Source organism: Podarcis raffonei, chromosome 3 (assembly GCF_027172205.1).
Source record: "Podarcis raffonei isolate rPodRaf1 chromosome 3, rPodRaf1.pri, whole genome shotgun sequence".
In the NCBI taxonomy this organism is placed as follows: domain Eukaryota; kingdom Metazoa; phylum Chordata; class Lepidosauria; order Squamata; family Lacertidae; genus Podarcis; species Podarcis raffonei.
In genome coordinates, this window is record NC_070604.1 from 31,394,658 (window position 1) to 31,653,421 (window position 258,764).

General features: G+C 42.6%; 3 protein-coding genes and 4 long non-coding RNA genes across 8 annotated transcripts; 2 read left to right on the forward strand and 5 right to left on the reverse strand.

Annotated features, from left to right (window-relative positions):
* Positions 1-49,334: 49,334 nt before the first annotated feature.
* Positions 49,335-73,202, reverse strand: LOC128410166 (uncharacterized). Its single transcript, XR_008329404.1, has 2 exons — positions 72,956-73,202; positions 49,335-49,380 (listed from the first exon to the last, which is right to left on the reverse strand). It is a non-coding gene; the product is annotated as an uncharacterized LOC128410166 (long non-coding RNA).
* Positions 73,203-110,825: 37,623 nt separating this feature from the next.
* On the reverse strand, positions 110,826-114,917 carry LOC128411618 (uncharacterized). Its single transcript, XR_008329846.1, has 3 exons — positions 113,604-114,917; positions 112,351-112,426; positions 110,826-111,875 (listed from the first exon to the last, which is right to left on the reverse strand). It is a non-coding gene; the product is annotated as an uncharacterized LOC128411618 (long non-coding RNA).
* A 3,906-nt stretch (positions 114,918-118,823) lies between these two features.
* On the forward strand, positions 118,824-202,097 carry HPCAL1 (hippocalcin like 1). 2 transcript variants are annotated; one of them, XM_053380982.1, is made up of 4 exons: positions 118,824-118,931; positions 193,541-193,943; positions 194,971-195,076; positions 200,973-202,097. In XM_053380982.1, exons 2-4 carry the CDS (start codon positions 193,566-193,568, stop codon positions 201,068-201,070), a joined length of 582 nt encoding a protein of 193 aa, XP_053236957.1. In that variant the 5' UTR covers positions 118,824-118,931; positions 193,541-193,565; the 3' UTR covers positions 201,071-202,097. The 2 variants fall into 2 exon arrangements, with proteins under 2 accessions (XP_053236957.1, XP_053236958.1); XM_053380983.1 differs by lacking the exon at positions 118,824-118,931 and having other exon boundaries at positions 193,353-193,943.
* On the reverse strand, positions 143,851-149,331 carry LOC128411563 (uncharacterized). The gene is made up of 3 exons (XM_053384002.1): positions 147,574-149,331; positions 145,595-147,468; positions 143,851-144,178 (listed from the first exon to the last, which is right to left on the reverse strand). The coding sequence occupies exons 1-3, from the start codon at positions 149,329-149,331 to the stop codon at positions 143,851-143,853; spliced, it is 3,960 nt and encodes a 1,319-aa protein (XP_053239977.1).
* On the reverse strand, positions 190,386-197,111 carry LOC128410169 (uncharacterized). Its single transcript, XR_008329405.1, has 2 exons — positions 196,989-197,111; positions 190,386-191,600 (listed from the first exon to the last, which is right to left on the reverse strand). It is a non-coding gene; the product is annotated as an uncharacterized LOC128410169 (long non-coding RNA).
* Positions 202,098-216,490: 14,393 nt separating the features above from the next.
* LOC128410170 (uncharacterized) lies at positions 216,491-227,753 on the forward strand. Its single transcript, XR_008329406.1, has 4 exons — positions 216,491-216,614; positions 218,351-218,472; positions 223,732-226,493; positions 227,432-227,753. It is a non-coding gene; the product is annotated as an uncharacterized LOC128410170 (long non-coding RNA).
* On the reverse strand, positions 219,594-225,650 carry ODC1 (ornithine decarboxylase 1). The gene is made up of 10 exons (XM_053380981.1): positions 225,549-225,650; positions 225,248-225,421; positions 224,931-225,103; positions 224,550-224,684; positions 224,360-224,441; positions 224,027-224,110; positions 222,389-222,551; positions 221,570-221,682; positions 220,773-220,987; positions 219,594-220,071 (listed from the first exon to the last, which is right to left on the reverse strand). The coding sequence occupies exons 1-10, from the start codon at positions 225,648-225,650 to the stop codon at positions 219,930-219,932; spliced, it is 1,383 nt and encodes a 460-aa protein (XP_053236956.1). The 3' UTR covers positions 219,594-219,929.
* Positions 227,754-258,764: the final 31,011 nt, after the last annotated feature.

Here is a 258,764-nt window from a genome sequence, read left to right on the forward strand (position 1 = left end):
CCAATTTTGGAGGCTGTAGATTGCACAGACACTGCTGGCTCTGTGCACAAAGAACAACCTGTGTGTGGAGGTTGGTGGTGGTGCTGGAGCTGCTGTTTAATAATACCCTGATTACAGTTGCCTGCAGTGATCCCATTCATAAAAAGCATAGGTTGTGTCAGTGGTAACTTACGGTCAAATGTGATGCACTTAATATGTCTGGTCTTGGCTATTTAAAAGGCAACCTCAGGGCACAGGATCAAGACCATGGGATTTAAGACTTTTTGGCCACAGCAGGGTAATAATAATAATAATAATAATAATAATAATAATAAACCCTGCCAGCTGCTATTTGTCCCAGAAGGCAACTTCCATTGGCATCAAGTTCATCCCTTAGTGCCAATGGAAGCTTCCCTCTTAGTGCTGGCGTTAATAGCAGCTGGAGGGGAGGCATTGATTTTCATCAGAACTGTGGAGCAGAGGAAATAATTAACCCTCTCATTGGTGCAGCCCCAGTCCTGAGACTGCAACCCTCACCAGTGATTGCTCTATAAATAACAAAAATCAGAAACATTAAATGCATACATGTGCCCACTCTGTCATTTATTTTGGCCCTTAAAGGTATCCACTTGCATAGTATTTCAACCAAAGGATTACCCCAATGCTTAGGTTAACATCTCAAGTAATATTTTGAACAGTTCCTCCAGAGCTGCTAATATCACCCAGAGCTTCTTATCCTTGATGTTCGGTTGACTTAAACAGAGCTACCAAAGAAGGAGATCAAATTGTGTTTGTTAGACTTGCAAATCGGGCATCATCTCCACTACCTTTATACGATATAGCAGAGCCTTGTGGAATTATGCTAAATTGTGGAGCTAATTTTAATTACTGACAATTGCAGGATGGGTTGTTGCTATGGAAACGTAAAAGGAATGTAGCTTCTGGCAATTTGAGTTGCATAGGTGATTGAAAAGCACAGAATGGTCTGGATTCATTTTGTTTACACCTGCAGCCAATTAGACGGCATTGTTTTTGCTCTCACTTCTGCTAGGATGCTGGCAGAAGGGAGGGCGAAATTCAAAGCATGCCATTTTATTTGATCATAAATCCTTAGCACCTTTGCTTTGGAATTATTTCTTAAAGGTCGCTTTACAGACGACAAAAGGGGAAAAAAGAGTAGAATTGCAGGTATCATAGTGTGAAGAGTCTGTTGGGTCACTGAGCCCCTGTGCAGAGAACGGTTCTTGTACTTTTGTTCTGATTTTTGATAACACTTTAAATCAGATCATTTCCACTGACAACTTCTCTTTCTCTCCCCTCTCTCCCCCTTCCACATCTTCAGGGTTTGCCTGAAAGCAAAACGTCAATTTGAATTTGAAACCTACGATGAAATTGAATCAGATTCTGAGTAATTAGGTTTCCATTTGGTTGCGTCATAAAGCCTCCTTCTTGATAAGATCTCATATACTTCATTAGCATATGGATGTAAAGTTATTACATCAGTTATTTGTATGTCACCTTTCCTCAAGTTGTGCTTGATCAGATTCCCAGGTGATCTTCCATTCAGGTACTGACCATACCCAGAACTGCTTCAACAAAGTTGTTACATCACATATCTTCAGATCATAGCTCTGGGCTGTGATGATGGATGTATCTGAAATGTAGGAAGAATAAGGTCCTACTTTACAAAGGGCAGTGCTCTGAAGAGATGTCTGGTTGAAACAGAGCTGGCACTAGACTCAGTAGCCCTCTATTGTTTCTTAATGGCCCTACCTTGGCTAGGTCATTTTGCATAGGCTAGCCCAGGAAGCCCTCTGCAGTTTGTATCTCTCCCTTCACATCCCAAATCATCAAAATCCCACCATTTATTAATTTCTACGGCTAGGGGGTCCTCCCCCAAACCTATAACAATTCTATTATGTTGGAGACTATAGAATTTGATGGTAAGATAACTAGTTCCTATGAACCAGCAGGAAGCAAACTGTGGTCTTTATTTTGTGATTTGATGCAGACTGACTGCTCTTAGTAGATTTTTGATATATTAAAAAAGTTAAAAAATCACCTGACATCTGAATGTAGGTGAAGAGTTGACTTTGGGCTGACAGCTGGAGACATCAGTAGGTTTTAAGCAGGCTATCTGAAATGGAGCTCAGTTACCCGTCTTTATTCTTTTTCCTTCTTAATGACAAACACAGAAAACTTTCATCCAGAGATGGAGGTTTAAAGAGGAGGAAGTGGGGGAGAGGAGATAAAAAAAATAAAATCAGTTGACTGTGCAGCTGCACCCAGAACTTTCCCCCAGCTTGTCACATTTGGCAGAAAGTTTAATAAAAATGAAAGCGCAGCCCTGACACATCTCTCTCGCTGTAACCAGAGAACCAATTCAGGGGGAAAGAGATTGTGTGTGGTAACCTTTGTCAAAAAAAGAAAACGGGGAAAAAAGAGCCTTCGAACAGTTGACATCTAGCATCTGAGATGATGAATGACTCAAAGGGAGCTTAGCCTTCATATACACTGTTAGCATGCCCCAGAAGAACCTATTTTGAAACGAATAGCTTTTGTAGCTGAGGCTTGGTGCTCTAGGTAGCTTTTTGATACAGGTTTACTCAGTATGATCCTCTGTGGAGAAAAATGTGGAAGGTACCACCGTGCATAAAATATGCAGAACCAACACAAGCATGCATGCATGCATAAATAAATAAATTTATTTCTATCCCTCCTTTCCTCTGCCCCAGGGTTCCCCAAATTGTGGTCTGTGGTCTGCTGGTGGACTGTGAGCTTCATACCAGCGGTCCACAGCAAGTCTATAGAAATACAATAAAAAAATTCATGGCACCCAGCCCACTGCATTATTCCATTTTGCTACAACAGATAGAAAAGACCCTCAGCAAATTTTAAGTGATGGTGATCGTGGTGGTGATCACCACTCTCTATCCCAAAGGAGCCAAGTGTGGCAAACGATCAAGTCAAAGAATATATAAGTGAGGGGGGGGGAAATGGAAAATCATTAAGAACATGGGAAAACATTCAGCCTGCATACCAGGGCCAGCCCACCCGTGAGGCAAGGTGAAGTGATTGCCTTAGGTGGCAGGATCCACAGAGGCAGCCGATCCCATGTCTTGGGCCAGCCCTGCTGCATACACACCATACATTTAAAGCACCTTCCTCAAATAATCCTAGTGACTGTAGTTCACCTACAATCCCAGCACCCGTAACAAACACAGTTCCCAGGATTCTTTTTTTGGTGGCGGGGATGTGCTTTAAATGCATGGCATGTATACAGTCTTGAAAACTTCTTTAGAGTTGCTGCTGGCGTTGTAGGGTGACTGCTGAAAGCTTTGATGCTCCTTACAAAAAAGCTCAGCAACTTAAGATTGTCCATCTCAGAAAGGTGTGAGTTCCTGCACCTCATTTTCTAGAAAAAAAGCACTGCTGCTAGCCATGTTCTACATTCACTGTTGGAGGCAGTATGCTTCTGAATACCAGCTAAGGAATAACCCCTGAGCATTACAGGTGGTAGAAGGAGTGCTGTTGCACTCAGTCCTGCCTGTGAGCTTCTTGTAGGCCTTACAGGTCTCCTGCGCCATTCTTGCAATTGCAGAAGTCGTCTCAAGTTTAGATGGGAACCTTAACTAATTTGTTTCTGTTAAGTTGTGGGAGAACATATTAGACGACACAGTGATTCTTCAAACAGCTCTTGTTTATTCACAGGCCAGAACAGATCTGAACTGAAGGGTTCAGCCAGCCTGCTTATATAGAGCTCCACTACAACGCAACAGTAACAACTTTCTGTAACTATCCAATCACTGAACGTCACTTTCAATTCCTTATTTGCATATGTGGACCTGAGTGAAAACTATCTACAGTATCCCCCTGCTGGCCCAGGGTGAGAACTTCAGTACATAACAGTTTCAAGGAGTAAAATCTTTGGAGTATTCCAAATCTGTCCATTTGGTTGGCTGATGGCAATCTAATAGCAGGGGTCCCCAAGGGCAACCTCTGCTTGGAACTTTGTGGGTCTGAAAAGCAGATTGTGGGAGATGTTGTGTTGTAAAAGAACCTCCCCCTACCCCCAGATTTGTTCATCAGCCTCTCATTTATTATGCTTTTTGCATAATAGGCTCAGTGTTCAGGTTCAGGCAGAGTCTTAGGCATCGGCTGTTGTTAAGCTAACCTTGGTCAAAGTGCCTGACTCTAAAGCTGTGCATTTGTTAGAAATAATTACTAGTAACTATCCTTATCTAAAGCACTGGAGTGTTGGGGAAATGAACTCATTAACGGTTGTGAAGTGTTATGAAGATGCGAGATTAGCACTGTTAATGAAAAGAAGAAGAAGGCTGAATCACAACAATTTTATTAAATGTCATAAATGGAATTGGGGGGAAAATATAATGATTAACTATCTGCCATTTTAGAAAGTCAGGTCGCACAAATTAACAGCACCAGCAATGTTGCTTCTCTGTGAGTAAGAATGAATGCTTTGTAAATACAAAATAGATGAAGCTGGCTTTATCCCATTTCCTGCTTTTAAAAGAAAATTATGTATGAACTTTGAGCTGCCTTGCTTTATGCACAGAAATGATATGTGACGTACAGTTGCCTTATATTGCAAGTGACCTTTCATTTGGAGGGGTCACAATACTACTACTTATTCAAACCTTTATTAGGCATTATACAAATAAAACGATAAAAGAGAAAGTAACATATAAAAGCCTTGAGATATATACAGAAAGGCAGCAGTTGGCTACATACATATATATATATATACATATAAAATCAGTGGTTTTCCTTGCTAACCCGCTCCTTGGAGGGCTACTACCAAAAACTCGGCTACCCCCGCCGTTACCCTTTGGTCAACGTCGGATAGGCAGAATCCCACACATTCACCTTGTTGGGGCTCCAGACCACCCAAAAGAGGGGACAGCACGCGTTGACGGAGCGTACTGTACAATGGGCACTGAAAGAGAATGTGCTCTACCGTGTCCGGGACATTCATAAAACATCTGCAGAATCTCTTGTTTCTGGGGATGTTTTGATATCTTCCCCTGACAAATGCTGAGGGAAAAACATTCAAACGGGCCAGCATAAAGGCCCTACGTTGGGCTGGAATTATTAATTTGGTGACGTAATTGGCTCTGCTATCTAAGATATTTAAATCATAGAATATGGGCGAACAAATTTTGTTTACAGCTGCCATAATATTTTGCCTCTCGACATCCTTTAGTCTAGTTAGGATATTATGGAAAATGTATTGCTCATTAGAATTGTACAGGGGCTCCAGCTCGATGCCTAAAGATTCAATCTTTTTTTCGAGGTACTGATACCATCTTGATTTGTAGGAGTCTTTGAGCAAATCAGCGAGCAGACTTGATGGAGGGCAGCGAAAATGGCAGCGTAACCAGTACTTTATTGAGGTGGACCAGGCCCAATATTCCATTGTGTGTATGCCTATTTCTGCACACATTGTTTCATATTTGATCACAGTTGGGAGTCCAAGAATACGTCTCAGAAAGCTGGAGTGAATCTTTTTTAGATCACTATTATATGCTTGGACCCATAGCGGGATTCCATAGAATATCTGGGATTGCACTTTTGTTTGGAATATCTGATTGGCCGCAGGAATAAATTGATTGCCTTTCTGATAATAAAAACGGGCAACAGCTGATGAGGTGCACTTTGCCTGTTTTATGGCATTTGTGCGATGATTTGCCCACCCTAAATTGCTCTGGAATAAGATTCCCAGATACCTATAGATTTTCACTTGTTGGATTTCCTGCCCTCTTATTTTCCATTTCTCTAATTTCCAACCATTCGAGAAGACCAAAATTTTTGTCTTCTCATAATTTATAGAGAGCTTGTTACATTCGCAGTAAAGGATCAGAGAAGATATAAGACGTTTCAGACCCAAGCTCGTTAATGATAGTAGAACAGCATCGTCTGCGTATAATAACAGAGAAACTGGTTTCTGATTAAGTTTAGGGGCATGTGATTCTATTTTTTGAAGGTGATCTGGCAAGTCTGATAAAAATAAATTAAATAGGAAGGGGGCAAGAATACACCCTTGTTTTACCCCTTTCGAGTTTGGGATGTCTGGTGAAAGGTGACCTTTGGTGTTAAGTTTGACTTGACAGATATTGGAAGAGTATAAATTTTTTATTAGGATCAATAAGCGCTGATCAATTTTTAATTCTGTGAGTTTCCTCCACAGCTTTGGGCGGTCAATTGAATCAAATGCACCACGAAAATCTACAAAAGCAGCATATATCTTAGATTGCCTTTGAGATCTGTATTTTTCAACCAAGTGCATAAGTATAAGGCAGTGGTCTAATGTAGAGCAACCTTTGGAGAAACCTATTTGTTCTTTCCCTGGTAAATTTAGATTTTTCATCCAGGTAAGGAGTTTAGATAAAAGGTGCTTAGCGTAGATTTTCCCTATCACTGATAGTAGGCTTATCGGTCTATAATTCCTTGGTTCTTTTGGGTCGCCATTTTTAAAGATTGGGATAATTATTGATCTTAACCATATCTCAGGTATGATCCCATATTTATCTATGAGAGTAAACAATTGAGCTAAGGGTTCTGCCCACCAATTCTGCCCACAATGTCACATAATAGAATATGTGATGGCCACCTGCCAGCCACCCCTGGGTCTTGTGCTGCCTGGGGTTGGGAGATGGAGCCACAACAAAGTGTACCTGTCTGTCTACACCCCCTTCCTCTCTGCTTAAGAACTTACTGCCACCAGATCAGAGAGGATTTTATTACTATGCTGCCCTTTATCAACCAACCTGTACCGCTTTATGGCTTCAAGGCTAGAGGGCATTTAAAAGAAGCTGAGACCACATAGGTTTATGAACAAGGCAAAAGCTTCACCAAGGTGGGAAAATATATGAACAAGCCTCGTCAGCCCTGCACCAAGGCTTCTGCCTGTGCACCTGAGTTCCTTCACCCACTTCTGCCCATATATCCTGAAACTGGCTCTGGGGAAGTTGGGAGAATGCCTAGAACAGCCGGGGGGGGGGAGAGAAGGGGGAGAATTGTCCCATCTGGGAAGCTGAAATGCTTGCTGGTGCAAATGGAATACTTGTCATAGTGTGATGTTGCATCCCACTATGAGAACTAACTCCTCCAGGCTGGCTCCCTGTTGAAACTTTGTCTACCTGTCCATGGCCAATCACAAGCTCCACCCAGTTACAGGAAGTCATTTTAATACCCTTACTCAGTTCTTTGTAGGGACACTTAAAGATAAAAGGTAAAAGACCCTGGATGGTTAACCAGAGCAGTGCACGGAAACGCCGTTTACCTTCCTGCCACAGCGGTACCTATTTATCTACTGGCACTGGTGTGCTTTCAAACTGTTATGGTGGCAGGAGCTGGGACAGAGCAATGGGAGCTCAGGGATTCAAACTGCCAACTTTCTGATTGGCAAGCCCAAGAGGTTCAGTGGTTTAGACCACAGCACCATCTAAGGCCTAGCCAGGTCCATCAACAGTAGAGGGGGTGAATATGCCAAATTCCAGTCTATTGCGGTTTCATGTGTGTTCATTCCAAAATCCATTCCATGCTGTTTCTACTTCCAGTTTTATTTTTTTAGATGCATTATTTCTGAAATATTGTTTTCACAAAATATACATTTTTTGTATGCATTTCAAATCAAAATGCATGTTTTTATGTGTTTTTTGAACAGGCAACTGTGTCACAATTTTTTTTAAGGGTTTTTTGGGGGGATTTTTTAGGGAGAGTAGGTTGCTGAACCCATATATATGAGCTACGGAAAAAGGGCCATGAACTTATACCATATGGCAAACAAAGATCCCTTGATGGTCAGTATTGAAACTGATCATCAGCTTGCAGGTGGTTTGCAAGTGTCAGTAAATGTGCCAGCTCTTGTTAGGAACAAGCCTTCAAACGCATTTATGAACTGATGCTATTATGAAATATATCCCTGATGAGTCCTTTAAAAAATGTTCTGAGCATTGCAGCCTCCTATCTCCTGAGCAGAAATCAGCTTGCTTGTGTAGTGAGTATGCATGCAATCAACTTAGATCAAGCTTGTTCTCTCTTTTTTGGCGATAATATTTGAAGCACATCCACCCACACCAGAGGAGAGGCATCGAAATGCTACATAAGCTTCATCCATTTAAAGCACACTCTCTTTCCAAGAATCATAGGAACCTGTCATGGAGCTACAATTCTCAGCACCCTTAAGAAACTGTAGTTCCCATGATTCCTTTTTAGGGGAGGGGGGATGTGCTTTAAATCTTTGGTGTATACAGAGTCCAAAAAGAGGAAAAGTAGGCAAAAGTAGTTCTCAGAAGTGCCCAACCACTATTAATATTATTGTAACTCCATTATTTGGAATGGAGGTCCCTTCTTCAGGAGCAAGATCAGACTTTCTGAAGAAACTCGCACAAATGTTGGCCTGTCTGTCTGAAATCAGGAGGAAGACTCAAGTCTTCCCACTTCAGTTCCAAAATGCACTGAGCTACACTAAAAATCAGCAGCTGGCACTTTTGAGAACCAGTTTCTCCCTCTGGTATCTCTTCTTATAATATTTGCAATACTGCCTCCTGCTTTGCTGCATTTTTATATTTTTCTTCCCCTTTTTAATGCCAGCCTCAAGAGGAAATGAGCAGCATTTTCTGAAAATGAATGCTGTTAATGAATAATTTAAGTTCTCAGGGATGTCAAATGAGCTTTAACAAATATATATTTTGCATTAGCCCTTCAGATAGGTTTACATATTTGGGGAGATATTTGTCTCAATTTGTGATGAATATTTTAAACCCAGACTCCACACAGAGAATGCCATTGTGCGACACATGTGCCGTTAACAGCACTGGCAGTAGACATTCTAAATGAATTACGGTAATTTTCAACCAGAAACTGCTGTACTAAGACATTTTCGGAAACACGTCTTAGCCCGCAATCATAGGTTTGATGAAGGAAGGAGGTAAATTTATGGTCTTGTGTTAAGTAAGAAATCATTGTGTGATCATGGCTGGCAAGAATGTCTCACCCCCCCCAAAAGAAACCACTTTAGTGATACTAATTTGAGCCTGGGAACTAACTGGTAGCCAATGAGGTTGAGTCAGGATAGATGCTATATATGATATGTTGTCAGACCATCTTGTCCTGGTCAGCAATCTGGCTGCTGAGTTCTGCATCAGCTACACTTTCCAAACCGTCTTCAAAGGCAGCCCCATGTACAGTATAATAGGTTGCAGTAATCTAACCTAGAGGCTACTTTCTCAGGCTGAAGGAGGACTGGCTTTCATGGTCATTTCTGGTGATGATGGCTCTGAAGAGATAAGGACTTCAAAGACCATTTCTAAAAGGAGCAGGAATCCGAGTATTGGTTCATGACACATACCTATTCCATAAGCCTTTAACAGTTATTCAATGTATATGGCTAATACGTTGATTAGAAATAATCACATGTGATCCGAATTTTGGGTTAGATTTAGCTTGATATAACCAACATGCTTTACTCTAATTAATGCATGAAGGGGTTAAGACTATAGAGTAAGCTGTCCTGCCAGGCTTAGCTAGGCTACACCCCCTCACCAGTGTGGTGTAGTGGTTAAAAGCGGTAGACTCGTGATCTGGTGAATCGGGTTCGCGTCTCCGCTCCTCCACATGCAGCTGCTGGGTGACCTTGGACTAGTCACACTTCTCTGAAGTCTCTCAGCCCCACTCACCTCACAGAGTGTTTGTTGTGGGGGAGGAAGGGAAAGGAGATTGTTAGCCGCTTTGAGACTCCTTAGGGTAGTGATAAAGCGGGATATCAAAGCCATCCTCCTCCTCCTCCTCCTCCTCCTCCTCCTCCTCCTCCTCCTCCTCCTTTGGAAGAAGGGTTACCAAACTCTTTGTTTTCTCTCTTTCCAGCATGTAACCCTACCAAGAAGGAGGTCTGGGTCTGGTTGCTCCAAGCCCAGACTGCATGGCTTTAGCAAGCCATCTTGGTGTTTCTGTACAAGTAACATAGAAACACCTACCACTTTTTGTAAGTTAAACTGCCTGTCTTTTCTTACTGCTGTATAGAAAAGCACACAAATCTGACATTTGAATAGTTTGAAAGTAAACCAGTTTTAACTTACCAAATATGTGGTCTCTTTCTATGCTAAGGGAAGTGGGTAACTTTGGAAGAGACTTAGAAGGGGATATTTTAAAGGTCCAACACCCTGTATTTCCATGCTTTACTTTTGATGCACATTTTGTGATTTTAAATCACTGCTGGGGCTCTCTCACCAAAGAGTACTTGCCCCAAACCTGGATCTAAGCGTCCAGGGAATTCTCCTTTTATTCTTTAATCAAATTACTAAAAACAAACATGAAGGGGGGGGAATGCTATCCCCAAATGTCCTTTATTAACTGATACTTCCTTGTAAATCTTCCTGGTAAATCTTTTAAGGACCAAACAGTTTTGGAATACATAGTCTTGCTCTTACCAGACTACAGTCTTCATTTTCATAAGAAGAGGAGACAGACTTCATTAAAGCTGTAATCCTAAATATTCTTACTAAGGAGCAAATCCTACTGAGCATGTCTTTGTCTCTGGACAACAAATGTGGGATCTTTTATCTGTATTTATTTGCCATTCAGTTTCTTGCTCTCTTCTTCTTTCCCTATATTCATCCCTTTCACCCTCTTTCCTATGCAATTCATTTTATAACAAATTGCCGATCTCTATGAAAAAGGATACAAAATCTGGCAAGATGTCACATAGTACAACCATTGACGCACACGGCGAAAACATCCTGATTTAACTTCCCCCTTCTCCACACTGCTTTTATTTTGTACATGCTTTCGGTTCTCCGCAACTCGTTTCCCTGACAAAAGATTCTGTAGTTCTCTTGCTTAACCTCCTGAGAAGAAGCAAGATGAAAATGCAGGAAATAACTAGCATTTTAAAGTCCCTGTGAGGTACATCTGTTCTGGGCACGGAAGTGACAAATTGCATATTTATTATCTAGCATCACACTTATAGCAAAAGGGACTAGGTGTTGTACAATCCAATTATTAAGACACACCAAAGCTTTAATAGCTCATATGCTTCATGGCCTGGATCCAATATAGGAGTGGAGTGCACTTTAAAACCACCAACCTGATGTTATGATGGAAGATAAACTTGTCATGAAGTTTGGCTTCAATCAGTCACCTTTAGGTGTTGCTGGATAAAACTCCCATCATCCCTGATCATTGGCCATGCTGGCTGGAGTTGATAGGCGTCATAGTCCAAAAAATCTGGAGGGCATCAGGTTGGGGTTTATTCAGATGATCGTATGAAGCTTCCTGACACTGAGTCAGATAGTCAGTCCATCTAGAGTCTAGACCAATATTGTCTTCTCTGACTGCCGGTGGATATCCAAGTTGTTAGGCAGATGTCCTCCCAGCCTGTACCTGAGCATTGTTATTGGTTTTTTTAACGGAGATGCAAGGAATAGTGGTCTAATCCAAAGACCCTGGGAACTTTAGTTTGTAACAGGTGTTGGGAACTGTAGTTCTGCGGAAGATAAACCGTAGTTCCCAGGATTCTTTGTGGGAAGTCATGTGCTTTAAATGTATGAAGTGGATATGACACATGGGACTTTTTGTAAACACAGCATGTGCTTTGTCACTAAGCCAAATATATGACACTGAATTTGAATGCATTCACACATGCCCAGCACCAGACTTAAGTTTAGGGTTTAGGACCTTGTGTCCCTCCAGATGTTGCTGGACACCCCAGCTCCCATCATCCCTGACCATTGGTTATGCTGGCTTGGGATGATGAGGGGTGGAGTCCAACAGCATCTGAAGAGTTACAGGTTCCCCCATCCTTGGGTTAGATGTATTTGCGGATGGTGTTCTAGTTTGACTTGTTGGGAATGACCGCTCCCCGCTTAAAACGGGGGGCGCCCTTTGTGTGGACGCGTGCAGCCCCTGGATCTGGAGCGGCTCCATCAGCATAGGCTTGGCTTTGCCTTCCCTCAGGTGGAATACCTGGAGGTCTCCGCCTACCTCAGTCAGTTGTCCAATCCCACCTGGGGGAAGCGTTGCCAAGGAGACCAGGCCAGGTAGGGGAGGGATTACCTGCCCACACAATAGAGGGAGGATCTTACCTGGGAATCCTCACTTGGCTCCAGAGCCGGTGGCTGCATGCAACTGCATGCAACCAACAGGCACTGGCAGATACCATATAAACCTTTCTTTCAGGCTCGACCCCCAAACATGTGTGGATCTTCGGCCACAGCATAGTGCATTGGGCGGCCGCCCATGCCGCCACCGGTCCAGCCGGAGAATATCTGGGTCTGCAGCCAAAGGTCTCCATTTCCTGGTTCGGACAACGTGGAATGCGATGGGATGCCCTGCTTCCTCGGTTGCGTCACGAGCTTGCATTCCGCCACCCACCAAACGTGGTTGTGCTCCACCTCGGCGAAAATGACTTGGTCGTTTGTAAAAGCATAATTCTGATCAAACCAGCGATCGCAGACCTGGAAAGCGTACATGCCACTCACCCCAATATCACGATTTTCTGGTCAGAACTTCTGCCACGCTTGCATTGGCGTGGCAACATCAAACCCACTAGACTTAATTACACTGTTGAAAAAATCAATAGGGCAGTGCGCTCTGCAACCACTCGCATGGGAGGTTGGGTCGTGAAACACCCCAACATTAAAGTTTACATGAAGGAGCTATTTCGGCCCAATGGCGTGCACCTATTGGACCTTGGTAACGAGCGTTGGCTGAGCGACATCAGGCATGGCCTGATTGACTGGTTGGAGGATGGCAAAGGGGCTTTTCAGATGTAGGTAGTCCTGGCGGCGAGACCGCAATCTTTGTGGTCTCGGGTGGCGGTATCAGGCCTTTAGTCCATCTTCCTCTTTGCGGTGGCCGAAAGGTCATCATTGCTCTCCCCTGCGGCGGCGGCGTAACGGGGGCGGCTATCTCTGCTTTAACATATGTTCTCCAGAGCCAGCCCATCCCCCACACAAACACTGGCTAACCCTGATGCTCCCTAGGTCCCCGGCTGGGGACTGGGGAGGGAGAACGCCCAATGCCTGAGCCAAGGTCTACCCACATTTGAAATTTAATAAAGTTGTGGCCAATTTAATCCCATAGCACGTTGTCTTGAGTCGTTATTCCACATGACGGGGGGGCCCGCTCGGGATCTGGGGACTCCGCCTGTCCACGCAAAGGATGAGAGGCTTTATTTCACAGGTCAAAGGGCATGTCCACACTGGACTCCATCTCAGTGCTGTCCCAGTCCTTTCCACCTTCAATCCTGGCCATTTCCGGACATTCCAAGGAATGAAAAAACTTCACGTTTAAGGGAGGGGGAGATCTGGGATAATACTCGGATGGGGAGGGGACATCATACGGATGTCCCTACATTAATGGGGAGATAGACTGGCTTGAATCCGCATTTTGCTATGGTGTGAAATCCAGAGACACATACACACAACAGTAAGCAGGCAAAGAGCCCTTGAAAACTCCCCTCCTTTTAGCCTTTAAGACAGCCAATTAACATAACATGTATGTATAGCAAACACACAGCCCACACTCATTCATCCAAGGGTTGAGCTGTTTGAGAGGACAGTGAGATTTGGCAGCGAGTTGTAATGGTGAGGGCACAGCAAGCCCCCTTTTTCTTATTTTAATAGGAAAATCATAATCTCTGAAGCAGCCCTCTGGTATCAGAAGTCTCGCAAATTAGTACTAACTGCTCTTGTTAAATAATTTCCTGCACTGTGATAGTAGGAATGAAGGCAGAGTAAGATACATGGTGCCTATTAATTTATTCAGCCAGGCGTTTAAATCCAAGCAATAATGACATACCCAGCTCAAGATCTCCTGCAAGACATAAATTTGAATTTCTGCCTGGGCATTTGAGACTCACACTGTGGGAAAAATTGCAAAGAAACGATGTAGGCAAGGAGTCTAGATGTAGTGTGCATCTTGCAGTAGGAAAGTTCTCCCTGCTATTAGAGAAATGGCACTCTTTTGCTATTATCCCAGCTGCGTGTTGGACCACCTTGTACTATATGATCGGTCCAACTAATGTAATTGGTGCATTGGCAGGTGAAGACATCAGTGGTACACAGCACGGAACTGCAGCCATATACAAAGCCACAACTGTTCTAGAATAGTGAACCAAGTGGTTACTGTGGTACACTGGGTTGCAGCCTCCAAGCTGCAATCTTAAAGTACACTTGCCCCATTGGATTTAAATAGGACTTTTTTCTGAGCAAAGATGCTTAAGATTATTTATTTTACTTCATATTTGGCTGGGAACATTGCATTGCATGCTCGTTGTTCAGTCTGATTAATCAACGAGAGCTCTCTCACATCCCCCTTTTAGGAGTTGGTACCTGTCATTTTCTTCCCTCAACCCCAGGGTTTGAGCAAGAGGAAGGGGTTGCAGTTCCCTCCATTAGCCTCATTGTTCTTAGTGGGGCTTTATTCCTCCAAACTTGGCCCTGAAAGGACACTCTTTTCTTTCAGAACGATTGGTTTTATGTCTATTCACATTTACGCAAATACAGTTGATTGACTGAAACTTATACAATTTTTTACCTCATTTTTCTTGAGCTGGGTGACAACACTGATAATAATTCATGTAAGTTGTTGAATGGATTGTGTCTGGCAGAAGTATACAGAATAGAAGCCACCTATTTAATCCAGTCTAGCCTGTATCTTGTATAGTTTTGTGTCCTACAAAATGATATGTATGTTTGTTTTCAGAGTAACTATTTTTACAACATTTCTGAAAAACAAAACACTGTGATGAGTCAGAAAATTGCTTCCTTTTGTCTTTTTTTTAATCGTTTGGAATGGCAGTAGATACGTTCAGTCTCTTCTCTCCTAAAAATTCATATTTGCTCTGGGAATTTCTGTAGCCTCAAGGCAGTACACTTACGAAAAGTACATTAAAAATCCTTAGTCACATTAACAATCATACAGGGATGTTTTTGGACAGGCTGAGTTTTAGAAGTTCTCTCTAAATCTGACATTTCATGTTCCATTTTGGTTTTCACTTCACAAGTTGTCAGACTGCATACATTCCTTCAAGGCACAAGACAATTAGCCTTGACAATTTCCTTTTCAGATTTGGCTACCAAGACATTTCAGTTGTTTAACTACCTCACACTTTAGTTACTGTTCTTTACTTACAATGCTTTGGTGAAGCCAATCTTTTAACCTTTTCCCAAGCAAATTAAGACTTTATCTGGAAAGTACAATTAGTCCTGACAAACACCGGATCCAAAAAGAGAGACGTTAAGTAGGTTTGAAAAGACTTGTTATTAAAACATAGTTTGATTAACCTTTTAGATATGCCATGTAGATAAGAAAGGGCATGATTTTAAACTAGGCTGGCTGGAAGAGAAGGAGAAAGAAAAATTAGTAAAATTTAGGGCTCTCATCAGAGGGGGGGGGGATTAGACCTGGTCTACATATGCATCAGAATTAGATGGCAAAAGTCTTCATTTCAGACTGCAAGTGGGTGATCACGTTTTTTAAAAAGTTACAGTGATACCTCGGGTTACATATGCTTCAAGTTACATACGCTTCAGGTTACAGACTCCGCTAACCCAGAAATAGTGCTTCAGGTTAAGAACTTTGCTTCAGGATAAGAACAGAAATCGTGTTCCAGTGGTGCGGCAGCAGCTAAAGTGGTGCTTCAGGTTAAGGAAACCATAGTTAAGCTTCTGAGCAGGGTTTTCACATAACGCTAAGCCATATGTGACCTCTTTCTTAGGGTGCAAATGTTTTCAGAGCACCAGTGCCTCTTATTTCTCAGAGACAACTGGTAAGCTTATTCCTCTGGCAAGCTCAGGAGGCCTCTCATCCTCAGACATGCTTTATGAACAGTTTGTTCAGTTTCAAGGTTCCTATCACCCTGTTCCTCAAAATGCAGTCACGGTTCTGCTGTAATGATTCTATTTCTGCTGCTGCTCCTTTGGCCCTGCACTGGGAGAAAAGCTTTCTGCCTTCCTTCCCTACTGCTTCCCTTCCTAACCCTGCCGGCCAGAGCCTGTGAACCTACCACACTACCAATGCCCTTACAGGTTACACTTCCCTCACTGCAACCAGGGCTGACCCAAGACAATTTGGCACCTGAGGCAGATCCCAAAATGTCACCCCACTCCCCACCAGGGAAAAGGAGGTGAGGGAAGATCTACATCAGGAAGAAGGGGAGGGGAAGAAAGATCTACGTCAGGATCTGTTGCCCCTGTGGATCTTGCTGCCTGAGGTAGTTGCCTCACCTTGCCTCATAGGTGGGCCGGCCCTGACTCTTTCCCTTCTGTAGTCTCTCTGCTACTTCCCTCATTTCATTGCTTCTTCATCCCCTTCTCTCTCCTCCTTCCTCTCACAGTCACAACCCATTACCTCTGCATCAGCATGATTCACTCAATTCCTTCTATGGCTCTTTTCTGCTCCATTCACAAATACATACACCTTCCCTCATATTCTCGCGTCTGCTGTGAGGCTTTCTTTCCATTCCTCTCACACTTGTTCACTCTCACCCCACAAGATCTCACCCCAAGGAAAGTGTTATTTAGAGAGCAAGAGTGAGGTGTGGGTCACAGAACTTGCCCAGTAGCACAGCGTCCTGGTTTTAGGTCTGAAAAAGTTGGATGGTATGCATCTTCAGTTTAATTATTATTATGGGAAGCATCCAACTCAGTGGAATATGTGCCCAAGCCCAAGCCAAGCACAGCCAAGATGGATTCGTTCTTGTCAAAGAGTTTCTGCCAGGCCCTTTGGACTTGGAGTGGCACAACAGAAATGTGCTTTAATTTTTGCCCTTTCTCTAAGAGCGCCACTGGCTGAACCTCTCATTTTCTCAGAAATCTCCTTTGACAGATCTCGCCATTCAAAAGTCAACCTCAGTTAACTGAAATGAAAAAGAAAGAGATTGAACTTCAATGCAGCCAGAGAAATCACTTCTCTCATTTGCCAACCACACATTAGCTCTGGATCTCTGTGGAATAAAATAGATATGAAGTTATTGAGCTGATGTTTCAAGCACTCAAAGCAGTGTATCTGCCAATTATTACTGCTATTATTATTATTTTTGCAGAAGTTGGAATTAGCCTACTGGGGAAAGACATCTGGCCACAAAATTGGATTATGGATTACGTTAATTATCTACCAGGACAAAATGCTTCTTTGTATGTATATTAGAAAGTAGTGTGATGTCTCTGCTTGTTCTAGTCTTCTCTTAGTCTTGTCTGGATTTTCTACTTTTTTTTTTTGTTAATTTCTACCTCTGTATTAAATTGTGGTTTGCTTAGCACAATCCCATCAGTGGTACATGGTCTTTGCATGGATGAACCTTAGTTTATCAAAATTACGCACACACAGAGGTGGGGAGCTTAATAATATTTAAAAGTGTATATACCAGGTCTCTGAGTGCTCAGAACACTTCACATATGTTATCTGGCTTAGAAAGACTCCCATGTATGGTACATAACTCAAACTTTCTGGTGGTTGGAGCGCTTCCATACATGATTAGCACACAAGACCTAAGAAGGAATGACAAGCAGCCCACACAGCTGTCCATGTGGCTCTTTGGGAAGCAGTAGGAGAGTATTGGGTCTCCTGGGCTAGTTAGGACCCACACAGAAATCTCAGCTGACAGAGGTTGTGGAGGAAGTTGCATTCAATTCTCACTGCTTTGTAAGCAGGCCAGTCTCAGACAGAATTGTGGAGCAAGAAGGTTGCTAATGTGCTATGCTAGTCATTTGTTTAGGAGGAAATAGATGTGTTTTATTCAGCATAACAGGTTTAGGAAATACATCTTGGATACAAATTGTGGATTTATGACATTGCAATTTTAAATTTTACTGACAATTCTGTTGTGGGTTAGTAGTACAGTGTTATTCTGGCTTTGCTGGTGGTTCTGTTCCTGTTCTATATTTCTTGTATACAGTGGTACCTCGGGTTAAGTACTTAATTCGTTCCAGAGGTCCGTTCTTAACCTGAAACTGTTCTTAACCTGAAGCACCACTTTAGCAAATGCGGCCTCCTGCTGCTGCCGCGCCGCCAGAGCACGATTTCTGTTCTCATCCTGAAGCAAAGTTCTTAACCTGAAGCACTATTTCTGGGTTAGCAGAGTCTGTAACCTGAAGCGTATGTAACCTGAAGCGTATGTAACCCGAGGTACCACTGTATTTATGCTGTTCAATTAAAACAATTTTTTTAAAAAAAATCCATGCTATACATAATTTTATACATTGTGTATCATGTCCCCTTTTCTTTTGCTCCTTCTTCCAAACCCCCCCTTTCATTTATAAGAAAGACACTCCCATGCTCCTGTTCATTTTAGTTGCCTGTTTGTGTGTCTTTCCACTTTAGAGGATGAGAGCTGTTTCCTGTTAATTCCAAACACAGAAGTTGTTTCCCCCCCCCCTCTGCTGTGGTACACTGAGTTGACATTTTCAGAAACCTTCCTAGCATGACCTCAAGATCCCTTTCCTGAGTGGTTATAGCCAATTTAGACATTTTTCATCCCAGTATGCATCGCTTTGACCTTTCGTTGAGTTTCACCTGCCATTCTGTTGTCGACATAAGCAGTTTGGAGATACCCTTATGAAACAATTTATAATTTTTGTGAGGTGTTACCAGCTTGAAAAAAGTGGTGTCGTTTGAAAACTTGCCTATGTCAGTGAGAAGAATAGCAAGCTATTATTAAGGAGAAACACATGTTTAGAAATCATGTATCAAACACACACACACACACACACACACACACACTTTTTTGTCCTGATAACTTACTCTTTTCTGTCTTACAATGGCAATTTCATTCCCTTTTACCAAAGTTTCAGCTATACCCTCAGGTAGAATTTGTTGTAGGGAAGGGTATTGCACACTTTAATTTTGGGAAACTTTTAGGAGATTCTGTCAAACATTTCCTCAGTGGTTTAGGCTGAAATCCCATATTCACTTACCTGGGTGTAAATCCCATTTAACTCAGCAGGGCTTACTTCTAACTAGACATATGATAGATAGATAAACTTTATTCACATTAGCCAACAGCCATAGCGACATAAAACAAGCAATATGTATAAATAAAAAGAGAGCAGTGGTCAAAAAGGGCACTCAGATGACCAAGATTATCGTTCAGACTAGACATATGAATTATTACACCACACAGCTCTCTGGTCATTTAAAAAGGATGCACATTGAATTAATTGGGCATTCTCATCCATTAGCAGTACAATTATACATGTAGAATCACAGATACAAGATCTATGCAGGAGCAAGGGCATTTACATCTTTATACCCAGCAAATCCACTCTTTTCAAACTTATCAACCAATTTCTGCGGCTTCTAGAAATTCAAGATTTATATCAGTTGCACTTCAGTCTCTCTTGAACTCAGTACAGTGACAGAGAGATATGGTGGCATTATTCACCAATTAGGTGGAAGCTCTGTATTCATTTTTTCCCCCTGGGTTGTCACATCCACTTTCTTCCACTTAGAGGTGATATTCTGTATTTTTGATTTACTAAGAGCCAAGCAAAGCATGCCAATTAGTCTTGCTGCCTATTTCCCACATGGCCAAACATTTTCAAGTGCATTAAAATGATTCAAGTGATGGGAGCACCATTCATTCCTTTCAGAAACCATTATTTTTTGCAGTGTAAGAGACCTCATTATGGGCAATTTCTCCTTGACTGTTTCACTTTTCATTTGCTGTCAGGCATAGAGTGATTCCTACTTTTGAAATGCAGTCTTAGGTCCTCCCTTCTCCACCTAGCACTAGAGAGCCCATATAATGCCTCTCACCCAACTTTACACAGTGGGTCTTAACATCACATAGGTATGAATCCTATAATCCTGTAAGTCCCAAGTGTTCTCAACTCACGCCAATTAGAGTAATCCCTCCAGTTCATTTATACTCTTTTGCTTTCCCTTTCAGGTTTCCCCTTTTGTGCTTCTGTGTTATTATTTGGAAATGAACCTGAAGGATCACAATAAAATTATGTATGATGTGGAGAATGTGGACAGAGAAAAGTCCCCCCCCCTCTCCCATTACACTAGAACCGTGAAAGCCCTCTTGCAAACAGCTCTTTCAACCTTTGAAAACTGGAGGTTTAAAGAACAGCATAGGCTGTTTGCAAAAGGGCTTTCAAACAGCCCCATACTGTGCTGTGTGCCTGTCCCCAGCAGGGGAACAGAAGTGCACAGCCAAACCGAGCAGGACTGAACCCTCTGCTAACCTGCTGGAAACATGCTGGTGAAGCAGTGCCCCGAAGGATCAAACCCTCCTTTCAACAAGTGATGAGTTGTGGGTTCAACCCTGCTGGGTTCAGGGGTCTGTTTCACCAACATGAAGAAAACACCCACAGGGAATCTGCTGGGAAGGAGATCTCAGCAGGAATGAATCTAGCCCTCCCACCACCAGCTGATGAACAGGTGGGTATGCTTTGTGGAAAGTGGCCTTTGGGGCCAACTTGGAACCCCTCCCCATGAGCCAAGATTATCCTTCAGGCCAGAGGTTCCCCATTCCTGTGTTAGAGGGACTGAGTAGGACTTGGCCAAAGCCACTTGGTGAGATAAAGAGAGATGGTTGAAGAGAGATTTGAACACATGTTCCATTCAGTTCTCAGCTGCCATTAATTTCACTGGTGTTTGCCCAGGAGAACCTCTTGGTGGACTGGCTCATGTAAAGTCACTCTCAGGGAGGAGTTACAGAGTGTCAATAAGGCATTGTGTTGGAAGAATGGCCAGGTAAATGGCCACAAAAAGAGTAATAGACACTGGTTAAGAAATCACTGTAAATGGTGTTCAGGAAACAAATGTTAATTTAATATTTTATTGCCTCTTGACGGTTGGGAAGAAAATGCCAGATAAATTTTTAATAAATAGAAAACTAAATAATACATTTGATAAATTATACATGGAAAAATATTGTCCAAAATATTAAATATTGATCTGGTATAAATACTTTAAAATACTGCTTATTAATAAACATTTTCATTTGCACAGCTACAATAGTTCTTTCTAAGGAATGCCCTCTTTAGATGGAGCATGCTTTAGTTAGGGGTTCTGAATTGATTATTTTTCTGCTCACATTTTAAAACAATTTAGCTTTGTTCACTGCCATTCTGATTCAAGCTGGGCTATGGAAAACAGCTGAGGTTCTGTCTCACCATGAATAACCATTAGTAATGAAGTCGTATTACATTCTCATTGATACTTGCCTTGCATCCTGCTTCTGCTCCTATTCTCATTTCACTAAAACGTTGACCTCCTTACAACCTTTTGTATATTTTGACTCTAAAAGTGTTGTAACTAGTATGGAGCATTGCACTGCTCCATCATGCATTCTAAGTACTTATGACAGAATAAGGGCTGATCTACACCATCAAAAGAATCATATGGTACACCCCCCTTGAGACTGTACTGTGGGATAACCAGCCTCATATAACCAATATGCTTCAGTCTAATTAATGCATTAAGGGGTTAAGACCATAGAGTAAGCTGTCCTTCCAGGCTTAGCACTCTCTCTCTCTCTTACACACACACACACACACACACACACACACACACACACAAGATTTCATCATTTACAAAAATACATGCATTGTCTTTTTTTTCAAGTTGTGTTTTCTACAGATCAGTTTCATTTGTTGTGAGACATTAGTGTTGCATGCAGTATTAGGTTAGGAAGAGAAGAGGGGGAAAGAGGGGGAGGGGAATGGTGAGTGGGGTCAGGTGGGGTGGTTATGCTTCTATTCTGCTTAGTGTATGTGTGGGGTTTTGTGTCAGCGTCACTTGTATGGGTTCTCTTACTGTTCGCTTGTTGTATTTCCTTGGTGGTGAAAGAGGTTGGGGTGGCCTAGGGTGTGGTTGGTTGTCTTTGGTTGGCTGCAGTGAGATTTATTTTTGTGTGTGAGTGGGGTGTGTGTCTTTGTATTTTTGGAACAGGTTAGCCAGATTGATTCGTATGCTCTCAGTGGATTCTTGTTGTTGTATTTTAGGGCTACATATGTGATAAAGGTGAACCAGGGTGAAGGTGTCTTCTTCTATTTGTCCCCGTGTCAGTTTCAGCTTATCGGTTAGTTTTTCTAACAAGGCTGTTACCCATACTATATGATACCATTGGTCCATGCTTACTCCTGACAGGTCTCTCCAGTGTCTGGCTATGATGCTTCTGGCTGCTGAGAGTAGGTGGATTATGAGCTCTTTATATTGTGCATTGGCATTATTATCTTGGAAGATGTTTAGTAGGGCCAGTGACTGCTAATACTTATTTACAGTCCTTTTTTCTGGGGGGTATGCAGACCCCTAAACATTTTGTGAATCTAACGGGAGAAGAAACTATTTTTTTTAAAAAAAAAATTAGTTTCTTCTCTAGCATGGTGAATTGTAAGTTCTGTTGAATAGCACGGTGAATCGTCCGTTCTGTTGCTATCCCCAATGGCAGCCTCATTTCCTGTCACGGTGTTTCCTGATTCTCAGACGGAATGAGAGTACCCCTTAACATTTTATTTTTTAGAAAAACACACACTGATTGTTCAGTTATTTTGCATATTTCTTATAGGACTGATGTCCAGAAGAGTTGGATTTTGGGATATTTCCACCACATGTGGAGGTATGTGCCTGTGGAGGTGCATCCTCTCCAGCATTTTGGTGAGCTTTGACATGACTACCTTAGTATCAGATTTGTTTCTGTTTGTGTATATGTCAGGGGGGTGTTGTATTAGCTAAAGAAGGATTAGGAATGCTCTCTGGACTCCCATTGGTGTGAAGCTGGTTTGAGAAACACATCTAAAAGTAGTATTTTATATCAAAGTACAGGCTACATATGCATTCAGGATAATATTGTGTGGATGTGGATTAAAAGCCCATCAGTGGAAACCTAATGAGCACAGAGTAAACAGGAATGTGAAAACAGCCTAAGAGAAAGCTAGGCTTACCCTTTCTCTAAATCTTTAGTTTACATAAGATATACACAAAGTGCAGGACCCTCTGTAGAGGGTCCAAAATCAATAATCAAACAAAAAGAATGGATTCAGTCATATGTGAATCCTCTGCATCAGGAGTCTTTATTGTTTATTGTTGATTCTGAGGTTGTATAGTGGTAGCAGTGAAGGCACACCATATAATCCAGGGGGAGAGCTGCAAAAATTAAAGCATTTCCATGGGAGAAAAGCTTAATTGCAAAATGGAGAGAGACATTTATTTTCTAGCCTGCACAGCAGCTGCAAATATTCTCAAGTGCAGACTTCAATAACAAGTTGGAAAGGGACAGGATGAAATGGATTCCAGATTAATCAGGTGACAGAGCTGCTCTTGTAAATGAGAACGAAGAAAGCAAATGCCAATGAAAGCCACTTCAACAGAAAGTGCTGGACACAGAGGGAGAAAACCCATTAAAGGGATATATTTCTGTATTTCCCAAGGCAAAATCTATTTTTCTCAAATATGTGCCTAAATCCTTTTCAAAAAAATGGGCAGAGGAGTTATCCCATTGACCGAAGCAATCATGATACTTCAAGAAGAAACAGAGAGACTTTGCGCCATTAACATTTCTTCATGAGATTAGAGTTTCTGGTTGCTATTTTTGACACCTAAATGAGAAAACTTGCACCTGCCAGTCTCATAATACCACCTCCAAAGACCCGAGTTCCTCAAAGCCTGAGTTTGAAGACCTTTCATCTTATGCCAGTTATATGGAAGTTTGATGCTGGAAATCTTGGCACAGATTTGAACAATTGGGTGGTCAGCCCAAACAGCCGGTACATTCAATAGACGTAAACTATTGCTTGCAGCTTTGCCCGGAAGTATAATGTAGGCTTTGAACCCTGTTTGGAGGGATACTCCCTTGATTGGCCTACTTGTTGGGAGAGAGAAAGGGAGAACAACTCAATTGATTCTCCTGGACCTCTGAGTGACTTTTGATACCATTGGCCTTTGTATTCTTCTGGATTGCGTTTGGAATTTAGGGGTTGGGGTATGTCAGGAGTTAGCCAGCAATAAATCACACCGTGCAAGTTGGAGTTTAACTCTTTATTAGCAAAAACACGATCAACACAGGAATGCCAGGCCTAATGAGCACATCAACTCACCTACGGTAGCGCTGCCCCAATGAAGCAGTTGCAAATCACCTTGCAATATTTTATGGATGCAAAGCGGTATAGAAAAAAAATATGATAACTAAGTAAATCAGAGTAGAGATATATGATTATTTTTGTTTTGGAGAACGGAAGGAGTTATGAAGCTAGGATCACTGCTTTCATATCTGATAAACAAGCTTTACAGGTTTTGTACCATTTTAAAAACCTGCAAAACCTGTTTGATCAGAGGCAATGTTGGTTGAAAAGTAATATGGGTGTATACCAGAGGAAATTAAATCTTTATCCATTTTCAGTGCTCTTAGAAATGACTGTCTGTTTTCGGACTCGTTGAAAGGAAAATAGTATATTATGCTATTCTATCCATTAGCAGGCAGGAAATTTGTGCTTTCAATTATGGATTTTTCATCATAATTGGTTGCATTTGGTTACTTAATTAACCAAATAGGCATGAGTTAGATTTTGCTCATTAGAGCTTAATGCCAGCTGGTTGTTAAACTCTGTTAGTTACAAAGGTGCCAGGCTTCAGCTGAGAAACCTCATCAGAGGAACTGATAGCAAAAACACGGCAGCTCTTCTTAACTGTCAGGACAGGGTGTAGGTGAGAGGATGTTTGGGAATAATCACATTAATGGAGCAGCTTCTGATGATTTGTTTTTCTCCTTGTGGCACTTGCTTACATCCTGATCCATTGACATGCATGGAACTACTCCTCTCCACACACAAGAGTTCAATATCAGTTCTAGATCCACACCATGTATCTAAATCATGTTAAAGGCAATTTAAAGGACACAGCTTCCTCCTGGGAACTATAGTTTGTTGGAAATTTTAGCTCTGTGAGGGCGAAACTACAGTTCTCGGGATTTTTTGGCGGAAGTCATGTGCTATAGATGTGCCTTTAATATGCTTTAAATGTGTAGTGTGGATCTAGAAGCCTTCCCCCATTTAAAAACCCATATTTTTATTTCTGCAGTGGCTCCCCATTTGTGGAATGCTCTCCCCAGGGAGACCTGAGGGTATAGGGTGGCGTGTATGTATATGCCCTCCTGGGAATAACATTGGGGGGGGCATTAAATGTTACACATAAATGTGTGTAAGAAAACCTGAAAGAAGCATATACTCCAACTGTTCTCTGATGAAACAAAAAAATTTTCCCCTTCCAGTAGCACCTTAAAGACCAACTAAGTTAGTTCTTGGTATGAGCTTTCGTGTGCATGCACACTTCTTCAGATACACTGAAACAGAAGTTGCCAGATCCCTCTATACAGTGAGAAGGTGGGGAGGGGTATTACTCAGAAGGGTGGTGGGAATGGGTGATTGGCAGATAGCTGTGATGAACCTGTTGACGACTCTTAACGACTGCAATAGGTCTTACAGGAAAAAGCAAGGGGTGAGAAGGTGAAAAATGGCTTTGTCATGTATAATGAGATAAGAATCCAATGTCTTTGTTCAGACCAGGTCTCTCCATGGTTTTAAGTTTGGCAATGAGTTGCAATTCAGCAGCTTCTCTTTCCAGTCTATTTCTGAAATTCCTTTGTAGTAAAACAGCTACTTTGAGATCTTGTATAGAATTTTTTTGTTTTGACTATGGCAGACCAACACGGCTACCTATCTGTAACTGTTCTCTGATGAAAATAGGGACGTCCTATTCCATAACAACAACAACAGCAACAACAATAATATTTATACCCCACCCATCTGACTGGGTTGCCCCAAAAACTCTGGACAGCTTCCATCATATATAAAAACATAATAAAACATTAAACATTAAAAAACTTCCCTATAATATTCAGTTGGAAGCCACCCAGACTGGCTGGGGAAACCCAGCCAGATGGGCGGGGTATAAATAATAAATTATTATAATATTATTATTATACAGAGCTGCCTTCAGATGGCTCAGGGGTCGTATAACTCCATATCCTCTAACAGTTCTCCGATGAAAATTGGGACATCCTACTAAACCCTCCAACATTTCTCCAATGAAATTGGGTTGTCCTGAGGAAAAGCGGGACATTCCAAAATCAAATCAGAAACCTGGATGGCTTCTGCAAATCCAGGACTGTTCCTGGAAAATAGGGACACTTGGAAGGTCTGAAGGAAGGAAAGCTTAAGGGGGGGAGAAGTGGCAATGAAAGAAGACTCCTCCACTCCTTGCTTCTTTGCACTAAACTAACCTCAATCCATTTGCTCCCCCAGTCCACAAGCTAGTTATAGCAATAATCAGTCCATGCCAGGTAGCCACTGTCTCCCCCTCATAGTAATAATAATAATAAGTATTATTATTATCATCATTATCATTATCATTTATTTTTTATACCCCGCTCATCTGGCTGGGTTTCCCCAGCCACTAATTTTCAGCTAGAAACTTCTAGGGATCAGCAAATCTTTCAATTTCAGGTTCACCTCACTTTCCCATCTCTCCAGTCTTAAGCTAGGGATGCCATACATCGTTATTTGCCCCCCCCCCCAAAGGAACAACAACACACCTCAACAACTTTTCTGTCCGGATTTTCACTTTTTGAAATATTGCAACCCTACTTAAGCTTAGTTCTCTACATTTCCATATCAGTTTGCATATTGTTATTATTTTAAAAGTCTCTTATTCATCAGCATTCATAGTGTAAATTTCTCATGATATACATGTTTGTATGCAATTTTGCCTAATATGCACATTTTTGCATAGCATATTACCCCAGTATAATGCATTTTGGTATGTTATTTTCAACAACATTTGCTTTTATAGACACACTCGCCTCTAATATATGCATTTTTGCATACATTATATGGTTGGAAAATTGTCTGAGAATTTCAAACAAGGGCTGTGTTTCCATTCTTGCATTGTTTCAGAAAGTTGTGAATTAGGTAAGTTCACCTTTACATGAGAACTGAATCAAAATTCTTCCCCATCCCTACATAGTATGTGAGAACATGGTTCCTCTAACAAAATATAATTCATCATTCACTTTGATATGTGAACAAAGCATTTGCAGTGCTAAAGATGGAGGTTGTGACCCCCCCCCCACTTTTAAAGGAAACTGTTGAATAAAACTAAACCAATTGCTAAGGTATGGAATATAAATGGGTAGTGCCTCGGTTGAATTCCCGGTGAACACACATTGTCTCTTGTAGAGAGTGAAAGCAGAAATCCTCCCAGAGATGACTGAATTATTTATTGCACTGAGTCAGTAAATGAGGTTACAAAGTCACAAATGCTTTCATTCTTCCATGAGAAACACAGCCAACCATGATAATTATGCATTTAATCAATATTATTCAAGGAGGGGGGGGGGAGACAGGTCAGCATCCTTTGCTAATTTCTGAAGTTTAATTTATGTTTCTTAAAGCAGTAGTCAGCTGAAGAGAGAAAAAGAAATGTAATTTCAAAGTTGCCTATCAGCCTAGCAACAGGAATTTCAAGAACACCCCCCCCCCCGGATTATAGCAATGAAGGAACATCTGAAAGATAACAAAAGTAATTCAGATTTCATGAAAAAATGTTTTGTTGTCTCAGCAATTCTGCCTTTTCTGATTCATCAAAATGTTTTCTCTGGGGGAGAGTGCTAATGACAAAATAATGTGTTTTTTTCCTGGCAAAGCCATGCCCAATTTTTGCTGCTTGCAAAATGGGTATTTTGAAATAAATTGTCAGTTTGGATTTGTTTCTACATCCACTGTAGAACAAGTACAAAATCCCTCCCACCCCTCATTCCTTTAAATGAATAATGAAAAAACAACAACAATGTTTTGGTTCATTTAAATTAAAGGACATTCATCTTACTTCAGCGTTTTATATTAATGGTTATTCATCTTGATATAAACACATAGCTTCCCATCAATTTACCAAGCTGAACTAGGCTGGAGTTTTATGCCTACAATTTCAAAGGTAAAGCAGAACACTTTTTATTTTCCTGCACAATTTTGCAATTGAAGCGCCGCTTTCAGCTTAGCAGCCAGTGGCATAGTTGCCCAGTGGGATGCAGTGAATTTGTGGCCTAGTCTGTTTTCTCATTTATATCCATCCAGCTGTCCAATTACAGAAATGTAATGTGGATGTGGGCTTAGAGCATTGATTTTCAAACTTCCAGGCTTCAGGAAACTCCTCTTGTCCATCACCACTCACGATAGGAGGGATGTTCGCACAACCTCTATCCCATTCAGGAAGTGAAGAGGAAGATGAAGAGTGTTGCTGCTGACCTTTAAAGTCCTAAACAGCCTCGGTCCTGTATACCTGAAGGAGCATCTCCACTCCCATCGTTCAGCCTGGACACTGAGGTCCAGCTCCGAGGGCCTTCTGGTGGTTCCCTCACTGTGAGAAGTGAGGTTACAGGGAACCAGGCAGAGGGCGTTCTTGGTAGTGGGGCCCGCCCTGTGGAATGCCCTCCCATCAGATGTCAAGGAAATAAACAACTATCTTACTTTTAAAAGACATCTGAAGGCAGCCTTGTTTAGGGAAGTTTTTAATGTTGTGTTGTGTTTTTAATATTTGGTTGGGAGAAGCCCCGAGTGGCTGGGGAAACCCAGCCAGATGTGCAGGGTATAAATAATAAATTATTATTATAAGATTGCACCTTGCTGCCGGCATGCTCCCAGGCAATACCCCCTATTGAATCAGCATTTCTGTTCACATGAAGGAGCCTCTACACATGTGCATCTGGATGCAGAGAGAGGCCCTTCATATGAATGTTGAATGTATGGCTACCAGAGTGTGCGGCTGGCAGATGCAATCCCACTCCTTCACGTTGAAGATGAATGTGTGTTTGGGATGTTGGTGGTTGTATCATTTGAACACTCCCAGAAATTATGATAAGATCCAAGGAACCATGTAACCATGTAACTAGGGATGGGGCAGAAATCCCTACCAACCTAATTTGCACTTCCGAAACGATACACAAACCTACATGCAGCTAGCCTTTGAAATTCGCAAACCAGAATGCAGTCACCCTTTGAAATATCTGTTGAAATTTTCCAATGAAGCTCTCTAACCAAACAGCATGTTCAAGCATGCAGCTATTAGGAGAAGGTGCCTAAAAATGCCTGTATGAGAGAATATAGCAAAAGTGCATTAAGGTAAGGGAAATAGCTTGCAAAAACGAGTATATTAGGGAAAATGCACACAAAATGCTGATGAATTTTCATGAGGACTTTTTAAAGTAGCAACTTGAGGTGGGTCAGCTTAGCCCCGCCCCTCCTTGCCCTCAGAACGCTCTGTTTCAGGGATTTCTGCTGGGTTCCACTGCTGAGGATAACACCAGCAGGCCTCCCAGCCACCCATTCAGTTGATGGGAGTGATGTTTGCACCACTTTGTCAATCGTGGCTTATGGGAAGTCAGCTGAGCAGACAAATGTTTCCATTCAATACAACTCCCTGCTCCCTCAGCCTGGAGTGGGCGTGGATTGGATTGCTTTTTCGGCTACCATTAACAAGTTCATAATAAATCTCTTCTAGTATCTTCTGGGAGTCCTCATTAAATGAGGTTGTTGTTTTTCCTAAATGCAGTTCCTGTTTTAATGCTGATAACTTCAAAAAACATTCCTCGGTGTGTTCATGCCATTAATCATGTCCCCCCAAAGTGCAGCAACTTTGCATTAACCAAATTACATTTATAACATCCATATACATTTGGCGGAAACATTTTACTCAGTCTCTTGGGAATTAAAAACCACTGGTGGATCAGTTTAATCTGCACTTAAAGTCAACCGATTTGCCAACAGCATTATACGGTTCTCTCCTCCAGCTCTTTTGATATTAACGATACTTCTCTATTTCATTTCAACTTATACACTACATCTGACCAATTTAAGTCTAGCAACATGTCATACAGTTTTTATATTATTGAAATATTGGAGAAGGGAAAAGTGATACAAAACCTGTAATCTTCTGTCCATTTTCTACATATGCTGATATACTGTATGAATCCAAAGGACAAAGCTACTTGTGCGTGTACAAGGTGCCTGGCACTCCAAATTCCTCACTTTCCTGCTGCTGCTGCCTCTTATACTCCTTCCCATCCCATTCTGGAGCCATGGCCTGTGAAGTGATGCGCAGGAGCTGCACTGTCATCCTGCCTGCCGCTGGCTGAGGCTGGAACGGAGTGGTGTAGTGATGAGGGTGGAAGAAGCACCAGGTTGGTAGCAGTGGCAGGTGCAGAGGTATATGTGGTTGCACCTACCGCTGCTGCCACCCCATCCTGGTCCCAGCAAGCAGCAGTGCCATCACAGCCACGGCGGCGGCACAATAGCAGCACCCCAAATCGCCCACTGACACCGATGGAGGGTTTCCTGGACTTTAGCAGATTTCCAGGGAAGCTTCACTTGAAAGTACCAAATAGGCCTAGGATTAAATTAGGATATAATTAAATAAATGGGACTTAAATACCAAGAAAAGTGAATAAGTTGGATTATAATTGGAGATATTTTAGTTTAATAATGATATTGGAAAGCTGTTACATTCATTTACAAGGAAACTCAGAAGGGAGGGACTGGAGGAAGTCAATTAAGATGTTTATAAGGTTGGATTTTTAAAGAATTAGGTTTATTTTTATTGTTTATTTGTTTATTTTTTTCTCTTTGATGTATTTTTTTGTTTTTTGTCCCCTTGTTTTAGATTTCATGTGTCATTTTGTTATGTGATATTTGTTATAATTATGGAAAATCTAATAAATTTTTCAGAAAAAAAAAAAGATTTCCAGGGAAGCTGCAGTAGGTGACAGGAGATGAAAGTGTGCACATAGCTCTACTTGCACTCCTCTGAATCAGTTATTCACTATTGGTTTCCCCTCTCACCGTTTATTTTATTTTTTATAAAAAATATATATTAAACAATTTCAACATAACAAATTATCAAACCATTTAATCAATTACAATTACAAATTATCAATCCATTTAATCCTCTCACTGTTTAAATTGCTAAGTATCACATAGAGAATGCAACAACCCATCAATGCTCTTCTGGTGCACCCATACATAATTTATTATTTTCTATCACATCTATAAATAATCCCCATCTTTCCATGTTCTCCTGCTCTACATCAGGATAGGGAGCCTGTGACTCTCCAGATGCTGTTGGAGGCCAGTTCTCATCAGTCACAAGCAGCATGATTGGGGATGATGGCAGCTGTGGTCCAAAAACATCTGCAGAGCCATGAGCCTCCCACCTCTGCTCTAAATGAAATATGGTGTTGACTTACGATGGAAATCATCACCATCATTATTCTAGAAATTATATATCAGAATTAACGCTCCTTTTATATTTATCAACATACGTTTTCTATTACTGGGGAATGATCAGGAGCTCACCAAGTTAGTGGCTAAATATCTCTATTTGGTTTTTGGTCGTCGAGATACACCGCAGACATCTGATGTCCCTGGAGACCTAGAGATGTGACGATAGACTGCTCTGCCTCCTTTCTTTTAGCAAATGTTTTGTGCCACTGGGGAAGTGGTAATTCTGTATTGATTTGTTTTGGATGTTTGTATGTGATGCCAATAAAAGGTTTGATGATGATGATGATGATGATGATGATGATTGTCAGAGGCTCAGGAGCAGAAGAGCAGGGGAGAGAGCAAATAGAGAGCAGAGGAGAGGAATCAGAGGGGAGCGTAGGGGAATATGACAGTGACCCGAGAGATTCCATGAGCTTCTCCAGCGAATCAGAAGATTCCCAGGAGGGGGCGCCTATGGTAAGGGCGAGGGGGGTCCCAGGGGGGACGCTCCATAAACAAGAGACCAGAGGGGACTCCCAAGGGAGTAGCGGAGGATCAGGACCAGTTCCCCCACCAGAGCACAGTGGGGGGGAAGAGTCACAGGAGTCAGGACCAGCTTCTCCTCCAGCGGGGAGAGAAGATGAGTCAGGGGTAACCACGCCCCCATCAGGAAGTGGGGAAACGGAGGGAAGGCCAGGTCCAGCTAGCCTCCCCGAAAGAGGGAGCAGTGACACAAGTGTAACGGTCAGAAGGAAAGTGGGAGGCTGCGCGCGCGTGCCAAGTTCAAATGTGGAGGAGCGCGGGACAGCAGAAAACCCGGATTGGGAGCCAGGTCCTAAAGCCCGAAGGAGGGGGGGAGAAGAGTCAGGGGACTCAGCGTCAGAGGAATCTAGGAGGGCTGAGACTCCGACTAGCAGGAGGACCCAGAGAAAGAAGGAACAGAGGAAGAGGTGGAGTAAGGCTAGAGTCTTAAGCTGGTGTCAGGGGGGAGGAGATTCAGATGGGACTTCTACGGTCTAAGGCATAGACGTAGTGTTGCGCGCTGCGCGTCTGGAAATGAAACTGAACTTCAATAAAGACTTTTTTACTTGAGGAAGAGGCAGCGTTGGTCTTGTGTGAGCTGGGACCTTGGGCAGCGCTGACAATGATGATGATATTGATCAAAGTTTGATTTTGTATCACCTTTTCCCTCCCAGCCACTTTCAAAATCTACTTATCTGTCCATAACCAAGCATGGAAAGAAAAGGAAACATAAAGATGTTCTGGATCTTTGTCCACGTAAATCCACAAGGATATCCACGTTAATCCTACTGTCTCACAAACACAAAGTAATGTTTGGAACTGCTAATCCACCATTCTAAAAGTATTTAAAAGTATTACTTTTAAAGCATTCTAGATATCCCCATAAGGTCTGCCAGTTTCATAATACAAAATGTAGTAAAACATATTGGAATGGCATTAAATAAAAATAACCAACTCCCCCCACCCAAACTGTGATAATGTTAATTATCCCCAATTCTCTAGGCCTTTTTGAACCTTTACTATTTGGCTCATGCTTATTCACAAGCTGTGTCTTCAAATCCTCTGATAAATATATGCCAAGATTCACAGGTTGTATTTGGATGTAAAACTCAGAGGAATAAATTAGGCTTTGGTTTTAGTGAAAAAGTGGAGGAGGAACTGAAAACTAGATATGGTTTGAAATGTTGTTGTGTTTGGGGTTTTTTTAAAAAACTAACTGTTTCCCCAGTGGTGACACTGGACACTTGTATCATTTGTGTAAAATATATTGACTACCTTATTACTTACTTTTATCTCCTCATTTTCTCAAATATTTCACTTGTACATAGCTAAAAGCTGTAAATAACCAAGGGAAATAACCAGTGGGAATGAGGATAACCTTGCCATGTGTCTTTTCCAATTTTAAAGGCTCTGAAGAGGGATGAGAGAGAAATTCAATTCTGTTTGCATTTAAAGGCAAACCTACCTCATTCACACTAACCATGAATCAACAGCCAACCTTAAAAATCCACACTTCTCTGAATTTCGGAACGCAGTTGTCCAGCCAAGTAATGTGCAAATGCAAAAATGCACATGCTATGGTTACATGGCACATGAAAATGCATGGATTGCTGACGACAACATACAAAAATGCATTTTGGAAACTGATTTGCAGAAAAAAAGTATACAAGGCAAAATTGCACATTAGGAGAAATTTGCACTAAAATACAGATGATTTTTCATTAGGGCTTTAAAAAATTGCAAACTGATGTGGATATTTGGAGAACAGCAAAATGAAACTCAGAGAAACCGAAATCGGCCATTCCTAGTTGTGAGAGTCACCCATCCACTACTATACCATCAGTGATAGCCAACTCTTCTAATTCACTCTTATCCAGCCCAGAATATCTTTCTTCATGTTCCCTGACATGAGCATTTACTGTTTCTCAATCTGTTGCTGGTTGGGAGTTCTGTTGATCTGGATGCAAGTACACAACAGAGGGTAGCCAATATGTTAGCCCCCTGGTTACGTAGACTACAAATCCCATCATCCCTGGCCATTGGTCATGCTAGCTTGGTTTGATGGACATTGCAGTATTGGGAGGGCACTGCATTGGATAACCTTGGTATTCAGCCTGTTCTTTAGAGTCCTAAAGCTCCTGGGGCCAGGTGACCTTAAGAACACCTAAACCCTAGGGTCATCTTAGAGGGCCCTGCACTCTGGTCCATCTCTGCAGGAGATTCCATTGCAAATAAAGAATCTCCTTGCAGAGAGATTCGTTTAGCATCCCTTCTAATGTGGCCCTCTTTCTCTGGAAGAGGTCCAAGCAGAATACCATACATGTCTACCCAGCACTAAGTCCCACTGTGGTCAATAAGACTTCCTTCCAGGTAACTGTGTATAGGATGGCAACCTAAGCTTTTTAGATAATGAGGCAGTACTCAGAAACTGGCACTTAATGTACGCTTGCAATGTTTCCCATACAAATCACCCATTAAATAATGGAGGGGGGGAGAACCTGTCGTTTTGTGTCTTCTCTTTCATGCTGTCATCTCACAGAAGAAGTGGATGTAATTTCTGTGCAAAAGCAATCCTTTTTTTGTATTTTCACCCACATTTTAATATATACCAAAGCACAGTCTGAAGTTAATAAGGTTATCAGTCATTTCATAGTATTTTATCTAATCTTGAGGGGGAAATAAATAAATAAATCTATTATTGAGTATGAGTAATGGCAAGCAGTGTAATCTTTCACATTCAAATGATAGAATCTCTGTATATCGCCATCACCAATCGCTTTTTCATTTAGCTTTCTTTTAAATTAACTAAGGATTCCAGCCACATTTTGTAAGTTTGTCCTCTTGTATCCATAATTGAATTCGTAACTGCATTACAGCCCCCTTTCATAGCCAAATCTAGTCTAATAAAATCATTCAACTTTCATATTCAATTTCTGAAAAACTGATTTCGATATGCATTGATTGGGAGCACATATAGATTCTGTAGTAATCTTCCTCTCTTTAAATCATCCCTCATGTTCATCTTTTAATTTATCCACCACTGCAAATTTCTTTAGAATGTAATATCACCATTCCTTCAATTTAAGTTTTGCAGAGGACATATATCTTTTTGCTGTAAATAAAATGTTTATTACACATTCATTCCCTTGATTCAGATGAGTTTTCTGTAAATATATTAAATCATCACTATCTGTTCTACCATATCTTTATATGTTTTAACTGGATTATTCATGCTATCTACATGTGCAACTTTTAATTGTTCCATTACTCAGTGGAAAAAACCATTCCATAACCATACCCCTCTATGTGATTGAACCATTTCCCCATTTATCTAAACTAAATTCTGCTCGATTTCTAATCAGATATTTCAGTTCATCTGCAGATAATTCATATAATTAACACATATCCTTCACGATGAATACCTCCCAATTGTATCCAAATTCAATGAACACAGTTCATTAAAGAACATTACAAACTTCATCTACTAATATTAGTGTTCATCAAGTGATATTAAAAAAGAACTACGAAATATTTATGTTCATCCATTTACAATTCAAATATCTAAATTAATTCCTTCATTATATTTTCCAAATATGAAAATAACTTGTCAGTTCCTTTTTAATGAAAACCATTAAATAAATAAAGTTTCTGAAAATATAATTAATCTTGTTAGATGTTTATGTGACTAAACAGTACCTACACAATTGGCTCATGCACAATTTAAGTATGAAAAATACCAGTCCATTATTAAGCAGTTTCTTGCTTCAATGATTATTTGGATCCTTTTCAGTCTAGCTTCAGGACTGGTTTTGGAATGGAAACTGCATCGGTCAACTTGGTGGAGGAACTGTGCTGGAAGGTGGACTGGAAGAATTTAACCCTGCTGATTTTTCTTTTAATATTATCAACCAGGTGGGCTGTGGGATGTCTCACAGCCATGGTGGCTAATCTGTGGCCTTTAAGATGTTGCTGGGCTCTCGCTCCCATACTCTGTGAACATGTACATGTTGGCTGGAGCAGATGGGAGTTGGAGCTCAACAACACCTGGAGGTTAGTCACCCCTGCCTTACAGTGATGAGGTTAAAGGGCACTGTTATGCAGTAGTTCTGATCATTTCTGAAGATAGTTGTCATGGGAAATGGCAGTTTTACCTCATGGTCTTTGGCCTTTGAGTTTCCACTAGGTTCTATCTGTCTCCCGTGATCTTTGATATCTACATGAAACCACTGGGAGAGTCCTCCGGAGGTTTCAGCTGAAGTGCCATCAAGTACTCTGATTGGTTGTAGCTATACTTTTCATCTCCATCCTCTGATCCCAAGGAGGAAGTAGAAGTGATAAATCAGTGCCTGAACCTCATGTAAAGTACCACTACAGTAGTAAGAATGTAGATAAGGTCCATCTTTGAGACGATGCTTATCTGTCCTCTAGCCTTCACAAGTGACAGTGGCACAGAGGAATTCAGCAATGCACTGAGGTAAAGAAATTGAAACTGAACTCAAATATAATATGCAAGTACTGTTCTGCTGCTGTGGGGAACTGAGGGGTGATATTCAACTAGTTCTGGACAGGGTTGCACGCACTGTTCCTGAAGTAGTGACTAGGAGTACCTTTTACCAGTTTCATCTGATTTACCAGTTGCTGTTCTTCCTTGATCTGGCATCAATAATCCATGTTCTAGCTACTTGCAGACTAGATTCCTACAATGTTCTCAATGCAGGGTTGCCGAACACTCTGGAAAATTCAGCTGGTGAGAAATACTGCTGCTGGATTATTGTCTAGTGCTTGAAGATGGGCACATAGACGGTGCATCATATTCAATCTATAAAGGTAAAGGGACCCCTGACCGTTAGGTCCAGTCGTGGCCGACTCTGGGGTTGCGCCGCTCATCTCACTTTATTGGCCGAGGGAGCCGGCGTACAGCACAGGTCATGTGGCCAGCATGACTAAGCCGCTTCTGGCGAACCAGAGCAGTGCACGTAAACACCGTTTACCTTCCCGCCAGAGCAGTACCTATTTATCTACTTGCACTTTGACGTGCTTTCAAACTGCTAGGTTGGCAGGAGCAGGGACTGAGCAATGGGAGCTCACCCCATTGCAGGGATTTGAACCGCTGACCTTCTGATCAGCAAGTCATAGGTTCTGTGGTTTAACCCACAGTGCCACCCTTTAAAACCATGAAAGGCTTAGGACTGGAATACCTCAAAAACTTTTGTTCCTGTGTGAACCTGTCCAGCCTTGGAGGCCTTGCTCTCTGCCCTGCTCACCCACACATGTAATGTGGGCAGTTAGACAGGGCCTTCTTGATGTTGGTATCTCATCTGTTTGTGTGTGTGTGTGTGTGTGTTTGTGTGTGTTTGAATTATAGGTGTTGTATGATAATGTTAATGTCTTATATGAATATTTAATAGCATCATATATGGTATTTATATTTTGTGTATTTAAATGTAAGTTGCTTGGATATCTTAGTAACAAGCGACTAATAAATCTAATGAATAATAATACTCTGAGTGCGGAACTCCGTCTCGGTAGAGATTCACCAGCTCCCTTTCTGTCTTTTAATAGATGGCAAAGCCTTGCTAAAATTCAAGCTAGTTTTAATCTGTGATCTGCTATTTTTATGATGTTGTTGGTGAAATTTTAACATTGCGTGTTTCATTGTTTATTGTTTTATGGGCATATTATGTTATTGTTTTGGTATATCATGGTTGTGTTTACTGAAAGCTACCTCAGAGATTATTTTAATGGAAAAGCAAGAGGCAATCATTTGAAGAAACTAAAACTAAACTGTTTTCAATACAGTGGTACCTCGGGTTACATATTCTTCAGGTTACATACGCTTCAGGTTACAGACTCTGCTAACCCAGAAATAGTACCTTGGGTTAAGAACTTTTCTTCAGGATGAGAATAGAAATCGTGCTCCGGCGGCACAGCGGCAGCAGGAGGCCCCATTAGCTAAAGTGGTGCTTCAGGTTAAGAACAGTTTCAGATTAAGAACGGACCTCCAGAACGAATTAAGTACTTAACCCGAGGTACCACTGTATTTCTGTTTACCAAATTCAGAAAAGCTTAATTTCATTTTACCCAAAGTAGCAGTTCCTACTCATTGCTCGTCTTGCTTTATAGCACTTGCTATTCAAGTGCCTCTTACTTTCCAACTTTCCCTCCCTGAGGGTCATTCCTAAAAGTCTCCATCTAACACTCTCTACTATCCTCTCACCAAATGTAATCACACTGCACAATCATCAAGGTGTTCATATTGGCTATACAAAAGCTTCTCATGATGATATGATTCAACACATGTACCAGTATCCCAGCCCTTCTAGTTCTCAGTGGCAATGGACCTGAGGACTCTCCAGATCTGCAGATGGGAGGGTAGTTGAAGGAGGAAGTGGCTTGCTCCTCTTTCCCCACCAGGGACCATTTCCACCAGCATATGTACCCCAGAGCTTACAGAGGATTTCGGTGGGGTATTCCTAGGGACTGTTCTCAGTTCAGACACAGTACTGATTAAGCTTTCTCTATTTCCCTGTGTGAACCACCAGCCCAGCCCAGAATACCACCCAACATCCCCTGTAGCTGTACATTGGAGAAGATCAGTTTTTGTGGGCATGCTGACTTAAAGTGAAGCCTTTCTACTGTGATTGATGTTCTCATTAAAAAAAAACCCAGATAAGTTTCCAAGAAATCCAATAGTTTTTTTGTGTGTGTTCAGTTTGAAAACTGCTGTTTTGGAGGGTTGTCAGTGTCCTCGTTTTTCAGGCAATTAGCAGATACTTCCTCTGGCCTTGTAAGGCTGGCTTCTTTTTATGGCCAGTGATACTTATTCTTGCTGTGCTAATGGATCAAAATGCACACATGGCTCCCTTTCCCCATTTTCTTCCATCCCAGTGTGCTCTGGCACCATGATTCCCGACAATTGCTCCAAAGGAGGAGGGATCTGTGCAAAAGTCCTTGAATGCTGATACTGAACAACAGCTTCCTCCCGCCTGCAGCAGATTACAAGATGTGTGGGAAGGAGGGATCTGGTATTACCATCTGAGGACACCAAATCCATTAGATAACACCGTTGCTACACTCACTCGGCTCACTTCTGCATGCTTGTCAGGTGTGTGCTTTAAGCAGCTTTAGCATGTTTGCATTTTTGCTGTGACTACAGTTTGTGGGTGTGAGCATTCCTTTTCTTTGGCAAATGCCTGTGTGAGTTGCTGATTGCATTATGTGGTTGATCCAGTCATGTAGCTATTAGCAACTGAGAGCATGACACTGTTGCTCTGTGAGCCTGACATTTGCTCCGAGACATCTGGGTTAATTTAGCAACCAGTCTAGTGTGTGTGCATGTGTGTGCGGTTAGCTAAGCCAAAAACTGTTTGGGTCTGCTTAAAAATATATATATTCTAAATTTGGTTGGCAATTTTTGAATTGTGTTACTGTATAGAAAGTCATAAACGCTGTCACTATCTGTTTAGAATGTGTGCTAAGTATTTAGAGAAAGCTTAACAGTACTGCCATGGAGAGCTGAATGACTTGGACTACATCCAATGCACTTGAATAATTAGAAGCTTAGATGAACAAGAGGCGAAGACAGACGAAGCATTGTTTCAGCAGCCACAGCAGGTTCATCACCCACATTGTGGTGGCACATACATGCTCACCAGCAAGTCAAACACTGGATTTCCAAGCAAGTTTTACCACTTCCCTTGTGCATCAGACAGAGTCTGACCCTCACCCACCCCCATGAACACTGGGGTTGCTTGTAGACCTGCCACTGTTTCATGCAAGGGATTCAACTGCATATTGGAATGTTAGGTTTGCACAATTAAAATCATTAGAAGCTCTTTGGTGCAACAAATCAACTTCAAAACAAAATAAGTGAGACTTTTTGCAGTTAAGGCAGTGACAGGGAAATGCACTAAAAAGCTTCAGTAACTATCAATTTGGCAGGAACATGAATAAGCTCTGCCCAAATCAGGGGGGATGCTCATTGTATAACCTCCCTGTGAACAAATCAGAACAAATGCACAATAAAGAGTGAGCATTGTACAACCTCCACCTAAGCTTTGTGCAAACAATGCTCAATGAGCAGGTTGTCTGGAGGAGCCTAAAGTGAGTTTTGCCTCTCCCCTTGTGCATCAGACTCTCTCCTTTTTTTGTACATAAGCAACAATGCCTATGTGATTATCCTTCACTTTACACACACACACACACACACAAACAAGCAAATTGCTCCAGGATGAGGTGTATCATCATCACAGCCATAGCACAAATGATGCCAAGAGGGGGGAAAACAGCTTTCCCCCTAGTCCATGCTGCAGAAATGGTTTGTCAGAGCTTCCAAAGAAAAATAAATGTGGGGGTTAAGGTTAGCTTTTGCTATCTCTGAGAACATTTTGTCTGTGGACGGAGTATTACATTGATTTGGGGAACTCAAAATGGTGCTTCTCCTGTTCATGCTACAGCTGGCTGTTGCTACAATTTACATAGCCATGTGCTAAATACTGTGTAAAATAGGAAAGGGACGTGATCTCTGCTTACAATCAATGTTTGATGAACGAAAGTTCACATTTAGTAAAATGTTGTAGGCTGACAAATGAACAGAAGGAACGGTGTACAAAGTAGACTAACAAGTGGCAGCATAGATGAGGAACAAGCAAAATGGAGTTGTAGAAAGATGGAGCTCTGAGGAAGGAATTGAAAGAGAATTGGCTTCTTTAGAAGAGAGATGGGGAAGGAACCTGCAGGGAGTAGTGCAGCAAAAAACATGGAAATGGGAGGTGGAGAGTGGAATGCTAGCTGATGTAGCTTTAAAAAAGAACTTGGTGACTACTGTTGCTTCCGGATAACTTGCTTACTGAGCAATAAACCAGATTTGTTTGTATAAGGTTTGCAGGGAATTTATTTAGCAGTTCACTGTTTACTGAGCATCCGTTATAATTTGTTTGTGGTGAGGTTATATGATACCATGTCAAACATGGCTATCCCATACTTCTGAGTGCATTTTCTCATCACTTTCCTTACAAAAAAAACCCCCTCCTGTTTTGGGGGAAGCAAGTTTGTTGTGCAAGAGTATCAAATCCATCTTAATTGTGCAGCCTTAATTTGCTGGTATGCAGTTGAATCCCACCCACAAAAGAGCAACCAAGCAAGTTTGCTGCTTAATATCAGATGCTGAGGATGAACAACGGAGGATGGCTTGTGAGCATCAAGAAATGCCTAACTGGATGTTGTTGGAAATATTGTGTGGCGTTTAACCAACTTGTGCTCAAAGCAGACCCACTAAATTTAATGGACCTAAGTAAGACATGCTCATTAATTTAGTGGGTCCAGTCTGAATAAAATTAGTTGAACGCCACCCAGAATACTTAGCCCAATCAAACTGGGCAATTTTTAACAAAAAGGCCCAATAGCAGATGAGTTTCAATGGAGGGGAAGATCGGACCTTGAACACAATGATGAAATGGGAGGATTTATGTGAATAATATGATGAGTTGGTAACAATGGAAAGAGCAACTAATTTTCAGGATAAATTCTGAATCTGCTGGAGGGAAGAGATATAACTGCAGAAAATGTCAAATTTCCAAAGAGAATTAGAAAAAGTTGGCTTTTATATATAGTTCTACTGGCTATTCAGTGTTCTCGATTGCATTTTAAATCATATATTTTTAAAAAACACTACCTGCTTCAAAATAAGCTTGATTCCTCATCGAAACCCTGCTTGAGGTTCTCATGCAGCTCGACAAAAAATGGTGGTCTGTTTGGTATTGCTGGCAGATACAACCAAGATATCAGCCATGGCTGCTGTACTGAAAACATGTTCCTTGCAGGTGAAGCAATAATAGACAGAGCAGCTCTGACTGCTCATAGTGTGTTCCATACATTTCCAAGATTAAAAGACAGCACATCTCTCTCCTGCACACTTAGTTAAATTAGTCATTGCGTGTCGAGACCCCGCAGCAACCCCTTCGTTGGGAAATAACTCACACAAGGACACAGATATTAGGTTTATGTTATTGGGCAAATTTGGCCACAACTTTATTGAATTACAGAATGTGAGCGGTATTGGCTTAGGCATTGATTGGACCTGACTATATCTGACTCCTGCCCGCTGCACAGGAAGTCCGGTAAGGGTAAACCACCGTTAGGGGGAGCCCTGTGGATGTGTACCAACTTGAGCTCCCCCTGGTGTTCCCGGCGGGGTCATGTCATGGCCCTAGCCCCCGACCAGGCTTCGGACAAGATCAACACCCCCGGATTCCTTTAACAAAATACCCTTAAGCATGGAGGGGCAGGTGATGGCCACACCTCCCCTCCCCCCCACAAGGTCAAACAATGCCTAACTGCAACCCTAACAAAGTTGTGACGATTGCTACGAAGTAGGCGAAAACCAAGTGGCCAGAGCCAATTTGCCAAGTGGAAAAATTCCTACCAGGCCCCTCGGACAAGCAAGGCAACCAACCGAAGTCCATAGCAAGGCCAGTGCCTAACCTGCAAATAGGGAGGGAAGGTGGGTGATTGAGGAAGTGAGCCAAAGAGGAAGTCCTCCGGCTCACTCCTCGGTTTAAACTGTCCTGGCCATGCCCCCCCCGGTCAGCGGATTGGCTGGCCAGGCTCTGACATGGCTGGGATCCCCGGGCGATGGGGGACAAAGTCCCCCGCCCCCGGTGGGGAGTGGGTGGCCACGCAGTCCACCGCAACTCCTCCCCACTGGGAAGTGCAGCGGATTTCTACAATGGCAAAATGTATTAAGATATAGTGGAAAAAATGTTTAAGATTGGAGGTATTGGTCAAACCTTGCAAATGTTTGGCACAAAGCTACCAGAGTCTTTAACATGTGAAAATAAGGGAGGGGGAGTACATTAGATAAGGTCTCTTGGTGGAAGAGGATCCAAGCTTTGTAGATCAGCAAGCCTTTCATCTAGCAAAAAAATGTCCCCTGACTCATAAGTTTATGTTGTATGAAACATTATGGGCTGGAATCACTGCAGTTAAACAAATGAAGAGCTTCCCAAATGTCTTCCCATGAATTCTGGCAGTGAAAAGCGTTCTCTTCCAAAATAATTAAGTATGACCATCTGTCTACAGAAAGATCTCTAGCTTCCATGCTTACCTGTAGTTTGAGCATGTTTGCTGAATAGGGATGATTTTCCATTAGGTTGATCTGTCATGGGGAAATGAATTTGAAGGCAACTTTTTCACATTAGAATGCCCATGGTCCAAACAGAACATTTCAGTGCTTACACTTACAAGTGAAATTGAACAAACATGGGTGTTGCCTCATGACATTTCTCACAGCAAAGTTATTTACCATTAGCCAAGCATGGTGACTGATAACCTTGGTCTTCGTTTATCTGGTCCAATATTTTCAATGAGCATGTGGTTTTGTTCTTAATCCCACAGTACGCAGGAATCTTCCAAGTGACAGAGCTAGTTCTCAAAAAATAGTTGAGGGTACAAGCCTGAAACTAGCACAAAATTTTACTGTGCACATCTTACAGCATTCTTAAATGAGCCGCACTAGCTTCCAATATTTGTTTCTATTATTTCTTTTAAAGCATTTTTAAACCTCTTAATATTTAAAATCTCTAAGTGGTATACCTAAATAACATAAAAACAATAAAACAGTTCACAAAAACCAATAAAAAAGCATTCTAAAAACAGGAACTGATAAAAACAGGAATTTGGAAATAACAAGGATTATTTATGGGTCAGCCTGATCAAAAAGTGACGTCTTCACAAGACATCTGATGCTACTGGAACAGGCTTAAGGTTTTGGTTTTGATCTACAAAATATTTAAAAACTTGAGAGCAGCTTACCTGAAGAACCACCTTTTCATGTACCAACCTGCCTGGTCATTAAGTTGACTGGATGAGGCCTTCCTGGGAATGCAACAACCTGCAGAGGCTCGTTTAGCATGGACCAGAGGGATGACTTACTCAGCTCCCTTCTGAGTTGCAGCAAACACCTAGACTGATGCAATTTCAGGATTTGCTGTCCCCCCTTTTTTTGAGGCCTTGCTGGCAACTACAGTGGTACCTTGGGTTACAATCGCTTCAGGTTACAGACGCTTCAGGTGGCAGAATCCACTAATCCAGAAATAGTACCTCGGGTTAAGAACTTTGCTTCAGGATGAGAATGGAAATTGTGTGGTGGCGGCGTGGCGGCAGTGGGAGGCCTCAGGTTAAGAACAGTTTCAGGTTAAGAACGGACCTCCGGAATGAATTAAGTTCTTAACCCAAGGTACCACTGTAGTTGGTTTCTTTTAAGCCTATTTGTTGTTTACTGAGCAGCTTCTGTCAGTACTTCTGTGTCTTTTGTGACTGCGTATGAAAGGCAGTACAGCATATATTTTAATAAATAAAAATATTCGTAGAATAATGTGTTACTGTTTCACTGTAGTGTGTAGTTTCCTTCATTCTCAGAACCTGTCGTGTTGCAGCCTCAGTATTTCATTTTTTGTGTTTCATTGCCTCTTAAGTATGGCTGCTAATGTTTTCCTATCTCTACGGTACAGTAATACATTGACTAACTCCATTTGTGTGTCTCAAAGGAAACTGGGGAAACTAACTGTGTATACAACTGAAGTTCACTTATATTTTTCTAAACTATTGACAGTGATCATAGCTGACAGAATGAAACAGCAACAAATTCAGTGAGGCGAGAAATGAAGTTAAAGGAAGAGGTCTGTAAATAGTCACTTTGCAATAGCCTGTGGAAAAAACCATGCTTCTGAATTCAGTTAATATCTTTGGCTGGTTGGAATGAGATTATATAGAATCCCAGATTTGATATAAAGGCCTCAAGTTTTCGGCCATTAAACAGTACTTCAGGTAATAGGTAGATGCTAGGAACAGGGAGGCTCCATAGCTCAGTGGCGGAACATACATTTTGTATCTGGAAAGTCTCAGGTTCAATTTCTGGAATCTCTAATTTAAAAAGACAAGTATCGGGTGAAGGGAGAGACCTCTGCATTAAATTCTGGGGAGCTGCTGCCAATCAGACTTGACAGTACTGGGCTGAAGTACTGTGACAAATGGTCATATCAACGCTTGGAATGTTTGTTTTCAAAAGAAATTCATTCTAGTTTAAATTTATGCTGTCTAAAAAGGAAATGGTTTCAGACCAAGCTTGTCCTTTTACGAAATGAACCAGTCAAGTTCATCCAAATGGTGAAATCCTCCATTCCCCCCCCCCCCCAGTATACAAGCTGCTGTGCTGATCTATAGGGTCAAAAAATAAACCAGGGGACACCAATAGGTAACACCATGTCTCTGAGTCACCATGTTGACAGGTTAAACTTTCCCCATAATTATATTTCCATAATAGAAAAGGCTTGCCTTGTTTAATTTGTGTCAGCCACACAGCTGTTAAAGGCATAAGGCATCATTCGCTTTTTTCCTTTACTTTCTTGCTGCAAGCTACTCCTGTTGTGAATTTCTTCAGCAGGGGAGATACAGCAAATGCCTCACATTCATTCATTCTGATTGCTTAGCAACAATGATTAAGTGACTAAGCATCGTTGGTCCAATAAGCCTAATGAACCTTAAAACATTGCATCCACATTTTGCTTTCTAACTTTCTTTACAGATGTCTAATTGACTTGATTTAAAAAATAATAAAAATAATAACAAGGAAAACTGAGTCCAGGCCTGCTGGAGTGGTGTTGTTGCTGGGATGAATGTGAAGATGAACTAGAAATTGTTCAAAGTTCTACCCCGAAATGAACTTAATTCACCTTTAGTTCACCTGGAAATTATGGGAAATACTTTCAGGTGTAGTTCAGAGATTTTTGAACTAACTTGCTGAACTTCATTCAACTGAACTGACATGAAGCAGTTTCCTGTGACCTAAGAAATAGATCATAACAAACGTGACTGAATAGCATAAGAAACTAGAGTATAATAATTTCAAAAAATAATATTACGGAACAATATTTATGAGGAAACAATAGGGATGCAGAATCTTATAAACAACATTGAGATATGTGTTACATAACAGCACTAAAATTTAAATGAGAACATAGCTAGAGGTAATATAAACAGAAGTGATTCCCCCCCCAACAGAACAGTAAAAGCAACTGAAACTCTTAGTTCAGCAAACTGGTCTGACTCAGCAAACTGGACACTCAGGCCATTTTAGGAGAGGAGAAAGCCCCACTTGCCCTCTGCTAGGAGAGGACTCTCTTATGTAGCTAAACCACTAATATTTCTCACAACTTATTGGTGCCTGTTTTTATTCTGCTTCATTATGTTCCCTGTCTCTGACTTTCTTCATCTTTTCCTATGAGCTTCCATCTTGTGTTCATGCCTAAATGAGAAAATAGCTGTTCAGTGCCAACTCCCAAACGGGGCAGATGCAGAGATATAATTCATCTTCTGATAAATACAAGTTCGTTTGATCAAGTGGATAGGAGAAGATTCCAACATCCAAAATATTTTTTTAATTAATGAGCAAGTTGGATAAACAGAGCAGAGGATTATGGTTAAGTGGTTGTTTGGAAGAAACCTATTGGACTGGGTAGCTGGAAGACTCAGATAATTAAGTTCCAAGACTGTTATGCTGTTGTATATCGAGGGGTATCTTAGACTGCAGGCTTATGTAAGAGCTATAACAGAGCCCCATTTTTCTTTCATTTTGAACCTGCCTTTGGGTTGCCTGTCATCTTCTCTTGCATTGTGGTATGTGGACATTACATCAGCAAAGGGCTGTCAGACATTTTCTTTCTCTTTGACAACATCTATACATGCAGCAGAAAGAGGCATTAGATTCCTGGTGTGGTAGAGCAGACTGTTGCATTTCAGAACGCAGGTGAGGATGTCATTGTTGAATGCTTTCCCACATTAAAACAAGCTAATCTCCCTACAATTTTTTTTAAAAAAACAGCACCTGGTGAGAAAGATTCAAGCCCATCCGGTTCCCTGCTGCACTAGGTCTACTTGCAGGGGTTTTTCTCCAGTCATCCACAGCATGAAGAGATACAGTCCATTCTACCATCTTTGAATTTTGCCATCTCATTCTGTTGCCTGCAGATCAGGGTGATAATACTTCTGTTCAATATACATAGAAAACCGTAGCCCAGAGTTTAGGGTCAAATGGCAAACTGACCTTTTTGATTTCTAATTAGTGCAGGTAGTGTATTGATAAGGGACACGGGTGGCGCTGTGGGTTAAACCACAGAGCCTAGGACTTGCCAATCAGAAGGTCAGCAGTTCGAATCCCCACGACGGGGTGAGCTCCCGTTGCTCGGTCCCTGCTCCTGCCCACCTAGCAGTTCGAAAGCACCTCAAAGTGCAAGTAGATAAGTAGGTATCACTCCGGTGGGAAGGTAAAAGGCTTAGTCATGCTGGCCACATGACCCGGAAGCTGTACGCCAGCTCCCTCGGCCAATAAAGCGAGATGAGCGCTGCAACCCCAGAGTTGGCCACGACTGGACCTAATGGTCAGGGGTCCCTTTACCTTTACCTTTACCTTAGTGTATTGACAATTGAGAGCTGAAAAGATATAAACTTGGTTTTTTGTGTTAGGTGATTTCTGTATCCCTGGTGTGTTTGTGGAAGCCAGCAGCAGAGTGTTATTTATCTTACGGAGATCTGTACTGATTATTATCTTGTTCTTGAAGTTGGTACATCTTTTGCAATGCAGCCTTTCACGGATGTGAGATAGGATCACATCACACCCCAGCTTTTCCTCCTCTGGGATGCTATATAAGGTCTTGCATAGTTTGAATATACCCTCATTACCCTTGCTCCAGGCAAGGAGCAGGCCTTCCAGATGCACTTAAGCCATGCAGACCCGGTTCATATGAGCTAAAATATGTGGAGCAGTTTCACTGACAACATTGGGACAATCTTAAATTCAGTTCTCCACATTTTCAGAACAATTTGCATTAAAAAAAAATTCTCCTGAAAATTTGTCAGTATTTTGGAGTGGATTATTTTCATGTTATTTTCATGAAAACATGCATTTTATAAAATACACTTTTCCTTAATAACATTGGATGGTTAGAGAACTACATCACAAAATTCAAAGTGCAGATTTTGGAGAGCTGTTTTTGAGTTCACATGTTGGTTTTTGACAAGTGTGAATCAGGTAGTTTCTCACTGAAATGCAAGCAAAATCATTGCTATAGACCAGGGGTGTCCAACTTCCAAGAGACTGCAATCTACTCACAGAGTTAAAAACTGGCAGTGATCTGCCTGCTTTTGGGGGGTTCAGGTCAAAGTTGTTGAAGAAGGAGGAAGGCCCATTTTGGGGGTGTTCGGGTCAAAGTTGTTGAGTTTCTTCAGGGAAGAGGTAAAATGTTGAGCTTTTTTTTAGGGGAGCCACAATTGTTCAGTTTCTTTGGGGGGAGCCAATGATCTACCAGTGATCTACCGCAGACGTCCAGTGATCTACTGGTAGATCACTATCTACCTGTTGGACATGCCTGCTATAGACAACAAATGGCGTGAGGAGGCAACCATGAACCAATACTTTCACCCTGCTTCCTGGCAGTGATTGATGTGAGTATGGGTGATAATAAATGAGCTCACATTAGGAAGGTGCATATGCACATTGGCTCATATATTACTTCTGCTAGATGACCACAAGCCCATTCTCTTTGGCTCAGACATTCCTTGGCAGCGAATAGAACTGATGCATTTATCAAAAAGAAAAACACCCTAAACATCTGGTGTGTTGAGAAGTACATAATCTGGGCTATGAACCTGCTGTGGAAGCATGCATACTGTGTTTTGATCAGCTGTAATAATTTCTCCAAAGGATTGAATTCAGGGGAAACCCATCCTTCCCGTCTGAAGCCCAAAGGGCTTTGCATGACCCTGATTAAGCTGGCTGTTGTGACAATCATACAACTGCCTCTCTCCCAACAGCCCTGCTCAGACGAGATTGTTCTGTTTGTTAAAACTTATACACACTCTTTGCAGTGAACAAGGTTTAATCAAATAAACATGGGAGGCACTTTATTTTCAGTTTTAAAGGCCTGAAACTGAAATTGAAGAAAGAGGGGCAAAGAGGAAGAGAAAATCAAAGCCGAACCCAGAACAAGTACATGTATAATTTGAGGGGCAAAGTTAGAGGAAAATGATGGTATGCACCTTGAGGGTTTTCTCAGAACAAGTTGTGGTTGCCCAAATCAACAGGATATCAGAAAGAGCTGTCCAAGTTCTCTCACAGAGCTTTCCATTATTCTGTCAGAACAAAATGAAGGAGAGCTCTGTTTCCAGCTTTGTCGATATTCAACACTTCGGCTTCAGTCACTCCTGATGATTAATTGTAGGTTATCTTCCACAAGGAATGTGGTGGTTTGACGTGACGTCATCAGGCCAATGGGAAACGGGTTTGGCCCAGGTTCATGGAGCAGCTGCTGCGAGTGAAAAATTGACCCTCCTGTGGCCAAATCCAACTTCAATGGAAAGGCTTTCGGCAGCCAATATTGAAGCAAAACAAGGTTTTTTGAGGTCAGCATTAAATAATGAGCACTCTCGAGTCTTAGACAGCCCACTCCAACCTCAGTTTAAGCTCTTAGAACAATTCATTCTTCCACCTCCCTTTTTCCCCCCCTAGAAGTTTTAACTCTTGTTTGAATGGGAATCCAGGTCTATTATCCTGTGGAATGAGTAAGAAAATGAATAATGAATAAAAGGAAGGAACTCATGTATCCTGCAAAAAGGAGGGAGAAGCCCACAACTCTGTATTGTGTCGAATAACAGAGATGCAGGATCCCACCTTTTCCACGCACCCTATGTGCTGGTTGTCCCAAGGCCTGATTTAAGATGTTGATGCTTCTGCAGCCACTACAAAACTGCTCATACATGGCTTGAGGCTTTGTTCTGCAGCAATAACACACATATGTGGCAACTGCCTGGGCTGCTGAATCACATGGTTTAATCCCTTCAAGATGACCTCAGTGCCTGGAGACAGTCAGGTTGTGCATCCACAGCAGCGACCACTGGAATGATTGCTGTGAGGAGCGCAGAGAGAGGAAACACGATGGTTGCATCTGCAGCAGCACAACCTGACTCCTTCATCTGCCCCAGCTGCAACAAAACTCCTCTCTCCCACATTGGTCTCTACAGCCACAGCAGTAACCTTACAACAGTTTGACTTCATCCCCCAAAGGTGCGCTCCTCCATTGTCTCCTGAGATGCCAGCAATTCCTCACGCCTGAACCCTCTGATTACTGGTTTGGTAGGTGACTACCTGAATCAAGTGGTTCATGAAGTTGCTGCTGTCAAAGTGCAGCTCTGTGAACATGAGAGAAGCTTTTCAGTGGTGGGCATCGTGACAGAGCACAGCAATAATGGATGAGTCGGGTGCAGCGTTTTGAGCAGAAGGTGGATCTCGCCGTGCAATCACATCTTTCCATTTCACAACCTCATTAACCCCTTCCCCTTTCATCTATAGTGCATCGGTGCCTTCAGCAGCATTGTAAATGAATTTCGGATTCCTCTCCTCGCTGCCCACTCCCAGCCTAATTAAAAAGAACCATCAGTCTCTGCCTTTCTTTTGAGTTCTGAGGTAGAGATAAGAGAGAGACCTAAGGTATTTGGTGAACAAAACAGAAGTGAAAAATATTCCGCTGTGGAGGTCCTTCCTAACCAGGATAACTGGAGTTTTTCATCAACTCTATTAAGTCAATTTTATAGGCGGTAATTCAAAAAGAGCTTTTTTTATGTGCTCCCAAGATCTTTGAATGCGCCACATCAGATTTTAAAAAATGTGTTGCCTTTCAGCTGCAGCCTCCGCCCTCTCACGTCACAAATTAATACTGCACAACTCCCTTCATGTTATTTTATTTGTTATGAGGTCTCTCTACTATGCTTCAACTTTGTTATTATTTGGGGAGGGGAGGGAAGTCGCAAATACAATGAGAAGAGTCGTCCTAATTTGGGGGGCGGGGGGGGGGAGCAGCAGTTTAAAACAGAAAGAATTTGGATCTGAAAGTCCTTTAAGGTGCAATCGTAAGGTGTCGGGGTGTGTGTGTGAGGAAGTGGGCATCCCAAGAGCCATAGGCTAGATCAGACACCCCACTTTGGTGCTGGAAACAGAGCTCTGATGTGGGAGGCAGAGCTGCCTCCCCACCTCCCCTCGCCACCACCCAGTCCACACTGGAACTCCTGTCAGTGGAACCACAGGGGCAGGGTACCAGGGGCATGCCAAGGAGGACCAATAAAGAGCTTGGTTCCAAAGCTGCCCCAGTCTCCTGGCACACCCTGAAACCAGGGAGGGAAAAGCCAGGGGAAAAATACGTTCCGCCCGGACACTGAGGTCCAGTGCCGAGGGCCTTCTGGGGGTTCCCTCCCTGCGAGAAGCCAAGTTACAGGGAACCAGGCAGAGGGCCTTCTCGGTAGTGGCACCCGTCCTGTGGAATGCCCTCCCACCAGATGTCAAAGAGAAAAACAACCACCAGACTTTTAGAAGACATCTGAAGGCAGCCCTGTTTAGGGAAGCTTTTAATGTTTAATAGACTATTGTGTTTTAATATTCTGTTGGAAGCCACCCAGAGTGGCTGGGCAAACCCAGCCAGATGGGTGGGGTATAAATAATAAATTATAATTATTATTATAATTATAAAAAAGACACAGGAATGCAAGACCATTCCTCCCTCTTCACTTTTTTTTTTTTTTTTGCTGTCAGCTTGATATAGCAGCTGAACTGCCTTCAGACTCCTCTCCCCTGCCTCCTTCACCATAAAATGCTTTTATAAACTGTTTTCCTGAAGCTGAAAAGATAGCAGCTAGGTGCTTACCTAGCAAGCCTTCCTGTAAACCTACCTTGTAAAGGCTGGTCCATTCTGGCAAATGGAGCGCTGACCCACCATCCTCAGCCTGGTCTTAGCCAGCTGCCTGCCTTCGTAGTTACAATCAGCCCAGGGGTTGTCCCTGGCTGTCAACTCCCCCCTTCCCCTTAGTCTCAACATTTACACTGTACAGCTCAGCAGGGAGGAGGACAGGGACAACACTAGTTGGCTCCCCCTGTCATTGGCTCTGAGCTCTGCCTACTGTTGGTCTCTCTGCCTTCTGCCCTCCCAGCCCCAATGGGCACCAGCCACCACTGGAAATGCCCTCCTGGTTTCCACCTGCCTTATTTCAGATGGCGGAGACACCTGGAAGAAAACGTCAGCAGCTGACTGCAACATCTATGCAGCATTGGGCCTAGGAGGGAATTGCTACTGCAGAAACTAAGCATCAAAACTGTCTTGTAGGCAGGTGCAAAGCTAGTTGTGGGGTTCTTTAGATGCCGCCCATGGAGCAGAGAATCTGTGGTCTTCCAGATGTGGTTGAACTCCACCTCCCATCATCCCAGACCATTGACTGTACTGGCTGGGGCTGATAGGAGTTGGAGTCCAACAACAAATGGAGGCCCACAGACTTCCTGCCCCAGACCAGAAGTTTGTAAATCCCTAAGGAAAATGTTTTCAGTATGATGGTCAAGTTCAAGGCACCTGCCAATTGGAACATCCCCCTGTTTCTTGGTAAACTCATAAAAATCATTTCTTGGATAGGATGCTTCTTTTCGTAGTAAAAATAACTTTATCAATAATCTACAAAACTGACCACTTCATTGGCATGGAATTTTATTCTGTAGCATATTGTCTATAGTCTTGCTCCATTATTTTTATAGCCAGTCAGCTGTGCTAGTTATCCTGAGGCATTTGCTAAGTGGGTTGAGAAACTCGAAAATGATTTTTTGGAAGGAAAAAACCAACCCCACTTTTTTGGCTAGCAACGGTGTTGCCTTGGGCATAGCAAAGAAAAACCTCCTGTTATAAAGAGTTACACTTTCAAAACTCTTTAAATATATGAAAAATTCCTGCAGATGGAACATTGCCCTCAGCACAGCACTCCCGTTTCAATAACAGTTGAGTCAGTTTGGTTTGCTTGAGCATAAGCTTGCTGTAATGCCAAAATTAATTTAAATATCTACTTATTTGGTCTTCACCAGTAAATGGTTTCCTGGGGTAGCATTCAACTAAGCTTTACTCAGAATAAACCCATGGAAATTAATGAACATGACTAAGTTGTGTCCATTAATTGCAACAGAACTACTCTGAGTAAAACTTAGTTAAATTCCACACTTGGTTTTCCACACAAAATGAGGTGTAGATTTCTGAGGGTTTCTGCAGAGCCTGTCTGCTCCCAGTGTGTGGAGGTTGATATCAATTTATCACTGAGGACTAATCTACACTGGTCGGTTATAACATTAGAAATGTGTTATAAAAATCTGGCACCAGAGGGTGCTGCAGAGCTGCGAGTCCCCAGCAGTGGTAAAATGCATTGAGCGATATATAACAATATACATTATTTTCAAAAACGTTTTTACAGATCAAGTGTAGATCCAGCCTGAGTCAGTGCATGAGCTTATCATGTCATACACCACACACTGACTCAGTGGTGAGTCAAAATTACTCTGTGCATGCTCAGAGTTAACTGAAGCAGGAGGGAGCTTGTGTGCCTATTTTCAAGTACTGCTGGTTATAGTCCTACCTGGAACTGTCATCAGCGGGGACAGGAAATGGTGGCAAGTGAGCCTGTGCAAATGCCTCAATACTGTATGGAGTTGACCTGTGCTGTTCACTACTAGATACCCTGCAGGCACTACATTGAAACCTGAGCTCACTTCATCACCTCCTCTTATGTTGCTGTAACATGTGCACAGTGATGCTCTTTGGTTGCCTAAGAACCAGTGGTGCAGTAGTATAGTAGCAGGCATTCTTCATGAGAACCTCCACAGCTAGCTGCACTACTACAGTGGTACCTCTGGTTAAGAACTTAATTCGTTCCGGAGGTCCGTTCTTAACCTGAGGTACCACTTTAGCTAATGGGGCTTCCCGCTGCTGCTGCTGCGCCGCCGGAGCACGATTTCTGTTCTCATCCTGAAGCTAAGTTCTTAACCCGAGGTACTATTTCTGGGTTAGCAGAGTCTATAACCTGAAGCGTATGTAACCTGAAGCGTTTGTAACCCGAGGTACCACTGTATAATCATGCTGCTTCTAAAACAACACAACAAAAATGAACATTTGACCAATGTAGACATCATAGCCTCAACACCAAGCCAGACTTTTTATCACCTTTCCCACCAACTACTTTGCTTAACATCCAACCTGGTGGACTCAATCCTTGCTCAGTATTGTATGACAGAGTTACAATTCCCAGCAAACTACAGTGCCCATAATCCTTTTGAAAGACTATGCTTCAACTCTGTTTTAAAGGTATAGAGTGGGCACCATCCTTATGAACTAGTGGTCTCACTTGGTCATTATAATACAGCTACCTGTATTTCTAAACTCATGCATTTGCTAGTTTCTCTGCTCTAGTAAAGAAATCCCACTTTGCATGAGGATATGAGCTTAGCTTAATGGGTTCTCAAATATATACAGTACAAACCTAATATTGTTTACTCAGAAGTACACCCCACTGTGTTCAACAGGACTCCTCTGCTCCTTGGTAAGTGAGTTTAAGATTACACCCTTGATTTTCATTTTGCTGTGAATTTTATACTCAGCCAAGCATAGATTACTCAGCTATTGCTATTAACTGAAATGTAAAATCAATAAGACTTTGCTAGATCTAGCGGCATTGCATTTCAAAAGGGGGAAAAATAAACATTAAAAGTATCCAGTATTATTACCACAGGGAGTTGTTAGAATAGGCCAAGGTAAAGAAATATAGTAACATAAATTGTTGGTCATCCATCAACCAGTAGGAAAATAAACTTCTTCTCTTTTTTTGCAGTTAAGTAAAAGAACTATTCATGAAAAGAGAAATTACACACAATCCTTAAAGGTTTCTGCACTTCACATTTTATTATAAGATCCTCAGTTTCCTGCTTTTCAAAGGGACAAAAGGTGCTTACTTCTGTTGATACCATCTGCCCAAACAATAATTATGTTAATCCTGCATTCTGAGCCTATAAAAATGACTCACTTTCAAGAAAACAGTTGACTGAAATAGAGATCACTAGGCAAAGAGATAGGGTCCAGAAAATTGGGTTATATAATCATCTGATTGCTGTGTCTCCTGGCTCACCTTTTACCTTATTAGAAAATTATTTGGAAAAAGGATGTTGAGGGCACTATTGCATGGTCATATCTTCAGGGAACCTCCATTTTTAAATGTACCACAATAAGCTTAATAAGTAAAGGGACAGCACATCTTTTAGAAGGGAAGTTTGCTTTGCATTGTTCGTGGAACAAATCATTATAGTCGTGATGATGACTGAGCCTAAGAGGAGCAAAGATCAGTGGTCACCTGGGCTAATCCTCATCCCATCTTTGCTATGAGGTTTACTTAAACAAACAGGCAAAACACATTATGGGCTGGCAGAGGGAAGGAAGCATTCAGTAGCCTTACTTTCAAGGCCAAAGTACACTAAATCAGAAATTAAATGAACAGTTGCACGAATAGTTTTTAAAGTGTAAATAGCAGGCATGCTCCACCCACTCCATCCCAGTTCAGGATCCTGATGAGAAATATAGGATGTTTTAAACCCTTTGCCCCTCCTCTGCAATTTCAGTCCAGTCTGGGGCCCCACACACCTGCCATTTGCAGTGGACTGAAATCTCCCCTTCATGAAGATGGAAGCTTTCCTAAAACCTAGGGTGTAGCAACACTCTGGTGCATTGTGGGAAATTAAAAAGGTGGCTAGCTCCAGGTGGGCCCACTAGCACCCTCTGACCAATGAGAAGACCCACTAAAGAGCCTCCAGAGCCGCCTCTAACCTTGAGTCAGCCCCTTCCTCCCAAGATTCTTTATTTATTTCAGGGATTATTCATAACCCATTTCAAGCAGGTATCCTCACTGCTCTTCATGAGGAAAAATGAGGAAAACCATGAGGAAAAATGAGGCCAATATGAAGGGAAGGGGAGAAATGAATAATAGGGGCATTTCTCCCTCATAACCCAATAATAATAATAATAATAATAATAATAATTTATTTATTTATATCCCGCCCATCAGCTGGGTTTCCCCAGCTGCTCTGGGCAGCTTCCAACAGAATATTTTTATTTTTTTTAAAAGATATTTATTAGAATTTTCAGTATTAATACAAAAAAGGAATCAAAAAGAAAAAAAAGAAAAAAGAAGTAACAAAAATACAAGAATAGAAAAAAGTTAAAAACACACAAAATTTCTAATGCTTATTTTTCATTAACATGTTTCCTCGACCTCCTCATACCTCCCTTTTATGTATTCCAATTCCAATTATTAATTCAACAAATCCTTACATTCCAGTTCAAATTATTAGTTCAACAAGTCCTTATCACAAAGACCTTAATTTTACCATGTTTTTTCTTTATATAAACCACTTTTTTACTTTATCCAGACTTAATTCTCGTCCAAATCTATATAACGGTACTTATTCTTAAAACATTTCCCTAAGGTCGAAAGAAAGTTCCCTTCCACAAATTCCCAATTCTCCTAAAAATAAAACAAAAAAAATTAAACAAAAGAGCAACTTGTATTATGTACACTTTAAATTCCCATTTTTCATTCCACCCATCCCCCTTCCCGGTTTCAGTCCCCAACAGATCTCAAAATAAAACCCTCAACCCGGTGATCTTATGTCCGAGGCTCTTAAGTCTCTCTCATGGCCCCTCTGCCAGTCTCTTTGATAGTCTTTAATATTCAAGACCAAATCTCAATGGGACTCCCGCCCTGCAGCATCCAGGTTTCTTCCAGCCAGGCCTACGTACTTGAAAGTAAGGCCTATAGAGTATTCCACATCTTGTTTCATTCTCCTTAAGATTCCAAATGTCCCTATAGCTCCAACTTCCAACTGAATCAAATTTATAATCCAAGTGTCATATGATCCCCAGATAAGGAGATCTCTCCATCTTTCATTTCCCAATTCAGGCCAGGCTTCCATCTTCAGAGGTTTGTTTCTTCTTGTTACCATCGTGTCCAGCCTCAGGTTACAGCTCACCTTTTGCATCTGCAGGGTTGGGTCCCCCCCTTTTTTCTCTTCAAAGGCAACATTATTCTCCTTCTCAATTTCCTCTGTTTGTTCAGTTAAGTAGAATTCCTGTACCAAGTTCTTATCAAGTTCATTGCTAGTACTGGCTCTTGTGCCCAAAGTTGTAGCATTTGTAGTCAAAACACCTATTTGACCTTGCAGCTTTCCCAAGAGAAAGAAAGTCTTGTTCAGTTCAGACTGTATTTCTTTACCAACTGCCATTCTTAAACATATCAAGGACAGAAAACAATTTCTCAGCTGGTTCTTAATGCAATGTCCCAAAACTCCCTCTAGGGGGATTTAAGTTTCTTTTTACTCCTTTCGGCACAAAACCAAAAGTTCCATACGTTAAATTGTAGCAATCCTTCCTTCTTTTAAAACATAAATTTGTAACCAATGTAAGCAGCAGAGACAAAGTCCTCTTTTTGTATCTTGACAGCTAATTTCACAGCTGTCAAATTGTTCAATTACTCCTCAACCGGATCTCACAGACCACTCCCGGGTCCGGGGGGGGGGTGGCACGTCAGTTTTTAAATTTAGCTCTTCTCCCGCAGGTTCCCCTGCTTCCAAATAAGTTTTCTTGTAATCTCAATCGGTGGAATTAAAATCTTTTATAAAAAGTAAAGTTCTCCACGACCTTAGTTAGAGGTTCTTTGCTTTAAAATATTTACAGAAAGGGGAGGCAGACTTCCTGTTTGGACCTTCCCCGATCAGTGCCGAATTTAAGAATATTTAAAAGATCCAATTTCCGTACTACTCACGGGTTGTTGTTTTAAAGTCCCAATTGTTCCAGGAAAAAGGCAGCGCTCTCCGGCAACAGCAATGCGGCTTCGCTCCACGGAAATAGCCGGTGACTCTCAGCACCGCGCCGCTTCCCCCTCTTCACTTCGGAGCCCATTGGTGGGTTCCTTAGTGGATTGGGGGGGCGCTAAAGGTGCCCGCCGAGTCCCATGGTCACAGGCTTCATCCGCCTGTGATTTTTAAGAGGGTCCCCGCTTTGCCACAGCGGATACAACGCATTTTGTGCGGAGCTGGTCCCTCCAGTTCAGAGGGAGGCAGCCATTGCCGAAGGCGCCACCCCGGAAGTCCCAGACTATTAAAATACAATAGTTTATTAAACATTAAAAGCTTCCCTAAACAGGGCTGCCTTCAGATGTCTTCTGAAGGTTATAGAGTTGTTCATCTCCTTGACATCTGATGGGAGGGCATTCCACAGGGCAGGCGCCACTACTGAGAAGGCCCTCTGCCTGGTTCCCTGTAACCTCACTTCTCACAGTGAGAGAACCACCAGAAGGCCCTCGGAGCTGGACTTCAGTGTCTGGGCAGAACAATGGGGGTGGAGACACTCCAATGGCTGGACTGATTAGATAATAAGGATAGGTGTCATGTGAGTGGGTTCCCTCAATTAGTTGCATTCTTCCTCCTCCTGCCTTCTTCTTCCCCTACTTTCTTCTATAGCTTTGATTCTAAGATTGCCGTCAGGACCCACTCATGTCCCACTCTGTTGAGTAGGGATAATGTGCTTCCCCTTTGCCTTGGCTTGGGCTCATGATGCAGAAACGAGTCCAAGCCAAGCAAAATATCATGATTATCATTATCATCATCATTGTCCTGGCTCCCAGTTGTGGACATGGTACTTGGAATCTTGGCTCAGTTATTACCAAAGATTTTATTCCAAAAATAACTACACAGCCTAAACATAGATTGGGTTACAGGTTACATGGTTCTGTGTTTTAAAGCAAAGTTCCAGGGTACATGGCTGGGCATATGCTAAGATTTTGTTTCAGCACCTGAAACAATCCTTTGCTTTCCATTGGAAGAGCAGGGCAGGCAGAGTCATTCGTACATTTTGGGTCCCGAGTGACAGGACTAGGCAAGTGAGTAGGTACTCCTGTGAGTTGCTTGGATCTGCTTGCGACAATATGTCTGACCATGCACCCTTGGAGATGAGGTGGGTAGGGTCTGCCCATTCATTATCCATTCCAGGCTCAGGGATCTCCCTGGTTGCTGTGGACACCAAACTAGTAGGAGGTGGGGCAGGGCCTGGTTCAGTTGGCTCTCCCTCCTCTGCTGTGATGTCTGGCACTATCTGGGTGGCAACATGTTCTGTCAGACTGCTTTGCTCCTCCGTGGTGTCAACCTCAACACTCTGCATTACTCAGTTTCTCCATGGCTCCCTAGCTCCACACTCTTACTGCATTCCTTCTTCCCCGCTCACTAGTTCTGTCAAGAGGTCATGACAATAATCATCATTACCACTACCAATGTGAACTTGTGATTTATATGAAGTCACCAGGCAGGGAACGCATTCTGCCAGTGACTTAGAATTTCCCCATTCTTGCCTTCTCCCCCATTTCTAGCAGCCCCTTCAGCAAGACTGAATGCTGGGGGAGACTACAGGAGGAGAAAAGAGGCGAAAGCTGAAGCAAAGCACCCAGGTGGCGATTAGAGCTCTGTTTTCAACCTTTTAAGATGCCGTCAATTGATTAATGACAGAAATTAATCCATTAATGGCTTCTGTTTATAACAGTCCGACTGACAGAGGGCTTGCAGTTGCTGTTGTACATTAAGTAAAAGGGTAGGTTGCCTGCCCTCTAACGGGCTGCCATGTTCCCAGTAGATATGAGCAGTCATTGCAGAGGTTACGAAGTCAGGGTGTCTTTTCAGTTTTTAATTTACCTCACATTGTAATGACATGAGTTTTTACTTCTTCTTGTCTCAGTTTTGATCTCTGGTGCCTCAGCCAAGATGGTGGCTGTCATATCATGCTATCATTTTTCATCTCAATGTGTCACTAAGCCTGCAGTTTATTTGTCCAAGTTCACATTGTGTTCTATTTTAATAATCCTCTTTCTCCAGGATCTTGTGATTTGACAACAGCAGAGTTTATCCTGTTAGGTCTCTCCCCACCCTCCTGCCCGCCCTGTCTCAACACAGCACAAGGATTTTCTTGTCATTCTCCACAGGAAAGCCTAGCCAAGGGAACTAATCTCCATAAATATGAATGTGTCAAGAGACTGAAAAACAAAAGTGGTAATATATCAGCTCAAAAAGGGCTGGGTGAGGGGGTGTTATTTTTAGTTCAGCAACCACACACACAATATTTGTGAAATGCACTCCGGTGGGGAAAACAGTGTAAGATCAATTTAAATGTGTCTTTAGTTAGGTAAATGAATGTCTTGTCCAGGAAATAAGCCTGCAAAAACTGGATGAGTGGATGGGCAGGAAATAGTAAAAGTGGGAGGGAAGTTGCTTTTCTGGGAACAAGATCTGTGTTACTAGCACAAAGAGGTAGGGGCATAAGTAGGGCTCTTTGTCTTTTAAGGTGCATACAAAACCAAATTACTTGCATCCTGCGGTCCCAGAGTAACTTTAGTACCTTCTCCCACATGGTACCTTCCAAATCAAGGCCCACCAGAAAGGGCCTGTGGACCTTCCATCTGCCATCCACGAGTACAACTTGCAAGGCTTTTGGAGGAGTAGTGATAGAGGGCGGTCTGACAGAGAACCAGCAGATAGGTATATCTGAGCTAATTGTTCTCAAGTTGGTGTTCTGCTTATGCTTACTTTGGGTGTCGTCATTGTTGTTTTCGCATGGTTTATTATCTATTGTATGTTTGATGAAATTGGCATTGTATAGGTGTCCACTGCGTCAAGTTTAGAGAAGCTGTTTTAGCTGTCTGGGGTTTTTGCAGAGGTGGATATGTAAACATCATGCATTCCTGTACACAAACACTGCTTTTGTTTGACTATGGATATGGGGTTGCTGCTGCAGGTAATTGCTAGTGGATGGGGGGGGAGTCCATTGTTTACTGCAGAGTCTGCTTCCTTCATGCACAGCTGGATCTGGCCATTGGATCCAGTTGTGCATGGCCACTGTGAGAAGAGAATGATGGGCTCATCTAGCCCATCGTTCTCTTCTCACAGTGGCCTACCAGATGCCAATGGGAAGACCAAAAGCAGGATATTAACCCAGTACACACCTCACCACCTGTGAATTCCAGCAACTTGTACTCAGAAGCATATTGCCTCTGACAGTGCAGGTGGAACATAGCCATTATGTCTAGTAGCCGTTGATAATGAGACTGAATATGTGGGGCAAAGACACCACTCTAATAGAAGTTAGATTAAATGCTAAAGGATTTGGACATAGCTTAAAGTGGAACAGGTTATGCCTTTATGAACTTTCGGGTACATTGGGAACAATACGACAGCTCCAGTGATGTCCATGTTTCAGCTGGCTTCTCTCAAGACCACCTGGTTAGGGTTAGTTGTCTGTGCACGGGCATGTTTATGGTTAGAGAGGCACCTGTGTGTGAATATATGGTGATAGCGCTTGGGAAGGAAAGTCAGTGTGAGTCAGCAAGGTATGTGCGTATATGCATATAAACTGTCTTCCAACTCTTCGCTTTTCTCCACAATTCCTACGTAAGTGATCAAAGAGCCAGTGGGAGAAGGGTCAAGGTATCGGCACCTACTGTGGAAAATGCACATCTAACAGTGGACTGGGACCTATCTCTCTCTCTGAGGAAGAATCACAGGTGCCTGAGGACTAATTTGCATGGCATTGCAGCAGCATCCACTTGCCTGCCAGTATTGAACTTTGAGTTGAAAGCACACAGCTCCTCATGTGTTCACTAAGGATTTGAGTTGGATGGTGAAGCAAAGGACCAACTGTGATGCACACTGGGTGACATTAGTCAGAGTAAAAAGCAACAACCCTGAAATCAATTGTACTTATGTCTATTGATTTCAATGGGGTCTGTTCTGCATTCAACTTAGTTGGTTACCACCCACTGAACAGCAACAACGGCCCCAGTTTACCACACGGCCACTACATTGATCTCTTCTGCACCCTCTCTAGTTTGGAGATAAGATACCACCGATCCAGGTACTCTGAGTCACCAACGTATGGTAAAATGTGCTGTTTTGTATCAAACTATTTGGATTCCGTTTCTTTTGCGAAAACTCAAGTGGCTGCCTGTGATTCCTTAATCCCAGGAAAGAATAAATGCAACTTGGATAACGATAGCGATAATATTTTTAATATGTGTACTCAGCTTTTCTGCTGGAAGAAAAAAGTTGGGTGTGTGTGTGGAACATAACAGAGTTTGAATTGCTAAATGAACACCTGCAGTATTTCTCAAGTGCTGACAGTTAACAAGACAAGACCTTGTTTCTTGAGGTCAGAACTGAGACAAACAAGAGCCTGTAATGATCTTTGATGAGCTTCATATAGTGGCACATGCTGGCATAAATAAATGATCAGGCAAGTGGAGAGGCATATTAAGAGGTATTTGAAAAGCAGTCATTAAGGCAGATGGGTTGGCCAGTGCCGGATTTACATATAAGCTAAACAAGCTATAGCTTAGGGTCCCACTCTCTTGGGGCTCCCAAAAAAATTTAAAGAAAAAAATCCTGGATGTACATTTCCAAAATATAAGATAAAAAACAAATAAAATAAAACCAATGTGATAAAATACATATTTTCTTTTGTGGAAATGGCTTTAGATACCTATTAGGTCCATAAATTATCATATAGCATATATTCAACCCAAAAAAACCGTGACAGTGACACCTGGACATATAAAGGGCCCCATTACCTTCAGTAGCTTAGGGCCTCATCAAACCTAAATCTGGCCCTGGGGCTGGCATATGGAACTGGTGGTCTGCATTTACCAAATTCTTCAAATACTGTAGATTCCTTTAAACCTCAGCATTGCCTGTAACGATTAAACTGCTATCAAAAGTAACATCTACAAACCATATATTAGAACGGCAGAAAGTGTTGATGGAAGGCATTTGTTAAGAACGAAGTTTGGAGAATTTAAAGCAGAATGAACGCATGCTGTCTGGTCTAGTTTATCCTAGTGTTGCAAAGCAATCATTCCTGCAGTTGATATTTTCAAGGATAACATCAACTAAGAATCTTTGTCTGTTTTATGCAAATACAGTCATACCTCATGTTACGTCCGCTTCATGTTACATTCTTTCAGGTTACGTCCCGCGGCGATCTGGAAGTACCGGAAAGGGTTACTTCCGGGTTTCGCCACTCTCGCATGCGCAGAAGCGCAAAATGACGTCACACGCATGCACAGGAGCAGTGAATCGCAACCCGTGCATGCGCAGACGCGCCGCTGTGGGTTGCGCTCTTTTCATGTTGCGAACGGGCCTCCGGAACTGATCCCGTTCGCAACCAGAAGTATCACTGCAGTTAATAGGTGGCCTGAAAATTGTAAAGAATAACACTAAGAATAAGAATATCATAACTGACCCAGGGTGGGGACCAAAAGTGGACAAACCACCTCAGAAGGTGCACGACGTGTCCCCCAGCAGAGGTACAAACCCTCCCCTAAAACTTCAACACCCCTTTGGTGGCCCCCTAGAAACTTCAGCATGTGACAGAGGCTGCACCTAGAAAATGGCTTTGATGGGCCAGCTAAACCAGGTGAGGGTAGCTGATGCATACGGCGAGTTAGGGCCTTCTCCTGCATGTGAAGACAGGTTTCAATGGATTAAGCAAAATAAACCAATAGTGGATCCAAGCACAAGAGTACTCATTCCTCCTGTGGTTTGCAGGAACTTGTATTCAGGAACATTAAAAGGTAAAGGGACCCCTGACCATTAGGTCCAGTCGTGGCCGACTCTGGGGTTGTGGCACTCATCTCGCTTTACTGGCCAAGGGAGCCGGCGTACAGCTTCTGGGTCATGTGGCCAGCATGACTAAGCCGCTTCTGGCGAACCAGAGCAGCACATGGAAACGCCGTTTACCTTCCTGCAGGAGTGGTACCTATTTATCTACTTGCACTTTGTGCTTTTGAACTGCTAGGTTGGCAGGAGCAGGGACCGAGCAACGGGAGCTCACCCTGTCATGGGGATTCAAACCGCTGACCTTCTGAACAGCAAGCCATAGGCTCTGTGGTTTAATCCACAGCACCACCAGTGCCCCGTTATTCAGGAACATTACCGTGCCAATCAGGGAGGCAGAGTTTAGCCATCATGACTAGTAGCCATTAATAGCCTTATCCTCCATGAATAAAACCTGCTGGGAGGCTTGTCCTTTGTAAAATTTGTTGTTCTAGGTCTATCATTATCAATATTTCATTATTCTTTTAAAAGAGACTTGTTTTAATCTTACTTTATAGACTAGGATGCTCCCTTTGAGGTTGTGAGGGTCAAGTTGGTTGGAAAGGGCTTTATCTTCCCAGGTGAGAGATGGAGAGGAGATTCCTGGCATCTCTAGGTAGGATTGGGAAATCCCAGAAAGCCACTGTCAGTCCGTGTAGACCAGGGGTAGTCAACCTTTTTATACCTACTGCCCACTAATGCATCTTTCTTGATGGTAAAACTTCCTTACCTCTCACCAGTGCTCAATGGAAGGAGGATTCAGCTTGTGCCATAGAACCCCCTACCACCCACCTAGAATCCTGAAACACCCACTAGTGGGTGGTAGGGACCAGGTTGACAACCCCTGGTGTAGACAGTACTGAGTTAGATGGATCAATGGCCTGGCTCTGTATAAGGCAACTTCCTATGTTCCTGTGAAAGTAACCCAAGCTAAGTGCCCACAACACTTTATAATTTGTCCTTCTATTTATTATGACACATTGCTGCTCACCACTTAAGGCTTGACATCTGTGCATAAACTGCTCAGACTGACCCCGGAAAGCATTCTCATTATCTTATATCTCACTGTGAAGCAGTTTGAGCTCTCCAAATAAAAGGTGCCGTATGAAAACACGGCATTGTATTGAGAGGAGATAGATTGAAACAGTTCACCTGAGGGCATCACTTAGGGCACTACTTATGATGGTGAATATGCTCTGATTGCCTCCGATCTGCCACTGTTGAGTTCCCTGAAGGGCTTTTTAGGAAGAGAGGAAATGTGACCAAATCCAAAACACATGAAATATCACATTTGATATTATTAAATCCTTAAATTACCAGCCATAGACCTCAGAGGCTGCAAGCTGCCACCCCATTTTACCATTATAGATTCTGAGCAAACAGGGAACGTTAAGTGTGGCTCCCAAAGATGCTCTAATGACCTAAAAAGATTTTAATAGAGCAAGACTGGAGATTTCCTTTATCTCAACCTCCCACTGATCTGCACTCACTATACATATAATATCAGAGAATGCATTCCAGTTAAGTAAACAAGTTTTTAATGAGCTTCTTTCACATATCTCATGATGCACATATGAGTGATGAGGAGTCTGCATTGCCAGGTGTGTAAGTGTGTGTTTTAATGCAGATTGGTGCAACGTTGTGATGTTTCTTTTTTTAAAAGAAATTCCTGTTAAAAGAAATTAAATGATTCACAAGTCAGTCATTCAAGTACTCTGTTGTGAATTTTTTTGGAGATTGGGCAGAGAGAATTAACGTGGGCCCAAGTTACTGCTAATATTTCCTAATGGTCATCAGGCCCATTGCCAGGCACATGTTTTGTTAGGGAAATTACAAGTCAGTATCACATGGTTACTAGGACATAGCTAGAGACATCTCTAACAGGTGGGAGACATTTTGGCAAAAGCATGTCTTCAGCTCCCCCACGCACCCATTCACACCTCAGTTAAGGATGATATGAGTACATACTGTAAAGGATTTTTTGAAACATCCTGTCCTCGTTTTAGTGGGACCATCCTCCCCAGTGAATGAGGGTGAAGTGTGTGTGTGGATGTTCAATAACTTGGGGGGCGGGAAGTAAATTTATTTTTTTTAAAAAAGAAAATCTATTTGAATACAAGATGGTTGAGGGTTTTTTCATTCTTTTTTCCACTTTTATTTATTTATGAACATAATGTGATTTATGCATAAAACATTGTTTGTTTGTTTTAAAAATCCTTGTGATTACTTGACTGCTCAAAGCAGCCTGGCCCTGCTCTTTAACAGACATATGGGGCTAATTGGACATATGGTCAGACCTTGTACAGTGGTACCTCGGGTTACATACGCTTCAGGTTACATACGCTTCAGGTTACAGACTCCGCTAACCCAGAAATATTACCTCAGGTTAAGAACTTTGCTTCAGGATGAGAACAGAAATCGTGCTCTGGCGGTGCGGCGGCAGCAGGAGGCCCCATTAGCTAAAGTGGTGCTTCAGGTTAAGAACAGTTTCAGGTTAAGAACAGACCTCCAGAACGAATTAAGATCTTAACCTGAGGTACCACTGTATAGGGCAGTTTCCTATGTTGTTCCAGTCCTTTCCACTTTATACGTAGACATTCCCAGGATTCATATGGGTAGGTGAGATAAACCAGCAAAACTACTTTAGTAATTGAAGCTGGCAAGCTGACTAACATAGCAAGTCAGTCTCCAGAAACACAGCATAGGGAGCCATCCTGCCTTCAGTTCCTTGGGGGGAAAGCTATAATTTCCCACCTGTCGTTTGAATAACCACACTATGTGGCCATGGTTTACATATGAGACTATACCTGTCAAAAGTATTCCAAATGAACTCCGTAATGTGTCAAATCAGGTTTCTCCCAATTAGCCCATGATCAATTTACCTCTTAACCAGGGGTTTATTGACTGAGATGTTCAATTATTGTTGTGAACTGGGATTTGAAGGAGTTTTAATTCTACAAGAATGAAAGTCTCAAGATGAGGGTTCACGGCTGGGAATTTGACTCATCTGTCCATTTCAAAAACTCCCACAGTTTTGGGGCACAAATGATACTGTTGCATTATGGCTTCAGCTTCCTTGAAAGGGGAAATAACCTTTGGATAGCAAAACAATGGTTTTTGGTTTATTTTTTTATGGGTAAGGTGGGAGGAAGCAATGGAAGAATATACAGTAGGTGTTGGGTTCTGACTCATTGGTCCCTGCAGATCAATTTCCTCCAGAATGACTCATCAGAACTGAACATAAATAATACCTGTCCTCTTATGAGTTGGCTTTTCCTAAGCAAGGTAGCGACTTCCCTCATTTTGTATGTGTATGTAAGATATTGTGTACACAACATTAATTAATTTTGTGAGTTATTTTTAAACACCTGCCTAGCATAAATGAAAAGAGGAGCCGTAATGGTAATCTGGGGGAAAGGGTTCTTCTTTATGGTATCTGTACAGGGAACGGATAATGAGTTTTGTGCCTGTGTAAACATCGTTTTGAAACTTTTATGGATATAAGCCAGTGTTTGGGAAGACTGGCTACCCACGCACAATGCCCATGCTCAACTTACTGGGGCTTTTGCCTCCTATTCAAGATCTTTACAGTGGGCAACATCATTCGGAACACTCTCCTGAGTTTTGCAGCCAAATAATGTTTTAAATAAATACATTTAATTCTTTTTGCCTTCTTCCCTCCTTTCTTTTTGTGGTGTATGGAAACTTTCACCAGCTAACATGCCCCTCTCTTTGTCTACTGTGCCTGAGAGAGAGGTGCATTGTTGAGGTCTATGAGCCCTGCCAAAGTTTCCTTGACAGGCTCAGTGAAAGCAGTTTTCCAGACTTCAGGCTCCGCTTTGGGAACAAGCATTACAGGTAGCCAATACTGAATCCAGTTCCTTGTCCACAGCCAGATCTTGTTGCCTTTCTTCCACCCTGGCACCATCTATTAAGCAAATGAGAGCACACAAAATGTGTATATTAGTGAAAGTAATGTACAAGAATGCATTATAATTGGGGAAATTACTTGCAAAAAATGCATATATTAGGAGAAACGCACACAAAAATGTGCATTTTCATGCAAACATTTTTTAAGAAGTTCACAGTCTGATTGAAAAAATGAGAAATTGAGAGAAACCAAAATTGCTTAGTTCATCTCCACCAGTGATTATTTTTCACCCTGAAGGTAAGAAAATACCTTTTGGGCTGCAACCCTGCCTGCACTTTGGCATCTTAAATCTCATTGAAGCCAATGGGATTCAAGAGGCTTAGGATTGCAGCCTTGGTGGTGGTGGTGGGGAATTAATTAGGAAGGAGCATCTTTCTAAAAGCTTATAAATAAATATATGGTTATGATACAGTTTGACAGAAAGTAAAGTAAAGAAATTAGATAGAAAAGTCTCCGCCAACCTGGTCGCTACATTAATCAGAAGCTAAACTGAGGTTCATAAATAGCTCGTTGCATAATATGTGGTGAATACATTAAAGTGAAATGACATGCTCTTGTAGCAGCTGAGAGGAGAATGTCTAATGAGTTAAACCTTTAAATTCTCTTGGACTTAGGGAGCATCTGGCTGAATTGTTATTATGGCACTGTGGAACTTCAGCAATTTTAGGTAGGAGACCTTGCAAGTCAGCTAGCGTTCCACAGGGCTGTATTGGATAAAATTGTACAGCATACGAAAAAGTTCAGAATGGACAGAGTTTGGATTGTAAAATTAACAAATCAAACTAACAGCTTCATATTTAATTTAGTATTCTGTTCCACCCCGCAGGGCAGAATCTGACTATAATGCAAAGCACTGGAATCTGCCTGGCATACTCCTTCTGTGTGGTCATGCCAAGTGTTTTATTTTAAGGGGGAAAGTTTGTGTGTTGTCCTTGGGATATTTGATTAATAATTTACCATTTGGATGTTATATATATATTGTACAGACTGGCTGGAGGCCTTGGGGATCACGTGAAAGAGTCCCTTTTTTACGTTTCTTGTAACTACTCAGTTTATAAACACAGGCTATCAAGTGCTAAGAGGTAGCTAGTGTTCTTGGATGTGCAGCCTAAAAGTGAAAGCTGAAGGATGGACAATTATTTTACTGTCGTTCCTAAGAAGGAAGATATCTGTTCAAGCACACCATGGAGCTATCTTGACTGCTGTCAGCTATTGATTAACGACTTAGTGGCTGTACTCAGATGTAATGCTAAACCATGATCTGCCATTATGAGAATAAACCTCTATGCGCCTTGGGCTTTCATGCTCCCCGCTCCCTCTGGTGCAGCCACAAGGAGGAGATTGGAAGCTTCCACTTCAATTTTAGAATAACCGTCATTTGGCGCGCTGTCCAAACCCTAAAGTGTATGTAACTTTTCTTAGTTGTGTTTAGGAGAAACAAGCCAGCTTCATAGTTGAGATTAACCACAGTTTAGGGTTAAGATGCCTCTGTTATGAGTTTGCGGGGTGGGGGTGGGGGGAGGCATAGGCTGAAATTCTTCTAACCGCTGGATCCAGAAAGTGTTAAAAAAATAAGCCAGGCTAGCTTCCTGATGAGGTGATCACCTGGGTGATGGACCTTTAAGGGGAACAAAGGAAAGGGGAAAGAGGCAGTAAATGGGTGGAGTCCCTCCCTCAACTCATGGGTAGTTAAAAAGACTAAGCCAAGGTTGATATCACAGAGTTACAAGTGATGTGAGCTAGAGGCAAAGCAGCAAGCAGGGGGAGAGAGAGACAGGACAATGTTTGATTGGTGCTTGAATCCAAGGCTGTGGCTTGTTAGGTAATAACGCCGAGGCCTGGTGCTTCCCCCCAACTTCAGCGTCGCCCCGAATTCATTCCTCCCGTCATGCTGATGCGGCCCATATCCAGGGACATGAGCACACGACAAGCAGAGTTCAAAACAGAAGCTCAGCCTTGAGGAGTAACATCTTAGCCTAATTTATTGCAAATTAAATCAAACAGAACAGAACAAAGAAAGATGGCTCCTCTCTCTGTCGTTCTTCCTTAGATAGAGAGCTGCAAAAGCAAAAGCTATACAGAGTGGAAACAGCGTATCTCCCTTTCCACCTACAAGACTCCAATAATTAGTGCTGGAATGTAAACAGACATGTGACATGTAACATGTAACAATCCCACACACATTTGCAGCACGGGAGGAATGGAATTCTCAACATGGCTATGGGAGGAGGAGGAGGAGGAGAAGAAGAAGAAGAAGAGGAGGAGGAGTTGGAGTTTGGACTTGATACCCCACCTTTCACTCCCCTTAAGGAGTCTCAAAGCGGCTAACAATCTCCTTTCCCTTCCTTCCCCACAACTCTGTGAGGTGAGTGAGGCTGAGAGACTTCAGAGAAGTGTGACTGACCCAAGGTCACCCAGCAGCTGCATGTGGAGGAGCGGGGAAGCGAACCCAGTTCACCAGATTACGAGTCCACCGCTCTTAACCACTATACTACACTGGCTCAAGAGCAAGGCCCTCTTGGGGTATTAATGCTGCGAGCCCCTCCGTCTTAGACTCAAGTTGTATATATGTGTCAATAAACCACTTATCATAAAGACAACACAGTCACCTCAATTCAACAGGAAACATGAACCAACATGAACCATGGGTAAGTGCCTGGAACCCCTAAAATCTTGTAGTGCTCAGAGACTGAGGTGGCAAGCAACACCACATTCAATTGTGATTAATTTAAAATGGAAGTTGACACTTCCAAACTCCTCCTTTAGGCTACACCATATTGGAGCAGGAAAGGGTAAGGCGTGAGCCAAAGGATCTGTGGGTTAGCATTGTGCCCCAAACAGTCCCTGGTTTGAGGTCTATTTTTCACCAAATACAGCAATTTGATCTCGTTTTGGACATCTACAAAGCAATGGATCCCTAATACATAATACATTTGAGGATTGTATCATACGGCAGCCCTCCATCACAGCCAGAAGCTCTGTGTGGAACCCTGGCCAGCATATGATAACCAAGTCTATTAGTATGGCTCTGAATTAGTGATGGCCTTGTTCAGCATAAAGCAAAACAACAACATGCTTGACCCACAAAGGCAAGTAGAGTGTTTTAGCCAATGAGATTCTGCTTGCTTCAAACTAATTTCCATCCTCTGAACTGGCTGCCTATTAGAGAAACTGCTCAAAAAGCGTTCACAGATTCTGAAGCTGAAACATTTGATTTGGCTGTGTTTTATTCTAGACAGCTATGACAGCATGCATTCAGACACCTCGAAATATCACCAGGGATAGAAAGCCACATCTGCAAAAGTGGTACGCAGCTACGGTTCATTATGAAATGGCACCTTGTATTGATTTCCACAGTCTGACTACAAATTGGGCAAAAAAACTATATTCTTTTATTAATTTCAAGCTCACTACTTTTTTATTTTAAACCTTCTCTTTTCCTGGCAGAAGGGGACAAGGAGAAAAGTAATTTCTAACCTGCATTATTTTCTTTTCAAAATTCTTGTCCAGGCACACTACTTAATAACTATGGCAGTGATAACAGAGAAAGAGATGTGCTTGCATTGTAATAACAAGGCTGTAGACATTTCTGAACGCAAAAGCTTCTATCTTGCTTATATTAAATAAAAGAGATTAGGTTTTCCAGAGCAAACTGGCATGTGTTTCTACAAGAAGAATAGTAACAAAAAATAAAAAAGATACCCACACCCTTTGGGTCACTTCCCCTTCAATCAAGCTGTCACCATCCTTTGATGCAAGTATTTCTATAGACATTGATCAAGTAGCTAATAAGATTCCAAGTGAATCTTTTCCATTTTTAAAAAAATTGGGTTGTGTATCCAATATACTCCTGCCAACCTAGCAGTTCGAAAGCACGTCAAAAGTGCAAGTAGATAAATAGGTACCACTTCGGCAGGAAGGTAAACGCGTTTCTGTGCGCTGCTCTGGTTCGCCAGAAGCGGCTTAGTCATGCTGGCCACATGACCTGGAAGCTGTACGCTGGCTCCCTCGGCCAATAAAGCGAGATGAGCGCTGCAATCCCAGAGTCGGCCACGACTGGACCTAATGGTCAGGGTTCCCTTTACCTTTACCTTTACCCAATACTATTTACTCTGGCTCCAGTGCTCTCTCACTGATGTTTGAAGCCAAGTACACACAACTTTAGCTACAATCCATATATATCCTACAGTTTATTGAGAAATAATTTTGAAGGCCAAACCTGTAGTTAAGCTGAGGTGTGTACGTTTGAGACAGCCAATGAGCATGTGCAGATGACAGCTTCATTGAACAGGAGCTTGGCACAGGAAAACAAATCAGGTAATGTGCATCCCTGATACCTCTGTGAGAAATAAAGCAATGCACAATAGTCATTTGGAACTCAAGGAGTGTGTGGGTGGGTGTGACCTTACAGTGTTTTAAGCTGCTCATGTGTAAATAGCGTTATTTGTGTATAGATCACTGAAACAAAAGGTTTCCAAGCAGCGTGTACAGCACATAAAAAACTCAACTTAAGAACGAAATACGAAGCTCACAGGGTGATCTAAGGCCAGTCAGTGCTTCTCAACCTAATCTACCTCACAGGGTGGTTGTGAGGATGAAATGGGGGAGGGGAGAACCATGTACACCACCTCAGGTTCCTTGGAGGAAAAGGTACAGTAGTATATAAATCTAATAAATAAAATAAAATAAAATGCTTTCTGTGGACATCTACACATATGATCCTTTGGACTGCCTCAGATAATCAAGATGTGTTCAGTACTGTGAGGTTACCACAATTTCTATGGCCATCAACCAGGTGTATGGCTGAATTACTGTTTGATGGGGAGACCAAGGACTTTGACCATAAAGTAGGGTTACCAGATGTCCCCGTTTCCCAGGGACAGTCCCCGGATTTGCGAATAAGTCCCCAGACAAATTCCATCCCCAGAATGTCCCTGGATTTCATCTAATGTCCCCGGGAAACGCAACAGCGGCAGTCTCAACAGCCCAGAGCAGTTGGCTCTGGCTGGCTTCAGGAGCTGCTCAGAAGTCCCCATATGATGGTGGTGCAGGGGCTCTAAGATGCAGCTTTTGGGCTGCCTCCACCTTCTCTGACCCAAGCAACTAAGCTGTGAAGGGAGGCTTCATGCTGCCTATCGGAGCAGCCTCCCAACTCCTACTTGCGTGCAAGCAGGAGGGGGCGGGGATCTCTCAGCTGTGACTGGAGGCTTCATGCTGCCTATCAGAGCTTGCATGCAAGCAGGAAGGGGCAGGGATATCTCAGGCAATGGAAGCCTCCTTTCCCAGCTAAGGGATCCCCGCCCCCCACCCTGCTTGCACGCAAGTAGGAATGGGATTGGGGCTGCTCCGATGGGAAGGGAGGCACCGTGCTGCCCGAGCCTCACTGCCACCGCTCTCAGCCCTCCTCCTCCTTCCATGCCTGACCCACCACGCACCGCTTCCCCACCACTACCACCACCGAAGAACCAACAACTCAGGGGCTGCCCAGGCTCATGGAGAAAGGAGATAGAAGCCTCGGAGGAAGGGGAAACGTGGCGGTTGTGGTCAAGGTGGCGGCCGCCCCTCTGCCACCGCCATCGCTGCAGCATCAATGTCCCAAACGTGTAGTATTTAATTAATTAAGTAAGTAAAGTGTCCCCAGAGTCATTGAAAAAAATCTGGTAACCTTACCATAAAGCTGTAGATCAAAAGCAAAGAACAATTTTTCTGTCCGAGGTTTGCCATGATACTACTTTTAATGGCCATGGCTTCTCTCCAGGAATTATGGGAGCTGTGGTTTGTTGAGGATGATGAGAGTTGTTAGGAGATCCCTCACAAAGCTATGGTTGGTTCCCAGAGCAGTTGAACAGCCAAACCCTCTTCCCAGGGAACTCTGGGAATTGTAACTTTGTGTGCAAAGGGGGCTGTGCAATAGGAGAGAGAAGATTAGGCATGGAAATGGGGGAGGGGTGATCTGTGTGCAAGGAAGAGTTGAGTAAAGTAAGGGAGGAGGGAATGAAGGTGAACACAGGGTGCAAAAGGGGTTGCAACAAAGGAGGGAATAGGGGGCATGAAAATGGGGGTGAATATGAAAATGAGGTTATGAATAATAGGAGGGGATGGTGACTTCATAATTGGGCAGTCAATGAAAAGGGTGTAGTAATTGTAATGTGTGTGGGGAGGACAATGCAGGAGGTTACTATGGGTGCGGTTTGTGTGCAAGGGTGATGCACAGAAGGAAGAAGAGGAAGTATGGACCTGGGGTTGAAGGTCAAACAGGTACGAAGTGGGGCTGCAGGACTGAAGAGAGAAATGGGGTTGGGAAGATGAAAAGCAAGCTTAGTTGTTCTATGGGGTTGATGTGGGGGGTTGGCAGGGTGGTTGATAAGTGGAGCAAGCAATGACACAACCCTGGTACAAATATATATAGAGAGAGGAAAACAGGAACTAGGGGAAATGTAATGTTAGTTCATATATGTAGAACTTCTGTGTTTATCTAAAATAAAAATATTTGTTCAAAGGATCTGTATCTCAGTCAGGATAGCCAGCCATGAATCTGTTTACATGCAATTTACCAACAGTTGTCGAGAAAAGGCTCCATGGCAACACCAGCGTTATAGGGCCTCGTATCCTTCTGTCCACTTTCAAGAAGAGGAGCAAACATGAAACATTTGGTACATTTAGTTTTTCAGCAGGGGCTAGGCACAAGGTTGGTCATTTTGGGGAGCAATAACAAATCTCAACCATCACTTTTCGCAGCAGGCGGGAATAAATGCCACATCCCTTACAAAGTGTAACTTAATTTGCCAACAGTCAACAAACTATTTCCTTTCCCCCCCCTTGGGGTGGGGAATGATTGTAATAATGCTCCCCCCTTCTTTCATTCTAATATAATAGGTCAAATTTAGCATAAGTATTGTTATCAGTTTGTGGGGGAACAAAGGTATAGGGACCCCTGACCATTAGGTCCAGTGGTGACTGACTCTGTGGTTGCGGCACTCATCTCGCTTTACTGGCCAAGGGAGCTGGTGTACTGGTCATGTGGCCAGTAGGACTAAGCAGCTTCTGGCGAACCAGAGCAGCACACAGAAACGCCGTTTACCTTTCCGCCAGAGTGGTACCTATTTATCTACTTGCACTTTGAGGTGCTTTCGAACTGCTAGGTTGGCAGGAGCAGGGACCGAGCAACGGGAGCTCACCCCGTCGCAGGGATTCGAACTGCCGACCTTCCAATCGGCAAGTCTTAGGCCCTGTGGTTTAACCCACAGCGCCACCCGCGTCCCTTGTGTGGGGGAACTAGATCCCTCAAATGTTTTATGCTGTTCCTTCAATGTAATATACTGTTATATGCCACTATCTAAGAGCTGGAGAAGGGCCCCCACCAATTTGTTATCTTGCCCAGAGCCCCATCTCTCTTGTTTTCTTAATGGCCCATCACCCAGGCGATTACTTGAACACAGGAAGCTAGCCTGGCTTGATTGGTTCTTAACACTTGCTGGGTCCAGGGATTAAGTGTCTGGCACCCAGTTTGAAATCCAAAGCCTTGATTAAATTCTAACACTTACTGGTTCCAGGAGTTTAGAGGGGTCTGGCACCCCCAAACTCCATACAATACAACCAACTCAACGTCTTAGCACATAATGAAAAATATTTTCAGATTTTTCACATGTATTCCCAGACATCAAAAGAGGCTTTCCTATATCTTGTTCCCAGCTTATATATAATTTTTAAATTATCCCTCTTCTTCACAATGAATGCCTAGCAGTTTAATACAACAGAGGTTTTTCCCCCTTACCTGACAAATACATAATTGCAAATGCACTACATCTTTGCAGCTGACAGCCACATGCTTTTATCTTCCTGTTATTTTCACATAATTGTAGATATTCAAACCATGAAAGCTCATGGACATTCTTTAACTGTCTTTCTTTGGCCAGAATGGGCTGCAATTTACTCCTTATACCTGTGCAGAACATATTATTATTTTCTTCAAAAGCATCTGTATTGGATTGTAACTAATCGATAACAGCCACAATGGAAGACTTAGCAGATCTCATTCTTTTCACAAATGTATGTAAATTCTGGTTGGTTGTTTTTATTAGTTTTAGGAAGCAACGTATTTCTGAAAAAGCCTATCCCTTCCCAAAAATCATTTTGTGGGCTTTTCTCAGTGGCAGTATCTCGTAGAATCATAGAATCGTAGTGTTGGAAGGGACCCAAGGGTTATCTAGTCCAAGGCCCTGCAATGCAATGGTCTCAGAAGCAATGATCTCTTCCCAATGTTTGGAGGCTGTCTATATGTTGATCAAATCAGCCTAACCTTCTTGGAAGCTTTTTCCCCATTTCTTATTAATATACTTTGAAAATGCTAATTATCACATGATAAAAGGGATTCGTTATTTCAACTCTATAACTTTGAAAAACCTGTCATGTTGTTGTTGTTTTACAAAGGAGCTCCCCTTCCGAAGCAGCAGCCCATTATGGTTTCCACCCAGTATTACCCTTCTAAGCAAAATAAAATGATTAAAACAACATTTTAATAAACAAAGCTGGAACCTTTTTGTAAAGCACCATTAGGATCATATACATGCTTGAATACCAATTTTCCAGTGCACTGGGATAATGAGTAATCTAAAAGCACGTATTTAAGTATAGATAATGACTCTATTTATTCTCATGTCATTAGCAGTACAAAGCAGCTGAAATAATCCCCATTGCTATTCATTCCATAATGCACCTTCATCACCTTCATTTTTTAGAAAAGGTGAAGTGCCTGCACTATAATTACTGTGTAAAAAAAGGGGGGCTCCTAGATATTGTTTCCAAGATATCAGGTGTAGCATCCTTACTGAAAAATGAGTTTGGAAAAAATAATGAGTTACGTATCAGCTAGTCAGGTTTATCCTTTGTCGAGCCATCTCAGGTTACAGCTAGAATGACAGCGACATTGAGTGACCTTATATTTCTGAGTTCATGAGTAGAAAGTTCAGCTTCTTAAAACTATGTTTTTGAGACGGAAACTTTACGCTTCTGGAAACGGAGAAGACAAGTGTACAGAGCAATCTTTCACTCGCCTTCTTTCCCTTAGTATCAACAATTTCATTTAAACGTGTTCACAGTTTGGGGGAGATGTTCAGGATTCCGCTAAACTTTACGAAGGTGAACACTTATCTGCTATGGTATGGTATTGATATGGTGTAGTATTTGTCAGCAAGAAAATATAGATTGTCAACATAGAGGTTTGACATGTTGTTGTTTAAAATAATGATATTGGAAAGTTATTGAAGAAACATTTTTGTCATTTGCAGTGCTAAGTTATAGTATGTTGTGGACTGACTGGATGCAGAGGAATGTTCAGAGACAGCAGCTGGGGAGCCCACAAGAGACAGGGGTTTGGTGGTGACAATGAGTGGTCAGTGGGAGAAGAGGGAGCAGATTGGGAGGAGTCCGTGTTGGAACCTGAAGAGGTAGCAGGGTTTAGTGAGAAGGAAGAGTCTGTGGCAGAGAACAGTCCAGAATCAGAGGCTGGAGAGGAGGGGGGCCAAGAGGGAGAGATCAGGCAGGCTGCTGAAGGAGGCCTCCTGCTAGTGGAAGAGGACTGAAGCAGGGCTTTCCCTCCTCTCCTGCCCCCGCACGCCCCCCAATCTACTCAGATCCCCCATAACAGTGCATGGGTTTGGGGAAATTGTTCTGTCTGGCAAGCCTAAATGCTTATGTTGATGGAACAATCTCCTTAATGCAACGTTGAATTCCTTGAAAATGATAATCCTTGTTTGAAATGGCCAACTTTGGGAGAAAGGGTGGGATGGAAAACGTATAAATAAAATGCAATGAATACAGAACTTTCTATGCTATTCACTTGTCAAGGAGAATCTTGTTCAACTGCCTAACTCCCCCGGATTTCTGCAAGAGACTTCTGTTTTTTTTAAATCTCTGTGTTTAAACTTATTCTTTCTTTCCTGCAATATTTTCAATATGTGTTTTTAAAAAGTGAGCCATTTATTCAAATCATACGGCTCTTGCAGAATAGAGGAGTCAGTCTGCCAAGCTATACTTTCCTCGGAAAGTGAATGGCATAGAAAGTATTATATTTAAAAGAAGGAAGATAATATTGTTTGACTTGTTCAAAGCCTGTCATGGTGGGGACCCAATGCCCTCCTCACCGCTAAATCAGTCAAACAGATTTGTCCAGATCACTTTCCAAAACAAACTTCACTTTTCCTCCTTGTCTAGGTCAGCTGAAAGCTCATGTTCCAAAAACATTTTTCCCCACCCCCGTTCCTCTCATCCGAGACAATGTCTGACTGAATAAATGAGACACAAAATGCTAGCTTATTCTTCCGTTTTTCTTCCTCACTTTTCATACTGTACAATTCTCCATTTTTTCCTGTATGGCACCTTTCATCTGAAGATCTCAGACCACATATAATAGACATGAATTATTCAGGGAGGCTGTATCTCTCTCAGGCATAACGGGGAAAGTATAATTACTCCATTGGCAAAAGGGAAACCTGAAGCAAAGGGATGCATGTGCATAGCTAAGGAGGGGGCAAATGCCTGGAACTGAGCTCTGGTGCCAGTTTTTTTAAACAAAAAGCCACTGAAAGGGATGTCTTTATCCACCTGCCGCTTCATCACTTCAGATCACTGGGTGAACATGCTTTGGAATCCTGCCGTGAAAAAAAGTCCCTAAGGGGATTTAGAATGGAGGAGGGAAAGGCATCCTCAGATGATAAATTGAATTAACCATAGCTGGTTGTTGGTTGGCATCCGTCTGTCTCGAGAGACAATGGAGGAGTGTGCTTTTGGGGGTGAAGTCCAATGGCTGTAAGGTTACAGTGCCTGCTGTGGCTGTAGAGACCAATATGGTTGCAAATGGGGCCAATGAAGGCGTTGTCAACATGCAGAGGGCAGGGAGGCCAGCTGGCTAGCCCCAGCTGGGTCATCTCCTTCCAGTCTTCCCACTGCGAAGACCATCGGCCTCTGCTCTGATGTAAATCAACGACCCGGGCTTCAAAGCCAGGGCACACTATCAGCAGAGCGAACTGTGCACACAGAATAGGTGTGAGGCTTGTGGAAGCATACTACAACTACAGATTTATTAATCATACATCAGGACAAAAAAACATGTCTTCTCTCTCTCTCGTCGTCTCAGAGAAAAAGGGAAAAAGAGCAAAAGCTATACACAACGGAAGTTCCCAGCAAGCTGTGCTGGAATGTAAACAGACATGTGACACGCAACAGTTCCACATGTCTGCTCCTTAAGGTGGAATGGAAATCTCAGCAGGCGTTTGGTTGTGCTGATGCAGGTGTTCCAAGGCGTTTCTTCTCTCTACGCTCCTCCCCAGCGGTCATTTCTCCTCTGGTCACTACTATGGATGCATGACCTGACCGTCTCCAGGCACTGTGACCACCTACCTGCAAGGCATTACCATACAGCAGGTTTGATGTTGCCGGCCTTTATGCCACATTTGCAGACATCTTTGTAGCGCAGAGTTGGTCTGCCATTGGGCCTCCCCTAGCATTTCTCTTCCTAAAAGACATGGAGTGCTCTCATATTCTACCAGCCTCATCTGTCCTTAAAGAACGAAGCAAGGCATCCATCCATGTGCGACTCCATTACTGTCATCCAATCCAGTCTGTCCTTTCCCTGAAACTATCAGTGCAGGCTGTTTTATTTATAGTTGATGATGGCCAAGCCGTCAAGTAAGTTTACATTTGCCTGTATTTAATTCGCAAGCCTCAGCTCATTTTCCTTCTAAACCCCAACCTCACCTCATACAAGTTAACTGGGGCCTGTTGTGTGGATTTTTTAAAAAGAAGTTCCAAAGATGGCACTTATCAAAATTTGGCTTCTTTTTAGAGAAGAGATCTCTGCATTTTTGCAATAATATTTTTCGTATTTTTTTCCCCATTTGTAAACATACATTTACAAATTTGCATTTATAAAGGCAAGTAAACTCATTGCCCCACATAGGAACACTGGAAGCTGTCTTATAGTGAGGCAGACTACTGGAGCATCTAGCACAGATGGCTGGTAGAGGCTCTGGAGAGGCTCTGAAATTCTGATTTCAGACAAGGGATATTCCCAGGCAAAGGCACCAACTCTGTAGAGCTCTGAGGTGTCATCAGCCACATAAAGTCTGTTGGGATGGGGCTGAGCCCTTGATGGGGCAGAGGCAGCCTCCTTTGTTGGGAAAGGGGGCATATGGGTTCTACCACTGCCCTGCTGAAGAGAGTTAGCTGGGAGGATTGGGCTGTGCTGACGACTCGAACCGGCCTCTGGGACATTCATTACGTCAGTACAGGGGACAAGGAATGGATGCTCTGGGGTGAATGTGGCACACACAGAGCATGAAAAGAAATGGGGGGCTGGGGCCAATGGGGTTTCACTTTTTTTTTAAGTACAAAGCTGAGCATGGAGCCCAGCCCCCTGCCTCCAAACTTGGCCTCCTCCCAATGCTTGTTGTGCGATGTTGATGCTGTCCCACATGAGCTAATGCAGGACCACCCCTACAAATGAATTTTTATGCAAAAAGAGATTTTAAAACAGAATGAGTTCAGTGAGACTTAAAAGTCTTTAAATATCTGTTTGAAATCGGCGAGACTTTAAAAAAGCTCGATCCTGATATATATCATCAAAATGTTTTTAATATATTAAGAGCCCCAGTGCATAAGATAAAGCAAAACAGAAATATCTGATGAACTATCTAATACGTGCAGACAATGGCTTACTCAGGCACAAGGACAACTTTTGTTTGATCGCTAGCTAATTCATACTCAAGAGTAGGTCTGATCATTTCAAGGGTCTTAAGTCCACTGATCTCAATGGGTCTATTCTGAGTACAACTATCACATACCCTCCAACATTTCTCTGATGAAAAAAGGGACATCCTAAGGAAAAGCAGGACATTTGAGGATCAAATCACAAACTGGGATTCTGTAAATCCAGGACTGTCCCTGGAAAATATTGATACCTAGAGGGTTTGCTAACATTGGATATTAACCTAAATTTAAGCAACCTACAGTTGCCCAGAATTCTTTGAGGGAAGAATTGTGGTTTGAATGCGCTTTAAATGTACAGTGTGTAATTTGGCCTTTAGTGTGTCTGTTCTTCTTCTCCAGTACAGATGACCCCTCCTAAAGCTGTTTTACCTTGAATAAGCAGCCTTTGGGGCTTTATCATGTGTGATAACACCATTTAATATCCAGTTCAACTTATGATATGCAGTTATGGTGTATATTGAGGAGAGAGGATGTGTGCATTTTGTGTGCCTTAATATAACATCGCAGTATTATTGAGCCAACCAACACTCTTTAAGTGTAAACAATATGCAGATGGGTTTTTATTCTACAACAGTGCCTCATTTGTTCATTGCAATATTATTACTGACACAATGATAGCTCACACAATGAAATCTTGGCTATGAAACAGAGATCCTGTTCCAAAATAGGATGAAGAATTTGTCTCTGTCAGTCTTTATTGTTAATGAAATATTTGTTCGGTTGTACAAATGTCTATAGTGTATGAATGAAAGAGTGAATACAGTGCCATTGAGTTTTAATTTTTTTAAATGATTAGTTCAGAATTATTTTTAAAACATAATTATGTTGAGCTCCTGAAACAAACCCACCAATGTGTATAACTGAGCACAAAATTAGTTTTGCAAAATTGATGATGCAGTCCATTTTATTTTGGCAGTTTAGGGACAGATCCAAAACTCATTGAATGTTTACCATGGTGATACAGTATATTTCTCTAGGCAGGCATTTACAAAACAAGAGGGATCATTTTTCATTCCTCACTTTCTGTAAAAACTACAATCTTATACTTCCTGGATAAAAGCAAGGAATGGCAAACCTACAACACCTGGTGTCAACACAGGAATAGTGCCTATGTAAGGCAAACCTCTTGATTTCCGTCCCCACCTCCATTCTTAAAAATCTTACCATGTAATTGTGTATTTCTAGTTGCTGGCTCCTTTTCCTGCCACAATTGGTGGGCTACAGTTACTGTAGGACTTTTAATTACCAAGAGTTACCCAGAAATCCTTTACTTCCTTTTGCCTGATATTCCTGTATCATTAAATCAGACACAACAGGGCAGGCTGCAGTGAAAAGGTAACTGTTAAGAGATAATGATTGATGATCTTAGAGATACTATCCCCAGAAAGATCAAGATGAGAAAACACAACAAAAGTAATTATTTTTCTGTCAAGCAGCAAAGGTCTGACGAAAGGGAAAACAAGTCCACCAAAATGAAAGCTTCAGTAGCTCCTACTCTCGGTTCTAGTTAAGTTGCAGTCACATTCCATTATTCCCTTTAAAGGTCAGATTCTGACAGATTCAAGTCCCTGGGTATGGTAGTAAATGAATTACTTCCTCTTGTGTGTGTGCGTGTGCACACACAAATGTTAGGCAAGATGAAGCATTGCAGTTACTTAAGAGACTAGAGGAGAAAGTTAAAATGTGTGGAGTGAAACAGACATGGCGGTAGTATATTGCCACAAAATGGCCTCCCTGTGGGGAGTAAGTTCTGCCCAGCCTCACCTATCTTGTTGAGAGTAGCTTAAATCCAGTGCTCCCCCCCCCCCAACAATGTTTTGGGGTAATCTGATTTTCCTACTCATATTGAAATACTGCCCCTCAATGACACCAAACTTAGATTCACAAAATGTTTAGAGGTATGCGTCCCCCCAGAAAAAAAGCACTGCCTAAATCTGTGTGTTTACCAAAGGAAGGATAAGTCTTGCTGTGAGCGGATGAATATCTAGCATGAGTATCTTATGGCCTCATTAAATGCCTAATCATGTAGAGAGGATATTGAAATGTGCATTTTCTGCCTTTCAAATTTAAGCACCCAAGTAGTGATTTTTTGTTTTGCCCCACTTCCAAGAGACACATATTAGGCTGAGGTTTATTCCAAATATGAATCCAAGTATGTGAAGCAATAAAAACCATTTGGGCTTGTGCTTCTGCATACACACTTAATTCCAGCCCCGGCGGCTACCGCAGCTCAGTCCCCAGATGGAGATGTTATCTTACACAAATGGGTCGCTGAAATCCAGTTTTTCTGTTTGTGCAATTGGCACATGACACTCCAATTTTTTTCAGCCATCATACTCGTTATTCTGCTGCTTCCCATCTCATCAGTTGGGCAGCGCTTGATGGAATGTATCCAGGCCGTTTTCGGTCCCACCTCTCCATCATTCCTCCCTGGCAATTCATTACCCATTTTCCACCCTGGCAATGCATAGCGGTAGTTCTGCACCGATGCATGCATACCTTAAAAAAAAAAGAATCCCAGTGCCAAATGAAACATTACCAGCCTTAGGTATCACAGTTCACAACAGGCAAAATGAAAGGTTGTACAGTACTTGTTGAGAATTCCATTCCACGTTAAGGAACAGGCATGGGATTGTTATATGTCACATGTCTGTTTACATTCCAGCACAGTATGCTGGGAACTTCCATTTGTGTATAGCTTTTGCTTTCCCCGTTCTCTCTGAGACAACATGAGAGACAGACATGTTTCTTTGTCCTGATTTATGATTAATAAATCTGTAGTTGTAGTGTGACTTCACAAGCCTCACGCCTATTCTGTGTGTGCAGTTCTATCTGCTGATAGCATGCCCTGGCTTTTGAAGCCTGGGTCGCTGATTTACGTTGGAGCATGGGCCAATGGAAGGAGACGGCACAGCTGGGGCTTGCCAGCTGGCCTCCCAGCCCTCTGCATGTGGACAGTACTTGTAAAAAAAGTTGAATAATTATTCTAATGGGAATAATTATTCTAATGGGCTTTCTAAAAGGAAAGCCTTTTGGAAGGCAGCCTTGGGAAATGCAGTTCTTACCACACTTTTTTTACACTTTGGCCACGCCCACATTGACATGTGCCACACCCCCAACAGTTGACCATGGATCAATGCTGCCCTCAATCCTCAAAAAGATAGCCACCTCTGCCTTAGAGGACAGGAGAACTTTAAACACTTGAAGGCTCATAAAACAGCAGGAAACAGTGGAGTACTTTTTATATATGGTTCAGTAACAGCACAGAGTTTATGCGCCCATGCAGGGCAATTCCATGAATGTTTCTTCCGGACTTACTGATGTGATGTTGCATTAGTGCTTAATTCTGACACAAAAAGTCTTGGGATAATTCTGTCAAATTATTGCAGTAACAACCAAAAATTGCTCTTTATACCATTACTCTGCTTAGAAAACAACACATCAACACATTAGCAACTGAACTTGTAAATTAGCATTAATTTCAAAAAGCAGTAGTAATATCAGGGAGTGATAACATTTAAACTAATGCTTTCAAAACAGGGAGGTTTTCCAGCAGTTTATTAATGTAGATTCTCTCACATATAAACAAAGAGCAGAATGAATTGTCTCAAGAATTATTGCTTGTGATTTCCCATCGCAATCATGGCTGTTGCCATTTGAAAAGTCAACATTTACCCAAAGCGGTATCTTAGTTACCCTGTCAGAAACAGATGAGGGACTCCCCTTCCCCCTTCCCTTTCTCTGAAAATGCTGTGAAACACTGGATCTTGACACAGCCAGGAGAACTGCAGGAAACTGTTTATAGTCTATATACAATAAATCCCTCCTTTCCATGTCCTCTTTTTCTTCCTCTATTATATTGTTGGGCACAAGTTTGTGTTCCATGCTCCTTTTGTCATTTTCTTGAGGGCTGCAACCTGTCATTCGTTCATCTGTGAGGACCGCTATCTAATCGTGAGGACAAATTTTAACCAACGAGGCTCTGAGTCAAAGGCACACTTAAAAACAAAAATAGCACCCTCATCTCTCTCTCTTGTTGATTTGATGTGCAGCTGTCATAGGGAATGAAAAAGAAAATTGAGGGTGGCCTTTCCTTATTTTCTTGTTTATTTGAATGTATGCAATGGTGGGGGCTGAGTTTAGCGGGGTTCAGAAAGCTAATTCTGAGACTCAACCCATTTCAGACTCCTCTGAAGCTCGTCTGGCTCATAAAAATGACACCAACATGCAAACTGATTTAACTTACAGCATAGATGGTGAATCAACTAGAAGTTATTTTGCTGCTTGACAGCTCTAATCTTCGCACGCTGCAGTCTTATAGTAGTACCTCTCATGTTTAGGATCTCCCAACCAAGTCAACCTGCTTCTTCGCCATAAGATATACGGTGCTGCATTTGTACCTCTGTATCCTTATTGTCCTATTTTTGTCAAAGAGTGGCACTTTAATCACCTGTCGTTGCTGTTCCTTCTGTCTTACTTCAACTACCACTGACCTGCTATGGCAGCACCCCCAACCTGGTCCTTGCTACAACGTTTTTGGACCACAGCGCCTATCAGCCCCAACCATTGACCGTGCTGCCTGGAGCCGATCGGAGTTGTAGTCCAACAACATCTGAAGGGCACCAAGTTGGGGAGGGCTGCACTGTGGCATTTGGAAAATAAGGAATCTCTAAACTGGTTATCCTGATGCCTGATCTTAAGGATGTTTACTCTCATTTAGTCCAGCGAGACTTGTATTATGCATGTTTAGAATTACAGTTCTCTGTTCTGGGGTTTGTTCCCCTCTGGGCAACTCAGATAGTAATGCTTCCACAACCTACAGCCAGTATACTTTATTTTATTTTTGCATTTGCATTTCGAAATAGTACAGGAGGGGAAGAGCTCACCTACGTGTTCTCATTTCTGTTTCCTTGATATATGGCAGATTGATATCTCTCCATTTCCTCAAAACATATTTGAGGACAATATCGAAGACTAAGGGTCAGATAAAGAGGGTTCTGCATTTAATTAATGTCTGCATTTAATTGTATTTAATTAAGGTCCACAATTTCCATAAAATGCATGACCCACAGAGCACATTATGATTAGCACTCCTTTTATCCTCCTTATTCAGCCAAACAGCAACTCAATTTGTTCTGTCTTGAGATTTTCACCACCACACTGAACAACAGGGAATAAATAAAGCATTATGATATCATCCATTATCCGTTACAAAGCAAATTCGTCTTCTGCCTTACTGCAATAACTGCATTCAATAAAATGTCCTTAATGTTCCCATGGCCTCCTGGATTATGAAAAGATGTTTATCCTGCAGCATTGCCCTTGCTACCAAGCTACTTTAATATTTCACAAAATCTTAGAAGCAGTACAGGCCAGATGGCAGGATTCTAATTGGTCCATCTATGGGTCCCTGATGACCTTAATGATTAAATCTACCTTTCTGTTTCATAGCATTTAGCAGGATTTTCAAACGCTACCTCTCAAAAGAATGAGGGTCAGTCCTTTGGCTGCATCCAGCAGGGGGATAATGGACTGAGCAAATCAGATCAATAGAAGGGATTTTGAAGAACTGTGGGATTGAATGTCATGACTCTTCATTATTTCCTGTCTATCCCTCCTGCAGCTTATGTCAAAACCTGATAAAAAATGAGCACAATATAGATCTTGGAAGTCAAACTAATCCTCTGAAATGTCTTTTAATGGGTATTTCCAAAGAACCATTTGCAATCATTATAATTCATGGTTATCACACTAAATTCAAAATTTTTGAATGTCTTCCAGAAAGGCTTAGGACAAGTATGATTTAATGTAAGACCCTCTTAAATTCAGCAATGGTGGGATTATCCGGGTGTTTGTGAGCATCCAAATCTTAAAACACTTGAATATAGAAAATGTGCACTCTTAGGGTAAACACAACACCCAGAAATTAAGGAAATGGCTTGCTGGGCTGGGCTGTGGACAGAGTACAACCGTGAGGGGGCACATCCTGTGGTGATCGGTGGAGCAAGAAGGAATCTGCTGTTTGCGGCAAATTGAAAAACAAAGCTTTCATCTAGCTTTTTGCTACTGGTCTAACAGATTTTGCAGGTTTATGTATTGTTTCAAAAACCTGCATCTGTCTGACCAGGTGGATCCATGGGGTAAAATAAAGAAATGTGTTTACAATGGGAAGCGAAGCATCTCACAAATCACTTTTAATTCTCATAAAAAATGATTGGCTGTGTATGTCAGATGAAATGAAGGAGGAGAGCTCAAAGTGTACTGTTCAGTGTGGTGAAGGCAGCACTTTCTACATACATGAGCTCCCAAGTTGATATATCATCTTGTTGCTCTTGGCTGAGCGGCTGGCTGCCCGTGCAGTCAATTCCTCTTTCTCCTGTATGGGAATAAGGCATCCCATTTCTGATTGCCTCCAATGGAAGAAGTTGGTGTCTCTTCCACCGAAGAAAGATGCACATATTTCCCTGTGCATTATTGGGTTAGGAAACTGACCCCAGGGTGAAAAAGTGGGAGTCTGCTTAAATGTATTTTGGTCCTTTTGGCATCTCGCGTTTTAAAAGAGGCCCCTTGGGTAGCACACCTGGGAAAACCATCTTCTGGGATCTTGGAGAGTAGTTGGCTGTCAGAAAAGACAGTAGTACTAGAGGGACCGAGTCAGTAAAAGTGTGCTTTTCTGTATCTTAATTAATAAAAATAAAAAATAAAAGCAGGCTTCAGAGAAACTCTTGGGATTAATTTAGAATAATTCATACTTACAAATGGATTGCCAGAAGGCAGATGTTTTCCATATCTGTCAAAACCTATAGCTTAATTTGTGAGAAGGAGGAGGAGAAGAAGATTCAAATGAAAACCTGGCAACATGTCAAGAAAGGGAAAAAAAACATATTCTCTCCTTCCATGCAGAATATCTTTCTCTGCTATTCCTTCCTTAAAAGTTAGACCTAACTTTTCTCATTAGCACTAAGTACGGTAGATTGGGAATGGTGCAGGGAGAGAGAGTGAAAGAATAACACTTTTATACTAAAGCAATGTTGGCTCAGCAATGCAAGTTAAAGACTGAATTCTTTTCCATTTCCCCCATCCCCCATCTGTGGCAGTGAATGTTAAAGATACATATTAAAGTAAGTCATCTGGATGTCCCATGGCATCTCTGATGTAAAAGATGCTTGTGTTTTTATTTCTGTGCAGCATATGATTAATGTACATTCCATACTCATGAGAGAGTTGCTTTAGGCGCAGAAGAATCTTGTTTATAGGCAAGAAAAAGAAAAGTCTCTCTCTTCCTTGATATTTTTAAATGCTTTGACTAAACAGTTGATTAGTCACAAAAATGTCTTCCAAAATCTTGTGTCTCATTAGCCTAGGTTGATCATTAGATGTTAATTAGATATCCATAATGAACTGATCTGGAAGAAAGTCTCTTTCAGATATATTGCAAGGAATAAATGCTGTGCGCAGGAATGTACCCTGGGCTGGTTTCCCCCCAGTGTGATGGAGACACTTAAGGTGTCTTTCACAATTAAATTGTTCTCTCCCTCTTTCTATAATTCTTTGATTCACTTCCTGCCCCGTTCTAATCCCTTCGTCATGTAGCTCCTTCGTCCTCAGCCCCACCCCACCCCCTCCAATATGCCATTAATTACAGATTCCTGGGAATGAAAAGGGAAAGGACTGTTGTCTCATGCTCTTCCTGTGCGTGTCTGGGATCCCTCTAGCTACTGTGGGAAGGCGTATCCTGAACTTTTAGTCTGACCCATCATTAGGACTCTTCTATTGTTATTATTGATATTAGAGCCAGTGGGATATATTGGCTGGAATATCAGGTGACAACTTGGGGTAAGATCCAGGTTCTCACCCCTAGTTAACTTTGAATGTACTTAATTGACACTCTAGACTGCAAGAAGATCAAACCTATCCATTTTTAAGGAAATCAGCCCTGAGTGCTCACTGGAAGGACAAATCCTGAAGTTGAGGCTCCAATACTTTGGCCACCTCATGAGAAGAGAAGACTCCCTGGAAAAGACCCTGATGTTGGGAAAGATGGAGGGCACAAGGAGAAGGGGACGACAGAGGACGAGATGGTTGGACAGTGTTCTTGAAGCTACCAGCATGAGTTTGACCAAACTGCAGGAGGCAGTAGAAGACAGGAGTGCCTGGCGTGCTCTGGTCCATGGGGTCACGAAGAGTCGGACATGACTAAACGACTAAACAACAACAACAACAAGTTGACACTCAGCCTGTCACAGTCTCTCAGACTAACCCACTATGTGTACCACCTCAAGGAGAGTTCTGCAAATAATAATAATAATAATAATAATAATAATAATAATAATAATAATAATTTATTATTTATACCCCACCCATCTGGCTGGGTTTCCTCAGCCACTCTGGGTGTCTTCCAACAGAATATTAAAATACAATAACCTATTAAACATTAAAAGCTTCCCTAAACAGGGCTGCCTTCAGATGTCTTCTAAAAGTCTGGTAGTTGTTTTTCTCTTTGACATCTGGTGGGAAGGCGTTCCACAGGGTGGGTGCCACTACTGAAAAGGCCCTCTGCCTGATTCCCTGTAACTTGGCTTCTCGCAATGAGGGAACCGCCAGAAGGCCCTCGGCACTGGACCTCAGTGTCTGGGCAGAATGATGGGGGTGGAGACGCTCCTTCAGGTATACTGGACCAAGGCCATTTAGGACTTTAAAGGTCAGCACCAACACTTTGAATTGTGCTCGGAAACGTACAGGGAGCCAGTGTAGGTCTTTCAAGGGCTGTCTAGTCCATATTCCTCCAAGATGCCTCCAAGGAAAGCATTGCAGTAGGACGTAAGTACAGCAGCACTCCCCTCACTTGTGTTTCACAGCACCCGGCATTCACCTCCAGTACTGAAAGCAGGCACAGCCAGCATGACCAGTGGCCTCCATGAATTGATCTAACCACCTTTTGAAGCCATCCAAGTTGGGGGCCATCACCACATCTTGTGGTACAGTCAAACCTTGGTTGTCGAACGTAATCTGTTCTGGAAGCCCGTTCGGCTTCCGAAATGTTTGACAACCGAGGCGCAGCTTCTGATTGGTTGCAGGAGCTTCCTGCACTCAAGCGGAAGCCATGTTGGACGTTTGGCTTTCAAAAAACGTTTGAAAACCGGAACAGTTACTTCTGGGTTTTTGGCATTTGGGAGCTGAAACGTTCCAAAACGGAGGCGTTTGGGAACCGAGGTTTGATTGTAGTAGAGTCCACCCACTCTGTGAACAAGTAGCTTTGTCCATCCAACTTCATTCAGTGGCCCCCGGTAGCAGTATTAAGAGAGAGCAGCTTTTAAACTGACCCCTGGGGGTAAGCTAACAGGAACTGATGAGCATCTGGATTGGGATGAATCATCCCTAAGGGGTGAAAATGAAACTGTTTTATGATTGTCAAAACGGGGGCTTTTTTATTTGACATGCCAACAGCCTGGTTGAAGTGAAGCCGGCTCCATTTGTACAGGCCTAGCCGTTCCCATAATATTCCCTAGGTTACTTGGCTAGCTTACAGTTCCTGTTTGCCCCATGCACCTTGCACCATATGCACGGGGCAAGCAGGATTGCAATCATGTTCTTGCAGCTGCTTGCTTGTTAGATTTAATTAATTCTTCACAGTTGCAAAATCATACACATTCTTTTAGGAAATGTCATCTGTATCTATTTTTTAATCCACCCCACCTTTCCTGTATAGTAAATTAAATTTTAAAGCTTAGCATATGAAAGACGTGATGACATTGCTGGAGGAGAATTCCAGATTCGTATCAGCTCTGAAGCACTTTCTGCAACACACTTGTGCCTTTATAGTAGCTTATTATTTCTTTCCCATGCTTACTCTCTAACCTTTATCAAGATACAGATAATATTGTATCCATGAGCAGAATATTTAGAAAGCTTGCAGGAAAGCCATAGCAACTGGAAGAAAGCCAAGTAACCTTTACGAAAGGAAAATGAAAAGAATGAACATAACCACAAGCAAAGTCAGTTGGCAATATCAGAAACTAGTTGAGTATGCCCAAGAGACAATTTAAATGAGAATTGTGAAAAGAAACAGACACAAGTCTATTTATTATTAGGCTTTTGTATGGCGAACACTGATTTCCACCTAGTTGTGGAAATCAGTAAATCTAATAAACACGGATCTGAGTCAGTTTAATATATTCATGATTTTATACTGGACTTCTTGGGCTTTTTCTTTCCATAGGTCTCTCATTAAACCCACAACCCAACTCAGTAAACAGTGATTTGGTATAAAGCACTTAGGAAGAAGTAAAGCATATACATTAAGGCCTCATGCCAGGATGTACCTCCTCTTATATTTTCCCATCCCTAAGATTCACTTATTTACAATATACTTTTAATTTTCCTTTGATATCCTGTGTAGGTTTATGCTTACAGCTCTCACAGATTAAAATGCATTTATTGGTTTTCTGCCAATGGAGTTTAAATAATTTCCCCAAACTGACTTCACTGGAAGTAGCTTCTGGCCTTATCTGTTTAACACCTTCCTGTCTCTGGGGCAAATTAAAGACAGTACTTTCAGATGGCACATCAGGGCCAGATATTTCTTTTATCTGTCATTGCTGGGGAGACATATGGGTGATAAGTGGCTCAGCAGCAGCAACCATGCACCTGTCTGCTTAAGCCCTAACACATTATACCTGTGGCATTTCCCTACCCAGAAAGTAAACTTTGTACATTGTTGTCTTGTCTCATTATGTGCCACATGCACGCACAAACTATGAGCATTTTTGCAGTTCAAAGTTGTCAGAGTTGTAAGACTGGTGTGAAGGCAAGGGGAGCTTCGGAGGAGCTTCTAGGTTGTTTAGCGGCAGAACATTTGGGGGAACAGAAGGCAATTGTTCCTTCAGAGTGATGCACGGAAGATTCTCCTCCAATTCCCCAATCAGAGCCTTTTCATCTCTCACAGGTCTCTTGTGTGTATCCCAAGCAGGGGAAGGCAACTGGGCTGCTTCTTGACTGCTGGAAGCCCTCAAAGAAATCACTGGTCTTGATTTTGAAGGAGCTGAACTTTCCCGTCTGATAAAAGCCAAATGGCACCAAAATAACTTTAATGGCATTGCATCACATTGTGATATTGATTTGAGGTAACAGTCGAAGTGTGGTGTAAATAATTCACCAATAGGACTGAATGCTGTATTTCTTAAGCTTTAAGTTCTGCATTGTCATCTTCTTTTTTAAAAAAAGTTTTTTAAAAATCAGCAGACAGAGAAGAGTCTGACTTAGAGAGCTATTTCCTGCCCAGCACTTCTCTCTTCAAGGGAGGACAAAAGAGGGGTGATATACAGGAATTGGAGGCTGCAAAATAATGGGTTAGTCTTCTGGTAAGAGCTAGTGCAGTATCTGAGCCAATTACAATTGATGAATGGTCTGTAAGAACCTGCTGCATAATTGCAGAGGAAGTGGAAGAATAGCAGATTCAGTAGCCGGAACCTAAATGATGCAGTTACAGTGTGAGGTTTTTTATTATATAAAAAAAATAGATCTTCTGTTAAGAACTGAGTTGTTCCTCAGAATGGGTTTTGCATCCCACTTGAACCTGCTAATTATAGATGTGCATGAATGACAAAAGTAGAGGCTGATTATTATTTTTCTCTCTTGTTCTTTCTTAGAAGTTTTCCCCCTTCCCACCACAAAGTCTCTTTTAAAGCAAAAACCATTATCCCCCAGGGCTTTTTTTCAGCCGGAACTCACTGGAACTCAGTTCTGGCACCTCTCAAGTGGGCGCCATTGCCATTATAAGAGAACAAGTGAGGCGTTCATGTTGAGTTCAAACACTTCTTTTTCTAGTAAAATAGCACTGACTACCCCCATAAGTCACTTGCAACCAGCTGAAGTGTGGATCTTGCCAATGCAATGAACTTTGCTATGCAGGACTGCACACGACAAAGGGAAGTATCTTTTAAAGAACTTCTTTGTTTACTTTCTTATGCTCTTCTTAATTGCGGGGTGAATTTAAAACACCAGCAAAGCAACACAGAGTTCCACTTTCACAAAGAGAGTTGTTGTTTTTTAAATGCTTTATTCAGAATAAAAATGTGTTAAGGATAAGGTAAGGAAGGGTTTTCTCAAAGCCACGTGCATGATACTGCCCCTCCCCCACCAAGTCATATTGTCTCAGTAGCACATTTGCACCACAACTATATTGACTATCATCAACATTGTTTATTTATAAAAAACATTTTTAACCCAGTGTTCACTGAAAGTTCCAGCATGCATTACAAGTAAAATGTAGCTAAAACGCACATCACAGGCCCAGCCCATCCATGGCCACCTCATCTGCCTGCCTCCGTCGCTGACAGAGAAGCGGCACTAGCATGGATATGGATTTCCAGTGAGGTATTGCTAAAATCTTGTGAGATCTCACCCAAGTTCTGCGAGATCTCACAGAGTGTGTGAGCTCTTGCGAGATCTGGTGAGATCTCACTGGAAACTGGCTCTTCTGATTCTCTGCCACCGGCAGGGCAGTGTGGCACTTTCTGTTTCGCCTCAAGCGGCGAAGCGGGACACGCCAGCCCTGGCACATCATAGCACACCGACAACAAAATGAAACAGATCACAACTGAGGAAAAACACACAACCCTCCACATGGGTGCAGCCAAGGGGGGCAGGGAGGGGCAGCTGCCCCCCAGTCAATAAAAATCAATAAAAATACATAGCAAACTGAGTTCTTCCCCCTCCTCTGACAAAAGGCCTGCCCACCCCCCCAGTCTGACATTAAACTCCTGGGCAAAAAAACACTGGTCTTTAATAGGTGCCGGTAGTTCAGCAGCATCAGTACGGGTCATATCTCAGAGGGGTAGAAGTTCCAAAGCTGGGGTGCCACCACCAAAAAGGCTCTACTTTGCATTGTTTCCAGTTGAACTTTAGTAAAAGGTGGCACCAAAAAGGATGTTCCCCCTTGTGTGCTCTGAGCTTGTGTGACATGAGAACAGAGAGAAATAGCCTCATGTTCTCCTAACAAACTAATAATAAAAAAAAAGGTTCTCTCAGATAGTGTACTATTTTTGCCCCTTTAGGACCATACATGCAACAGAAGCAGTTTGTATTCTAAAAATGGAAAATCACTCCAGACAGAAACATGTTTCCCAGAAATTAGGCCATTACCTTATTGTCTTGGAATGGAATGCAAATAATAATTATCATAATTATTGGTTGCAAAACTAGCTGCAATATACAGAGGAAACACAACATCGTGTTTGCATTTTGCAGGGTGTTTGATGAAGTGCCAGTATCAAGCAGCAGGGATGATGAAAACTGAAGGCCTCCAGGTAAGCGTTGCCAAATCAAAGGAAAGATGCCTTTCTAAAGGGGTGTGTGTGTGTGTGTGTGTGTGTGTGTGTGTGTGTCCCTCCCATTGGAGTCTTACAGCTGGAGTCGTTCCATCTTTCTCAGCTACAGAAATCAGCTACGGAAAAGATAAAAATAGAAAGACTCGTCTCTCTGTTCCAGGTGTAGAGAGGGAAATGACCAAAATCGACATTCTAAATCATAATTTTGAATAGTGATGGAGGGTTAACAAGGATTTAGAATCAGAACTGCACCCATACAGAATTTCCGGAGCGGAAGCCATGTTAGCCTGTTTGCAGCAAAACCATCCCAGAGTCTTGTGGCACCTTAAATGTTTCAGCAACCAAATGATGCATACAGAAATGTATACAGTAGAAGAAATAGTGCATACAAATGCAGATATTAGTGACAACAACACAAAACATATTATATTAGGAATAACCGCTTGCAAAAATATGCATGCCGGGCAAAATTGTATACAACATTGCGCTGATGACCAAACGCAGGTTTTCGCTTTCATAAAACATTTCACCCAGAAACCACTCTATATTTGCGATGACTACAGTTGCCGAAATATGTGTCATGCATATGGCGATGGGTCCACAAGGCTACATCTCTCTGCCTCACAGCAATGCCTTTCCCCCATGTTCATCATGGACTCAAGGATCCATGACAACAAGGCTTAAGTTTAGTAAGTTAATAGTGTTTACCTTTTTGAAAACATATTTTTTGATTATCATGTAAATTACAACAACTGTGTTTAACACAACCTTAGATACATGCCTTATTAGAATTTTTGCCCACAAACAACTTCGTGCTTTATTTAGCTATGAGGAGCTTAGCAATTTTAAAAACAAGGAATGCTGATTGGATGGTGTTACTATAATTACCGTATCAGGTATCAGAGCTCATTTTAGCCTGCCTTTTTTATATATATATATATATATATATATATATATATATATATATATATATATACACCTTAATTGAGTGGTAGGTGAGGTATATTTATAGGCTGCATATCTAGATTCAGAATCCCCAGGAGTGACAGGGAGATCATACTGGTTATGGTATCCTCATCAGCATAAGAGCTTACTTCACCTCCCCCTTTTTTGAAACTGGGTCTGGTTTCCTCTTCAAGATGGCATATTATGAGCATGTTTTCAGATACCCTTTTTTGTCATTTTAGATCAACTACTTAACAGAGCATGTTGCTTTTTCATGAACAAGGGAAATATCCAGCTAATAGATACATTATCATATTATAGGGTAGTAGTTAGCAAAGTTTTACTCTGAGTAGACCCACTGAAATAAATAAACATGATTCAGCTAGAACGCAGGTGGGGCTGTGGTCTAAACCACTGAGCCTCTTGGGCTTGCTGATCAGAAGGTCGGTGGTTTGAATCCCCGCGACGGGGTGAGCTCCTGTTGCTCTGTCCCAGCTCCTGCCAACCTATTAGTTCGACTTAGCCGTTCAGGGGTCCTTTACCTTCCCCGCCTTCACCTTTTTAGTAATCCTGTCTTAAGTTTAATTGAAAAATGCAAATGTATTTGTGCAGCCTTAGTTTAACCTATACACAGTGGCGGAGGAGGGGGGTGCGGGGTGTGTGACCTACCCTGAGTATCATCACTGGGGTGTGTGTTACATAATGATAAAAATGTGTGTTTAAAACAGAAAAAGAAAAAAATGGGCTCACGAAACTTTAGTTCAGTCAACAAATGCAACCAAATGCAGCTGGTATTGGGCACCACAACTCAGGGGTCGGCACTTACCGTAGGGCCTGCAGTGTGAGAGCCAGTGTGATGTAGTGGTTAAGAGTGGTAGACTCATAATCTGGGGAACCAGGTTTGCGTCTCTGCTCCTCCACATGCAGCTGCTGGGTGACCTTGGGCCAGTCACACTTCTCTGAAGTCTCTCAGCCCCACTCACCTCACAGAGTGTTTATGGTGGGGGAGAAAGGGATAGGAGAATGTTAGCCGCTTTGAGACTCCTTTGGGTAGTGATAAAGCAAGATATCAAATCCAAACTTTTCTTCTTCTCCTGGGAGTGACATGGGTACTTGGGTGTCTGCAGGCTCAGCGCTGCCCCACCCCCGGTTGCAGGATGCGCACGCCGCACCAGGCACCTGAGCAGCTAGCTACACCTCTGTCTATAGATACCATCAGGCTGATATGTAGAGTAGGGATGCCATATTTCAAAAAGTGAAGATCCTGACACAAAAGTTTTTGAACTTTTTTTTTTGCAAGATTTTGAGCTATTTTTAAGGAAATACACCCACACTCACAAAATCAACGTTTCCAACATTGTGTGCCATACAACCAGGTTCTCCTGGACACTACAACCGATTTTCAAAAATTCCTCCCGGATGCTATTTATGACAGAGAAATCCTGGATATGTCCAGGGAATCTTGGATGTATGGCAGCCCTAAGTAGAGAGTCCTTCTGTTGTTGTGGATAGAATGTGGTCAATACTTAGACTGGGACATGGGTTCCAGTCCAGCCTACTCATCAGGACTGATTTGATTCCCTTTGCCACTCTCAGCAACACAATCAGATCTTGAGGTGCTTCAAACTGAAGCTGAACATCAGTCGAAGACTGCTGAGAGCGAGGAATTATTATTTTAATTCGCGCACCCCTGCCCCAAGGGTTTTGGTTTCGATTACACACCTTGGCACAAATCTGCTCATGCAAAGGGCAAAGGGAAGCACAAGGGTGTTGTAATATAGGCCCCCCCCCAAAAAAAAGCACTAAGAAGCTTCCACACCAGCAGTGACTGCATATGTGTACCATCTTTACTTGATCGATTTTCCACAGTAATGGAAAATCTGAATTAAAGAGAGAAAAAGTCCAGCCTGCAATTTAGATTATGCTCTCATTATGTGGACGCTGTGGGTTTCTGAACATGAGCATCAGTGAGTCCATAATAAATTATGTGTCAAGGCACTCTATTTAAAAAAGAAAGAGAGAGAGCAGGGGAGAAAAAAAAATATTTCATATACAGGATAAACATATCACCTGTCTTCAATCTTTCATATTTGCATCTCTGATATGCTGACCAGCATAGACTGGAGAGCTACTTTCCTGCCTCCCTGGATGGAGAATGACATGTTAATGGCTCTCAATAACACACAGTCAGTCCTCCCTTTTATCTTGCAAGGTGCTAATATTGAAGACAATACATCAAAACTCACACTGACCTTTTGTCTTTATTAAAAAGGCATCTTTCCAGATGCTGGGCCAGATTTCTCAGCTGGGGCAAATTGGCACAGGGCTATGTTAAGTCTGAAAAGTTTTGCAGCAAAAGCAACCGAGAATCTACCCTACTGACTTCTCTCTCTCTCTCTTTAATAAATCTAAGCGAAACGGAAATTAATAACTATTCAAGTAGATAATGGTCTTTTCCCTCCCAAGAGCTGTGAAATAGCTTTCCCACTTTCCCTTTTGATAAACTAAACAGGGTGGCCTTCTTAGACAAAGATTCAATTAAAATGCAAATACCTGATTTCAGAAGGGGGGGAGAGAATGTACTCACACTTCTGGTTCTTTGTGAATATCATTTGTAAAACATCACAAATTAAATGACTGGAGGAGGGGGGTTGAAAAGCAGGTAATTGTAATTGGTGAGCACCTAGGAGTTTGATTTTTTTAAATGATAATAATCAGGGCACATCCTAGGGTAGGTAGGGGCTTTTCTCATACTTAGCTGAGGAAACAAAGATCTCCTGCTTTTCTCACAGTGTAGCCTCCAGCAGAGTCACCTCTGTCTTTCAGCCTAACCTGTTCTGAGGATACAATAGCAGAAACTCTTGGATACTGCTCTGACTTCCTTGGAAGACTGGCAGATTCAAATACGATAAGCATAATAAAACTAAGTGAATAAGCCACATGAACTCAACCCTACCTGCTAGATTTATTGAATAAAAGCTTTGAACATCTTCCCACTAGAGTTGCACTCCTCTTTTCCACTTACTTGGGAGCAAGCCCCATTGAAGTCAGTAGGACTCCCAGCATGTGTGCATAGAGTTGCATGCACATCTGTGTATTTCTCAGGAAGCAATCCTATGAAATTAATGTCACCTGGAAGTAAGCTTCAGAGAACTCAGTGGGACTTAGACGTGCCTTGGATTTCACCGTTAAAGTGATATTATCCACAGTAGGAAAAGAAAACTATATCTCGACTAATAATAGTGCTTTCCCTCACTGTCACAGATACAATGCTTTGCTTAAAGCAATCTAAAATACATCATTTGAGAAAAACCGTAGGTAATTTGTAGGCTTTTCTTGTTCTGTAATTTGTGCATTACATTTTCCTATCTGCGTTTCACTTTCTGGGATCTCTGTTTGCTTTACCTTTTATTCTACCCCAGCAGTGCTCCCAATATTCCCCATACTCCACTTAAATTCTCAACCAAACTTACAAGCAGCTTTTTTTCTTCTTCCTCCAGCTTTTGATTGGTTGGAAGTTGGAGAAGTGCATTCTCTAGTCCACTGTAAAATAAATTACTTTTCAACAACTCTCCAACCGATTATGCTTGTTTCTCTGCAGAAATAGTAAGTCATGGGTAAAAAGCGCTGCAGGCAACATCCCCGGTCTTATTGCAAATTCAGAGAACTCTGCCTTCTGTACTCTGAACTTCTGTATCTCTCAAACCTCAGTTGTAGCAAACTCATACATTCAGAATGTCCACATTATAGATATGGTAATAATTCTGGCTCCCTTGCTCCAGAAGAACTGTGATGATGCTTCCTTGGCTCCTGGTATCATCCTGGAGCTGTGATGCTTCCGCTGCAAACCCTGATGCCGATCTTTTCATTACATTCTTCTGCTTTTTGTTTACTATCATGCCTCCGTTCCTTCTGGTATTCGCAGTTGTGTTACCTGGCAGCTTCGGGTGGACTCTACAGATGTGTGTGAGGATCTTTGCCATGATTCTCCCTCAGCTCTCAATAAAACAAATCATTTCTAGAAGAAATCCTGACAGCCATCCCACCCGAACACTTGTTCATGTAGGGCTGGAAGCGCCTCTCACCTTTTTTCAAACACCATCCCTTGTGGAGTGTTCCCTCAGCCTCCTTTCTTCTCCCCTCTCCTACCTGGGGAGTCCACTGGGAAGCTGCAGCTGCTCCCCTGGTCTCTGAGCTGCTCCCCCATCCCAAAGAGAGGTGCCTCCTCAAACAGGGCCTGGGAAGCACCCCCTGGCCAACCCCAAAGGCACCATTTGCCTGGGAAGCTTGTAGTCAGGGCTGCTGCAAGGAACAGCTTTGCAAGCCTTTGGGAGGCAAAGACACAAGAGAGCATCAGAAGAGGGAGACAAGGAAAGGGGGCAGAGGCCAGTGTTGCCCGTGTTGAAAACCGCTGGCCTAGTTGGCTGACTTTTGCCTGGACCACTAGTCATGCCACTCAGTGTCAATTGGTTAATATGAATGCTGTTTTAAAAAAATATTTATTAAGTTCCTGGTTAGGTGAATTTGTCACTACCAACCTGCAAGGTCTGTCCTTAAGGTGGTATGCTGCACATACACTCTCCCCCCCCCCCTTCTCTCTCCTCCATGTGTACACACACACATATCAATTATCCTTTTATGAAAGCAACATTTTAGGCACAGAGATCTAACCAATATAGAAATGTGGCATTAAGAAGCATTTGTTGCTGAGATTGAAGCTGTCTTTTGAGACAATAGACTTTCTTTTTTCAATGACATGCATATAAAAAGACGTATTCATGGATCTCTTCATAAATGCATCTCTCCCAATTATGCAATATTGATGCACTGAGAATATTGGGATAAGTTATAGGTTCTTTTAAGAAGTCTATGTCTTTTCATCAGATACTCTTCACAGCTTTATGGGAGGGGGAGCTTACAGCCTCCTAATTGCATCTATTTTTTATATTTTGAGATATCTCATTTCCCCAAGTGAGGCAGCAATATCAGACCTTATTGTCATTCTTATATGAAAAAAGGAAAAACAATTTTAAGAAATTTAATATTTGACAATAAAAGGGGCAGGCGGTGAAACCCATTTGAAATGGTGATGATACTCATCAATATGGGAGAAAATTGAGTTAGCACAAACAATAGCTACATTGAATATAGCCTATCAAAATCCTGGGTCTTTGAAATTACTGAACAAAGGGAAAGTGAAGCTCTGGGGAAAATTTCAGTATTGTCAACAGAAAATAATGCTAAGGCCAGAAGCTACGCTGGCATCAGAGTAGATACTAGTGTTTGGCTTCTATTCTTTATGATACAAACATATTGTTGTACGCCATCCTAATCTCTAAGTGGTGAGAGACTCCAGGAGTAACAGGTGCTTACCCAGGGTTCTGTTTCCTTGGAATGAGGGGCAGCAGAGGCTGTGCTGTCTCTATGATATATGGTTTATTTACAAATACATACAACCTGGTATAGGTAAACCTACAATGGAAGGGCTCGCAGCATTAACACCCCAAGAGGTAGTGCTTCTCCTGTAGTCACAGCCTTGGATTCAAGCAGAAATCGAGCACGGCTCTCTCGCTTTCTGGCTTCTGCTAGCTTCTAGTCCAGCTGCATAGCCGGCTGGCCCATGAGGTGGGGTGAAGCAGATGCCTCAGACGGCACCCTGCAAGGAGTAGCATGTCTGTTCTGCTGTGCAGCTTTGCTGCCAGTCTCCCTGGCTTCTAATGGCAGAGAGGGACTGGCAGCAAAGCTCTGCAGAACGTCTCCCCTCCTGCTGAGCCAGTGAGGGGGAGGCATTCCACAACTCAGCTCTGCTGCTGGGCCAGGAAGAAGGCCTTTAAAGCCCTAAACGGCCTTGGCCCAGTATATCTGAAGGAGTGTCTGTCTCCACCCCCATCTTTCTACCCAGACACTGAGGTCCAGTGCCGAGGGCCTTCTGGTGGTTCCCTCCCTGCAAGAAGCCAAGTTACAGGGAACCAGGCAGAGGGCCTTCTTGGTAGTGGCACCTGCCCTGTGGAACGCCCTCCCACCAGATGTCAAAGAGAACAACTACCAGACTTTTAGAAGACATCTGAAGGCAGCCCTGTTTAATGTTTGATGTCTTACGGTATTTTAATATTTTGTTGGAAGCCCCGCAGAGCTGCCCAGATGAGTGGGGTATAAATAAATTATTATTATTATCATCATCATCATCATCATCATCATCGCCACCCCTGGCAGTGTGGTGGGGCTTTGCAATGGCTTCTCCCTTCTAAGGGGGTATTACAGAAAAGAGAAGCCTTTACAGAGTGGCCCCCCTGCCCCAATTGTGGGAGTGGCAGTGGGGTGTTTCACTTCAGGTGCCAAAATGTCGCAGGCCACCCCTGCCCATACACTGGATTGATTTCTGTTCTGGATATTGGATCTGCCAACATTTCTGGTTCATGTGAACACAGAGCAGATCATAGAGGGCTATGATACTGCAAACTTCATTCCATTCAGTGTCACCTATAGTATCCTGGAAGTCCACTTCCCAACATTCTTTCAATTCCTGTATCATGGGCTAGCAGACCTCCTCACAGTTTGGAAACCAGACCTCTTTTGAGCCAGTGTGGTGTAGTGGTTAAGAGCGGTAGATTCGTAATCTGGTGAACCGGGTTCGCGTCTCCGCTCCTCCACATGCAGCTTCTGGATGACCTTGGGCTAGTCACACGTCTCTGAAGTCTCTCAGCCTCACTCACCTCACAGAGTGTTTGTTGTGGGGGAGGAAGGGAAAGGAGAATGTTAGCCGCTTTGAGACTCCTTAGGGTAGTGATAAAGCGGGATATCAAATCCAAACTCTTCTTCTTCTTCTTTTGTTCACATTCACCAAGAGAAAAGAAGTTTCTTAAATTCCATGAGAGCCCTGGTTGTCCTGCTGTGAAAGAGGTGACCTGTCCGAAGAGCAACTAATTACCACTCCCAAGAGTTAAATTCCATAGCATCAAGCTAAATCATAGGTTAAACTGAAATGTGGGTGAAGCAACAAGGTGCCATCTAGAATGCCAGATATCTATATAAGGTATCAATTTCAAATTCATTCTTATTTAGATTTATAGAAGTCAGTAATTACACCCAGGAAAGGTGTTAGTTACTTGTTGTTGTGACTAGGACCTACATTCCTTTCCTCAGAGGAGCAGTGCCTATTTCCATTTCTGGTACGAATTTTGTTTCTATAAAATCCCCCACAGTTACGATGACAATACAGCATTACTCACTCTCCATACTAAGTTGTTGCAGGAGGTCACTGTGTGCCACACAACAGATGCTGCTTTTCAGCAGCGTGCAAAGTTTTCCCTATAAATAGTTTGCAGGGAGCTCTGCGATCATTCAGAACAAAAAGCTCCTAAATATAACCCCGCAAAGTAACAGTTTATACAGCATTTTTTATTTGCAGACCTCATATTCTTCAGTACACAAAATCATACTGAAGAATGCAAGTGTCATTCCATTTGCTTCCCCAAAAACCAAACTCTTTCAAGAGTTGCCATGAGGATGGATGATTACTATATTAATTTATATTTCCTGTTCGCACTATGACTTATATTTGTTTATATTCCGCAGTCAATTCCATTACAATATTATTGCCACAGTAGTACTTCTTATCAGTTGGGCAGGGTGATCCTATGGTCCATCTATGCTAGGAGCAGATCTGTTTACTATCAGCAAACCACAATCTGAAGTGATGTTTGCTTACAGATCTTGATTTGTTTTAACAATTACATGTGAATGCAAAAATTGAGTTATGGGGACCTTATCCTTACCAGTGACCCACTGCAAATGTCCAAAGCAGCTAGACAAGGGCCGGTCCTACCATTAGACAGAGTGATCACCTCGGGCAACCAATATGGGGTTTCATAAAAGAGTGCCAAATTACTGTATTTTTACTCCTAGGAAGGGACATTGCCCCAGGTGCCAAAATAACTTGCTGGCCATAGGCACTGTGCGCCTTGACTTGATGACAGGGGCCATGCTGTTCTGCCTCAGGCAGCAAAATATGTGTTGTTGGCCCAAGTGTTATGGTGGAAGGCCTCCTGCTTAAACATGAAGGAAGCTGAGGAGACTAACAAGCAGAGTAAGGCTCCCACCCTGGATGTGGGTGGCACTGTTGTTTAAACCACTGTGCCGCTTGGACTTGCCAATCAGAAGGTCGGTGGTTTGAAGCCCTGCAACGGGGTGAGCTCCCGTTGTTCGGTCCCAGCTCCTGCCTACCTAGCAGTTCGAAAGCACGCAGTGCACGTAGATAAATAGGTACCACTCCAGAGGGAAGGTAAACAGTGTTTCCATGCACTGCTCTGGCTTTGCCAGAAGCGGCTTAGTCATGCTGGCCACATGACCCGGAAAAACTGTCTGAAGAAGCTGACAAACGTCAGCTCCCTCGGCCTGTAAAGCGAGATGAGTGCCGCAACTCCAGAGTCGCTCACGACTGGACTTAACTATCAGGGGTCCCTTTACTTTTACCTTTAAGGCTCCCACCCTATCTGCTAACCATCACGGGACCAACCAGGCACACTGCTGAAAGACCCAAGGCTTCTCCTGACCCAAATCAGATGTGTGACAATCCTGTTTCTCCCTCCTCCCTCCAATCACTGGGTAGAAAAACTATCATGCCCTAGGATTCCTGTAGATAATTAAGTTGCGCCTCCCCTTCTAATTTTTTTTTTTAATAAAAAAATGAAGTTGGGAGACTGTTCCATACAGTTGTATTTTAACTTTTATCCTGGTCCTAAGGTAGGTCCTTATTTCCGAAAGAGGCATGTCTATTCCATTATGCTTTCTCTTTATGGGTAATATATCTTCCTTAGATCTGAGTGTTCTTCTGCCTCATGCTATAATTATCCTGAAATTATACTTTCCCCCCTAACTCCATCCTCCGATAGGTTTTTTAAAAAAATAGGTCTTTGAATAAATTATTCAGGCTGCTGAAGCTTGCTGCTGCTTTTTCCCCACTTGCTCTTATGGACTGCAGTGCTTTTACCTAATGTGAATTGATGTACGCTTGGCACACGCTTGGATTTTCCACACAGTAGAAAGGGAGTGAGCTACCGTTTGCTTCCCTCATCGCCAGCACCTGCATACTGCACTATTGCCTTTCCAGCCGCCTCACTCTCTCATGCTGGGAGCCGTTCCATTTTACTGTCCCAAGACCAAGAGATGTCCAATTTCTTTTTCTTTGCCCTTTTTTGAAATCTTCTCATTCTTCTGGTGAGGTTTTGGGTCTTAGTGAGAGGGAACAAGATGTATGGGGTGCTGTTAAGGGAGTACAATTCAGCCCGATCTAAAGACCCCCTTTTGCATATATTCAAGGTTCAACTATAAAAATTACAAAATGTTATAAAAAATATGTGTTGTGACTAGGAATGATGGAGAACGTCAATTAAGTTCACATTTAAAGCCAAATGTATCAAATTCACACATCCTGAAACAATATGAGAGCCTAAACACAGCCATCCTTTGAAATTTGCATGTCACCAAATTTTGAGATGCAATTCTCCAACCAACGAGTGTTTACAAAAATGCACATATTGCACACAGAAATGCATATGTTTCTGCAAATAACACATAGAAATGCATTATATTAGGACAAATTGCTAGCGATTGTGTCCATTTGTCTAAACAACATACAAAATGAGTTTATTGGGAGAAATTCGCAGTAAAATGCTGAAGAATTTTCAGGAGGTGTTCTTTAAAAAATAATAATTGCAAATTGGTGCAGAAATGCAAAGAACTGAATTTAAGATTGAAAATATAAGAAACAGAGAGAACTGAATTGGCAGCTCCTTTCTTCCCTAGTTGTGATTAATATATGTGTCATAATCATCTGAACATTTATAGCATCTCCGCAGTATAAGATTGCTAGATATAATTACCTCACTGTCATTGATTTTTATGAAATCATCTTTCCAACTGAAGAACAACTCTAATAAAGTTTCTCAAGTCAATCTACTCTTTCTAGTCCAACCTATTCTGTTTGCAGCACCAAACGAAAACAGCTGCAGGAACACTTTTCATTGGAACTGTAGGTGGAAAGGTATGGTAGGCAAGGCCAAATCCATCTTCCAAGACAAGCTTATTTGGTCCCTAGGAACCCTACCATATTGAATCAAAAGAAGATATTTAAACCTATCCAACATCCCATGAACTACGGTTATGTTTAAGGGGGCATGCGCAGTGCAGGAGAGGCTGAGCCAGTGCAAACAGAAACAAAGCAGGAAGAGCAAACAGTCTCCCATGCATTTGCAGGGTAATTTACTGAGTTTTTGAGGTGTTATTTACTGAGGCCAAATCTTACCAGAAAATAGCAACAGCCTGAAAGCACCCAAAGTGGCTGAGCGTGACTTACAGAAGTGATTGAGAGCAGCGTAGAATGTAGCAGTGGAAAAAAAGAATGACCGCAGCTGAGATAATAAGACTGCAGCAATGATGTAAGATGGTGAGAGAACAGCTAAGTGGGTGGTCATGTGTATGACACAAACAGCAGTGGGACTTCTGTGCTATTTTGAGCACAGGATAAGCTTTAGAATTGGGCTGAGGGTGCAGTCCTGGTCAGGGCAAAATAGTGGGTGAATAGAGTGAGCGTTTGCTTTGGCACTAGTGGATTGTTCTCGCTCTCTCCCTCTCTCTGGTATTTGAGCTAGTAAACATTTTTATCCTATTTGCAAGGTTGAAGTATAAATGGCTACTTCATGCTTGCACAGTTATAAAAAAAATGATGCTACATGAGAATCAGTCAGCCATAACAGGATCTGTGTGAAAACAAGCAAAGGAACTCTTTCTGCCAAATGCTTTGATTCTTGGAATCTTATCGCTTCAGACTGTTTTTTTCCCCTTCCTCTTTTCTTTTCTTGTTTTGATAATAAATAGGAAATTAATCTTGCTATCGGGAAAGCAGTTTCAGGCCAAACAGAGCTCAAGTAAAAGTGGACTTGTGCCTGAGCATTATACGAGCCTACAAAGCTCAGAATAACCTGGTCACACTAAATATTAAAGGAGCCAACAATTGCAAATGGAGCAGAGGAACTGGATGCACACTATACATTGAAAGCACATGGCCAAAACACCAAGGTGGCTGTCGCCTATGGAAGCTAAGTCTCAGAAAAAGCTCAATATGGAGGCCAAATGGCCAAAATATTGGGAAATTTTGGAGCAAGAAGGTGACAAATTGAAATTGCAGAGTTTTGAGAAATTAAAAGATAAAGTGCGAGATTGGCTTCATTATTATCAAATAAGAGAGGCCTATAATTTGGACAAAAAAATTGGCTTCCAGGTGGAGAAATCAAAATTGGAAACAGAATTGTTAGAACCAAAAACTAAGATTTTGTCAAAGATGTATAACTTGCTGTTAAAGTGGAACACACAGGCTGAAACGGTTAAATCAGCGATGATTAAATGGGCGCAGGACATAGGTCATAACATTATGTTTGCTGACTGGGAGCAGTTGTGGACCACCGGTATGAAGTTTACGGCATGTAATGCCTTAAAGGAGAATATTATGAAAATGATTTACAGGTGGTACATGACCCCAGTTAAGCTTGCAAAAATTTATCACCTGCCTGACAAGAAGTGCTGGAAATGTAAAGAAGCTGAGGGAACATTCTTTCATTTTTGGTGGACGTGCCCAAGGGTTAAGGCTTACTGGGAAATGATATATAATGAACTGAAGAAGGTATTTAAATTTACCTTTCCTAAGAAACCAGAGGCCTTCCTTTTGGGCATAGTCGGCCAATTGGTGCCAAAGAAAGATAGAACATTTTTTATGTATGCAACAACAGCAGCAAGAATACTTCTCGCTAAGTATTGGAAGACACAAGATCTACCCACCGTGGAAGAGTGGCAGATGCAAGTGATTGACTACATGGAGATGGCAGAAATGACTGGCAGAATCCGTGACCAGGGAGAAGAATTGATGGAAGAGGATTGGAAAAAGTTTAAGAATTATCTACAAAGATATTGTAAAATGTTTGAATGTTAAAATGATGTGGGTTGTGAAGGTAACATGGCATTTGGGATATGGTTAAAAGAGCTATGAAAAGAAGAATTTTTTTAAAAAAGGAGGGGTATGACTAGAATAATATTATGTCAAAGTATATAAGGTGGAGTAAAGGATTAAGATAAGGGAAATTAGAGACATAATAAGTGGAAACATACAAATATAAACAAGGTTGGAAAAAGGGTTAGAATTTGCTGAATTTGACGGAATAAAGAGGAATACAAAAAAAGGGAGATGTGAGGAGGTCAGGAAAGAGGGATATGGAATTTTGAAATCTAAAAGTGGAACTTTCTTTTTCTTTTTCTTCTTTTTCTTGTTAAGTGTGTATTTTTTGTCTGTTGTTTTTTGTTTTTATTTTGTTATATGTGGTGTATGTTTTGTAAAACATTAATAAACATTTATAAAAAAAAAATGAAAGCACATGGCTTCCCTCAAAGAATCCTGGGAACTGTGGTTTATTGACTACAGAGCTACCATTCCAGGCACTCTTAATAAACAGGATTCTTGATGAGGGGGAGGGGAGCCATATGCTATCAATGTATGATGTGTACACAGCCACATTCAACTTGAAGACAAAAGTGGTGTGTGGACAGAATGAACATCAGGCCAACTGAACTTGTTTACTTTTTACAGTTCCTTTGATGGGAAGGGGATGCCGGTCACCCTGTCCTAAAAGTGGCCTTTGCAAAATTAGTTTCAGGTTATGGTCCTAGTGAATTACAGGCAGTCCAATTGTATGCATAGCTACTCAGGAGGAAGCCCCTTTGAGTTCAGTGTGGCTTACTCCCAGGAAAGTAGATGCAAGGATTACAGCCTGAAAGATTGCTATCCCTTTTTTAGTGACACACCAGTTAAGTGAGCTGGTGGAAGTCATGCAGTAAGTCTTGGTTGGGAAGGCAAATTGGAACAATATCTATTTCACGCCTCATATTTATTTTTCATTTCAAAGATAACACTATTTTCTATCGCAGTTGGTTTTTCTTTTTGCTGTCACTGTGGAATCTTTGCCGAATGCAAGCAAAATTGCATTCTGTGACGATACGCTTACATGGGAGAGATAACCAGAGTCTGCATTCTATTCAGATACTTTGGTGCCATGTTCATTAAATGGATACAAAACAGGTGTCACCCAGCACTTAATATGAAAAAGCAATGCAGCTAAGGATTTGGGAGATACCCATCTAGCAACTTTTTATTATTATTCTTTTCTTCCTGCCTGTCAGCCAACACAATCAGAGGGCAATCCATAGACGGTGCATAAAAGGCACTGAGCTATGTGAATATTATTTGATGTTAAATATGATACCTAGCATCACTCATGACACAATGGGATCTTTCAGCAGATTTGCATATAAGCTATGAGCTGGCCTGATGTTTTCTAATATTTGTGTGATACACGGTAAGGCAAGTCAACTGTGAATGAAACTGTTGTCTGTTGCCTGCCTGATCCTGTGTGGAAACCAGCTGAAACAGAGAACACCGCAACATGTTTTTGAGGTTTTGGCATGCTTTATTTTATTCGGGGTGTCCAAGGTTGCTTGGATTAAGTGATCCATAAACACAGCAGTGCAACCAGTTTGGTTTGATTGTGGTGAAGTGGCTGATCTGGTGTGTATTATTGAGACCTGGGGTTTCTGACCTTCCCAGTTGAGCCCACCTGAGTATTCAGTGCAGCAGCAGTCAAGGTCAGGAGGAGAGGGAAGGGGCGTAGCAGTGATCCATAAAATTTCCATCGTTCTCACCAGGAGGCCAATCCATCAGGAAGCTGAATTCAAGAGTTTGTACTTGGTGTTGGGAAGCAGGGACAGAAGCAAGATCTTGTTGGTGTACTGAGTCAGTCCCTGACTGAGCTGGCAGAGGAGGTCTCTGCTATGGTGTTGGAGAATCCCAAGACTGAATTTGAAGAGATTCTTTATTCTTTTCTACCTTTCTATTAGGCTGTAAGGGATGCCGTATCTCCAACTATATGAAACTACTATATGAAACTATATGTAACACTGCACCCCATGCGGCACCGTCTCGCCTTGGTGCCACTCAGTGTGGGTGAACCAATCATGAGCCCCTAAATCCACCTCTGGGCTGGAGGAAATCAAATTATTTTGCTGATGATGTCACAATGCTTTGTCTGGCTTGTTGAAGTCATGGACCAGAAGGTCCACAACTATCAATGAGGGAAAAGAAGATGCAAAATGGCAGGATCCAAGGAAGCAAAAGGGCACCAACAGGAATTGGAACAAAGCAAATGTTCAGTGCTGTGGATTTCTTCTCATAATTTGTTGGGCTGCATCAAATATGCCACGTTTGAAGTGAAAGTCAAAACGGAAAAAAGATTGGCACAGCCTACAACCCGTAGATCTCACACAGCCCTCAGATCAATTTCCTAATCTCTGTGTACCTTGCATTTCCTCTGCCCTCACATATTTGGCTCTTCATATCTCCTAACTTTCCATTACACGTTCGATTGTTTATGGTATTCACAAGCTACTTTGCAGGCAAACCTCACAAAGTAGTTAACATAAGGTTATTATGACAAGAAGCACTTAAAAAAAAGTTACAAGTTAAAATGAGAAAGACCACTGCAAACACTTCTTCTCCATCCCCTCAGAAAACCCTTGGGGTGACAGTTGGAGAACAGTTGGAGAAGGAGGGAGCTGGAGCTGGACAGCAGCATCTAGCCAGGCTCTTTATTTTCTTCTCCATGCTTCAGGAGCCACACATAGAAATGTTGTAAAAGCTAAGTTGCCCTATAAAGCCCAGCAGCCATTGCCATAAAGCATATAAACAGGTCTCAAAAAATCCCAGGCATTTTGTCACTCAGCTCGTAAAAAACAAAACAACCAATGCTGGAAGCTAAGGATGTTTACTCCCCTCCCCTCCATCCACCTCACATTTCTGCACTTGGTTTCTGCTAGTTATGGATTCCTGTTACCCCTCCAAGTAGGCATGGCTTCAAGGCCTCCAGAAATAGGAGCAGCCATTTCAGGGAGAAGGGGCCAAAACTGGTATCTTCCCCCCACCCCCCTGGTGGCATCTTTTAATGAAATGATTTAGAAGAGAAAGAAAGAGGAAGCTGCCTCCTACGAACATTACTCTGGAAAAGGCACCCTCCAAACCCAAGCCTTGGGACAAAAAACAAATGGCTAACCCAGTTTGCCACCTACAAGCAGAGACAGCCATTTCAGACGTGCGTCTTTACAGAAATAATTTGGAGGGCAGGGGTTCTGAAGCAGTTGAAAACATCCGCAGCTAAGCAAATAAAAACAGTTCTGCTTCTTTGCTTTCTCTAGCAACCTTATACATATCACCTTTGTGCCTTTCTTTCAACCATTCGAAACAGAAGCAATAAGCTTCTGCTGCTCAGCAAAAAGGATTTTCGCTACCCATTTCCTGAGAGCCTCATCGGCACTTTTGATTTCTCTTCTGCTGGGTTACTTTTGGCTTCTACTCTTGGCCAACACTCACCCGCCCCTCATAAAGCAGGGCTGGTCCTCCAGCAGCTTGACGCTCCTCACCTGATCACCAAGAGCCAGCACAACTCCTTTGTTTATTTCATTTGAACATTTGCAGAAGCAGCATCATTAGATCAGAAGCAGTGGCTTACATCTCAGCTCCTTGCTGGCCCAGGAAGGCTTTTCTCCAGAAAAGTGCAGAGAGCCTGTCTGGCACCCGCTCTCAATAGAAGTGGTCTCAGAGCTCACTCTAAACCTCTTGTTGGCTGGCTGTGAGTGTGTGTATCTTAGGGTTGCCAGATGTCCCCGGTTCCCGGGGACAGTCCCCAGATTTGTCCCTGGACAAATTCCATCCCCGGAATGTCCCCAGATTTGCAAATCTGTCCCCAGGAAGCATGGCAGCGACAGCCTCAGCAGCCCGGAGCCAGGCTGGTAGCGCAGTTGGCTTTGGCTGGTTTCAGGAGCTGCTTGCTGCCCGCTGCCGTGGCGCCTGCCATTTTTTCTTCTGGTGAGGAAAAATGGCAGACACCACAGCAGTGAGCAGCTCCTGAAGCCAGCCAGAGCCAACTGCACTACCAGGCTGACTCCGGGCTGCTGACTGCCGCCACTGCCGAAGGGGAACAGGGGACGTCCGGCGGTACAGATCTCCTGCCTCCTGCCCCCTGCCCTCTTTGTTTTGACTGATCAGGGGAGACTCGGGAGTTGCGGGCTGGTGACTGTTGCCCAGTTTTTTTAAAACTCTGTGCATTTATGTTTCACAGGGTGCAAAAGAAGGGCTTTGCACCTTGCCTGGCAGAGAAACCGCACACCTTGCGCCCCTCCTGGACAACGACTGCCCGCGACTCCCAAGCCCGATCTGTCAAAACAAAGGGGGAAGGGGGCAGGAGATTGGGGAAGGCTCGGGAGTCACAGGTGGGCAGCACACCGTTGCCCAGTTTTTAAAAAACTCTGCGCATTTATGTTTCACAGGGTGCGAAAGAAGGGCTTTGCACCTTTATACAATATGCATGTGTGCTTGGGCCCAGGGTCTTTTGCCTCACAATCCCCACTACTGACTCCCTGTTGCTACTACTCAGCTTCCAATTTTTTTTTAAAAAAAATGTGTCCCCGGATTCATTGAAAAAAATCTGGCAACCGTAGTGTATCTCTGTGTTTATATATGATTCCAGTGAGGCAGGGCAGGTGCCCTCTGTTGCCCATTCCCCCTGCAGATACTCATGATTTCAGATTAGCCCAAGTTTATACCTACAAATTGGAGAATGGAGCCCAGCCATGCTATTTTGTTTCCAGACCAGCTTATGAGTGAATTGGAATGGCAGCGTCAAGCATTACTCAGCACTGATGGTTTTTATCAGAATGTGTTTGTTGTGTTATCTTACAAAAGCCCTTAGGGATGGGCATACTTTCTATTTTCAATACTGTCACAATTTCTTATCACTGAACTGAAAAGCATTTTTCTTTTTCTTTTTTGTGAGCAACTTTATGGCTTGGTCTTATCATATATTCATACTTCCGCATGACAGTGTCCCCCGGGGCACTTTCACACAAAAGTCGGGACTGAAATGCAACCTATTTTCTTTGTCTAGCTGTGCAAGTCTGTATCTCACGTGTGTCATGCTGGGTGCATGAAAAAATACACAACGGTGGCTATTCTGAGAACTTGGGGAGGGAAATGAGGCAGGCAGACATTCTCAGGAAGGCAACTGTGCACTATAAAGCATTACCACGAACACTGTATTTTCTGACTGACAGTCTTTTACGTTGTGGATAATGTGGAGTTAACTAAAAACATTACAGCTTAACATGGATCTGTTAACATTTGGTGAATCCTCACAGAATCTTTGGGAGTTTGTAGAGATGTGCTTCAGGTATGATACGATAATAAGACCCATTGAGACTCTACCGTTAACTAATTCACTATCATGCATATTTAACTTGCCGTGAGAAGCAGCTGGTTTTCTGGGGGAGGAGAAATAAACACAACACATCTGCTCCTGTAACCAGATCTTAAACATATTCAGTTGTAAGCAAGCCCCATTCATTTCAGTGGAATTTACATCCAAACAACATGCTTGTCTCTGCTTGCAGATGGAAATTTTGAGCTGAAGGGAAATAAAAATGAAAATCCCATTAGCTGTTTCTCATCTGCTGTCAAACAAATAACTATTCAGAAATCCCACCTGCCTTTAGCTTAACCGATAAACTACAGCTAGACACCAATTCTCCTTGCACTAAACCAACCTTTGCTGTCTGATCAAAAAATCCACATATGCAACTAGCATCTCAAAGACCTATTTATGTACACTCTAAGCCCAGGTTAGCAATCCGGAGGGATCAGGAAGTGCTGAAGAGCCGAACTGAAATGGGCAAAGGTTCAAGTATCAGCATCTGCCAGCAACAAATGTCAGGCATTTTGTTAATTTACACTGAATACTCATCTAGTTCTATTATTCCAGGAAAATATTGTCCTGCAGAAGAAAATGGTGCTTTTAGGACAGACTTCCTTGAGATTTCCCCAAACACCACCATTAAAGATGAATGCTTTTGACTTCATTGCACTAAAAGTGGGTTGATTACCTCAGCTGGTGATGCCGCTTGGCATGCATTTGAAATCCCCCAGAGTATCTTCCTTTAAGAATTTTGCATGAGCAATCTGAAAGGAGGAAGAATGATCATTGCAGAATTTGATCAGACGGTAGTAGTGAAGATGTGATTAAAAAGTGGCAACCCCCCCCCAAAAAAAACCCCATTTCATTCTTTTTGAGGTCAAAACCCAGGTCTTCTGCTAACTGTACGTTTGGCAGGAAACCACAATCTACACCAGTTGCCAAATAATGTACAATACACGTGCTTGAAAATACATGTATGTTTTTACGTATACTGCACATTTCTTAAAAAGCAGCTTGGCTCTCTCATTTAAATGAAGCCTGCCTAGGATGACTGTTGCACTGTAATTATTTTGGTGAATATAGGAGGACCAGTTGGTTCACATGTGTGGAGTCAATGGACCAGTGCACACGAAGAGGTGGCTGGCTCTGTTAAACCATAGTGACTCCTTCAGTTCGCAACTGAATTAGCTGGTTAGTCAAATACAGTGGTACCTCGGGTTACATACGCTTCAGGTTACATACGCTTCAGGTTACAGACTCTGCTAACCCAGAAATAGTACCTCGGGTTAAGAACTTTGCTTCAGGGTGAGAACAGAAATTGTGCTCTGGCCACACGGTGGCAGCAGAAGGCCCCATTAGCTAAAGTGGTGCTTCAGGTTAAGAGCAGTTTCAGGTTAAGAACGTACCTCCGGAACGAATTAAGTACCTAACCCAAGGTACCACTGTAAAAGGGGCAGGGCGCTATAGAGATTTGGAATTAGAGGGACTCCCCAAAACATTATTTCCTGCAATCTGTATAGCAATGCTCAAACAGAAACTGGATTATGTGTAACTCTTCTATATCTGTGGTTCATGCCATGTGTCGCCCCCATGAACACATACACTTCCACTTCATACTTTAGTGTTTACCATGGAAACAGTGGTTGACACATGATCAATGCATGCAGCATGTGGGTGTGATGGATCACCATCTATGGATTCAAGAAGAAATCGCTTTTCCTTGCACACATCAACTAGCCAGTGTGTGTGTTCTGTAAGAATTCAGAAAAGGACATGCAGGATCAAACAAACAAGAAGGAAAAGCCAAAAGACATGCATTTTACATTACTAATAACAAGAAGAACAAGCAATAGATCCAAGAGCCTTTAACCGAAAAGCATGCTCTTCTAGTGACTAAATCCAACCTCATTTGTTCATACAACAAAATTCTATTAATATTACCATTGTTGGGAAGCACATGGGCAAAGAGCCATTCATGGAGAGGTCCCTGCTGGCTAATCTGTCAGATATTATCCTGGCTTGCCAACAGCTTCAACTCACAACTCTAGAAGAAATATAACAAGAAGGTATTGGAACAAAACTTAGAGAAGGTGGCCAGTTTCTTTTCTCTGTAGCTCCTACAATAAGGTTATATAATGATCTTCCCTTTTAAATACATGACTTTCCTCCGATTTGGTGTATACTTATTTTAAAATAAGCCCTAATGGGGTCAGTGGAGCTTACTCCATAGCATTAGGCTTCATTTGTGGTATCTCTGTTTTCTACACTTTCAAAAAATAATTCTGATGGTTACACAATAAAGAACCTAGAAATTCATTAAAATCAAACCAAGCTCCATAACCTCCATTTCCCCCCTTCCTCTGCCCTGGCTCTTGATGGTATACAGCCAAACAGTTCTCCTTTTCAAGATTAGTCTTGGCATAATTCCTAGGAACAGCTCTTAGCTATAGCTACTTCTGCCAAATAATCACAATATTAGTACTGAGTGCTCTTGATTATATACAACAGTTTAGATTGCTCTAATTTTAGAAAATGAGGGATAGTGCAGATGTTTGGCTTGTGTAGTTTGAAAATTATTCTCTCCAGTGATTCTTTGATAGTCGCATGTATGCTCCACATGCCAAATTATTTTGCAAGAGGGCATTAATTTGCAAGAAGACACTTTTCAATTAAGAGTTGCATTCAGCTAATTTTAAAGAATAGCATTAATCTTAGTTGTACCTATTAACTTCGTTGGGTCTACTCTGAGTGCCACTAGTCTAGGATTTGTACAAAAAGTTTTTGCACAAGAAAATTTTCTGAGACTGGGGTTATTGGGGTGCATATAAACAACTGAAAGCAAACATCCCCTTCCGAGAGGTGGTCTTAACAAATGTCAGGTTTTATATAAAATTTGTTTCTGACAGAAGTTTCATTAGATGATTTCATGCCTTTCAAGGTGCACCTGAAGCCCCGCAGACCTGTGCAAAGTCTCCTCAAGTTCTCTTTCTGTCCATACAACAGCTATAATAAATTGTAGGTTGTGCTGCCAGAGAGGAAAGCCAGCAATGTGTGCAGGGTGAAGGGGCACAAATCATACCATATTTCTTTCTGAGTGCTGCTTCCTAGATAAGTATAGAGAGGACTGCTACTGACCTGCCTTACAAGATTATTGCAATTCCAAAGCACAACTGAGGGCTGTGCGGCAAGGAGGTATGCAGGCCTTCACAACAAGCCTGCGTATATGAGGCTGAGTTAGCTTGTAGACAACCTGTTTATTGAGCATTCATCATTTGCACAAGTTTGTGGGAAGGTTAGACAATATTACCTGTTTAGTGAACATTTATTCTGATTTGTTTGTAGGGGAGCTATATGACGTATAAAGCAATTGTTATCCCACACTTTCCCATCACTTTCCTTACTGCAAAAAGTCTGATTTTGATGGGGGGGAGTGGGTCTGTTACACAGGCGCACAAAATCCACTTTAATTAAGCAATGTGAATTTGCTAGTAGGTAAAGCTAAAAGGTAAATGGACTTTTGAGTCCATTCAAAGGTGACTATGAGGTTGCGGCACTTATCTCGCTTTCAGGCCAAGGGAGCCGGCGTTTGTCCACAGACAGCTTTCCAGGTCGTGTGGCCAGCATGACTAAACTGCTTCTGGTGCAAAGGACACCATGATGGAAACCAGAAACACTGTTTACCTTCCTGCTGCAGCGGTACTTATTTATCTACTTGAACTGACATGCTTTCGAACTGCTAGGTTGGCAGAAGCTGAGACAGAGAAATGGGAGCTCACTCTGTTGCCAGGATTCGAACCACAAACCTTCCAATTGGCAAGCCCAAGAGGCTCAGTGGTTTAACCCACAGCACCACCTGTGTCCGCTAGTATGTGAGCGGGAGACAGAGGAAATGTGTAACTGTTAATTCTCCTTGACCTCTCAGCAGCTTTTGATACTATTGCCTGAGGTGTCCTTCTGGTGTCCACCCCTAAAGTTAGGGGTGGTTGGCACCACTTTGTGGAGGTTCCAGTCCTACCTGGATGGACATTTCCAAAGGGTGATGCTTGGGGGGGTGTGCTCTGCAGCCTCACGGCACCTTCAATGTGGGGTTCCTCAGGGTGATAACATTTTTTGCCTGGTGCCTAAAGATATGCTGGCTCCAGTGACTGAACTAGTCAAACAGATCTATATCTGTATCATCTATATCTATATCATCTATATATTTATCTATACAGTAAGGTGATCCTTCAAGTAAACTAGTTCCAAGCTGTTGAGGGCTTTTATATACTAATAGTAACACCTTAAATTTGGTCCTGTATCAAACTGTCAGCTAGTGCAGATCTCCGATTTATGCAGTCAGACGCTAAGGTGTCTCTTCTTTGATTCAGTGTTCTTAGCATCAAATTGCCAGCCTGCCTGCCCCCATAATTTAATCCAGATTTACCCTTTCCAGGAAAAATACAGTTAGGGGTGCTTCCAGGTAACCTGTTTATTCATTCTGATTTGTTTGCAGGGAGCTTAAATGCTGTGGCTATTTAATTCCTTCTGATTCGTTTGCAGGATAATGTGTCAAAGCAGGTATTACCTCACACTTTCTAGTGCAGTTATAACAAGTCTGATTTATTGAGAAAGAGAGTTTGTTGTGCGAGACCTCCCAATCAACTACAACTGCAGAACCTGACTCTGCCAGTATATTATCAAATCCCACTCAAAAAGAGTGACAGTCTGGAAGCACCCTAAGTTGAGAAAAAGACCTGTTGCCAACCACCCATTTTCAATAGCTGACCAACCCTTTACCAATATTAAGCCCCCTTCTGGAAGCCCCATAGGGTATTGCTTAACAACTAGGGAGATCTGAGTTCTGATCCTCAGCTAAACTTAAGAGAGCTTTTGGACAGGAGCTTCATATTTTAAGGGAAGTCTGGATACCACAGGCAAGTGGTTGGCAACAGGTTTTGGGTTTTTTTAATTTACGAGATTTTCCCCAGGAAAGTTGTAAGTCTAGGGATTAAACTGGGCAGAAATACTGCTACAGTGGCAAAACAGGTCAGTGCACCTGACTGTTAACCAGAAGGTTGGTGGTTGGAGTCCACCCAGAGATGGCTGTGGACAGCATCCCTGTATCGCAGAGTTTTGGACTGGATGACCCTCAGGGTCCCTTTCAATTCTACGATTCTGCAAAAATATATAAAATAAAATGTGTATGCAGGAAGAACCCGCACCCCACAATAAACACCCTGTAAACCCCAGTGTTCCAAGACTACCCACCATGCTAGTCTTCATCCTGATGTGTTTCAACTTAATGATTTCAGGGCCAACTCGCCCATGAAGTGGATGGAGGCAGCTGCTTCAGGCGGCGAAACGGCAAGAGGAGGCACGCAATCCGCCCTGTTGCTGGCAGAGAAGCGACAGTGGCACCAGCGGCTTTCAGTGTGAGATCTTGCAAGATCTCCCAGAAATTTCATGCGATCTTACGCACTCCACAGGATCTCACCAGAACCTGCTGCCACCACTGTGCAACCCAGGTAACGGAGGCTTGGGCAGGGGTGGACCAAGGCGTGGCACCTTCCTGGTTTTCTTCGGGTAGCAAAACAGGACACACTGCCCTTGCATAACTTATCATTTCCCTTTTGTTGTTTGGCTGCTTCTTTTTTTTTTCAAAAAAGGAAGGTGAAACAAGGTGGAGCGGAGTGGGAAGTAAACATGTAAATCAGGGATGGGGTACAATCCTCATCCAAGATATATGTCATTGCCTGTGGTACCTTCCTCAACCTGGTGCCCTGCAGATGGTGTTAGACTGCTACAGCTCCCATCATTCTTGACCTCTGGCCATGGTAGCTGGATCTGATGCGAGTGGAGAGTTAAAAATATGGAGGGGGGGAGGAATGACGACAACAGATTTCCCATCCTTATCGACACCTGAGGGTGTGATGTTGCACGTGAGCTGCAATAGAAAGGCTAATCGCTACTGCTGCACTGCAGAACCGTTTCTGTTCTAATTTGCCTTGCAGAATGTTAACTTGAAACCGTCGTCCTTACACTGAACGGGCACGGCTCAATAAAGAAGCGTCATTAATCCTTCCTCATTCAAGTAGGAGGGTAACAGGGCATGCACTGACATAGAATCATAGAACAGTGGAAGGGACCCTAAGGATCATCCAGTCCAACCCCTGCAATGCAGGAGTAAGCGGCTATCCCATAATACGAGATCAAACCTGTAACCTCGGCTCTATCAGCACTGTGCTCTAACCAACTGAGCTATCCAGCTGGCAACCTTAACGAGCGAGGAAGCTACAGCCGTTTGCGCTGGGACTCCGAGGCAACGCAGCTGCCTCTGCACGGAGTCGAAAGCAGCCGGGCTTCTTCCTGGGCGCGAGCCGAGCTCCCGCTGCCGCCCCCTCCGCCCCTGCCCGGCCGCTTCCTTGCACATTTGTTTTCCCACGCGGGCAGCGGCGACGCACCAACTCCCCTCCGCCCTCCGCTCGAGCGGCGGCAGCGAGTCACTTTTGTTTTTCTCGGGACTTCCTCGCAACTTCCTCCCCGCCGTCGGGCTGGGCAGCGTGGTATCTGCGGGGCGTGGAGGGCGATACCAAGCGCGGCGCAGCAGCGGGAGGCGCCAACTCGCTCCGAGCCCCAGCCCGGCCGCTTGGCAGAGCCGCGCTGCCCGGTCCCTGCAGGCGAGCCCTCCCGCGGCGGAGGAGACACGGAGGGCAGGTGAGGAAAAGGCGACGCGGAGCGGGCGCGCGGGAGCCGAGAGCCGCCTTGCTAAGCCGCTACCCCTCCCGGGGCGCGCGTGGTCCGCCCCCTAATCCAATATGAGCGCGGCTTCTTTTCCCCGTCGGGCGTAAACCAGCGCGGAGGCTGCGAGCGGCTCCCGAGGGCTCGGCGCGCGGTAGTGCTTGGCTGTGCGCGCTATGGGGAAGTGAGCGCTGCTGGGCGCACGGCCCTTTTTACGCGCCTGGCAACTTCTGTCTCTCAGACGCACTTTTCTTTCTCTCTATCTTCCTCCGCTTCCTCCTCCCCTCCCTTCGCTTGGGCCGCTCGTTTCCTTTCAGGCTGCATCTGCTGCCGCCGCCGCCGCTGCCTCCTCGCCCTTCCCGCTCTCCTCGCCCGGCTCCCTTCCTCGCCGACGCCGAGGCGCGGCTGCAGCAGCGAGGGAGCAGAAGCCAGCCAGCGAGCGAAAGGCGGACTCGCCCGTCGCAAGCAACTCCCATCTTCCCGGTCGGTCTCGGGGCCCCACCGCGCCCTGCGAAGAGCGGGGAAGAAGAGCGCGCAGCAGCCGCCAGTCCGGTAAGGGGGCTTTGGAGCGGGCTGGCGGGGTCTTCGTCCTCTCTCGGCTCGGTTGTTTTCTGGACCAGCCTCTCCCTCGCCAAGGCGACTCTTTGAACCGAGTGGGGAACTTTCCTTGGTTTCGCAGCCAGGTCACGGGACTCGAACCGGAGGCATTGCATTTTTGCAGGTATCCTCGCGCAAAAAAGAGAGATGCCCAGACACGACGAGGCGGGGTTGACCGCTATGGAGCGAGGTGTGTTCTCACAAGCCTCTGGGCCAACTTGAATTAATGTGGCCAGTTCGGGGAGAAAAGAGCTTTACACCCTTCTCAGGCTGCCTTCCAGGATTCCTGGCAGCAGCTTTTATCCCACCCCCACCCCGGTGTGTGCTTGGTTTCAATTCATTTTGCAACAACGCTGTGGTGTTTTTGGCTGCCGCTTCGTGATTCGTGGTTGTTGAGGCAAACTCCTACATTTCTCTCTTTCCTGAGAGAGAGAGACTTGGTTCACTAGGGAGACGAACGGCTCTTCTTCCAACTTCGTCCTGCCCCCGGGGTGGGAGGAAACCTGTGGCCCTCCCGATGTTATTGGGACTACAACTCCCATCACTCCTGACCGTTGATCGTGCTGGCTGGAGCGAGTTGGAGAGGCATATAGGTTCCCCACTCCTTTCCCTTATAGACGCCAGTACTTGAAGGCACTTTCCCTACCCCACCCCCACCCCCTGCTTTCTGAAAGGTGACAGTCCTTTGCTTTGGGCTGTAGGAAATAGAAATGTGTGGTGTTTTTGTGACTGTGAGCATGCAAGCTGTCCCGTGCCACAAAAGAATACTAGCATTAAAGTTATTCAGTACCCACAAGACTTGTGTTAAGGGTAGTTAATATTTGACTGGTCACTGTACAAATGCATAAATATTAAGCTGCTGCTAACTTCAAAACAAAGACTCCTAGCTGCTGTTCTCCAAACTGTCTTGTCAAAACCTCTTGTCCCCCCCCCTTCCTCTTAAAACACAGATCTTGACTTCTTCCAGATGTGTATATTGATAAGAGAGACAGTTATAAATCTAGGGTTTGTGAAGGAAATTTCAATGAACCCTTGTAAACTGTTTCTGGTTGAATTGGCTAGATAGTTGATGGAGACAACATACTTGAGCTTCTTAAAAGATCTTTGACATTTCAAGTTTCTTAGGGAATGACGTGTAAAATAATCCACTTGTCCTTTTCAAACAACTTTCCATACAAACATATTTAACGACAGAATAAGCAGCAAAATGTAGCCTGTCAGCATCTGAAATAACACTCTCCTCTCCTTGTGAGTTCGCATAACAGCTAGATGACTTTGCATCTCTCTTGAGGATATATCTCTAGCTTAAGCTCATCTGCTTCTTATAAGTAGCACTAATTTCAGTGGAAACTATTTTAACATATCTGTACTTAGGATCACAGCCATCAAGACTTGTTTGTTTGTTTGTTTTAAATGATTTCTATGCAGCTTTTTATTTACACACACAAAAAAGTGCCACAGCGCTTTACATCATTAAAAAAAAGAAAACAACCCATCAGTAATTGAGTAATTTTACTCAGTATTAAGTCCTGCTCAGGTCAGTGGAGCCTGCTGGCATGTCTGTGTTTATAGCATTGTTATCCATAATATGTCTTCATGAAATATTGGCAGCAGCAACAGAAAAGCTTCCAATGGGCATGTCAGGCAGTGCAAATTCTTCTTGCAATGAAAGGGACTGGGCAGTGCACTAGTCCAGTCCTTACATTAACAACACATTCTGCAATTTAAGGCGCCATCTTGAGCTCGAACCTTCCAGTGTTTGAAATTAAGCTACAGTGTTGGGAGCACAGGGAATATCCTGTAAACCATTATTGTGATAAAGCTTGCCTTGCATGGGTTCTTGCCAGTGTCCCGTCAGTGCTTCCTGCTGCCACTAAAAAAGAAAAGCCGTGACAACAGTTAATCTGCTATGACTTTGAAGTGCCCTGCCTATTGGTCTTTGAGAACCGCTTTCAGGCTTGTATGACTGACCCATGCCTGTTGCATACATATATATGTGCTTTTGCAAGCTCCAGACTGTCTGGGTGAAAGCCAATCCAAAAAAAGGCTTTAACTGACTGAGTAGTCAACACCCTCCTTTTATCAGGGAAAATCCAACCTAGGCTTGTCCCACCTGCCCCTCAGTTGTCTGGATGTCCCTCCTCATGGCGCCTGTTCCTCATAAATTCTCAGATCTTGGTCTAGTTCCAGTCTTGATGTAGATTGTGAAGTCTTCCAGGGAAGGGTCCCTGTCACATGTGTGTTTTGTATAGTATAACTGGCACTAAACAATTCTTTTGCAGGAGAGACATGAAGAGGACCCTGGGATTCTCAATTTTAGTGTGTTGATAATTCAGTATGTCAGTTGCCTTTTGCACTTAGCGGTTGTGGTGCTTCTGTGCATCTCATACAAGCAAATTTAAGAATGACGGAGTCCTCTTCTCTCAAGGGGTACATGGTTCAGTGGAAAGGGAATGTTCTAGAGAAGTAGACCTGAGCTATAAGAAAGAAATTAGTTTGCGTCACATTTCTTTTCTGGTGGAAGCAGAAATGCTAGTTAGAAGTATTTGACCCCTATTAATGTGATGCCGATGAGCATTTCCAGTACTTTTGAAAATTGTTTTTAACTGCAAGAAAGTAACCATTTGAGTTTAATGTGACAGAAGCTCTCAAAGCATTGCTTATGGATTTGTAATTTACTTGCTTGAAATAAGATGATTTATCCCAAAGCAAAGTCAGTTAAAGGAGAAAATAGTTTAGCGTCAGTTCTTTCCAGCAAGGGAAACGCTTGCTGATTATATCCCAACAAATCTGGAAAGTACCTATTTTGGGAGAGAATCAGTAGTTACATTGCCCATCCTATCCCCCCCCCCCCAGCCCCAATAAATCCTGTTGTAATTTTCTAATTTTAGGAATACTTTGAAAAACTCTAATAGTGCAGTCCTATGCATGTCCACTCAGGAATAAGACCAAATAAGTTCAATGAGGCTTACTCCCAGGTGAATGTGTATTGGCTTTGTAGCCTCAAAGTGCGTTTGTAAGCATGTATGCTCGGGAGCAAGTTGCATTGAATTCAATTCAATTTACTCCCAGGTAAGTAGAGTTAGTGTCTGCTTAATGTGTTTTTTATATCCCTATGATCTTGCTTAATTTTGCAAAGGCTATAAATGAAAGCCTTGCATTCTGCTCTGTTCACTTACTCCCACTGAAACCAGTTTGGGTTTCTGGTATATAACTGATTATAGAATTCCATCTGAAAACTAGCTTGCGGAAAATATTAATTCCTTAAGAAAGAAGATTTTGAATGTTCTGGGAAGTTGTGATGTATTATGGGTGTTAATTTGTAGTAACTGGAATTGTTTTTCATTACTGGATTGAAAGATCAATTATTTTGTTGTTATTTGGCAAGCTTTTAAGTTTCTGATATTTAATAATACTTCATCTTGAGTCAAAAATATATATACCTTTAGGGCATATGAGGCAATGAGAAGTGAGGGAGCTTAACCCTCAGTGGAGTTAATTTCTGCTGGCAAGATGTCATTTATCTCTTGCTCAGGTTGACCGTATTAGTAAGGTAATGTTTGCTACCCCTGGTGGCTGAGCTATAAATTCTTCACCAATGCAAAAAGCCTTTTGCATGCAGAAACGCATCAATTAAACTTCAATGAGTATTGCATGTTTTAAGTTAATTCTGGATTTTTCGGTATTCTGCCTATTTGCAGTCAAACAAATGTGCAAGACAACAAATGATCTTCACTCTAGCAGCTTATTGCTAATTGCAAATCTCTGTTGGCGTATTGATTTTACATGTGCTCGCTTGCTTTGATTGATGTAGTCCAAAGTCTTCCTCCAGTTGTCATCTTCCATACTACAGAGAAAAAGCAAAAGAAAAAAATTGTGAAAGAATATTAATGGGGGTGGAATGCTTTCCTCCCCTCCTTCCAAGAGTAAAGAAAAAAGCAAACTCTAAAAAGTAACAGGAGGGAGAACTATTGATTGATTGCTACACATGGGACATGGAACCTTCAGGTGCCTTCTAATTTTGGCTGAACGTGCTTCTTTGTGATCTCTGAATTCATTAGTGCTGCGGCATTCATGTCTGAAAACTAAGTAGCTTTTTTCATAGGGGAAGTGCATTAATTCCCCCAGAGTGCACTATCTAGGGCAGGTAGTTCCAGCTAAAATATTACGTATTACTCATAATTGGAATAATGAGGCCTATCAGTCTTACAGGAAGCCAAACTGCCTACCACAATGTGGGATAGCTCAGTTGGTAGAGCAGAAGACTCTTAATCTCAGGGTCTTGTGTCCAAGCCCCACGTTGGACAAAAGATTCCTGCATCACAGGGGGTTGGGCTGCTAGATGGCCCTTGTGGTCCCTTCCAACTCTACAATTCTGTGGTCTCTGATTTCTAACAAACAGAATACTTTGTTGTCTAGACAAAAACGGGCACCTTCCTGGTCAATTCAGTTATCCTCTAGAGGCCGGGTAGGAAACCTGTGGTTATTCAGATTTTGCTGGATTAAAACTCAATTCATCACTGACCATTGACTGTCCTGGCTGGGGGCTAATGGGAGTTGGAGCATTTGAAACTTCCTTACAAATGAATTGTACTGAGGAAAACACATTCTCCCCCACGTTGTAACTTCAAACGACTATGATGGTGTTGGGGACCATTCTGGTTGACCAAGAGACTCCCCAGTCATAGAACCACTATCATGTGACTTTTAAACACAGAAGAGTATGAGTAACCAAATTTACTTGACCACTCAGTTCTAACTGATTCACTCTAGTTATAATATACTTTATTTTAATTAAAGTAGCTTTAAGAAATAACGCTAGGGTTCTATGCACATGTTCCTCAGTTACTCTATGTGGCTTTCCAAACCACTTGAGCTGTGACTCTTTTTCTCTGTCATATTGGAAATAATACATAAGTACCGTATTTTTCGCTCTATAAGACACACTGTTTCCCTCCTAAAAAGTAAGGGGAAATGTGTGTGATTCTTATGGAGCGAATGCAGGCTCTGCTCAGCGCTCCCTTTAAAGAGCCACATGGAGCATGTGGGGGGCTCTTCAGGGCTTTTCCCCGAGGATGGAAAAGGGCTGCCCTTCTCCCTCCTCGGGGAAAAGCCCCCAAGAGCCGCACACACACTCCACGCACTCTTTAAAGGGAGTGCGGCTCTTGGGGGAGCCTTAGCTGCATGCAGCCTCTCTCTGGCAAGGGGAGCCTTCATCCCCTGCCTGGGAGAGGCTGCGCACGGCTATCCCATAAGCTAGGACAGCAAATGGGATCGCTGCTCAGCGATCCCGCTTGCTGTCCTGGCTTGTGGGATTCAGAATGTTTTTTTTCTTGTTTTCCTCTTCCAAAAACTAGGTGTGTCTTATGGTCTGGTGCGACTTATAGAGCGAAAAATACGGTAGCTCAAAAGGCAAATGTATACAAGCAACAGAAGACTTTGCAGGAATCTGAGTTCTGAATAACTCTGGGCCAAATTTAAAAAAAAAAATACTGGGAGGAAAATATTTATTTCAGAAAACCAGGGCACAATTTAAAGCATAGTTGAAAGTTTGACACACACACACACATTCCTGCAGTTTCACACTGTCCTATTTTAGACATCAAAGGCTGGAAAATAAGGCAGACAAATACACAAGTTTGCAACATTCTTCCTTGGCTCACTATAAAAAGATCAGGGATTTGCCTTTGCTTTTCAAACTTAAGAGGTTTGGAAGTACATTCATCTGATGGGTGTAAAAAAAGCAACAATATTGACCAAAGCAGGAGCTGTGCATACCTCTGTGCTTAAGATAAAATGAGATTATAGGGGCTTCTTTAATCGTTGTGGTCTTGCATCCTAATTGGAGTCTATCCATCCACAAGAAATTGTTTGACAGTCTTCCTAATCACAACAAGTTACATCTTATTTAGACAAATTAGATAGGAGATTAGGTAGAAGAAGGTGCCGCCACTCTAATGGGCAGGAAGGCACACCACTGTGTTTTGTAAGAGGGAGGAAATCTTCCACTGTGGCTTTAAAGTGATTTCAAAATCAATATAAATATTTTAAAGTAGTATAAGTGCATGCTGCAATTGTTTGCTGATAAAGAATTCAAATTAAAGCCAAATACGTTGTGTACCAAGTGCAACATCCTTAGTTGCCAGAGCAACACACTGTAGTGTACTTTGTGAGTTGAAAAAAATTAGAACCAATAAGCCAAGAAAGTTTGGGGAGAGGCACTTTTAATGGCGTATCCTATCTGTAGAACATCTGGGGCCTGGTTAGCTTCAGTCTTCCGTGTAAATATACAGCAAGCAGGCCAGAACATGAATTGGATTTGTCTTCAAGATGGCAGTAGGTTTGCTTAATGCAGTATAATACCAATATGTTTAGATATTCAATGTGTGTGTGAAGACTTCTGGGAGTGACTGATAGGAATTTCAACAGTAAGTTGAAATGCTGTGTGCAAAGAATAATCTGAAATTCACTTGAAAAGTTGAAAAATGGGAGACTTCTGTATCTAATGGGCAAAAAGCACAGCAGACTCCCAAGTATTAGTGCACACCACACCAACAGTGAACGAACCAAACCACATGGAACACAAAATGCCTCAGACTTTAGTAGCAACCCAGACACCTAGATTTTAAGATTCTCTTCACACATTACTCAGAGCTGTGAAGCCATGTGGTTGCTCATCTCCCTCTTAACCATTACATGTTGAGTAATTTCTGAACTGAGGAGCATTTTCTATTCATGTAGGCTTGCTGTGTGGTTTAGGGCCCTGTTTGAGGGTTCTAAATATTTCACTGATAGAAAAAGCTTCCTACTTCAGAAGCTATCCTTCACCCCTGGAGGGGATATTGAGTAGCTGTGCAACCTCAGGGGCAGAACTAAATGTCCAGACTTACTGCCCCTTATAATTTGTGTTGCCCGTTCACTCAAATAACACACCAGGAAGGCTCTTGCACTGAGTCCAATGTGTAGACAACAGCATGGGAATGAAGAGAAAGGGAAATCTTGCTGGGAGGGGAGATTACCTGTATGATACACAGTGCCAGCCCTACTATTGGGTAGAGTGAGGCAGCTGACAATAGAGGAGAACGACGTGCATGTTCCATGCATAGCCTGGCCTGCATCTGATGCCATGAGATGTAGTAGATGACTCTTTCCCATTAGCTGTGCTCTCTGCGTCAAGGCAAGGCCTGACTCGGGTGTTGGGACAAGGTTCCTTACTGGAGGCAAGGTAGGGTTCAGGCTGTGCTCTGGGGAAGCGAGGAACAAACTGAAACTGAACCCTGATACTGAGTGGTAGAAGTAACAGTAGCAGCAGTCACCTATTTGTTGGCATCATTTATGCTGCAAGCTGCTGCTCTGTATATGAGGGACACAGGCTTCTCCTGCTACAGGTCTTCCTGGGTTGCCATAAGGTCCTCCATTGGAGTCCTCTGAGTCCAGAGGATGGCAGTGCCACACCTCCATACCAGTGGGACACTCGCCCTACAGGTTCATCCAGGGGTCTGGTGCTACATGCCCTCCCAGTTCCAGGGTCACGACACCATTACCAGCGTTGAAATAAGATTTATCTGCCAGGCTGGTCAGATTCTGCACATGGAACTGGGTGGTGGGCAGCACCATTTCACCCATTGCCTCAGCAGGCAAAGTTTATTGGGCTGTCCCTGATTAAATTTAGCACACATTACAAGCGGCTTCAGTTTTCATCTTGGCGGTGGTGCTTCTGCATTTGTATTGAATATGATGGGACATATGACCAGAGGAGGCTCTTGCAGTTTCAACACACTGCTTCAGTGTTGAACTTGAGCAGTGAGAAGCAATGCCTGTGAACAGGAAGGAGTACATGGGACGAGGCGTTGCACAACCACCTTCTGTTTGGGGTGTGCCACCCATACTGCCCTGACAGTTTTGCTGGGCTGCTATATAGAAAGGGAGATGGCGTGTGTGAGTTGCATCAGATCTGCATGTCAGGTCCTGCTGAACCTCTGCAAATGAGCTGTAATGTTTGATCTCTTCTAAGAAACAAACAAACAAAAAACAAACCCCTTTGCTGCAAGCAATCTTGGCAGCTAGATTTCTGTCAAAATAACAGATACTATTTTTCTTTTCTTTTTTAGTCAGAGATCTAGGGAATGGCCAGGATAAGGAAATGCATTTTGCCGAGGTCATTCATTTTCGGCATGTACTATATTGTATAAACTTCATTTGGAGTTTTTGGTTAGGAATATGGGCAGAGGCAGGGAGGAGAGCATCTTCTTGAGCCACAAATCAGGTGGGTGGGTGGGTGGAAAGCAAAGTCAGCCTGGCTTTCCATGATATTTAAGTTCATTTTGGGTATGAGCATTCATTCTGCTTTACTCCCTTTATTTCAGTTTTACATATGTGTGTTAAATATAATTCCTTTGCTTACTGTTCTCATGTGTGAGAGAACCCCGGTTGGTTTCCAGCTGCTATAATATCTGCAATCAGTCCTAACTTTACTCAGCTGGCTATGTTGTTGTTGTTATTTTGTTCTTTTAAGTAACCTTTCTGTAATAGTGTATTATTAGAATTTGCTTCTGCATGTTGTTGTTGGCCTTGCATTTTATATCTCTTCACGGTAAAAAGCAGCTGTTTCCACTTGGTCTCCTTTGGAGGTTCAGTTCACTGTCTTGTGTATGTGTGAGGGATACCCACCATTTCACACTCTTGTTCATTGCATCTTCTCTGGCCTTCTTCTGTAGCTACATCGTGGCAGCCTATCCCATCCACATAATCCCAGCTGATCAGTATAGTCTACCCAAAGCCTTTGTCATTACAGCTTTCCATGCCTCCCAGGGCTCTTAAGATGTGCGCTAAATTCACCGTAGGTTACAGAATGATTTGGAATGTGAGAGTGTATAGTAGAGCAGTCTTCAACCTTCTTATACCCAGGACCACCCAGTTTTAACCAAAAACTGTTTGGTTTTAACCTAGACATGCGTGGGGGGGGGCTTTCTGAATCTTTCCCCATACAGTATATTTGCATTGTTGCAGTGCTCCTCTTGCAACCCACCTTAGATCAGGCCATGGCTTAGCAGTGTATCCTGACCTACCAGTTGAAGACCAGTGAATTAATACAAAAAAAATTGTAATATGTTAAATCTATGAATGCACACCCACTTTCCCCACTGAGGATTCCATAGCGTTACAAAACCTTGCCGTGACACAGACAGCACAGAATAGAAAGAGCAGTGAAAGATGGATGGGAAATTGAGAGGAACAGCCTCCTAGAACTCTGCTTGCACTGCAATCCCATGATATTTACTCATAAGTAAGTCTTGCTGGGTATAGCGGAGCTTACTTACAGATAAACGTGAATAGGATTATAGCCCTGATAGATAAATAGGAAACAAAATGTGACATTCACCATTTTCACCTCTCCTGTTCTAATTTTCTGCAATTGGAGCTTGTGCGTGCATTTTCCAAAAAAGGAGACAATGGAAAACGAGCATATGTTTTCCTAAAAGCCACAAATTATTTGTAGTGTATACAGTATCTGTGTTTGTATGTAATGAAGATAATTAAGCAATAGCACCCCTTTCTGGCACCCACTTCTCTGATGGTGATAAAGCTGTTAAAGAGTGTGAATGGAAAGAGCACAGAAATCAACTGCCTTGCAAAACAGTCCATGTTGAACTGCTGAAAATGAGTGTATTGAGAACTATGGACTTGGTATGCTGTGACTTCAACATAACGGCCTCCCCCACATACCCACGATGTTGAACAAAACACTCATTATAATGATATGGGCTCTCTTTGCTACTACCTCCTAAATGTGTAGGCAAGTAAAATCTTACAAATGTCTACATTACTTGTTGAAACAGTATTTTCTGAGCACTGTAGCCAAGAGCTAACTGCTTGGCTGTCTTCCACATGATATTCTTGCAGAGAAGATGGTAAAATTTGGTCTGGGTGTGGTAACTGGTAGGTGCATTTGTAGCTCCTTCCTTTTTAACATGCAAGATGTACTTGCATGTAATCATGAGGGGTGCATCCTTCTAGGCCAGTGATGGCCAAACTTGGCCCTCCAGCTGTTTTGGGACTACAGTTCCCATCATCCCTGACCACTGGTCCTGTTAGCTAGGGATGGTGGGAGTTGTAGTTCCAAAACAGCTGGAGGGCCATGTTTGGCCATCACTGTTCTAGGCAGTTCAGGCAATTGCAACTCACATTGCAACTTCCCTAGGGGGAAGGGACAAATCTCAGTGTGGTTTGCATGCAAAAGGTATTGCATTCAGTCACTGGCCTCTCTGGGTAGGGTTGGGAAAGACCTTTCTCTGAAATCCCGGAGAGAGCTTCTAGTCACTGTAAGCAATACTAAGCTACAAAGACTACTGGTCTGACTTGGCTTAAGGGAAAGCTTCCTATGTTCCAAATATTGTTGGGGGGAAATATGGCTGATAGGCCCATGTGTTTCCACAGCATATAAATTTTATTGTCGTGTGTAAAATGGCCCCATGGTTCAGTATCAGATTCATTTTCACCCCTTGTGCTATGCAGTGTTCTGCCTAGAACTACAATATGATGATTATTTCAAGCACTTCTCCTTATTTTTGGGTCTGTTCCTTATTTCAGAATGGCATCAGACATGTCTGTTCAAACTAAATTTGAAATCGTCAGTTTCATAGGGCAGCCTGAATTTTGGATAGGCGGCGAAGGATAGGGTTGTGAAAAGTTCTTACTGGTTAAGATGAAAACATAGCAATGGAAGCTGTTGAAATATTTAGTCTTTCTTGTTTTAAAGTTAGTTTCAGCCGCAACCTTAAGGGTCATGCTACTTGGCACCCTGGAGCAGAAACTGTCCCAGTGGCCTGGAACATTTTACAGCAGCTGAGTTAAGTGACGTGTAAATATTTCAGCATGTGAAAAGTTGGAAGGCTACTCCTGACCCAGTTAATGGCTGTTTCAGAAAAGTTCTTGGAATTGGCAGGCTGTTGCCATTGATCCTCTGCCTCTTCGAAGCAAACGCCATGTAAAATGGGATTTGCTCCTAATTAATAGTTGTTGCTTGGGATGAAAGCATTTTTAGTGCAGAAGCCAGAAAAGAAAACGTGGATGGAAAGGCGTGTGGGAATGTTCTCCCAAAAGAAGAAAGGCAGAGTCAGAAGAAAGCCAGAATCATTGTTTGGGGTGTCAATATTCATTTATTATAATCTGACTTTGAAGACAGTACAAATGCTACTGTATTGCCAAGTAATAGTGAATTAAGTCAGACCTCAAGGAGGAAGAGTAAACCTTTTTTTATTGCCATTAATAGGAAAATTGTGGTACCAGAAGGTAATGAAATGTATTTATGCTTTAAATTAGGAACTAATTAATTCCTCCTTCCCTGGCCTTGGAGAAAAAAATTGTTTTTCCTCAGAGTGATTAAAAAAAAAGCCCTGGACAACCATGACCTGCTTATTCACGTTATTCCAGCTCAGTACATTCGGTTGCAGTAGAACAGGTATGGCTAACATGTGCCCTCCCAAGTGCTTGTGGCCTACTCCCCGCCATCATCCCTAAGCACCAGCCATGTTGTCTGGGGCCGATGGGAGCTGGCGTTCAAGAGCACCCTTGAGGCCGCAGGTTTCCCCATTCCTTCCATAGAACTCTGTGGAGACTTTCTGAGACAGATGCAGTCCTTGCAACCCCTTTCCCCTCCTTGCTCCCTTGTTTGGGATTTACCGCACATACAGAGAAGAGAGGACTCCATTTCTGAAGTTTTTGACGTGGGAACCCTAAGCATTGTGCTTCCACTTCTTCCCATGCCTCTTGCCATGCTTCATATATTATTCCCAGCTTGGGTAAAAAGTATAATCCATGTATGGAAAGCCTGCATGTGTGCTGCAGTGTAGATTTTGTATGAGAAGTGGCTTTTGCAATGCTAGTAAAGGTAAAGGGGCCCCTGACTATTAGGTCCAGTCGTGACCGACTCTGGGGTTGCGGCGCTCATCTCGCTTTATTGGCCAAGGGAGCCGGCATACAGCTTCCGGGTCATGTGGCCAGCATGACTAAGCCGCTTCTGGCGAACCAGAGCAGCACATGGAAACGCCGTTTACCTTCCCGCCGGAGCGGTACCTATTTATCTACTTGCACTTTGACATGCTTTCGAACTGCTAGGTTAGCAGGAGCAGGGACCGAGCAACAGGAGCTCACCCTGTCGCAGGGATTCGAACCACCGACCTTCCGATCAGCAAGCCCTAGGCTCTGTGGTTTGACCCACAGCCCACCCGCGTGACTAGCTATTGCACTCTGATTAAAAACTGTTTTGCTGCATGCCTTGTTAACAATACATTTGGGTTTGCTTATTTCTCTTCTCTGCCCCATCCCATTTCATCTTCCATTTATCTTTCTCCTTCAACCTGCTTTTCTTCAGTGGTGGACAAGTACCATCCGCCATCAGAAATACCAGTTTTTGGAATTGGCTTGAGTATTTTAAAATGAAGACCTATTATTTCAGAGCCTCTTTGGAATATCATGGTCCTGTTTCTCCTGATTGATAGCAAGGCCTGATTGATGAAACCCAGTGCTTCTTCAGAGGGGCTGCACCGCTCTTTCCTTTCCCTTAAAACAACCATGGCACTGAGGACAGCAGAGTCTCGCAATAAGCAGGGCTGACCCAGAGCCTCCACTATGTCCTAGAATGCTGCTGCTGCTGCTGAAGCAGCATCCCAAATGTTAGGACCCCTGGGAAGCATAATGAATTATATATTGTTTTAAATTGTGCTGTTTTCTGTATCCTTGCCCTGGGACCATTTGGCAAAGGGAGGATAGTAAGCATAACTTATATATAAAACAAAAGGCACCCTAACTTTTTCCCCAAAGGGCAAAGAGATAGGGGGGGGAAGGACAGCTGTAGATTATACCTTAAAGGCTTATTATGATGAGCTTCTCAAAACAAATAACTCACTGCTTGGATCAGCCCCAATGTGGTTGGATTTAATAGAGCCAAATAAAGCTGTTCAGCCAAATAAACTGGCCTGAAGGGTGTAGCACAAAGGGTTTTGGCTCTTATGCACTCAGGTTTGGCCAGAAGGCTGGTGCAATGTGATATTACAAATGGGGAATGAGAGTGCTACAGAAAGGTCAAGTCTTATATAGGCAGAAGCTGTGGGAACTTCCTCTAACAGAGCTAGCTGTTTCTAGCTCCTTTCTCCTTTCTTTGGGTTTTGTTTTTTTTAAAAGATGTGCCCATAGCTGCTGCTGAACCTGCCACAGAGTATGATGGGGCATGCAGTCTGCTCTTCACTGAGCAATCCTGACGACGTCTTAACACACACACACGCACACACACACACACACACACACACACACACACGGTATAATAATTTTATCAATTTCTTGGCTTTTCAGACCTCCCATCGTCACCCCTGTCGGCTTTTGGTTCCCACAACAGTCTTAGAAGTTCAATTGTGAACATGAAATGCACGTTCCAACTAATTGTCGGAAGGAAGAGAAAGAATTCTCACAGTGGAAGATTTGGGGTGCCTTTATGAACTGGTGCCCAAACAATACCCTGAAACATTTTCTGCTTTAGAGCGGAAAAATACCAGTAGAGGCAGAGTTGTCCATTTGTACCATACACAAACCCTTCCTAGACAGTAGAGCAGTGTTTCCCAAACTTGAGTCTCTGGCTGTTTTTCGACTACAGTTCCCATTATTCCTGACAACTGGTCCTGCTAACTAGGGATGTTGGGAGTTGTAGTCCAAGAACAGCCAGAGACCCAAGTTTGGGAAACGCTGCAGTAGAGGATTCACCTAACTGTGGAAGACCTGGTTTACAATTCCTCAAATATATTACAAATACACTTTCCTCCCTAAAAATGTCACTTGACGCCATAAAACCTTTAGTAATACTGTGTCTCCTTAGTACGCCATCAGTGATACAGATATTGTGTGGATAGCATTCTGCTTCTGCTTCCTCAATCTCTTCCTTCCATGAAATGCCCCCACTAATCACACACCAAATTGCCCTTTTCTACAGTTTCAGCCAGGACCCTCTGACCAGTGACCTCCATGTCTGTAGTTTCCATATCGCTGGCCTATAGCTATGAGCCAAGGGAGTGTCCATTAAGTGGCCTATCAGCACTTGACCTTTGGAATTTTCCTGTCTAGAATATAAGCTGATAGGTTGGACTGTAAACCAGTAAGGCCTGCAACAGCTTCCTTATAACTGTAGCAACTGATCATTAGCAGGCTACATAACAAAGTAACAGCCAGGCTTCAGCTACAGGTCATGTTTTCGCCTCTCATTTTTGTCAACAATATCACATTCGTAACATTCATTGTCACGCAGCTGCTGAGATTCTTCTCACCCATCTCTGCAGGTTCAAGGTTCAGAGAGAACAAGAGTTCACAGAAATTGTTGATACACTTGAAATAAGCCGAACTGCACCTGCATTTCTACAGAGTTGGACGCTACTGTCTTACAGCCGTACAAATTTTAAGAGAATTCTGTGATAAAATCAAGATTGTAGAGTACAGCACCATTAATTGCAAAATCATTACAGTTAGCACTGTGGAGTACTTTAATATATGTTTATAAATGCATGCATACTGCACTATTATACTGCAGGTGAATAACATGCTACAAACATTTTCTAAAATCTTCTTCTGTTCAGCAGTTCTCATCTGAAATGTTCTCTCTGGTTATTTTTAAATCTGTCGCTTTCCAGATGTTCCAAACTATGAAATGGCTGGTTTTTTTATGACTTTCCTATTCATGTTAACAGAAATTCATTTAGACCTTTCAATCTAATTTTCAAATGTTATTTAATTGAGATTCTACTTGGAAAATTTTATGGTAGCCGATTAATTTCCTACTTTCCCTCAATTTCTTCCTCCCCACAAAGCTGTTATTACATTTTATCTGCTGAAGAAATAACTGTGGCAGTTAGGTTCCTGGGCAACTGGAATTGCAGTTGATTGGGAAATGATAAACTTCCTGAGTAATTAATGTGCATAGATATAATTGTGTTAACCTTATTGGAAACGCTTTAACATTAAAAAATGGAAAATCAAATTAATGGGCATAGTTCTATTGTATGCTGCCTATTTACTCTCCCCCATCGGCCCCCTTTCTTCCTTGGTAGTTGATCTATTTATTTAACAGAATTTGAATATTGCTTAAATAAAACGTCTGAATGGTTCGCAAGGAACTACAGTATGCTGCCAAGTGCCAACTAACAAATATATTGTAGCCTTAGTAGAGAAGGAAGGAAAATAATAAATCTCATGTGTGATCTTCAAAAGCTGAAGGATGTGACTAAATGAGATGTATTGCAGCATCACAACATTTTACATGAACTTCTTCTGAAGAAAGTGGTTTGGGGGAAGTATCAAGTTCAGTATATTCTACTCGGTGTAGTAAGTGGCTTATACATTTATATTTCATGTAAACCTCTTAGAAGTTTCGGTTATTAAGGGGTATAGAAACAGTGTTAAGTGCAAAAGTGGAGGGTTACCATAAAATATATTGAATCAGTTTTCACATAGTAAAACAGGCACAGAAAGGTTATGGGTAGTTACTGCTAAATATTTAGAGACCAACGAGAAAAGCTGGTAGGAAATGAGGTGGTTTTTTTGTTAGTGGTAATATTAGCATAGGTTTACTCCTTCTGTCGCTCTGCTTGACATATGAATATATGAAGTGGGCTTACTCCAAGTCAGACAATTGGTTCAGCAAGCCTCAGTGCTGTCTACTCTGACAGCAGCTCTCTGAGGTCTTATTCAGAGAGATCTTCCCCTGCACTGTTCCCTGAGATGCTAGGGATTGTACCTGCCTTTATATATGCAATGCTTGTGCTCTACATCATTGAGCTAAGTGCCCAAGAAGAGCAGAAAGAGGTCCAAGCACCTGTTTCCCCGATGAACATGTTTGAAGACTATGATATCTATGTAATGCATTCCATTGGCTGAGTTTGCTAACCATGGTGGTATTGCACAATGTTAGAACCATGCCAGTTAATGTATATGCAAGTTCATGTTTCGTGGAGGGCTCCTCATTCCCAAGGAGTTTACATTCTAAATAATAGGAAAACAAGTGGGGTTGTGAGGAAGAGATAGACAAGGACAGGGGCAGGGAAACGTGTGCAAATTCCATTACATGTAGTTGAAACCTGTCCCGAAAGATAAGCCAAAAGTCACACACAAAAATGTGGTTTTGAGGAGGAATTTGAAGGAAGCGGGAGAGGTTGACAGAGTTGCTTCATGCTGAACCTCCTGAATATTTCATCTTGCTGTGATGATGAATTGAGCGGCACAGAATTTTATTACATAATGCAAGTTTGAGGAACCCATGGCCTTGTAGGCGCTGGACTCAAATTCCCATCAGTGCTTGCTAGCATGACCAGTGGTCAGGGATGCTGCTGCAGCCAGACAACATCTAGAATACATCAGGTCGTCCCCCCCTTGTGGGGTAAGATCAGTTCCATGGTAAACAACAAGTCAGAGCCTACCCTTCTGAAGCATAAGAAAACTGTATCTGATGTCAGAGCATGTCTATTTAAAATGCTGCTGTGGAATGTCTGATTATACAATTCAACAGTCATGAGTTATGCAGTGAATAAAGCTTGCCTAAATCCACATGTCTGTCTTAAAGGATTTGTTGCTGTTTCTTATGGGAGTAGTTTCATAAAGCTGTGTAATCTTATGAATGTACTCTTCAAAGAGAGCTCCAATAAATCCTTGGGCCATACTTCCAAATAAATGTTTGCCGCAGGATTTTTGTAATTGGTAAACATTTTAATAACGTTCTTATTTAAAAATGGATGGTTTTTCCTAAGTACGTAATGTTAATTTTAGATTGGGGGCTGAATGCCCTGTACAAGAAATCTTTTCCCTGGGTGGCTGTAACACACTGAGCATAAAAGGGCAGTTACGTGCTAACCTTTTCTTCTTCATAAAGCATCTGTTAGTAGTGTTGACTCCAGTTATCTTACAGTAGCTTAAAGAAGCAATCCTCCCCTTCTAACTTGAAGGGCTTCCTGCCCAAGTTCGTGAAGCTAAATATGGATAAGCATCAATATGGCCTCCACTGCTTTGCTTCAACGCACTTAAATTTGAGCCTGACCAAGCAGGAATGTTGCTCGTACTTCTCTTTGAAGCCATCCCTCTTTTCCTTGTAGCTGCTTGTCAAAGATAGGGGAGGTTCTGTGTTTTTATAGCGGTATTTAGAAAGTACAATTGAAAGCCAAGGCTTGTTTAATATTTATCAATGTTTTATTGACCATTGATTTGCAGTATTTTATTATTGTTAGCTAAGAAGACACCACAATGTCTTATTAGCAAAAGTTGAAAGCTAGAGGCAAAATAAAATTGCAAATGGCCGTGCACTAAAACAAAAAACAGTTAAGCTCCACAATTTCAGCGTGATCACTATAAAAATAACAGGGCCAGCAAATGGCCTCAAAGTTGCAGCAATAAAATCAACAATTAAATGCCTGAGAGAAGATATTGATGCTGGTGCTGAGATGGTGGCAAAGATGGGGCCAGTCAGGCCTCTTTGGGAAAAACTTTCCACATCCAAGGAGTGTCCTCACTTCTGCTGGAGGGAACATTTTTGCAGGAAGGGTCTTAGTCTAATTAAACTTTCTGTGTAGTATGACTATCTTTTGATATTTTCTTAGAGCCTCTGCAGCCTGGAGACAGTTCATGAATCATTTTCAGAAGCTTTGGTTTAAAATTCATTAACACTGTACTTTTGCTTTCGAAGAGCAAACAGACTTGAAATGAGGTATATTAGATGGGATATTTAATAACAAGATTTGGTGTTGCTGAAATACTGTGTGAATCATACTGTTGTCTGTCTTTCTTTAAGCATGTGCACACACAGAGAGAAACATAAAGTAGTCACATGCCTGATATCTTTTAGATTTCCTCTTCTACACAACTGTCAAAAACTACAGAAAAATTACTCCTTTGTTATGGGAATATTGTATATTCCAAAGGTGCCATGGTAGACTCTGTACCCAAGCCTTAATAGCTGGTTTATCTTACTGGAAGTCAGTGAAATACTAACACTACCCTTTTCAAGAAGTTTTGTTTTTCTATGGCATCTGCTCTGGAGAAATAACAAGCTGTTTCAATCCTATGCAAATTGGTTCTGTCATCTGATGTTAACTAATCATTTTAAAGGAAGAAATTATATCACTTGCATTATTTGTTGCTGTTGGGAAGACTGTGTTTTCTTGATTTTGTGTGCCCCATGATGAATTGGTTAAAATTGTATTGCGCTTGTACACATGAGATATGTGTGTTGTGCCCTGATTTCAAGAACAATATACACAATTCATTGATATTGATATCTAAAGTAAAAGGTTTACCTTCCCACCACAGTGGTATGTATTTATCTACTTGAACTGGTATGCTTTCAAACTGCTAGGCTGGGACAGAGCAATGGGAGCGCACCCTGTCACACGTGGATTTGAACTGCCAACCTTCCGATCAGCAAGCCCAAGAGGCTGAGTGGTTTAGACTAAGGTAACCAGACGTCCTCATTTCCTAGGGACAGTCACCGGGTTTACAAATCAGTCCCCTGACAAAATCCATTGAAGTTGAAAAGTGTCTCCGGATTCATTGAAAAAAATCTGGTAACCTTAGTTTACACCACAGTGCCACCCGTGTCCCTATTGATGTCTATGTCCATGGAGGTGGGTTTAAAATACCAGAATTTATTTAATTCCCCGGCAGTAAAGTGTGTTAATAGGACACACTTTTCTGTGAAGGTTGTTATTGTTCTGTTGTATTTATTCTGTGTACAGTATTTGATTTTAAATGGTTGGCATGTTGTTTGGTATTTTTTACTAAACAACAACATATTTGTGTTGCTTTGAGGCATGTTATGTAGAAAGCAATCACTAAATGCAATTAATAATAATTGGGGTGGGGGGGTCAGTGAAACTGACAGGTGCACTGTTGTAACGTAACATGAATATGGCTTGTTAATTATTAGTTTATAGGAATTTTTAGCAAACCTATTTGTTTTGTTTATACTATTCATGTTTACACAGTCACGCCTGACAAATTGTTTTGTAGTGTCCTAGATTATTGCATTTTAAAATAATACATAATAAGGCTTTTGTGGCTAAGAGATTTCTTCCCTACATAGTTTGCTTTGCGGATTTTCTTTGTGTAGCTGGCTACAAACAAGAAGTGCAATTAGAGTGTGCCCTTTGGGTATTTGTAATGTGTTTCAGGGAAGCACTTTGTAGTGTCATTCATTCAGGTAGCACATAATAATGTTCAGCCATTGCAATAAGCAAGTAATGTGAAATGGTATGAGTAGATTGGAGAGAGGGGAATTTGAGGGACCAGAACAAGCAGCATAAGGTAATGATAAAAACTGACAAGGGTTTTAAAAAAGTCTACAACATTTCAGTTGTCACTGTGATGAGAAAGAAGTCTCAAGATGGATTTTAAGCTGCTCTGCAGGTTTACGCTTGGCTCTTGAAATAGTTTGCATTTGAGACTACTGCTAACAGGGTAGATGAGGAGGCTGACAAGCAAAAACTAAAGTAAGTATTAGAAATAAAAGAAATAACTTGGAAACTTGGGGTATGTGAACAAAGTTGAAGGCTTGGAAAAGAGAAGAGAGTTTGTTTGTTTTTTCAAAAACCCTGAATAATTTCCATACATGGGAAATTGGACTGGCCGGGTTGTAGAAAGAGAAAGTCATTATAATGAGAAGCAGTGTCTTACAAGTAACAAATGGCTGAAGAAACCCAAGGCCTGTTGTTTAAATGTGAGATAGAGTGTGTAATAATCTGAACGGTGTGAGATCCTCTGCATCAAAACAAGATTCTGTTTTGAACCAGGTGACAACTTCTGGGTGTAGATAGTTTAGTATGTCAGAGATAAAGTGCTTAGGTGGGCACCATGTCTGTGAACATTGTAGAGCCCAGCTTAAGTAAGGCATTGGGTGTGGGGAATGCTACACAGCTAAGATCTCTGCTGCCTTGGAACCATGTATCTTGAGCTAGTTGTGACTTCACATTGCCTAAACTTCCTATAGAATTTTATATAGCAATGGAAAAGGGGGTGTAAAGTATGACAAACCATTGCACTGTCCTTTAGTGACTCCTTGGAGGTTACAGGATTTCAGGTAATTTTACTAGATTTTTATACAAGAATGAGACTTGAGCTTTGAGTGCTCTTCCCATCCTTTCTCCCATGCATAGAGATTGTAAATTCCACTTTTCAAGTTCAGATACAACAGTTTATTATTAATGCACTTAGGGAATTTAAATGGTGGTTCTAACGATGGTTAGTTTTAAAGAGACCTGGACAATAAACCAGAGGTTTGCTTGTTCAGCAACATGAATGCAAAAAATAGGAAATATAAATAGGATTTAAAAACCAGTCCACTCCATTCTTAATCTTTGTAACTATGCAAAGTTGTATCTATGTGAAGTTGTATCTATGCAAAGTTGTAGGGGTGTGTGTGTGTGTGTGTGTGTGTGTGTGTGTGTAGATGCTTGGAGAGGAGTTGGGGACATTGCCACTAATTATCCATCACCTTTTTTACTTTTCTAGCATTGTATTAGCATTCACAAGTATATTTATGACTGAGTACTTACGCATTGTAGGGACGGGGTGGCGCTGTGGGTTAAACCACAGAGCCTAGGACTTGCCAATCGGAAGGTATGGTTCGCCAGAAGCGGCTTAGTCATGCTGGCCACATGACCCGGAAGCTGTACGCCGGCTCCCTCGGCCAATAAATCGAGATGAGCGCCACAACCCCAGAGTCGGTCACGACTGGACCTAATGGTCAGGGGTCCCTTTATCTTTACTTACACATTGTAAAGAACAGGATGTGATGGACAGTCTCTCCTGGTGATCCAGCAACCCATGAGATCTGGTGAGACCATCAGCCAAACAGGTGAGAGGGTGTGGAATTTAAGTTAGTTGCTGACGGTTTCACAGTGGGATAGGTACTTTGTCTGGGTGGGCAGACTATCTGAGTGGGATCAAATATGGACTTCCTGTCTTGAGGCAGTGCAGGCAGGGGTTGTCTGTGTGTTAGCTAGGGAACTGGGATCAGAAAGTGAATTGGCCCTGTTACAGATAAGGATTGCCTGTGGGCAGGCCAAGTTCTGATTACCTGAGTGGGGTTAGCTAGGCAGAGCAACCAGGTTTCGATTCCCAGTGGAGAGGTTAAATCCTAGAAGGGGCTGGCTGGGTGTTGCTGGTTAGAACACAGATAGCCCGTGAGAAAAGTCTACCTGAGACTTGGTTTGATAAAGTGCACTGTTTAAAAACTTACCTGTTTTTAACAAAGTTTTGAGCCTTACTTACGAAACCATCAAACGTAATTAAATAAATATACAGTTCTGTTCCAGAAGTGCCTCGTCATATTTTGAACCTCTGACTGGGGAGTGGATGCTGGGCATCCTTCACAGAAGTTTAGAATATTTCTGCTGTGAGATCGTAAATGCTACCACAAACAGTTAAATGAACTCTGCTTTTGAATACAAGGGAAGTTTTATCTATTCACACACCCAAAATATTGGCCAGCACCCATCTTCAGTGAGGGATGTTTGTCCCACAAGGGCTTATGTTGTAACAGGGAAGTATGGTGAGGAAAGACCGTGATGATGTGTCTTTGATTGCTATTCTACAGGATGATTTCTAGCTTTAATTTTAGCTTTTATACATATATATGTTTGGGGTCCTCAAGTGCATGCATAATGGCTGTTTCATCACATTGCTGCATTAGGAATTGTGGCATAGAATCATAGAATTGCAAAGTTGAAAGGAACCCTGAGGGTCAGCTCATTTAACCCCTGCTATGCAGGAATTGGCAGTTAGGACACTTTTCTTTTATGTGCACTTCTTATTCTTTTCTTTTATGTGCACTTTTTATTATTTAGCATTACCTGGCATTTTCAAAAAGGAAAAATTAAAATTCTTCGCTTTTCCAAAATGAGTTTATGCGCTTCTTCATCAGACATAGACTTACCAAAATAAATCTTGCCCAGTCAAAAAAATAATAGCAGATCTGAATTTCTCACACCCAAAAACATAATTTTAAAGACCCCCCTCCTCCCTGAAGAAATTTGTAAAAATTACATTTCGTGCCTCCCCCATAACACTTCCTGCTGGAGTATTTAAGGTGACTCACTGCAGCAAAGTTTGCTTTTTACAAAACTCTCCGGTCGCAATTCTTGTTTGCGTATCATTTATGCACCAGTTTCAGTGGTGGGTTTATGCCTGTAGAGCATTTTCCTGGTTTATTATTAGTGAACACTGCTAACAGTACTTCTTAAAATAGGGCTGATATAGCAACTAAATATAGACCTCTGAAGACTTGAGAGAGTTTCCTTTCCACTTAACCTCAGTTACTCAAAGTTAGTTGCAAAAGAAAACATTGGACCATTCCACTTGCTAGAAATGCATGTCTGGTCTTTTCCCAGGTGGAAGTGAAGCCTTATCTTTAACCCTGGAGGGTCCAGCGGTCCGCCTGACCCCGTGGGCAGAGGGGAGAAACTACTCCAGAGACGTCTTGGTCGGAGAAAAGAGATTTATTTGAAAAAAAACAGCATGCTGGGGCAACCAGCAGAATAGCTTCTGTAAAACTGGCTGCGCCCAATTTCACATTTACAAACTTTCTTATACCTTGAAAATACCCTCCCTCCCCCAAGCTTCCCCAAAATCCTCTCCAATCAGCTAGCAAGTTTTAGCTTACTCCCTAATATGGCATATAGCTAGCTAAGCCCCCTCCCTCCCTTGTTTGTGTGCTCCTTGTCTCTTGCGTTTCTGCAGCAGGAAGCATAGCATGTGCAAAAAAAAAGAAACGACCGTCTGGCCAAATATAGCAAACTTCTAGCTGAGAGAAAGCAAAGGAAATGGGGCCTCCCTGCTAGCCAGAAGAAAGAGGAAGCGGGCCCCTCTGCAAAGCCGCTGCTCTCCCTGCTAGCCAGCAGAAAGGGGAAGTGGGCCTCTTCCAAACTCTCTTCCAAACTCAGCAAAGCAAGCAACTTATCAGAGCGATTTATCAGAGCAATTTATCAGAGCAATTTTACTTAAATATAAAATAGAGGGAATACCTTCCCTCTCCCTTCACTCCCTCCTCTTCTTCTGAACAACCTAATACTTAGGTTCGTTCAGGCCGCTCGGGCTCATAGTATCCTTGGAGGAGAGCAGTAAGGGTCATGACACGGGGCCCCATCATGCGAGACATCATCTTCTCCATCATATTTTGCATACATTGCATCAAGCAGGGCATACAGAAGCAGAGAAGCAATAAGATTAAAACAGGTCCAGCAATTAAAACGATAGCATGACGAAACCAGCTGCTGTCAGGCAACCAGGAGTACAACCAACTCCATGGATCCACATCATCAGAGGGCTTTAAAGGATTTTGGGCTATCATTTGTTCCATGTGGTCTATGGTTGCAGAAATATTTGCTGACTGGTCTGAAATGTACATGCAGCAATGGGAATGAATTAAAGCACAAACTCCGCCCTTAGAGGCAAGGACTACATCCAAAGCGTAACGATTTTGAAGGACCACTTCCCTTATCTCTGACATTTCCTTATTAATTGCTTTTAAGGCCGAGATGGTGGAGTTAAACAAAGCCTCGGTCCAGTTTGCCAATCTATGCAGATCCCGGTAATTCATGGCTACACCCAAAGGGGGTAGAAGGGACCTAGAGATGGCTGTGCCGGTATACTGGTTAATAGGTGACTTCGCGTCCCTTTTGTTACGCAAACGGACTGTTGGGAGCTTATCCACCTTATACACCAGGGGTACGACTACTCCTAAAGTACAGGTTCCAGAAAAGGCAGAGGGGATTTCTTTGTAGGCTCTTGTGCCGCAGAGCAACCACAAATCAGACTGGAGCAGGCAGTTAGATCTGCTGCGCGCCGTCATCCAGGTAAACCAAGTATAAAAATCGACACACATAGCATCATAAGTGGAAGTACCTTTTTGGAAGCAGGAAGAGCCGTTAATATACTCATAAGTCCAATTGCAATATGGATAGTGACCTAAAAAATTGCTGCTGTTATGATTGAAACGGAGACATCGAGGTGCCTGTTCCATGAGTGACAGAAACACTGGGGGTGAATAGGTGCGACCGTCTGACATAAGGTTACTAATCCTAAATGACTCATTTATTGGAATACTATGCAGTAGTATGCCAGGCTTCTTAAATTGAGGAGGGATATGCATACAAACCCAACATTCAGAAAGATTAAGCATAGAAGAGAAACGATCTATATCTCTAATATAGGTATTATTACTCCAAATCTGATGATAGGGCTCTGACCGGCCGGTCTTCCGTATATGTGAGTCATCTCCCAGACCCAACCCAAGTAGGGCTAGTACCAGAAGGGTCAAGGGGATGGGGGCTGGTTGTTCCCTCCCACAAAATCGGTGACGCTCATGCCAACAAAAATACAGGAGCATCCAAATAAACAGGGCAGTAGATATTACTCCTATCCACCACCCCCAATCTGTCCATGGTTCCTCCCACCATAAGTCAGCCATGATAGGGATCGGGAGCGGGATTAGGTTGTCCAGGGACCTCGGGCCGATCCAAATGACGGGGAAGTGGATGCGCCCAGGCGTCAAACCCTATAGTGTGGACGTAGAAACCGGGAGTGCCAGATGGGTGATTATAGCTTCGGTGAGTTGGTGAAAGGCGCAAACCCCAGGAGGACGGGAGCCAAGGGGGATGGGCTACCACACATCCACACGAATAGACAGCTGCGTTTAGGCGGCAAATGCTAGGCGTAAGAATTCCCACCAGGGCACCCTCGCACCAAACAATACACACTAGAGTCCTCTCGGGGACCTCGGAATTGTCAGGCGGTCGGGTCTGACTAACTGGAACGTTGGGGGCGCTGCCGGCGGGCGTCCCTCCCATCCAATTCTTCAGCCGTGCGTAGAAGTGTCAGCGTCCGGAGTGACACCAGCAGGGCGGTCGTCTGGCGGTCTCCTGGAGATGGTCAGCTTCAGTGGATTAGCAGGATTTGGCGTAGCTGACCAGTCAGACACAACTCTCTTCACTCGGGTGTGGTGGACCCACGGGGTGATGCCAGTGACTTTTACAGCAGTGGGTGTGGACAGCAGGACAGTGTGAGGACCCTTCCAACACGGTTGTAGAGGTGTCTGGGCCCAGTCTTTGATCCACACTTCGTCACCCGGCTCGAACTGGTGCAAGGGTTCAGTCAGAACACACGGGGTGCGTTCGTGGGTCCACCTGTTAAGAGAAAGAAGAACTCGGGAGAGTGACTGCACATAGTTATCAAGCCGTACATCTCGAGTGACGTGAGGAGTCAGTAGCCTAACATAAGGGACTGGTCTCCCAAACATTATTTCAAAGGGTGATAAGTGGGTACGCTTTTGGGGTAGGCTTCTGACCCTTAATAAGGCAAGGGGTAACATAGATACCCAGTTAGAGCCTGTTTCCTGGGTTAGCTTGGACAACTGATTTTTCAAAGTCCTGTTCATTCTTTCTACCTTTCCTGAGCTCTGAGGCCTATAGGCGGTGTGCAATTTCCAATTGATTTGCAGAACTTTGGCTAGTTCCTGCAACACCGCATGAACAAACGCTGGGCCATTATCAGAGCCAATAGTTCTGGGCAGGCCATAACGGGGTATGATCTCCCTCAGGAGGCACCTCGAGACTTCAGAGGACCGTTCAGTTTTAGTAGGCCATGCCTCAACCCATCCAGTATAGGTGCACACCGCCACCAGCAAGTAGCGGTGCAGTCCACAACGAGGTAATTCAGTAAAGTCCACAACAAGATCTTCCATGGGTGCAGTTCCAATATGTTGGACTCCCGGGGGAGCCAAAGGTCCTGTTCTGGGGTTGTTCTTTTGGCATAACGGGCACTGCCTGGAGATCTGGGCTGCCAATTGGTAAAGATGGGCTATATAAAAGCACTGCCTCAGCTGTGTGGTTGTGGCATCTGGTCCCATGTGGGTGGATTCATGATATCTTTGGGTTATCTGTCGGGACAAGGACTCAGGGATCCATATTCTGTCATCATGAGTAAGGTACCATCCTTCTTTGGACATAGTCAGTTCCTGGGCATCTGCGGTGTCCCTTTCCTTCTTGGTGTATATTGGCTTATCAGCGGTATTCAAGATCTTTTCAGGGACCAGTGCTCCAATAACTGATGCGGGAGCTGGTTCCCGGGCTGCTTCCTTGGCCACTCTGTCTGCTAGTCGATTTCCTCTGGCCACTTCCCCTGGTCCAGTTTTGTGTCCATAACAATGGATAACTGCTACTGCCTCGGGTTCCCATACTGCATCCAGGAGGTCCAATAAGGCTTGTGGGTGGGCCATCTGATTTCCTCTGGAGGTAAGCAAACCTCTTTCCTTCCACAAGGCTCCATGGGCATGTAAAGTCAGAAATGCATACTTAGAGTCAGTATAAATGTTTATCTTCTGTCCCTTTGCCAGGTTCAGGGCTCTGGTGAGTGCAACTAGCTCTGCTAGCTGGGCCGATGTTCCAGGTGGGAGTGCCTTTGCCTCGATCACCTGGTCTTCCAGGGCTACCACTGCATAGCCTGCTTTTCGTTGTCCAGCCTCAACAAAGCTGCTTCCATCCACAAACCATGAAGGCCAGTGAGGGCTTGCTTCATCTTTGAGGTCAGGCCTGCTAGAATACACTTCGTCCATAACCTCAATGCAATCGTGCGGTGGCTCCTCACCTTCTCCTACCGGCAACAGGGTAGCTGGGTTGAGGGCGGTGGTGACCTGGAACTTCAAACGCGGATGCAGCAATAACATCTGACACTTTCTCATCTTCGCTTGGGAGAGGAAATAGGTACCCTTCATGTCAAGCAGAGCTGGGACTGCATGCGGGGTCACACAAACAGTGTCTTGGCCAAAGGTGAATTTGTCTGCTTTGTTCAATAAAGTGGCTACTGCCACAACTGCTCTCATGCAGGGCGGTAAACCTTGTTCAGTAGGCGTCAGGCGCTCAGATAGGTATGCCACGGGCTGCTGCCAGCTTCCCAATTTCTGGCATAACACTCCCTTTGCTGTTCCCTGGTCCTCATCCACAAACAGGGAGAAAGGCTTCTCAGGATTTGGAATGCCTAGCGCTGGTGCCTGCTGTAATGCCCTTTTTAGGTTCTTAAAGGCCTGCTGTTGTTCTTCTCCCCACACAAAGGGGTCCTTTTCAGTTCCTCTGGTCGATTCATGCAGAGGCTTGGCAATTGTGCTGTAATCTGGTATCCATATTCTGCAGAATCCTGCCGATCCCAGAAAGCCACGGAGTTCCCGGCGGTTCTTTGGCTCTGGAATCTGGATAATAGCTTGCTTCCTTTCTTCCCTCAGGGCTCGCCGCTGATGGGATATATCAAATCCAAGGTATTTCACAGTGGGCTGACATATTTGGGCCTTTTTCTTAGATACTCGGTATCCTGCTTCAGCCAGGTGATTTAACAAGTCCTTGGTGGCTTTCATACACGTGTGCTCGTCTGAACAAGCCAAAAGAAGATCATCTACGTATTGCATCAGAATTCTGTGTGGGCTGGTGGGGAAGCTGGATAGGTCCGAGGCCAATGCAACCCCAAAAAGGGTTGGTGAATTCTTGAAGCCTTGCGGGAGTCTTGTCCACGTATATTGCACCCTAGTGCCTGTTCCTGGATCTGTCCATTGAAAGGCAAACAGGGGCTGACTTTCTTCCGCTAGGCGGCAGCAGAAGAATGCATCCTTCAAGTCCAATACGGTGAAATAACATGCGGTGGGAGGTATTAAACTCAACAGCGTGTAAGGATTGGGCACATTGGGGTGGAGGGTTTCCACGGCTTGGTTAACCAATCGAAGGTCTTGGACCGGACGATATCCGCCATCTTCCTTCTTTACTGGCAAGAGTGGGGTATTCCATTGAGATTGACACTGCCTCAGGATGCCATGGCGAAGTAACCGTTCTAAATGTACCCATACTCCTTCCGCAGCTCGCCGAGGGATAGGGTATTGGTTCACAGCCACCGGGTTGGCAAATGGCTTGGGCTTGACTATTATAGGTGGGATGTTCCTTGCCATTCCTGGAGGATTGCCTTCAGCCCATACCGCAGGGTTCACTTGTTCCAGAATACTGGCGGGGATGGGTCCCTCCTCTTCTTTTACCACCATCAAGCGCCAGTGTTCCCTCAAGGGTACCTCTAGGGAAAACTCTCCTGCTGGCCCTGTGGTCATTGTTACTTCGCCTGTCGGTTGGAAGGAGATCTGGGCTTGCAATTTTGAAAGCAGGTCTCGGCCCAATAATGGGATGGGGCACTCTGGTATGTACAAAAACTTGTGTTGGACCACTTGGCCACCCAGGCGGCAGACAACAGATTGTAGGAATGGGGCCCTTTGTGATTTGCCTGTAGCTCCTATTATGTTAACCGTTTGCTTGGTGGGCTTGGACACTGGTACAGGCAAAACAGAGTGGGCAGCTCCTGTATCAACCATGAAGGGGATGGTTCGGTTCCCTGTTTGTAGTTTGACCATGGGCTCACGGGAACCTAAATCAGCTGGGCCCGGTCTGTCCTAATATTCTTCCTCTTCCCTCAGGCTCATTGCGCCAGATTGTCCTTGGGCTGGGGGGTACCAGGGGGGTCCTTGTCCACGTCCTCTACCCCTGCTGTTATTTGCCGATGTCCAAGGCCTCAGTTCCTGTCCGGGTCCCACGGGAATGGAGCCTGGGACTCGTCCTCCTCGTACTCCTCGTCCTCTTCCCCCTGAGTGAGCCTGTGGGCATTCTCTTTTCCAGTGCCCTTCCTGCCGGCAGATGGCGCACTGGTTCCTCCCCAGGCGGCCTGGCCCTCCTCCCCGGGCACTTCCTCTTTCTTGGGGAATGGGTGTGGTGCTCTGCAGCGCCATCAGCTTTTTAGCCTGATACTTCTCCTTTTTCTTTTGGGCCTCCTCTTCCCTTAGGTTGTAAGTGGTCTGAGCTATTTCCAACATCCACTCAAGGGGGTGCCCCATGAACCCCTCGTGTTTCTGGATTTTTCGGCGGACATCGGCCGCCGCCTGAGCTACAAAGGCAGCTTTTATGATAGGGGCGTTGGCAGCCTCATCTGGGTCCACAGGAGTATACTGGCGGTAAGCTTCCTTCAGGCGTTCTAAATATGCTCCTGGGGCCTCTTCATTCCCCTGCACTACCTCTCTGACCTTCACAAAGTTAGTGGGTTTCCTGGCTGCCCTTCTCATACCATTTAACACGTACTGGCGATAGGTAGTGAGGGTGTTTTGGCCATCATTTGTTTGATAATCCCAATTTGGTGTATTTTCGGGGTAAATATTTGGAATGTTGGCTTCCGCCACTTGTTCTGCTCTCATATGAGCCCGTGCCTCGGCGTGTATTCGCCTGGTCTCTTCTGTAGTTAATAGTGCATCCATCAGATACTGCACATCATCAAAAGTGGGATTGTAGGTTTTGAAAATCCCTTCAAACAATTTTATAATCTTTGCTGGGTTTTCCTCAAAGGAGGGATTCTGGTTCCTCCAATTACAAACATCTGCACTTGAAAAGGGTATATGCTGGACCGTGTAGGTCCGTGCTGCTGCTGCCCCACCTGGTCCCGGGGGCCCTGGGGGGTCATATACTCGGCGCAGAGGGGCTATTTTCGCTGCTGACTCCTCTTCCTCTTTCCTTGCTTCGTGCCTTTTGGCTCCCTCCCATGCCTTCATTAAATGTTTCTGTTTCTTCTTTGTCTGTCTTGGCCTACATGTGGCTGCATCCAATAGGTGTAGTGCCACATCTACCTCGTTCTTCCATGGTCCAATCTCCCTTCTCACCCTCTCGTCATCTTTCTCTGCCCATTTCTCTCCTTGCTTTACTTGTTTTTCCAGCTTCTCTCTGAACTTCTCCACATCTTCTTCCTCATCATCTGCACTTTCATGTTTCTCGGGCTCCCCCCCCCCTGCTTCTTCCTCAGGCTGCGGGGCCGGTCCAGGGAGACCTGAGACCAGATCGGCTGGCACTGGGGGTGCGGTTGGTGGGACATACGGGGGAGGGGGTCTTAAAGCTTCCTCTCCCTCTCCTTCAGGGTCCTGCAAGACTGGGGGCTTTGGCTTTGTCACGGCACACACCCTGGCTCCTTGTCCAAAGGCTGCACGACAATCTGTCAACCAGGGGGGGTTCTCTTCCACATTCTTTTTCCAAGTGGAGATATAAGGGATTTGGTCTGGATGGACATTGACTATGTTCCGCCACAAGGGGTTTATCAATTGCAAGTCAAAGGTCCCCTCTGAGGGCCAATTTGTTCCTTGGGTGGGCCAATCCACTTCACAGAGTGTTCTAAGGCGCTCCCTTTTCAGTTTAAAGCCCCAATCGTCATTCTTCGTGGCTGCTTTCCAATTATTCAAAAAACACTGCAAAGGGGTACATTTGCTGCCTCCGGATCCCATTTTCCAGATACTCCGCTCCTGACCGGGCTTAAAATCCTCTCACACTCCACACACTACAGATTGTGACTTGGACGAGCTCGCGCTGCCAAGGAATGCACAATCCTGCAATCGCTCGGCCAAGGGGACGCTAAGCCCCGGCCCACACTTGACAATTCAACCACTGGAGTATCTGGCACACAGCACACAAAACACAAATCCCTTCCCCTTCTCCTTCCCCTTCCCCTGTTTGTCCTCCTTCTGGCGGCAGCCTGCTGCTCACAGCCAGACCCTTCCCTGGCGGCACTTTACTGCTCACAGCCAGGTGAAGCTGATTAGGCTTCGTCCCTTGCCCTTCCCTTAGGGCTTACCTGCTCCGCTGCAGACCTCCCCTTCGGCCGTTCTCTTTTCTCCCTCGACCGGGTGTCTTCGGCGCAGGCACGATGTGGCGATCTCCCCCCACAAACTGGCAGGGTGGCGCCTGGAAACCGCGAACACCACTCCTGGTTGCTCACCTCGGTCGAGTCTGGCCCCTCGGCCCACCGTCTGTGGGGTGGGGACCTATCCCGGACGAGCCCCCAAAACTGAAGCCTTATCTTTAACCCTGGAGGGTCCAGCGGTCCGCCTGACCCCGTGGGCAGAGGGGAGAAACTACTCCAGAGACGTCTTGGTCGGAGAAAAGAGATTTATTTGAAAAAAAACAGCATGCTGGGGCAACCAGCAGAATAGCTTCTGTAAAACTGGCTGCGCCCAATTTCACATTTACAAACTTTCTTATACCTTGAAAATACCCTCCCTCCCCCAAGCTTCCCCAAAATCCTCTCCAATCAGCTAGCAAGTTTTAGCTTACTCCCTAATATGGCATATAGCTAGCTAAGCCCCCTCCCTCCCTTGTTTGTGTGCTCCTTGTCTCTTGCGTTTCTGCAGCAGGAAGCATAGCATGTGCAAAAAAAAAGAAACGACCGTCTGGCCAAATATAGCAAACTTCTAGCTGAGAGAAAGCAAAGGAAATGGGGCCTCCCTGCTAGCCAGAAGAAAGAGGAAGCGGGCCCCTCTGCAAAGCCGCTGCTCTCCCTGCTAGCCAGCAGAAAGGGGAAGTGGGCCTCTTCCAAACTCTCTTCCAAACTCAGCAAAGCAAGCAACTTATCAGAGCGATTTATCAGAGCAATTTATCAGAGCAATTTTACTTAAATATAAAATAGAGGGAATACCTTCCCTCTCCCTTCAGAAGCAGTTCCATAGCTGCAAGTTTAGGAACATGGATATTAAGAAGGGGCTCCTGGCACATTATGGAGATGGCAGCAAGCCATAGAGTAGATAGCAGTTTCTTAAGTCCTATAGGTTCTGAGCTATTCAGGGTCTATGCAGAGCAAAACTTGCACTTTCCCCAGCAGCCTTAGTCTTTATGGATCTCATGCATACCATACAATAAAGGGTAGCTGATGCTCCATTGCATTTATTATATTCAAACTTCCTGGAACGAACAGTTACAGCCAGTTCCAATGTGATTTTTCAGCCCCTCTGAGGTTTCAAAATAAAGTAATATAGTGGATAAATAGAGCAATTTGTACATGTTTTAATTGCAGCATCTTTTATATTGGTAGTTTTGTATTTACCCAGTTTGCTTTTTCGTGTGTGTTTAAATGTTGCATCTTTTTATAGGCAATTTTGTACTTACCCAGATTGCTTTATTGTACTCCATAATTTTATTGACTTTTTCTGGTCTCTAAAGTTAATTGTGCAATAAATATATCACAAATTGCTTTGGAAAGTCTCCAAGTTTCAAAAAGCAGTTTTCCATGTGAGAGGGGGAGCTACTGTTTCAGTATGTAGCCCAAAGTTCCCTTGTAGGCACAGAAATACTTGCGGGATTCTCAAGATCATTGTCATTACAAGGTTTATAAATATACTAAACAGAGCATTTATTGTGCTCACAATGTATTTTGGGTTCTCTAATTTCTCTACAAATTCCTCCCCCCCCCTTTTAAAAGACATTATTTCAAATAACTTGAACATTTCTGAGGAAATTTTACATCTCTTGGACACTGGTGTTTTTCAGGAGAAGTTTACAAACAAAGGTGACAACTAAAGCATTGGAATCTTTTAATCAACATATTTGTGTATATAGAAGGTTTCTATCTTAGTACCATTATCCTAAACTTGTCTACTTGAAAGCAGTTCCCATTGCTCCTCGTGGGAATAGTTTAAAATAAAAATGAAGGCTGTTTAGAATATAAACTTCTGGTTGTTCACTCTTGTTATAAACGCTCTAAGTTTGGCTAAAACCAAATATATGGGATTGCCTTTTGCCATATACTGAACATTTTCAAAATTGAGCGTATGAGAAGGAAGAAAAGGATGAACTCTGTCCTCCTACAGGCCTGTGCTGCTGTTTCACTGCTATTACAATGCTCATCCTTTAATAGCATGGGATTACACAGTATTATCATCTTCAGATTGACTCAGGTGGCACTATTTTTATTTAATCTGTATTAAGGTATCGCTGGGCATCTTTGGTCTTGCAGTGTAGTGGTAATGCGATTTGCTATTTTTATAAAAGTGAACATGGCTGAATAAATCCAGCCACTACCAAGAACTGAAAAGATTATAGGCATGAATTTAGGGCTTTCAGTTTCTTTCTATTGGTGAGAAGTTGCACTCTTTGATTTTTCTTTACAATTAAAACGCTGATGGACGGTCTCAGAACAGTCTAATCCAGGGGTCAGCAAACTTTTTCAGCAGGGGGCCGATCCACTCTCCCTTGGAACTTGTTGGGGGCTGGACTAGATTTGGAGGGGGGGTGAACGAATTCCTATGCCCCACAAATAACTCAGAGATGCATTTTAAACAAAAGGGCACACATTCTACTCATGTCAAAGCAACAGGCAGGCCCCACAAATCACCCAGAGGTGCATTTTAAATAAAAGGAGACATTCTACTCATGTCAAAACATGCTGATTCCCGGACCGTCCACTGGCCAGATTGAAAAGACAATTGGGCCGGATTTGGCCCCTGGGCCTTAGTTTGCCTACCCATGGTCTAATCCAGCGGTTCTCAACCTGTGGGTCCTCAGATGTTTTTGAACTACAACTCCCATCACCCCTAGCTAGCAAGGCCAGAGCTCAGGGATGATGGGAGTTGTAGTCCAACAACATCTGGGGACCCACAGGTTGAGAACCGCTGGATCCCTTTATGAAATTGTGGTGCAACATTTCCTTCTTCCGGAAGTGAAAACTCCTTAAGATACCCAAACAAGTGTATATAATTTTTGAAATGCATGAAAATGAACATTTTCTTACCATTGCATAGATATAAATGCATGATTTTTAGGCAGTGCAAAACTGCTTAACATCCATTGCAAGTATTCATTTATTTGCATTAAGTAAAGAGAGGTAAGTACTGTGCATGTCTTTGCAGCATGACAGCCTTAACTGACCTCTTGAACTGTATCCTTTAAGTATAGGTTTGCATTGTGTTAAATGTTCCATCAGTCTTTATTGCTTAAATGAACTCTGAGCAAGAAAAAAGGATAATGTAAACCCTCTGGTTATAAGACTCCAAGGACTTTCCTACATGGATATCTTTTTCAGTGTATTAAAGTTTAAATTGTATGTACCCAAGATTGAAATGGATCTAAATAATCCATTTCACCCAAGAGAAATTGCAGTTGATCCACTTTATCACCTTGCTCCTGAATGAAATGTTTTGAGCCTAGCATTTAATTTCCAATATTTTATAGAAAATCCAAGGGGGGTTTCTTCAAACTGGGTTTTTTGTCTGCTTCCGCTACTGTTTATTTATAAGCCGCCTTTCCACCAAAAAGACCCCCAAGGCAGTTCACAAAGGATAAACACACACAATCAAATACACATGATACAGATTATGAAAAATTCAAACTAAGCTTCCTTAACTGGGAACCCACCACTTCACTGAGCCTTCTCTTGGCTTGTTATAATTGAACAAGGGCCTAAAACAAAGATTGTGGATGGACAAGCTGTAGCAATTGAAACTCAAGTAGTTCTAATAGAATGATGCCATTGACATCCAGTTCAATGCTACTTAATAATTATAATGAAAAAAATAATAAGAATAAAGGAAAAGCAAGCCATTATAAATAAGCACAGCATCCAAGTCAGAATGGATTTTAACAATTTTATCCAGGTGTCCTAAAATGGAATGGAATCTGATGTCTGGCTGCCCCCAGTCCTACACTAAAATTTCCACTGAATTCTGGCCCAAAACTTTTATCATTCACAATAACTGAAGCTTGATGACATAGCATCACTCATCAGGCTACGGTGAAGAGGTACCGTATTTTTCGCTCTATAACACGCACCCGACCATAACACGCACATAGTTTTTAGAGGAGGAAAATCCGTAGGCATGCCACCCGTAGGCATTCCCTCCATAACACGCACAGACATTTCCCCTTACTTTTTAGGAGGAAAAAAGTGAGTGTTATGGTGCAAAAAATACGGTATTTTCTGGAACAGAAACTGTCTACAAATTGGTGTCTTGAGTTTTGATTTTGTTTGTCCTCTTTCCTCGTCCCTTTTCCCTTGTGTGTTGTGGTTTTTAGATTGTAAGCCTGTGGGTAAGGAGTGGCTTGTTTTTATCTAACATGAGCTGCTCTGAGACCTCTTTTGGCTGAAGACGGGGGTACGAATTCTGTCAGTAAGTAAATGTCTACCCTTAAGGGAGGCATAAATATAACAACGCTGCCTTTCTCCCATGGTACTAATGAAAGGGTCCTGGATCTGACTTGATCCATGCTAGAGGGATTTCAACAACTTGATGCATATTTTAAAAAGTCTCTTCCAGCTTAAGTGGAAGCAGTATTTCATTAACAATTCAAAGGATGCTTGCACATTTGTTGCTAGTTATACTGAGCTATGCTCTGCCAAGTTGTCTGCCTTTGCACCTGCCGGTTCATGGGGTGCTCACTGCTCATCTGGTGTGTGATAGTGGGAACAGCAGTGCCAACTGGATTTTAAGTTGCTCTCATAATTTAATCATTTGGTCTGTTAATGCTGCTCAACCACTCCAGTTAAGATTGCTTTATGTTTGTATATTAAGTAAAAATGCTGCTTTGGCCAGTTTATTCCCCCCACCCCACCCCCATATTTTAAGTGTGGTGGAATAGTTAAGTCACAAAGGAAACTCGGCTTTGAGAATTCTAATGAGAACTGAGTTGCTTTCAGCCAATCACCTTGCAAGTGTTTGGGTTCCATTGTTCTTTAACAGCATTTAAGAAATGAAATGCACACTTGGTATAACCAGGGAATAGTTTTTTGAAGTATACCTGAGAAGGGCCCATAGCTCATTAGAACATCTGCTTTGCACGCAGAATGTCTCTGACTCATCCTGTATATATCCAGGTAGGGCTGGGGAAAACTCCATCTGAAACCCTGGCACGTCATTACCGTTCAGTGTAGACAATGCTGAGCTAGATGAACCAATAACTTCACTTTATAAAGACTATAAAGACAGCTTCCTGTGTTTCCTATGCACAATGCTTTCATGCACAACAACGGCTTAGGAGTGGGTGGTAGTGTGTCTGCAATCCATCTTGGATGTCCTACCATAATATGCCAGCTGAGATTCATGCTTCATTTTGCTAGGTAATAGACAGGGAATATGGATTAGAGAAGGGGCATTGTTGAGTGTCATGGACTAGCTGGGCACAGAGGAATGGTGGGAGGCACCAGCTGGGCAACCTACAAAGGAAGAAGGCCCAGAGCCTGGGAATTAGTGGTGGGACAATGCTGAGTAGTCTGAGGGAGAAGGAGGAGAAGCCTCGGAGGAGGAGGTGACAGAAGCTGAAGAGGTAACAGGGTTTAGTGAGGAGGGAGAGTCTATGGAACAGAAGTCCAGAAGCAGAAGCAGGAGAGGAGAGAGGCCAAGAGGCAGAGATGAGTCAGGCTGGTGAGGGTGTCTTCCCCTCCTGTCGTGACAAGCTCCCCTCCACCCTGGTCTCCCAGGACCAGGAGATGTATGAAGAGAGAGTAGCAGAGATCGACACATTGGCATAGTCTCAGATTGCTTGAGAAGGAGATTTAGGCAACTCTGGAAAGGCAGGGATCTTCAGCCTCTACAACTATCTCATAGAGATTTTAGAGTAGGTTATATTGAAGATAGTGTAATGCTTCTGATAATGATTTTTGTCAGTGGTTCTTTCTCCTCTCTCCAAGTGATAAATGGAAAAGTACATTAGTATTGCAGCACTTGAATGAACACATGACAGGATTCATCCCAGTTGTATGCCAACTATCTCACAAGCATTCTTCCAGTAATGCCCTATCGAAGCTTCATTTCAAATAATTTTTAGTCAATAAGTAAAACGGCAATAGAACAATCATTTAATTCCTCTACCACCGATGATTACCAGAAGGGACCACATTATAAGGAATGACCCATGTGCAAGTTATGCTGGAATACAAATAATCCAGCTATGGGAACTTCCTCCTGCCACTCAGCACCCATTTCACAACATGCATTTGGATCATGCAAGCGTTGCTCATGTAGACAACGTGGGGTGATACTCTTGATCTGCTGGTCAAGAAGAAATACTAAATATTATTTTTTAAAATAAAAAGTTCTCTTTCTTAGCTCAATAGACTCAGTCCTCCAGGACTCCTGAATTTCGCAGGAGTTGGAGCTATTGAACCTACAACTCTTGTGGGAGTTCGCTTTGAAGTGTTTGAAGTTTTGTGGCTTGGGGCCTTGAGCATGTTTCAAAGTCTTGTAGATAGGCTGATCAAATTCATAAAGTCTTGATAATTGATAAGATTTGGTTGCGTCCTGAAACCCCTGGATGATGAAGGCAGTAATAATATATCTTCCAACATTCCTCTTTCTTTCTTTCTTTCTTTCTTTCTTTCTTTCTTTCTTTCTTTCTTTTTTGCATTGATATTCTCTTCTCTGTCCTCCAAAAAATGTTCCCAAGACTATCTTACTTGGAAAGAGATGAGGAAATGTAATGTACTGTACTACTTAAAAAGGGAGAACACTGTATTAAGTCCTGATTTCCGTCTCACAATCTGAAGAAGTTCTGCTTAAACTTTGCTCTGGTTCCCATACATTTTTAAACCTTTGTCTGTGCAGTGATGTGGGGCTGAGATACTGTATTTTATATGCTAGATTGTCTGCCCAAAATAAAACACATGCTTGTGCGGTACAACAGGGCAGAATGAACACGGCCATGGAAAAGACACTCAGTGTGATGATGTGCCAGAGTTCTATGAGCTCTCAAACATTGTAGAATGAAAATCATTCAAACAACCAAAACCTACACTGTTTTCTATTCATACTGGCATTGCCACACATCCAGCACTAGTAGCACAATTTCAAATTGCCATGGATGCAGTATATCAGGCATGTCCAACCAATCCATTTTTTTTGTCCATCTTCCCCCCAAAAAGCGCAACAACTCTGGTCCATCCTTGCCCCAAAAAGCTAGTAGGGGGAGGTGATACACTGAAGAATGCTCATTCTAAAAAATATGTAGAAGGGATCAAAGCATCGTTAGTCATGTTACAGGTGTTCAGTGGGAGGTTCTTGTGACATTCATGCAGCCGCATTCTACATAGCACTCAAAAGTAATCTTCCCTCAAACAAAATATTGTGGTTTGGGTACTGGGGGAATATGATGTTGCCACAGCAGGAATATTTTTAGGGAAGGATGTTTCAATCATCCCCTCTTTGATGAATGAGTAACTGATGCACAATTATCACACAGCAAAGCTAACAGTGACAGGTATGTTTCAACAGATGGTTGAACTTTTGTGTTGAACTAGAATTTAATTTTAGCACATCTTGGAGGATGGTTGAGGCATGATCTGAAAAAGAATAGTCATCAATCTCATTTACTGTAAATATCCTGCTCTTTTGAGGACCTTGTTCTAGATTCTTCTGTTGCCTTATTAATTTTGCCTGGAAACAACCCCACCACGTTGGCTTCTAGAAATCTTCAGTGAAAATAACTAGGATGTTTGTTGATGGCCCTGATAGCATGGGTGAAGAAAACATTTAAACAGGAAGGTTTTTGTGTGTGTGGTTGTAATATGCTGTTGTTGGCATCCATCTGTCTTGGGAGACAATGGAGGAGTCCGTCTTTGGGGGTGAAGTCAAACCACTGGAGACTTATAGCACCTGCTGTGGCTGTAGAGACTGATACGGGAGTGACATGTTTTGTTGAGCTGGGGCAGATGAAGGCATCCAGCCTTCATGTCATGTTTGCAGACATGCACCATTCAGACACCACTTCCTTTCATCACCTGTTCCCGCCGTCTCATGCTGCCACCTTGCTGTGTGACAGAGCCTGTCTGTTTCGATCTCTAAAGACTTTAAGAAACTATTTGATTGAAGCACCCATGGTTATTCCAATTAGGAACAAGCTGCAGGAGCTCCCTCTCTTGCTCGGTGCCCTCCAATTGTTGCTGCTGTTGTTAGGTTTTAATTTCCATCTGCCCCAGTAAGCATGTCCAATAGCCAGGGGTCATGTTAGTTGTAGATCCACATAACATGTGGAGGGTACTAGGTTGGGGAAGGCTGGCATAAATTAACATATGCATCTAAATTCGGGTAGGTAGCCGTGTTGGTCTGACACAGTAGAAATATATTTAAAAATATATAAAAATTGTCCAGTAGCACCTTAGAGACCAACTAAGTTTGTTTTTGGTATGAGCTTTTTGGTATGAGAAGTACATGCACACTTCTTCAAATAGCAAGCTTATATCAAGAACAAACTTAGTTGGTCTCTAAAGTGCTACTGGACAATTTTATTTTTATTTATTTTTATTTCATATGCATTTAAAGAAATCTAAGGTCAGTTCCCCCTTACTATATCCATAGCTGAATTTGACATTTCAGCAGTGACTCGTTTGTGACCTAGCTTACAGATCAAACGCAGCAATCAGAGCTTTCAGAGCCCCCTGGGAATTCCTCAAACACTTCATTTATTTATTTTATAAAATTTATACACCGCTTTATTGTAAAAAATAAAATAAATACATCAAAGCACTTTACAGAAAGGTAAAACAACAAAATACAGACAGATTCACAACCTTACCTTAAAACATGCGAAAGTTAAAATGCTAAAACAAATTAAAATTACTTCAACTTTGTAAGCACCTGGGTAAACTTGTCTGAACAAGAATGCTTAAACTGGCGCCAAAAAGAGTTCAGTGAAGGTGCCTGCTTGATTTCAGCAGTTGGGGAATTCCGAAGTGCAAGTGCTGCCACAGTAAAACAATCAAATTCTTACAAGTGCGGAATGGGTATTATTATGTGGCGCCTGTAGTAGTGCCAATTCCGCTGATCAGAGTGGTTGAGTAGGCCCATGCAGGGTGGATAGCCACTTTCCTTGACCCTTGGAGGGCTACGCTGGCTGGGGAGGGCACCAGGTGCCTGCCAGACCTTCTCAGTGTGGCCTTGTCAAGACTCCTGCCCCAGGCCTCAGGCAAACTCTGCATGGGCCTGGATAAAGCAATCTTATAGGTAAACTGGTCCCAAGTTGTCAAGGGCTTTACATGCTAATAGTAACACTTTGAATTTCGCCCAGCAGCAAATCGGCCACCAGTGCAGATCTCTAAGCACAGGTGTTAAATGTTGACCAGGTCTCACTCCCGTCAGCAGTTGCGTTGCAGTATTCTGCACTAACTGCAGCTTCTGGATCAAGCACAAGGGAACCAGTTCCCATGCCCATCTGCAAGTTTGCAGTTGCCAAGGTGCTGAGGGATGTTCACGTGTGTGTCAATTTCAGGTTCCAAGACCCAACTGTTCCATTGTTAGGTGTACTTGATGCATTAAAAACAAATTATATAATGTCACATCTGTTTGTAATATATGGCTTAATGCCACAAATAAAACAATACTAATTTGTTTACCTTCCTTCTCAGCCAAAGAAATAAGCTAATACACAATCATTAAATAGTTACTTTATAACATTTATGATTGCCAGTTCAGCCAACTTTCCAGTTGTGTGCAATAAGTCTCCATAAATTAAGTTTCCTGTCAGCAACTGGGAAGTCAACAGGAGTTTAAAAAGAGAGATTATATGTATTTACATTTTTTTATCGGAGAGGTAAAAGTGCACCTAAATAGCATCCTTCAGCATTGCTGTTTTAAGGAAAAAAATCCCTACCTTCTATATTAAAATACACCCCTATTATTCTATAAGTTTGGAGGGAATTTAAATAGGATCAGACCCAAAATCAAAGGAGAACCAATTCTCTCTCCAAGATGTGACCTTTATGGAATGAAATATATTTTCAGCATTTGTCAGTGTTGGAAGAACAAGTTGAGACAGCTAAGAAGAAGAAGAGTTTGGATTTGATATCCCGCCTTTCACTCCCTTTAAGGAGTCTCAAAGCGGCTAACATCCTCCTTTCCCTTCCTCCCCCACAACAAACACTCTGTGAGGTGAGTGGGGCTGAGAGACTTCAGAGAAGTGTGACTAGCCCAAGGTCACCCAGCAGCTGCATGTGGAGGAGCGGGGACGCGAACCCGGTTCCCCAGATTACGAGACTACCGCTCTTAACTACTACACCACACTGGCTCTCAGCATTATTACATAAAGCCTACAGCATTATTACTTTCTATTGAAACTGAGATGCAAAATTTTACTTCTACTTACTGTATATATACTTTGAGCATGCAGCGCATTACAGAAGTGCATAAAGCACACAGCACATCTGAAAACAGGGTGTGGCACAATAATATCTATTGGTCTAGGTTATTATTGTTAGAAAAAGAAATATATTCAAAGTCTTCAGTTGTTTTGTTTGTGGGGAGGTATGGTGATGTTGCATCTAATCTACCTATTTCATTGGTACAAATAAGAACATACTGAACAAAGGTATAATTAAAATTGAGAACCAGCAAAATTAGTAAGGAGAGGGGAAGAAAATGTTTTCTAAACCCTACAAAATAATAACAGAGGAAAAAATAATCTGCAGAGATTACAAAGAGAGTTCTTCCATTGATGGTATGGGTGAATTAAAGCAAAGTGTTTTAGAACTGTGTACAGTAGCTGAAATTATAAGAAAAAACTTGCAAGTTGATCTCCTGTTAAGTCCCCTAGTCTGCTTATAAAATTTTGTAAAAAGACAGTCCCAATATTTATATAAGATCCAGAGTCTACATGTTTTGACTGTTGCAAGGCTGTTATATGCCAAAGCATGGCATACAACCAACAAAGCAGAATATCATCAAAAATATCTGGGAGCAGCTGAGCTTGATTAAATTGTCAGCAATGTTAAAGTACGCAGTTAATTAGCAAGAAGAATTAAATAAATGCAGTCAGCTAACTACTTATGTAAAAAGAGAATTGGGTATTTCCAGTGTTGGAGTGGACTACTTGAATTTATAAAAAATATAGAGAGCAAGGCAAGGGTAGGAAAATACAAATAAAATGTTAGCATTTGAGATGTGTTTTGAGAGTAACTTGTTGTATTATAAAAAAAGATTTTCCTCTTTTATTGTTGTATATATTTTATTTGTTAATAAAGTTTAATTAAATGAGAGAGAAAGGATAAACTTGGTTTCCTTGAGTGAATGGGAATTGCGCTTCAGTGGAAGGGATTTGATGAAGTGTTTTTTTCCATCCCTACAGAATTGACAGATGGGAGTCTGGTTTTCTGTATAGCTAATTAGCTTGAATTATGTTGAATTGCAGCTTGTTCACTCATATGTTTCTTTTTGTTTAGAAGCAAAATAGCTCCTAAGCACACATGGATGTGTTTAAAAAAGAAAGAACCCTGTTGAGTTAAATATGCTTTGCAGTAACCATGCCAAAGTTGCTTAAACCTGCAATGTGTGGATTTAGCATATTGGTACACCAACTGATTATGAATGGAGATAATCTTTTCATTAAAGGAAATATTCTGTTGGATCTATATAATTCATTCACAGAGCCATTCACTGGAGACCAAACTTTGCTAAAAGTATTGTGATGTTCTTCATAAAGAACCTTACCAGGCTACAGAGCTGAAGAAGACAGGGCAGGGAACGTCTTTGCAGTACTACAATAAAAGCAAACTAACTGGAACAGAATACCAGCTGGAAGAGAATACAGTTCAGACAATTAAGCATGTTGCATACATGCTTTTATTGTAGTACTGCAATACTACTTGGTGTATTTATACCACACCTACTAACTAGAACAGCGGTTGGCAAGGCTTACCTTGCCTGGGCTGGTTCACTGCCACGGAGCCCCCTCCATGGGCCAGATTGTGGGTGCGCGGGAGCGTGCACACCCGCGATTTCTGGTGCCGCGAAAGAGAGTCCCCGTGCTGCGTTGCGCTGTGCCGGTTTAGCACAGCGTGCAGGGACTCGCTGAGTGGGTGGCTCGGTTTGGGGGCTGCTCATGGGCCAGTAAAACGACCCCCATGGGCCACAGGTTGCCGACTCCTGAACCAGAGTTCTTGAGTTGGCTTGCAATCTCTATAAAATGCAACAAAGCAGAGAACAGTTAATTGGGAAGGGGGAAATGTGATCACAGGTTTACCTCCAGTCCTTAGATATTCCCTGCTGCTGAATATCTAGTCCTGCAAGAAATATTCCCAGCCCAGAATTGGCTGTCAGTTTGACACTGTAATGTTGAGTGAGTGGAAATTAGAGGAATAAAGAGTTGGTGTAGTAATCCAGTTTTGCAAGTATTTTTGTCTCTAGCATAAATTCACTCGATGGCCTTAAAAAGCTGCACCTAACAGTCTGCAATATGGTGATGATAATGATGTTGGCTTACTTCAGAGTTCTTTGGATTACTATGATAATGCCTGGGAGGGAGCGCTTTGAACTTTCTAAAGCACTAATATAATTCTCAATTTATTAATAAAATTGTTTTTTTAATTACTCTAATTGTTTAGGCCATAGCTTCAGTCCATATTTTGCTCAAGTTTCCCCCTACAGTGGTACCTCAGGTTAAGAACTTAATTTGTTCTGGAGGTCCGTTCTTAACCTGAAACTGTTCTTAACATGAGGTACCACTTTAGCTAATGGGGCCTCCTGCTGCCGCCGCACCGCCACCACGATTTCTGTTCTCATCCTGAAGCAAAGTTCTTAACCCGAGGTACTATTTCTGGGTTAGCGGAGTCTGTAACCTGAAGCGTATGTAACCTGAAGCGTCTGTAACCCAAGGTACCACTGTATTTCTCTTTATGTGAAACTGTATGAGTAATATAAATGTTCCTAGCATGCAAGGTCCAAGGCACACTGGTTAGATTGTTTTGTTGTCTCAAGTCCTGAAGAAAAGTATGCTTAATAAGAAACAAATATTGGATCCTGTTAGCCCATAGGGGAAAGAGGTTCCAAGAAAGCAATAAGGCTCAAGAGTTTCTGTTCCTTCTTTTATGTGCAAGAGCAGAGAACCTTATTGCAGGCTGGAATTGAGGTGAGGCTTCTCACCATTATGCTATCCTTTACTGTACTGTTTTTTAAGGGTGTTTTGTGTTTTATTGAATACACATTGTTGTACACCACCTTGATATTTTATGACATGAAGGTATATAAATACTTTTTAAGATAAACATTGAGCTTCTTGTGTCTCTTAATATTCCCTAGTTGAAAAACTACTTAATTCCTGTACCTCTTTGTCTTAGTTATAAAAAATACTTGTTTTGATGGGCAATATGACTCATTGGCCTTCCTGGAGCACGAATTCTCTTAGTGTACAATACAGATAATTTTATTATCAGTCAGGAAAGTGCTGCTGTGCTGAAGTGGCGTGTAAATGGCGTGGCATTCTCCTGCCTTGTTTCCTTCCTTGAACAGAGGCCAACCTGAAATCTGCTGTAACTGGTTTGGGCTACCCAGCAAATCCTATTATGTCTGAAGCGTCTTTAATACAATGTGTATAAAACTTCAGTTCAGATGGGTCTATTTTTAGCCCTGGTTTTAAGAGTATTTCAGACACACAGCTTCCCCTTATACACACCTACGCTTCCTAGGGCATTTGGAGTCTTGTCCTTTTAACAAGTCTGGGTTTTGGCTACCTCTAACGCGATTTGTGAACTATAATGAAGGTAGTGGATGTACTCTGCAAAAAAAATTGGGGGGGACGGACCAATTGTTCTTACTAATTTTGAACTTCATAAATGTGTGCTTTGCATTTTAAAGCAGAAAACATAATATTTTGTATGGATTTTCAAAGAACATAGAGTATATATGGAAGAGCTAGTATAATTAAAAGTCAGGGAGAAGCTATAAATGGAAGGAGCCAATAAGCATTGATAGAACAGTAGCCACACCAGCTGAACCCAGCAAGCCTTCCCAGATAACCTCTCACTTCTGAGGTTTGATAAAGAATATGCAAATAATTCCAACACACATCCCTCCCTACCTACGAAGCCTAGTAACATTCCACTTTAATATTTTTAAGACTGATATTTTGATGGCAGCTTTCTCTGAAATGCAGTGGTACCTCGGAAGTCGAACGGAATCCGTTTCAGAAGTCCATTCAACTTCCAAAACGTTCAGAAACCAAGGTACGGCTTCTGATTGGCTGCAGGAAGCTCCTGCAGCCTATCGGAAGCCACAGAAGTTGCATCAGACCTTTGGGTTCCAAAGAACATTCGCAAACCAGATCACTCGCTTCCGGGTTTGTGGCATTCAGGAGCCAAAACGTTTGACTCGCAAGGTGTTCAGGATCCAATGTACGACTGTACCGCACAAGAGTCCATACTCACACAGCAGACTTATGGACAAGGAAACCGTCATATCCCTAAATGGAAAAACCCTAGAAATGATCATTGAAAACAGATGTTAAGAGCCAAGTCCTTTGTCCTTCTCTTTGATACGTTGATATGAGGTATGGGGAGCCAGCATCTCTCACAGGTTGTTCATGTCCATGGAGCTGCAGTGGGGCTAACTTGGGGAGGGGTGGGGGGGCTCTTGCAGCCTAAGAGATGCATTCCCTTTTGTGCAACATCCTGAGCTCCACATGCCCGCGGTGGGTGGGGCTGGACACAGAAGTGGGCAGTGCAACAAATGTAAAATTTTACCTATGCGTGATAGGCCAGTTTCCACACACACTCACACCCCCTTCAGTACCCTTTATCCAGACAAGCAAAGAAACATTCCAGCCAGGCAACAAAACATGCAAGGAGGTTGCAAAGCAGGGCCAGGAATGGCTGTGACCCAGAGAGGATCCCTAGGGCAAAAAAAATGACACCCAGGCCTGAGATTCACTTATTTGGACCATCTTCCAAACTCCTCCTCTTCCACTGCTGTCACGAAGGTAGTACAGCAAAGCACCCAAATGATACAGAAGATGGATCATCTGTTTCAGCTATAATAAGCTACAATAAAAATGGTACTAGTAATGTAAATATAGTGCAAGTTTTATCGAAAGAGGATAAAGAGACCAAAAGGAAACCTTTCTGAATGCCAGTGTTTCGCAGTCTTCCCACCATTGAACACACAGAGTTCAACGTAGAAGCAAGATGTGTGTAAACTTCCTGCTTCCACAGAATCTGCAGCATGCAGATAGTATGTCCATTTCCTCATTTTTGTAATCTCAATTCTGAAAGTCATGCCCTTTCTTTTTAAAAAAATTCAACTGTATATTGCCATCTGTGGCAGCAATTATCTTCTTCCTAAGGAGTTCACTTTTGGGTCAATAGCGTAGCAGGAGCGGCTGATAGAAGAGACGTTTTCTATAAATTGCTTTCTGCCTAAAGGGCCTCCTTGCGGATTTTAAGTTTGTAGACATCTCTGCAAACAATAGTTTTGTTCTTACTTTTGAAACACTACTGGAAACTTGAGGAAATTACTGCTGTGATTGAATGGCGGGAACTTCTTTTTTCCCCTTCATGTTGCTTCATTGTGATGAAAGGGGGAGGGAGATTTTCTTATGGCAACCTTCTCAAACATTTGCTGAATTATCCAGAGTGCTCCACTTCATGAAGAGACTTTGTACTACTGGTGGGCATGCCTAGTCAAAGTTACTACATTGACTTACTACATGTGGCCTGGGGCAAGTTGCTTTTTTTCTCAGTGTCAATTCCTCATCTGTACATGAGAATAATAATTTCCAGGGTGTTTTTAGGGGGGCAGCATGACCGAAATTGGAGGGAGGACAATTTGGTTGTGAAGGCATTGCTTTTATTTTGAACACTGGGTTGTATGTAACATAGTTCTACAGCCAAGATTCTGTCAGGGCAGGGATTTCCCCTTGTGCAACAGATTTTTTCGTTGTCCTCCCACACATGCCCCCTAAATCTGTTCTGGGGATTCCCCCAAACCTTGGGATCTGATTTGGAAATGGCACAGGGCACACATTGGGGGAGGAGAGGTGGGAAGCCTTTGGACTGGCCTGGGTGCTGCTTCTGTTTAGATAAAACCAAGTATAATTAGGATTACAGTTGTAAATATACTGATCAGAAAACCAGTCTTTCTAAATTTGTTTACACCCAGCAGTCAAAACTGGGAGTGTACTCAGCGGTGGGGAGAGGGACTGTTTAATGCTTTCCCCCACCCATTGCCCTCCTTCAACATTTGGAGCTGAAGAAAGGGGGACTATCCACTTGGCAACAAAGAGTTGGTAGTCTGAAAATAGAGTTGCTGTTCCTCTTTCAGCTTAAAGCAGAACGATGAATGGGTGTGGCTAAATCAGCCATGTATGGATGCATCCCCAGTGGGATATATTCCCAGGGCAAAATAATTAGGATCAAGGTGTTAAGTGAGTTGCTTTACTGGTGTACAGTGGTACCTCGGGTTAAGTACTTAATTCATTCTGGTGGTCTGTTCTTAACCTGAAACTGTTCTTAACCTGAAGCACCGCTTTAGCTAATGGGGCCTCCTGCTGCCGCCGCGCCACTGGAGCACGATTTCTGTTCTCATCCTGAAGCAAAGTTCTTAACCCGAGGTACTATTTCTGGGTTAGCAGAGTCTGTGACCTGAAGCCTATGTAACCTGAAGCATATGTAACCTGAGGCACCACTGTATTTGCCACGTCTGAATATTTGGAAGCATTTCTACTTATATAATTTGTTTACATGGCTTTTTCACTACAAAAATGCCAGAGAGTTGTGTGGAAATATGTTGGGAGCCAACTGTTCTTGCCGAAGGGCATTTTATGGTACTTGGCATGCTCAATATTAACGCTGGATCATGTCCTCTTATAGGGTTTGCCTTCTGGGTAAAAAGGTGTTCTTAACTGGCTATAAATATAAAAGTTAAATAGCATTACTTCTTTGAAGAATTGTATTAGCTCGTATAAAGTTTACTGCTATGATAGTGTTACGTATTTTTATATAAAAGATAGGATAGGGCACATACAGAAACCTGATTAGTTCATAAATAAGAGGGACTGTAAACTCTTTCAGTACGCAATAACAGCAGCGAGAATATTGATGGCCCAAAAATGGAAACAAGAAGAACTACCGACTTTGGAAGAATGGAGAACAAAACTAACAGACTATGCAGAACTGGATAAATTAACTGGAAAAATCAGACTTCAAAGAGGCCATAAGTTCCTAGAGGACTGGAGAAAATTCAGAGAATATTTGAAGACTGTATGTGAGGAACAAACAACGCTAGTGTGTTTTAAAGAAGCTTTGTGAAAAAATAAGGAATATTGCAAGAATGTAAATGAGGACAGAAAAATTTTACTTAAAGGCGATATTATAATTAAGGAATGTGAAGATAGAAATTTAACTACGAATGATTGTCAGAGGAGTTGAGGGAGGTTCAATAAGTCAAAATATGTGATTTGGAAAATTGTATGATTGGAGATATTATGGAAAAATTTAATAAAAAATCTATTAAAAACAGAAACTTGATTAGTTCATGCATACAATTTGGTATGAAGTGAATGGTGCTGGAGTCAGGAAGCTTCTTCCCACACCCACTTAGCCTAAATAGCCACATATGCTGATCTGCCTCCCTCCCAGCTTGCTTGTGGTCAAAACCAACTCTAGCTTCATACCTTAAAATGTTTCTGGCTGGCAATATCCCTTGCATTTTATTTCTGCTTCTAACACAGTGTCTAGATATTGTCTAGTGTCACTCTAGATATTGTTGGACTACAACTCCAGTCAATTGCAACCAGCATGACCAGTGGGAACTGCAGCACAGCAACCTTTTAAGAGCCACAGGCTCCCCATTCCCAGGCCAGGGTTTCTGAACACCAGGAGGTCCTAGTTGTGGGATGGGGGCAGGAATAGATAATATATCGCCCATGTGGGACAATAAAAGAACTGACTGGATCCCTAGATTCTAGTTGTTGTTGTTGTTTAGTCGTTTAGTCGTGTCCGACTCTTCATGACCCCATGGACCAGAGCACGCCAGGCACCCCTGTCTTCCACTGCCTCCCGCAGTTTAGTTAGTCATGTTTGTAGCTTCGAGAACACTGTCCAACCATCTCGTCCTCTGTCGTCCCCTTCTCCTTGTGCCCTCCATCTTTCCCAACATCAGGGTCTTTTCCAGGGAGTCTTCTCTTCTCATGAGGTGGCCAAAGTATTGGAGCCTTAGCTTCAGGATCTGTCCTTCCAGTGACTAAACATGCTCTTCACCTAGAGAGAGCCCCCGGCAGAGTTTAAAAGTACAGAACCATGCAGCACAGTGAAGCCCAAGGAATATAGGCTGTTAGACCTTTTAAATATCCCATTCTGGCAATAACTCCACCATCATAGCAGCAGCACTTTATGAACATTCTTGAGAAACCAGCTTTGCCAAATAATAGACACACCCTGTTTAGTTGGTGAGTGAATGCTTCCATCTCTTCTCCTTGCTGTGTAATATCTCAAGGTAGAGTAGAAGGTCTTTCAAAGACAAGACATCAGTTCATCCAGTTTCAAAATATTCAAGAGTGGCATGCACCTTAGTTGTTTACCTAGGAGAACACATCTCACCATCTTTTTCTGTCTTGTGTTCAGGGAGAGTTCCATAATCCATGCTTCTCTGTCAGATTGTCACTAATTGACATCTGAAAAATCTAGCTCCCCTCCATTTCAGAATTACGCCTATGATTTCGTTCCAGGAGGGCATAAGAATCAATTTGTCAGTCACTCAAGAAAAAGTTCCTGGGGTTGTGGTGGACAGCTCACTCACGTAAATGTTAATAACCAGTGGCAATGAAAAAGGCAAACTGCATGTCAGAAGTTATTAGGGAAAGGATTGATAATAAAATTTCCAGTATCATAATCCTTTTTCTATTACTTAGAGCACAGACACATTTGGAATACTGTGTACAATTCCGGTCACCTCATATCCAAAAGGATAAAAGGGCTACAGTAAAGAACACAAAACAATTCATTGGTTGGAACATCTTCCCTTATGAGAAAAGGTTAAAGCTTTGGGAGACATGATGGAGTTTGATAAAATTATAAAAAGGATAGTTTTTTATATTAAAAAAATCTCCTCCTTATAAAGTTAGAAACTAAGAGTTATCTCATAAAATTGTTTGGCACTGGATTCAGGACAGATAAAAATATAGAATTGAGTCACACAACACATGCTGTAATTAAAGATTATGTTTCCTGGCGGTATTGGTACGAGGAGCGAAGTATCTACTTGCAGCCCTGCATGACAGTAGATATATTACAAAATAATCTGTTATAGCCAAACATGGAGCTTCCTGAGGAAGCTGTTTCTTTCTTTCATTGAACACTATTCTACACACTCACACATACACATGAGAGAGAGAGAGAAATGTGAACCTGAAGCCCTGCAAGCTCTTATTGCATTGTTTTATTTCTTCTGCATATCTATCCTATGTGCTTTAACCTTTTACCTATTTAAGTTTCTTTCTGTAGATCTAAAAAGACTTCCTGGCAGTTCATTCTGTAGTTAAAAGGGCAAATGGCTCAGGTATGAGAGGTCACAAGAACTGCCCTTCTCATCCTTAACTGCATGCTTTTTCCTAGTAAACTAGCAATGACCTTTCCTGGCAGAGGACTCATCCAAAGCAGAGTTTAATGTGGATTTTGCAGCTGCTGGTTTCTTAAAATACACAAAATATTTCAGCCAGGTTTCTGACTTGGGGCTAGGTATCCAGAACATATTGCACCATTTTGCTCACTCCACACTGGCTGATAATTTGTGTCCAGGCTCAATTCAAGGTGCTGGCTTTAAGTGTTAGGTCATGAATGGTTGAGAGCTGTGTATTCAAAGGAGAAACATACGTTTCTCCCTGCATAATGTGTTCAGCATCTGAAGTCTTACTGCAGGTTACAGAGCTTAACAAGATACAGTGGGTACCCACCATAAGTAGGATGGTTTGGGTAGTAGCCCTCATTTTAGTGGAATGCCCTCCTAATTGTTTTGCATATCTTGCCCAAACATGTCTGTACCAGAAGGCTTTTAGTTTATTGTTCTCTTGGCTTTGTTGTTCTAGTTTTGTTCCTCCATAATTCATGTTTCGTTTGGGGTTTTTTGTAATGTTTCTGGGGTATGGCTTTATGTAGTTATGTTTATGCTATAAACCTTGTTGAGTTCACTTTTGGAAAAAAAGGTAGTGTATTAAGTTTTTTAAACAAGTACTTTTACTATACAGTAGCCAGGTGACTCATCTTTGGAAACTGATTGCTCAGTAGTCCCCATGTTATTAGTCTCTTTCAGGAGAGAGTGAGAAGGCAAGTTCAGTAATCTTGGTAAGCAGTTCAGTAATCTTTACTTTCCAGCTAATAATCTTGATTCACAGGGCTGATTCACCAACTTTTATTATTAGTTGGCTTACTGACGCTGGCTTCCTACTCATTTGAGTGAAGAAGACTATAGAAGATGTAAAGAAAATGTATTAATCTGGGGATAGCCAACCTGGTGCCCTCCAGATGTTGTTGGACTACAACACCCACCCGTCATCCATTGGCCATCCTGGCTGGGGCTGATGGGAGTTGTAGTGCACCAGCATCTGGAAAACACCACATTGGCTACCTCTATAAGAATTCAGTAAAACAATTGGAGTCAGATAGTAACATGGGGGCTGTCTTAAAACTTTTGCAAGTCTCCCTGTGCTCCCCTTTTAAACCTTGAATACCAGGATCTCAAAGAGGGAGCAAGGGGTGGCTTACAAGGCTGCACAAAGGTGGGCACCCCCTAACCACCTGTCATATTCATCCTGCAAGACTAATCTTGATAAGGATCTGGCCCATTGAGCCAGAATAATGATGCAAGTGAAGTGGGCACTGCTTCTCTATGTTTTCTTCTACTCCTGCAATGGGAGACTTGAATACAGGAACCCCTTGGGCAGGACTGATCTCGTGGGACAGACTTCTGTAATCAGCCACCCCCCTTTGGTTGCTGTGTCCAGCTGTTCACCACTGTGGCACTAGATCTCAGTACAGGAAAGTCGCTCCCACATTGTTAGAGATAGTGTGAAACTGCTAGCCATAATGATATCTGTTGAGGTGGGATGGATATGGACATTCAGATGATACCCACAAAATGTTTTGTCATTGCCCAGCACAAGCAGAGTGCACAGCTTGTGAAATTTGGTGCTTTAAGAATTATGTCCTTTTAGACTAAAGCAAGGGTTCCCAAACTGTCATCCATGGATCACAACAGCACATAACAATTGCTACAACAGACAAAAACATCAATAAGTGATCCACCAAGACCCTCAGTAATTTTCCAGTGGTCCATAAGTTTCAAAGTTTGGGAATCAATGGACTAAAGTGGCTGAGAGCCACAAACCACTCATGCTAAGGCATGCTGGCCCTGCTTGTCTTACTAATAGTACAATAAAAAGTACAAAATGAAGACAAAGGATAGGGTCAGTTTGAATTTTTTGCTTTGGGTGTTATTGCAAGCTAGATACCCTGTTCTGCTGTGTGTTGACTGAGCAAGATATGAATGCTGAGGTAATGTTTCTGTTTTGTCATTCTGTTTGTAATATGACTCCAGTTAACGTCAATATCCAACTGCAATTTACCTGATATGTGTGTTTAGGATAGAATTCTGCATTTCATGCTTGAGCCTCAGCCATGACCTACCCATTTTCCAAGGTGGCTAGGAAAGATACTTTAAAAAACTCACAAAGTGCAATGCCGTATTTGCCTTGAAAAAATGAAAGATATAAATGAAACTTCTAGCCTGCTTTTGATTCTCCATTTGAAGTTTAAACACTAGCTTGATCTCTGTACCCATGCAAATAAGCAAAGTGGTATAATAATAGGGTATCTGCAACAAAATCTGTCAAATACTGTAGTCTGTGAAGGACAGTAACCACTTCCCTTCTGTTTGCAGTGACTGATTTAGCGCTGTAGTTTGCTCTATGTGTCACTGCTGCTGCTGCTGCTGAATTTGGCAGCTGGCTTCCCTAGGACAGATGGGCTCTGTGTAATATGTGTCGTGTGCATAATTAACCTGACAGAGTAAAATTTAAGACAAGTTGTTAAACAGGGCCTGAATATAAGAGGACTGAATCTATATTTCCCCCCCCTCCTTCCCCTAAACAGAATCTTTATGTGAAATCTCAGTTAAAGCCAAACTGGAAGGGAACCTTTCATAAATAAATAAATCAGGTTAACTGTTTAGACTCAAAATTTCCCTGAAAACATGGGTGTGGTGGTATACTTAGTGGCTCCAGCTTGAATGAATCATGGACGTTGGCTCAAATTTTAATGAATCGTGGACACACAAAGCAAAGATCTGAAAAGGGTTGAACTGCTTTTACTTTATCCAGGTTTTGGTACTTCATCATCTTCAGGAAGCAGACAGGATGGAAACCTGTTGTTTCAAAGCTATAATCCACCATAGACCAGTTTGTGAAGTTAAGCGGCATTTGTGCCTTAAGAGTTCCTACCCAATGCCATAGTGCTCAATGAATAGCCTTGCTTGGACAATTGTATCTTACAAGTCAAGATGCAATCAGGCCTTGTGTCGTATGAGCCAAGCCAAGAAACAGCCTTCCAAACATGGCCACATCTCTGTAGCTGTTTTATTTCTAACTGGATAATGGTACCTGTGTGTCTTCACTTAGCAGTCTGCCAAGAAATAAAAGTACTGATGCAGATGTTAAGAGGTAGCTTTGTTTCTGGGTTTTTTGTTATATCGTTAGGCATCACAGACCATTGTTTTAATCTGGGTTAGTGGAATCAGGAAGATCAGGCTGCGATAGATCCTTCAGTGCACATTCCATTTGAAATAATTGGTCCTTAGTTAAAAACCAGTGAGATACTGCATTATCCGAGCATAACCTTTGGTTGAAAGACTGGCTGAAGAGAATAAAAAGGCAGACACACCATTGTAGGAGCTAAAATGAAGCAGCCAGAGGAAGAAGCTATGGCAGGGCTAGTGCTGAACTGTTATTGTTGTTGTTTCAATTTATATACCACCCTTTCTCAGAAGATCCCGGGGCAGTGTACAACATCAAAAACACATTGCAGAACATCAATGATAAAAACATACCGTATTTTTCGCCCTATAGGACACACTTCCCCCCCCCTCCAAAAATGAAGGGGAAATGTTTGTGCGTCCTATGGGGCGAATGCAGGCTTTCGCTGAAGCCTGGAGAGCGAGAGGGGTCGGGGCGCACCGACGCCTCTCGCTCTCCAGGCTTCAGGAAGCTCTGCGCAACCCTCGGGAGACTGGCGCGACTTCGCGCCGGTCTCCTGAGGGTTGTGCAGAGCTGCCTGCAGTCCCAGGTTTCGCGCAGCTCTCCGCAAGCCTGGGGAGACCGGCGCGACTTCCCGCTGGGCTCCCTAGGCTTGCCGATAGCAGGCTGTTCTGGGGTCGGGGGAAGCTCGGGCTTCCCCCGCGCCAACCCCGCGCCTGGGGGGGAAATAATTTTTTTTTCTTTATTTCCCCCCCCCAAAAAAACTACGTATGCCCTATGGGGCGAAAAATACGGTAATAACAACGTAATAAAAAGCATACTGACAGACAGCCTAATAATAAAATAGTCATCATAATAACAGTCCTTTCCCCCCAAACTTTCACAGGCCATAGATGATTTAATAGCCATAGGCCTGGGTAAAGAGGAATGTTTTTGCCTGGCACCTAAACACATGTAAGACATGTAATGATGGCACCAGGCAAGCCTCTCTGGGGAGAGCATTCCACAGTCGGGAGCCACCACACACAGAAAAGCCCCGTTCTCTTGTTGCCACCCTCCAAACCTTTCCCGGATGGGGGACAAAGAGAAGAAGAGAAGGGCCTCGGATAACAAGTGGAGGGTCTGGGTCGGTTATAGTGGCAGCAGGTGGTGGCTGTCCAAGAAATAAGAAATTTGCGCACCAGGGCTGAAATTGTATAAGGCTGATGCTGAGGCCGTCTGCAGGAAAGAAGGACTCCAGTGAGGTGGGTGTGTTGCTGTCTGGGCAACCCAGGACCTCCAAACACACTGTCTTGGCTTGCGCCCTGGTGAGGTCACTTTGGTGCTACAAATGCAGCAAAAACAACTCAGGAGGCAGCAGTTATGAATTTATATGTACGCTGGACCTATGACTATGTTGACACTGCATTCATGAGGTCCTACTACAAATACTTAATCATTTTCTGTGTGGGGGACTTAAATGGGGAGTAAAATCCATAATAGCAAAGCACAGAACAAACAGAAAAGCCTCTCCTATGTAACACATAGAATGAATACAGTATACAGCAAGCATGAGTGCACGCTGAGCATTTGAAAGTACGCAACAACACTATATGCTGGCGGCTCCTAATAGTTTCATGTGTGAAAAGATAAGCCAAAGCCAGTTTTTGATGCTCTGTTATTTTAAGGCATTAATGTACTATTTGTACATTTACCAGTAACCTTATCTCGCTGCCGCACATGATAATTACAGCAAGGTCCTCACCACCAGAGACTGTGAGCATGGCTTCACTTTCAGCCTTATTTTTGCAAGACTCCTCTGGTTCCAGTAAAAGCTCTTTATGAGCTTTTCGCAGCTCACACTTCAGCTGTTGTTCAGATATGTACTGTGGTGGTTCTCCTGCCCTTTCACCCTACAGCTTCTTAGTTACATAAGCGACTTAAGCCATGCATTGCATCAGTCGGAGACATTTTGCACTTGATCTCTTTATTTCATTGTTGTTGAATCAGTACTCTGTCTGTGTGGATGTAATTAAAATACTGTTATGCACTTAAGGACAGTGCCCGGGATAGGCGTGTGCAGGGGGTACACCATACCGCTGCCTGGGGTCTAAAGGAGGCCAGGGAGCTGAAGGAGGGGACCCAGAAGTTTTCTGGGACCTCAGAAAACGTTTGCATATATTGTGTGAAGACTAGCATTTGCATTTTGTGTAAGACTACATATAGAGCCGGGGGACGCGGGTGGCACTGAGGGTTAAACCACAGAGCCTAGGACTTGCCGATCAGAAGGTCGGCAGTTCGAATCCCCGTGACAGGGTGAGCTCCCGTTGCTCAGTCCAAGCTTCTGCCAACCTAGCAGTTCAAAAGCACATCAAAGTGCAAGTAGATAAATAGGTACCGCTCCGGCGGGAAGGTAAACGGCGTTTCCGTGCGCTGCTCTGGTTCGCCAGAAGCGGCTTAGTCATGCTGGCCACATGACCCGGAAGCTGTACGCCGGCTCCCTTGGCCAATAAAGCGAGATGAGCGCCACAACCCCAGAGTCGTCTGCGACTGGACCTAATGGTCAGGGGTCCCTTTACCTTTACCTTTTACATAAAGAGCCACGACCCTTATTCCCCCACCAGCTTCCTCTTCCCCCAACGTGCCACCACTTACTTTTCCCAGGCAACCCAGAGAGGCGGCACTGAAATCCCAGGGAAAGATAAAGCGAGTGAGCAAGGGAAGAAGGTGGGCTTGCCTTGTCTCTCACGCTCCACCTACGGAGGGGACTGCCATCTGCCAGTGAAGGGCAGCAGGTGTTGGCGCCGACAGTGGCCCACCTTCAAGTAGAGGAGGGCAAAGCAGCACATTGCCACTATTATCATCATAAACAGATGAAGAACTGATTACATCAATAGAGGCATCTTTTACAGACAACTCTCTTAAGAATCAGGAGATTAAATTGAAATCAGGAGATGGGCGGGGTATAAATAAATTATTATTATTATTATTATTATTATTATTATTATTATTATTATTGTTATTATTATTATTATTGCATTGATTCAAGTTATATTTGTTAAGGTATAATAAAAGGAGGGGGGAAGCCACTCAAAAAAAGAAAAGAAACCCACCCAGGATATTTCATAGTGCTCTGCTTTATTAATACTATGAATAGAAGACTGGATAATTATTCATCTCTGTGTATTTTAATTTGGACTTTCTCTGGTAAAAGGAGTAGTTAATTTGGAATTATTGGTTAAATTAAGAAACAGTGTTGCTCAGATATAATACACAAGGAAATGTAAAGTCTCTTTCACAGCTGAGCACAACTCATTTCAAAGTTTGCAGGGGAGCTCTTGCTGCATTGTTGTCGTTTTGATCAAACAAACACAGCTGGGAGCTGCAATTTTTACTTATATTTATAATGTTGCTTCCAAATCTGAAACTGATTGAAAGAATGGTGAAGACTGGAGAACGTTTTAAAAGTTGGAACAGAGGGAGATCAGTTATAGCATGAGGTAAAGGGCAGGTTTAGACAGTCAGGATTAGGACCTCTGTGTCTAAGTCTGTACTGGTATCTGCTGAAGGCTGGGATTCTAGTGGGAAGTGGCAGAAACTTTCCTACAGGATCCAAAAACATGAAAAAGGCAAGTCACAGAGAATGTTACCTAGCTTGATGAGTGCTAGAAAGGTGCCTGCTGTCTGAGACAGGAGTTTACATCATCTTAGAAGCATCAATCAAAACTGAAACTGAAATGGTAGAAACTTTTAAAGTGCATCATCAAAGTTGTACTATTCTTGAGAGAACGTGGTCTAGCATTTACTGGTTTCATCCCCTAGAATTGGAGATTCAAACAATAGCAAATTCTCATTAAACTGATTTCTAGGTGGGACCCATCCTTCAAGAAAACTTGCTAAGTGTAGAAGAGTCACAGAAAAGGAGCGAGCGGCTTGAAGTTCATTATCTGTTCCCTGGCTCACAAAATGAATTTATTGCAGAATGCCTGAATCTTGTGAAACAACACATTTTGCTTGAGAGGCAATCAGCAAAGTACTTTGCAGTAATAGTATATTCCACACACCAGATTCCACCCATATTGAACAACAACATTTCTTTTCAGATGTATACTTTTAAAAGAAACACAATATGAGATTGAAGAAAAATTTCTCAAGTTTGCAGATTGTGGCAACAAAAGAGGGGAAGAAATTGCTCAGTTGATAACTGATTCATTGGAAGAACATGTTGTTCCTCTCAGTGATTGTAGAGCTCAAGCCTACAATAATGGGGCAAATAGGGCCAGAAAATACAACAGAGCGCAAGCAAGGATACAAGAACAATGCTCAACAGCATTTTTTTTAACCTTGCAGTTGTCTCACATTAAACTTATCTGGAAATGCTGATGCTGAAGACATACATGAAGCAAATGTTTTTTTGAACAATTCAAATTGTTCAGTTCTTTTCATTGTATGTCTGAAACATGTTGACCAGATTGTTTTGAATGTGCAAAACCTTTTGCAGCTCACTTGCTAGGCATAAAATTGGCACTGGAATACCCCCTAGAACTAAATTTGATGGACAAAACAATAAATGAAGTCCATGGAGTTTTATTATATGTGACATCTTTTGCCTGTGTGTTAATGTCAGCCGTGTGGTACAAAATATTAGCTGGCATAACACATAGCTGTCAACTTACAGATTTGAAAATAAGGGACCAGCAGCCAAAATAAGGGACCTGCAGCCTCACCTGTTCCAGGCGCTCCAGTCTTCCTGTCCTCCTGCAGTCTGGTCAAACTCATGCTGGGTAGCTTCGAGAACACTGTCCAACCAACTTTGTAACCAGAGGTTCAACTGAATAGAATCTGAATCACATGCACATAAGTTGAGGCCTATGCAGCCTCAACTTAAGATGGCTCCCCGGCCTGGCTTTGCACTGCAAAGTTTGCAACAGCACATGCAACAAAATGGCGTCCAGCATTCAGAAACCCCCTCAGCTTGCATTAACTAGCCACACACAAGGCATGCAAGCTCCACCCCCCAGTCGTTCTTAGACTTCTTATTGGGTGAGCAACACAGCCAAGCAACACAGTTGGAGCCTCCCTCCTCCCTGGCCAGCAGGGAGGGAGGGAGATGAGCTGCTTCCTTTGAAATTTAAGGGACATCATTTAAGGGACATCCATCAATACCCTTCAACTAAGGGACACTTGACAGCTATGCATAACAAAACACACAAACCCCCCCCCCCCAAAAAAAAATTAGCTGGCATAAATGCAACAAGGTCATTCAAGCTAGAGATGCCACACTGGATATTGAAGTAGCCAACACAGAAGCTCTTCTCACAGAGCTCTTAGAAACAAGAAATAAAACTCTACTGTATGCGGTATGTGATGGCCGAACGACAGCACACCTGATGCTAACTTGGAAGAAAGGAATGACACAGATGATACTGCAGAAGAGGCCTGCTTCCGAAAACGTGTGTTTGACATTTTGATAGACCATGTTATAGCAGGATTAACCGTTCATTTCAATGCTGTTAAGTAGTTGACCGAAAAAATTGATTTCTTGTGGAAATGTCTCACAATGTCCGTAAATGATGTGGAGAGAAAAGCTCTATCACAGCAATATCCTGCTGACCTTAATGGAGATGATTTTGGAAAGAAATGAAACATTTTACCCACAGCACATAACACACATTTGTAAATGCACAGTTAAAGCCATTAGATCTGTTGAACTTGTTAACAGAGTACAGAACTTGCCGACCTGTTTCCAAATGTTTGTGTTAGCTTAAGAATACTGTTAACAATTCCAGCAACAGTAGCTTCTGGAGAGAGGTCATTTAGCAAACTTAAGCTAATTAAGAATTATTTAAGGTCTGCGATGTCTCAGGAACATCTTGTGGATTTGGCCTGGCTAAGTATTAAATCAAATCTTGCTAGAACAATTAATTTTCATGCTGTGAGTCTTTTTTTCCCCCCACATAAAAGGCCAGAAAAGCTTTTTTTTAAAAAAGTAAATAGTAAGTTTATCTACCTTTTTTAAACTAATACTAATGTCTTCTGATAAAGTGATCTGCATTGCAATATAAAAGGATGTTTCAGTGTATATTCTTTCTCCTTATCTGTATTGTAGCATAAACAAAGATGTTCAAATCAAATGTGCTTTCTTATCTCTGCTCTTCTTTTATTTTAGATATATTTGTGGTAACAAGTACTGTTGGTGCATCTGGTGCATATTTGCCAGAGGTAGTTTAGAAAATTTCAATAAAGATCAGGTTGGGGGTGGGGGGAGATCTTGTTGCTTTTTAAATGGAATTTTTATCTTTAAATATTTTGTTGGATCTCATATCTGCTTCGCTTAAGCTGAAATCAAGTGTTGGTGGTTGTTCTGAGTGCCTCAAAAAATAATTCAGGTCTTTGAAGACTATTGAGTGTTGTATAAATTTACTTACGGTCAGGCAGCATTGCAGCCTGGTCAACGATCTAGTAGCCGGCTGGGGAGGGTGGCAGGCCTGCTTGCAGATTGGCCTATGGCAGCAGGCCTGGGTCCGGGGATTCCCCAGAGGGCGATGCTTGGTTCCATCCCCTGCCAATGCTTGGTTCCATCCCCTGGGAAACAAATTGAGGCGAGCCCAGCACAGTTGTATTAGTGTTGCAGTGTTTGACAAGTGGCACGCGTGTACATTTTTATAATGAATTTGTTTCCAGGGCAGAACTAGACATTACAAACAACTGTGGAGAACGATGGTTGGGGCGGGGGGTTTGCAGGGGAGGACTGGCAAGTCAGGAGAGGTGCTTCCCCTACTGTCTGTCAATTCTGTCCTGCAAATGCCCCTCCTGGCCATGATCAGACTTTCTTTTCCGCCATCGGCGCTCCAAAACCAAAAGAGAGCTTGGCCACATAGAGCACAAAGGGGAGAAACTGCTCCGGGAGAGAAGTTGTGGTGGAGGGAAAGGGTTGAGCATCTCTCTTTCCTGCCTTCTGATTCTCACCTGCAAGCATCTCCTATCCCGTTGCTGTTATCTCTGCAAACACAAGCTTACAAACATGTATTTGTCAAATTCCTGTACAGTGGTACCTCAGGTTACAGATGCTTCAGGTTACAGACTCCGCTAAGCCAGTAATAGTACCTCGGGTTAAGAACTTTGCTTCAGGATGAGAACAGAAATCATGCTTCGGAGGCGTGGCGGCAGCAGGAGGCCCCATTACCTAAAGTGGTGCTTCAGGTTAAGAACAGTTTCAGGTTAAGAACAGACCTCCAGAACGAATTAAGTTCTTAACCCGAGGTACCACTGTATTGGGAAACATGTATGGACAATCAAACACGTTTCAGTTCAAGGTAAAAATACATTAATTATTTCTAGGAACATGTTCCTTGCACCTTCACTTCCATTTAGGAAGAACGAACGAATTAAGTATGTAACCAGAGGTACCACTGTATACAGGTCTACCCAAAGATGTAAAATGGCTGTTCTTTTCCAAGAGAGCAGGTAGGCTGAAGTGTGTTGAACATACTAATTGTAAGGCATAGCCCTCTCAACCTGTTAGCATTTTTTCTATATCCAAACTGTAAACTTTTATAAAAAGTTAAAAGGAATTCTCTTTTTCCACCCGCCCCCCCCCCCCCCACTGACTTCTCCACCGCCATTCTCTCTATTTGTTTGAAAACAACCATTGTGAGATTGAGAACATTTGTCTTGGAGGCTGTGGTGTATTCCAGGTCGGTGTAACCTCAGGAAGTTGCCTAATAAAAGATGTCCTATGTCATCTGAGCCGAAGGATCTGTCAGCAGATCAGCTGGATCTCCCTGTATTGACAAGATCACAGATGACTGAGCATGGAGATATGTAAAGAAATACCCATGCCCTCTAGATACATCTAAGTGTGCCTCCCTTTCATAACACCATCTCTCTCATCGTCACCCAAACAAGTCACAGTGTCTATTGTGCTTTTCCACGCCATTTTAAGTGTTCTCTCGCTGCAAGTCTTTTCCAGTGATGCTCTTAGTAATCTTTATTTGCCTTCAGCAGGCTTTTTAGAAATTAGCTTCCTTTTAGAAAGCTAGCTGCCAGATGGTCTCTTTTATATTTTAGCTTAATTTAATCTTGAGGTCATTACTATTGGAAAGTATTCTCTTCTTTGTCAGTTTCGCCCCCTCTTCAGCAAGACAGCAGAATGATTTCACTCTCGGTACATAAACATGAATGGCAACTCACTGTGACTGCATACCCTCATCTGTTCTTCAGGACGACTTTGTGCATTAGGTTGTATATAGCTCCTATTAGTTAATTGTGCAGGATTTTATGCTAATTGCCAGATATACAGTAAATGATTTCTTAGTTTTGTTTTATATTGCTTGCTTTGAAATACTCTCTGCGGAACTGGGTTGTAAATCATTGCAGAAAACTATTTAAGTTTTGATTTATACAGATAAAAGAGGCGATGGCTAATTAACAATGGCTTTATTGTAATGCATATACAGCTTTTTTTATTCCCTTCAGCATACTCATTTCAGTACCAAGGGATGGTAGTTTTATGCATGTGTTGGAAAAAATACTTAAAATATTGGAGAAAAACAATACTAATATTGAAGGATGACATATTTTGCAACAAATGTGTGCCTGGCCTATTCCAGATAACCTACATTTAGGCAAAACAGCCTAAAGGGAGGTAAAGAGATGCACATTCGTTTGTTCTTGGATGCATATGAGTAACTCAAGATGAAACCGCATGGCTTATGTTTGTTACAATTAGTGAGGAAGGAGGGTACATAATGTAGATATTTACAATGAAACAAAACCAAAGATGTGTTTTTAACTGGCTCTTTTCATCTTATAGTATTACTTACAGGTGTAATGGGTCAAAATAAATTAAAAAATTGTCCAGTAGCACCTTAGAGACCAGCTACGTTAGTTCTGGGTATAAGCTTTCGTGTGCATGGACACTTCTTCAGATACAGTGGTATCTCAGGTTAAGAACTTAATTCGTTCTGGCGGACCGTTCTTAACCTGAAACTGTTCTTAACCTGAGGTATCACTTTAGCTAATGGGGCCTCCCGCTGCCGCTGCGCGATTTCTGTTCTCATCCTGAAGCAAAGTTCTTAACCCAAGGTACTATTTCTGGGTTAGCGGAGTCTGTAACCTGAAGGGTCTGTAACCCAAGGTACTAATGTACACTGAAACAGAAGTCACCAGACGTTATATATAGTCGGAGGGTGGTCTGGTGTAATGGGTATCATTCACCATCCATGACCTTGTAGATCAGGCATAGGCAAACTCGGCCCTCCAGATGTTTTGGGACTACAACTCCCATCATCCCTAGCTAACAGGATCAGTGGTCAGGGATGATGGGACTTGTAGTCCCAAAACATCTGGAGGGCCAAGTTTGCCTATGCCTGTTGTGGATTATATTTGTTTCTTCAAATTCCTTTGTATGCTTCTGGCATAATAAAATCATGACTTCGTTCTCAGTGAGAAACTCTGGGCGTTGTGTGTGTTTGCTCTGTTAATTGTGAATAGAGTGCAGGAAAAGGAAAGATAGAAGAGCTCAAAAGCCCTTGATTATGTGTGATGTATTACTGTTTTCCCTGCATAAAGTAGAAATTGTGAGAAGCTTCTTCTCCCCGCAACTCGTCAGAAAGTACCTGTATATCACATATCTTTCAAGGCAAAGCAATAGAAGGACATGGCGGCATAAAGCTCTGAAGATTGAGACTTATTTAAAATTCTTTATTCCATTCAAGTAACAAGGGAAGTATGAACCATTTCCTTCCAGCAGGTTTTTCTGCCCAAATTCCATTGATTCCCTCCCCCTTTCCCTGCCTCCTCCAGCCCTGCTTGGAACTTTTCCAATCCCAGTCTCTACAGAAGCTCCAATGGGTACATAGTTTGTCCTAAGATTTATGTCTTCTCTTGTCTAAAGCAAAATGTTTTATAATGCCTATTGGAGCATTGGGCTTAGCTATTTTGAACAACTGTGTAATTTCCACCCCGATTTCTCTTGCTTCTTTCTTCCCTTTTGAAATTAAGGAGCTGCCACTCGTTTGGAATTTCCCTACATTACTTTGTGTGCATTGGAGTGCTGCCATTCTTGAAGGGAAATATTCAGCTTCCGCAGAGTCTCTATTTCTGGTTCTTTGTTTTCTTTGCATGTTTTCTATAATAATAATAACAACAATCATCAACATCAACCACCAGGCCATTGAACTCATATATTGTGATAACCAGTAATGATTTCAGGCTGGTATTTAGGCTGCCTTTTCGGAGCTTCTTGTGGAATGTTTTTGGGAACCATAGGGATAGCTACAAATTAGTATTTTTGTCAGCAAAATGTAGCAAGAATATATCTCATTACTTAATCTCCTTGAGAAGGCAATGGGTGCTATGATTTGCTGGTATTTTCATTTTAAAAGGAAATAATAACAAAAGAGGACTTTCCCCCCATTGCAAATGGACTCACTGCAACTTGACTTATAGGAGTCTTGTTAACTAGAATGTCAGGTCTTATACACAAGACAAGATCTCTTAGCATTTGATCTAAAATGTCCAATTCACTTTTTCATTCTACTTGCACTGCTAAAAATTAGTATAAAGACCTGTTGAATATCTGGCTGCATGTGAACACATATATGCATGAACTCCTCTGAAAACATCTGCATGTGCATTATCATAAAACGTCTCAAGTATTCACTTGATTGTCCTCATTATTTTCTACTGAATTTGCCTTTTACATATTTGGATAATATGGACAGCAGAGTCTGCCATTTTCAAAATGGTGTAAGTTATAAGTTAGACCAAGTTCTGCCCTCTTCTAGACCTGTGTGTTGAACTAGCCTGAGGAATGAAGTGTGATTAATCTGCTTTTGATTCTAACCACCTTCGGGCCATCAATTTTCCCCATTTTCTCTGGATTTAATTTCTCTATTTATAACTAGCAACTTAAAGAGTTGAGATACAGTCAGACACACCACTAGTCATTTTGAACATTTCTTGGGAACCTTTTTTGGCCAGAAGGCTCAACCCCTGGCCCAACCTCTGGCGGACCAAGTTTGACAAGTGAGCAGGGCCATCCAACTCTCATGTGATGTCATGATGACATTGGATGATGCTGCACATTGAAGCCCTGTTTGTTGGGACTTCGAAGCACAGGGCAAGGCAGTTGCAACGTCCTTTTGCAAACAGCCCCTTTTGAGTGCTGTGGTTTTGGGGAAATGACCTCAAGGGCCAATTGTTACCCTGAGCAGGGCAAGTTTGGCCCATGAACTAGATATTCTGCCCCCCGGTCTACACAGTACAGTTATTCTGTGCCTGAAGTTGGTAGAGAAGGTGATACTAATTTGACATGGGGAAAGCTCATTGGAGGTTGCTACTTGGTTTGTCATGTTTTTCCTAAATCCTTCTCAAGATGTTGTCACATTATGCAATGTGTTGTAGATGGAGCTGTTTTTGAAAACGATCTAGAAACTTCAGTTTGGGATATAGTGGCAAGACTGTTAACTGGGACTGGGTGATATAAGCACATCACGCCCGTGCTTTGCCACCTTCACTGGCTTCCAGCCCATTTCCAATCCTAATGGAAGATTTTGCAAAGTTTTTATTAGTTGTTATACATAGGGTATAGTGCAAACGTAGCCATGCTCTGATGTGATCCAGGTGAATTCACCTGTGTGACTTTATGCCAGGGGTTGTCAACCTGGTTCCTGCCGCCCACTAGTGGGCGTTTCAGGATTCTAGGTGGGCGGTAGGGGGTTCTACGGCACAAGCTGAATCCTCCTTCCATCGAGCACTGGTGGGCAGTAAGGAAATTTTACCATCAAGAAAGATGCATTAGTGGGCAGTGGGTATAAAAAGGTTGACTACCCCTGCTTTAGGCAATGAAACAAATGACTGTAAACAACCCTAAAAGTGTAACAACGTGCAACTTGGCTCCCTTAGCTAGGAAGACTCTCTTTTAAGACTGAGGAATTTTAAAATGTAAGGGGAAAATGGTAACTGACGGCTGATGATAAGACTGTGTACACATGTAGCAAGTAGTTCTGGGGAGGAATGTGTTGTAGTTATTTTATCACAGTGAACACACTTGGAAGTCTTTAAATATAAAATATGAAATGTGCCTCTTAGAACAAAGCAGGGAGGAGAACTAATGCGTTTTATATATCTTCATGCTCCATGGTACTAGATGGCGTGGCACAGCACAAAAAATCTCTTACTAATGCACAGTGTATTTTGATGTGTGTTGCTGGCAACTCATAGATACAACATACACAGTGAGCAGAGCTCTTCCACTGACCCTGTACACAAGAATGCTAAGCCCTAAAGAGGCTTTGGTTCTGACAGTTAAAGGACATCTGGCATGGAAAGAATATGAACACTGCCATGATCTAATGGATAACTTGTATTGAAAATATCTGAGAAGCAAACAACAGAACTTTGATTTTGATTCACTTTCTTTTATTGTGCATTTACTTTTAGCTAATGCTCCTTTTCATGCTCTTTTCAATAACATCAAAGGCAAACAAAAAAGCGATAGGAGGATCAAATATTTCTGCCCATTCGTATTGTGAACTTGTCACTTTCTTGAAATCTTTCAAACAAAATTATATATTTCTGAATGACACTTTACAGTAAAAATGTTTAAATAAAAAGTGCAAAAGCTTGGGGCAAATCCTTGGCATATTTGATTCTGTCCTCAAAATATACTCAGTGGTAAGCCTGCTCCCCCAGCTAACATGCATTTCTTTCCTTTTGGTAACTGTGTAGCTCACAAAATAAAACAGAAAACCTTAACCTTGTTTTTAAGTAAATGCAGTACATGAAAAATGGAAGTATTTTGCAATCTTCATGTATGTTCACTGAACACGTGTATAAATTGTACTTCAGGGCAGGGATAGGTGTGTTCTTCCAAGGGTTGCTATGGCAAAGTCAGAGAATGAGACTCTGGGAAGTGATTTGATAAAAGCCTTTTAGAGCTATTGAAGGAAATGTTAACTTGGATGCCAGCAGCAAGTCTTCTTTTCTTTGTCACAATTAATGAGATTTGGGGGCATTTAATTTCGTAGGAACTATCTGAAGCACAAGTTATGCTCAAGGGCATGACATCTGCCTTAATAAATTAATTTAAATAACAGTTATGGGTTAATTTCTCTTAATAAATTGATTATACAACAGAAGGCTTATACTAAAGCCCGTCACACTGAAAGAACCAGGGCTTTTTAAACAAAACAGCGAGTACAAAGTTAACAACTGAAACAATTCAGTTGTTGGGCATTTTCCTCACCAGGGATGGGGAACCTGTGGCAACAGATGTTGTTGGGCTCCAGTTCCCATCAGCCCCAGCCAGCGTGGCAAACAGACAGGGATGATGGGAGCTGGAGTCCAGCAATATCTAAATGGCCATTAGGCCCCTGATCTAAACAATGAAAAGTATACTGGATGTTATTCCTGTTTCTTTAGATTACAGAGTCTTACTGTGACCAATCAGGCACACAGGGAGCACTTTAAATATTCTGTAAGGTCATTGGAAGCATACTGCTCAGGTAAGGTTGCAAGAAGATGTTCTTAACAAGCTATGCAGAATTCTTCTTTTTTCCATTAACACAAACTGTGTCTGAACTTGTGACTGCAGCTGAGTCAATATTTAAAATGGGGAGCAGCCCTTTGATATTCAGGTAGTGGCTCTTACCTATTTCGTGAATTGATCGAAAGGATCTAGCAGAGACACACTTCCATGTAAGGACTGACATTATTTTTGCCAGGTAGTGAGGTTTTTGAAAATGAAGCGTTAGAAGTTGCCTTCTTGAACATGTGATTTATTTCCAAACTAAAATACAGCAGTTGGGGATGTTAGGTGTGCAACATCACACATGCACAGTGCATACTTAGTGCAGGTGTTGGAATTGCATGAGTGTGTCACACAGTGCAACCACGGCAAGAGATTAAAAATGATTACAAAAGCCAATTTGGAAAATGTTTGTATGTATGATCTATGAGGAATATCCTAAGTTATTTTGACTAACCCCTGTGTTGGGAAAGGGAGCGTGGGAAAAGCAGATAATATAAGACCAATGCGTTTTAACAATGTGAGGCAAAATTGGAACAAAATAAAGGGGATATCCTGCAGCGGAAAAAGTCTTTCTCATAGACAGCTGCCCATTTCAGTTTTCCATTGCTTCAAACAGAGAACATTAAGCTGGGTGAGTTTCTTCCTTTCCCATTTCTGTTCCATGATTTCAGTTTCATTGGACATGTAATATAGATAGATAGATACATAGATAGATGGATTAATTTCAGTGTGGTTTACAAGTTGCTAATGCACACAGTGGACATCTTTCACAGAGTGTTGCTCTTTGGATCTAAAGATTTGTTTGGAGGCATGTCTTAAATGGCTTGTTCCACCATACTTGTGGAAAAACAAGCATGAGTTCTAGTGCCTCTTTTGCCATTGTTTCACCCCCAATTTGCCCTCCATTGGACCCCTCATGTGGCCACACTCTTTGCCTCTGCCATGTCCCTTACAACCACATCCATATCCCATTGAATCGCATCCACAAAGACCTTTCCCTTCAGAAATGATGGGAGTGTAGCCAAGCAATGTCTGGGGAGCCCCAACTTCCCCACCTCTGACATAGGGCATTTTTGCTCTGAGCAGCTGACGGCCTCTGGGCCAAATCTGACCAGCCTAGTGTGGAAGTAAGTGGCATTGGTAGCAATAGAGCCTGTTGGCAGGCCATTGTGAGGCGTTGCTGTTGACTTTGCTGACCCGGGTTTTATGCTGCATTAGGGACAAAGAAAAAAACGGCAGAAAGTAAATGGTGTGATGGTGGTGGAAATACAAGATGCCAATTATTTGTCTTTTTAAAGTAGCCTCTCTGATAGTCCCATTCATGCAAAGTTTGTCCTTGTTTCCATAGTGAGGCTGGTAATTACAGCTGCCCTTTAGCATACTCGAGAATGGAAAGGGTTTGGCTTCTTTCTTTCCTCTCCCCACCCTTTTGCGCAAGCAGTACATCTTATGTAGCATTCTGAAATAAGGATAGAGAGCCAGGTATTTGCCTAGATGTCAATGTCTGCAATTAGCTGGAGAGTTCCTCTGTGCTCTTTACGTGGCTTATGGCTCTACCAGCTGGGAGCTTAGTTTAAACATTTCAACATTTGGGAAGCAAGCAGGGCTCCATTAGAGCAAACAGTGAATAGAAATAAAGCTAGGAGGCTGGGATGTTTATGGTTTCCTTCAGTGCAGAAGTAGCTAATGATATAAACACAGGTTTCTGTTTAAACCTGGTGTGTTTTATTAATGAGCAGCTGGCTGCTTTTTCTTTTTCTTCTTTCTGTTTCTGAGCAGGATAAAGATTTTGTATCGCCAATGCTGGGTAGAAAACAAATGGAGTATTAATAGCATACCAGAGTGTGTCATTTCTGAGAACTCTGGTTATGTCACCATTTATTGATAACAGTCCTGCCCCACCCCCCACTTTTGATGCTCATATGCAACTTGGCCTGAGAAACTACATGCGCTTCTGTCTTGGGTTGCTTGTTTTGTCCGTGTTTGTGAGATTGTCAGGCCCATAGTCTGTTGTCAATCCCTCCGTTAGTCAAGAGAAACTCAGGAGGTGGTGAGGAAATCAGAAATAAAACCAGGAATGTGTTTCTGTATAGTAGAGAGCCCCAAACTGTACAAGCAAATTCACGTGATGTGTATGTAATCTAAAAACATTCTCTCTCTGCCCCCCCCCCGCCCACCCCAAATCCCAGTGGAAGCACAGTAGCACTGCCAAAATGCTTCTTCCAAATGTTGGCAGCAGAAGAGCACACAGGTGCAAGCTTCAGATGCCTGAGAGTCAAGCAGAAGAGTGACTGACTGCTTGCCAGCCTGGGAACCAAATACATGAGAAGGGTGCTTCTTCCAGACCATCCTGGCCATGTCTTAAGATCTTCTACAGGAAACCCGGTTGCCTTCCCTATCCAGACTATGTTATCCATCCACAAAAGAGGGTTGTTGTTGTTTTGCAGTGATGACACTCTGGCTTTGCTAGCCGGGCACCCACACAACAATCCTTTGGCTGCCAGGTTAAAAGACTTTATTTACCCAGTTATGTTGTTTAAGACACAAGCGACTAACCCAGTGGCCCTCCAGATGATGGATTCTGATTCCCATCATCCCTAGCTAGCATGGCCAGTAGTTGGGGATAAGGCGAGTTCTAGTCCATTAAAACCTAAAGAGCCACAGATTAGCCACCTCTGGTCTAAGGTTTAGCTTACATAACAGTTTTAATTGCTGCCTTTTCTCATATTTGTTGTGGATAAATTATGTGTTATTAATTTTTGTTGTACACTGTCTTAGGGTGGATCTAGACCAGGGGTCAGCAACCTTTTTCAGCCGTGGGCCGGTCTATCGTCCTTCAGACCATGTGGTGGGCTAGACTATATTTTGAAAGAAAAAGAAAAAAGGAACGAATTCCTATGCCCCACAAATAACCCAGAGATGCATTTTAAATAAAAGCACACATTCTACTCATGTAAAAAACCAGACAGGCCCCACAAATAACCGAGAGATGCTTTTTAAATAAAAGGACACATTCTACTTATGTAAAAACACACTGATTCCTGAACCGTCCGTGGGCCGGATTGAGAAGGCGATTGGGCCGCATCCGGCCCATGGACCTTAGGTTGCCTGATCTAGACAATGGAAAAACCTGCTATAAATAAGTCAGAAATTAGATTGTTATAACAAAAGAAAAAATTCTCTGTGGAAAATTGTGTTTTAACATTTTCTGCTCTCTGGCGCCATCTGGTGCTGCATGTTTTTATCGCATTCAAATTGCTGTTTCTTTACTAATGTCCTTGGATTCTGAACCCAACAAAAAGTGGCATATAAATGTTTACAAATAAATATTTCAGTAGACTGCTTGGGCTTTGAAGTTTAAATGGAGAGTAGATTTTTTGGGAAATTGTGGAGAAATCATCAGTTCCTGGAAGCTCTGTGGAAGAGCTTTTTTTAAAGCTGAAGCTGCATATTGTGTTCTGTTGTGTACAGAATTGTGGTATTTTTAATAGTGTAATTTAAGCTTGTGTTTTCTGTGGTATTTATGATGAAAAGCTGTGTAGGATGGTTTTTAGAAAAGGTGCTAAAATAGTCTTTTAAATTGCATTAAACTGTATGTAAATAATGGTGTGGTAGTATGTGAGAGTGAGTTTGCATTCTTTTGCACTTGGGTTGCTAGTGTTGTATTGATAACCCAGTTCTAACAATATCAATATCCATGGAGTGGTTATCTAGATTATTTTTTATGATTTGGCTGTGCTTTTAACAAAGAGCACAATACTGGAGATAAGTGTTAGGGGAAGTGATTCTGTTCCATCAGGAGAAGACATGGACTGTTAAAAAAAGAGAGATCTCACTTCCCAACTTGCTTTTCCTGCTTTTAAGGCTTTTCTTGGGTTTCTAATTATTATTATTATATTTATTTATACCCCGCCCATCTGGCTGGGTTCCCCCAGCCACTCTGGGTGGCTTCCAACAGAATATTAAAATACAGTAATACATCAAAGATTAAAAGCTTCCCTAAACAGAGCTGCCTTCAGATGTCTTCTAAAAGTCTGGTAGTTGTTCTTCTCTTTGACATCTGGTGGGAGGGCATTCCACAGGGCAGGTGCCACTACTGAGAAGGTACAGTCATACCTCAGGTTGAAGTAGCTTCGGGATGAATATTTTCGAGTTGTGCTCCGCGGCGACCCGGAAGTAACGTAGCGCGTTACTTTCGGGTTCACCGCATGTGCAGACGCTCAAAATGACGTCCCACGCATGCACAGACGTGCAGTTGCGTGTTATGTTTGCTTCGGGATGCGAACGGGGCTCCGGAACAGATCCCATTCACATCCAGAGGTACCACTGTATATGTAATAGTTGGATGCTTTACAAGCATAATGTCGCACCAGGCACAATACATATTCCTTCTTGATAGCTGAATTACTTGCCCTGAAAAGTTCTTTGAAATAATGATAAACCTTAAAAAGAGATCCAGGTTAAAGGTGTGTAATGTGTTTTCCGTACACTCCCCACTCCCCCCATGGAATGGAGTATAAATCAAAATTTTGACTGCAGGAAAAGAATTTACACGCAGCTTGCTTTTGTTTAAAGACTTATTTCTCATGAGGCTTTATATTTCAAATATGATTGTACATGTGTTCACTTGTGTACATGAATTCTTATATCTGAAGAAAGGTATCCTTTGTTGTTGCTTGAGGCTCAGGTGGCCACAGTGTCACGAAGTGCCTTCCATCAGCTTTGGCTAGTGTTCCAGCTGTGCCCCTATCTGGACAGGGACTGCTGTTGTTTATGCTCTGGTAACCTCTAGGTTAGATTACTGCAATGCGTTATACATAGAGCTGCCTCTGAAGATGGTTCAGAAACTTCAGCTGGTTCAGAATTTGGTGGCCAGGTCGCTTTGAACCTATTCCCAGCCTGACTGCACTGGCTGCCATTATCTTATGATTAAAACATTCTACTTCACAGACAAACTAGCCCATTTGTACACATCCCTTTTGAAATAAAGGGTTGCATTCAGATTGCAATGACTTATTATTGTTAATTATTTCTTCATGCAGGTAATGGTTCCCTAACATTCAGTTTGCATATTACCGTGGCTGCTTGCTAATGTGTATGCAAACTTTATGTAATGTCTTTTTTCAAATCTCTGCTTGCATACACTGTAAATACTGTGGTTCTCGTGACATCGGGAAGAACAGTTGCTCTTAGCATCCTAAAGTATTTAGCTGCTTTGACAACTCATGACCAGAGTCCATACATTCCATTCTGTCATTATTTCCAATGATTCCAGTGTGTGCATTAAAGCTCTCTTTATTTCCCCCTCTCCAAATGTAGCTCAAGAGTACTGCACTCAGTGCTATGCCAATCTATATTTATTGAGGTTTTTAAACAAATGATTTGTGTATAATGGTTTTGCCAATCACATATCCCCTTGATGTTGCTGAATGGACTGGATTTGGGAATGAGAGGAACATAGCAAATTTTCACAGCTAAGAGAGAAAGAGGTGTTTTTATCTATTTGTTATCCTGTTTAATGAGAGCGGCCTTTTCCTTTTGTAGATATGTAGATATGTATGAATCATGTTAACCCTTAGGGAAAATGCTTGTTCAGTGTAGCAAGCTACTAAAAGTTTATTTTGCACTCTCAGTCGGTTGTTATGACTCTTCAGATTGGCCCACTGCCACGAACACCCCCCCCCCAAAAAAAACCTGGAAGCAGGCAGAGTTTGGTTTCTCACAGATCCCTTTCAGAGAGGTTTTGATGCATGGTCTTTGCAAATTGACATTGTCATCCTGCAATGAATGATAGTACAGAGAGTTACTGTTTCCTTTTCAAACTGTAAAGAATGCTAGTGGTCACATTGAAGCAGGATGGATAGATCAGGTCCTGGGCTTATTATCCTGGCTTCTTAAATACATGTTAAATCAGGTTAATCACTCTGAATGCTCACAAATGAATTTTCCTTGAGAACTTCTGTGTAATGTGATAGTGAGTGTGAGAGAAGTGCTCCTCTAGAGTAATCCCATTAAACATAGGGGTGGCTGTTAGCCCAGGCCTCCCAGTGAATTTATCATATTTCCTTCTGTTCTTCCTGTATCCTGCTTATTTGTTTTGGAATTCTTCAGTCAACTTTCAAAACATTTCTAAAATCTTTGGCCTTCCAACTGTGTGCTTGTTTAGCTAGAACAGAAGGTTGAGAGAAAAGAAAGCCCAATGTCCAATGTCTAAATTATACAATATTTTTATGAGGGGAGGAAGAAACTTATATGCTAAAATGGGCACCACATTGACAGTATTGGTTGATACCTTTGGGTATTAGAAATTCCTGTAAAATACTGTATGTTGCCACTTTGTTCATACGCCTTAGTTGATAAAGATGTACATGTAGATATGAAATTGGGCTTGAATATAATCATGACAAACATGGGAAATGATTTCAGGACAGATCTGATGAACCCGCAGTAAGTATGTCTAGAAATATTGTCCTAAGAGTGTTAAAAGTAATAAGAATAATAGATTTTCTTAGGAGGTGGCAAATGAAGTAGTAGCAGTAGGACTGTAATCATTATGATTGGGTACACAAAGTGTTGGGAGAACAAAATTCTATGCTTGAGGAATAGTTTGTTATAATGGTTTTTGTAACTTGTTACACAAAGAATAAGTTTGTATGTCCAATTGTGCTCTTCTGTTTGTGAAAAGACTTTTGACCAGTTGAAGCCTTCCACCAGTGGAAGTTGTGGGAGGGTGATTTTTGCTGATTTCCTCCTCCTTAATTTAGCCATGTGTTTCTCAAACTTGGATCTCCAGCTGTTGTTGGACTAAAACTATCATCATCCCTAGCTAGTAGTACCAGTGGTCAAGTATAATGGGAGTTGTAGTCCAACAACAGCTGGAGAAATACTCATAGCCCACCTGCCCCCCCCCCCAAAAAAAAACCTGCTCCAGAGAGTTTAGGAAACTTTCCAGAAAAGTGTGGGAGTGTGGAAAGTAGCAAAAAAGAACCTCACCTCTCGGTTAGCAGAAGCCGTCACTAAATCAAAGGAGGATTCTTTTATTTTTATGGAAGCAACTCACAATGGAGGGGTGGACTCAGAACTCTTTATGTTCAGTACAAGTAAAGGTCCAGACGTGGACAACTCTGGGGTTGCGGCGCTCATCTCACTTTAGAGGATGAGGGAGCCAGCATCTGCAGACAGCTTCCGGGTCATGTGGCCAGCATGACTAAGCCGCTTCTGGCAAACCAGAGCAGCACACGGAAACGCCGTACCTATTTATCTACTTGCACTTTGACTTGCTTTTGAACTGCTAGGTTGGCAGGAGCTGGGACCAAGCAACGGGAGGTCACCCCGTTGCAGGGATTTGAACCGCCGACCTTCTGATCAGCAAGTCCTAGGCTCTGTGGTTTAGACCACAGCGCCACCCGCAATCAAAATGGAAGAGAAAGAAACTATTGCATAGTGATCCACATTGTGCCACTGTGGAATAGAAGGAGATACAGTCAGCAGAAGTAAACTTGGGCAAAAGTGGAAAGGATGTTGGCTGTTTCTTCTGAATTTTTTTTTTAATCAAACGTGCCCTCTCTTTGCATGAAACAATCCGTTTTCTTTTAAATTCAGTATATATGCATCACCCTTTTCTGCCATCCCATATGTTTAATATCTGTGTTTAAAACACAGTGTTTTGTATGTCACCAGGGGCTTTAAGAATGACCGGATTTTTGTTGTTGTTGCAGCTCTTAGGCATTAACCAAGAACAAAATGGGGAAACAGAACAGTAAACTGAGACCCGAAGTGCTCCAGGACCTCCGAGAGAACACAGAATTCACAGACCATGAACTGCAAGAGTGGTACAAAGGCTTCCTAAAAGATTGCCCAACTGGCCATTTGACTGTTGAAGAGTTCAAAAAGATATATGCTAACTTCTTCCCCTATGGCGATGCCTCAAAATTTGCAGAGCACGTGTTCCGCACTTTTGATACCAATGGCGATGGGACGATTGACTTTCGGGAATTTATAATCGCATTGAGTGTCACTTCGCGGGGGAAACTTGAGCAGAAGCTGAAATGGGCATTTAGCATGTATGACCTTGATGGCAATGGCTACATCAGCCGTGCAGAAATGCTTGAGATAGTGCAGGTAAGTAAATCGATACAGGAAGGGCACACGAAGTTCACCCAGTACAGCATTTACCGTATATACTCAAGTATAAGCCGACTTTTTCAGCACATTTTTAATGCTGAAAAAGCCCCCCTCTGCTTATACTTGAGTGAGGCAGCGGGACATGCGGCCCAAAAGGAGCCCTTTCTTGCCGCTGGTCCTGCCACTGTCACCCGCCTCTCGCAAGGGCAGGCACAGGAGCCGTGGTTGGGAGAGGTGCTGCGCTGCACTGTGCCTCTCCCAATTGCAGCTCCTATGCCTGCTCTTGCGAGCGGCAGAGGTGTTGGCGGAGGGACAAATGGCCCGAAAGGAGGCATTTTGGGTTGTGTGTTCCTCCGCCGCCGCCTTTCCCCTGTTAGCAGCGGAAGAGGAGGTTTGTGGTGTGGTGAACCGGCTTATACTCGAGTCAATAAGTTTTCCCAGTTTTTTGTTTTAAAATTAGGTGCCTCGGCTTATACTCAAGTGTATATGGTATCTTTTGTTAACAAACATACATACTACATATTTTAACACTTAAAAAGGTGTGCATAATCCTGATCAGTGTGCCACATGCCTGGAGCACATTCCAGATTAAATTCTTCTCATCTTGTACCAGACTACCAAACAGAAAATATTTAGGTACTTATTATATATTTTACAGACACAAATCTTAGACCCGGTTCCAAATGTGCAGCCCTCTGCATTCACGCATCATTTCTCCCAATGAGTAAACAAAACGCACACACAATCTATCAAAATGATGGACATTTTCTAGGAAAACATAAGGGCTGTGTATTTGTTATGCCTAAAAATGTAAGTTGGCATATAAACAAGCAAATGCAGTATCTGGAGAATACATTATGTACATATCATAGTGAGTGTCCTGATTTTTTTTGCAACAGCATAAACAACGACCAACATGTTCTGCTTTTTGTTTATCACTTATTTCCCATAACTTGCAAAATAAGCTTCCACTACTTCCTTCAAGGATGCAAAACTGACTTCTTGTATTTTGCTGTTCCTGTAGGCAATCTACAAAATGGTATCTTCAGTAATGAAAATGCCAGAGGATGAATCAACTCCAGAGAAACGAACAGACAAAATATTCAGACAGATGGACACAAACAATGATGGTATGTTTTTTGCAGCAAGTTACTATAACAAATACAATTGGAACACTGGTGTGTGTATGCATGTGCTCATCACTCCTTAATCTCTAGGGTCTAGAGATCTACATGGCCACAATCTGTGACAAATACATTTTTAAAAAAACACACAAAAAACCCTGAAAATCTTACATTTCCATTTTTTTACAACCAAACCATGTTCTAGCCCTTTGGCTGCAGAAAATGCAGTCTGCTGAAAGCAGCATTTGTGAGGAGTGACGCCTGGGCATGCATTTTTAACCCTTTCTCCATGCCCTAACTTTTCTCCTCCAGGACCACAGTCCCTGCCAAGCAGTGCTTTGCAACTGAAATAAATTTAGGGCATAAGTGCCAACCTACCAGTTCGAAAGCACAAATAGGTACCGCTCTGGCGGAAAGGTAAACAGCGTTTCCATGCGCTGCTCTGGTTCGCCAGAAGCGGCTTAGTCATGCTGGCCACATGACCCGGAAGCTGTACGCCGGCTCCCTCGGCCAGTAAAGTGAGATGAGCGCCACAACCCCAGAGTCGTCCGCGACTGGAACTAATGGTCAGGGGTCCCTTTACCTTTAGTACTTTTAACCTCGTTTGTACAGTTTATTCTCACTGCAGTATTTTGAGCATTTTAGCACATACCGTATTTTTCGCACGATTGGACGCACCGGACCATAGGGCGCACCTAGTTTTTGGGGGGGGAATAAAGGAAAAAAATTTTCCCTTTATTTCCCCCCCAAAAGCAGGTCAGGGAAACCGAACCAGGTCGAGGAACAGCGGGATAGTGGCGCTGCGCCTCCCTGCTGTCCCCCGAGCTTGTGGGGCTGGCTGATGTCTGCCTGGCGCGCGGGGCGCTCTGCTTCAGGGCGCCCCGCCCGCCGGGCGGCAGGCTGCTATCCGCAGCTTGGGGAGCCTTGCGGGGAACTCCTGCAGGGCTCCCCACGCTGCGGATGTCTGCCTGGCGCGAGGGGCGCTCTGCTTCAGGGCGCCCGACGCTCCGGGAAGCAGGCTGCTATCCGCAGCCTAGACATCCCTGCGGGACCTCCCGCAGGGCTGCCTAGGCTGCGGATGCGTTCCCGAAGCGCCGGGCGCTCTGCTTTCAGGGCGCCCGACGCTCCGGGAAGCAGGCTGCTATCCGCAGCCTAGACATCCCTGCGGGACCTCCCGCAGGGTTGCCTAGGCTGCGGATGCGTTCCCGAAGCGCCGGGCGCTCTGCTTTCAGGGCGCCCGACGCTCCGGGAAGCAGGCTGCTATCCGCAGCCTAGACATCCCTGCGGGACCTCCCGCAGGGTTGCCTAGGCTGCGGATGCGTTCCCGAAGCGCCGGGCGCTCTGCTTTCAGGGCGCCCGACGCTCCGGGAAGCAGGCTGCTATCCACAGCCTAGACACGGCTAGCGGAGCGCTAATCCCGAAGCTTGGGGCTGCGGAGCTCAGCGCGCCCCAAGCTTCTGGGTGCCGGCAAGGTCTAGACGGCTAGCGGAGACCTTGCCGGCACCCAGAAGCTTGGGGCGCGCTGAGCTCCGCACGCCCCAAGCTTCGGGATTAATGCAGCGCTCCGCTAGCCGTGGGAGAGCTGGGTCTCCCACGGCTAGCGGATAGCTTCCTGAAGCCTGGAGAGCGAGAGGGGTCGGTGCGCACCCTTTCCAGGCTTCAGCGAAAGCCTGCATTCGCTCCATAGGACGCACACACATTTTCCCTTGCTTTTTAGGAGGGAAAAAGTGCGTCCTATGGTGCGAAAAATACGGTATATTTAGTTAGCTACTCTTTTGCATAACACAGCAATTGTACAGGTGAAAATATTGTGTCAAATCCATTTTAACCAGTGCAGCACAGTTAAAACTGTCAGTGTGCTGCATCATATGAAAAGGGTAACAATTCAGTTACAACTTCGAGTCAAACGATACATTACCCAGGAGAGCCCAACTGCATCACTAAATGTCTCTTTTCTTCACTTTAAAAAACTGCTGTGGTGGAGGACTCCAATTCTTATTAAGAAGTGGGACAGTCTTCTTCCAGGTGTTTTGTTAATGACCTGAAGAAAAGGGGGAAGGACCAAGATGTTATTTGACAGTTGCCACTTAGTTGGACTCTTGCCCATCTATAAAGAAGTGAACTGAGATTTGATAGGACAGTGGGTGTGACTGCTCTGAGACCGTAGTTTGAGACCAGCCTAACCTCAGGGGAAATTTGGAATCGGTATTTAATTACAGACAGTGGGATCTCGAAATTTATCCCCAAATGGGGTTTCTCCATCCCATGACTCATATCCCAAACTGGGGAGCCATTCTCAAATACTGATGGTGACTTCAGGGAGATTGTGACCATCAAGAAAGACTTATTTGGGTATAAATCACCAGTGCAGCTCATAACATGAGCATGTAGCTAATACAGCAATCGCTGAATTATAACCATTGCAGCAGGACTTAAGAATAGCTAAAATTTTCATTCCGTGAAATGTTACTCTCTAATGGCATAAGAGAATGCATAAAAATATAGTAGTTATCAAAATAGGAAGTAATATTTATAAGGTAGGAAGAACATAAACCTAACTGTGATTATATTTGTTGGGGGCGGGTAAAATCCCACAAGGGTAGAAGTGTCCTAGCCTTGCAAAGATTTAACATCTCAGTTGATAACAATGGCATGAACAAAGCCCCTTTCATGCTAGGTATTACATGACTTCCAACATTGATAACCTCCCTCTCTGGCAAAATAAATGTGATGGAAGTTATTCTCATAATAGGAACAATCAAAACTGGGATAAAAATTGCCTTAAAATGGGGTTTTTTTTACTTAGTGGGGGGTTTAAAAAATAAATAAATTAAAAATTCTCTCCAGAGGCACCAAATGCAAAATGTGCATCAATGATTCGAAGTGATTATTTAAAATAAAAGCTACCTATTAGTAAACACAGTGTTCAAACAGCTTTGGAAAAGGAAGAACCCTACCTTATGCAGTACGTAGACATTGTTAAGAAACAGTCATATTTCGAGAAGGGGTGAGAATATTAAACTGAAGCGCTCAACTATGAGACCACCCCTGCTCAAATCACTGTGAGCGGAATTAAAACCAGATAGGTTGTATCTCAAGCAGCGTCCAACTTTTCTGCTTCATCCCAATCCTCCCAGCTCCTACCCTGTTCCCCAATGACAAAAAAACCCCAACTTCAATTGGAAGGGGAGAATACAGTAGCAGTTATTGGAGGACTTCACCAAAATCAGGAGAGTAGTAATTATGCCTAGAATGTCATTTCTTTTCCCTGCTAGAAAATCGTGGGATGAATTACAGGCGCTATGATTTCCTGGCTGGCAGTTGTGCTATACCTTTCATTTGCTGACTCCCCAGTTTTCACTGAAGTCCTTTGCTGGCTGGTACTCTTAGAAGAACATTTATCCTAGGAGAGGTGGGGTAACAGTTGTTGGATGTACCGTACAGTGGTACCTCGCAAGACAAATTAATTCGTTCCGCGAATTTTCTCTTCTTGCAAGTTTTTTGTCTTGCGAAGCACGGTTTCCCATAGGAATGCATTGAAAATCAATTAATGTGTTCCTATGGAAACCGCTTGCCGGGCTGGCGGTGCGGAGAAGGGCATTTCTCCCCACCGCAAGCCTTCAGGACAGGTCCGGGAACAGAGGGGAAGGCGCGCAGCGCTTCTCCTCTGTTCCCGGGGCTTGCGGTGGGAGGAGGGTTTTTCCTCCCCACCGCCAACATTCAGAACAGCATTCTGAATGTTGGCGGTGGGGAGGAAAGCCCTCCTCCCACCGCAAGCCTTCAGGACAGGTCCGGGAACAGAGGGGAAGGCGCGCAGCGCTTCTCCTCTGTTCCCGGGGCTTGCGGTGGGAGGAGGGTTTTTCCTCCCCACCGCCAACATTCAGAACAGCATTCTGAATGTTGGCGGTGGGGAGGAAAGCCCTCCTCCCACCGCAAGCCTTCAGGACAGGTCCGGGAACAGAGGGGAAGGCGCGCAGAGCTTCTCCTCTGTTCCCGGGGCTTGCAGTGGGAGGAGGGTTTTTCCTCCCCACCGCCAACATTCAGAACAGCATGCTGTTCTGAATGTTGGCGGTGGGGAGGAAAGCCCTCCTCCCACCGCAAGCCTTCAGGACAGGTCCGGGAACAGAGGAGAAGGCGCGCTGCGCTTCCCCGCTGTCCCCGGAGATTTCCCTATGGGCTTTCGTCTTGCAAAGCAAGCCCATAGGGAAATTCGTCTTGCGAAGCCGCTAAAAAATCGGAAAACCTTTTCGTCTTGTGGGTTTTTCGTTTAGCGAGGCATTCGTCTTGCGGGGTACCACTGTATTTGTACTCTTTGAATGCTCAGAGAGCTTCCTCAAGGTTTTACAAGCATTTCATTAACACTTCAGGCGCCAGTGCTTTTTTTAGAGTAAGCACAGTGCATCTTTCTCTCTCTAGTAGCATCAAGTTGTGGGAGAAATTAAGTATAACAATTTTAAGTCAGAGATCCTGCTACTTTTAATTGTGATCTTCTGAAAGGCTATAAAAGAGAGAGAAATAGATGCATGTTTCCATTATGTAACTTCTGTCCTGCTCTATCCCTGGGATTTCTAGGATGATTTGATCAAGCAAAGATGGCCTCCACAATACGTGATGTCCGTGGAGGTTATATCTGTGTTCAACCAAATCATCCTAGAAATAACTCTATCACTTCTAGGGCTGGGCGATATATTGATAGATAGTTGAAAACCAGTTTGAAGTTCACATCATGATAAGCTTCATAATATTTTTGACCTGGCAATATATCGTGAACCACAATGCATGGGAGGGTTAGGTGAATCACACTATATCACCAGCTGAACATTGTAATCTACCATAATGTCCGAAATAAGGATGGAACTATGCAGAGACGAACAAGCTAATGTCCTGGCAACTGCTACTGCTTAGGGGTCTAAAACAGATAAATGATGATATTATCAATCACCACACAATTTCATCAGCAGGCAAGCCAAAATGCATCCAACAGGACTTTTGGTCTGGGGCTTGGCTACCAAATGGTGGTATTCAGGACAATCCAAAGTACGGCAATGAGTCATAGTGAATTCAAATAATCTGGGCCTGCAGCAAGGGTGTCACTTTCAGAGGTTGCCCTGTGTTTCTCATAATGTGTAGTTCTGCTCTAATTTGGAATTAATGTAAGCCATTTATTGAAGCACAAATATTTCCATTGATGCAGATAGCCAAGCATGCAAATAAGCTAAACTAGAGTAGTTGGTTTTTATGTCTACTTAGTTACAAATAGATCAACATCACTGGTTTGTATGCCATAGTCCAAGAGCAAGGGAGGTGTTCTACATTTGTTTCAAAAACATATATGTCTGAGTGAGATTCAGCTGGTGTCTGGATTTATTCAGGTTCACACCTCTACAAGGTGTCAGTTCAAGGAAGCAGTGAATCACTACTGAGATTAAATATGCTTTTCATGTCAGTTCCATTAAAAATATCTGCATTTGTCTGGAGTGTTTGGGATATGCAAATGGATGTGAAAGTCTTATCTGGTTCACACTCTTGATTATTGTTCTATTGTCTACATCATATCAAGATTTCCTTACACAGCCCATCCCAAGAACAGCCTGCTAGGATCTTTGGAATAAGGATTATTAGGAGGACCTAGAAGTATTGTTAGTACCATCATTTGGAGTGCAAAGTTCACAATGCTATCTAAATGCACCCTGAACTGGGAAATGTTAGATCTGTCGTAATAATTGCCTGGCTCATCTTTTCAAGATTATATATTTCATCTTTAAACTCACTGGCAACTAATTAGGTATATTAAAAGCCAACAATTGAGAGGCTAAGTTTATTTTTGTAAGTTACTTTCGGCTGCCATTTATTGGCAGAGAAAATGATTTGATTTTGTATCTTTCTCTTGTTTCCCTTCAAGGTAAACTATCTCTCGAAGAGTTTATTAAAGGTGCCAAGAGTGATCCCTCTATCGTGCGGTTGTTACAATGTGATCCAAGCAGTGCAAGTCAGTTCTAATTAAACTCTGGACAGTTTGCAAAGAAAATTACTGGCTTGTTCAAGCTTTACTCGTAAATGGATGCCTTCTCAACCATTCCTCAGTGGCTAGTGGATGAGATTCCACGGCCAGATTGTCTGTGTATCCAAGTGAAAAAGAGCCTCACTCCTCTCACCAACATTGATGCAAATTCCTCCTTCCACTATCCCGTCCTTTGTTTCTTCCCCTTATGCTTCACCCTACACATCTAACAGAATTGAAGGGTATGTTTACAATGGCAGGTTAAAGAGGGGTTTATTGCACATCACTTGGTTAATATGAACAGATGACTTTCTAGTTAGCGCCTAAGAAAGAGATGCCATGTGTTCCTCCTTTTGACCAACACAAATGGCAGGCATTTTAATTTGCTTCCCAGAAAATGGATATAAAATGTGGAATAAATTGAGTAGAATTTTCTTAAAGAGCATGATACCAGTTTCCTGCTATGAGGAAAATTGCTTGCACTTACTTAATGGTCTTTCCATTCATATATATATATACATACTATAAATATATATATATATATGGTGAAGTAATTTTTTTAATATTTAGGTCATATTTAATATATCAAGTAGAATCCATGCTTCATTTCTTCTAGTTGTCTGTGATTATTCAAATCTTTTTTTTTTTTAAGTGATATTTATGCATAGCAAGGTTGCCATTAAGGCACTGCATGACTAGCTGTTTGTGGATAATAACACTGTTTAATTACCAATTGCAACACTTTGTTCATTTTTACTGTTGATTGTTCAAGCGTTTTACTGTGTTAATGAAATTTAAAAGGAATGTTTTTCCTTCTGTGTTTATCAGTGAAGTGCCACTTTACTGTGGCTACAGCGTTTTTAAAATGGCATTTGAGTGAAGTGAGGTGATTTGACACACACTTGCTATGGCCGTCCTACCTTGTTGCAGTCCATCTCTGTTAATAGTCTTGTGCATTCCAGTGTTATTTAATATCTGCCTAATGCCAAGAAATGTTAATTGAAATAAAGACTTGATTTTCTTGTCTCTCTGTGTCATACATGTTTCAGGTTTGTGCATGGCAGGGTTTCTCTGAAAAGCAATAAAAGGGCCAGTTGTGAGGAGCTAAATGCTTGGTTTAAAATATCATTCACCCAGTTGGCTCCCAGCTTAGGAAAAGTGTGGGGGGTAGCCATAGTGCTCAGCAGAGACCTACATTTTAAAGCCACAATATTAAAAGACAAAAAAGGGCAGATTCGTTTTTGCCAAGGGATCACTAGATGGAAAAAACAAACTGACAATTGGTTCCGTATATGCCCCAAACTCAAAACAGATAGACTTCATTTCCTTATCTGAAGGGAAGCAATTCTAGGAGGCAACCTCAACTTAGATGGGAGAGACATCTCCCTGAGAGACATCCGCTACACATCCCCATGGGCAACATTCCTCTGAGAAACACCCCCCATCAAAAAATCATATAGACTACTAAAAATGCTTTTAAAAATAGAAGACCTATGTGATATATGAGATCAAAGAACCCAAGCAACACCAGCCACACATTCCAATCTGGGCACCATGGCACAATGTCCAGACTGGATAGCATTTTGCTCACACCAGGTCTGATCCCCCTGGTTGAAGCAACAAACATCACAAACGTTAAAATCACAGACCATGCCACAGTAGAAGCTACTCTCAAAATAGGGGAGGAAATACAAACCACCCCATCATGGTTCTTTAGCCCCATACTGACCACAAATCAAGTAACGAGAGAGTCTCCCAAAACAATAGTGTAGCCAGCGTAACAAGCCCCCTCTGGGATGCAATGAAAGCAGTTGCCAGAGGAGCCTATATAAAAGAAAAGGCATCCCTTACAAAACAAACAAACCTCAGTAATTAGCAAGCTAGAACAGGGTATCACGGCCCTCTCAACATGCTACAAACAAACAGGAGCAAAAAAACCCAAAAACCTCATAGAACAAAAAAGAAGGGAGATTGACACATTAAAAATTAATAAAACAATAATCAACATCCTATACTTGAAACAACGCTTTTACGAATATGGAGGGGGAAACTCCAGACTATTAGCAAACAGGTGCAGGGAGGCAAATCACTCCAAGCATGAATACATTACCATCCTTTTTGGTGATGCAATGTAACCTTCTCCTCCAAGAAATAATATCAGGTTTTGCTAGATTCTACTCTAACCTATATACCTCCCACAACCTGACCAAACAGGAAATGAAAAATTTCCTAACACGATGACCATCCTAACTGCAGAGAAACAAGAATTCTTGGGAGAGTCCTAATACCACAGAGGAAATGGAGACAGTCCTCAAAAACCTAAAGCCACACAAATCCCCAGGCACAGATGGCTTTACAACAGAATTCCACAAGAAATTCAAAGAAATCCTGATGCTCTACATGATCCGCATGTTTAACAACATCATAAAGGGGCCCCCATCCGTAAAACTTGCATGTCCTCCAAAACAGTCTCTATCCCAAAGCCATTCAAAGATAGTCTCAAAGTAGAATCATACTACCCAATCTCACTGATAAATCAAGACTATAAAATATTCACATCAAGCCTGGCCAACCATTTAAAACACTTCCTACACAAACTTAATAACCCCAGACCAGCCTGGCTTTGTCCCTAGTTGCAAATTAGGAAATTAGTGGATTTGCTTGAACACAGCAAAACAACCAAATCCCCACTGATGTTCGTGTCCCTGGGCTTCCTTAAAGCCTTTGCTTATTTGGAATGGAAATACCTATTGGAGGTATTAACCAATATGAAATTTGGCCCCAACTTACAAATCCCTAAACAATTTTACTCTAAAGCATCAGCAAAAATCAGGATTAACAGAATGGACTCCAATACCATAGCAATCCAAAGAGGCACAAAACAGGAATGTCCACTATCTCCCTTTCTATTCATCCTAACCCTTGAACCCTTAGCATTCTGACTCTGAGCAGCCCCTGACATCAAGGGAGTGGGAATAAAAGACAAAACCTGATGGTCACAACACCAGACCCCATGAACACAGCAACCACCTTAACCAAAGAACTCAACATCTTCACAACGTTGTTGGGCCTACAAGTGAATTTCGCAAAATCTGAGGCTATGTGTTTCAACACCCTTCACCTGCATATCCCAAAAGAATTCACCGACACCAGAAAGATAAACTGTGCTGCTCCTAATTCAATACCTTGGGATACAAATAACCAGAAACCTCATCAAACTATACCACTCCCTAGGGCAGGAAATCAACAAAGACTTAAATAAATGGAACAAAACCAACCTCTCAGACAAGATAGCCATGATCAAAATGATAATTTCCCCAAAAGTGACCTGCTTATAACAAACCCTTCCAATCTGGATTCTCCCAACCCAACTCTAGGTGGCAGAAAAAACATTTATCTTCTCACACAAAAAGCTATGAATAAGCTCCCTTAGAAGGAGGATGGGGAATTCCCAGTATAGAACTATACTACATCGCCAGCTAAGTGCACCCATTCCTCCAAAACAAACTAAGGAAAATTCCCACAACATTAAACAGGTTCACACAGTCCATGGACGGAAAAAGTAGAGAAAATGTCCCCAAACCCCTTCCCACTAATCCCCTCAGCCACCACCCATTAGTCCATCACGAAGCCTGAGCTTCCCAATAAAAACATGGCAAGCCAAAGGCTTACAGCACCTAACAGACTTCTACAAAAATGACAAACCCTTGCCGACACAAGAAATACAAGACAAACTAGGGGGCATCTAAATATTCTGGCTGATATATCACCAACTATATGCCTTCTTAAATAATCCAGCAATAAAAGCAGCAGCCACCAGACCCCCAACCACCTTAGAAAAACTTCCAACACAACAGAGGGACATAGTAAGAGGTTAGCATCAACAATATACAAAATACTACTCCAAGACCCCACAAACCCAATGGTCTAAACTCTGGCCTAAACCAGTGTTTCAAGACAACAATGCACACACACACATTATAAAGAACTTATGAGCCACCTACTCTCAGCTGCTAGAAGTGTCCTAACTAGACATTGGAGGGACCTGTCAAGAATGAACATAGACCACTGGTACCAAACTATATGGGAAACAGCCAGACTAGAAAAGCTAACCGATCAATTGAAATTAGCACAGGGACAAGAGGATGCCTTCACCCTGGTGCAGATTCCTTTTATTACATATACAACAAAGCCCAGCAATACAACAGCATAACTCCCCCGGCAGTATACAGATTGATATGGCTAATTTGACTCAACAACTCCCACCCCCTTACACACATAAACAAAATTCGCTGCAACCAACCAAATGCAACCAACCATGTTCTGGGCTCCCCAATTTCCCACAGAGCCAACAAAAATAAATGAATAGAGAACCTATCCACACGACGCTGACAGAAAACTCTGTACATACATTATGCAAAAGATGGAAACAGCAATGACATTCTCAGCTGCTGTCAGACACATTTAGTGCAGACAACTGGTCTGCCTATATAGCAGCTTCCATGTGCAGGCACAGACAGAAACTGCTCAGAAACGGCTCGTGCCAATGAAATTCCCTGTCACAAAATGTGTCTAGAATAATGGGAGTTTCGAACACTGTTTGCATTGTATTTGTTTATAATCTGTTGTAAGCTGTTTGGAGACCGTTTGAGCAAAAAGGGTACACATTTTTAAACAGGCACTAATGTCAAGTTGAAAAAATCTAACAACATGCCTCTGAGTTGCTGCAAATGTGCAAATAACAGCAAAGGGGTTAAAAGGAAAAACAAAGCTGCTAGTAATGCCAGTGAACTAGGAAGAACTAGGAAGAACTAGGAAGACTTATTTGTTGTTTTGACTCATCTCCCACACAGTGCAGTTGGAAATCCAAGAGATGCAACCACTGAAGTTGTATGGACAAAACTCACCACAATAAAATCTCTGCATAAATCATTGCAATTTCCCACAGGCAGAAGAGAGGACAGATTTTGTAGGTAACTTCATAGTACTCTTTATATTCCAAGGTCAACCTATTCTCTTCATTCTTGAGAGTGATGCTGAGGGCAGGAATCAGCTAGCTAGTCCTGCTAGTGGAAGCCCACACAAAGACTTATGCTGGGGCAATGGGACTTCCCATCCCGAACCCGGCACCAGTTTCCTCAGGGGGTAGGGAGACTTCCCAGAACAGGGGGAAGAGAAGGGCTCGTTCCATCTGGCAAGCTGAAAACTTGTGCAGATGGAACAATTGACATAGTGCTCCCTGTGCAAATATTGGCATTGAACAGGAGGACCACATGCGGGCAAATGTTTTTGGTTGATATAAAAGCTATTGTTCATAAGAAAAGATGTCGGAAATACATGGGAGATGCAGCATACTGTATATTTAGATGAAACTGCTCACTTGGCTGTACTCTGAGTGTACATAATTGGATAAATGGCTCGGCCAGGAAGCATAAATAGGCCATGGTCCCAACATTATATACCATGGAAAACTAATGAGATGTGTGGACATACAGTTTGTTCAGGGTTAGGGTTTTTCACTAGGACTATTCTTACTAGCGTTGCACCAGGCATTTATCAAATTGTGGGCTATCCATTCCAGCACAGGGTCCTGTTCTAGCTAGCAGGATCAGTAGTCAGGGTTGATGGGAACTGCAGTCCAAAAACAGGTGGAGACCCAAGTTTGGGAAATGCTGTTTTAGCCTGCTGTTTCCCCCAAATAGTGGGCTATGTAGGAAAGTAAGCTTGTTTTAGGAAAATGGTGGGCACCACTGAATAAACTACTACAAATCAGGTCTTTAGAGTCTGATTTACTCATTCATGTCCAGATGGCTGCAGTATTGTGTGATGTGTGTGTGTTTGTGTGTGAAAGAGAGAATGAATGAATCAGCCATCTTAGAACAAAAGCAACAGAAAGAATCATTTTGCCTCAAGTACAATGTTTTACAACTGAGCTGGGTCACACATTCATCATTCCTGAGTCACCAAGTGTGAACCAGCCTACAGTCATAGATAAACAGATAATATTGCCATATAACGGCCCAGAAGGCACAGTGTGTTTGGGAACAACCAGAACATACTAAGTAATTAGGACTGTCTGCCCAAAGAGAAGGCTCACCCATAAGTGCCCTGGTTCTTTTTAGCATATAGGGTCTTGATTACAGAAGGAGCAGCACAATTAGAACTGGCAAAGCTTTGCCAGTTAAAATAGCAAAAGCTTGTAGCTTCCTCTGGCCGCATCCAACAAAGCCAGGCCACAGTCTGATGCTATATTTTTAATGCATTTGCCTCAGCATTTAATCACTTGCTGTGCCACTTTCTAGAACAGATCCTAGAGGTAGGCTGTGCTCCCAACTCCCAACCTCCAGAGTCTGTCCAGTAAGATACCATGGTCAACCATATCTAAATCTTCAGAGAGAACTAGGAAAATCAATAGAGTCACAGTCTTTCTTCCACATAAGGTCCTCAGTTAGGACCTGTTTCTGTCACAAACCCAAGCCTGAAATCAGAATGGAATGAGACTAGATAATCCATTTCCTCCAAGAAACCAAGCTTTATGAGGAATGATTGAAGGAGCTTGGTATGTTTAGCCTGGAAAAGAGGAGACTGAGAGGAGATATGATAGCCATCTTCACGTATCTCAAGGGCTGTCCTATGGAAGAGGGAACAAGTTTGTTTTCCCCTGCTCTGGAGGGTAGGACTCAAACCAATGGCTTCAAGTTACAAGAAATGAGATTCCAACAAAACAGCAGGAAAGGCTTTCTAACAGTAAGGACTGTTTGACAATGGAATGGTCTCTTTGGGGAGGCTGTGGAATCTCTTTTCTTGGAGGTTTTAAGCTGAGGTTGATGGCCATCTGTCAAGGATGCTTTAGTTGAGATTCCTGCATTGCAAGGGGTTGGAGTAGATGACCCTTGGGGTCCCTTCCAACTCTACGATCCTATGATTCTAAGGGGTTATTTGCAACTTAGTGGCAGTTGTCATGCACCTCTGGATCCACAGTCTCTTTAAAGGCTGCAGACTTTGGGCACCGCCCCATGATGTAAGGAGAGTCAACCCCATACCCCCTGCAACATCAACTAGTGTCAGATTATAGCCAATATTGTGAAATCCATTAAAATAAATTAAGTGCATATCATACAAAATCTACCAATGCTAACATTGTGAATAGGCCTATAAAAGTTACCAGCTTACTAAAATATTATCTAGTTTTACTGCCAATGCAGACCTACTATAATCATATATGAACTGTGGTGCTTTGGTCAGAGGTAGATTTTGGGCAACACAACAGGTTCCCCCCATGCTGGGCACCAAGCCAAAGGACAAGCTGCAGAGCATCACAACTATGACATAGTGCACATGCAGAACAGAATTTTGGCCTTGCACAGGATGCCGCTAAAATTTGAAATGCCCCTGCATTGGTGGCCTTACATCAAAATTAAAAAAAATTCTCTTTAATTAACAAAATCTTCCAAGCTCAGCAATACTTATTTGCCATAGACCACCAGGCAAGTTTCTCTCTGCAGATCTGTCCTATGCAATGCTGCATGGTTCACTAATAGAATATTTGTTTTGTACATGATATTACTAAGGATAAGATGACTGGTTGAGGTAGCCAAGTCCAGGAGCCCAAAATAGTGTGACCATTAACACATCACCCAAAAAAGGAAAATACAATACAAAATAAAAATAAAAATAGGGCAAAAGTGGATTCAGATTTGCATATGCTGATGTTTGTGCATAGCAGCAAATTGAAGGAGAAATACTCTAATTAAAACAGAAATATAATTCACTGCATACTGGGCAAGACAGTGATCAGCTGATCTGTAAATCTACTCAGTCTGGTGTTTAGGTGCTAACTGTTGATGTGCAACTTCTAGGCCCTTATTCCTCACTGTTTTTATAGTTCCTTAAGACTTGGCATGGACAGATCTTCAAGCAGAGGAGCTTTTCAAACAGAGAAGTATCCCCTATAAAGTAGGACACGAGGACAACCTGACCATTGTAGTCTATGCATCAATAACCTCAACTGGATTACTGCAATGTGTTCTTTGTTGGGCTGTCCTTGGGTATGGTCCAGAGCTTTAGCTAGTGCAGAACACTGCAACTAGACCGGTGATGGTAACAGATTGCCTCCAACACATTACATCAGTGTTAAAAGACCTTCCCATCTGCTACCAGACTAGGTTCTAAGTTTTTGTACTAGTCCATAATATCTTAAGCCCTGGATACCTTAAGGAACACCTCACTCATATGCCCCAGATCAATCCCTGAATTAGGGAGAGGACTGTGAGTGGTCCCTCAAGACCAGAAACACAAGTGCCTTCAGTGCAGTGGGTGCAACTCTATGGAACTTATGGGTCAACAATAGAAAAAGCTCCATGAATGATTCAGCACAGGAGCCCTGTGTGTGTTCATCCATGCCCAAATGCCTGGATACTATGGATTTTAAAATATTCATTGTACGCATCTATAAAATACACAATGCATAATGTATCATTTAGATGGTTTTTTCCTGAACTCTTCCAACCAAAAGCTCATTCAGTAGCCACCTTTGCTCATCATGCTACAATAGGTCTTCTGCGGGGCAACATTTGAGGCCAGATACAAGTGAAAAGGACACATATAATCCTGGCTCCAATATAGGTCTGGGAATGGAGAGCTTTACATGTTCTAAGAACATAGAAGACACTTGCCGGATCAGACCAAAGGTCCTTCTAGTCCGTAACAAATTGTGGTAACCAGACTGCTATTCAACTTGAAACACACATCTTAACGTAGTGCCAGCTAGCATCCTTTTATAAGAGTAAGATATATATTATCTGGTTGAAATGTATATATTTAAATACTCTTGTTCCAGGTACCCTAGCCAAATACTCCAGAATATATACTTAATTCCTTGCTATGTAGCAGCATAGTGTCATTATACATGGTTAAATAATGAATGCTTTTTGCTCCAGTGCTGATTGCATTTCACTGGTCAGTGGGCTGTATAGTGCTTGCTCAGAGCTTTACGTTTACTCAGGGCCTGTGTATGCACGCACACATGTACGCCATTTCTAGCCCTGCCAGACAATTCAAACATTGCAACTGGGTCTCTGCTCTTCTTGTTGTTCTTTCACTTTAGTAAACCACTAACTTTAACCACCTCTTCACAGTGCCTTCAGTAAGAAGTGACTTTTTTTGTTTTTTGCATATGTGAACAAATAGCACATAGTCTTCTTGATTGTATTGTACCACTCTTTGCTTACCTGGTGGCCTTCAGCTCTTTTGTACTACAGCTCCCATCAGCTCCAGCTGTGTAGGCTGTGGCTGATGAGAGTTGTAGTCCAAACCACCAGGTTGTCAAAGGCAGCACTAAACCATTCAGAGCACAGGTGGGAGGTCCTATGACTGAGTGCTCACTCCTGTAAAAACATTTTTATATATGATGTGTGTAACCCCATCTCAAAAATTCCAGGGAGTAAAATGCTGGCCAAGCCTTCTTTTTGACATACTAAATATGAACACCTTGATGTACCCATGAAAAATTCTTTTTCCTGTTTCATATGTGTGGAGCTAGTGAGGCAGACAGAAAGGCCCCACAAAAGAACAGACTTTTCTGCCTGGCTCAGTGTGTACCTGGACAGATTAGCAAGATTGTTAGTACATCAAGAAAGGGCAAGAAAGAGGATTAGGGATATGAGTGAGACGCTTCAGTTTGAACCTTCTAATACTGGAGTAACCAATAGGGTGCTTTCCAGATGTTCTTGTTTTCATCAGCCATAGCCAGTATGGCCAATCGTCAGGGATGACAACATCTGGAGGGGACTACAATAAAAACATAACACACACATAAAAAAAGTAAGATGTCTGAATATTATCCATTAGCTCTGATGCAGAGCTATGGAATGTGCACTCCAGTATTTTGCTTAGGACAAAGCTAAGGCTTCCGTGTGAGACTGTGGAACAATGGAGCACACAACTTGCCTTCTGCATTTTTTATATGCAACCACCACCCCCCCTAAAAAAAACCCTCAGCAAACAGCTTTCACCCTTACCAAACACAGGATGGTATATACATTGCATATTAATGGAATCGTTGCATCCCGTGTGTTTCTGCATGAATGCAATTTTCTTTCTTTCTCACAGAATCACTTTTACAGATGGATGGAACAGTCTCCAGGCAAGCAGTTGGCAAACAACATATGAATCACTTGAAATGTTTAATGAACATACTTTCAATGCCTTAGGTTTAGTCTGGAATCTTAAAAGATTTAGAGCCTAATTGTCATCTCCCATGTATGCACTTTATGCTACTGTTTACTACAGGGCTGGCTGACATGGTGCCTTCCAGATGTTGCTGAACTACAACCAGAGGCGTAGGAAAGGGGGGGGTGGTCTGCCCCAGGTGCCATCATGGAGGGGGGTGACAGATTATCAAGGAACAATTACTGCCCTACTAGGACAGTTCATAACAAACTCTTTTTTTTGAAAATGCCTGCTCCGAAGGTCTTATCTTACTACACTAGGGATTATATAGCTATATCTGAAATTTCATGCATATCAGTTAATATCTTGACCCTCCTCCACAAAAATAGCTGTTTACTTGGCCGTTTTCCTATGTCGTGAAGGCTGAAATTTCAATTCAGTGGAGCAGGGTCAAGATGTTAACTGATATGCATGAAATCTCAGATATAGCTATATAATCCCTAGTTTAGTAAGATAAGACCTTCGGAGCAGGCATCTTTTTTAAAAAAAGTTTTTTATGAATCACCCTACTGCCCTACCCTCCACTGGGCTTCCCGGGTCCTGGAAAGTCGGCCTATGTGAAGATTAGGCCTTGCCTTGCCTTTGCCCCACCCTCTGCACGCAGTTGATTTTTCTTGATTTTACTGCTGTGGTTTTTTTGTGTGTGTGTTTGTTTTGGTAAACCACTTTTCAGGTTTTAAAAAAATAAATTTTATTAAATAAATAAACAATAAATGTAAATAAAATAACACAAGCCAAAACACAATCCATCCTGTAGATTTAAGTATCTGTCCATAGTCGCCTACTTATTATTAGAGGCCCAGAATCCACATTCCTTTGTAAGAACATATGAAATAACATAAAACCATTTTTGTAGGGGGGGGAAATCAATGTTGGGGGGTGACAATAAATTTTCTGCACCGGGTACCACCTGACCTTCCTACAGCTCTGACCACAACTCACCTCATCATTGGACTGGGACTGATGTGAGCAGCATCTGAAGGGCACCACGTTGGCTGCCCCTGGTTTACTACATCACATTCAGTGAACTGGACCTTCCATTTGAAACAGCAGCTTCCAATGAACTCTAGTAGGAGATGGTGCTCTTACCCAGGACTGAAAGGATTTCTGCTTTAATATTAGGATTCAGCTGTGCATCTAGAAATCCTACTGTGGACTCCACATTCATTCTACAGATTATCTGGGGATTTGGATAATCTTGCATTGTTTTCTAAAAGTCCGACACACACGGACACACGGCTGCTATGAACAGGCATGCTGGTGCCCTAAGGATGAGAGGCAATACATTTTATTCTTTCTCCCTCTACGCAGCTCTGAGTTATGAGAGTTCAAGCGGTCCTATGAATCTACCCCCTGCATTCTGACATGCTGAAGTGTAAGGGACATTTTGTTTTGCGTTTGGTTTAGGTCTCAAAGGCCATCTGAAAAGTAGCATTTTACAGTCTTGTTTCTCACAGTGGTTTAGGGAGCAGCTATAGTTCACTGGTAGGGTGCTTTATATTCCAGAGATCACAGGTTCAATCCCAAGCATCTCTAGGGTGGGCTGGGAAAGGCTTTTGCCTAAAATAAAGGAAAGCTACTGCTATTCAGTTCAGACAATACTGAACTAGATAGTTTCCTAGGCTTCTGTTCATTTTATTTGTTTGGAATCAGAGTATTTTCCCATTCTGGTTTGTAGAGGTGATGAGCCAAGCTAGAAATTCAGATAATACCACACATCTCTTTCAGTGGGTCAACTTTCACTGATGTAACGCTAGTTCAATTTATATGCCATTACAGATGCAGAAAATTGGTCCCTTGAAAGGTGTCACCTTAGCTATTTTATCTCTTCGCGGTTTTCTGGGACTAACCTGGCAACAGTTTTTTGTATACGGTTACTTTGCTTATTGAATAGTGGACCAGAAACCAGTGCAGCTCCCTGACCTGAGAACAGGTGAGATATGCCCTGTATACTTGCTACTGTGTTTTGCACAAATTGTAGTTAATAAAAGGTCCTTAGCAACAGTCCTAAGTACAGCATGTTGTCCCAAGTGCAACACATTGTAATAATCTGAACAAGATTCACCACGGCATAGATAACTGGGACTAGGCTATCTCTATCTAAAAGGACCTGTTGTATGCAGACCTCTGAAAGATATTTTATGCTGCAGAAAAACCCACTAGTTTCTGTAGATAAGGCTGAAGGTAACAGGCTGTGTGCAAAGTCATCCAAAAACAGGTTGAATACTAGATGAACCACCAACCCACAGAACCTCTACCTTATCTGGTCTGGATTGAGCTTCTGTTTTCTGGTCTCCATGCTGATCACAGACAATTCAGAATTTCCACAGCTTCATCTGTATTTAATGAAAAAGAGAAAAAGAAGCAGGTGTCATTAGCATACTGATAATGCCTCACAATGAAACTTCCAACACAGAGCCAATGTTGCCATTCCACTTACACAACAGACTTTACTTTCTCCTCCGCCTCCTCCTTTGTAGCCCCATCCCCTCAAAATCACTGGAAAGTTTAGGCTAACACTTGCCCTCCAGCCCTGAAGGAGCTGCTCCGGAAGAAGAAGAACTGTGAGGGGAGAGAGACTTTCTGCTGCTCATTAGGCAATGGCTTTTTCCACCTGCCTTGCCACACCCTCCAGGCCTAGGAACCTTTCTCATGCCATTACTTTGAGAACAGCAGAAACAGCTGGGAAGAGAGGAGTACAGGGACATAAAAAATAATAATTTTGTAAGTTGTGTGCCCTTGTTTCTGAATTTGATCCATTTACATGGTTTTGTATGCTTTGTGTTATTTTATGCACTGTGACTTGCTGTTATTTTTATTGATTATAGTTTAGTAATTCTTTATTGTCACTGATAAGTGTAAACTGTTTAATTATTTGCCGATATTTAATTTTACTGTTTACTATTATATTCTAATGTATTATTGAATGTTGCTTTATTTGATATAAATTTAAAACTATGCCCTTTTAAAATGTGTTTTCGTGGGGGTGGCTATTGGGTTGTTGTTTTTATTTTTATTATGTATTTTGTGGTTTTATATCTTGGTTTTATTCTGTGAACCGCCCTGAGACCCCTGGGTATAGGGCAGTATATAAATTCAATAAACAAAATAATATAAATAAATAAATTGTTTATTTTAAAGCTATTGTGACTTTTTTTGTAATGGATCAGATTGTTATTACGTGTGTGAACTTGTTTATTCAGCTTATAAACCACCTTGCATATAGTAATGTAGAAAGGCGGTATACAATTTAAAAGTGAAATGAAATAAAATGAAATGTCAGTTTATCTCCCTACAAACCAATCAGAATGAATGCTCCATAAACAGGTTGTCTGGAGGCATCATTATTGATTTACATCCTGAAAGGAGAAAATGGGAGAAAATACAAAGTGGCACTTTAATGACAACAGTGTCATGTAGATGCTGCCAAAAAAAATTGTATGTGTAAGATAAAGCCATCTGACTTTGCAGGGAGTTGGATTAGAGGACCCACAGGTAAAAGATAAAGGACCCCTGGACAGTTAAGTCCAGTCAAAAGCAACTATGGGGTTGCAATGCTCATCTCACTTTTCAGGCCGAGAGAGCCAGCGTTTGTCCACAGACAGGTTTCCGGGTCATGGGGGCAGCATGACTAAACCACTTCTGGTGCAACAGGACACCGTGACGGAAGCCAGAGCACATGGAAACACCATTTACCTTCCTGCCACAGGGTACCTATTTATCTACTTGAACTGGCATGCTTTTGAACTGCGAGGTTGGCAGGAGCTGAGACAGAGCAATGGGAGCTCACCCTGTCATGGGGATTCAAACTGCCAACCTTCTGATCGGCAAGCCCAAGAGACTCAGTGGTTTAGACCACAGCACCACCCGCATACCATAGTGTCCCCAACCCTACAATTCTATGATAAAAACACCCATCTGGAATCACCCAAAACTGAACTTCTTCAGCTATGTTAAAGCTCTTGCCTTCTCATCTCCCATCATTGGTGAGCTTATCTGGCTCAAGATATGAACCGTGGGAAAACATGTTTGTGATTCCAAAAATGTAGCTCATAGCTAAGCAAGGAGCAGACAGAAATAAGTACTGCATGTAGCACTGCTGCCACCTACTGGCAAATGATATCAAAACTGCATAAAATAAAGTTGTTTTATTTTAAATTCAAGGGTTCTCAATATTTTCCTGCCCTGACCAATTTTGTATGTTAAGTCTACTCTTCCTGGTGTTCACCCTCAGACCCAGATGTAACTTTTGAGCGTATCTAAAGTTTCTGGCCATGTAATAAAACCAACACAGATTAAGGATTAATGTTAGAGCCTGATATTGTTTATGGTTTTGTTTCTGAAATGTATACCCAGTCCTTAAATGGCCAATTACCATTCCTAGGACAGGTTTGGCAAAAAGAAAAAGTTATAAATACAAATATTACAAAACAGCTGACGCAACAATGTAACAATTGCCGAGGACAACAATTGCTCCACACACACACACACCCCACTTTAGCACGCCAGTATCCTTCCTCAATTTTTCCCTTAGTATGCTTCCTCCATCTCTCCTCCACTGGCTTTATTGCACCCTTCCTCTCAGGCACCTACTTTATTATTATTATTTATTGAATTTATATACCGCCCTATACCCGGAGCTCTCAGGACGGTTCACAGAAACCTTCCTCTGTCCCCTTTCCATTGCCCCATCTTTCCCTTCATTTCCTACGTCCTCCTCCCTCCATCTTCCCACCTTTCCTAGCCTCCCCTGTCCCCGCCTGCACCCCTTTCCCTCAGGCCCTTGTTTAGTTTATTTATTCATTTAATTTGTTTGCCTCACTCGCTTTTCTTTATCCCCATTGAGCTAACTATGGTGCATCCCAGTTTTCATACTTAGTGGAATTTGTGAAGAAACCCTGTTTAGCTGAAACGGTTAATGGACATTGCCACGTATTCTGTCATTTGTATTGTCATGTCGTATTGTATTGTCATGTCGGTTTAACTGCCGCTGAGGAACCTCAACTGACAACTGACGCGGCGTTGGAGATAGAACTCTCCGTATGCAAAAGCACAGAAGGCAAGACACATTCTGGTTGGTTAATAGCAGGTTTAGAATTTTCAGTTCGGCAGCGTGATTGGCTGAGGGTAGACAATGAGAACGAGAAGAAGATAATAAAAGCCTGGGAGCAACTCAGTCCGGGGTCAGTGTGTGTTGGTTGGTGCTTGATGTTTGTGGTGGGCAGCCAAAAGTAGACGGCAGGAGAGGAAGGGGAATGAGGAAGCAGACCTGAAAGGGAGCAAGAGTGGCTTGGTGGCCAAAGACTTACAAAGGTAGACAAATCGCTTGGCTAATAGGAGAACCAGCTTCCAACACTGAGGGAGAAGAGAGGGAGTCTCAAGTTTGGAAGGCTAGGCTTGTTGGGAACCTGAAAGCCAAGTTTAGGGCAAGAACTCTTTCGTGAGAGAACCACAAGAGATATTTAACTTTGCAAAGCATGCAGCAAAGAACAAAGTGTGGAAGTATAGGCTGCAAAACCTTTAAAATATGCCCTGGTACAGAGGTAGACCACCCACTTGGTAAGTCATAAAATGGTTTACTTACAAAACTCTTCCAAGGTCAGATCCATGTGTTTTTCCATACAGCTGTAAAATGTTGCTTAGTTACAAAAGGTAAAAGTTTCTAAACTATTGGTATAGAAAAAATACTAGTTTCAAACTCCTTTCTTGTCTGAAACAGAAGCAGCTGGTTAAAAAACCATAAGGCTGGCTGCCTCAGACCTCCTCACATGTTGAATTCCACATGTGGAATGGGTTAAAAAAAGAGGCTTGATTACCTACTTCCTCCCAAGGTGAGAGGAAGTGACATAGGCTAAGCCTCACAGGGCAGCTTGCTCTATAGTTTTAACCCCTTCATGCACTAATTAAGAGTCAAGCTTTCTTGTTTTCTGAGGCTGTTTAGCCGACAAGGCTCTGGTGTCTAGTAGGAGAGCCAGAACATTTCAGGATAGTATAGCAGAAGCAGACCTGTGCTTCAATAGGTCAGTGCGGGTTGAAACAGATTTTAACACAAGTCCTCAGTTATAGTGTTGGTGAGACTTAACCGGGATGGGGTAAGTCTGGCAACAGTTTTAATAAAGTTCTTCAAAACTGTCCAGACTTAGTAATAATAGTATAAAATAAGCTAAGGGTATAAGTGGTATTAGGGACGCGGGTGGCGCTGTGGGTTAAACCAGTGCCTAGGACTTCCCGATCAGAAGGTCGGTGGTTCGAATCCCCGTGACAGGGTGAGCCCCCGTTGCTCGGTCCCTGCTCCTGCCAACCTAGCTGTTCAAAAGCACGTCAAAGTGCAAGTAGATAAATAGGTACCGCTCCGGCAGGAAGGTAAACGGCGTTTCCGTGCGCTCCTCTGGCTCACCAGAAGCGGCTTAGTCATGCTGGCCACATGACCCGGAAGCTGTACGCTGGCTCCCTCGGCCAATAAAGCGAGATGAGCGCCGCAACCCCAGAGTCGGTCACGACTGGTCCTAATGGTCAGGGGTCCCTTTACCTTTTAAGTGATATTAAACGATAGCAGTGGAAGTTGGGCTTTCTTAATAAGTATGGAAATAGCCCCATTCCCTCCACAACAGTAATTGTGCAAACGTAGCAGATAGAGCAAGTGAGAGAGCACCCATTGGTATTTTTAATGTCTGCCTATCTATAGCAGATAACACCTATGGAAGATGGAATGCATTTTTAATTAACCTTGTCCAGTGCAGAGCCCCAAATGTTTGGGTAACTGCAGTGCTGCACAAAGTAGGGAGCAACTGCTTTTAGCAGCTGGATATAGTTTTTGGATAATCATAGCTCACTTTGGAAGTCCAAGGAACAGAATGCACCATGTGGAACAATATGCTATTATGCTCCAAGTACTAATCAAAGTGTAGTGACTTTGACCCTTAGTATCTCCAGTTTTAGGTTATCTGTCTGCTTTTCCTGTTCCATTGTATTTTAAAATTGAAATAACCTCTTCTCGTGTAATTTATACTCAACTGACCAGCAAAGCTATGCATGACTAACTATTGCAGAACTGCATTGCCTAGAGATCCAAGGAAAATCAGAAATTAAATACTAGTGCCAGCTCTAGTGAGTTCTTTCCCTGCAGGACACCCAGCTCCTCAATATTACCTGCTCATCCTCAGGAGTACAGGTAAAGCTACTTCTCTACCAGCTTAATAGCTGTCCTAAGTATGTTCTCTAAGTACTTTTGGGCTTTAACCCATCATTCATAGCTGAAATTAAGGAAAACTGTGTTGCAAATAGCTTGCTTTTCAAAATGTTTGATTTACACCCTGGTTTTTATAAAACATGCTTTAGTTATTTTGTTTTATAGCTATTATACACCATTCAGAACACCAGGAATCATAGAATCTGAATCAAGTATTAATTTGTAAGTTCCTGCTGATCAAGATGACGCTTGTGCAAAGCTCCCCCCCCCCCAATTTTGCGGTGCTACCACCACCACAAAAGGGTGAGACATACAAGAAAAGCCAGATTCTGATGTGGCAAAGGCAAAAGCAGCATTTCATTTACACTTAAGCGGTCAAAACCAAAACTCATTCTCATGAGGATTGCAAACGTGCTGTTGTGCTTCCAAGTCTTACTTTGAAATCAGTCCCACTGAAACAAGATGCATTTACTTTCAAGACTATGTTTTATAGTGGAATCCAATTCTGAGCTACGATTCATACTAAACTTTAAAAAAAATACCTGCCTTGAAAAAGCAGTTCAGCAGATTCTTAAAGTGTTCTCATTAGCTAAATGCTACATACGGGCCATTTTCCCACACAAATGCTTTGCAGAGAACATTTTTATTGTTCAACAGAATAAACCAAAGAAACCATACAAGCTTATGTGCCTGGGCAATTTACAAAAGTTCTGTATGCAAAGTATCGTTGACTGGCATTTCTGTAATTTGAGAGAAGCAGGCTTGTATTGGATTAAAATTCAGATAGCCAAGAACTAAAAGATACTTCATATACTTTAAATGGGATGTTACAGGTATATACATAATTACAACATGCAAGCCTTATCTCAAGAGTCTCTTCCCTTGTCTTATCATCAGGTAGTTAAAAAATCAAAGGCAAAAAAGAAAAGCAGCACACAGTGAAAGCCAGCTTGAGGGAAACCACCTTAGTTGCTGTCTGGGAAGGCCTAGTTATGTAGAAATATCAAAATAATGTTCAAGCCCAGAGCTGGTGAAAACGCAAAATCTTAAAATCTATTCAGCCCAGATTTTTGTTCATATACAGACAAGGAAAAGCTACCCAGTTATTTCAATAGACTTTATTGTAAAACAGTCAGGTCACAATACTACGTCCAGACCATTCTGCCAGATATGCAAGCTACAATGCTTGACAGGCAGAAAGGATCAGTTTTAGTAGTATACTTGAGAAGTGAATAAAAATCCATATAAAACAATATTCAAATAGTTTCCATAGGAACACAGATAAATGTGACCTCCCCGTCTCCTAGTTGTCTATTCAAGTTACATTTACGCCACCCTAGCCATTCAAAAACATTTTAAAATTCTAGCAAGAATTAAGTTAATGGTCCCAAAAGCCCTAAAAATCCATTCCTAAACTTGCATGTTAGCCAAAACTGTATCTATACATTAATGCTAGCTGAAGCACAAGCTGCTGGATAGTGTTCAATCCCACTTTCCCAGGCACATGAGAGTGGCAAAGTGACATCTTGCTCTTCCACTTCAGCTTGAAAACCTTGCTCCTTTATCCGCTGCATCAATTGCCTAATAAGGGGGAGAGAAAGAAATAGAGTAAGTAACCTAGATGGCCTAGATAACCATGACTGTGTGTACCCTCTACTAATCTCTTGCTAGATTCTGCACCAAAAAGGATTGTGAACAGTACAAAACACTGCACTTCCTAGCTATGGGAAAGTGAAAACTATGTACCACAAACCTTATTTTGAAAATGCTCTGCCTTCTGAGTTTTAGCCAAGCACTGCACTCACACCCTTGAGGATTTATTTTTAAGATTATGCTGAGATTCTCAATCAGGTGAATTCTGCACTCAACATGAGCTTCTGCACTTTCATAGAACTGTGACAAAGTCATAATGATAAAGCAAGCCTTCCAAACAGCAGCCCCCCTGAACTAGAGAAAACATGACAGCAAAATTGGCTGTCCAGTTCTCTCACGTTAAACTATGGTTTAACATGCATGAGGGTTTTGTTCCTCCCCTGCCATGTGTGGGAGGAAACAAACCTATCTTGTTTGTTGTGAGATATGAACCCTGGCTTGCGTTTAATTTTCTTCTACAAACAGAAGTCAAGGTTTGTTCTTAGCTTACCCCTCATGCTGTTTGAAAGACACAAGCCCACAGTCACAACTCGTAACAAACCAAACCGGCTTGTTCCCTCCCAAGGCAGTCAGGAGTGGTGGTGGTGGTGGGGGAGATAAATAATAAGAATAATAGCAGAACTACTAACCATGCTGGTCTTGACATTACATAGTGTATTGTTGGCCTCTGGAATCCATTGAAAGTAGAAGCAGCTGCCACTGTGTAGGCACCCATGTTTTCAAACAACATCCAGTCCCCAACCTGCAACTCTGGCAAGCCACAGCGCTCAACAATGCGATCTAGGCCATCACAGGTTGGTCCCCATATGCTGCAGGAATAGTACCTCTCATCTGGCTTAGGTCTCTGGAAATAATTTAAAATTTAAGTAGTTATTGCATACATACTGCCACAGCAGTCAACGATAAGACAATCACGAATAATATGGTATTTAGAATGTGCTCCATTACTACATAATGCTGAGATGAGTTAGAATAGGATTGCTCAAACTGTGGTTTGTGTCATCTGTGGATTTTTAGCTGAAGATGGGAGGAGGCACATCCATCACACTGAATAGTCATGCTGATGTTTAAATTGTATTTTATTGCTTTAATTTCTTATATTGTATCTTATTGCATCACAATGTGAATTCTATGGAATTGAAGCTGTTACAACAAGCAGAACAACAACTGAGCTCCACCAAGACCCATAGTATTTTTCAAAAGGTCCTAGGGGATGTGGGGAGTCAGAGTCGCTGAGTTAGATCTACATTATACCAGTTCTGCAAGAACCGATGCCCTTTTGTTTTTCCTGTTTTAAGTATCTGGCATAGATAAATGACAAGTAAGTTACCTACAGCACAAATGGGCTTAAGTTTAACAGTATACTTTTATACAGAAATACACTATATAATACAGTACAATACAATATAAAATATACACATAGTACCTTTTGCAAAACTGGTTTGACATGTGCATGATCATACAGGATGCAGTTAAAAGAGCCATAAACCCCATCATTTACATAGTACATAAGAGTTTTGTCATTTGCTTCTTCTTCATCTATTTGGGGGAGAGGGAAAAAAAGAATATTAGAATAGAGCAATTGGCTAGATATTTAAAAGACAGTTCCCAACTTTGTCATGCTATGCCATTACCAAGCAACAGAAACCTGGGATAGTGCTGTGCATTGTTACTGTCATCAGGAAAAATTGCCCGCCTAGCCCCTGCTTTTGAAATTCTTATGAACAAAACAAAACACTGACTTTCACTCCAACACTGGGTGGCCCAGCCCCCTCTAAGGACCTCTCCTCTGTTCCCACCATCAATTATGAGTATTTGCAAAACTAGTGGAAAGACTTCAAGATAAAGACAGTAGAGATTTTAAGGACTGGGAACCATTTATATTATATATACAGAATCAATATAAAAAAATTGACTCACTTGCAGGGTTTGATTAAACACTTGCAATTTACAAAATAAATGTAGAACTAGAAACAAGATTTTAAAATGATAAGTGAAGAATAATAAGAATTAACCAATAAGCAGGATGAGATAATATGCCAAAAGAACCAGAAAAGGAAGTTGAGGGAAGTCACAGGAGGGAGGGAGAAGCAGAGGATTTATAATGTATTTTGTTTTTGAAATAATGATTGTGGTGATGATAAAAATTGTAAAAATCAATAAAATTATTTTTTTAAAAAAATAAATTATGAGTATTTGGGCAGTTAACATATAAGGTCCAGGATGTTATTTAAGTATTACATACCATCTGATCCAGTGTGTTCTTTTATTACTACTTTCTTTGCAATGATATTAACAGCAAGTGTAAAAGCTGATGCAACATAGTATCTGCCAGGCTCTGCAATAATTCTCACTCCAGAATCAGAAGGAAAATACTTGTCCAAGGCAGGATTGATTACATTAGTTATCTTTTTAAAAAAAGAGAGAGAGAGAGAAATGGGTTTAATAGAGTTGTTAAGCAACATGGATATCCAATAAACAATTAGCTTGCACTACATTCTCAATGCAAGAGACTGATGGGTTGGAATCCAGCAACAAACTATTGGCTCTTTGTTGAATAATCTACTAAAAACTTGGATATGATTTAGAACAGAAACATAGAACTTCCACACTAGGGAAAGGAGGTTGCTTTGAATTTGATAAATCATTCACAACAGTGCTCTAAAAAAAGTTATGACTTGGAAAATCAGTTCATGATTTCCCAAGCAATCTCAACTCGATTTAAAGCCAACAGAAAGTTTTTGTGAACTTTCAGCTATGCACATCTGGATTGCTCAAATGAACTAGAATGTGAAGGACTTTGGCTGCAATCCAAACTCCCTTTGCACTGTTGGGGGTGAGAATGGGACAGAGATGTCCCCTCTACCCAGAGCGACACCAGCATCACATTATTTTCACAGTGGTTTGTACTGTGCCCCAATATCGGGTGTTTTGGTGGCAGGGACAGGCAGTCAGCCTCACTGTCTACATCAGCTCCAGGCTAGCATAGCAATTTGCCTCGCCCTCACTTCAGTGTGAACAATGGAGTTGAGAGATGTGGCAGCGGCTATCTCCTTCCATTGTTATCCCATCCCTCCATTCACCCTGCCCACTTTAGCTACTGTTAACTCATTCTAGAGTGTATTCACTTATACTAGCTGTCTAATTTAAGACTGAAGGTTCAATGTTTTGCAGCAGAACTGAAATAGCCATATATGGAAGAGTTGTAAGCATTTTTTTCAAGCTTAACACATGCCGTATTGCCACTTTAGCAGTATGGAGGCTATGCAACATATCAAGTAAATTTCTACTATGCTGTAAAATGTATCACGGTGTAGCCCAGAAATTGATGTTGCTGTATAGCAAAGTATTTCAACCTGAAATTCATGATGCAGATGTCTCTTCCACAGAGGCAAGGTAAAAGTTATTCATGTAGGTAAAGCTATTACTTAGTACAAGTTGTTTTATACTTGTAAACTGCCTATAAGCTACATCTATTATGCAGTATAAGTAATGAAGTAAATATATATATTAGAAATAATTGAACTGGTGGCTTCACTCTAAGCAATACTCTTAAATTTAGGCTGACAAACCTTTTTTGACTCACAGGCACATTTGCAAACTGGAGAAGCTGTCATGGGCACCACACATGCTACAACCTGTTCTATTGGCTACATCAAAAGGCCTCTTTCAAGTCTCGCTTCAGTGGGAGAAGGAAACCTGCAGCCGCCATAGACTCATGTGCTTGTTGGTACTTCAAGAAACTTATACAAACATCTTTTGCCTATAATAGTGAAATCCCCTCCATGTCAATTGGAAGCAGATGCTGGGAGTTGTTTAATATGATCTGGGGAGCAAAGTTAGAAGAATGCTCTTCACATACAAAGCACTTAAGGTTATGTACCTCTTCAAACTTAAGTTTCACATCTTCAGAGCCAGGAAAACCACCACCAATGTCAAGCAGGTACATGTTGAAACCAAGCTCAACCTAAAAGGCAGAAATATTGAAATGTGATTGAAATCATACTTTTATTGATAGTATTGATCAGTTTCACCATCTGAACTAATGAAGCAAACAAGAATTTTAACTAATCTGAATTAGCATCTTAGACCAACAGCACAAAAATGTAGGTTTCCCAAGTTTACTTTAAATATTTTGTATTTCAGACACATTCTGGCAATCTCACAGTACTATGACTCGTTAGTGCTATAGGAAATGCTCTTAAAATGTACTTACTCCCATATCAAAGACACAACGGGCATCAGAAATAGCTTGCACAAACGTCTCAGGATCTGTACAGCCACTTCCAACATGGAAACTAGAAAAGATGGGTTGAGTTATTGGGAGTTTTGCTCATCCTTCTTAACAAAAGCAGAATTTGTAAGTAGCAAGTGTGCAATTTCTTCCACACAACCCGGCTGCTCACCTCACTCCAATTATGTCGATATCAAGTTCTTTTGCTCGTTCAAGGAGCAACCTGCTGGTTTTTAGTGTAGCTCCAAACTTAACACTTAGGCGACAAACAGCCTTTGAATCATCTGTTGCAATGCGCAAGACCAGCCTAGAAAACATTTTAGAACACATAAGCACATGCACATGTATTTCAGAACACACATTTGTAGTTGCTCTGAGAAAAAGTAGCTTAATAGTTGAGGGTGGGGAGCTACCTTTATTCTGTCAAAAACAGCAATGCCACCTGTTTTTTGCACAGATCTGCCTAAATGGTCACCGTCTGTTATCTGGGGCCTCACATTTACCTAGAGAGAACATATAGATTGTACTAAAATAAATTGTAAATGTTTCTTACTTTGCTTTTGGGTGGGCTCTTGCAACTTTCATCAGCTCAACTTCACTATCAAATGTCATCATCTGCACACCATTGTTTGCAGCATGCTTAATTTGAGAGACTTGCTTGCATGGATTTGCATATATTATACGCTCTGGAGGCACACCAACACTCTGGACCAGCTGTATTTCAGTCTGGAAAAAAATCCATTTTTTTAGTTTGCACATTAGTTACTAGAAATGGTTTCTCTGGAAATAAGACAATTTAAATCAAAGGCAGACATATTTTCATTTCTAATACACAGTATTTAATCAAAACATTTAAAAGCAGTCACTTACTTTACTGGCACAATCAAATCCTGCCCCAAGAGCAGCCAGAGTTTTCACTAGAGCTATGCTATCATTACATTTGACGGCATAGAAAGGAGATACCCTAGGGAGGGCCTTGTACCACCGCAAATGTTTTTTGAGAACATCCCCAAGGTCAGCAACATAGAATGCATCTTTATCATCCTGGAAACAAAGAAAACATTCATCTGTCAATATGCAGTTGCCTACTAGTGTATATTACAATAGCAACAACCCTACGTTTAGTATAAAACATTTTAAAAAAAATATTCAGTCTATCTACCATACTCACCGAGGAAGAAACTTCATTTATTTTTTGGTCTAGGATATCCTTTGCAGTAAAGCCTTCGTCAAGGAAAGAAAAATTGAATTCCTCACCACAGAAGTCATTCATCTTGCTTGATGTTGTTATACCAAAGTGATTTTCAGTGAAAAACTGCAAAGACACAGGAAAGAGTTTATTAGTTCTCCCACCCGTCACAGTGAGACAAGGGGAATGGAAAATACAGTGGTACGTCGGGTTAATAACTTAATTCATTTTGGAGGTCCATTCTTAACCTCAGGTACCACTTAATTTGTTCTAGAGGTCCGTTCTTAACCTGAAACTGTTCTTAACCTGAGGTACCACTTTAGCAAGTGGGGCTCCCCGCTGTCACCGCGCGATTTCTGTTCTTATCCTGAAGCATGGTTCTTAACCCGAGGTACTATTTCTGGGTTAGCGGAGTCTTAACCTGAAGCACCTGTAACCCGAGGTACCACGGTACAGCAACTTAAAAAGCCATCTCTCACAGTTCAAGGTGCAATTTTGAAGGCAACTACTTTTAGTTGTGCTCCAAGGAAGTCTCTCCAGGAAAGAAAGATCCTGAAACAGGAAAGTAACCTTTATGCTCCCTAAGCAATTTTCATATCAGTTACATGAACTGTTCTGGATTATAAAAGGCTTTTAGGCATCAACATTTATGCCAAAATGTGTCTTTTAAAGAAATTGGACCTAGGAGCTTCCTGAGTAAACCAGTACCAAAAGACAAACAAACTTTCTTGCAGTGAACATTGAGATTACAAGAGGCAAACAATAGGAAGACAGAGCTTCCTGTGTTTGTTTCTGTTTTACTCATAAAAGAAGAAATCTGTCTACAGGTGCATGTAGTTGCTACAATTTAAGTGTCCATTTTCTTCCACAGCTTTCCGAAAACTCAAGTTCTCCGTGGAGTTTAATTAAGCTACTACAAAAAGTCAAGTGAGTTGTCACACTTGAGAATTTCATGTAGTATTGCTTTGACTCAAAGGGGGAGCCTAGAGTACGGAAAAAGCATAAGTGTTTGTGAGGAACTGCAAATACAACTGCAAAATACACAGTCCATGCTGGTCACTCAGAAGGAGTTTAAATATACTCCTGGCAGGAGCCCAGACAAGGGGGGGGGGGACTGGTTGGCAGAAAAATGGAGGAGAGAAGGCACTCTGCAGTAGCTGGTAGCTACAGATTGAGGGTCAAGAACTAGCAGCTGTGTACACAAAATCTGTATAACATTAGAGAAAACAGCCTGTTTCTTTGCTCTAATATCACTACAGATTTAAGGCTGAAATCCTTGGAGTAAGTTCCATTAAAGACAGTGGGAACATGCTGCCTATACTGTAATTCTGCTGTCACTCCAAGTGAGTAACAGCACACGTTTTCACACAACCTGGTGATAAAAGCAATAAAAAGCTGAATCATGGCATTAAACAGCTTGACCCACTCTGGTTTGGCTTGATGCCAGACTCTTGCATGAATGCCTGCAGGGCATAATGTCAAAACATTCCTGCCACCTCCAGGCCCTTAACAGTAAAACAATTGGCAGATGTAGAGATACTAGGGGAATGAATGGCATAATTGGGGACAAGGCAGCTAATGCAACATAGAAACAATCTGCTGTTGTGCTAGCACAATCTCTGCAGTTCTGCAGTCCAACTTGCTTCAAAGACAGACAAGAAACAATTTGTGCTTGAATTCACTGGCACATTCCACCATGCCTTTTGTAAACAGCCACAGGAAACAGAGAACAGTGATGTAAAAGTTTTAGAGACTTAAATATAAATAAAATTCACAAGGTGATATCAATTTTTATATTTAATAAGCATTTAATATGTATTGATTTGAATTATGTAATTAATAATCTTTTATTCTTTGATTATAAGTTGCTGAGGGAGGATCTACAATTCTGAAAAACAGCATAAAAATAATTTAAACAGAGCAAAATGTACAGGCCTGAAATTTAACTCAAATTTCAATTTATTATCAAGGAACAACAAGATGGATGCCATTAAAATGACTAATTGTGTTTGAATTCCTAATTTGCATTCAGTTCAGTCTACTTTCCATCTCTGAAATCACCATTAAAAGATTGGGAGGGAAAGAACAGATGAGAAAATGTCTGAGATGTCACTAATGTGGTACATTACAGCCTGCACAAATGCTTTTAGAACACAAGATTCTAAAATACACTGTGCTTTTCCAATGTTTGACCCATATTTTGAAAGTGTATCTTAGCAACCAACTAAGTATGTTGAAAAGCAGTAATTTTACTGAAGGAGCAAGGTAAGCAATTTTTTTTAGTATGTCCCTACTGGCTCAATCTTTTTATGCCCTTTCATCAATTTCACAGTATCTTTTATAGCCTTATGCTTATGCTCCACTAATAACGTTGAACCTTGGGCATAACTGGAAGCTATTTCACTAATACCAATGGCCTTCCAATTGTATAACAATAGAATCTGAACTCTTAAATTCCTATGGTGGGCAAACCCATAGTAAACTGAATGTATCTTTTTGCTATAGATCCTGCTTAAGAAATATAAATCAACAGAAATTCAGGAGTGCACGTTCACATGCCACTTCAAATTCCACAGAAGCAAACCCTGAGCATAAAACTTTCCAAATAAATCCATACATCATTTTATGGAGAATTCTTCCAAGTAACCCATACACAATAGTATCATTTATACTTGTTCAACAGCTTTAAGTAACAGCATACACATTTTAGTTTAATCACTAACTGTTCCTAGGATTGTAGCAGTCACTATTTACCACTATCAAGATGGCAAAGAGTCCCTTCTTTGGAACAGAGGAGGAAGGCCAGCCCATAAGCTTTACTGGCTTGCATTTGAAAAATGCTGTTTACTCTTAAGCACTAGACATAACAAGCCATCTCCTTTCCAGCACTCAACTTCAGCTGTACACCCGGCAAACATATGTCCAGCTGTCACCACTTTGCCAGATCTCCTCACAAATTCTGTTGAGGAAGGTCAGGCTTTGTCTTTTGTACGTATGGCCGCCAAGAATGACTAAGTGCTACCTCTCTCCTCCTCCCCTGATAAGATAACTGTGGCAGGGTGAAGCACACCAGCTCCAACATGTGAAGGGGGTGGAGCAGAGAGATCAAGAAGAATAGAGCCGCATCTGCAGTCGCCCTTTATATTGCAGCGGGTGGGGAGAGAGAGAGAATGAGAATGGGTTGGCCCAAGTCTGGGGCTCTGTAACCCAGTTCAAACTGACTTATTGAAACCATGCCATCATTAATGCTAGCTTTCTGGACACAAACATGCAAAAAAAAAACCGGCTTCTCCATCCCAGACCCCACCTGAACGGCAGCTGCTCAGGCTAGCACCTACCCCCATAAATATTTTTATTTCCAAAGGTTTCTCCCACCCCACCCCCTCATTATCCCCACTACCCCCTCGTACCAGTGCTGAACTATCTACTGCAGTGAGACCGAAGAGGAAAAGGCACTGCAGTATTTCCTCTCTCCCTCCCTACCCGGCACAAATAAGGAATAAGAGCCCGCAGTTCCCTATACACACCGTCTCCCCACAAGGCCAACCTCGGAATGGTAGTTACCCTACCAGGAACAGTAAGTCATCCTCTTTACTGCAACGACAATCAAGGATATTAGGGAGATGGGTGGGGGAGGGGAAGAGACACGCAAAAAAGGGGGGGTTAAAGTGGAACTTCCAATACATTACTAATCCCACCGGGGGAGGGGGCAAGTTAGAAAAAATATGGTGTGGGAGAGAAAAGAAATACTTTAAGGTCAGCTTAGAATCTCAACGGGACGAATCTGCTAATAAAGTTAATTAGGAGACGGCCATTATGTACCAGAATTGGGGGACCATAAACAATCGTTCTTAATTAAATTTGCGTGCGAGCAAGTATTAAGCCCCATAACGAATACTAATGATGATGATAATAATTACTAATAATAATAATAATCATCACCGAAGCCCCTATTTATGGGAGCGCGGTGGGCTACGCCACGTTGTTTCGCCAAAATCCTCCACATTCACCCCTCGATTCGGCCCCACGCGGACCCCCCTTCCTCCGCCATCCACAGGGCGGCCCGGCCTGCTCGGCGGCTGCTCTTCCGCCCACCCCACCATCCACGTGGCCGGCTTGCTGCTTAGGCCGGCCTTACCTCAGACTGCGGCGGCGGCGACGGCGGCGGTTTCTTGTCCTTCAGCAGCAGCAGCCTCTCCTACCCTGCGCGGCAGCCGGTGGCGGGGGGACGACGACGGGTGGGTCGTACCCAGTCGAACCCTGCGGGACTTGGGGGAAGAACCGGCCGCTGTGGAGGAGAGAAGGAGCCGGAGCCCGCTCGCCCGCCGCGCAGGATAGCGGCTGCTGCTGCTGCTGCTTCTGTGGCCGCCTCACTGACAAAGCCCCGCCAGCCCCGCAGAGCCTGTATTTATAGGCCCGGCGGTGTCGCCATGACGACGCACCAGCTCAAACCAGCCGCGTTCGGCTGCGACCGGGCCAAAGGCATTCGCCAACCGCTATTATGACGTCAGGCAAGAGGTGGCGAAGGCGAGCGTGGCATGCCAGGAGACATGCGGCCGTCATCCCCGCCCATCTCCAAAGGGGAGGGGAAAGTGTAGGCGGGGCGGGTGGGGGGGAGGAAAACTTCACTTCCACGTTCACATTTTAATCCTTCATATGCGGTGCAAGAGTAGTGGGAGGATCAATATACAGTATAAGGATCAGTGTAGACGTTTAAATTACTGTATTGATGAAATGCTAATAATATTTTTCCACATACACACACTATGTTTCATTTATAGCCTACTTTTGTTACTGCAAGCAGCCCCCCCCCCGGCAGCTGTGTAAAGGAGGGCAGTTGAAATCTTTTAAATACAGTGCTGTCAATAAAATAAGGAAAGGCACTGAGTGCTTTGAAACAGTCATTTCTTGGGCCATTAAGTTCAACCAGGGTAAGTCATAGCTTTCAACCTTCCCTGTTTTTGCGGGAAATTCCCTTATTCCAGCGCCGTTTCCTGCTATCCCGGATTGTTAGATATCCCTGTCCCCGGGACAGGTGAGGCTGCTGATCCCTTATTTTCGAGGCTGCTGATCCCTTATTTTCAAATCTGAAAGTTGATAGCTATGGGGTAAGTAGTGTCCAGCTGGCAACATGATTAAAACAACACATCACTTCTTACTTGGGATTCTACTATTTGTAAGAGGGACAGAAAAAAAGCAGTTACAGTGGTACCTCAGGTTAAGTACTTAATTCGTTCCAGAGGTCCGTTCTTAACCTGAAATCGTTCTTAACCTGAGGTACCACTTTAGCTAATGGGGCCTCCTGCTGCCACTGCACCGCCGGAGCACGATTTCTGTTCTCATCCTGAAGCAAAGTTCTTAACCCGAAGAACTATTTCTGGGCTAGCGGAGTCTGTAACCTGAAGCGTCTGTAACCTGAGGCACTACTGTACGAAGGAAAAAGAAAACAGACAAAAATGTGCTTGGGTAGAAAAGGGGACTTAGCTGGATAATGGCAGAACAGGCAGAAATTTGACTGGTAGCTGGGCTGCATGTGTTGCATTTTCTGACTAACACAATACACAGCCTAGAACAGCACAGAAGTCCGCCTCCTTCCCCAAATTTAAAGCTTATATAGTTTTTTTGGGGGGGGGAATATATGATCCTGTTTGTGGGGTGAATAACAAAAGAATTGGCTGGGTATCTTCTCTAGCCACCCTACTCAATTCTACCACCTGCCTTTCTCCTCCTTAATAATAATTCAAGCTGCTGCCAGCGCCATATTTAGGGTGGTGTGGCAGTTCCCCACACAGGTAAAATGGTAAAGGACCCCTGGACTGTTAAGTCCAGTCAAAGGCGACTATGGGGTGTGGCGCTCATCTTGCTTTCAGGCCGAGGGAGCCAGCATTTGTCCACAGACAGCTTTCCGGGTCATGTGACCAGCATGACTAAATCGCTACTGGTGCAACGGGACACTGTGACGAGTGCCAGAGCACATGGAAACGCTGTTTACCTTCCCGCCGCAATGGTACCTACTAATCTGCTTTTGCTGGTATGCTTTTGAACTGCTAGGTTGGCATAACCCTGCACAGGTCACCAAGCTGACAGGTGCAAAATTGAGAAGATCCATAACTGTGAAGATCCATTTGGGGGTGCAAAATTTTGGCCTCATAGCAGATTCCATATTACGAAAGATTACACAAGTCGACCCCTGCTGTTGCCCTTCCTATGACTTTTACATTTCTACAATCCAAGAAGAATATGGTATTTCAACACAGTTTTGAATGTGTTTGTGCAACAGCCTCCTTTCAGCTTCCTCAGCTACAAGGTTAGTCATGCTCCAAATGCAGGAAACAGGGTCATTGGTTTGGGCCTAAAGCAAAGCCAACCACTTCAAGCTAAAATTGGCAGCAGGAGGAGTTGATGGACTTTGAAGAAGTCTTTTTTAGAGTTACTTACTGTATATATAGCCTTGGCCTGAAATCAGGCTTTGAACAAGAAATTCTTCAGATCATTGTGGACGATATACTGTGTTTTATCGTCCTCACCTAAGATGCTGGTTGATTTCTAAGAAGAGTTACATAGAATTCTTTTTTAAGAATAATTTTTTAAAAATTGTACCAGAGAAAGCATTCTGTGCAAACATTGGTGTCGCATTCCACAGAGCTACAAATAATAATTTCTTCAGACAGGCTTCTGTGTAACTTGAAAGCTCACAAGACTGCTAACGTATTATTTGTCTAAGCGCCAAGGTTGCAGATTTGATCCCTGTATGGGACAGCTGCGTATTCCTGCATTGCAGGGGGCTGGACTAGATGATTCTCAGGGTCCTTTCCAATTCTACAGTTCTACAATTCAATGATTCAACAAAAGCAGCACTTTTTCTGGAGGTACTCAACGATATGCAATACCGGCACCCCCCCCCCCGCCCATGTTAAAAGTGTGGCACTTACAGTTACAACTACAGCAACAACCTTTTTTTTCTTTTTTTATAAAAAGTATTGTATAAAAGTGCATCTGAAGCACTAGACAGAAATTTGGTATTGGGCCTTGCAGTATCTCCACCGACTTCCCAGAGGCAATGTGATCAGACAATACAGATCTGCTGTCTACCCACAACTCACATGCATACCCATGAAATTCAAGGCAAAAAAAAAAAAGCATGGATCCAACATTTCATGATGCTTCTACCGTACAAAAACATAGATGGAGACGATTTCACCGTGAAAATCAGATTCAGTGTTTCATGGTACTGTGGTGGATCAAAAATTAAGACCCGAGGCGCAGAGCTTCATGGTTTTTATAGTCAAGCCAAACATATCCAGTTTCTAATCATAGAACACATCAGATGTGGGCTTTCGCACCCACAGTACAGTGGGCCTCTTATTTTCACCAGGCAGTCTGGGGGCATGGATGTAAGTGATGACTAGATGATGCATTTGAAGCATCCTATTATAAGCGTGAGGATCTATAAGCATTTCCTACTTTAAATATATCTAGGTTTACGTGCCATGGCAGGCCACAATTTAATCTATCTGTGATTCCCATGAAGCAAGAGGAACTGCGATTAGCTGGCGAGTGTCCTTAGGGTTCGTGTTCTCCTAGTAGAGCTCAGTTCGTGTTCGCCTAGTAGAACTCAGCAAGCAGTAGGATTGAGACAAAACTTGAATGAATTGGCACTACCTGTCATTCACTCTGGCCCATGCCTACTGTTGGTCTACCTGCCTTTCCGCCCTACCAGTCCCAAAGACACTAGCCACTGCGGAGCTCTCCCCTCTATGAAACAATGTTTGTCAGCCATTTTTCTCCCTGTGAGGCTGGGTGATCAGAAATAATCGCCACTGGCGTGGGTGGAAAAGATAAGAAAATGAGTCCCAGGAAGGTGGGTGAGTGGACTGAACCTGCCCTGCTACCCATTCTGCTTTACAATCCTGACAACAGAGGATGTCCACTTGCAGCCTGAATCAAGCCTTTTGAACTCTGTGACTGGAACCAAAACATCCTCTTTGAGGCAAGAAGCAAGTCCAGCTAATGAGAAAATTGGCACGGAGATCCAAATTTGATGAAGTTATCTTTCCTGTAAATTTCTGGCTCTTAGAAGTAGTCTAAGTAACACGAAATGCACAAATGCGGCCCAGTGTGTTTAATTCCCGTTTTACCATTTGTAGTGACTGGATTTCCCAGAAGTAGAATTAAAATGGGGGTCTGATCAGGAGAGTGGTGCAGGTTGCATGGAGTCCTGGTTATCAGTTGCCCTTTGTGTGCATTTCCAGTGCTACCTGATCCTCCCCTTCATTACAGAGGAGTTTCAGAGGACAGGCTGCTTCTTTGTTAGGCGAGACGAGAGGCAACGCAGGTGAGACACATATTACTGGCCCAGTTCCTTTGGCAAAAGTTGTGTCGAACATCCTCATGTGGAGCAGTCCGCACAGGAATTCAGTGTGTCACGTAACACTTTTGGAAAGAACTTTTTCACCAATTTATTCCTTTAGTCCATCTTTATCTGATCCCATCCATCTTCTGAGAATCTCACAGCAGCATACACTGATCCTCTCTCCCCGCCCCTCTGCCGCTGCCTTGCTTTATCCTCCCAACTCTGTGTGGTAGGTTAGGCTGAGAAATTGTACCAACTTGCCCAGGGTTACCCAGTCATGGCTGGGGGGTGGTGGTGAACTTGACTCTTGCTTTAACCTCTGCACCACACAGGAACTGTTAGGTACAGAGTTGGTGTAGTGTAGGGTCTAGGAGTATGAAGAACATCTGCTTCGAATCTCACTCAGCTATTGTTGGTTATGATTGGTTTGAAGAAGAATTCCCTGGATCCAGACGTGGGGCATGCACTCTCCAATAAGAGAGCTCGAGCAGAAGTTTAAAATCACAAAACATGCAGCGAAGTAAAGTGTGGCAATATAGTCTGCTACTAACATGAGTTTGACCAAACTGCAGGAGGTAGTGGAAGACAGGAGTGCCTGGCATGCTCTGGTCCATGGGGTCACGAAGAGTCAGACACGACTAAACCACTAAACAGCAACAAATACCTTTAAAAATCCAGTTTTTAGAATCAGAGAATCGTAGAGTGGGAAGGGACCTTGAGGGTCATCTAGTCCAACCCCCTGTAATGCAGGAATATGCAGCTGGCCCATATGACCCATGACATTGGCATTATCAGCACCATGCTCTAACCAACTGAGCCGCCACCTTTAAAGTCTCTTTCAAAGCAACTTTAGCATAGAAAAAACTACATAGTTTGGTAAGTAAAAAAAAGGTTTACGGTACTTTCAAAACTTTCAAAGGTCACATTCATGTGCTTTTTCATACAGCAGCAAGAAAACACAGGCAAAAAAGGTTAGTCATGCTTCTAAATACACAGTCTGGGCTTGGAGTGATTAGCCCAGACGTCTTCTCTGGTCAGATTCACATGGTGGAAGAGAGCACTGCTAATGCAGTGGTTTGACTTCACCCCTGGAGGAGCACTCCATTGTCTCTCAAGACAGATGGATGCCAAAAATGTCCTTAGGTAAGATCTCTCAGCCTGAGTTCTCTCCCTCATATCTGCAATGAGTCAGTAATTCCAATCTGCTCCACAAGATTCTTGTTGCTGGGACAAAGTATGAGAAGAGCCTCAAACAAATTGCCATTGTTTGATATTTAGTTACTTTTTTTTTGAAAAGGAAATACCTGGCTCTGTGCATATTGCAGTGAGGAACGTCAGGCAGCTGCCATTTTAAATACACTCCCTATGGGAAGCGTGTCCATCAAACATAGTGGGAGTTGCTTCTGACTAAACATGTATGCGGTTGCCCTTTCTGCTTTAAAGTGCTCAGATCCATCCAGAAACAAAAATTTATTCCACTAACCTCATGTGCTTTCCACAAAGTTTTGAAACCTGGTTGTTGGGTTTTTTTCCATTCCCTTTGAAACAAATGCAATTTTTGGTGTCTGAAAGTCAAAGCTGCCAGAGGGTGACTGGAAGTCTGCAAGAGATCAAATAACAGAGAGGTGACTGAATCTGAAGCAGAAATTTTCATTGATGGGGGGGACGGGACCCAGTTGCTTCACCTTTCCCCTTTTGCTGTGTTTCCAGTCACAATTGCATCCCAGCTTTCTTTTGCCCATGGGGAAAAATATATACAGCTTCCAGAGAGCTGCTGTTTTCAGATTGTATACACACTCTTTAAAGTACATGTCAAAGCACATTCTCTCCTCCAAAGTATTCTGGGCACCGTACTTTACTCCTCCAATTCCCATAAACTGCTAACAAACTACAGTGACTGGAATTCTTTGAGGGGGAAATGTGGCTTTGAAGCTGTGTAGTGTGCACACAGCCACATACTGGCAAATTAAGGTCACGCACTTAAAGTTGATTTGGTGCATAAGGTACAGCTCCTTTCCCCAAAATCAGACGTTTCGTGATAAGGAAAGTCTCAAGAAAATGCTCCAGAAAGCCTGGGATATCAAGTATCACCTCCTTGCAAACACTTCAGAATGGATGCTCGATAAACAGTTGCCTCACCTCTCCCCAGACTTTGAGCATACAAAACAGGATGACTACTCAATAAACAGGTCACCTGGAAATGTCCTGTATCTTCTGAGTAAAGATGCACAGGTTTGACTTGGTATGATGATGATGATGAGGAGAAAGGTAATAAACAGCTTTATGAAGTATGACATGCAACATTTTATGCAGCGTCATGGGGACATGGATGTAGATGTTCGCTTCTTTGTTTTTCAAAAAACATTTTCACAGTGAGAACTCCCCTACCCCTAACTGGATTGGAGTTGTTTTGAACAGATGTACTTAATTACCCATGTTATTTACTCATCTTGTTTTAAACCAGTGAAGGTTTTGTGGGTGGGAAAACAAGGGTTCTCAGCCCATCTTAATTTGGTGATTTACAGCACAGCACACTTTGAAGCAAAACCCAGTAGCTGATCTTGGGTGATTAACAACTACGAATGAATATTTGCATCTCTATAGTCTTCTAGGATGCAGGTGGCGCTGTGGGTTAAACCACTGTGCTGCTTGGGCTTGCCGATCGAAAGGCTGTGGTTCGAATCCCCGCAACAGGGTGAGCTCCCGTTGTTCGGTCCCAGCTCCTGCCAACCTAGCAGTTCAAAAGCACACAGTGCAAGTAGATAAATAGGTGCTGCTCTGGTGGGAAGGTAAACAGCATTTCCATGCGCTGCTCTGGTTTTGCTAGAAGCGGCTTAGTCATGCTGGCCACATGACCCGGAAAAACTGTCTGCGGACAAACGCTGGCTCCCTCAGCCTTTAAAGCGAGATGAGCGCCACAACCCCAGAGTCATTCGCGACTGGACTTACCGGTAATTGTCAGGGGTCCCTTTACCTTTATAGTCTTCTATTGTAGGGAGTTTTTTTTTAATTGATTAAAAAATATTGTAGTTCAGAGGACTTTATAAAATTCTGATTGATTCAACTCCCCCACACCTCTGCAAAGATGAATAAGCAGGGATTATTAAGGAGATACGTTTGAAGCTACTTTCTATAGCTTTGCATTTCCCTCTCCTTTATTTGTCAAGATTGATTCAGCGCTGTACATTTCACATGCGTAGTCCTGTCGTAAGGCAGGCGCTTTCTCTTCATTTTAAAGCAAGCTTGAAAGATGCCCTGAAGGAGCTCAAGCTGCACATACTTGTTGATAAAGGGCTCTAGGTAGGTATGTTGCTGACATCATTTCCTATTATCACCATCAGGGGGTTCGCAATAGCACAAAGCTTTTGCCATGGCAACTGCCTTGCGATATGATGAACCTTTGTCTCGTGATGTAGGAAATTGTTGTCAACTGATTTTTTGTTTTGTTTTGTTCTGATGTTATAAGGAGGTGGCATGCATCAGATGGTAGAAGACTCTCGTATAGCAAAATAGATGAGGGGGGGAATCTAGGACAGAATAAATATGACTCCCAAGCTGTCCTGAAATCATACTGAATGCTGGACGGGGGTATAAATAATAAATTATTATTATTATTATTATTATTATTATTATTATTATTATTATTGTGTGTTGCTTGTATCATGAAGTACAGCATTATTCTAGAGCTCAAGCAACAGGTAACCTTGTGTCTAGAAACCCCAAAAGGGCATGTGGATCAGAATTAGATTTGATTCAGAATGTTATGGAAGAGGCTTTGAGCCTTCAGGCTCCATCCTGAATTGGAAGGGGCTGAAATGCCCCGATATTTTTCCCCAGAGAGGATTTTCCCACCAGATTTCTGTAAGTTTCTCTCAATGGGTGTCTTCTTCTTTGGCGATCACTCGTAACCAAGTAAGATTGTCTTCCATAAACACGGTTTTAACAGTGAGTCCATAAGTGACTGTGGAGGCCAATTCTGGAAGCTTCACAAGGTCATTTTCGATAGCGAAGCCTACCCCATGTATTCGGTGTTCTTGTTCAGATAGACCTTTCCAGAAGAATGTGTAGCCTCCTTTTTCTTCCTTCAGTTGTCCCTCGCCTGCTCTTCAAGCGCTGCAATATCAATGTTAAAACATTGCAGCTCTCTTGCAATGGGTGTATCGCATTTCCAGTCAGAGTGGTATTTTCCACACAGGACTTCCTTACCGGTGTCCAGTTTGTTGCTGCTTATTAAATAGAATTTCCCCTACACTCAATAATTCAATTTAACTCCCCCACCCCTCCACACACAAAAAATAAGAGAATCAATTATGGTGCTGATATATACAACTGCAAGTTCAGAGCACTATGAAGCCTACAAAAAGGCCTTACGCACTAGCAGACTAACCTCCTTCACAGAAAAAACAAAGGTTGTTTTTAGGCCCATGACAATAATTGCAAAATCCACAGTTGGGCAATACTCAGACGTCTTGGGTGTTCTCACTTCCATTTCTTTAAATGAAAATCTTAGGCATTTTTGCACTACAAAACGTGGCAAAAAGAGAGAGAGAGCTTTGTGCTGACATCTGAAACTCCTGTAGGACAAGGCGTGAGCACAAGCGTAAATATTGTGGCCACAAGGCCCTTGACAGTATACATCTCATCCACCGGAACACCCAAGGTTTGTTCTTAATTTCCTTAACAGTAATTCCCAGTGCTGACATATCAAATTACTTTTACTTTAAAAAGCAGGTCAATGGTTTAGTAGTGAGAGCAACTGAGGTGAACATTAGAAGGAAAGCAAGAGCAAGTTAGCACATGGTAAGCTATTGCTTATGCAACAGGCTTCTCCGGAACATATCTATGTACGTCAAAGCAAATATCACTAGTTTCAGTATAACTTGCTTCTAAGGAAAGGCTTGTCACATTACCAAAAGTCTACCATTCACACCCTAAACAGACAGGTGTGTGGTGGAAGTATCAGGGAATGAGTTTTCCAGACAGTCAGTGTGCTAGATTCACTTCAGGTGATCCTGTGTAAAGGGTGATTTTTGTTCCAAGTGGATCACCCCAAATCCTATTTATTTTGTAGTCTGTGACTGTAGGTACACTTTCAACATTATCTGGGCATGAATTCACCATTACTAGGTATTTATAATATTTATCTTGAAATGAGCTCATACTGCTGAAGTTCTAAATCGTATTGCCAGGGCTCCAAATCAATTTTTATTGCATAACCTGAGTTTTACCCATATATGAATAAATCCCACCCCAAAATAGCAAGTCTGGAACAACAACAACAATTTTATTATTTATACCCTGCCCATCTGGCTGGGTTTCCCCAGCCACTCTGGGAGGCTTACAACATATCTAAAAACATAATAAAAACACCAGTCCTTAAAAATGTCCCTAAACGGGGCTGCCTTCAGATGTCTTCTAAAATCTGGTAGTTGTTTATTTCCTTGACATCTGAAGAGAGGGTGTTCCACAGGGAGGGCGCCACTACTGAGAAGGCCCTTTGCCTGGAGCAGCCATTACTTTAAAGTAAAGATTAGTTGCTTGTGCATTAAAAATGAGGTTCTTGTGGATAGTAGATAGCAATTTAATAACTCCAAAACTGGGGCAGTGGGTTTTTCTTTTGAACTACTTTGTTTCCAGAGCATTAATCAACAGCACTCCCATCAAACAGTGGTCATGATACAACTTTGCAGTTTCTGGTCTTCTGTTATGTTGATAGCTATATGGAGCTTTGTGCTTAATATAGTTCAGGGGTCAGCAAACTTTTTCAGCAGGGGGCCGGTCCACTGTCCTTCAGAACTTGTGGGGGGCCGGACTTTTTTTTTTTTAAGAACGAATTCCTATGCCCCACAAATAACCCAGAGATGCATTTTAAATAAAAGCACATATTCTACTCATGTAAAAACACGCTGATTCCCAGCTGGATTTAGAAGGCGATTGGGCCAGATCTGGCCCTGGGCCTTAGTTTGCCTACCCATTATATAGTTGTTCCCCATAACGCACAAGTTGTGTGCTTCAGGTTTGCATTCAAAGAGATGTGCACTTTTTCGTCCTTACACCATTTGTTAACTTACATTTAGCCACTCTTTTTCCTTTTTAAAATCTCTTCCTACACTTCCGCAGACATGCCCCAATTTCTAATTGTGTAAGGTGTTTACAGGCACATTCTATGCAAGGGGAGCTACACCTTCCATGAAGGAGAATGAAGACGCACATGCACAGATTGCACAAAAGTTCAAGGCCATTACTTGTTGGGAGAAGGGTGGTTTAATTGTGGCAGTGCTATACCAAATCCCATGTGCCTGCTATGATGGTGGACAACAAAATGAGGACAGGTTTCGCCCAAGACAGAAAGATCTCACCTGGCACAGAAAGGTGAAAAATATACCTTGTCAGCAAGAAGTGCCCTTCAGCATGCGTACGTCTGGAACTTAACACACCCAAGGTACGCATAGACCTGCTGAATGACACACACCCAAGAGCGTCAAACACAGCTTATTAACTTATTTAATGGTGCCCATAACTTTTGAAAATAGAAGACATTAACAGGCTATTAATTCATGCGAGCAAATGGTCATAAAATAAAAAGAGACTATAAATATAAAAGCCTGTCATTAAATGCAAATGAACTCATAAATAATAAAAGACAGAGATGCTGGTGAAACCTGAGCTCGGGTCAAGAGCCAACGGAGATTAGGTTTCTCTTTTCTTTAGATACCTAGTTTCACTTCACAGTGCCTGCAGTACTTATACTTGAATGACATAAGGATGAAAAAAGAGCTTTGGCAGATCAGCCCAACAATCTGTCTAGCGCAGTCTCCTGTTTATAACAGTGGGAGCCCAATTCCCCTGGGAAATCTCACAAGCAGAGCGTGAATAACAGTTGCATGAGCTAATTTGCTAGATGTGACTGCAATCCAACGAGGCATCCATATGTATGCGCAGGCAGGGCCTTCCCCTTTGCCTGCTATGGAAATGAAAAATGCCCGAGGACTCAAAAAGCTTTGGATGGCATAAGTGCCCCTACTATCTCCATTGTATGTGCAGTCACTGATTTCCACCCCCACCCCCAAGAACGTTCCAAATTGGAAGTGGTTATGATGTTTCCCGATCACTTCCACTCATTATTGACTTGTGAAGGATCAAAGACATGCAAGATCATCCACATCACCTGTTGCTATAAATTATTTAGACGACAACTGGATTCATTCCATTGGCAGAAATCTTGCACTCTTCTCCTTCACTGGTTAAATGGGCAGAGCATCCTCAAATGATTGGCTGGCGCTGTTCAGAAAATTGTTGTCATATATCCATGAGCTGAACCAAGCTTAGCATACTTAAGGGCCAGTTCCTAACATCTCAAATGTGGAAATAACTGCACAAGAGATAGATCTCTGGGTTTATGCATCTCCAGCGTACGTCTGACATGACAGGTGGACCCCAGGTATTATCTGAAGGCAAAGGAGCCTATCACTTTGCTAAAAGTTAAGCAGGTTTGAGCTTGGTCAGTGCTTGGATGAGAGATCTCCTGGGACAGGATCCAGTCCCATGGTAGAAGAAAGAAAATAAATGTACAATATTTAGAATATCTGTAACGCCGCCATCCTCTTTTGAGAGGGAAGCATCGCTAAAGAGGTCTAGTCATTTGTACAAGCTTAGCCAGGCAGATTTGTTAGAAGTGAGGGGTTTGGCCATAGAAGATCCTCCTAATAGCCAGAGTTCCTTTGGGAAGGGAGCAGGCTTCCCGCAGACTACCGCGCTCCCTGGCTGGAGGTGACGTCATCAAGGTGGCTGTGGTAAAATAAAAAATCCAGATAAAAAGCCACTGTAGCCACACCCCTATCCTACAGAATGACGTTTTTAAAGAATTTCTCCTCTTCTTGGCAATATTGCTAAAAATGCTGCTCCATTTTTGTGGCCTGTGAAACTGAGCTGCAAAAGTGGGGTGGCATCTTTGACTCAACACTAACTAGTTGGAACATTTCCACATTAAGGACATGGGAACTTAGGAACAGGGCCTTTTCGGGGATGGTCCCAGCACTGTGGATACGCCTCCTTTAGGAACTGGAACCGTGTACTGCACTCCTGATTTTAGATGGCCATGGCCATTTAGGAGAGCCTTTCAGGCACTGAATAATTTCAAGGGAGCGCAGGTAATGCTGGATGGTTTTATTGCTTCTGTTGTGTGTCATTTGAGGCTTTATAAGGGCTTGTTTTTAGTATTGTTCCTCATTCTTTTAATACATATTGAGACACTAGGAAAAGCAGGGTAGAAATGTTTTAAAGAAATAAATAAATGAAAAACGAAAGGCCAACAAAAAGCCTCACAACAGCCACCTTTATTTTCTTGAACACATCATCTGCTGAAACGGAAATGCTTTGTTGTTTAGTTGCACAGCACTTTGGCACCTGGTAAAAGGAACTGAATTGGCTTTGACTGATCTCTTTGACGGAAAGGAGACCGTAAGCAAATGCAGACTAATAATATACTGGCAGGTGTGTGTGGCTGTGTCTTTTTTTTTTTTTTAAAGAGTGAGGCTTAGTGAATCACCGATGTCCTAGTTTTAAACTTTTGTAATCAACTGCAAGCTCTCCAGTAATTTTGACTACAGGTGTATGACTCAACACTCCTTCCTAACACACATTATGTAACTCTACACAACAAACTGTACCTTGCTAATCAGTCAGTGTGTATTCAGTGGGTGCCACTGAGATCCCCACAAGACCTACATCTGCTGGCAACTTTACTGCCTTTAGGAGTTCCAAAGGTTGCTTAAGCACTGAGGCAGATACTATAAGTAAAATTGGCATTTTCAGATGCTAAGAAAACTGGTTCAGTCATGGATTCCAGAAACTGGCCCATGATCTAATGCTGCAAACAAGTTTTCCAGTCATCTTTTACCCTAGTCATCCGTTGTGTCCACTATTCATGCAGTTGTATTTCATCCATTCTTCTGAAGTTTAGCTATTGTTTTTACAGTGTACCTACTGAATACATTTGTACACACAGATTTCTTGTTTTACTTTGTAGTTTTGTAAACTGCCTTTCAAAAAAACCCCAAAATTCCTTACAAGGCAAGTCACCAAAAATTAACAGCAATATATGAGGCAACACAATTAAAGACACACAATAACGCTGCAGTCAATACAATAACGCTGCAGCCAGCACAATAAAACCATAAACACATGAAAGAATGAAGCACCACAATAACATTGGCTGCAATTCCTCATGCAGCTGGGTTTCAACTGTGATGCCATATGCTGGCTTCTGTATAAGTGTGTGTTTCTTATCTCAGCTTTCCTGTTGCAGTCTATGCTATATTAAATTACCCCCCTGATCTCCGTTGTGCTTTTCTCCTCCTCCTCTCATTTAGCGAGATCTCTGAGGGCTTCACTAGAGGTTGGAAGAGATACTCAGAGACGTCACCACAATGTGCCTCTCCCTTTCCTCTTCACTGAGGTAAACTCAGTGCGTGCTGCGATATCCGATATCCGTACGCACAAACACATTCTTGTGTCTCCCTGTTGGCAGCAGGGATTGCACAGCAGCACACAGTGTGAGGATGACACATCTAAAGTTTTCCTAGATGTCACTAGATGCCAGGGGTTGGGCAGAGGAGGAAGAGGAGTGGTATAGACTTCCCTCCCCATCCTGAGGAAGAAAGTATAGATTTACAACAGTGGTTTGTGGGAGGTCACAGCTCAGAGGGGGGAAATTGGGAAATAATGGGAGAGGAGGAGCAGGCAGAGCCAGAGCAGCAGCTGGCTGACATGTTGTCAATAGAAAGCATTCCAGAGCCACCATCTCCCAGAACCTGGCGAACCTTGAAAGTAGGAGAGCAAAGAACTTCAGGACAGAGGGCACTTAAAGGTAAAGGGACCCCTGACCATAAGGTCCAGTCGTGACCAACTCTGGGGTTGCGGTGCTCATCTCACTTTATTGGCTGAGGGAGCCAGCGTACAGCTTCCGGGTCATGTGGCCAACATGACTAAGCCGCTTCTGGTGAACCAGAGCAGCGCACAGAAATGCCGTTTACCTTCCCGCCAGAGCGGTACCTATTTATCTACTTGCACTTTGACGTGCTTTCGAACTGCTAGGTTGGCAGGAGCAGGGACCGAGCAACAGGAGCTCACCCCGTCACAGGGATTCAAACCGCTGACCTTCTGATCGGCAAGTCCTAGGCTCTGTGGTTTAACCCAGAGCGCTACCCACGTCCCTAGAGGGCATTTAGCAGCACCCATATGCAGCGGCGTAGCGTGGGTTGTCAGCACCTGGGGCAAGGCAAGTAATTTGCGCCCCCTAACTCGGGGCAAGGAAAGTAATTTGCACCTCCTAACCCCTAACCTGCCGCTGCTGCCAGCTTCTTCTTGCTGCTGCCTGGTCTGGTCTGGTGTGGTTCTCTCCCGCGCTCAGCGCTGCGCTGGGCGGCCGCTGCACTGTCCCTCCCCCAGATAGTCCCTCGCTCTCTCTCCGCACCGCACGCCTGGCACCCACCCCCTCCACAGTGGGCGGCGACCCGGCGGCTCGGATTGGATTCGCATAGCCAGCACTGCAGTGAGAGTGAGTGAGCCAGGTAGGGGCAGAGAGCTGCGAGTGCGAGCGCGCCCTCCCCAGATGTTGCACCTGGTGCGGCCGGGCCCCCCCCCTGCACCCCCCACGCTACGCCACTGCCCATATGATGATGAATGAGGAAGTGGGAGAGAAGGGAGGTGGAGATTCACTTGGGAGAACGCCATTATCCAAGAGGCTGGGGACTATAGCCTCTCTCTGTAAAGTTTGAAATAAAAAAGGACTGTAAGAAACTTTTCCTTGTTCTTATACTTTCCTGGGCAACTGGCCGGGAGTCGCTGAAAGCACCCTGACACTAGGGCAGGAGAAGGAGACAGTGTGGCTGCAGCTCCGTGCTTCTTGTAAAATCTACTCATGGCTAATGTTACAGAGGGTTGCTGTTGGCATCACTAGGTAACTGCTGAGGCCCAAACTCCAACAAGGGGTTCGTTGCTGACCTGACTGAGCTCTCTTTTTTACTGTTGCCACCTGCCCTCTCAAAGTATGAGAGGAGCGAAGTGAATGAACATTTTTGACCACTGTGAGGGCAAAGTGCTGGACTATATGGGCCTTTGTCCTGATCCTGCAGGCCCTTCTTAAGTTCTCATGTAGAAGCTGCCGCCAGTTGCTTTGCCCTCTCCTTCTAGGCAGTGGTCCAAATTGGGCCTATAGGGAGAAGGCATATGTATGGGGTATTGGTAAGTACATAAGCATATATTCCAACTTTTCCAGAGCCAAAACTGGGAAGCACATCTTTATTTGGGGGCATATATTTTTCCCCCGTGTGAGATCACGGCCCCGAAAAAGTGCTTTTGGGAGGCAAGTGTACGGCAGAACAGCATTCGAGATCATGGCACCCAAAATGGCTGCCACAATCTCACATGAAAAAAAAGGGATTTTTTTCAGGCACTTGGGAGGTATGCATAAATAAAGCCATGCTGGGTGAGGCCAGGTGATCACAGGAAGCCCACAAACAGCATTTCCCAAGTGCTCAGGTCTTGCTTTCGGGCTTCCCATAGAGCATCTAGTTGGCCACTGTGAGATCAGGATTGCCAAGGAGAAAGTTCTGTCAGTGCAAGGATTTCTACTTGTGCTACAAAACATTATTTCCTTCTCCCCCACCCCGCCCTGGAGACCCCCTTAATGTCTTCTGGGCATGTCATGAGGCCTCTGTGGGGACATGAGAAGGAGGTAATGTCCTGTTGCACTAGTGCTAATCTGGGCAAAGATCCCCCATCTGTTACCTTAAATGCCCCTTGCCTCTGCCTCTACTCCTCCCTTTCATGCCATTAGTAGCAGTGCTCTCTCTCCTTGGCTTAATTAATGCTGTGCTTTGTAGATTCTCCACACAACTTACTTTATATTTCCTTATGCATGCCACTCCCGCTCTGCTTTGCTCTAAGGAAAGGAGGAGATAGAAAGCCTCACTTGGGTTGGTGGGATGTGGCAGGGCTGATTAGGAAACAGAGCTGCTGACCATGGTGTCAGGCGTGCCCCACCCCTTCCAAAGAAGGGCCTGAGGCAGTCACCACTATTCCACCCTCTCCCAGTGAAGGCGATGCTCTTTTATTGTACTTCTCCAACATCCAGTTGTATTGGAAGGAAGTGGTGATTGTCGTGGGTTCATAGAAGACAACGCTGAAGCTCTGACGCACAGACAGATACACACAGACACAAATCCGGATCTAACATTGAATTCTAGAGAAACTACTACAGTGTTCTTTCTTTAGACTGAATGACAGAGAACCCAGCCTATGGTTCCTAGAAATATGGTTCCTAGAAATAAGTCCCCCACTTGAAAGAAGTTCAGTTTTACTGATCACATAGAACATACTCAAAGGTAGATAAAAGCTACAAAACAGGGGGAAAGGGCTTGATCATGGGCAGGAATATCATTGTAACAACAGAATTTGACAGAACAAAAAAAGCTGTCACTCCCTGCTTGCTGGCCAGTCTTTCTGGCGGACAACTTCACAGTTTGGATCACAAAAGATGGTTTCTGTGTACTGTAGGCACCTCTTTGATGTACCATAATTTGTATTAGAAAAGGGGGATCAAAAGCTTCCCAAGAAAGAAAGAAAGAAAGAAAGAAAGAAAGAAAGAAAGAAAGAGACTTCCAAAATCCATAGTTTTAAGACATGATGAAAATAGAAAATACAAAAAAAAAAAAAATGTCACAGCATTACTACATTCAAGATCAGGCATTATTTTGGAATCAAATGCAAAATGAGAGGAAAACCCATCCTCTGTTGTACGGACACACTCAAGCAATGGGCATAGTCCATAGGAAGCTACCTTTGCTTAAGTCCTTAACTTTGTTTAAGTGTTTACATACTATTGGTTTCACTGCCGCTTGTCGGGATGGATGCTGGAAATTCACCAGCTCTCCAGGTGAGCTCTGAATAGTCCCTAGCTAAAAGTCCTTAGACTGAATAGTAAGGATAAATTAAGCACCCACTCCTGTTGAAACGATACACAATGATACGCGAATACAATGAAACCTAAGAGTTCCATGTGCTGACAATTGGCTGATTCACCAAATCCCAATAATGCAGCACACAGTCGTACCTTGGTTCTTGAACGCCTTGGTACTTGTACATTTTGAAATACAGTAAGTGTTCCAGTTTTTGAACGTTCTTTGGAAGGCAAACAACCAACATGGCTTCCACGGCTTCAGGCTGAGCACAGGAAGCTCCTGCAGCCAATCATAAGCAGCACCTTGGTTTTTGAATGATTCTGGTAATCGAATGGACTCCTGGAACGGGTTAAGTTCAACAGCCAAGGTACCACTGTATTTGAGTGCATGTAATCTCCCCTCTCCCCTGCAGCTGGAATTATGGGGAAATGTGATTCTCCTCCCCATGCCCTTCAAGCAGAAATGTTATCTTACAGAAAGCCTGGATCCTGCACAATATGTCAGTAACAATTATGTAGTCATTGCATTTTAAAAAATACGGAATATGATTCAGCCAAAGTTAGGTGCTTTTAAATCCCATGGTTTTATATGGGAGGAATTTAAACAGATACTTAACTCTTCCACCAAATTTAATTGGGCTTTAAAAATGTATAACTTGGCAGCATCATGTCTACTGTCTAGGCATGGTTGGTACCAAACACATACTCATATGATACTACGGAATAGTAGCACAGATCATGATTTTTATCTTCATTATATTTATGGCCCTTGCAGCCATAGAACCTCCCTGAAATAAGTAATCACCTTCTTATTAAAGTAGACAACATTGTCAGTGTATTCAGTTCGTTGCCTAACACAGAGAACAAACCCACTTAGGAAACTGTTCTGATTCACCCATGTTAATAACGTTTAAATATTTTACAGCTGCTGCTTTGCATGCATAAAATGAATCAGCCATCACTCTTGTAAAGTTAATTGGTGATGCAACCTGATTCGTTTAGAAGAGAAAGAAATGTGCTACCCCAAACCATTGTTATTAGAGATCCTGTTTGTTTTTCCTGACTCCCTTGTGTGGTACCTGTTCCTGTCTTTAAACAAGGGAATCTTGAATGGCAAAACCACCAGTGAGTTTTGAGAGTCAGCAACTAGCAGCCCACGGGCCAAATCAGGCCCTGTGAAGTTTGTGTCTGCCCTGCCACACCACCCCTCCAGAAATGTCTATTTGAGGCAGTGCAAGAAGGAGGGAAGTATAAAACAGGAAAACATGTTACGAGGACGAGCAAGGCATCTTTTTACACAGCCCATGCCTTTTCCTTTTCCTGCTTATACATGCCTGCTTTAATCTCTCTCACACATACATAAACTAGTGAGCGACAGAGATAACAGTAAGAGTACAGGGTGTATACTGTATAATGTTATTGAGATGCAGACAGAGAGAGTGTAGGGCCATTGCTCAACTTCACAGATCTATGGTTGCCTATTACAGATGAGAAAGAGATACAATGCGCACTAAGGCACCGCCATATCGACACATGTGCATTGCAGCAAAATCAGCATGTGTACAATTATCACACAAGTCATGTGATGGAGGTGCTTTTTATTCAAGATTACTTTCACACCTGGGATTTCTTGTGTTGCTTAGGCAAACATTTGACCAGCGTTAACGTGGAGGAAAAAGTGAAAGAGGGGCCATTTGTAAATGTGAAAGGGCAGCAGTATAGCATGTGTATCCAGAATGTGGTAGCTAGACTGGTGACTGGGAGTGGCTGCTGGGACCACATAACACCAGTCCTGAGAGATCTGCATTGGCTCCCAGTATGTTTCCAAGCACAATTCAAAGTGTTGGTGCTGACCTTCAAAGCCCTAAACGGCTTCAGTCCTGTATACCTGAAGGAGCGTCTCCACCCACATCGTTCAGCCCAGACACCGCCGGGGGCCTTCTGGCGGTTCCCTCATTGCGAGAAGTGAGGTTACAGGGAACCAGACAGAGAGCCTTCTCGGTAGTGGCGCCTGCCCTGTGGAAGGCCCTCCCGTCAGATGTCAAGGAAATAAGCAGCTACCCTATTTTTAATGGACATCTGAAGGAGCTGCACAGAGTGGCTGGGGAAACTCAGCCAGATTGGGGGTGGGGTTATAAATAAATTATTATTATAAATAATTATAAATAATTATAAATAATAATAACAATTATTATTATTATTATTATTATCATCATCATCATCATCATCAGTGCAGCATTCATGTCTGAAGGAAGATGAGCTTTCAGTCTAATCAGTCAGCCTTGGGTGTCTCTGACGTAGAGAAGGCAGGCGTGTAGGGTATAGAAAGATTTCCTGAAAAACACTGGACCGCTGCATTAAGCTGGCTGCCAGTAAGAAAGCAGCAAATGTGGAACGTAAGATCTGCCTTTGAGAGATACTGCGAGAGAAAACAATTAGATGTGATGGCTTTCCACTCCCACAAGATGTGTTATGTGAGTTTGTTGAGTCTTTCGGCTGGATGCTGAGAAAATATGCCCTTATCTTGCGCTGACTGGCTCTATAGCATCACCCACCAAATCTAGCCTGCTTCCACAGAAAGCGCAGCTCCAGCGCTGTATGTCTGCTGTGCCACTTACAATAAATCTATTTACACACAGAGAGAGATTAGAGCCAGCTTGGAGAGATCAGGGTCATTTGTTGGGTTACTAACCCTCAGAAAATACAAGGCAAGGTCAGCAATTGGAGCACAGCTTGGCTTGAGAGTTACTCACATCATTAAGTATCTCTTTGCTTCAAAGAACCTCTTTCTGATTATTCAACAGGCACAACAAACCCCAGGAGAGCACCCCAAAGAGCATTAATTTATAAAACCCAAACGAACAAGATTTTAAAACACAATATTGCTCTTGAAATTTGCCATGTGTGTGTGTTTTCATCATCATCATTTATTATTTATACCCCGCCCATCTGGCTAGGTTTCCCCAGTCACTCTGGGTGGCTCCCAACAGATTAAAAACAGATTAAAACATCAAACATTAAAAACTTCCCTAAACAGGGCTGCCTTCAGGTGTATTCTAAAAGTCAGATAGTTGTTTATTTCCTTGACATGTGATGGGAGGGTGTTCCACAGGGTGGGCACCACCACCGAGAAGGCCCTCTCCCTGGTTCCCTGTAACCTCACATCTCACAGTGAGGGACCTCATAACTTGTAACTCAGTCAACACTTGCTATCCCCTCCTCCTTTTTTTGCAAGGGACGCGGGTGGCGCTGTGGGTAAAACCTCAGCGCCTAGGACTTGCCGATCGCATGGTCGGCGGTTCGAATCCCCGCAGCGGGGTGCGCTCCCGTCGTTCGGTCCCAGCGCCTGCCAACCTAGCAGTTCGAAAGCACCTCCGGGTGCAAGTACATAAATAGGGACCGCTTACCAGCGGGAAGGTAAACGGCGTTCCGTGTGCTGCGCTGGCTTGCCAGATGCAGCTTTGTCACACTGGCCATGTGACCCGGAAGTGTCTCCAGACAGCGCTGGCTCCCAGCCTATAGAGTGAGATGAGCGCACAACCCTAGAGTCTGGCAAGACTGGCCCGTACGGGCAGGGGTACCTTTACCTTTACCTTTTACCTCCTTTTTTTCTTTTTCTTCTTCATTTTTGCTTCAGTTTTCTCCATTTAATATGAATACCATCCCTGGGTCAGTGATATATTTATGAGCACTATTCCTAGGTTCTTTAAGAGCCCCTCCAGACTGCAGGGTTTCTTTGTTTGTTTTGCCAGTGTATTGTCAAGCATGTCATTGATGCAATAATAGTGTGATAATAGTGGATTTATACTAGACAGTGCATACATCATTCTGATTTATTAATTCGGTGGTGCTTCCTCAATATTATTGCCATCTGAACAAACACTCTACAGTGCAACAACCTCCAGGAACATTTGTGGTAAAAACAAATCTGGAAGCTATGGGGCATGCACTTAATGGAAACAAAGCAGCACGTCTAGCCCAAAAACTTTTGCAGGCTCAAACAGTATTGACAGTGGGATCATGTGTAACGCCACAATATCATCAAGAGCACAAATAATCATTAATGTGCAATGAATGTGGAGGGGCCCCAAGGTTTTCTTAAGTGATGTAGAAGTCATATCTGGAGTAGAGAGAACCTCTTCATAAAATAGCTAAGTTGCTAATTTATAGTGTTCTCAACATAGCCATCCTCCATTGAAAAGTGGCATGCAGATCTGATAAAATAAATTTAAAATGTCAAGGTAGACACAGCCTTCATTATTGCTGTTGTTCTTCTAGTTTTTCTGGTCATCACTGATGGCATAATACCAGGATATGGTTTATACTTAGCCTACAAAATGAATTCTGCCTTTAACGCTGCACAATGAAGTGAGGCATGCCATGTTAAGGTTATATCTGCAAGCTTAAGACATACATCTGGATGCACTATAATACAGTGCACGTGAGCAAGTGCATAGTGCCTTTCTGAAACCTTTGAACAAACACAATCGGCAGCACCACATCTGGATTAGACAGAAGTGTTTCAGAATCAATGGGAACAACTTTCAAGCGGGGTTGAGTCCCTGTTCGTCCTGATCTTGCACTGGTTTCAGCAGGGAAATTTGCTTTGCAAACTTGTGCATTTTAATTAGGCAAACTTGAATTTTAAAACCGTTTATATGAGGAGAGATTTGTACTAAAATGCTGATGAATTTTCATGAGGACGTTGTTAAAAAAATGCAAACTGATGTGGAAATGTGGAGGAATGAACCCGAGACTGGAAAAATGAACCAAAACTGACATATTCAATTCATCCCCCACACTAAAGGAGCTCTCTAAAAGCTTCCCATGAAAGATTCTGAAATCAGTACTTAGGAGAGATCCCAAATTTCTCCAAGAAGTGGCTGACAAGCACCAGCAGACCAATGCAAAGAAGCTTCCATGGTTGCAGATTGCTTCTGTAAAGAAATCCTAATCTCTTGCTTTCATGAGCATCAAAAGGCATAAAAAGGCTCTCACCAAATTCACCGAAAAGAAAACAGTAAATTAAAACTGAAAAGGAGAAAGAGATCCTGAGGTTTGGCTCAACTCTGTACACTGTACATGTATTAGCTTTGATGCATTATTAGAACTGAAATAACTTTCACCCGTTTCAAGGAAAAGGGTTTCTTTTTTCAGGCATGAGATCAAAGCGAAAGGGGCTAAAGGGTATTTTGGATCTCAAGCACAAGGAACTTTCAAACAAGTGAGTCATGATTGTTTATGTACCTAGAAATGTTGTGATAGAGAAAGCTCTTTTTATGGGGTGCAGTAACAACAGCGTAAATCAAGCATTAACCAGAAGTAGACAGCAAATTCTCTATATTTTTCAAAAGACCTCTACGGGAGCAGAATTTTAGGGAAGGCCCAAAGTAGTTCTGTTTTTAGTAGCATAAAGGCAGTCAGACAAGAGGCGCCACTGTATCTTTGTCACAAAGCATAACAGTGTTTAATATAAAAGAATAACCAAAACAATACAAAGCAGCTGATCAAGCCACTTGCAGGAAAGTGGCCATGAAGTACAGTAGGTTGAAGCTCACATCTGACATTTGATTGGCTCTTCAAGTCCTTGCATAAGGAAGTAACTGGGCTAAAAAATTAACACCCATATACCGAGCTGCATGGGACTTGTCTACAAAGCAAGTCAGAGTGCAAAATTAATGTGTTCCCGTTAGACCAACAGTTCAATTTCCAACATACCCTTTGGTGACAAAACTTGCAGACCCATGAATCCATAAAAGGTCAGAGCCAATCAGTCTCTGACACCCAGCCGATTCTAAACACAACACTGCACGCCGAATGCCTCCACAATAAACCAATTGCCACTTTTCTTGAAAGGCCAGACTAAGTATTAATCATTTGTAAATTATCTTTTATTTTTAAGTATGCACATGTAAAACAACCAACTAACGCCGAGACCATGCAAGAGGTAAAAAATATGGATGGCAAACTCATGACACATGGAGGGGCTTACTTAATTTGCTGAACATGAGGAAGCTTTAGATTTTCAATTTCATTTTAAAATGAAGGACACGCAGGGCGAGATGGCAGCTATTCCTTCGATATACTGGGAGCCATTCATCATATACAGACGAAACACAGAAACAGCTATGAGAGATCACTGTAATTGTCCACAAAAGCTTTCCCTCTTCTTTCTGCAATTTTGTTAACTTGTTTGCTTCATCCCATTCTATCTTCCCCTTTGTCTTCTATCATTCATTTGGTTTTAGTTTCTTTAATTCATTGGTCTCTCACTTTCCAGGTGAATTTACTTCCATCTTTAAGCCTAAAACTATCTCTTTATCTATCCAGTTATCACTTGCGTTTCTTTTCCTTCATTTTTTCCCCTTGCATGTATTTTATTCCTGTTGTCTTGGATATCTTACTACTTTCTAATTGATTGATAAAAATATTAAATACAGCTATGTCATGAAAATATTTCAAAGTGATTTACAACAATAAAACAAAAAAATAAAACAAATAATAAATAACAAGCAAACAAAAAACAAACAAAAATATTACAAAGTTTTTAAATTTCTTTAAAAATTGCTCTTCTTCTCTCCAATCTGGATTTTATTCTCTTCAGTCTAATAATATTGCCCTTACTAAATTATCTAACACACAAAGAAAGTCAAACCCCTCTTCCTCTTCCTTCTCCTCTTGATAGTATTAACTGTTTTCTTTATAATTATCTTCTTCTGCTATCTTTCACAGAAACAAGTTTTAAAAATGCTAAAATCCCTCCAGACTGGTGCTTTATTCTGTAACATTGTGCGCTAATGGTGGATTTGTGCTGGACTGCCAAGACATCTTTCTACTTCATTAGTTGTTCTGTGATGCTTCCCCGGTGTTACTACATTATTGCTTTCTGAAAGGTCACTCCTGCACTATAGTGCAACAAAAGTGGACCAATATCTCCCACCCCCCAACCTGGAATGTTTATGGTATTAAAAAACCCCACAGGATTTCGGCAGGAAGCTACAGTTCATTCACCAGCTGGAAATGAACCCTTGCTATGTTTAAAAGTGCAGTGAGATAATAGGTTTTGTTTTTTTCTTGAATGGGTCAGTAAATCTTTGACAAAAACAAAAGTCAAGGATGAGATGAGCTCTCATTAGAAAAATGAGATTGCAGGAGAAAGTTTAAAAAAAACACCACACAATCCCAGGATACTCCCCCTTAAGGTCATTAACTCAGGTTCATGAAGTGTGGCCACAGATTTTAAAAATACAAACTGCAAAAATACCTAGAACACGCACAAGCAAAATATACGACGTGAGCAAGTACCCAAAATATAATCTGAGCGCATTCACAGCCCATGGGCTATATGTCACCCAAATCCACTACATATAAATATGGTAGGTTACAAGTGACCATGTATATTTTGGATTCGGCCGAGAGATCATAGGATGCAGCATAAGTAGAGAAAGACCTGATCTGCCATGAGATGGACCCGATGCCATTGGAGATCCACTGATACACCTGCAGAAAGCTCCTGTGGTGTAGACATTCCGTTCCTGGTAGGGGTCAGAATGGGGCAATTTGGGGGTGGAGGTAGCTGAGGTCCTCCTCCGCGGGTCTTCTTCTGGTTCCCTCACCGCGAGAAGCCAAGTTACAGGGAACCAGGCAGAGGGCTTTCTCGGTGGTGGCACCTGCCCTGTGGAACATCTGCCCTTCAGATGTCATGGAGATAAAGAACTATACAACTTTTAGAAGACATCTGAAGGTGGCCCTGTATCAGGAAGTTTTTTATGTTTGATGTTTTATTATGTTTTTATATATACTGTAAGCCACCCAAAGTGGCTGGGGAAATGCTGCCAGATAGGCGGGGTATGAATAATAAAATTAGTAGTAGTAGTAGTAGTAGTAGCAGCAGCAGCAGCAGCTTTGGATCTGCAGACTCCCAAGCTCCCACATTCCCTGACATGCCCCTCCAGACAAAATATACTAGTGAGGATCTGGGAATCATCACAATGCACAGATTTTCAGGGGATCCTGGTTGTTGCCCCTCTTTTATTTGCATATTTATGTCCTACTTGTAAAGATGAGCCTTCACAAAGCGTCTGGCAGTAACTTAATGAACACAAAGCGATAATAACCTGCTTTATTTTCCTTTATTTTCACGCCGCCACAGGCAGGTATGCCAATTCGGTTTCAGATGAATAAATGCTTGCAATGGTTTTAGGAAACATATGTCCTCTTGTTGGAAATCCCCGTCCTCTAATATGGAATGCAGTTATCTTCCCTGGACACTTGGTATGTGGAAACATCTTGAGAAAGGAAGCGTGATCCCAGCTGAACTGATAAACAGCTCCCTTTACCTAATTTTTAAAATACACACACACTCATACAATCACACCGTCATCATCCCTTTCCGATAGGATTGCCAAATTTTAAGTTTCTTCCCTGATTTGTATATCCTGCAGATGTGTCTCCTTGAATTCCCCACTCTATTAAACTTTTGGCATTATATTAAAGGAAACAAGTATTTACCTGGACCAGAAAGCTAACCCCTTTTTTACATCAGTAAGAGCTGACCTAGTTTTTGCTGAGGAAGTAAGCCTGTCTCAGGGCTGCGCCACTTCAGACTGAAGGTGTGGCCTAGATCAGAGATACACAACCATTTCCTTGCCCCACATGCACCCTGCACATAGAAAAATGGTACGTCTGAGAGAAGGTTACACACTGGAACTTTCCTCCCAAACGTCTAGTTTATTATGTGCAGCAAAATGTTGCATGAAGGACAGTCCAGTGAGCCTCCGCAGGCAGCCTGAATTGGTTCAGGCAGCCTGAATTGGTACATATTTGCTACCTCTCTGTGAAAGCTAGGCCACAACTGGAGGCATCAAATGGATGAAATGTCGCACGTGAAATGCCAGAAATGAGCAGGGCATGATTTAGCCAAAGCTAAGCACATTTATATCCCACTGCTTTCAGTCGGAGAAAGCGACACATGTGCTTAACACTTCCATTGCAATTAATGGTGCTGAAAAAGCTTAACTTGGGACAGGCTCTTGTCCGCTGTACCTGCAGCACTTCAGTTAAGCCTGTTAAAAGCTGGAACAAAGCCTAAAATATACATGATTATTGGCCCATGGTTATTTGCAGCACAGTCCTGTGTGTCCTGCTAAGTTCAATAGGAATTACTTCTAGGTAAATGTGTATAGGATTGCCTGCCTTTTGGTGCCTCAACTGCCACTGTTTTGCTCTCTTATCTAGTTCTTACCTTTATTACAGGGAATGGGGAACTAAGACCATGTTATGTAAAAAGAAAAATGAAAACATTTTTCCCAATCCCATCTTTATTTTCACCTCTCTACTTAATTCTGAATGGAGCTCCATCAATTTGTTTTGTTTTGTTTAATTAAATTCTGGCCAGATCAGTGAAATTCAAGCTGATGGGCAATCATATTTCCAGGCTGGGGTATGAACAAAAAAAAATGATCACATGTTTGACTCACATATTCTGCATTTCCAGTACTGTTAAATTCCTTATCCACTTCTGATGTCACCACTTGGTATGCTTGGTAGACAGGTGTTTACTATGTTATTCCCTGAGCCCAGCAAGCTGCCTCTCAAAAGTGATTGTGGCTAGTAGCCATTGAAACTGGTAGGCCAGAAGGTAGGAAGACCAACAGTAGGTGGCGATAGAGCCAATGAAAGGCAGACTCACTCCATGACTGATTGTAAATAAGAAGGCAGGAAGGTAGGGGTTGCTGAGGGCAAAGTTTGATCTGGCAGTGCACCTTTCCTCTAAAGGATCAGCCCCCACTGCTCAATGGGTTGGTTGGTTGGTTGGTTGGTTGGTTTTTGTTTGTTTGCTTGTTTTTTAATGGTCCAGGGATACAGCTACTGAAATAGGAGTGAGATACGCTTTCTTCATACTGATCATCACAGAAGGAAGGGCAGGAAGAAGAGGGAGCAGTCTCCCTGAGCATAAAAGCATCTATTCTTGCTCAGACTCTTCATTTGCAAACTAGCACCCAACCTCTTCACCCTCTTCTGTTGTCCTCTTAACCCTCTACAAAGGACAGTGAAAACTACCACAAGTTAATTTGTGACTTCACTGGAACACCATGCATTGAATTATTGAAGAACCACATCCAGTCTCCAAAGTGCTTTTCTATATGATGTGGTTGTGACACTTGTGATTTCCTTCCCTGACATAAAAGCCGGGTTTCTCGTTTTTCAAAGAGTGGTGATCTGCAATTATGTGGCTTTAACTTCAGATAGATTCTCACATGCAATTTAATGCTGGAAATTTCCAAATGGCTGACATTAAAAGTTAGCAAGTCTGACAAGTTGGTGGGGAAGAGAACAGAAAATGCCAGAGCTGGATATTGCTGGTGGGGCAAGTGCTACTGCACTCTGATCTTGCTTTTGAACTTCCCATGGACATCTGTGTGTGAGAACAGGATGCTGGACTAGGTGGGCCTTTGGCCTGATCCAGCCGGCTCTCTGTGTGTTCTTATGATGTGTGTATTGTTCTGGTGCAAACAAAGGCTAATCCCTGGAAATGGAAGCATGGAGGCATTATCTGGCATAAACTGTGAGCTAAGTGGCAGCTGTAAAGGAGTATTTCATCCCCTCACGTTAATCCAGCCTTTCTCAACCTGTGGGTCCCCAGATGTTTTTGAACTACAACTCCCATCACCCCTAGCTAGCAAGGCCAGAGCTCAGTGATGATGGGAGTAGTAGTCCAACAACATCTGGGGACCCACAGGGTGAGAACCGCCGCCGGTTAATCCAACATCTTCGGGCGTGTGTAACATAAAGGTGCCGTTTGGGTGGGGCAGAGGGGTGGAGAATTTTCTCCTCACATTGACTCTACATAGTAGGAACGGTCTATTATTGTTTGCTTCTCATGTTTGAACCACAATGGTGTCACCGTCACCACAGTTCTGGCCCTACCATTAGGCAAAGTGAGGCAGCTACTTCAGGGAGCGGCTGTTATTCCCACCCTTCCTGAGTTGGTGCTCCACTTGTCTTGGTGCTTCTGTTTGCTTGTATCGGGATTATATGTGAAATCTGTGGATATATCTGGAAAAATGAAAACAGAATGGCACTGAGCTCCAAAGGTGGGGGGTGGGGCTTATAAAGGAGGCACCTACCCCTTTCCCCTTCTGTAGTGATTCACAGGAGACCCATTCTGCTCCCATTTGCAAAGGGGTCCCAGGGCCTAATTTGGCCTGGAACAAGGCTTCTTATTTACAACAACCTCAAGGGAGATGCAGCTCTCTCTTTCTACAAAAGAGCACAGCTCCTTCCTAGCCTGCCACTCTAAGCAGCTTACAAGAGTCATCACACTAAGGAGAGATCATGGCGCAAGGTGACAAAATAGTGTCTTAAGTGGGCCAGGCTGGTGCCTGATGCTCCACTGGATAGCTGCCTCACGTGGGTGCTTATAACATCACACGGTCAACCAGCCCTGTGCTTTTCTAGGTTACGGAATCACTGTGACCAATTAATCATGACTTGGAATTAAAGCAGATAACGGGTGATAATCTGAGGAAACCATTAGAAAAGGAAAAGAGGAGGGATAAAGAGAAGCGAAACATGGAAGGAGAAGTGAAGCAGCAACTTGCATGAAGATATTAAACACAGAACGTGAGGGTTATAATTTTTGGGAAGTATCTTAAGCACAAAGCTCTAATTGCCCATCAACATGCACAAAAACCGCAAAGCGGCATCATGACCGCTGATTTGACACAAGAGTTGGTGTTGGTTAATGCTCTGGTGGAAACAAATTCATTTATAAAAGGAACACTACCCAGAGTCTTGGGGCTATTTACAGCATCACCCAGAAGCATTGCAAACTGGAACTGAAAATAGTTTTAACGCCAGTCATTAACAATCCATCTCCCAC

Coding starts and splice junctions, on each gene's coding strand:
- ODC1 (XM_053380981.1), bottom strand. CDS start 225,650: ATGAATGACTTCTGTGGTGAGGAATTCAATTTTTCTTTCCTTGACGAA. Junction 222,552..224,026: donor TGAAACTTAAGTTTGAAGAG/GTACATAACCTT, acceptor TTTTTTAAAAAG/ATAACTAATGTAATCAATCC. Junction 221,683..222,388: donor AGAACACACTGGATCAGATG/GTATGTAATACT, acceptor TCCCCCAAATAG/ATGAAGAAGAAGCAAATGAC.
- HPCAL1 (XM_053380982.1), top strand. CDS start 193,566: ATGGGGAAACAGAACAGTAAACTGAGACCCGAAGTGCTCCAGGACCTC. Junction 193,944..194,970: donor AAATGCTTGAGATAGTGCAG/GTAAGTAAATCG, acceptor CTGTTCCTGTAG/GCAATCTACAAAATGGTATC. Junction 195,077..200,972: donor GATGGACACAAACAATGATG/GTATGTTTTTTG, acceptor TTTCCCTTCAAG/GTAAACTATCTCTCGAAGAG.
- LOC128411563 (XM_053384002.1), bottom strand. CDS start 149,331: ATGGGATCCGGAGGCAGCAAATGTACCCCTTTGCAGTGTTTTTTGAAT. Junction 147,469..147,573: donor AACTGAGGCCTTGGACATCG/GCAAATAACAGC, acceptor GAAGAATATTAG/GACAGACCGGGCCCAGCTGA. Junction 144,179..145,594: donor ATTGAGGTTATGGACGAAGT/GTATTCTAGCAG, acceptor TTCTCTTAACAG/GTGGACCCACGAACGCACCC.